The following is a 288358-nucleotide window of genomic DNA, read 5'->3' on the forward strand; positions in this document are numbered from 1 at the left end:
ACCACACCCTCTACAGCGAGCTACGTGCAAACCCGGAGAAATTTACTGATTATATCCGGATGTCCCACGAAAGTTTCATGGATTTGCTTGCTCGTGTCCAACAATCCATCCGGAGACAGGACACACAGCTCCGTCGTGCGATTCCTCCTGAGGAACGGCTACTGGTGACATTACGGTATGTTTTAAAAACAAAGGGGTGTGGTCTGATGTTTTTTTTTGTAAATTTAGTATTCAAAACCTTGGGTAATTAGTTTTCGTGAATGTACTAATATTTTTTTTATAGTTTTTAAAAATAATATACATAAATATTAATTTTACTTCTTTGTCTGTTCACAGATTCCTGGCGACTGGAGAAACCCTATCCTCACTACACTTCCAGTACCGTATTGGAATCTCTACCTTGTCTGGAATTGTTGCTGACACCTGCCGGGCTCTCTGGAATGTTCTTTGCCCAGAATTTATGCCCCTGCCCACCGCTGAAAAGTGGATGGAAATTGCTGACAAATTCTGGACAGTATGCAATTTTCCCAACTGTTTGGGAGCTGTTGATGGGAAACACATACGGATCATCAAACCCCAAAGAACGGGATCTGAGTACTATAATTACAAAAAGTACTTTTCAATAGTACTCATTGCAATTGCGGATGCCGGATGTATGTTTGTAGCAGTGGACATTGGAGCATTTGGCCGTGGTAATGACTCGCAGGCTTTTAAAAACTCAGACATGGGCCGGAGGTTGTATGGCAACCAATTTAATTTCCCTATGCCACGGCCTCTTCCTCACACCGAAGCTCCGCCACTGCCCTTTGTAATGGTTGGCGATGAGGCTTTTCAAATGTGCGGAAACTTACTGAAACCCTACTCCAGCCGGGACTTGGACCACACCAAAAAAATTTTTAATTACAGGCTGACCAGGGCCAGAAGAACTGTCGAGTGTGCTTTTGGGATTCTTGTTTCCAGATGGCGAATTCTGGGCACGGCCATTAATCTTAAACTTGAAACAGTCGATGAGGTGGTGAAGGCCTGTGTGGTTCTACATAACTTTGTGATGGCTAAAGAGCACCCGACCTTTGAACTGGACGATGATGCTCCTAACCCATTGCCTGAATTCACTCAGCACACTCTCAGGTCATCCGTTGAAGTTGGCCAAATGAGGGACAAATTTGCGGCCTACTTTATTTCTGATGTAGGACGGGTGCACTGGCAAGATGAAATGGTGTAATGTTGTTGTTTATGGTAATAAAAATCCTTATTTGATACCATTACTGAGTGCACTATATTTTTTAAACTCCGATTAATTAAAAAACTTCCCATGTATAACTGAATTTTGTTATGTTCACACACCTGGGCAGGTAAATACACATACGAGTTAAAATGCAGCATTGCTAGTCTGCGTGAAATATATTGGAATGAGCAAAGCTGCAGGCCATGAATCAGGAAACCATTTTTTTTCAAGATAAAATTGTGCAAATAGTTTAAAACAAAGTATGTGATTTTCTCAAAACACAACACTCAAAACCCAACCCCAATGAAAGTCCATGGGGAATACAAGTCAGCATTGAGTGGATGAATGTAATCTGCTCCATTAAAAGTTATTACACTAGGCCTTTGAATGACTATACTAGGCCGTGGTATTTCAAATATGAGTATACTAGGCCTTGGGGCTAGTAGTATATGTGAAATACCACGGCCTAGTATAGTCATACCAAGGCCTACTGTAATAACTCGATTTTTAACAACTAGCATCTTGTTTCACCAAAAACAAACTGGTGAAACTAGAAAGAAACTTATTTTTTAGACAAGTTTCAACAGTTTGTTTTTCATGAAACCAGATTCTATTTGGTAAAACTAGAGTTATTACACTAGGCCTTGGAATGACTATACTAGGCCGTGGTATTTCAAATATGAGTATACTAGGCCTTGGGGCTAGTAGTATATGTGAAATACCACGGCCTAGTATAGTCATACCAAGGCCTACTGTAATAACTCGATTTTTAACAACTAGCATTTTAAACAACTAGCATCTTGTTTCACCAAAAACAAAGTGGTGAAACTAGAAAGAAACTTTATTTTTTAGACAAGTTTCAACAATTTGTTTTTCATGAAACCAGATTCTATTTGGTAAAACTAGAGTTATTACACTAGGCCTTGGAATGACTATACTAGTCCATGTTATTTCACATATGACTATACTAGCCCTTGGGTTGGTTTTTAACATGTATTTACCCATCAGTGTGTGTGAGTGGCGCAAACAACATTAATGAAACTTATTAATGGTGAACCACAAATGTAAATTTATTTTTTATCACAAAAAAAAAAATTAAAAATTATTTTTTACGGCGTTTGGGGGCAGATGGTTTCAATTTGGGGGTGTGCAGGGAATATGCAACACTTGCAGTTGAAGACGGTGTTTGAGGGGAAGGGGCAACAAAACTTGTGGGGGAAGGTAGTCCAGTTAAGGGAATTAAACTTGGAACACTTGTAGGAGAGGAAATCTGTTCAGTTACATTAGTTGTAATGGCATGTCGCCGTAGGCTTGTGTGCCTGGACCGACTTTGGCCCAATGCCCGCCTTGATTGATTTCGCCTTGAAGTAGGGGCAAATATGGAATGTAGGTCCCCCGTCTGCTGGTATGGCTGCTGCTGCTGAGGTGGCGGCTGCTGCTGCAGAGGTTGCGGCTGCTGCTGAGGTGGCGGCTGCTGCTGAGGTGGCAGCTGCTGCTGAGGTGGTTGCTGCTGCTGAGGTGGTTGCTGCTGCTGCTGAGGTGGCGGCTGCTGCTGAGGTGGTTGCTGCTGCTGCTGAGGTGGCGGCTGCTGCTGAGGTGGCTGCTGCTGCTGAGGTGGCGGCTGCTGAGTTGGCTGCTGCTGCTGAGGTGGCTGATGCTGCTCTTCTTGGTCAGTGCTCGTCCTTGCAGGAGGACTGGTGGCGGCAGTGATGGCCCAGGTTTGCAGAGTGGTGGTGGCAGGGCTACTACATGTTGTTGTAGCGGCAGGGCTGTTCCATGTTTGCCTAGTGGTGGCTGAGCTCCACGCATGCATGGGATTGGCGGTGGTGCTCCAGACAGGAGCAGCGCTTGCCATGGTGGTGTCGGTGAAGTGACCAGCTGCACTCAGACTTGTGGTGGTGTAACGGTGGGTGTCCAGCCTTTGAAGAGAGGTGTCCGTGCAGTGGTATGCAGCACAAGTCGGTAGTGAGGTGAAGCGAGTCAATGGTGGCACAGGTGGAAAGGACACCACTGACTGCTGACCGTACCGATTATGCTGCATAGCCTGCAAGAAAGCATTGTTGCAGGCCTGCAGCACATTCAGCTGTTGATCAGGACTAAGGTGTTCCGCCATGCCCTTTTCAATCTTACTAAAAAAATGGTGTGCTGGTCTGTTGAGGTCGGCCTCCAGACGGTCAAGGCGCTGTTCTACAGAATTGAAGCGGTGTTCAAAGTGGTTAAAACCACGTTCCATCAGTGCAAAACCGCTTTCAACTCTGTCGGACAGTGACTTGAGGCTGGAATTAAATGTCTCGCTCAAATGCATAAACTCGGGCAAGACATTCCTGTCCAAGGCCCTCTGCCGCTGGCGGGTAGTGCCCGCATAACCAGTGGCAGAGACCTGGGACAGGGGAACACCTGATGGCCCAGCTTCCTGGTCACCAGCTGTGTGTGTGTGGGACCTGCAAGGTGCTTCCTGGCTGTCGGATGGCTGGGACGGGTCAGAGGACGTCCGAGGAAGGACCGCTCCAGGGCCAGGTTGCAGGGTGCTGCTCCAGGTGCTGTGGAAGAAAGGAAAATCATTACTACCATGCCTTTACAAGAAGCATCAGCTGTGGATTAGAAAAACACAGATTAATAAAAATAAAAACCCAAAATGTATAATACTTACGATCTTGTGGCAAGGACCGGTCTTAGGAACTGCAACGCGTGATAGTGACGGTATCTAGTTCTGGTCCTTGACGCAGATCCACTGCGAACCTGGCCCTCAGCACGAACATCACTGTTGAAGCGGTCCTTGATCGAACGCCAACGTGTTCGGACTTTGTCCACTGTTGATAAAAAAAAACAGTGCCGTCAAGGACAACAGTCACTGCTTCACAATTTAGCAATACAATACTCAAAGCAGTCACTGTACACCCCGATGACACTGTTGGGTTTCCTGCTAGAATACACCTAGCACGAAACCCAACAGTGCCGTCAAGGACAACAGTCAATGCGGCACAATGTAGCAATACAATACTCAAAGCAGTCACTGTAGACACCGATGACACTGTTGGGTTTCCTGCTAGAATACGCCTAGCACGAAACCCAACAGTGCCGTCAAGGACAACAGTCACTGCGGCACAATGTAGCAATACAATACTCAAAGCAGTCACTGTAGACACCGATGACACTGTTGGGTTTCCTGCTAAAATACGCCTAGCACGAAACCCAACAGTGCCGTCAAGGACAACAGTCACTGCGGCACAATGTAGCAATACAATACTCAAAGCAGTCACTGTAGACCACGATGACACTGTTGGGTTTCCTGCTAGAATACGCCTAGCACGAAACCCAACAGTGCCGTCAAGGACAACAGTCACTGCGGCACAATGTAGCAATACAATACTCAAAGCAGTCACTGTAGACCACGATGACACTGTTGGGTTTCCTGCTAGAATACGCCTAGCACGAAACCCAACAGTGCCGTCAAGGACAACAGTCACTGCGGCACAATGTAGCAATACAATACTCAAAGCAGTCACTGTAGACCACGATGACACTGTTGGGTTTCCTGCTAGAATACGCCTAGCACGAAACCCAACAGTGCCGTCAAGGACAACAGTCACTGCGGCACAATGTAGCAATACAATACTCAAAGCAGTCACTGTAGACCACGATGACACTGTTGGGTTTCCTGCTAGAATACGCCTAGCACGAAACCCAACAGTGCCGTCAAGGACAACAGTCACTGCGGCACAATGTAGCAATACAATACTCAAAGCAGTCACTGTAGACCACGATGACACTGTTGGGTTTCCTGCTAGAATACGCCTAGCACGAAACCCAACAGTGCCGTCAAGGACAACAGTCACTGCGGCACAATGTAGCAATACAATACTCAAAGCAGTCACTGTAGACCACGATGACACTGTTGGGTTTCCTGCTAGAATACGCCTAGCACGAAACCCAACAGTGCCGTCAAGGACAACAGTCACTGCGGCACAATACAGAGCAGGGAAATACTCACTAAACGCCTTTTTGGCGGATGCTGTGGCGCTGTCCCAGCCATCCATCAACGCTGCGGCCACCTCATTCCATAGCCGCCGTGTCACCACATTGTCCTTGTACAGCCGGTCACGGCTGTCCCACAACGGCGAACGCTCCTGGACCAGGCTGATGAGCTGCTCATTATCCAGGTAGACGTCTTCATCCCGTTGTGGAACCTAGACAAAACACATTCATTAGAATAATCAAATTTAAATTGACTAAAAAGTTACAAAAAAAGAAACAAAAAAAAGAGTAAAAATAGAAGATAAAAAAAAAAAAAAAAACATTACAAATCATTTGATACTTACATTACGTATAACCACCGGGAATTGGCTTCGCTGCTCCTGCTGTTCGCCCTCACTATTCCCGTCCGCAGATGATGATGACGATGTCTGAAAGTTGAAAAAAACGTAAGAGATTTGGAGAAGCAGCAGATATACTTACCAGATGCACGAAAATAATCACCTCACGGTCTGCTTGCGCCAATTCCTGCCGCGATGGGGAATACTCCGATTCTGAAGACATACTGCATGTAAAAATAATAAAAATCATTAGTACATACATAATTTAAAAGGACAGGCATATAATGTAATATACTCACATTCTTCGCTGATATAATGGGTTCTTGGTTGAATGTCTGCTCTTCAATCTGTCTAGTGTAGTAGTGGCAGAGTTTTGGCAGGCACCTCCTTTATATAGCCTTTTTTTTTTGGACTTTAGAAGATTCTAACTAGGATAAAAAGTGGACACCACCCAAAAAACGCTGCGCTAAAAAAGCGCATACCTGCGCATGCCAGTGCGCACGTATGCGCATCCATAGGCTATAATGGCCATTTTTAGCGCAAAACGTGCGCATACGTGCGCATGCGATTTTTTCAAGGGCCAAAAAATGCAACATGCAGCGTCTGGAAAATACCAACGCACACCCCAAAAAAACGCAGCGCATGAAAATCGCATACATGCGCTTACAAGTGCGCAGGTATGCGCACCCATGTTAAATATAGGGGAAAAAATCGCATGCGCACGTATGCGTTTTTTTCCAGCGCTAAAAAACGCAAATGTGAAACCAGCCTTATTGCGGATTTTGTGCGGATTTGGCCTGCATTTTTACACCTGCGTTTTCCTATAATGGGATGGGTGTAAAAATGCTGCAGAATCCGCACAGAGAATTGACATGCTGCGGAAAAAAAATGCTGTGTTTCGGCACGGATTTTTCCGCAGCATGTGCACAGCAATTTTTTTTCCCCATTGAATAACATTGTACTGTAAATCACTTGCGGATCTGCAGTGGATCCGCAGGGGAAAATCCTCTGTGTGTGCACATACCCTAACAGCAGTGACCAAAGTGCTTTACTCTGACAAGCAGAGATCTAAGAACCACCCAAATACTGGGATCCGGTCTGGAGTCCAAGCTGCAACCTTCATTTTTGGGTTATTGTTTGGTGTAATGTCATTTTTTTTGGGCACTTCTTTTTCCATAATGCTTAACATAATATTTTATGTAACATTATTTGCTGTAATGTATTTTTCTTAAATCCTGATCACTATGATAGGGAGGCTGCACAACATACTCTGACTACACAACATCCTCTGTAGTGTCTGCCCTCCTCCAGTGCCACCCAGCCCCGCTTCCTTATGCAATGGTTTGCAGTAACATATACAGATATACCAACAGTGCAGGAATAACATACTAATTTATAAAGCATTTTAGAATTGTGCACACGTGGCAGATTTGCTAGCAAAACCTGAAATAATCCTGATGCCAACAAAGTGAATGAGAAACCTGAATTGCAGCATCTCAATTCTCTGTGCGTTTTGACCTCTCTCAAATCAGTCAAAAAACGCAGCTGTAAAAGTGCATCAAAATGCACGTTTTTGCAGATGCATTTTTCCTGCCAGGAGATGCAGAAAAGGTGCAGAAATTTCTGCTTCCATTTACTCAACGTATGCAGATAACCTTAAAGGGAACCTGTCACTAGGTTTTTGCTACCCCATCTGAGAGCAGCATGATGTAGGGATAGAGAGCCTGATTCCAGTGATGTGTCACTTACTAGGCTGCTTTTTTAAAATCCCTTTAGTCTCTGCTGCAGATCTTCCAGTTTCCTGAATGCTGAGCTCTGTATAACCCTGCCCACACCACTGATTCACTGTGCAGAGGTAGAAAGCAGGTTTACTAGTTGTTTAGTGATAATCTCCTGATTATAAAACTTTTATCAAAACAGCAGTAAGCAGCCTAGTAAGTGACACATTGCTGGAATCAGAGTTTCTCTCTCTACATTATGCTGCTCTCAGGTTAGTTGGCAAAAAATCTGGTGACAGATTCCTTTTAAAGGTAACCTGTCACCTTCAGAAATGCTCTTTACCTGCAGATGTAGGGTTAATCCACATATAAAGTCATGCATGGCTGACTTACTGGAGAAGAGGCTGCAAAGAGAAAATGATGTTACCTTCTTCTTGCAGCCGCTTGCTTCCAGTCATAGGGGACGGTTAGTCTATGTTCCCACGGTGATGCAGATTTCTTGCACCATTTCCACATGTATGAAGTAACTTGGGTTACTTGTATTTTTTGTATTGTGTTTTGAGTCTTTTTTTTACACGTTATGGCATTTTTTGACGCTACAGTTTTTGTCTGTTTTTGCTGTGGAACTAACCAAATATCAAAAAACAAGACAGACTCCAAAGTGATAAAAATACGTCAGTCACATACTGTAGATCGGGGTCCCCAACCTGAAGCTCGAGTGCCACATGTGGCTCGCGGCTCTCTGCCAGCTTGGTGCATTAGCACCAGGTGTAGCAAACAGCTATTAAGAGTAGATCTCTAGATGGTGACTTTAGTGTAGTGATGGGCAAACCCTAATAGTAAAGTTCGGGGTCCGTACCGAACACCTAGTGTTCGTGCCTGGACCCTGAACACAGACTTCTCTAGGAACTCCGTCTTATTGCTCGGGTTTGGCACCCTGAACATCGGCTGTTTCTCACACTGTGATCTGTGTGACAGTGTCAGAAACACCGGTGGCTTTGTTCAGCTGTAAGTTAGTTACCGGCGGTCAGAGCTGCGGTTCCCACGCTGCCAGATGACAGCATGTGATCCAGTAGCTGTGACCGGCGGTAAAAATGTTTCAGTACTACTCTCATCAGCAAACGCCTGCTCTCACTTTTAGCAGCGAGAGCAGGCGAGGCTGATGAGAATAAATAAAAAATGTTGTAGTACTATCATCAGCAGACGCTTGTCATCGGCAGTAACCTTTTTACTACGGACACACATGCTGTCATCTGACAGCGTAGGAACGACAGCTCTCTGATTGGCGGTAATGATGTTACCGCCGATCAGAGCCCATGTTTGCCACACTGTCACACAGATGTTTGGGCCCCCTATTCATTTGAATGGGGTCAGGGTTTATATTCAAGTTATTATTATGGTATCTTTCGTTACCCCTGTTCATGCTAACTTGTTAGTTTGGTTGGTGTTTTGCGGCACACTACTACTCCCCTCTTCCCTGGGTGCAGGAAGGGTACAGAATGAGGGCGGATTCAGGCGCTAAGGAAGGTACGTACATGGCCCCGAAGTCTTCACCATCAGAAGTAATCCGGGCAAAGGGCGAGCTAGTGTGCCCCTAGTGTTAGGGACAGGGAAGGAGCCCCTGGTCCCGGGACACCTGACAACAGAGTCGTGACACAAACTTTTTTAAAATGATCACCCGACCCCACTGGACCTGAACATCCACGGGTTCGCCCATCACTATTTTTGTGTAGTCATGCACATAAGAGCAGATCTGAAACAGGGTAAGATAGGAAACCCTGGAGCTCGGCATACTGCCTTGGTGAGATTTTAGTGGGAGAAACCTTTGGCGGTCATTATACTGGTAATAGGGGGTCTGTGTTGTGAGTTCATTTTCCCCTTCACCATTGAGGTCTGATGAACTCCCTCTTCTGGTGAAGGAAGGTAGTGAGGCTGATTACCAAGCACCTGGGTATGATGATGATGACTGGGTGACGGGAATTGCTGACTGGATATAAGGCAGCCGACGCCCTTCTGCCTTGCTGGTGATCTCTCTGAGGGATTCTAGGAGACCAGTCTGATTCCTGCTCCTCAAAAGCTAAGTTTTCTGCACTGCTTTTTGCATTTGTGTTTTGTTTTGTTTTGCCTTGTTTTTTTAAATTTCTGCTATTCCCTGCTGGGGTGAGTTGAATTCCTTTTTGCTCTGTCTTCAGAAAATACCTGAATGCTGATATAGTCTTTTTGAAGCCTAGCGTCTTCAGGGCCTTTTTCCCTATCAGCCTGTTGGCCCTTGTTTTGATAGGGTTTTTGGCGGATTGCAGACAGCAGCTTTCCTATCCTGTCCTATTTAGTTAGCTTGGGCCCCATCATTTGCTCAGCCTATCTTTCTATCTGTGTGAGTGTTTTTTCATCTTGCTTCACCGTCATTATATGTTGAGGGCTGCCTATTGCTTTGGGGTCTGCTCTGGGGCAGTTTAGATTTCCCTTTCTGTCTTTAGGCTATGTAGTTCTCCGGCTGTGATCGAGGGGTCTAGGGCACCGTAGGAACCCCCCACGGCTACTGCTAGTTGTTGTTGATAGGTTCAGGGGTCTGCAATCCGATAGCTGCCAACTTCTCTGGTTTTCTGGACTTAGCTAGTATTTCTGTTTTTGCCTCCCACGGTGACTCTTTCATAACAGAATAGGGTCAGAGCAGAGCCCTTCCTCAAGTTTTAAGCTCATGGCCGGAGTCCGGCCTCCGAGGTTGTATGGAAACTGATGTTCCTGCAGCAGAAACCGGAGGAATAGAAGCTGTCACCACTTTATTCCCATTTAACATTCGGGGCACAATAGCAATGTGTGTGAGCCGGTACCTGAGAGTAGGAAGTGTTATTCGTCGGGTTCCTGTCGCTGCACAGTGGGAATCCCGTGCATTGCTTCCGGCGGTCTCCTAGAATCCCTGAGAGATCACCAGCAAGGCAGAAGGGCATCGGCTGCCTTATATCCAGTCAGCAATTCCCGTCACCCAGTCATCATCATCATACCCAGGTGCTTGGTAATCAGCCTCACTACCTTCCTTCACCAGAAGAGGGAATTCATCAGACCTCAATGGTGAAGGGGAAAATGAACTCACAACAGGTCTGGGTGTCTCTACTGTGAGTGGGGCAGGAGCTGGATGTGGCTTGCAACCATCTCTCACAGCTGAATGTGGCTCCCAAGGTCAGACTGGTTGGGGACCACTGCTGTAGACACTGTGAGCTGAGAAAGGCTAAGTTCCAATGACGCATATTTGGTGAGATTGTGATGTTGCAGATTTTCTGTAGCATTTTTGCTTCTATAAGTTAAATTAGCTTACTACTTTTTTTTTACATTGTGTTTTTAGCAAGTTTTCAATTATACGGTTTAAATTTCTTTTGGGCATGTCATGTTTTAAATAAATAGGATTTGATTTTGACACTTTATAGTATTTAGCTTGGACAAAACTTTATTGATATAGTCATGTATGGATTACTTGTGTTTTTTTTTTTTCTGCTGATTTCCCATAATCCGATTCTATGGAAAAAATCTGCACATAAAACTCAGCTTACGCACAATTGAAATGTTGAGAATTTTAAACTTAAACACGTACCGCAGGACAGTTTATGCTGTGTAAAACAAAAAAAAAGATAACCTACAGAATTTTGCCAAAGCTACTGAGCCACGGGTAAATCAAGTATATTGGTTGTAGTGCAGGTCCAAGGGCTACCATTAGGCTGCAGGACCAATGGCTAACATTAGGCTGCAGGACCAACGGCTACCACTAGGCTGCAGGACCAACGGCTACCACTAGGCTGCAGGACCAACGGCTACCACTAGGCTGCAGGACCAACGGCTACCACTAGGTTGCAGGACCAATGGCTAACACTAGGCTGTAGACGAGGCAACTAACACTAGTCTGTATGTCGGGCAGCTATCACTAGGCTTCAGGCAAGGTAGCTAACAGAAGGCCGTTGGCCAGGTACCGGACACAGTGCCGCAGCCCAACATCATCCATGAAACTGTAGACCAAACATGGAGGAGCAGGTACTGAAGGCATAAAATCTAGTTTTCCCCCAATTCCACTGCCCAACTGGGCCAATGTACTCACTGGGATTCTTACTTATGTATGAACAGCATTAGTAGCAGAATATCTATTGTACATTAGATTGTCAGCTCCGAGGAGCAGGGTATTTGTCTTTGCTGTATATCTGTATGTAATTATAATATCAGGGTCAGCTCTGCTGAGCTTACAACCACATATAGATATACAATATGCAGCAGGACACACGTGATTCAGAATGATATACAATCAATTTAACTGGGGTCAGGATGGAATCCCCCTCCATCCCCCTGACGCAGAACTCTCGGAGGGAATTTCTTCCATTGCCTCTGAGTCCAGTGGCCTTCGGCTTGTTGCCAGTGACCGCATTTAGTTCTGTGGTCTCCACCGGCTGGACTTGAGAGTCATTGCGATTATTATTAAACTTTGTAAAGGGCCGGTAATATTTTCATTACAATGTTGCTTATTGCTATTCTAATTTAAAAAATACATTAACATACTGTGATGTGCAATTGGTTTCTGAATTTCTCCTTAGACTAGGACATTGATGGGAGAGATCAGTAATGCCCTCAATATTCCAAAACTAGAACCAGGAATTATAGATGTGTCCATACACAGAGAGGAGATCACATGTAATATCGTTCTATTGACTGATGTCGTAAAGTCCGATCCCGTCCCATGTTACATTCCAAGTGTTCTGGGGTTCAGGCTCTGTGATGGGGACATTTACATTGCATTTGCCCTACACATATACTACCTGAAAGAAGACTGATCACTTGGCCACTACCGTAATTCTTTCCTTGTCCTGACTGCAAACAGCTACATACATACATCATGTACGCAACAGACACCCTGCATCATGGAGTACTGCTCCAGACCACCAGGTGGCACACACAATTATAATTCCAAGTGGATTTAGACAAGGGTACCGTCTTTTTTAAGAGAACAATAAACTTGCAATGTACAGCAGCAGCAATGCAGTAACACCACATTCATATTTTCTGGAACCAGGGCTTTGCAAACTTTTTCTTCTGGCTTTCCATCAAACAAATCAAGAAAATGATCAGGTCTTACCAGACCGAAAAATATGATGTCTAGATGTCATTATCTATGGTGATTGTCTAAAATAAAATGAAAAATATCTTAACATTTTTCTTTTTATAAACTTTGAACCCAGTGTAATAATAAAATCTACATAGACGGCCATCTTGCCAATGTCAGCAGAACTTGTCAACATCGTCCAACAGTTTAATGTGTATGGGAGCCCCCGACTCTCCCCTGACAGTTGATGTCGGGTAGAATAGGTTCCAGCATGTTAGATTTTGGACTGCCAACTAGTGATGAGCGAACGTGTTCGGATAAGGTGTTATCTGAGCATGCTCATGCGCCAATGAGTGTCTATGGCGTGCTCGAAAAATATGTTTGAGTCCCCGCGGCTGCATGTCTCGTGGCTGATGGACAGACACAACACATGCTGGGGTATCCTAACAAACAGGCAATCCCTGCATGTGTTGTGACTGTTGAACATCCGCAAGACATGCAGCCGCAGGGACTCAAACATATTTTTCGAGCACCCCAGAAGGCACTCAGCCCCAAGAGCATGCTCAGATAACACCTTATCCAAGCACGTTGCCCATCACTACTTCCAACCCTTTTGTTCTTGGTGAGATTAGCCGTTGCTAGAGGAGCCTGGCTGTGGCTCGCTCACAGGAGCGCGTATCCTGGGTCCTCTAAGTATGGAGGAGTTAGGAGGGATAGCTGCCAATAGAACGATTGGCCGGACCATCATTCCAGCTTCTGCTATCTGTTGTGTTTTGGGTGTGTGGCTTCAGGGCCAGGTGCCACCGCACTCACTAAATTTTTTCTCCTGGTTGTGCGGCTTTTGGGAAGTGGTTAAATTACATGAAAATAAATTTAAAAAAACAAACAAAAAACAGGAAGCTGCATACCTCCTGTAAGCAAGTGCACAACTACATGGAAAAGGTCATGCAAAGTTATGAAGAATATAAATAATGATGATAAAAGGGAAGCAAGTGTTGTGAAGTCCCCATATAACATCTACAAAGTGCGTAAAAGACGATTTTACCATCAAAACAAACCACTATGCATTATGATATCCTCATAAACAATGACTGCGCAATATATAACAGCTGTGTGACCAGATGGACTGTAGGGAAGAAAGAGTGCCGAGTGATGGACAGAAGTCACACGACAGCCAATAGAACCTCACAGCTAATTATTAACTCTGCTACCTCAACTACCAATATACAGTACGCACAAACCTACAAGTGTATGGAAATTGTAGACCACCAAGCATAAAAACTTTATATTTATTAAATATTTCAAATACATAAAGAAAAATTACTAGAAACAAAGTAATGCAAAGAAAGAGGGCTAGAAAAGGACAAACCTGCCTTTACACATTAGAAAAATACCCCACATATGAGAATAAATCATTGTTAAGGATATAAATACACAATGGTATGAATTTCCATAAAGATCCACATATATGTTCTCAGGATACTGCAACCTCTAACATTAACATACTGTATAAAATAGGAAATAAAAAAGAATGTGCATGTATAATGCTAGATGTTATGGAATATCATATACAGGTGCCTCTCACAAAATTAGAATATCATCAAAAAGTTAATTTCAGTTCTTCAATACATAAAGTGAAAATCACATATTAGATAGAGCAGGGGTGGGCAATTAATTTTCCCGAGGGGCCACATGCGAGACCGTGACTGTTGTGGAGGGCAGAACCAATAGGCCAAAATTAATTCTACTCAATATTAATTTATTAATATTAATTGTATTACTTAATATTGAGCAGAATTAAGTATGCTGAAACCCCCTATATATCTTTGCACCCATGTACAGCCCCTTCTGTATATCGTATGAACCCCCCACAGCCCCTTATATACAGCATGATTCATACAGCCTCCCCATATACAGCATGAGCCTCGCACAGCCTCTCCATATACAGCATGAGGCCCACATAGCCTCCCCATATATTGCATGATCCCCACACAGCCTCCCCCTATATTACATGAGCTCCACACAGCCTCCCTATATATACTGCATGAGCCCCACACAGCCTTCCCATATACTGCATGAGCCCCACACAGCCTTCCCATATACTGCATGAGCCCCACACAGCCTCCCTATATATACTGCGTGAGCCCCACACAGCCTTCCCATATACTGCATGAGCCCCACACAGCCTTCCCATATACTGCATGAGCCCCACACATCCTCCCTATATATACTGCATGAGCCCCACACAGCCTTCCCATATACTGCATGAGCCCCACACAGCCTTCCCATATACTGCATGAGCCCCACACATCCTACCTATATATACTGCATGGGCCCCACACAGCCTCCCTATATATTGCATGAGCACCCCACAGCCTTCTCATATACTGCATGAGGCCCCATAGCCTCACTATGTGGAGCATGTCACCCCCATAGCCTCCCCATGTGCAACATGTCACCCCAATAGCATCCCCATGTGCAACATGTTACCCTCATAGCATCCCCATGTTCTGCACAATAGCCCCATAGCCTCCCCATCAGCAGCACATCACCCCCATAGCATCCCCATGTTCTGCATGACAGCCCCATAGCCTCCCCATGCACAGCATGTTACCCCCATAGAATCCCAATGTGCTGCATGTCACCCCCATAGCCTCCCCATGTCACATCCACAACCTGAGTCCTCCATACATCCGTGACCTTGTCTCCCAGTACTTACCTGCACGCAACCTCCGATCCTCACAAAATCTCCTTTTCTACTCCCCTCTTATTTCCTCTTTCCACAATCGCATATAAGATTTCTTCTGCGCATCCCCCCTACCAAACCGCTGCACGACCAGCTCTACCCTCGCCTACTGTATCCTCACCCATCCCTTGTAGATTGTGAGCCCTAGTGGGCAGGGTCCTCGCTCCTCCTGGGCCAGTCATGACTTGTATCGTTTAAGATTACCGTACTTGTATTTATTATGTATACCCCTCCTCACATGTAAAGCGCCATGGAATAAATGGCGCTATAATAATAAGTAATAATAATAATGTCACCCCCATAGAATCCCCATGTACTGCATGTCACCCCCATAGAATCCCCATGTACTGTCTGTCACCTCCATAGAATTCCCATGTGCTGTCTGTCACCCCCATATTATCCCCATGTGCTGTCACCCCCCATAGAATCCCCATCATGTGCTGCATGTCACCCCCATAGAATCCCCATGTACTATCTGTCACCCCCATAGAATCCCCTTGTGCTGCATGTCACCCCCATAGAATCTCCATGTGCTGTATGTCACCCCCATAGAATCCCCATGTAACGTCTGTGACCTCCATAGAATCCCCATGTGCTGTCACCCCCATGTGCCGCATGTCACCCCCATAGAATCCCCATGTTCATACACATGAAAAAAAAGAACACCACATACTCACCTCAGTCCCGTTCCCTGGCGCTCTTCTCCCTGCCTCCAGATGAATAACAAATAGTAACTTAGCACTCAACTTGAATGATCCTTTTTGAAAGAAAATTTTATTTTGTGCAGTCTCAGAAACGTTTCGTCCCACAACAGGCCTTCATCGGTCTGCCGACTGATGTCACAGTGTGGTGACTAAATGCAAGTCCAAAATTTTGTATATATTGATTCCTGCTATCAAGGTTGGTGCAGGTGTGCACTGTGCACTCACTTGATACTGTTTGCGTATGGGCTGGTAAACTAGCCAGACTCAATATATATTGATTTTGGTGCGGTATCTAACTCCTTGGATTCAAATTAGGATGATGCACATTGTGAGATGCTTGGCCATGGAAGACAGGCGTTTGATATGAAAAACTAAGTGCTCTTGAACCATAGGTCCATCCAGGACTGTAGCTGAGAGGGAGCACAAGATAAGTGGTGTAATCAATGTAGTGGTATCCCCTAAAGCTTGTGGATACCGCGTTTTGATCTACATACCCCAACCGACCTCCACAAGCTTTAGGGGATACCACTACATTGATTACACCGCTTATCTTGTGCTCCCTCTCAGCTACAGTCCTGGATGGACCTATGGTTCAAGAGCACTTAGTTTTTCATATCAAACGCCTGTCTTCCATGGCCAAGCATCTCATAATGTGCATCACCCTAATTTGAATCCAAGGAGTTAGATACCGCACCAAAATCAATATATATTGAGTCTGGCTAGTTTACCAGCCCATACGCAAACAGTATCAAGTGAGTGCACAGTGCACACCTGCACCAACCTTGATAGCAGGAATCAATATATACAAAATTTTGGACTTGCATTTAGTCACCACACTGTGACATCAGTCGGCAGACCGATGAAGGCCTGTTGTGGGCCAAAACGTTTCTGAGACTGCACAAAATAAAATATTCTTTCAAAAAGGATCATTCAAGTTGAGTGCCAAGTTACTATTTGTTATTTATTTGGGTCTGGGTAACCTACTTGTGCACCCTGCGGTAGTGCCACGCTATACATATCACAGCTTCTCCCTGCCTCCGGCGCGCTGACTCTCCGGCGGTACACAGCTGACGCGATGAGATGACGTCATTGCGTCAGCTGTTTCACAGGCTAATTGATGGAGGAAGTGGCCGGAGGCCCATCCTCCACCAATGCTGACTGCGCCTAGGGAGAAAATGGAGAGAGCCAGCTGCAGGCACGGTGCGGTCCGCGGACCTCTGTTTTCCAGCCCCACAGCTGTCTCGGTCCGCGGACCGGACTGAGACAGCCAGAGGGCTGGATTTGGGCCGCACATTGTCCAGGTCTGAGATAGAGTCATTACAGAGTGATCTATTTCATGTGTTTATTTCTGTTAATGTTGATTATTATGGCTTACAGCCAATGAAAACCCAAATTATCTCAGTAAATTACAGTACTTTATAACACCAGCTTTTAAAAATTATTCTAAAATTCGAAATGTTGGCCTACTGAAATGTATGTTCAGTAAATGCACTCAATACTTGGTCGGGACTCCTTTGGCATCAATTATTGCATCAATGCTACTTGGCATGGAGGCGATCAGCCTGTGTCACTGCTGAGGTGTTATGGAAGCCCAGGTTGCTTTGATAGCAGCCTTCAGCTCGTCTGCATTGTTGGGTCTGGTGTCTCTCATACTCCACTTGACACTACCCCGTAGATTCTCTATGAGGTTAAGGTCAGGTGAATTTGCAGGCCAATCAAGCACAGTCATACTTGTCCTGCCCATTCTGTGCAGCAAGATATTTTAAGTGCTGTTCCAGCTATCGCCAGTAGGTGTCATAGTTTCCCTTCTCTTTCTTATTCATATGTTTGGAATCTTCTGTTTTCCTAAATGGTTAACTGTTCAGAACCGCCCTTCTTCCTTCCCTGGTCAACAACATGTAACCATTTTCAGCCAGTCTTCTGAGTAGCTCACATGAGCTCAGCTCCCTGCAAAACTACTGCTTATAACAAGTGGATTCTGGTACGGTTAATGCAATTATGTGTTATGCATCTGTGTTAGCAGCCATAATGCAGCCCCTCATGATGTTTGCAATGCATGTTCAGCTTCTGTAATGCTATTTCACTGCATGTTAGGTATATATGCATCCTCTGCATATGCATCCTCTTGTCACTGAGTGCAAAGCTGGCAGCCATTAGTTATTTTAGTTATCTTTCTCTTTTACTGTTGTGTATGTTATATTGCTCAGCTTTGATATAATGCATGATAACAGCATCCCGTATCATTGCTACTGTTGTGATAGTACTTTGTTTTGCTGTGATTACCTGCCAGTATTTGTGTATTGTATATCATCTACCCGTACTGACATGCTGCATTATGTTTCTTATAGTTTTTACCTGAATCATCCATAACTGTGTTCAACAATCTCTGATATAATCTACAACTTTGTACAACAACTAGTGTTGAGCATTCCGATACCGCAAGTATCGGGTATCGGCCGATACTTGCTGTATCGGAATTCCGATACCGACTTCCGATATTTTTTCAATATCGGAAGTCGGCATCGGAATCGGAAGTTCAAAGTTGATTGACAGCCGAAATGACGTCATCATGATGCGCGGTGTGTGCGCATCATGATGCGCCGTCATTTCGGGCCTTCCGGGGGTCTCTGCCGGCCTGCCGGGGGGCTGTGTGGACTGCCCGGGGTCTGTACCGGCCTGCCGGGGGGCTGTGCCGGCCTGCCGGTGGTCTGTGCACCCTGTGGGGGTCTGTACCGGCCTGCCGGGGGGCTGTGCTGGCCTGCCGGGGGGCTGTGCCGGCCTGCCGGGGGGCTGTGCTGATGTCCGGGGGTCTGTGCAAGCATCGTCCGATGGGACTACAAGTCCCATCTGGCGATGCCTGCTACCATGACAGTGATTGACACATTAGCCAATGATGGGACAGTAGTAGTCCCATCATCCGGCTAATGTGTTAAATGTTAAAAAAAAAAAAAAAAAAATACTACATACATACTACATACATACTACATGCATGCTACATACATACTACATGCTACATACATACCACATATATACTACATGCATGCTACATACATACTACATGCTACATACATACTACATATATACTACATGCATGCTACATACATACTACATGCTACATACATACTACATATATACTACATGCATGCTACATACATACTGCATGCTACATACATACTACATACATACTACATACATACTACATGCATGCTACATGCTACATACATAACACATATATACTACATGCATGCTACATACATACTACATGCTACATACATACCCCATACATACTACATACATACTACATACTACATGCATGCTACATACATACTACACGCTACATACATACTACATATATACTACATGCATGCTACATACATACTACATGCTACATACATACCACATACATACTACATACATACTACATGCATGCTACATACATACTACATGCTACATACATACTACATATATACTACATGCATGCTACATACATACTACATGCTACATACATACTACATGCATGCTACATACATACTGCATGCTACATACATACCACATACATACTACATACATACTACATACATACTACATGCATGCTACATGCTACATACATAACACATATATACTACATGCATGCTACATACATACTACATGCTACATACATACCACATACATACTACATACATACTACATACATACTACATCCATGCTACATACATACTACATGCTACATACATACTACATATATACTACATGCATGCTACATACATACTACATGCTACATACATACCACATACATACTACATACATACTACATGCATGCTACATACATACTACATACATACTACATGCTACATACATACCACATATATACTACATACATACTACATGCATGCTACATACATACTGCATGCTACATACATACTACATGCTACATACATACCACATATATACTACATACATACTACATTCATGCTACATACATACTACATGCTACATACATACCACATACATACTACATACATACTACATGCATGCTACATACATACTACATGCTACATACATACTACATATATACTACATGCATGCTATATACATACTGCATGCTACATACATACTACATACATACTACATACATACTACATGCATGCTACATACATACTGCATGCTACATACATACTACATATATACTACATGCATGCTACATACATACTGCATGCTACATACATACTACATGCATGCTACATACATACTACATACATACTACATGCTACATACATACCACATATATACTACATACATACTACATGCATGCTACATACATACTACATGCTACATACATACTACATATATACTACATGCATGCTACATACATACTACATGCTACATACATACCACATACATACTACATACATACTACATGCATGCTACATACATACTACATGCTACATACATACTACATATATACTACATGCATGCTACATACATACTGCATGCTACATACATACTACATACATACTACATACATAATACATGCTACATACATACCACATATATACTACATACATACTACATGCATGCTACATACATACTACATTCTACATACATACCACATATATACTACATACATACTACATGCATGCTACATACAATACATACATAGACATACAGTACATATAACATAGAGTAACATACTTACCAATACTTGTCACATTGTTCCCCGAAGCCATTGTCTTTTACGGAATAAATATTAACATAACAAACCACAAAAATACTCACCCACGATCCGAAGCAGTCCACGAGTGTGTCCCACGACGATCTTGGGTAGAGAACTGCAGCATCAGCTGATGCTGCCGTTCTCTACGGGCTGCAGGAATCCAATGACGGAAGGTAGGTATCCTTCCGCACTGTATTCCTCCTCCACTTAAAAAAAAAAAGTCCCTAGTCTCACTTTATGCCATTGCTGCGTGGGAAATTCCCACACAGCAATGGCATAAAGTGAGACTAGGGACTTTTTTTTTTTAAGTGGCGGAGGAATACAGTGCGGAAGGATACCTACCTTCCGTCATTGGATTCCTGCAGCCCGTAGAGAACGGCAGCATCAGCTGATGCTGCAGTTCTCTACCCAAGATCGTCGTGGGACACACTCGTGGACTGCTTCGGATCGTGGGTGAGTATTTTTGTGGTTTGTTATGTTAATATTTATTCTGTAAAAGACAATGGCTTCGGGGAACAATGTGACAAGTATTGGTAAGTATGTTACTCTATGTTATATGTATTGTATGTCTATGAATGTATTGTATGAATGTATTGTATGTAGCATGTATGTAGTATGTATGTAGTATATATGTGGTATGTATGTAGCATGTAGTATGTATGTAGTATGTATGTAGCATGCATGTAGCATGCAGTATGTATGTAGCATGCATGTAGTATATATGTATGTAGCATGTAGTATGTATGTAGCATGCATGTAGTATGTATGTAGTATGTATGTAGTATGTATGTGGTATGTATGTAGCATGCAGTATGTATGTAGCATGCATGTAGTATATATGTAGTATGTATGTAGCATGTAGTATGTATGTAGCATGCATGTAGTATGTATGTAGTATGTATGTGGTATGTATGTAGCATGCAGTATGTATGTAGCATGCATGTAGTATATATGTAGTATGTATGTAGCATGTAGCATGCATGTAGCATGCATGTAGTATGTATGTAGTATGTATGTGGTATGTATGTAGCATGCATGTAGTATGTATGTAGTATATATGTGGTATGTATGTAGCATGTAGTATGTATGTAGTATGCAGTATGTATGTAGCATGCATGTAGTATATATGTAGTATGTATGTAGCATGCATGTAGTATATATGTAGTATGTATGTAGCATGTAGTATATATGTAGTATGCATGTAGTATATATGTAGTATGTATGTTGCATGTAGTATATATGTAGTATGAATGTAGCATGTATGTAGTATGAATGTAGTATGTATGTAGTATGCATGTTGCATGTAGTATATATGTAGTATGAATGTAGCATGTATGTAGTATGTATGTAGCATGCATGTAGTATATATGTAGTATGTATGTAGCATATATGTAGTATGTATGTAGCATGTAGAATATATGTAGTATGCATGTTGCATGCATGTAGTATATATGTAGTATGCATGTTGCATGCATGTAGTATATATGTAGTATGTATGTTGCATGTAGTATATATGTAGTATGAATGTAGCATGTATGTAGTGTGTAGTATGAATGTAGCATGTATGTAGTATGCATGTTGTATGTATGTAGCATGTAATTTTTTTTTTTTTTGTACATTCAACACATTAGCCGGATGATGGGACTACTACTGTCCCATCATTGGCTAATGTGTCAATCACTGTCATGGTAGCAGGCATCGCCCGATGGGACTTGTAGTCCCATCGGACGATGCCTGCACAGACCCCCGAAGCCTGCACAGACCACCGGCAGGCCGGCACAGCCCCCCGGAGCCTGCACAGACCACCGGCAGGCCTGCACAGCCCCCCGGAGCCTGCACAGCCCCCCGGCAGGCCGGCACAGCCCCCCGGCAGGCCGGCACAGCCCACCGGAGCCTGCACAGACCACCGGCAGGCCGGCACAGCCCCCCGGCAGGCCGGCACAGACCCCCTGGCAGGCCGGCACAGCCCCCCTGGCAGGCCGGCACAGCCCCCCGAAAGGCCGGCACAGCCCCCCGAAAGGCCCGTACAGACCCCAGAGAGGCTGTACAAGGCAAAAACAGGGTTTTTCTTATTCCGATACCGGAAGTCCCATAGACTTGAATGGGACTTCCGGTATCGGAATCGGCGATACCGATACTTTTTTTTAAGATCGGCCGATCCATTCCGATCCGATACTTTGAAGTATCGGACGGTATCGCTCAACTCTAACAACAACCCCTGATCTCATCCACTACTGTGTTCTACTATACCATCTGTTATCTCCCATTGTTGTCCATATCATCCCAATAAATATAGACTTAAGAACCCATACAGTCTTGTTTCTGGGAGTGGATGAAAGGTTAAGCCGTATGCTGGAATCCACGCAGCGTCATACGTGGAAGAAGGCAAAACAATACTGTTGCGTTTAACCCCTTCATGACCCAGCCTATTTTGACCTTAGGGGAAGGTGACATCCAAAAAAATTTTTTTCAGCATTTGAAAAAATGTAAAGAATTAATGTTTACATTTTCTTAAAAAATATTATCTTTTGTTTTTAATTTTGTAAAATAGGAAAAATAATTTTAAAAAGTTCGGCATTTCCACTTGTTAACACTAGGGGGAGCAGCTACTGAAGTTTGGCACAAAAACCTAGTGCAACTAGCTCACATTACTGCACTGGAGTAAATATGGGCAGAGTCTGCTGACATGGGTGTGGTGTCACTCCTCTCCTCCCCTTCTGGGTGTTTGCTAAGGGAAAAGAGAGGATGACATCTAGGAACACAGTGAGCAGCCATTTTGATGGGGCCTGCAAAGTTACTGACTGTCTTTTCATGTAAAGTCTGGATCAGAACAGGTCACCAACCAGCAGAAATGTTTCCTGGATTTCTGTCGAGCAGACAGACGGTCCATCCATGTGTATAAAACACAGCGCTCTATGTACATTCCCTGGCACCAATCAGGGTGTCCCCCATAGACCAGCACACTGCTCTCCTGAAATACTCTGTGCTGCTGTCGCCCTGCTCCTTCCTCCATACATCAGGCCCCTGTCGCCTCACTTTCACACATCGCCAGGACAGGATCTGAGGAGAGGAATGGGGTCTTCGGTCACTGAGGATGGCAGGCAGCAAGGATTCTGGGAGCAGGGAGACAGCAGCACAGAGTATTTCAGGAGAGCAGTATCACACGGGATAGGATTAAGGGCCTGTCACACTAAGAGATATCGCTATAACTTGTGACATTATAGCGATATTGCTAGCGATATCTCTGTGTCTGATACTTACCTCTGACCGGCTCCCCCGCTGATTATCGCTGATCACGCAAGAACGTTCAGGACTGCTTCTCGTCGTCAGCTTCCTGCGGCGCTTCCTGCTGTAACGACAAGCGACGCGTGGAGCCGGGCGGGAGGACGCAGGATCGCCTCGTCTGACAGGTAAGTAGCGACCCCCCGTCCCCTGCGATGTCGCTGGTGAGATCTGCCTGTGTGGCAGCTCACTAGCGACCACTTAGCGATGTACCAGCGATCCTGACCGCGTCATATCGCTGGTCGGGATCGCTGGTACATCGCTAAGGCTAGTTTCACACTAGTGCTTTTGAGCGCAGCGACGGCCTGCGCACGGCCGCCGCTAAGCCACGCCCCCGTCACACCTCCGCCGGTAGCTCCGCCTACCGGCGCATGACGCTGCATGCGTCCTGCGTCCCCTATCTTTATCACTGGGGGCGCAGGCCGTGCGCAGTATGTGTTTGGCGGCGCATGCGTCCTTTTGACGGTGCGCTGACCTGCGCCAAACGCAACCTGCTGCAGTTTGGTTGCGCCGGCGCACCGTCAAAAAGGCGCATGCGCCGCCAAACGCATACTGCGCACGGCCTGCGCCCCCAGTGATAAAGATAGGGGACGCAGGACGCATGCAGCGTCATGCGCCGGTAGGCGGAGCTACTGGAGGAGGCGTGACAGGGGGCAGGGCTTAGCGGCGGCCGTGCTCAGGCCGTCGCTGCGCTCAAAAGCGCTAGTGTGAAACTAGCCTAAGTGTGACAGTACCTTCAGATACACAGCTCAGCAGTCAGTATCACACAGGAGGATTAGATACACAGCTCAGCAGACAGTATCACACAGGAGAGGATTAGATACACGGCTCAGCAGACAGTATCACACAGGAGAGGATTAGATACACGGCTCAGCACACAGTACCACACAGGAGAGGATTAGATACACGGCTCAGCACACAGTATCACACAGGATAGGATTAGATACACGGCTCAGCAGACAGTATCACACAGGATAGGATTAGATACACGGCTCAGCAGACAGTATCACACAGGAGAGGATTAGATACACAGCTCAGCACACAGTACCACACAGGAGAGGATTAGATACACGGCTCAGCAGACAGTATCACACAGGATAGGATTAGATACACGGCTCAGCAGACAGTATCACACAGGAGAGGATTAGATACACGGCTCAGCAGTCAGTATCACACAGGAGAGGATTAGATACACGGCTCAGCAGACAGTATCACACAGGAGAGGATTAGATACACGGCTCAGCAGACAGTATCACACAGGAGAGGATTAGATACACGGCTCAGCAGACAGTATCACACAGGAGAGAATTAGATACACGGCTCAGCAGACAGTATCACACAGGAGAGGATTAGATACACAGCTCAGCAGACAGTATCACACAGGAGAGGATTAGATACACAGCTCAGCAGACAGTATCACACAGGAGAGGATTAGATACACGGCTCAGCAGACAGTATCACACAGGATAGGATTAGATACACGGCTCAGCAGTCAGTATCACACAGGATAGGATTAGATACACAGCTCAGCAGACAGTATCACAGGAGAGGATTAGATACATAGCTCAGCAGTCAGTATCACACAGGAGAGGATTAGATACATGACTCAGCAGACAGTATCACACAGGATAGAATTAGATACATGGCTCAGCAGACAGTATCACACAGGATAGGATTAGATACACGGCTCAGCAGTCAGTATCACACAGGATAGGATTAGATACACAGCTCAGCAGACAGTATCACAGGAGAGGATTAGATACATAGCTCAGCAGTCAGTATCACACAGGAGAGGATTAGATACACGGCTCAGCAGTCAGCATCACAGGAGAGGATTAGATACACAGCTCACCAGACAGTATCACACAGGAGAGGATTAGATACAAAGCTCAGCAGTCAGTATCACAGGGAGAGGATTAGATGTCCAGCAGATTGCCAAGTGTTTTGAAACAGCAGGGAGCAGCTCCTTCTATGTTTTGCAGGGGCAGCAGCTGGTCGGGTGATTTGGAAAGAGCAGCTTGGTCTCCAGCAGCTCCTCCTGGTTCCTCTCTTACAGATGGTATGTGCAGAGTGAACATCCAAGCCGTTATGCTGGAACAGTACAGCATCCAGGGCTTGCAATAGAGTTTAACTGGAGCTAACAGGAAAGCACTGGGCTCTAATAAGATGGCGCCTGGCCACACCTACAGCTGTGAATTGAGCTGCTCACAGAGGCGTGCCCAGTTCCCTCCTGATGCAGCTGCAATGATAGAGATAGGGGTCGGGAGCTGACCGTTATGTCTTATGTCCAGGGACTGCCGTAAATGAGCATGGAAAGTGTCGTTCAGCAGCCAGAGAGGTAAGATGGCAGCCCCCAGTGGCTGCATTACTACAGAAAAAAAAAAAAAATCCATACACACCACTGAGTCAAGCTTAGGGGACAATATCTTTTTAAACTATTATCTTTTTTACATTCAATTATGAAAAAACACGGCACCTTCCCTTTAAGGACCTGGCCATTTTTTGCAATTCTGACCAATGTCCCTTTATGAGGTAATAACTCAGGAACGCTTCAACGCATCCTAGCCATTCAGAGTTTGTTTTTTCGTGACATATTGGGCTTCATGTTAGTGGTAAATTTAGGTCGTTCATTTTTGCGTTTATTTGTGAAAAAAATTGAAATTTGGTGAAAATTTTGCAATTTTAAAATTTTGAATTTTTATTCTGTTAAACCAGAGAGATATGTGACACAAAATAGTTAATAAATAACATTTCCCACATGTCTACTTTACATCAGCACAATTTTGGAAACATTTTTTTTCGTTAGGAAGTTATAAGGGTTAAAAGTTGACCAGCAATCTCTCATTTTTACAACAAAATTTACAAAACCATTTTTTTTTAGGGACCACCTCACATTTGAAGTCACTTTGAGGGGTCTATATGGCAGAAAATACCCAAAAGTGACACCATTCTAAAAACTGCACCCCTCAAGCTACTCAAAACTACATTCAAGAAGATTATTAACCCTTCAGGTGCTTCACAGGAACTAAAGCAACATGGAATGAAAAAATGGACATTTTAATTTTTCCAACCAAAATTTTCTTTTAGCATCAGTTTTTTCATTTTCACATGGGTAACAGGATAAAATGTATCCTAAAATTTGTTGGGCAATTTCTCCTGAGTACACCGATACCTCATATGTGGTCATAAACCACTGTTTGGGTGCACGGCAGGGCTCAGAAGGCAAGGAGCGCCATTTTACTTTTTGAATGGAAAATATGCTTGAATATTTAGCGGTTGCCATGTCGCGTTTGGAGAGCACCTGTGTGCCTAAACATTGGAGCTCCCCCACAAGTGACTCCATTTTGGAAACTAGACCCTCCAAGGAACTTATCTAGATGCATAGTGAGCACTTTGAACCCCCAGGTGCTTCACAAATTGATCCGTAAACAAAAATTTTATTTAGCCTCAGTTTTTTCATTTTCACATGGGCAACAGGATAAAATGGATCCTAAAATTTGTTGGGCAATTTCTCCTGAGTACATCGATACCTCATATGTGGTCATAAACCACTGTTTGGGCGCACGGCAGGGCCCGGAAGGGAAGGAGCGCCATGTGACTTTTAGATTGGAAAATTAGCTCCAATCGTTAGCGGACACCATGTCGCATTTGGAGAGCCCCTGTGTGCCATTGGAGCTCCCCCAAAAGTGACCCCATTTTGGAAACTAGACCCCCGAAGGAACTTATCTAGATGTGTGGTGAGCACTTTGAACCCCCAAGTGCTTCACAGAAGTATATAACGCATAGCAGTGAAAATAAAAATCATTTTTTTTTTGCTCAAAAATGATTTTTTAGCCCGCTATTTTTTTATCTTCACAAGGCTAAGGCTGGTTTCACATTAGCGCTTTTTAAGCGCACGCACGGCCGGGGTAGCTCCGCCCCTGAGCCGGCACTCTGCCCGGCGTGCCCGCCCCTTGCTTGTAGCGCCGCCTCCTAGCGCACAGCGGCGCCTGCGATCGGCGCACCCTATCTTTAGCATAGGGTGCGCAGATCGTGCGCAGGCCGTGCGCTAGTTGCGCTTTGACCTGCGCTGCGCACTTTTGACGGTGCGCCGTGCGCGCCAAAATCAAACTTTTCGGATTTTGGCGCGCACGGCGCACCGTCAAAAGTGCGCAGCGCAGGTCAAAGCACAACTAGCGCACGGCCTGCGCACGATCTGCGCACCCTATGCTAAAGATAGGGTGCGCCGATCGCAGGCGCCGCTGTGCGCTAGGAGGCAGCGCTACAAGCAAGGGGCGGGCACGCCGGGCAGAGAGCCGGCTCGGGGGCGGAGCTACCCCCGGCCGTGCGTGCGCTTAAAAAGCGCTAATGTGAAACCAGCCTAACAGGAGAAATTGAACCACAAAAGTTGTTGTGCAATTTGTCCTGAGTACACCGATACCCCATATGTGGGGGGGAACCACTGTTTTGGAGCACGGGAGAGCTCAGAAGGGAAGGAGCGCCATTTTGGAATGCAGACTTTGATGGAATGTTCTGCGGGCGTCATGTTGCGTTTGCAGAGCCCCTGTGTGCCTAAACAGTAGAAACCCCCACAAATGACCCCATTTTGGAAACAAGTACCCCCAAGAAGCTTATCTAGATGTGTAGTGAGCACTCTGAATCCACAAGTGCTTCACAGAAGTTTATAAATGCAGAGCCATGAAAATAAAAAAATATTTTTTTTTCCTCAAAAATGATTTTTTAGCCCGCTATTTTTTATTTTCCCAAGGGTAACAGGTTAAATTGGACCCCAAAAGTTGTTGTCCAGTTTGTCCTGAGTACACTGGTACCCCATATGTGGGGGGAAACCACTGTTTGAGCGCACGGCATGGCTCAGAACGGAAGGAGCGTCATTTGACTTTTTGAATGGAAAATTAGCTCCAATCGTTAGCGGACACCATGTCGTGTTTGCAGAGCCCCTGTGTGCGTAAACTTTGGAGCTCCCCCACAAGTGACCCCATTTTGGAAACTAGACCCCCTAAGGAACTTATCTAGATGCATAGTGAGCACTTTGAACCCCCAGGTGCTACACAGAAGTTTATAACGCAGAGCCGTTAAAATAAAAATATTTTTTTTTCCTCAAAAAATAAATTTTTAGCCTATTTTTTATTTTCACAAGGGTAAAAGGATAAATTGGACCCCAAAAGTTGTTGTCCGGCTTGTCCTGAGTACGCTGGTACCCCATATGTGGGGGGACCACTGTTTGGGCACACGTTGGGGCTCGGAAGGGAAGTAGTGACGTTTTCAAATGCCGACTTGATGGAATGGTCTGTGGGCGTCATGTCACGTTTGGAGAGCCCCTGATGTACCTAAACAGTGCAAACCCCCCACAAATGACCCCATTTTGGAAACTAGATCACCCAAGGAACTAATATAGATGTGTGGTGAGCACTTTGAACCCCCAAGTGCTTCACAGAAGTTTATAACGCAGAGCCGTGAAAATAAAAAAATATTATTTTTTCCTCAAAAAATTATTTTTAGCCCACTATTTTTTATTTTCACAAGGGTAACAGGATAAATTGGACCCCAAAAGTTGTTGTCCAGTTTGTCCTGAGTACGCTGGTACCCCATATGTGGGGGGGGGGGCACTGTTCAGGGACACGTTGGGGCTCGGAATGGAAGTAGTGACGTTTTGAAATGCCGACTTGATGGAATGGTCTGTGGGCGTCATGTTACATTTGCAGAGCCCCTGATGTACCTAAACAGTGGAAACCCCCCACAAGTGACCCCATTTTGGAAACTAGACCCCCCAAGGAACTTATCTAGATGTGTGGTGAGCACGTTGAACCCCCAAATGCTTCACAGAAGTTTATAACGCAGAACCGTGAAAATAAAAAATCATTTTTTTTCCACAAAAATAATTATTTTAGCCCCCATGTTTTTATTTTCCCAAGGGTAACAGGAGAAATTAGACCCCCAAAGTTGTTGAGCAATTTTTCCTGAGTGCCCTGATACCCCATAAGTGGGGGTACACCACTGTTTGGGCACATGTCGGGGCTCGAAATGGAGGGAGCACCGTTTGACTTTTTGAACGCAAAATTGGCTGGAATAAATGGTGGCTCCATGTCGCGTTTGGAGACCCCGTGATGTGCCTAAACAGTGGAAACCCCTCAATTCTATCTCCAGCCCTAACCCCAACACACCCCTAACGAAATCCCAACTCTAACCCTAACCACAAGCCTAACCGTAATCCCAACCCAACCCTAACCCTAATCCCAATTACAACCCTATCCCTAATTCCAACCCTTAGTCCAACCCTAACCCTATTTCTAACCCTAATTCCAACCCTAGCCCTAACCCTAGCCCTAACCCTAATGGAAAAAAAAAAAAAAAAAAATTTGTTTTTTTTATTATTTGTCCCTACCTACTTTTTTTTTATTTTGATCACTATAAAAGTTTATTATAGTGATCAAAATAAATGAATGAATCTGCAGCGTTGCAGATTCGATTCGGCGCACTGCGCATGCACCCGCCATCTTCCAAGATGGCGGCGCCCATGACGCTGGACGGCGTGATACCGGGACGGATAGCGGGAGATCGGAGGCACAAAGGAGGGTGAGAGGGGGTGATCGGAGGGCTGGGGGGGGGGGCGGAGGGAAGGCGGGGGGCAGATTATGACGGCGGCTGCCGATCGGTGCCGTCAGACGGTGGCGGCAGCCGATCGGTGCCGTCAGTCGGTGTAGGGGGGGGTCGGGTCTCGGTGTCCAGCCATGTCCGATGATATTTCAGCATCGGCCATGGCTGGATTGTAATATTTCACCAATTTTCATTGGTGAAATATTACAATCGCTCTGATTGGCAGTTTCACTTTTAACAGCCAATCAGAGCGATCGTAGGCACGTGGGGGCTAAGCCACACCCCCAGGTGTTAACTCTGAAGGGTCCTTTGTGTGCGGGTCGGGTGACCTTTCAGTGACCCAGGTCACCCGACCTGCATGGGGGTAATCAATTCATGACGCCACATAGACGTCATGGGTCGTATTGTCACGACTTTTAATGACGCCTACGTGGCGTCAAAGGTCGTGAAGGGGTTAAACCAGGTGCCAAGTTCTGCTGAAGAATGAAATTTCCATCTCCAAAAAGCTTGTCGGCAGAGGGAAGAATGAAGTGCTCTAAAATTTCCTGGTAGATGGCTGAGCTGACTTTGGTCTTGATAAAACACAGTGGACCTACACCAGCAGATGACATGGCTCCCCAAACCATCACGGATTGCGGAAACTTCAAACTGGGAGGAAACCAGAGGACCCACAGAAACACATGGAATACATACTGTATATTTCAGTGGCAAAAGTATTGGGATCCACATCGTAGTCACTGAACTTAGGTTTTTCATTGAGTCTCATCGCCCTCGATTTATAAAATCCCAGCTCTTCGGCATACTGTCTGCCTTTACTAACATTTGTGAAAGAATATAGCCACCGGTGTAACAAGTCAGTACATTAAATTTCTTCCTTCCTAAATGTTTTAATAAGTTAGTGGTATTATGAAGAAGTGGAAGGAATATCAGCAACTCAGCCACAACATGAGAACAAGTAAAGTTACAGATCAGGGTCAGTGAGGGTATAAAAGTCACCAACGCTCTGCTGATTCCATAACTGGAGAGTCCAGAACTTCCTTGGCATTAACATCAAGACAAAGTGTGCAGAAGATGCTTCCATGGCAGAGCAGCGGCATAAAGCCTTACACCACCAAGCACAATGCCATGCATCAGATGAAGCGGTGTAAAGCTGTCACCTCTGGAGCAGTGGAAACATGTTCTGCGGAGTGACAGATCACACTTCTGACAGATGGTGGCTTTGTGTACTGCAGAACCTTACCTACCTGACTGCAATGTCCCAGCTGAAAGATTTGATGGAGGAGGGATATTATGAGGTTAGCAGGGGTTGTCCTAATCTCATTATTTGCAGTGAAGAGAAATCTTAATTCTTCAGCATACAATGCATTTTAGAGAGAGAGATAGAAGCCGCCTTTATTACACTACTCTCCTTCATGGCCTGGCAGTCTTTATGTGAAGCTGTACAATATCTATATGCTCTGACATAGGAAAATATTTCCCTCTGTCCCTGTGTCCGTAAGTGATTAGTGATGTGATGAAGGCGGTTGTCTGTCTGGCTCTTAGTACAATGTGGAAGCAGACTTTCTCCTTTTTAATCAGATATGTAAAAATGATCAGGTCACCTCCACTTAGCATTACTGAACCCTCCCCGGTAACATAGCGACTCATGAAGGAGCTCGGACGTTACTCCTCTACTTCTCTTCAGTTTGGTTTATCCCAAACTGGCACCAATCAGGACACAGCACTTCCTCCAGGAGCCATAGTTGGACCTTTCCAGCACCTGCTTGTTCAATAATGTCCCCAAAAATTATGTTTTACACAAGTAAGAAACACATGTAAACATTTAATGATGGCTGTCACTCCAGCTCTTTCCCTCTTTTGAACCTCACCCGTCAGGTATATCCAGTCAGGTATATCCAGAGAGAACACTACTCTGGGATCTTTTCCTGAGGTTTTTTTTTGTAGCCTTTTCATTGGACGGTGTCTACTGTAGTTTGGAACATTTTTTTTTAAATCAGGAGGCGCTTCATATAAGAGACATGCACCTTCTATTCTCCCACCAGATGTGTGACAGTAGCCACGCAGTTATCATCAGTAACTGCAATAGGAGTTTCTATCGCCCTCTATGTGATGATCGCACAGCTACACTCTCCCATACTGCAATGACGGCAGCCTAACCACTGCAATATTGCTGGACCGCAGTGGCACTAGTTATCTGGCCAGCGTCAGAGCTGCGCGTGCAAATTGTACAGCAGCCTTCAAAAGTGTGTTCCTTGTCTCAGATCCCTCACCTGTCAGCATTGGCCGCTGCTTTACAATCCTGTGTGCAGTAAGAGACCACTACAGACTGGACAAGGGAAACGGAGGGAACCCGCAAGCACGGAGATGGTGTAAGTTTTCAGCTCCTGCAGTAATCGGTGTGTGCAGGGCTGAGGATTCAATATAGGCAGTGCTCCCTGTAGCGCTGTCAATCACCATATGGGGAGGAGCAGAGGATGATAATTAAGGAGAGTGTAACAATGATGTTTTTCTACAAAAATATAATCTGTAGCTCAGGTATAATTTTTTTTTTTTTTGATAGGGTCCAAAGTTCCCTACACGAATGCATAAATGGTTTAAATTTGAGTATTGTGGATGCCAGATTGTCACGCACAGTGTAGGAAGACTAAGTGTAACATGAGGGGAAGAGGGAGGGGGAAGCACAACACTAGGGAAGTGGAGACCCCTAGGCAGATTTAAAAATCACCCTGTCTGCCCTAAACATCCCTATATAGGTTCTGCACCTATCCCTGCCTGACCCTAGTGATAAGCACTAGTCCATCCCCACTACAACAAAGACAGATAGGGTAGGCAAAAAAGAGGGGAACACTTATCTTGAGCACACTCAGAGAGAACGCCAAACATCCTCCATAAACACCAGAGAGGAAGTTAACCGACTGCTATAGGTCCAAGCCTTCACGCGGGAGAAATGCGAATATCACCGGCGATTCCCAGAAGCAGACTGGGAGCATATAAACACCCAAGTCCACGTGTGTCAATTAGAGCCGGAGGAAGGTTTCCACTGGGTCCAAAAGTGAGAAGGACTAAGGAGGCATCTGCAAAGCCAAACACAGACCTCCTGCAGCATCTTACACACCCGTGAGATAGACTCCCTTTACAAAATGGAGCTCACCCCATTAACTGGTTGTGGGGAAAAAAGAAAAAAAACAAAAAACCCGAAAAGGTGTGAATTAACCTCACAGGTATATTACAAAAAGGAGATAACACCAATGAAAATTCTTTGAAAATGTGATCAGTTTATTTTTAAGCATAAGAACACGTTTTCCTGGAAAATCCCTGTGTTTCCAAATAAATACCAGTAGCTCAGTGAAGGATGGACATGGTGGAACAGGTTTCTATTAAAGTGCTTGAGCATATATTATGGATGCACCAACATTCTGTAGTCTGATAAAGTCTGCATCTTGGAGGGTTTGGTCCATATCCAGAGTAAAAAAAAACATGGAGTTGGTGCATCCCTAGTATACTGCTATATCACTAGTGAGTGGCACAGTAACACAATGGGACACACACAAAGCACCGTGTGCTGCCCCCTACACAGGGGTGCTGCTCAGCAGTGAGGGGTGCGGATTCGGCACAGATTGTCTATGATGACTGATATGTTGAGCTGTCCTCCACATTTATCTGATCGAAACTAGAGGGCTCCACAGCAAACAGTCTTAGCATATCCAGTTCTAGGGGATGCATGCAGCCGCTTATCACCAGGGAATGAAGAGGACCTCCGAAGTTAACAGTGCTGAGCTGCTGCAGAGTGCCGGCCGCTATATGTTGGTCAGATGCCCCCACTCGGGCCAGTCCCACGCAGATTGTGTTCTCAGTTAGAGCTGGGGGGCAGAACAGAAACATTTATTTGTATCACAATAATGTCTTCTATTTAGCTCAGTTCCCACATGTCAATGAATAAAATATCTCAATACTTGTTTTCACTTCCCCTAACATCTAAAATCACGGGTACACATGCAAATCATTGGTATTTTAGGTAGCAGCACAATAAAATCCTTGATTCTGGGCAGTCGTGTGATCGATACAATTGTAAAGAAGGTGCTTGACATGGTTCACACAACATCGAAGGACATTCTTCCAAGAGTAGGAGATGAGGGCAGACATGTCAGTTCCTTTGGGAGATAAGGAGGTGTTTATAAATGGCAATTTCTGCCGTTTCGGCTAAGGATGGAGGAAGCCCATCCTGTGCTGTCAGTCTCTAGGGCCTGGGTGTGTCGCTGACCTCATGCAGGATGTGGCATCTGCACGCCAAAAGGATACGAATGTAACATTAAATAACGTCGCTAAGATGGGGTCATTTATCCAACGTCTTCTAAGAAAAAAAAAAAAAAAAAAAGTCAAAAAAAATCCTTGAAATCTTGCACCAGATCCTGTTTGGCCAGTGCATATTCCCATGTAGATCAGTGAGCCATTTGTCTTTTTTTCTAGCTTTTATTCCCATTTCGCAAACCAATATCTTAACTGAAGTTCTAACTTTACCAATCTACCACGACAGGGTTGGAAAGTCGCTTCGATTTCCATTTGGAAAGTTTTCAGTATGCGTCAATGGGATTTTGTACTGTATATTGTTCCTATTCATGGTGCAGAATCAACAACACAAATCAGCAATGTTTGGACTAAGGATTAGTGATGAGCGAACGATTGGATAAGTTGTTATCCGCCATGCTCACGTGCTAACAGAGTGTCTTCGGTATGCTCGAATAATCTGTTCAAGTGTCACGGTTCTTTGACAGGAGACACCATATGCAGAAATAATCTAAAAACTGGCAATTCCTGCATGCGTTGCGGCTGTCGAACATCCGCGAGACATGCAGCCGCAGGACTTAAGGGCCGCTCACTGAGCACCCGAGCATGCACGGATAACACCTTATCTCAGCATGTTTGCTCTTCACTACAGAGGATACGCTTGTGCTAAAAATATGCAAATCATTCAATGTAAATTTGCATCAAATGTTTAGGTGTTTGCTCAACCTGGTAAATTTGAGCGATCTACGACTGAACCTGTCAGTTGATATTTTACATAATTGTCTGCAGTATGTTAGCTTCCACGAGCAGAAGAGCGGCTGGGTGGGCTTCACTACATTGCCTTGCAGCTATCACATCACATGGTATAGCACAGTCAGTCAATCAGAACGGACTACTGTAGCCTGTATAAAAGCTTAGAAAGGCAATGCAGGTATTTCAAGTTAATTAGTTAATTGGAATAGTGAAAGGATGTCACAGATGAGCCATAAAACAAATAAGGCAGCACTCTGTAAGGCTATAACATGCAAAGATGAAATATGAAAACTGAATTGCATTACTGCACTAGAAATATAAAAAATTGAGAATGCTCAGGGCATAAATTGGCCAATTCATGTGTACCTGGCAGCCACGTTAAGGCGATTCTCGTTTGCCAGGACCTAATGCCAATCCTCTCATTGACAGACTACATTTCTTCTGAGAACTTAACGTGAACCCTCTCTTGGACTGAAGTCTATATCTCTGTGGAAGGGTAGGATCCTGTTACAATTAAAAACATCTGAGGCTAAGGGGAGGGGTACTCATTCAGAAGGCTAATACAAATGTCAAAAAAACTGACCGCCACAGCCAAATATAAATCAGGTCTGAACAGGTGCTTACACATAGAGTCGCCAACTCATATACAGTCAAACAAATAAGACATCACTCTGTAGCGTTATAGGATTGGCATAGGTCCTGGCAAACGAGAGTCGCCTTATCGTGGCTGCCAGGTACACATGAATTGGCCAATTTGTGCACTAAGCACTCTCAATTTTTCATATTTCTAGTGCAGTAATGCAATTCAATTTTCATATTTGCATGTTATGGCGGTACAGAGTGCTGCCTTATTTGTTTGATTGTATTCGAGTTGGTGACTCTAGGTAAGAACCTGTTCAGACCCGATTTATGCTTGGACGTGACGGTCAGTTTTTTTGTTAGAGATTAGCCATAGACATGGGGAAAGAAAGCCAGGAATCACTGAAGAAGCTGTAAAAATACTGTGCGACAGCAGAGCAGTGAAGAACGACTTCCATCTAGTTATTTATAACCAGATATGTTGAGACAATGACATTAATAAGGCTGTGTTTGCATTAAAGATGTTGACAGGGGTTAGTTACAGTCCTAGGAGCCCTCAGAGTGTTACATGTCTTTTCAGGACATTTGCAGACTTTACAGTACTTAGATGTGCAGCAAAACGATTTACTGTCTGCAAATGAAAATGTCCACCTACTCTACCTGAGTGAACATACCCAGGGCCCATGAGCAGGCGGGGGGGGGGTCCACTCACCGTTGGTGACACTGGTACGGTAAGGGGGTCCAGTGCCTGTGACAATGCCTGCAAGTGGGCCCTCCCACTTGATCAGGGCCCCAGCACTTGCGTCACTTACCTCTCCCCGCTGCGTCTTTGACTGACGTTCAGATCAGAGGGGAGTCATGACGTCACGTCTGTGTGCCCTCTGCCTGAACAGTCCCCTTGCAGAGCTGGAAGATGCCGACAAGTTTGGAGCAGAGTAGCAGCCAGTGAGGAGAGCATTTCATATAAATTTGGAGCGTCATATATGGGGCTCATGATATATACCACTGTGTAGTGCCCATAATACTGTATGGAGCAATATATGGGGCTCATTCTGCATATACAGTAGCAGTATGTGGTGCCCATAATACTGTATGTAGGACTATACTCTCCGGTTTCTGACCTATAGTAGAATTTTAAAATGGATATCACTCATGTAATCTGTGGCATTGTACTATATCTATATTTCTCTGTCGTATCTGTGCATCATGAATCGTGGTCTGTGTTAAAGGGACCCACTGAGACTCTTTCGCCCGGAGCCGGACAAAAACATATCCATGGAGTAGGTCTAGAAGCCGCAGATCTGATGCAGAAAATCAGCATGTTTACATAGGAACTTTGTGAATGAGATTTTCGAAACTTTTACATTCAAAAGAAGTGAAATTTTTCACTGCCGACTTCAACTTTGGCGATGCAAAAGGTGAAATCAGTGTTACATCCACATGACTTTCACGTCAAAATCTGCACAATTTGATGTGGATTTTGATGTTGTAGAGTCTTTGTGGAAAATTCCCAGTGGATATGTCCTTTGTAGTGAAAGACTATCCTTAACACGACCCGCAAAAGCAAGCAAAAATCTTGGCGAGTTGTGCACAGTTTACACTGGTATCAGGACTTCTGTAATCATAGGAATAAATATAAAGAACCCAAAGTGGAGTGGCAGGTTCTTTATATTCACTGCACTGGGTGGAATCCCACCTGAGCACCCACTCTACAGAGGGCCATGCATCCCTTTTATTTACATAGGATCCGTGACAGATTTGTGGTCGTCTGTTAGATGAAGCCATTTTTTTTTTTTTTTACATATCCACTATTCACATTCTCAAAGACAATGGAAAACTGATGGAAAAATTGAATGGAATAGCAGACTGATCACTAAAGATCCATCATAAATCCTGTACAACCGGAGCCTCTAGCGTGAACAAGGCTCTTACAATGTTAAGGGGCATCAGCTCTCCGCAGATCTTCCCTGCACACTGCGCGGACCATACGGGCCCAGCGCCCACGGGAGCGTGTTATACTCACCCAGCTCCTCTCCCAGTTCTCTCCTGTTCTGCACAATCTGCAGAAGTTGCTCCGCTGCTTGATTTATGCTCATGTAACGTGGAGGCTCGAAAACCTTTTTTCCTCTGTAATAGAAGAACAACAAATAATCCCTAATCTCTTTCTGTATAGACACACACTGTCCCTCTATGTAAGAGGACTGTACAGTACATAGCATAATTAATGGCAACTGATGACAGAGAGTTTCCATTCATCAGAGTCAGACACAAATCGCCTTCCAGGAACCGATCAGGAGACAATCCACAATCTAGGCGACAACACCCAACATTCAATCACCGAGATGTAGGTGTGCCACCAGAGGACGGGTCATCTCAAGGGGGTTTTCCACCATTTGCTAAGTATGGTGCCTGAAAGCTGCGGAGCTCCAGTATAAAGATATTTCCACACGGGATTAAAATATTGGGGATCTTCAGGCCAGAAAATCACAGGAGCATGGGGTGGATGAGGTCTGCAGAATTTGCCTGCACAGACATTGACCTGCAGCATAGTCATTACTGTGGAAAAGGAGCATGAAATGGTTGTGGATTTGTCCCATCAACGCTGAATGGGAACTGGAAATCTGCAATCAAACCTTTGTACTGTGGAGCCCTGGGTGGAGAAAAGTGGCCAAAACAAACAGTAAAGAAACCCCCTCAAATGCCGAGTCTTCTGCAGCCCCAATCTGAGGCCTCTCTACTGAAATCTGTGCACTGGCCCCTTCCCAGGCTTCAGAGATCATGTGTCGACACTTCATGGCTGGAGCCGGAAACTCAAGGACCAGCGGGGGGCCAGAGAAACCTCATCATGGGAATGGCTGATGGTGGGAATACTGGCTTTGTTTTTTTCTCCAGTTCATCGGTTTTAATTTGTAGAAGAAAATCTGCCCCCAAATCAGCAAGAAATGATGAGGACTCTGGGTCAAATTCAACGCAGAATGATCCAGAGCCAATCTGACTGATGTGGGCTTATAACCCAACTAACCAGATGTTAAATGGTTTCCGTATTGTTTTAATAAACTTTGTATTGTTCCTAAATGCTGCGAGAATACACCATGCAGTATAATCAATACCATGAATACAAAATGGCTTTGTCTAGATCAGTGATCCCCAACTCCAGTCCCCAAGAGCCCCCAACAGATCATGTTTTTAGGATTTCCATAGTACTGCCCAGATGATATGGAATTATACTGAGGAAATCCTGATCTGTTGGGGACTGGAGTTGGAAACACTGATGTACATACACCTGTACATCTCCAAATCATGGCAGCGACTGTACATCACAGAGCACGTCTGGTGCTACTGACCAACCGACTAACGAGGACGAGTTACATTTTGCTGTTCTTCGATTGTCCAGCAGAGGTCAGTATAGGCATATATGGGATTTAAAGGGCCGGCGCGGCTTTGGTGGGCTGCCGTCAGTATAGGAATAGTTACTGCATGATAAACACTCACTTCATAAGGTTCTCTATGGATTGCTCCTTCACCTTGATATCTGTCGTAAAAACAAAATAGAAAAGCGTTACCAAACTCGAAGGGCACATACTGCGATGAAAGTACGTCTGCTTTAGTTTAACAAAAATATATAGAAAATTGGCACAACAAACTTTACACTTCCGCAACCACATTGTAGAAGCAGTTAATGGGGTGAAAAAAAGGCCAGATTTGCCATGTGAATTAGTGAGAATTTAAGAATTGGTTTTACTGCACAGGAGTGTGGCCACTGGTACATAGTGACCCAAGTGGCGTGGGCACATAGTGACCCACATAGTGACCCAAGCGGCCTGGGTACAGTGACCCACATAGTGACCCAAGCGGCGGGGTACATACTGACCCAAATGGTTTGGGTCACTATGTGGTTGTGAGTAACAGTGTCCCTTTTACAGCAGCATGCTCTACACCGGGCACTTTTGTCAATTGTCCCCAATAGTGAAAAGAAACAAACATCAAAATGGTGTCTGTTTTTTTAGGGTGAAGAATGAGAGGTGTAGACTTGTTAGGTTTTTATTGTGATACTTATGGTTAAAGTGTCAATAATAGGAACACCAAAGACTAAACTCTTTTTACGTTCCCTTACTTGCATGCTGTGCCATTCTTCTATTATTCCTCCAGGAGATGTGTAATAAATATAGACAACTGGGTGTTGACCTTTCTCCTTAATGCCTTAGAGGTGGGGTTTGCACATTAGTCAGGGGTGGGTCCCCAGACAGTGATGGGGTCCAATCAGTGCTGTTGTAGGGACACACCCCTCTCACAAGGACAATGGTGATGCTCAGATTTGTTAAAAATATTCTGGAGCAACAAAAGAGGAACGCCCCAAACTGTAACAGAATGTCATCTCATGGCGACTGCAAGGATTTGATTATAGGGTTGGAGCAATCTTATTTCCAGGAGGGTGCGGTTACCCAGGCTCCATGGAGGCACTGCACATGTGGCCACCACAGCCTGACTGCAGCAGTCAACGATCACCTTGGCCAACAGCTGTAAACAAATTACAGAAAACACAGAATCCTTAAAATGAAAGGGAAAGATCAAGGAGGATGTGCTAGATCTGTGTTACCTAGTAGGCAGAGCGTGTGCAAGCCACTCAGTCGGTTCCTCCTGATTTTGTCGTAAAAGCTCTCAGGTTTCCACGTGTCAGTCCAGAAAACAATGGAGGCCGTCTCCCCAAAATTGTAAAGCTGCAATACAGAATATATCAGAGATTTATGGATCCTGCTTACTCTTGGCCTCCTAAAGGGAACTGGTCACCTCCAGAAATGCTGCAATGGTAATCTGTAGGTAAACAAATTAAATCATATCTGGCTGTCTAAGTGGACCAGCGGGTACAGGGGAAAAGTGAAGTTATAATTTCCCTGCAGCCACTCGCTTCCAATCATCGGGGTGGTGCAGGGGCTGTTACAGTTACCGTTACAGTGACAGCGCTGTAATCACTCCCCGCCACTGTGATTGACAGTCTACTCCACCTCATACGTGCAGCGGATACGTTCCGAGGAGTGATAACTGCAGTCACTGTGACTGTTCCCGGCACCGCCCCAATGATGGGAAGCGAGCGACTGCAGGGAGGATGGAACTTCAGGCACCAGAAGTAAATTTCATTTTTAGGGTCATGCTGCAACTAAATGTTACACACGGGTAAGTTTAGGCAGACTTCCAGGTCTCCTACCCTGGCCTGCCGTTTTACAGATACAAAAAGTGTCCCTTTAAAAGGTTCACATAGATGTAACTGGATCCGGATAACAGATGGAGGTCTGATCGATCACTAATTCACTGTAGTTTTGGATGACGCCACTACAAATATACATGCTCCTTTCTTCACACCATTTTAGGGTTGGGGGTAGATGTTCTTTTGGATGCCACCTGCTTCAACTCTTTAAGGGCTCAGAAGTCCATTTTGGAAAATTCATCTGTCCTGTGGCAGATGCACATTAATGTCCTTCTGAAACTCGTGCTATCATTTGGAGATTTGTAGCCCGAGACGCTACACTTTCTTCGGACAAGATGTCTTGTAAATGTAAAGACGTCGGCTCATTTATGTGCCGTCAATATACCGAAGCTCAGGAACAGAGGAGTCTTTGACTTGCCACCATCCTGTAGAGCCATCAGAAGCCCCAGGCGTTCCCGTGCTGACCTCTGCGCGGACATATGCTCATCATAACCTTCGCAGAACTGAAGAAGGACGTCCTTCAATACAAAGAGGATTTAACATATTGTAAAGATTGTGACGGATAAGAATAAACTATCGGAGAGAGCGCTGCCACAATCACAGCGCAGGGCCCGCCGCCGGCTACATCTACAACAGCTGCTTCCTGCCCACGGCACAAAGGGGAACATGTCAGCAGGCGACAAGGTAGAGAGAAACCACAACGCAGAAGTTACAGAAAACATGGAGGAACGCGAAGAGGCAGCGGGCAGGGGTGTGCGGCAGGGTCAGAGGGTTAAACCCTACAGCACGTATAGAGTAAATACAGGGGCAACCATTGGCCCGTCTGCTTCATGTATGTAGTGATTCCGTATAGTCAGACATTCACTAAAAGGAATTTATCAGAAAAAGGTGTATTGTTTCAAATCAGGCTTTGGTTTTAAAGGGAATCTGTCACCAGTTTTGTAATCTGAAATGTAATAGCAGCATAATTTAGGAGCAGAGACCCTGATTCCAGTGATGTATCACTTGTAAGTCTACATGCTGTCTTTTTGACATAATCACAGTTTTATCTGATGCAAATCTAGCAGTTCTCTGAATGCTGAGCTGTGTATAACCCCGCCCACATCACTGATTGGCTGCTTTCTGTGTACCCTGTGCATAAACAGAAAGCTGCCAATCAGTGATATGAGGGGTTACACAGAGCAGTTGACACCTAGTCCTGATGTGATGATCTCCTGCTGATAAAGCACTGAAGTTTTTCACCAGCCCAGTAAGTGACACATCACTGGAATCAGGGTCTCTGCCTCTACATCATGCTGCTTTCAGATTATATAGTAAAAAAACCTGACAATCCTTTTAAAATGATTTTTTTTTTTTCTTTACAGACTTTTTAGCAATCACATTATCACTGCAGGCAGGAATACAATGACAGGTATCCCCCTCTATACTCAGCTGGTAACACAGGATCCACCAATCACATTAGGCGGTCACTTCTGCTTCCACCTACCTTCAAAATATCCTTTGCACACACGAAGGAGATGCTTCAACACAAGATATGGTCAGAGTCCATTCATTGCTGCTAATGCGCATGTAGACTTAATGAACGAACAGGAAGTTGAAATCTAGAAAAGTCCTAGTGGCCAGTGTGAAAAGTGCAAGATTTCTACATAATTTGTTTGAATTACAGTTTGTGATCAGAGAAAAATAAAAAGAAATCATCAATTTTTAAAGAATTATGGTAGTAATTTTATGATGACACTTTCACTCAAAAAAGCAAATAGCTTGAATTTGGTGATATGTGCAACATACCCATCCTACCAGAGGTCCCCCGGGATCACACTGCACTTTATAGTAGCTCGCTGTTACTGCTCGCCTCATATGTACGTGTGTTGCACTTTTCTCATTAATTACTATTTGACGTCACTTTAGGGCTAGTGCCCGTTTACACCTCTGTCAGACATTCATAATATCTGCACGGCTTGCTTGTTATCACGCCGGTCATATGGATTGTATCCTGGCATCAAATATTGGTCTCATGAACAGGTTCCGGCACCATGTGCACTTTTTAAATAGTTTTTATTTGGTTTCTCGAGTCCTTTGTGATCACTATATAGTAAGGATTCGTATTCTTAAAATCTAAGATCTTTTTTATGGGTCTTGCCTCATTTTTGGATTCCAGATGTTTTACATGCATCTTGGTTAGCACTCCTGTTTTTGCTTTTTCCGTGCTTCAGAGACAAAGCTGCCTGATCTAGGAGACATAATGGCGCGGATCAGTTGGTGCGGCCATGCTGCTGGTCCGCACTGTCATCTTCAGGAGCACACCGCCCCCTGTCAAGGCAGGAAGCGGGGAGGCAGAGGAGCGCCGCGCTCCTGATTATACAACCTGAGAACCCCTGTAACTGTCCTCTTTTAGAGCTACACTTCCAAAAGCGAATGTCACCGGCATTCATACATGGTGCCGAAAACCTGACCTGGAACTGACTGATATATTAAAAGACCTTTCTGATCTATTTCACTCATGGTTTATGTCTGTCCTGACCAGCGCCTGGAAGTATCTATACTGTCGTTCTATCAACAGGAAACACATTGCTTTCCAGGGAGCCCGTGCGTGCAGGCGAATAGCATGCAGCCTGCGGCGCTCTCCGAGCAGTGACCTGCTGCTCTGCAGATGCTCATCGCCATCCCGCTGCTCTTTTCTTAGTCCCGGGCTGCGGGCTGAGCACAGCTTCTTCCCATCACTGCTTACATGCAAAGCCTAATTTATGGCTACTTGTTCGGCGCTTCCTTTTGTCTTCCACTCCAATAATAACTACAGAAAATCTGGGTAACCTTACTGTGCCTATAAATTACAATTATGGTTTTTTATCATCTCCACTAAGTTTTTCACTTTTACTGGACACCAATCAGCCATTTCTTTTCCCAAGCAACTCATTAATCTCATTTCTATTCACCCGAGAAAGCAAGCGCCAAGAGGATCAGCCAAGAGGCTATGTAGCCAAAAACACTAAAAGATACAAGTACCAACAAATGGCTCGTAATGATATAGAACTGTTTCCAAATCGGAAAATGTGTTCTATTAACTGCCATTAAACAAGCAGTCTCATGAAACTTTACATTGCCTAAATCTATATGTAGTGTAAGTGTAGTAGTACACTTCCTAATCGCCGTCCTGCCCAGATTCCAGCTCCGCTCCAGTCCTCTTCTGGGTCACGTGACCTCTATTCTGACTCTCCAAATCACACTGGGGTTTATGCATGACCCGAAAGTCTCTTACAATGTAAGTCTATGGAGCCTTGCTCTCAAGTGCCGTAGCCTTATATCATTAAAGCCATTTTAGGCGCTCACACTTTGAGCCGGCAAGTCAGAATATAAGTCACGTGACCCAGAAGTGGAATGGAGCGGTGCTGGAAACTGGGGAAGACAGCGATCGTTGACTGTATTACTGATCTTACACTACCTAGACAACCAGAGGAGCATTGCGGCTTTACGTCTCCTCATCTCGGCATGCTTAGCATGGCATTCTCCGAAAGGATACTTCTTGACTACCTAGACAGAAATTTACGTAAAAATGTTTCATGGGAGCTCTTCTTCAATGTAAAAACCATGTTCCTCCTTTTGCATTATTATTTGGTTCTTCACTCGCTATTGCTGAAGTTAGGAAGGAATAGGATTCCATTGCTGGAAACTTCTTCCTTCTGCTCAACCAGCCCAACAAACTGCAGATGGATTTTCTTATCAGAGCTTCTTCTCCAGGGTTCTAAATGATGACAGATCTCAATTTTGTTGCTTAAGATAAAATTAATATAAGTATCAGAAAGTCAGAAATAATAAAAAAAAATATATAATATATATATATCTCTATCTAGCTATCTATCTCGCAGACTTTTAGGACAAAACTCGACATATCCCACCTGGTTGTCTACCACACTTTTTGTTTTCTGCATACATCATCCCTCCCTGCAGTTCAGCCCCCAGTAGTCCTCAGACATCATACTGAATGGTAGATTTCGCCCTGCTTGCTCTCTAAGCCACACGATCTATCCTTAGATTCCTAAGCCCAGCATCTCACGGGCGACCAGAGCCACATTGAGGCCACAGACACCTTTGACAGCTGCTCATCTTCCCGGAAAACAAAAAAGATCAACCCCATAAAAAGAAATCTGCCACTAGGAGAGAGTTGAGGGGTTCCCAAACACACCAGAAGGTGGTCCAGTACCGCAATAAAAACAAAAAACAGCTGACGGTAATTAAAGGGGAATGGCTTGCTTAAAGGGGTTGCTCTGCATCACCCTGGTACTTCCACCGATTTAGGTATGGACGTGTGCGCAATCAGCAGATATCAAGGCTGGATTGACACAAAGTGGGGCGCTGGGCAAAAATGAAAAGTGGGGACCCCAAATACTAACATATGGCACCATCACACGCAATGCCTAACAGATGATTCTGTCCCCATACAGGTCATCCTCTTTACACCGAGCAATGAACATATGAACAGTTTGGAAGTCTTGCTCACAGATTACCTTGAAATTCTCAACTTTACCTAAAGACTGGTACATGAAACATCAATCTTAAATTCCTCCCCAAAAGAAAGTTGCCAAAACATTTCTCATCAATTAGGCTCTACATACAAAAATGGGAAAAATCTTACAACACTGATGCTTAACTTATAAGACTGAAAACTCTCACGCAGACCAAAGCCTGCCATATTGTGACTCCACTCCGTGTCACTTTAGGCTGAAATCTACTCCCAAGATAAAATTGCGCTCTCACCTGCAGGCCGCAGCAGCCGATGGCGCTCAGTATAGACGCATTGTGTACGACCCGGTGCTGAATTCCCGCCTTAGCAGCTCGCAGGACTAGATCGCTGTGTGTTGTTGCCCTGGAAAGAAATACATGATAAAAATACAGGTAGACCACAGGTTAAAAAAAAAAAGTTAGAAAGAACAACAGATATATAGCTAATATGCTGTAATGTATAGAGGGATTTTAATGTTACATCTTAAAAGGTTGTTTTCAAAAGATGAATCAGTGTCCAAATGCCGGGCATCAGAGACGGAAGCTAATCTAGGAGATATAACCAACCTTTACACTGATGCCTCTCCCTTGTGCCAGTCATTGCACTGGTTACCCATCCACTCCAGAGTTCAATACAAACCTATCACTCTCACCCACAGAGCACACGCTTTATGCATTTAATAGCCCTCTGTTTCTGTACTGTTACATATTCAGACTGATAACCGGATCAAGCAGCAACAGGAACACCCCATTCTTACATTATGGTTGGTCCGAACAACGAATGCAATTGTTACCATCCACCTTTCATGTCTCTCCTATCTATGAGGAATCATAGATTGTAAGCTTACGAGAAGGGTCCTCACTCCTCTTGGTATCTGTTTTGATCTAGGTGTTTATTGTTATGCTGTAGCCAGAAATAGGCCCGATGCTATTGCATCGGGAGTGCGGTGAAATGAACATTAATCCTGCGCGGCACCGCCAATTGGCTCAGCCGGCGGGGGATTTGAATCCCGTACTGCTCATTGGCTCAGCCGGCGGGCAGCTCAGCCAATGAGCGGTGCCGCTTGGCTTTGGCAGGGAATTTGAATCTCACGCCGCTCATTGGCTGAGGCCCGGGGTGCTCAGCCAATGAGCGGTGCCACGTGGCTTGGCGGGGATTCATATCCCGCGTGGCAACGCTCATTGGCTCAGCCGGCGGTGCGGGGGATTTGAATGCTGCGCCGCTCATTGGCTGAGCACCAGGGGAGCGGCTTGGCGGGGGATATGAATCTCGGCCGCCATATCGGAACACCCATAACATGGGTGTTCCAATATTGCAGTCGGCATAGTTCTGATGCGAGCAGCTGAGAGATGAGCGGCTACCGTCGGTAGATCAGCGGCTAGCGAAGCTGATCTACCGACGGAATAGCGGTGTCGTTTATGTCACTTGTGGAGGCGCAGTTCGTGGCCTTTCAGCCGCGGTGGATTGTGGGATAGCGACACAATCGCCGGAAGCTGTGACAGAGCCGATTGGCAATTATTTATTAGATGTCTATTGTCTGTACAAGTCCCCTCTAAAATGTAAAGTGCTGCGGAATATGTTGGTGCTATATAAATAAATTATATTATTATTATGACGACCCACAGAGAGGACAACTGCTAAGAAAGAGGGGCTTCACCTGGACCGGGGTCGCACAAAGCAATCCGCTCATATCCAGCGTTGTCCAGTAAGTTCAGCCTGATTCCTTACTTTTTTTTTTTTTTTTTACTACCCTCAACCGTTTTATGGACCAGACTCGGCCATATAACGGTATGGCTTTTTTAGTACAATGGATGAAACAAGACAGGCATATCTATACTTATACATCAGATCCATGTTTCACTGATCCATTACTAAGAGACAATATAAAAAAAAAAAATCTAATGAAGGCAACACAGAATTTTCGTGCATGTGATATACGGTGCAGACCAATCAAGATTTCCCATTATCCTGATCTGCACTTGATCGTTTTGATGTGGAATCACTTTTTCCCAAATGAAGTGCCCTTTGACCTCCAGATACCCCGAGAGGTCGGGTAGCCACCTGTTCTCTGATCACACACAAATCCCTCATTAAAAATAAAAATTATTTATTGCATATTAAGTTATTTCATAATATACAAAAAAAAAAATAAAAATTAAATAAAAACTATAATAGAATCTAAAATTCAAAAGAATAAAAAAATGAGAAGTGTATAACTAGAAACGGACACTGCCGAGACGACACAAGGCTTCCTAATAAGATAGATGATTATTACTGCTAATCACAAGAAATCTGGGGATGGCGGAGAGGAGACCATGTGCGGACTACAAAGTGACCGCTCCGTGCATCATTACCCAGTGTGCGCACACAGCTGGGACCGGCACAAATGGCCATTTCATCTACAGAAGCCAGGGTCTCATTCTGGAAGGGTCAGGGGTCTGCACATGCTGTAAGGTGGGATACTCATCATTCAGATCATGGTCGCCCATTGGGGGATTTGATGTCTCCAAGTACAATTCAGTGTGTGACGATCAATCAACGTGCAAACAGAAATATCTGAGAGCAGATAACGATCACTGGGGTCACACCGGTGCATCTGGAATATTTGGACTGGTCAATATCGACCTACGACCAGTGCAACGCTGGGCAAACTATCACCAATCCTGACAAGTTTAGATTTTTTTTCTGTACATGCAAATTTTCTCTTTCAGATAGTCACGTTTTTGCGTGCTACACAGGGCTTTATTTTCAGGTCTCTTTTTTTGGTGGGAAAATGAGAAATACCGTATTTTTTGGACTGTAGGACGCACTTTTCCCCATAAAATTTTTGGGGAAAACGGGGGTGCATCTCATAGTCGGAATGTACTTACAGTTAGCGTGGTGGCAGCAGGAATCGGGCGATTTTTCCGGTGGCCCGATGCTGCAGGTGTGATGATCACGCTCCTATCCCAGACTGGTGCGGCAGTTTCGGCGGTGCTCGGTGCTGCGGGGGCCTCTGGCCACATTATGTGAAAGCCCAAAGCCCCCACAGTTTTATTTCCTCGATGCTGTGGCCTCCAGAAAATGGCCACCGGAGGCAGCGCATGTGCAGATTGAGATCTCGGCAATGTGATCTCATCCCGAGATCTCAATCTGCGCATGCGCCGCCTCCGGTGGCCATTTTCCAGAGGCCACAGCATCGAGGAAATAAAACTGTGGGGGATTCGGGCTTTCACATAATGTGGCCGGAGCCCCGCACCACTGAACCTGCCGCACCAAGCTGGGATGGGAGCGAGATCATCGCCCTGCAGCGTTGAACCACGGGAAGAATCGCCCGACAAGAACAAGGGGGCATTCTCTTCGTTTGGAGGATAGAATTTCTGCACCAGCATAGAAGAGGGTTCTTCACGGTAAGAGCAGTGAGGCTCTGGAATTCTCTTCCTGAGGAAGTGGTGATGGCCAACTCACTGAATGAATTTAAGAAAGGAATGCATGCTTTTCTTGTGAGTAACAGTATAGAAGGTTACGAATAACAGAATATTACAGGTAGATGGTTGACCCAGCTTAGGGGGAAGGAATTTTTTTCCCTATGGAGAAAATTGGCTTCTACTCTGTGGGTTTTTTGCCTTCCCCAGGATCAACAATGCAGAACAGCTGCACTAAAAATAGGCTGAACTAGATGGATATAAGGTCTTCCTTCAGCCTTCAAAACTATGTTACTATGATGATCGGTCGGTCACCAAACAACTGTACAAACAAGGGGACACCAGGGACACAATTACAACGGTGGGCCCTGCTATAGGGAACGGGGAAAGGGACACCTCCTGCACACTGCTGCGGCTGAGTCCTGGACTAAACTGACGTCCCTATACAGGTTCTTTCAACCTGTCGCCGAGAAGGATACCTCGTCCCTCACTTACCCTGCACCTATCCCTCACTAGGGAATTGGTAAGTGTGGACACTGGTCCCACCACTGCACTAATAAAACACAAAGGCTGAACTAGATGGACATAAGGTCTTCCTTCAGCCTTAAAAATTGTTACTATGACTCCTGCTGCCACCAGCGTTGCCGATCCTCCATGAGTAAGATGAAGGCCCAGTGCGTCATAGTTCGAAAAATACGGTAAGTGTTTGTTTTTACGTTTTTTTTTTTATGACCACTAAAATACTGAAAGCAGAACACATTCGTTATGTAATAATTATTTTCCTATATTGGTCACATTTTCTTCTTTATGGCAGCGGGTTATTTACATCAATTGGATTGACAGTGGAATTTTTTTTTTTTCTTGTACCTGCTATTAATTTATTTTACAATGCAAAAGACACAGAGTAATCACACAAAGAATTCCCTGCGCAATATGAGTATCGCTCCAACGCAGAGAGAAAATCCCTCCACTATAGCAGGAATTCCCCCAGAGACCGGAGAAGACAAAGCTGCGGCTAATGAGGTGTTAACATTCCCCCAATGCATCTCAAGAGAGCAAATTAATAGAAACCCCCCGACCCCCCGCTGCTGCCTGGGATGAGGTTGCATAACAGGACGCACCGTCTGGCTGTACAGAATAAGATGTGAGGGGCTGCAGACGGGAGCGCCGTTACTACACAGCATCCACCGCTTATAATGGGGGTCAGCGACATCTGCAGACCTGATGATAAACGTCCATTATCTGGTTTTAAAGGACAACTACAACAAAATAGGAACATTGCCCGACTCCCTCCAACAAGGAGGCCGAGGACCCCAAAATGCCAAGAATCTACAGGCCGCAGATTTACTATCCCCCAGTGAAAATGCATGCACACTCCACTAAGAAATCATACATGTCTATAGGAGAGGCACCCATGACATCTGCTCAAGGTATATAGGACCCTTAAAGGGGTGGTTCCAGTTTCAGGAAATTATGTCCCCAGGTGCAGGTTATTATATAAAAATGAAAAAAAAAAAAAAAAAAAAAAAATCAATACTCACCTTCCCCAGGTCCACCAGCGAACCTTCACCGCTGCTCCCAGTGTTTGGCATCGACATCACGTCAACAAGGCAGCCCTGGATTTTGGCCAACCGCTTTTTTGTTTCTCGCCCCCATTTTCAGTTTTGAAAGAAATATTCCCAATAAATAGGTTTAGCAGGAACGATGAGCAGATATTACATGACAAGGTATCATTAGGAAGGGCTTGTAGTCTTACCCAAATGGATCCCCAACCACCAAAAAGGCGACGTCACTGACAGCAGCGTCCCGGAGGATGTCATCAGCTTCTTGCTCCACGGTCTCCCGGTCAGCAAGGATCAGCTCCCGGCCATAGAAATCCTCCTGCGGAAGTAGAGGGGACACACACCGGTACTGTCACTACTGTGCGCTCATTGTACTCTAATACTTCTTAGAATCCCTCCCTTTGGAAAAAAAACCCAACAACCTGGAGCCGGATTCATTATTGCATTGGTGCCTGGTTTTTTGTCTCGTTTTTAGTGTTTTGCTGATTCTTTTCTGCCTGCACCATGTTCATTGTTCCTTTTTTGGTCTTCGGCAGTCACTGTGGGTGGAATTTAAGGTTTCCAGATTCATCTTCCAGAATTTTGGAAAAGTAGCAAAAATTGGTGTAAATGTTCTTCACTCCCTCCCCTGTGTACGCCTGAAATTTTGGCATAATATTTGCAACATATTAGTGGAACTGTTTTTTTTTTTTAAAGTTAAAAAGTGGTAAACCAGGTTAAAGACAGAAATAAAACACTTTAGAAAACCCAGAGATTATGAATTTGCCAATTAATCACAGCTTTTATACCAGAAACGTGGCACAAAAGGTCACAAAATTTAGGTGCAACTCAGAGTTCCACCAAAATTTAATGACTTTCGGTGTTTTCACGAGTTTTTATCAGCTCTGCCAAAATGGGCGAAGAAGGAGCATGGCGAGGTGCAACGCCACAGCTCATCTAATTCATGGGGACGATGTCGTTCTGTACACTGGTTCCTGACTGGAGTAAGATTTCCGCCTCTGGATAAGAACATAAACGGGCCTGATACATAAGGACTGGCATTGTTCACACCGGTCTCAATGAGTAGAAGTGCTGGAATCAGACAGTCCTGATTCATGAAGAGGAATATGGATTTTTTTTTTTTTAACTAAAAACTACTTTTGTCTTTTTTCATTTTAGAGGAATATGCAGCTTTTTGGGCAAATTTCATCAGCCATGCGCCGTACTTTGATGACATTACTGATGGTCTTCTGCCAAATAACACAAGACAAAAAATGAAAAATAACCCCCCACCCCCGCAAATAATGAATCCGGTCCACAGAGAAGGAGGAAGCTGAAGAACAACAGTGAGGGGTTCTAGGTGAAAAATCCCAAGTGGATCTGTAGCATAGATCAGAAGCGGACCCTCGAGACTTTGCTGCAGACTTTTAGGTTGGTTCACACGGGGGCGTACTTCATGGCCATGTACACAGAACACATTGCTTGGACTGACCGCGGATCTCAGTTTTCAGCCTCCCAGGTGTGTACAGGAGGCTGTGGGTTTGGATTGCACAGTCTGCTGTCCCTCCAGGCGAGGCGATCTGTACACAGAGCGTGAAATACATCCCCGTCTGAACACAGCTCAATGACGCAGTCAGGCGGACTTACCACTCACGTGAGCATGGCATCGCAATCCTCGGACCGACCGGAAGCTCTCCTGACCTGAGCGTGACAGCTGCATAGACATACGTCACACTGTCAGGCTCTGGTACGAGGGTGGCGTGAGTAGTACGTCCAACTGACTGCACCTTATTGACATGCTGCAAATACGGACGGAAATGTACTGATCATGTGCACAACACTTCATGATTGTCCCTGGATTCCCTTGCTTTAGTATTCCATTGTGTTTTTGGACCATTTCCGTGCGTTAAAAAAACGCATCGTGAGCACATAGCCTCAGGATGTGTCTTCTCAGGGGAATATCAACGCAGAATGGTTGCACCAAGAAGTTTCAAACACGTGTATAAGCAGAAAAAAAGCAGCGTGATTATACCCGAAATATTAGAAACTGGAGCAAACCTTGCACTGAGTAAAGTAATAAGTGGTGCGGCACACCTCAGACCAGCGGCCGTCCACACCGTGCCAATCACATGCCTCACAACTTACACATGTGGCAGAAGCACGATGGTCAGTACTGCGGCACCCACACTGTCCACACACGGAGGGCAGCGGTCGGCGCCCACACACACACGGAGGGCAGCGGTCGGCGCCCACACACACACGGAGGGCAGCGGTCGGCGCCCACACACACACGGAGGGCAGCGGTCGGCGCCCACACACACACGGAGGGCAGCGGTCGGCGCCCACACACACACGGAGGGCAGCGGTCGGCGCCCACACACACACGGAGGGCAGCGGTCGGCGCCCACACACACACGGAGGGCAGCGGTCGGCGCCCACACACACGGAGGGCAGCGGTCGGCGCCCACACACACGGAGGGCAGCGGTCGGCGCCCACACACACGGAGGGCAGCGGTCGGCACCCACACACCCGGAGGGCAGCGGTCGGCACCCACACTGTCCACACCCGGAGGGCAGCGGTCGGCACCCACACTGTCCACACCCGGAGGGCAGCGGTCGGCACCCACACTGTCCACACCCGGAGGGCAGCGGTCGGCACCCACACTGTCCACACCCGGAGGGCAGCGGTCGGCACCCACACTGTCCACACCCGGAGGGCAGCGGTCGGCACCCACACTGTCCACACCCGGAGGGCAGCGGTCGGCACCCACACTGTCCACACCCGGAGGGCAGCGGTCGGCGCCCACACTGTCCACACCCGGAGGGCAGCGGTCGGCGCCCACACTGTCCACACACGGAGGGCAGCGGTCGGCAACCACACACACACGGAGGGCAGCGGTCGGCGCCCACACACACACGGAGGGCAGCGGTCGGCGCCCACACACACACGGAGGGCAGCGGTCGGCGCCCACACACACACGGAGGGCAGCGGTCGGCGCCCACACACACACGGAGGGCAGCGGTCGGCGCCCACACACACACGGAGGGCAGCGGTCGGCGCCCACACACACGGAGGGCAGCGGTCGGCGCCCACACACACGGAGGGCAGCGGTCGGCGCCCACACACACGGAGGGCAGCGGTCGGCGCCCACACACACGGAGGGCAGCGGTCGGCGCCCACACACACGGAGGGCAGCGGTCGGCGCCCACACACACACGGAGGGCAGCGGTCGGCGCCCACACACACACGGAGGGCAGCGGTCGGCACCCACACACACAAGGAGGGCAGCGGTCGGCGCCCACACACACGGAGGGCAGCGGTCGGCACCCACACTGTCCACACACGGAGGGCAGCGGTCGGCACCCACACTGTCCACACACGGAGGGCAGCGGTCGGCACCCACACTGTCCACACACGGAGGGCAGCGGTCGGCACCCACACTGTCCACACACGGAGGGCAGCGGTCGGCACCCACACTGTCCACACACGGAGGGCAGCGGTCGGCACCCACACTGTCCACACACGGAGGGCAGCGGTCGGCACCCACACTGTCCACACACGGAGGGCAGCGGTCGGCACCCACACTGTCCACACACGGAGGGCAGCGGTCGGCACCCACACTGTCCACACACGGAGGGCAGCGGTCGGCACCCACACTGTCCACACACGGAGGGCAGCGGTCGGCACCCACACTGTCCACACACGGAGGGCAGCGGTCGGCACCCACACTGTCCACACACGGAGGGCAGCGGTCGGCACCCACACTGTCCACACACGGAGGGCAGCGGTCGGCACCCACACTGTCCACACACGGAGGGCAGCGGTCGGCACCCACACTGTCCACACACGGAGGGCAGCGGTCGGCACCCACACTGTCCACACACGGAGGGCAGCGGTCGGCACCCACACTGTCCACACACGGAGGGCAGCGGTCGGCACCCACACTGTCCACACACGGAGGGCAGCGGTCGGCACCCACACTGTCCACACACGGAGGGCAGCGGTCGGCACCCACACTGTCCACACACGGAGGGCAGCGGTCGGCACCCACACTGTCCACACACGGAGGGCAGCGGTCGGCACCCACACTGTCCACACACGGAGGGCAGTGTCCACACACGGAGCGTAGCGGTCGGCACCCACACTGTCCACACACGGAGGGCAGCGGTCGGCACCCACACTGTCCACACACGGAGGGCAGCGGTCGGCACCCACACTGTCCACACACGGAGGGCAGCGGTCGGCACCCACACTGTCCACACACGGAGGGCAGCGGTCGGCACCCACACTGTCCACACCCGGAGGGCAGCGGTCGGCACCCACACTGTACACATGCATGGCAGCAGATCGCCCTCGCAGTACAACCTGCCCACACGTACAGTGATGGCCGCATGCAATGCTCTGCTGCACGGGGTGGCCGCACCATGCAGTCACACGCCGGTGCCCAGACCGTACCAGAGCCTCTTTGCCCACGGTCAGTATAGAGGTGTATGCTTCCAGATAGACCCGGGAGCAGCTCCTGATCACTTCCAGGCCCCTCACGGTCACGTCCTTCGCATCCCCCAGCCCCAGTCCGATCAGGTACAGCATGGTCCGCAGTGTCCTGGACAGAACTCGGATCTGAGGTATCCACCAATGTGTTAGACGTCAGTCTCCATGCAAACACGCTGACAGCTGCAGCGCCGCCGCGGAATACGGCTGTCGTAAGCAGCATCCTTTAACCTGGGGTGAGGTCTAGCCGTCCATAATAACTACTGGCATAGCATCCTAACTGCAGCGTTCGCCGCCATCTTTAGTGTGGTAAGGTCACTGCGTGGGAGAGCGCGGCGGCCATGTTTAGTGAGGGCAGAGGTTTACACTTCGCTTCTGTTACCGAGGGACGAGTGAGGAGAAGGATAATGTCTTTTTAGGTAAAATACTTTCCAATATACTTTTATTTTCAGTGAATTACAATAAAGCTTTTAAGAAAACAAAAAAAAAGCACTCTTAGTCTTAACACACGATGTTTGTATTGTACAGTTATCTGGAGGGAAGGACATGGCTATTCCCCTTCATATCCCCACAGCTCCTCTTTCCAGCGGACACAACATCCCTATTCTCGGTCTGGGTGAGTCATGTTCTGCTCCATGAAGACCTGTGCTTGTGCTCTGCCAGTTTTGGGGGTACCACAGCTCCCATCATGTCCTATTAGAGTATATAAAGGGTGTACTAATAGGTGACTATGTGATTGCAGACTTCCAAGTTGTGATAGCGCATGATGTGCACACTGTCAGGACAGGATTCGTGTGAGCAGACATATGCGATGTGTACACCTGTACGCAGAAAAAGCATGAAAATCTACACTCCCTGACAGAAGTTGTGTCGCTTATCCATGTTATGTAAATAGAAGCTTATAACCTGACGTTATATTCATCCATTGGTTGTATAAATTATTCTTTTGAAAGCTGAAACCCTCCGAAATGTGGTTTAGGTTAAGAAAATAAATTGGCATCAATACAGAAATATTGATCATTTAATGGATATAGAATGGTCGGATTTTGTCAAGACAAAAGTTTTGTTGCCTGGTCATATAATGCACCCAATCCTAGTTTACATCCTCACCTGTGCTCAATAAATGATTGGTTAATTAGTGGGTGTGTATAAAAAGAAACCCAGCACCCCAGACCTTCACTTGAGCTGCAACTTGACCTCAGACAACATGCCAAAAATCCACCCTGCGACCAAAGCCTGGATTATCAAGAGGCTGAAGACCAGATCCACTGCAGAGGTGGCTGGCACCTTTATTGTGTCGCAGCGTCCAGTACAAACAATTAAAAAAAGATTCGAAGAGACTGGAGATGTGTCTGACAAGCCCAGGTCCGGCAAACCCCGCAAGACAACTGCTCAGGAGGAATGTTTGTTGGTTAGAAAATCCAAAGCAAGCCCCTCTTCCACTGCAGCAGAGCTCCAATAGGCCTGGTCACCTCAAGTCCCTGTGTCAACTAGAACAGTTTGTAGGATTCTGTCTCAAAATGGCCTCCATGGTCGAATCAGTGCCCAGAAGCCAGCACTAAACAAAAGGCAAATAAAAAACCGTGTGGCATTTGCAAAGTCCCACAGCCTGCTAAACAGATGGATGCTGGAAAAGTGGCAGAAGGTGGATTTCTCTGATGAATCTTCAGTAGAATTTCACCACAGCCTCCCCAAATACTTCAGGAGACCTACTGAAGCCCGTATGGATCCAAAATACACTGAGAAAGCAGTTAAATTTGGTGGTGGAAAGATCATGGTCTGGGGTTACATTCAGTATGGGGGTGTGTGAAACATTTGCAAGGTGGAAGGCAATATCAATAGCCTAAAATATCAAGAAGTATTAGCAACATCTTATATTCCAAATCATAAAAGGGGTCAAATTCTGCAGCAGGATGGTGCTCCATCTCATACATCCATCTCTACAACAAAGTTCCTCCAGGCGAAAAAGATCAAGGTGCTCAAGGACTGGCCAGCCCAATCACCAGACATGAACATCATTGAGCATGTTTGGGGTGGGATGAAAGAGGAAGCTTGGAAGACAAAACCAAAGAATCTAGATGAACTCTGGGACGCATAAGACTGCATTCTTTGCTATTCCTGATGACTTCATTAATAAATTGTATGAATCATTGTTGAACCGCATGGATGCAGTCCTTCAATCTCATGCAAGTCACACAAAATATTAAATATGACTCTAATAGCATCACAACTTCATTCACCAATGTTATGCAACATATATCTGTATTTTAAGTTAATTATTTGTTTGAATATCACATTACTTTCTGTTGCCGACAAAACTTTTGTCTTGCCAAAATCTGACCATTCTGTGTTCATTAAATGATCAATATTTCTGCATTGACGCCAATTTATTTTCTTACCCTAAACCACATTTCGGAGGGTTTCAGCTTTCAAAAGAACAATTTATACAACCAATGGATGAATTTAACGTTAGGTTATAAGCTTTTATTTACATAACATAGATAAGCGACACAACTTCTGTCAGGGAGTGTAATATACATGTGACCATGAGTATACAGATCGCATCTAGTCACCTGAGCGCCCCCTCGCAGCACCAGGAGAGTGTGTGCATTGCTCACTGTCAGGATTGGGCACTCTATAATCAGTCAACTGAAGTGACAGCAGATTCCCTTCTCAACTCAATCGCTTTATCTTTCCCAGGACAATGGAACAGGACGACATTTATTTCTTTACAGATGCAGAAATTCTAAGTGGATATTATACACTATTACTAAGGGACGTTCTTTTCACGATAATCATGCGATTAAACAGGCTGCCGATCACCTAACAAATGAGCAAAACAATTGCTGAAATTATCTTTTTGGCTTAGTTAACTCCTTAACCCCCAAGGGTGGTTTACATGTTCATGACCGAGCCAATTTTTACAATTCTGACCACTGTGCCTTTATGAGGTAATAAAACTCTGAAACGCTTCCATCAAAATGCACGTTTTTGCAGATGCATTTTTCCTGCCAAGAGATGCAGAAAAGGTGCAGAAATTTCTGCTTCCATTTACTCAACATATGCAGATAACCTTAAAGGGAACCTGTCACTAGGTTTTTGCTACCCCATCTGAGAGCAGCATGATGTAGGGATAGAGATCCTGATTCCAGTAATGTGTCACTTACTAGTCTGCTTTTTTAACCCCTTCACCCCCAATGGTGGTTTGCATGTTCATGACCGGGCCAATTTTTACAATTCTGACCACTGTCCCTTTATGAGGTCATAACTCTGGAACGCTTCCATGGATCCCGGTGATTCTGACATTGTTTTCTCGTGACATATTGTACTTCATGACAGTGGTAAAATTTCATTCAAATAACTTGCGTTTATTTGTGAAAAAAACGGAAATTTGGCGAAAATGTTAAAAATTTCGCAATTTTCCAACTTTGAATTTTTATGCCCTTAAATCACAGAGATACGGCACACAAAAAACTTGATAAGTAACATTTCCCACATGTTTACTTTACATCAGCACAATTTTGGAACCAAAATATTTTTTTGTTAGGAAGTTATAAGGGTTAAAAATTGACCAGCGATTTCTCATTTTTGCAGCTCCATTTTATTTTTACGGACCACATCACATTTGAAGCCACTTTGAGGGGTCTATATGATAGAAAATACCCAAAAGTGACACCATTCTAAAAACTGCACCCCTTAAGGTGCTCAAAACCACATTCAAGAAGTTTACTAACCCTCAGGTGCGTCACAGGAATTTTTTGAATATTTAAAAAAAAATTAACATTTAACTTTTTTTCACAAAAGAAATACTTCAGGTTCAATTTTTTTATTTTACCAAGGGTAACAGGAGAAATTGGACTGCAATAGTTATTGTGCAGTTTGTCCTGAGTACGCTGATACCTGATATGGGGGGGGGAACCACTGTTTCGGCGCATGGCAGAGCTCAAAAGGGAAGGAGCACCGTTTGACTTTTTCAATGCAAAATTGGCTGGAATTCAGATCGGACGCCATGTCACGTTCGGAGAGTCCCTGATGGACCTAAACAGTGGAAACCCCCCACAAGTGACCCCATTTTGGAAACTAGACCCCCCAAAGAACTTATCTAGATATGTGGTGAGAACTTTGAACCCACAAAGGCTTCACAGAAGTTTATAAAGTACAGCCGTACAATTAGAAAATCATATTATTTCCACAAAAATGATCTTTTCACCCCCAATTTTTATTTTTCCAAGGGTAACAGGACCCTAAAAGTTATTGTGCAATTTGTCCTGAGTACGCTGATACCCCATATGTTGGTGTAAACAACTATTTGGGCGCATGGCAGAGCTCATAAGGGAGGCAGCGTCAATTTGACTTTTTTGGCTGGAATTGCGATCGTACACCATGTTGCGATTGGAAAATCCCTGATGTACCAAAACAGTGGAAACCCCCCACAAATGACACCATTTTGGAAACTAGACCCCCCAAGGAACTTATCTAGATGTGTGGTGAGAACTTTGAACCCCCAAGGGCTTCACAGAAGTTTATAACGTACAGCCGTACAATTAAAAATCATATTTTTTCCACAAAAATGATCTTTTCACCCTCAATTCTTATTTTTCCAAGTGTAACAGGACCCTAAAAGTTATTGTGCAATTTGTCCTGAGTACGCTGATACCCCACATGTGGGGGTAAACCACTATTTGGGCGCATGGCAGAGCTCGGAAGGGAAGCAGCGCCATTTGACGTTTTTGGCTGGAATTGAGATCGGACACCATGTCGCGTTTGGAAAGCCCCTGATGTACCAAAACAGTGAAAACTCCCAAGAAATGACACCATTTTGGAAACTAGACCCCCCAAGGAACTTATCTAGATGTGTGGTAAGCACTTTGAACCCCCCCCCGTGCTTCACAGAAGTTTATAACGCCCGGGCGTGAAAATAAAAAAATCGTATTTTTTCCACAAAAATGATCATTTAGTCCCCAATTTTTTTATTTTCCCAAGGGTACCAGGAGAAATTGGACCCCAAAGGTTGTTGTCCAATTTGTCCTGAGTAGGCTGATACCCCATATGTGGGAGAAAACTACTGTATGGGCACACATCGGGGCTCGAAAGGGAAGTAGTGACGTTTTGGAATGCAGACTTTGATGGATGCTCTGCGGGTGTCATTTTGCATTTGGAGAGCCCCTAATGTACCTAAACAGTGGAAATCCCCCACAAATGGCACCTTTTTTTAAACTAGACCCCCTAAGGAACTTATCTAGATGTGTGGTGAGCACTTTGAACACCCAAGGGCTTCACAGAAGTTTATAACGCCTAGGCGTGAAAATAAAAAAATCATATTTTTTCCACAAACATGATCATTTAGTCCCCAATTTTTTTATTTTCCAAAGGGTAACAGGAGAAATTGGACCCCAAAAGTTGTTTTGCAATTTGTCCTGAGTAGGCTGATACCCTTTATGTGGGGGGGTAAAACACTGTTTGGACGCATGGCAGAGCTTGGAAGGGAAGGAGCACCATTTGACTTTTTCAACGCAGAATTGGCTGGAATTGAGATCAGACGCCATGTTGCATTAGGAGAGCACCTGATGAGCCCAAACAGTGGAAACCCCCAATTATAACTCCAACCCTAACCCCAACACACCCCTAACCCTAATCTCAGCCCTAACCCTAGCCCTAACCCTAGTCCTAACCCTAGCCCTAACCCTAATGGGAAAATGGAAATAAATACATTTTCTTTTAATTTTATTATTTTTCCCTAACTAAGGGGGTGATAACGGGGGGTTTGATTTACTATTTATGGCGGTTTTTATGTTTGACAGCTCTCACACGCTAAAAGATGCTTTTTATTGTAAAAATAGTTTTTGCATCACCACATATTGAGAGCTATAATTTTTCCATATTTTGACCCACTGAGTCATGTGAGGTCTTTTTTTTTGTGGGACGAGTTGACCTTTTTATTGGTACCATTTTCGGGCATGTGACATCTTTTGATCGCTTTTTATTCCGATTTTTGGGACGCAGAATGAACAAAAACCAGCGTTTCATGAATTTCTTTTAGGGGAGTGCGTTTACACCGTTCTGCCTGCGGTAAAATTGATAAAGCGGTTTTATTCTTCGGGTCAGTACAGTTATAGCGATACCTCATTTAGGTCGTTTTTTTATGTTTTGGCGCTTTTATGCAATGAAAACAATTTTATATAAAAAATAATTATTTTTGCATCGCTTTATTCTGCGAGCTATAACTTTTTTATTTTTTTGCTGATGATGCTGTATGGCAGCTCGTTTTTTGCGGGACAAGATGACGTTTTCAGCGGTACCATGGATACATTTATATGCGCGTTATTGCACTTTTTGTTCGGCTGTATGATAATAAATCATTATTTTTTGCTTAGTTTTTTATTTTCGCTAAAGGGGTTAACTAGTGGGACAGTTTTATAGGGCGGGTCGTTACAGACGCGGCGATACCAAATATGTGTACTTTTATTGTTTGTTTTTTTTTATTTCCAAAAAATGAATTTATTAGGGAATATTTTTTTTTTTTAAATTTATTTAGCGATTTTTTTACAATTATTTTTACACTTTTTTTAACTTTATTACATTGTCCCAGGGGGGGAAATACCTTTCATGTGACAGATTGCTGATCTGTCACATCACAGATCACTGTGACAGATCAGGGATCTGTCACAGGCACTGCACAGGCTTTCCTCATGCCTGCACTTTACAGGCATGAGGAAGCCAGCTCCCTGCAGGCCCCCGAAGGTCCCCGTCGCCATCTTGCACTTTTTGTTCGGCTGTATGATAATAAATCATTATTTTTTGCTTAGTTTTTTATTTTCGCTAAAGGGGTTAACTAGTGGGACAGTTTTATAGGGCGGGTCGTTACGGACGCGGCGATACCTAATATGTGTACTTTTATTGTTTGGTTTTTTTTATTTCCAAAAAATGAATTTATTAGGGAATATTTTTTTTTTTTTTAAATTTATTTAGCGATTTTTTTACAATTATTTTTACACTTTTTTTTTTTTTTAACTTTATTACATTGTCCCAGGGGGGGAAATACCTGTCATGTGACAGATTGCTGATCTGTCACATCACAGATCACTGTGACAGATCAGCGATCTGTCACAGGCACTGCACAGGCTTTCCTCATGCCTGCACTTTACAGGCATGAGGAAGCCAGCTCCCTGCAGGCCCCCGAAGGTCCCCGTCGCCATCTTGGATTCGGGGACCTGCAGGGATGGAGCCCGCACAGCAGCGCTGCACATTGCGCTGCCGTGGGGGGCTCAGGGAAGCACAGAGGGAGCCCCCTCTCTGCTGATGCTTCCCTTTAAACCCCGGTACACCGCGATCGTGTTTGATCGCGGTGTGCAAGGGGTTAACGTGTCGGGGGCGGTCCGTGACCGCCCCTGACACATTGTGCCGGGTGTCAGCTGTGATAATCAGCTGACACCCGGCCGCGATCAGCGGCGCTCACCACGTGGGCGCCGCTGATCGCTGTCACGTACTATCCCGTCCCTGGGAATTAAGTCCCAGGGCACATGGACGGGATAGTACGTCACATGACAGAAAGGGGTTAAATGGAATCTGTCACCCCGGGACGTATATGACCTACCGTAATTTGTGTTGCAAATCTGTCGTGTTGAGTATATGATGTGCAATATAATCATTATAATTTGTTATACCTAACCACAATTAGTTACTATGCCCGGGAAACTCCGGGCTCTTCAGCTAGAACAGTATAAAATGAATTCATCCGATCGGTAAACGGCGTAACGACAAAAATGAACAAAACACCAAAATTACATTTATTTGGCTGCACAATAAAATGCAATGCGAGAGGCGACTAAAACATCATATCTACTTCCAAATGGTATCAGTGAACATGTCAACTCGGTGCAAAAAATAACCCTTAGAACAGCGCCAAAAAATAAAAAAGTTACAGGTCTATAGAAAATGGCGACAAAAGCAAAATTTTCTTTCTTACATATTTCTAAATATTTTTTCACCACTTAAGCAGAAAAAAATCTATCCATGGTTGGAATCTGTGTACTTGTACTGACCTGGAGAATCATATTGCCAGATCAGTTTTACCATATCATGAACATGGTAGATAAAAAACCCCAAAAAACAATTGTAAAATTGCACTTTTTTTTTTTTTTTCTGCAATTTCAACAAACTGGGATTTTTTTTCCAGTGCACTATGTGGTAGAAGGAATGGTGTCATTCAAAAGTATAACTTGTCCTGTAAAAACAAGCCATCATACATATGGCTGTATTGACTGAAAATTAAGAAGTGGAGGAAAAGAATGGGAAATGTCCATGGCGTAAAGGGATTAAATAGATAAAACTGAAAAGTCTTTAAATTACTAAGTTGCTTGATTGTTTTCATCTTATTAAACATTCTTATCATTCTCCGGACTAGAGGCATTATTACTCCCATACTGTACTTCTCGTTGTCTCTTTGCAGTCTTTCAGAGGTGGCTGGCTTTCTAGACAAGTTGCGTGCGCTAATTAGCTGTTTACTAGCGATCCAGCCAGGGTCAGTTGCCCCTGTGCTCTTATGCTTCAGAGGCAAAGCTGCCCCTGCTTGCACCATGGGAAAACGCACAATTCAGACCAGCGGAGTGTGAACGTCCGAGCTATACATTCTTTAACCCCTTCACAACCTTGGCCGTATAGGTACATCCAAGGTCATGTCCCTGCTTTTGCCACGGGCTCTGGCGCTGAGCCCGTGTTTTTCCCGGCACGTGACAGCTGATCTGATCAGTTGTCATGTGCCTCTAACAGGCGTGGGTGGATCCGAGATTCACCCGCAGCTATTAATCAGTTAAATGCTGTATAGTGCGCAATATGGTAAAATCAATGGTGTCATGCAAAAGTACAAATCATCCCGCAAAAAAACAAGCCCTCATATGGCCAGATTGATGGAAAATGAAAAGTTATGGCTCTGGGAAGCAGGAGAGCAAAAAAAAAAGAAAGCACAAAAAATGGAAAATCGCAATGTGGTGAAGGGGTTACGGACAAATAAACAATTGTCATATGGGCTGCTGATAATGGCGGCGGGACAGTGGTCCTTGACCACACTTATATTATGGAGGCAGTTTTGAAGATTGCATGATATAAAGAAAAACTGTCTTGCAGTCCTTATTTTTAGGAATTGAATACTCCTTATTTCACAGACAATTAATCAGGACATATAGAACTAGAAGGAAAAGGATTTTTGAGTATTAGAAGGTATCAATTAAGAATAATTGGGGTCTCTGTTTCACATTGAGCTGTTTTGGATCTGTGATTGAGTTTTGGGATTTGTTAATTATTCAGAACAAGGACTATAAAATCACCATGGACACATACTGTAAGAATGTTGACATCAATAGTTCGTTTTAGATTTTTGTAGGAGTTATTTTGTTTGCTACGTGGCTGCGGAATGTCTCCTGTGGCCAATAGTGTCATGCTCATAAACACTGGACACAAGATGCTTCCTTAGCCAAGTGGCTCTTTTACAGGCATGGTTCCTTGAGAAAGTATATCCAAAGCATCTATTATGTGATCCTTTTAATATACACATATAGCAGAGGACGAAACAAAAGAGAAACTAAGGGTGAGTGCAAACAGTGCAGATTATTTTTTATTATTATTATTATTATTATTTATATAGCGCCATTAATTCCATGGTGCTGTACATGAAAAGGGGGTTACATACAAAGTTATAGATATCGTTAACAGTAAATAAATTTACAATGACGGAATGGTACAGAGGGGAGAGGACCCTGTCCTTGCGGACTTACATTCTACGGGATAGTGGGGAAGAGACAGCAGGTCGGGGGTGCAGCAGCTGTGGTGGTGATGAGGCGGCAGCTCAGGCGGTGGTGAGGCAGCAGAATGGTCGTTGCAGGCTGTAAGCTTTCCTGAAAAGATGGGTTTTCAGGTTCCGTTTGAAGGATCCGACGGTGGTGGATAATCGAACGTGTTGAGGCATGGCATTCCAGAAGATAGGGGATATTCAGGAGAAATCTTGGAGGCAGTTGTGTGATGAACGAATAAGTGTGGAGGAGAGTAGGAGGTCTTGGGAGGATCGAAGATTACGTGAGGGAAGATATTGGGAGATTAGTTCAGAGATATAGGGAGGGGAAAGGTTGTGGATGGCTTTGTAGGTCAGTGTTAGTAGTTTGAACTGGATTCGTTGGGGAATTGGGAGCCAATGGGGAGATTTGCAGAGGGGGGAGACAGGGGAGTAGCGAGGAGAGAGGTGGATTAGTCGGGCAGCAGAATTGAGGACAGACTGGAGTGGTGCAAGAGAGTTAGCAGGGAGGCCACAGAGGAGGGTGTTGCAGTAGTCAAGGCGGGAGATGATGAGGGCATGTACAAGAGTTTTAGTAGATTGAGGACTGAGGAAGGGATTGAGCTGCAGATTTTTCCGTGCGGATTTGCAGGTAAAACCGCAGGTAAAGTGACCTGCGGTTTTCCTGCGGATATGCCAACGGTTTTCCCCTGCGGTTTGACACCTGGACAATGGAACAGGCGTCAAACCGCTGCGGAATCCGCAGAAAGAATTGACATACTGCAGATTTAAAACCGCAGCAAATCCGCGCGGAAAAATCTGCAGCATGTGCACTGCAGTTTTGAAATCCTATTGATTTTCATTGTACTGTACAATGCCTGTGGATCTGCAGCGGATCTGTAGAGGCAAATCCGCTGCGAATCCGCAGCAAAATCCACACCGTGTGCACATACCCTTAAGGGCCAGGGGCCCTGATCTGAATTCCCAAAACTCACATGTTCAAGAATATAGTTCAAGAATATAGTAGCAAGGTGAGAATAGTAAAACTTTTCTTGTAATCTAAAAGGATAAAATCATGTAGCGGGTAGTATAAAAGGAAATCACCTTCGTTACACATAGGTAATATAAATGAATAGACAGCCACAGTGGTGGACAAGTTATCAATAGAGAAGATAGAACTGTGGATTGAAAGTCCTTTACTTGTTTCCATATGCTAAATGCTCTGTTTGGGAATACAGTCATTTTGAGGTAGAGAAGCGGAGTTTCAACCCTCAGGTCTATCTTCTCTATTGATGACCTGTCCACCACTGTAGCTGTCTATACATTTATATTACCTGTGTAGCGAAGTTGTTTTCCTTTTATACTACACTGTACGTTACGTGTTACTGATATACAAAGGGTGACAAAAATGGAAACAAAACTTTCAGAACATCTTGATTTAATTAGTATAGAGTATGTATGCACTTACACGTCTTGTCATGCCATCAATAATCATATTATTGTTTGTCTGAAGAATGAGTGTTCTGCATGGAAAATGCACTTGCTGGCAGCTCCTTTTGCAATTCTTGACCAAGTATGTATCTGATGTGCTCAATAGGAGACACGTTCGAAGACACTGCTGGCCATGTTAACATGTTTAGACCCTGCAGGCTGCTCACAGTAGCAAGAGCAACATATCTCCTGGCATCCTCATTTTGGAAATGGCTCCTGGGACACTTTGCAGAAATGGCTATGCTACTGGTTCAAATCAATGTAATGCCAAACTGTTAGTGTACCTGGAATGAAGAGTAGATTTGTCCATCTACCCTATATTACCTTTCCTTGTGATCCTCCTTGAGATGGTTCTACTCCTTCATTGGAGTCCAGCTGTATTTAATTAAACTGATAGGATTTGATTTGTAAAGGCACACACCTGTCTATATAAGACCTCACAGCTCACAGTGCATGTCAGACCAAATGAGAATCATGAGGTCAAAGGAACTGGCCAAGGAGCTCAGAGACAGAATTGTGGCAAGGCACAGATCTGGCCATGGTTACAAAAGAAATTCTGCAGTACTTAAGTGCACAGTGGCCTCCATAATCCTTAAATGGTAGAAATTTGGGACCACTAGAAGTTTTCCTAGACCTGGCTGTCCAGCCAAGCTGAGCAATCGTGGGAGAAGAGCCTTGGTGAGAGAGGTAAAGAAAAACCCTGAGATCACTGTGGCTGAGCTCCACAGATGCAGTAGGGAGATGCACTCATATTTAAGTCACATGCTGTCCATTTCCTTGTGATCCTCCACTAGAAGTCTTCCTAGACCTGGCTGTCCAGCCAAGCTGAGCAATCGTGGGAGAAGAGCCTTGGTGAGAGAGGTAAAGAAGAAGCTCAAGATCACTGTGGCTGAGCTCCACAGATGCAGTAGGTGATCCCAAGAGGGAAAAAAAACACCAGATTCACGCGCTGCTATATTTCAACCATCAAATATTTGATGGTTGAAATATAGCAGCGCGGGAATCTGGTGTTTTTTTTCCCTCTTGGGATCTCCTCTTTGAGTAATGGAAGCAGATGCTGTCTGTCTACACCATCCTGCTGCAGCTTCATTGCATGTGACTAAGCGCATACAGTAATTGTGGCTTTACACAACTATTGAGGGTGAGTACCCTGCACTATTTAATTTATATTCATTATATCTGCACTGGTAAGGCCCTATGGGCGCGCTTTTGTGGTTTCTTTTATCTTTACAGATGCAGTAGGGAGATGGGAGAAAGTTTCACAAAGTCAACTATCACTGCAGTCCTCCATTAGTCTGGCCTTTGTGGCAGAGTGGCCCGACGGAAGCCTCTCCTCAGTGCAAGACATATCAAAGCCCACATAGAGTTTGCTAAACAGCACATGAAAGACTTCCAGACTATGAGAAATAAGATTCTCTGGTCTGATGAGACGAAGATAGAACTTTTTGGTGATAATTTTAAGCGGTATGTGTGGAGAAAACCAGGCGCTGTTCATCAGCTGCCCAATACAATCCCAACAGTGAAACATGGTGGTGGCAGCATCATGCTATGGGGGTGTTTTTCAGCTGCAGGGACAGGACGACTGGTTGCAATTGAATTTACCAAATGCCTGCAATGAAACAATGAGTGAACAATTTAAAGGGGTCTGAATACTTTCCATACCCACTGTATGACTTTGTTCTCAGACCACTGTGGCTCATTTAGATATGGTAAGAATAAATTATTTTGTTGCCAAATGGCAATGCTTAGATGTAAAACATTTCACTCTGCAATTACTGGTGAGGTATTTTCTTTTAAGCATTTTTTACTAGTTCTGAGCCGCCCATAGACTTTATACATCCGGGAGGTCTGCAATTTACTTTGCAATGACATTCTAAAACATTAGTGCAGAATAAGGTACTTGCAAGAAATTATGCAGCCCTGATACTGATTAAAATAATACCTGGTGATGAAATCAGTCTTGTGGTTGTTGCTTAATCTTTATTTTCAGTTTTGAGTTAATGATATGCTCGTGCTCCGGGGTGGCCTGTGGGGCTCTTCATGTGGTGCTCTGCTTACATATTCATCTGTATGTCTTCTGACAGGTCACTGAGCCCTCACTGACCTGCCCCTCAGTTTACATACTGAATATATTATATTTATCTTGGGGAAAAAAATCCTTAGGCAGGCAGGCACAGGCGGTGGCACCTGCGCTGCAGCCTGATCACATATTAATTTGTTTGCCGTTTTCCTTATAGTCATAAAAAAGAACAATCCATTTGAGTATGGCATCGGCGCAATAGCAGCTAATAGCATTTGATCCGCCAGCGGCGCCATCTTGGAGGAGGAAATTTTTCAAATGCCATTTTCAGTTGGATTTTTTTATGATTATAAGGAGAACAGGAGAAAGTGCTAATACTTACCTGCTATTATGATTCTCCAGGTCATTACGAGTTTGTAGATACCAAACATGTTTAGGTTGATTTTTATTTAAGTGGTGAGAAAAAAATCCAAAGTTTGTGAAAAAAAAAAAGTTGTCATTTTCCAAGACCCGTAGCGTCTCCTTTTTTGTGATCTGGGGCTGGGTGAGCGTCTCCTTTTTTTGTGATCTGGGGCTGGGTGAGTGCTTATTTTTTGTTCTCCGAGCTGACGTTTTTATTGATACCATTTTGGTGTACATACAATATTTTAATCACTCATTATTGTATTTTAATGCAATGTTGCGGCAATCAAAATAAACGTAATTCTGACGTTTTGATTTTTTTTGCGTTACGAACTTACGACGTTTATCGATCGGATTTATTCTTTTTGTATATTGGTAGATTGGGCGGTTCTGAATGCGGCGATACCAAATGTGTGTATTTTTTATTTTTAATTTATTGTTTTATTTTGAATGGGGCAAAAGGGGGGTGATTTGAACTTTTAGATTTTATTTTTTTAAATATTTTTATAAACTTTTTTTCACTTTACACTAGCTTTAATAGTCTCTATGGGAGTCTAGAAGCTGCAATCATCTGATTGCTTTTGCTAAAAGAGCAGGGCTTCAGCTCTGCTCTGTGTAGCAGAAATGCTCACTTGCTATGAGTGTCAACCAATGGGTGGCGCTCATAGCAATCCAACTATGACAACCACAAGGGTCTGCGGCCAACTCATCGGCGACCCGCGGCTATGTGACACAGGCGCCAATGGGCGTGGTTTGCAAACCTCTTCCGATGCGGTACATATTTAAATGCTGCTGTCAGAGATTGACAGCAACATTTAACATGTTAACAGCCACGGGTGGATCGCGATTCCACCCGCGGCTGTTAGGGGTACATGACGTCTGATCAGATCAGGACGGTTCAAGATGAACATATTCAATCAACCAATCAATCAAATTTATTATCGCCAAGGACATATTGCATATATACAAGGAATTCTTTGTGGCAAAGAGGCAACATAATATATAACAACAGATACAACAAGTAACATCTAACAAGACAGATACAGTATATAATCTACACATGAAGATTTTTGTTGAACAGAGAGTGGATAGAAGCTGTTCAAATGGCGGTTGGTGCTGCATTTGGGGACTCTGAAGCGACGTCCTGAAGGGAGTAGTTGGAATGAGGAGTGTCCCGGGTGAGAGGGATCGGATGAAATTTTCAATGCGTGGAATCGAATACTCTTATCATAAAGATCCTGGATTTTAGGCAGGGGGGAACCTATAATTCTCTCTGCTGTTCGGAAAGTCCTTTGTAAGCGGAGTTTGTCATGCGCAGTGGCTCCCCCATACCAGACTATCAGAGAGGAACAAATCACAGATCTGATGACAGCATTAAAGAATAAGATCAGCAGATTCTTAGATAAACCATATCTTTTCAGCTGATGCAGGAAGAATATCCTCTGTTGTGCTTTTCTTATAACAGCATCCACGTTTTCCCCCCATTTAAGATCATGAGAGATGATAACACCAAGGAATTTGGTCTCTGTGACCCCAAGAACCACTTTGTCATGGATGTAGAGTGGAAGTATCTCATGTTGATCTTCCCTAAAATCCACAACCATCTCAGCAGAACATATTGTTCCATTAGTATTGTGGCATAGGAGAGATGATATAGGGCTTTAGTCAGGCTAGTGTGCAAGGGTTGCTTGTTGATTCTGCATGCTTTGGTATGTGTGAGCTGTTGCTGTGTTATATACATGTGGTCAAAATTGTTGTTACCCCTCGTTTAATGACAGAAAAACCTACAATGGTGACAGAAATAACTTGAATCTGACAAAAGTAATAATAAATCAAAAATCTATGAAAATGAACAAATGAAAGTCAGACATTGCTTTTCAACCATGCTTTTACAGAATTAAAAAAAAATAAAACTCATGAAATAGGCCTGGACAGAAATGATGGTACCCTTAGCTTAATATTTTGTTGCACAACCTTTTGAGGCAATCACTGTAATCAAACGATTGCTGTAACTGTCATTGAGACTTCTGCACCTCTCGACAGGTATTTTGGCCCACTCCTCAAGAGGAAACTGCTCCAGTTGTTTCGTGTTTGAAGGTTGCCTTTTCCAGACGGCACGTTTCAGCTCTTTCCAAAGATGCTCAATAGGATTTAAGTCAGGGCTCATAGAAGGCCACTTAAGAATAGTCCAGTGTTTTTTACTCTTAGCCATGCTTAGGTGTTTTTAGCTGTGTGTTTGGGGTCAATATCCTGTTGCAAGACCCATGACCTGCGACTGAGACCAAGCTTTCTGACACTGGGCAGCATATTTCTCTCTAGAATACCTTGATAGTCTTGAGATTTCATTGTACCCTGCACAGATTCTAGACACCCTGTGTCAGATGCAGCAAAGCAGCCCCCAGAACATAACAGAGCCTCCTCCATTTTTCACAGTAGGGACTGTGTTCTTTTCTTTATATATTCATTTTTCCGTCTGTGAACATAGAGCTGATGTGCCTTGCTAAGAAGTTCCATTTTTGTCTCATCTGTCCATAGGATATTCTCTCAGAAGCTTTGTGGCTTGTCAACCTGTAGTTTGGTAAATTCCAGTCTGACTTTTTAATGATTTTTTTTCAACAATGGTGTCCTCCTCGGTCATCTCCTATGAAGTCCCCTTTGACTCATACAATGACAGATGGTGCGATCTGACAGTGATGTTCCTTGAGCTTGTAGTTCATGTTTAATCTGTTTAGAAGTTTTTCTGGGCTCTTTTGTTACCATTCGTATTATCCGTCTCTTTGATTTGTCATCAATTTTATTCCTGTGGCCTCGTCCAGGGAGGTTGGCTACAGTCCCATGGAGCTTAAATTTCTGAATAATATGTGTGACTGTAGTCACAGGAACATCAAGCTGCTTGGAGATGGTATTAGAACTTTTACCTTTAATATGTTTGTCTATAATTTTCTTTCTAATCTCCTGAGACAACTCTTTCCTTCGCTTCCTCTGGTCCATGTTGAGTGTGATACACACCATGTGACCAAACAGCACAGTGAATATCTGTAGACCTCTATACAGACTCACTCACTGATTTCAAGATTGTAGACACCTGTGATGCTAATTAGTGGACACACCTTGGTTTAACATGTCCCTTTTGTCACATTATTTTCAGGGGTACCATCATTTCTGTCCAGGCCTATTTCATGAGTTTTATTTTTTTTTTAAATTCTGTGGAAGCATGTTTGAAAAGCAACGTCTGACTATCATTTGTTCATTTTCATAGATTTTTGATTTATTATTACTTTAGTCAGATTCAAGTTATTTCTGTGATCATTGTGGGTTTTTCTGTCATTAATTAAATGAGGGGTACCATCAATTTTGACGATGTGTGTATAAAGCGGCAGCAACATCTGCATTGTTTAAGAAACTTATGTCTCCAAGAGGAAGAAGGGATTCAGAGAGCGAGTGTAAATCAAGGTGTTTGAGATTTCTGCGAAGTTGTGCAAGTTTGTGGCTTGGGGATTGTGCACCTGGAGAAGAGAATAAAGAGAATGTAAGTAGGCTGTGGTCAGAAAATGGGAGAGATGAGTTAGAGAGGTTAGATAGGGAACAGAGGTGGGTGAAGATGAGGTCCAGTGTGTGGCCCTCTTTGTGAATGATTGCAGAAGACCATTGAGTGAGGCCGAAGGAGGAAGTAAGAGATAGAAGCTTAGAGACAACTGAGTGGGAAGTGTCCATGGGAATGTTGAAGGTTTCCTCCTCGGTCAGTGACGGATGGTGCAATCTGACACTGATGCACCTTGACTTTGGAGTTCACCTCTAATCTCTTTTGAAATTGTTCTTGGCTCCTTGGTTACCATTCATACTTTTCGCCTCTTCAATTTGTTATCATTTTTCCACTTGCAACCATGTCCAGGGAGGTTGGCTACAGTCCCGTAGACCTTAAACTTCTGAATAATTTGTGCAACTGTAACAGGAACACCAAGGTGTTTGGAGATCGTCTTATAACTTTTACCTTTAACATGTTTGTCTGTAATTTTATTTCCAATCGCCTGAGACAACTCTCACCTTAGCTTTCTTTCGTACATGTTCACTGTGATGCACAGCATGATACCAAACAACACAGTGACTACTTTTCACCCTCTAAATAGGCAGACTGACTGATGACAAGTTTGTAGACATCTATGATGCTAATTACAGTACACACTTTAGTTTCACATGTCCCTATGGTTAAATTATTTTTAATCTTTACTAGGGGTACCACCATTTTTATTTAGGCCATTTTCATTAGTTTGGGAGTTTTTTTACATTTTTTTCTGTTCCTCCACAATTCAGAAACAATGTCTGATTCTCATTAGTTGATATTCCATAAATTAAAATTAAAATTACTTTTGTCAGTTTCAAGTTATTTCAGTGATCATTGTGTATTTTTTTTTTTTTTACTTTACCAGAAGGGTACCAACAGTTTTTTCCGTGTGTATATGTTTAATAATTTTTCAAAATATTTTTCGATACATGCTTTTAATAATTTATTTAATTTATATTATTATCTTTTTACTTTTTATACATTTATTGCTATTGTGATTTTTTAAAGTTTCTGAGCAAGTAATTGAGTCAATTGACATCACTGACTCTTCCTTTGTATATGGCTTGTTTGTTAGTTTTTATGTACTTGATGAAGTAATCGGCACAATTTTAAAATGCATAGCACCTTAACAAATTTGATCCTAGTTTTTAACTTCATGATTTCAAATTATTTCGTAGTATGATGGATGCATCCTGATTAGAGTCTGCTTTTTGCCAAATGTTTGGCTGGATGTTCTAAAGAGAAGTACCGTTACACTTAGCGATGCACCAGTGATCCCGACAACGATATGGATCGCTGGTGCATCGCTAAGTGGTCGCTAGTGAGCTGCCACACAGGTAGATCTCACCAGCGACATAGCAGCGGTCGGGGGTCGCTACTTACCTGTCAGACGCGGCGATCCTGACGTCCTCCCGCCCGCGTCCACGCGTCGCTCGTAGACGCCACAGGAAGCCCAGCAGGAAGCGCCCGACGAGAAATGGTCCAGGACGTTCTCGCGTGACCAGCGATGAGCAGCGGGGGAGCCGGTCGCAGGTAAGTATCAGACATAGCGATATTGCTAGCAATATCGCTGGTACGTCACAAAATCGGTGACGTTACAGCGATATTGCTAGCGATATCGCTATGTGTAACGGGGGCTTAAGTGTCAGGACACAGAGTCTGAGCGGCTTCAGTACTGCCCTCTTAACTCCTGAAAGCTTTTTACACAGTGTTGAGATAAAACTTCTTAAGCTAAAACTCTGTTAGATGCCAGAAGGAGAAAATGGTCATTTTTAAAGAAGAGAATTTGTGAAATGCAGTTTACAAGGATCATGTCGTCATGTTTAGTGACTAGAAATCTGGGAAAAGTTTCCCTTTAAAAAGCTATACACAATTTCACACAGAATTTTTATTTTAATATTTACCTTACTTTCTTCCCAGATGCAAAGTTAAGCCATTTTACAAATAGACTTCATTAAAAATGTTCAACCATTTTGCAGCTGCAGAGTGCTGGCTAATCGCAGCGCTGGAGTCCTGGGTCCAAATCCCACCAAGGACAACATCTGCAAGGAGTTTATATGTTCTCCCCATGTTTGTGTAAGTTTCCTCCTGGTTCTCCGGTTTCCTCCCACATTCCAAAGACATACTGATAGGGAATTTAGATTGTGAGCACCATTGGGGACAGTGATGATAATGTATGTAAAGCGCTGCGGAATAGGATAGCGCTATATAAGCAAAGCATAATAAATAGTCATTTTTCCAGCTGCCTCTTTGCAAAACTGCTATAAGTCCGTCAGAGTTCCTTTTCCTGGTACTGACTGCCCGCCCTGCTCTCCCCACTCTTCCCCCAGTGTTAGGTCAGGTTTAGATGGCCAGTCTAGGCCAGCGACTTATGCAAATTGAAGACTTGGCGGTGTTAATGCTCACCTGGTGAGGTGGATTCATGAAGTCGCAGGTCAGAGTGAACACAAGGACCCTGAGCTTTGACTCCACAGGCTGGAAGGCTTGTGGAACAGAAAGGACCCAGATAATAAACTATGCTGCATGGCAGACAAACAAGCGAAGCAGGACACACCAGAAGCCACATCACCAGGAGGGAAGATGAAGAGGAAAATTACAAATGTGAAACAGCTGAGATGTAGGCTGTAGTGATGAGTGAGCGTGCTCATCACTGCTCGTTGCTTGATCGAGCATTAGGGTGCTCAGGTACACTCGTTACTCGGCCAACTATCGAGGGTGCTTGGGAACAATGCTCGAGTCCCTGTCCCACATGTTTCACGGCTGTTAGACAGCTAATCAACATGCGCGAATTGCGTTCCAAAAACATTTGGCTACTGGCATTAATGTGATTGGCCGGCCGCAACATTTGCTACTTCCACCTCCCATTTCTCAGCGCCAGACGATGGGCAGGGGAAGCAGCGAATATTCATTAAGCATTTACATCTGCTTAACTGACAGATACAGTAAGTTATTTAAAAACAAATAAACACACACAAAGTCCTTTATTTAAAAAACACTCTCCAACAATTCCCCGCATTTACCCACTTATTAGAAAGCAAAGTTCCAATTCAGGTCTGACGTAGTCCACGGCGCCACGATCACCGTTCCGACATCCGCAGCATATGAAGCCTCATTCACAGAGCAAAGCTTGAGATGCCGTAGCTGCCATTGAGGGTAGCACAAGAGTTGGCAACTGTAATGAGCTGTGATGTCAGGAAGGTTACTGCCGATCACAGACGCTGTGTGACAGCGTGGGAAATAACATCTGTGACCGACGGTTACCTTACTGACATCACTGTCAATCACAGACACTGCCGGCTATCGGGGAGCGCTGCCAGATTCAGCATTGTGTGCTGATGTGGCAGCTTATGAACGGGCCCCATATGCAGGACTTTTTGAATGGGGCTCATTGTGGGACATGTGGAATACGGTCGATTCACTGGACAGTGACGGACCGTCGTGAGATTTTTTGGGGGAAATAAATTGGTGAAAGAGGGTGTCAGAGTTTTTTTTTCTTTTTTAAATAAAGGACCTTTCTTTGTGTGTTGTGAAGATACCAGATTATATCTTAACTTCCCAGATGGCTATTTTTAGCAAACCATGAAGAATATGTTGTTATATATACTTTTGCTTGTGTAAGCCTGTAATAGTGACTTGTAAGCTGATATTTCAGATAACATACTGTGCACTTATCTTTGACTAGTGATGTTTGCTGGTATGCTAATTATGAATTGTATTATGGAGCCCATTTGTTGACTTCGAAAGCAGAGGGGAAAAACTATGCAAATAGATTAAATAATCAAGTAATGCTGTTTGATCTCATCACCATTGTTTCCCTTATCTGTGAGGCTGGACTGAAGGACACTGGGTAAATCTAAAAATGGGTTACATGCCTCTGTATAAAGAGACTGAGATGGACAGATTGAGACAGCCAGATATTCAGCCAAACCTAATGGACCAGAGACAGCACTGCAGGCAATTCATCATGGCACCATCACGAGGGACCCGGATCTGTCATTCTACCGGAAACAATCTAGGGGTTTTCTGCTCCGGTTGGAAGAATGCAGATCTGCTCCATTGACCATCGCTGGACAATGGATACGTTTGGAGAAAGCCAGGATTGAGACCCGCTGGTTGCCTGGCTCTATGGAGATGTTCGGATAAGCCAGGTTGCTACTCTCATGTCAATTGGTCTTGTACATTATAAGAACTCCATGGGTTGTCATCTTCCTACGCTTGTCGTTACCTCCTCTGTGTGTGTACCACAGGTAGGGTAGCTGACCCTGGGAGCTCTGATGTAACATCTGCCATTATCCCGGTGGGTCAGCGGAAGGGTGAGACTCTGTAATGTGCACCATCTGTGGTATATGCTGGAACTGTTCTGTATGCTATTGTGTGTTGGCGGTTCAATAAATTATTGCCACAGTGTTACCCTCACCCTGTGTTGTCTGAATAGTGTTCTGCCCACATTAAAAGGAGAGTGGGCGTTTGTCTGGACGATGCCTGGTCCATGCGGTTCCGGCTAGCAGACCTAGGCGCCCACCATTCCCCCTTGTCTCCACAAGTGTGTTTATTGATTTTTACTTACATTGTTAGTAATGGAGATGTCAGACTGAGACCTCTCAATGCTTAATGGCAGCTGTGATTTTTGACAAATCACAGCTGTCATCTACCTTAAAAATCCCATTGCCCCAATTGCCAACGCACCAGGGCAATCCTTAAGAGCTGAGACAGGGCACCAGAATTGACACAACTAATGTGATGTTCCGTTTCTGGGTAAGCAGGGGTCTTGTATTTTTAGGATGGAAAAGGAACAATAACCATGGCTTTTTGTAGCCTGATAATATGAGCCCTCAGCTGTTTGCTTTTCTTTAGCTGGTTATTAAAATAGGGGGACCCCAAGTCATTTTTTAAAATTATTTGTTTATTTATTGCTAAAATCGACAGGGAAATATGGTGTGAAATGGCATTGCTTTTTCTTGTCTTTTTTATTTTGCGTTACATACAAGTCATTATGCAGGAAATAATGTTTCCTAACATTTTTTCCTGTAAAATCCATTTAATCTTTGGTTTTCGATGTTTTATTGTCAGTCCATAAAAGTGGCTTAATACTCTGACAACATTGTTCCCTGCAGCAACCTGGAAATCAGAGATGCGTCCAGGGGTCTTCCCCATGCTGTTCACATTCCACTTCAGTAGTGTTTGCATCCATTTTAGCGATATTCTGGATCACACCAGACATTCTGGGTGTCACATCGCTGTTGGAATCAGGGGCTGGTGTTCCAGCCTCGACCACTGGGAAGCGCCGGACTGTCACGTCACCGTCAGACTCGGGGGCTGCTGTTCCTGCCTCGGCCACTGGGCGGCGTCGGACTGTCACGTCGCCGTCGGACTCGGGGGCTGCTGTTCCTGCCTCGGCCACTGGGAGGCGCCGGACTCCTACTGGTGGTGCCGGCAATAGGAGGGCTATGTCCTCATGTGGGTCCGCTCCTTTGACACATGTCTCTGTCGTTGGGCATCGCCGTGGTTCTCTCGTGGGTGATGGTGGTGGCGGAGAAGGGGCTCCTGCGCAGGCATCTGGTGGGCGCAGGCTCCACTCCTCTGTCAGAGGTGAAGGGGTTGGTGCATTGCCATCTGGCCTGGTTCTGGGGGCGGTCCAGATGAGGTCATCAGACTGTGAGCCTGTGAGGGATAGCCTTATCCTTCAAATACTTTGGGGCCTCTCCTGCAGGCCGCCAGATATAGTCTTGGTTTCCCCAGTGTGCTAGTGTTGTATTTGCTATTTTTGACTCTGACCTTAAGCCTGGATTTCTGACCCTTCTACAGCCTGCCGATTTTGTACTTCTGCTATTCTCCCATTTTTTTTTCTTTTACGCTGACCCTAAGCCTGGACCTTTGACCCTTCTTCAGCCTGCCGATTTTGTACCCCTGCTGCCCCCCTGGTTTAGACTTGGACTCCTGACTACGCTTTCGGTCCCGTTTATTAATCCCTTTCTGGCGACTGTCCTGCTCTGGTCTGCTGCTCTTATACAGACAGCTACCTCCTGGGCTCTGCTGTAATTCCAGATCCCTGTATAGGGGTAAGGGGTCTTGGGGTTGCTCGGGGTACTGTCTTACTTGCAGCCCAGACTCGCACCAGACAGACGTCACACTGGGAGACCCTTTCAAAAAAGTGCTTGAGTTTCCCATTTACTTCCATTATGCTTGTTACTTGAAACAAGCACTCAAGCATTACGATTTGATCTATACCAGTAATGAGCACCCGAGCATTTTAGTGCTCTCCCATCACTAGTAGGTTGTAGCAACCACAGCAGATTGTAGTGTCATGTGAATAGACAGTACTACCAGTTGTAATTCTTACAGCAAATGATGGGTTAATTAGGAGGACACAGAAACAAGTTGAAGAACAGCAGATTGCAACCTAATGTGAATATATACTAATAGCAGTTCACAATACTTATGGCAAGCAATAGGTTTGCCAGTATGTCTTGTAGACCACTTGATGCAAATTGTAGACGTTAGTTACAAGAGTCTGAAGAGATGATGGTAACAAAAGAAACTAGATAGTAGCAAACTCCAAATAAACGGCAATTGAACACCTTACTGTCTCTATAATCAGACACGGCGGTGCCTTTATGGCTGATCCATTGACAATTCTTTTGCTTTCCCCATGACTCACAATCCAGAAACGTTAGTGGCTGGATGAAAGATACAAGAGTCTGTCTGGATCCCAGAATCTCACTCAGCTTTTATGCACACACACTGATTACAAGCAAACAGTCACAGGTGAGGATGTTACCTTTAGTGGCCAGTCAAACCCATTTGTGTCAACTTCTGTGCATGTTATCAGGACAAAATCACCAGGGTATGTGAACTATTGATCAGGGTCATTTGGATGTTTTGGGTTGTCATTATGATTTAAAAAGAGAAAACACAGTAGTTTGACAATAAATGGGTTCACCCAACCACCAACCATGAGTGGAGAAAAAGTTTTGGTGTTATCATTCATATTCTCTGAAAAAAGGCCAAGAAAGCAAAGTTTCTGCCGGGGTATGTAAACTTTTGAGCCCAACTGTATATGTAGATATACACACATCACTATAGACTCTTTACATTGCTTGTATGTCAGGGTTGATGGGACATGTGACGCTCTGTCACCACTGTGGATGTGATGTGGGGGACATGTGACGCTCTGTCACCACTGTGGATGTGATGTGGGGACATGTGAAGCTCTATCACCACTGTGGATGTGATGTGGGGACATGTGATGCTCTATCTTCGTTGTGGATGTGATGTGGAGGCATGTAAATCTCTATTATCACTGGATGTGTGTGATGTGGGGGCATGTGAAGCTCTATCACCACTGTAGATGTGATGTGTCGTGTCAGGCTCTATTCCCATTGTGGATGTAGTGTGGAGACATGTGAGGCTCTATCACCACTGTGCCACGGGGCGGGCTTACCTAGGAGGGATGTAGCTAAGCGGCTACCTGATTTCCACTAGAGCTCCCGACGGTGGAGACAGGCCTGAGCTGCAGGTAGCCATCAAGTACCACTCCTAGGCAGTCCCTGGTACTGCCCAGGGGTCAGGATCGCAGACATGGGCTGGGCTTAGAGTAACTGGTGTGGCGCCCCAGGGGTATGGCCGCCACAGTGACTTTGCCTTCCTCCAGGGAGGGTGATGTCATGCTTGGAAGCAGTGAAGGGTCTCTATCGCAGTTAACCTATACATGCAACACAGTTCCACTCCAAGCCAGCAGGGGGGACTCTGAACCGGGATTAAGGGGATGAGTGCTCTCTGAGGGCCAAGAGGAAGGAGTAGTCAGTTAGTGTGAGGAGGTCCACATGTGCAGACGTGTGGAGAGAAGCTGGAGGTTGAGCTGAGGAAGGAGAGCCCCCTCACAGTGAGAGCGCATGAACTGGAGCCTGGTCTCCACGGTTGTACGGATACTAACGGTCCTGCAACAGAAACCAGAGGAGTAGGAGGCTGTAAATGCCCTACTCTCATCTAAGACTCGGAGACACAACAGCACGGAGTGAGCCAAGAGAGGAATAGCGGCTACAGCTGTCTGCCATACGAGGAGTGCTAGTAGAAGAGAATTAGGAGGAACTTCAGTGTAACTCAGTACTAGGAGTACTTCATTCAAATAAGCGCTAGGAAGGAGACTGCACAGCCCATTTGCTGAGAGAGAATCCTGAGCTGCTTCCAGGCTAGCCTGCTCCAGTACCATCTGTAATCAGGACCCTGGACTGCATTTATCAAGTAAAGGCCCCTTTACATTTAGTGATGCACCAGCGATCCGACCCGGTCAGGATCGCTGGTGCATCGCTAAATGATCGCTAGTGAGCTGTCACACAGGCAGACCTCACAGCGATGCAGCAGCGACGCAGCGCACGATACTCACCTTTCACACACAGCGATCCTGATGTCCTCCCACCCGCCTCCACGCGTCGCTTGTCATCACAGCAGGAAGCCCAGCAGGAAGCTGACGACGAGAAATGGAGCCGGACATTCTCGCGCGATCAGCGATGGACAGCGGGGGAGCCGGTCGGAGGTAAGTATCACACATAGCGATATCGCTATAACGTCACAAAATCGATGATGTTATAGCGATATCGCTAGCGATATTGCTATGTGTAAAACCCCCTTAAAGGTACAGAAACTGCACCCTGCTGTGTCTTTGTCTGCTTCCTACCCTTCTGGCACTGCTACATCCCTGTGCCAACCACATCTACACTGCCCAGGGACTACAGCTTCACCTGTGGGGAGCTTTTACACCTTTGCTGCACCCTACCATCAGTCCCAGTGGATCTGCAGGCAGCGTCACCTTAACATCTCACTTGCCGATCACCACAGGTGGCGTCACGAACTATTCCATTAACTACATTCTACCATTCAATTTCCCCCATTACTTGGGCGCCCAGGGCCAAGGACCGGGTCACCGCTGCTGTAACACATCCCGCTGACACCGGCCCGGTACCGAGTACCCCACAGCCCTGGGAGGGCGACCCACTGGCTGGACAGTATTTGGACTCTGTTCAAACAGATACTGACTCAGTCACAGACAGGGCTGGATTCCGATACTGGAACAGGCTTCGACATTACGGGCCCAGGAATGCTAACCAAGACAGACACTGGTGCTGGTTCAAGTATCGTCGGATTGTTTTCAGGTTCAGGTACCTCCGGTACTGCTTCATGGTTCGGATACTGCCAATGCGACATCAGGGTTCAGCTGGGTGCGGCTTTATGCATCGGGACTGCCAGGGATGGTTTCAGTTTCACGCCCTGATCACACACGGACCAGTGGTTTCAGGTTCAGTGCCTGGCCACATAAAGACCAGGGGTCCAGGCTCACACCACATAAGGACCATACAGTTGCACACCCTCACAGTAGGGAACTACAGCAGTTGCCTTTTATACAAGATGCCTCCCAGTTATTGGCTGGGGGCATTTTCAAAGTAACATAGCAAGGCCGAAAAAAAGACATTTGTCCATCCAGTTAAACCTTTATTAAGTCAGAATAAATCCCCAGATCTACGTCCTTCTAAGGAACCTAATAACTGTAAGATACAATATTGTTACGCTCCATAGTAGCAAAAAATTGTAGCACTGAACATTGAACCCATGCCTCCAAAGAGACTGGAGCCTTAATCCAGCGCCTAAGACTGCTCGGCCATGCTACCTTTATTTGAGTATGTGTATTGCCCCTTTAAGAACAGGGGAGAGCACAGCCGGAAAGCCTGTGTGGGGTGCACAGTAGCTGGACACAGGGAGTTCACTGGGGCAATGGGTTTATCGGCGTTCCTGCATTGGGGGAGGGAGGGGGATCATGAAGGGGCATCAGCATTAGTGTTACAGTGACACCGTGTGCAGTCCATTTAGAAAATGGAAAGGACACAAACGTGTACAAACAGATGTGTAAATGCATAGCAGAGGGGAGTGCCAGGAGATTATACAGAGATCTACAGTGGAGAGGAGAGAAAGTATCTAACGTCTTATAGAGAGCTGAGAAAGTAGGAAAGGACATGGAGAGGAAACAAGTACAGTATTTTAGCGCTGCTCATGCATCTCATTTGCTTATGGGAAAGATCATAGGCTATAAAGTAAAAGGAAGGCCTTACCTATGTCCCCATGTCCTTTCCTGAAAACCCATCTTTTCAGGAAAGCTTACAGCCTGCAATGACCATTCTGCCGCCTCACCACCGCCCGAGCTGCCTCCTCTTCACCACCAGAGCTGCTGCACCCCCGACCTTCTGTCTCTTCCCCACTATCCCGTAGAATGTAAGTCTGCAAGGACAGGGTCCTCTCCCCTCTGCACCAGTCCGTCATTGTAAATTTGTTTACTGTTAATGATATCTATAACTTTGTATGTAACCCCCTTCTCATGTACAGCACCATGGAATTAATGGTGCTATAGAAATAAATAGTAATAATGTAGTTTGAATTAATGACACCAGTGAGGATGGATAGATTGACTGATTCAGGCTTAGCATGAATGATAAGATTTTGGGTGGAGTGCCTCTATAACGAATAGTATCATTATGATTTTATGCCTACTGTTAGCATTCAGTCAGTCTGCAATGTTTTGTAGAAGCGGGGCATTGTAGAATTCTTATGGGAGAGGTTTATTCAATCACTAAAAAGGAAGCGCTTTATCTGTATGGGTGTGGGGGGAGAATCCGTTCTTCCTGAAACTTGTCACATCAAACAATGTTTAGAAGGAAACATTAGTGATGGCGAGCTCCCAGCCCTTCCCTTGCATGCTGCCGCTGACACAATTATCTGCAGATGATATACTACATTATTACAGCAAGGGTTAGACCTAGGGGGCAATAACTTGTTTATTGTGATTTAAGTAGTTTTTCCTCCAAAGTTAAACAGTTTACTGATTACGGATTCATCAGGGCAAACCATGTTCAGAAGATGATCACACTTATCCTACACTCCTAGCAGTGCAAACAGCGCCTCCGACTGCCCGCAGCGTTCCTTCCGTCTCCTGGTGACTCCCATTGTAAAACGTATTCTGTATTTTTATTCTATATATCTGGTATTGAAAGCATAGTGAATTACACTTTACAAAACCTATGAAGGACTATTTCTGAACATATATTTTGACCATAAAGCCGTCATTGGGTAAACTTGGATACCACCATACGAGCCTTATTTTCATAGGGATATTACTTTGGTATTTCTCATATTTTTCCAAAATATTCATGTATTGAAAAGGACAGCTAACTGCTGTTTTTAATAGTTGAATACATGCGTTTTATTGAAAGATAATCGTGTTTTTATTAATGCTCACGCACAATTATCTTTCAGTGTTACGTTACGTTCCCACAATGAGATTTTGGTGAGGTTTTGATGGTCCAGATTTTCTGCCCCATTTCTGCATCCATTAAGTAAAATAGATAGCCAGGGTGGAAAATGGCATAATAAAAAATTGATCGTCCCAGCGACATATGTAAAGATATACCTGAACCAGGAGAGAATAAGGTTCCAGATCCAAAAAATCTGAAAATCACAATTAAGAATACATTTCCTTGCACAAGAAATACTAAATAATAGAACTTTGCTTATTAGGTGTCTAAACGTATAACCTGAAGAATTAATTCAATGGTTATTTAATGTGAAATGTGATCAGTATAGAACATTTTCCATCTAGTTATCGATTTATTTATATGCCACAAGTCCAATGGGAGAAACAAGATATTCCGTCCCCTGACTGCTGGTACTTGTGGTGTTTTGTGTGTACTCTCAGTGTTTGCACTGATGGATGTCTTGAAAGGAAGGCTCCCCTCCAGGGTATCAATAGCTATAGTGCAGATAGGATATAAGAACAAGGGGGCCGGGTAGAAAGGAAGGGGCCTTTGAAGTCGGTTTGAAGGGACCCTCTTTGTGAGTACATATAACCCTTTCACACTCAGCCTGGCATATTATACTCACTAAAATGAGTTCAGCGACCCTAGAAATCGCAATTGATTTGTGTCAGGAGCCCCCCCAGCCCCTTGGTTGCCCTGGATTTCAATGGAAGAAAGCGGTCTCTTTTCACCCGTCTCCAAGGAGACCTCTGGGAGCCGCGCATCTGAGAACAATTTGGCCAGGGTGAAGGCTAGTCTGAGAATTGGTGGGAATGGAAGGAAGAAAGGCAACCTCTCACATTGCCTCTGGAAAGCATTACAGGTTTATGGCTTGATGTTTGGAGACCGGAATGCTGTGAAATATCCAAATTCTTTACACTTCATTTTCTGCTTTCATCAAGGTGAAGTACGTTTTAGTAATCACTTTATCCCCGTAGCAGTAAAATTGATAATATACCTGTGAAAAGTATAAATATGTAGATACAAAATAATAATTATGCAGATCAAACAAGATGGACGTCTGCCGTACACGTAAGGACCTGGATAAAGGGAACACTTGGACGCACTGGAATGATATTGTGCAGCGATTACCTTATTAGCCCTTATGGGTCTTCTTTAAAGGGAACCTGTCACTAAGGGTGGAGTCAGGGGGCCTGCTGATTTATGGGGTCCACAGACACCACCCCCGTTTTCAGCTGAGTGTGTGTTATTGGATGCCCAGTCATCTGAAATGTATTGCGGCTCACGGAGGATGAGGGCGCTGCTCTCCGCAGGAGCGCTGACAGGTGAGAAAAATGATTTATTTTTTGTGTTTGAAGAGAGCGCCAGGTGGGGGCACATTATTACTGGAAGGAGCCTAGGACAGGAGATATCATTAAATAAAGGGGCTGTGATGGGGGACATGATTACAGGATGGGGGACATTACTACAGGATAGATGCCAGGACGGGGACATTACTACAGGATAGATGCCAGGATGGGGACATTACTACAGGATAGATGCCAGGATGGGGGACATTACTACAGGATAGATGCCAGGACGGGGACATTACTACAGGATAGATGCCAGGATGGGGACATTACTACAAGATAGATGCCAGAATGGGGGACATTACTACAGGATAGATGCCAGGATGGGGGGCATTACTACAGGATAGATGCCAGGATGGGGACATTACTACAGGATAGATGCCAGGATGGGGGACATTACTACAGGATAGATGCCAGGATGGGGGGCATTACTGCAGGATAGATGCCAGGATGGGGACATTACTACAGGATAGATGCGAGGATGGGGACATTACTACAGGATAGATGCCAGGATGGGGGACATTACTACAGGATAGATGCCAGGATGGGGACATTACTACAGGATAGATGCCAGGATGGGGACATTACTACAGGATAGATGCCAGGATGGGGGACATTACTACAGGGTAGATGCCAGGATGGGGGACATTACTACAGGATAGATGCCAGGATGGGGACATTACTACAGGATAGATGCCAGGATGGGGACATTACTACAGGATAGATGCCAGGATGGGAGACATTACTACAGGATAGATGCCAGGATGGGGGACATTACTACAGGATAGATGCCAGGATGGGGACATTACTACAGGATAGATGCCAGGATGGGGGACATTACTACAGGATAGGTGCCAGGATGGGGGGAATTACTACAGAATGGGGGACATTACTACAGGATAGATGCCAGGATAGGGGACATTACTACAGGATAGATGCCAGGATGGGGGGCATTATTACAGGATAGATGCCAGTATGTGGGACATTACTACAGGATAGGTGCCAGGATGGGGGGAATTACTACAGGATGGGGGACATTACTACAGGATAGATGCCAGGATGGGGGACATTACTACAGGATAAGTGCCAGGATGGGGGGAATTACTACAGGATGGGGGACATTACTACAGGATAGATGCCAGGATGGGGGGCATTATTACAGGATAGATGCCAGTATGTGGGACATTATTACAGTATGGGGGACATTACTACAGGATAGGTGATAGGTGCCAGGATGGGGGATATTACTACAGGATGGGGGACATTACTACAGGATAGATGCAAGGATTGGGGACATTATTACAGGATGGGGGACATTATTATTGGATAGGTGCCAGTATGGGGGACATTATTACAGGATTGGGGACATTACTACAGGATAGATGCCAGGATGGGGACATGATTACAGGATGGGGTACATTACTTCTGGATAGGTGCCATTATTACACGAAGAAGCCTAACATGGCAGATATTATTAAATAAATGGACCATGATGGGAGCCAGGATGGGGGACATTATTACAAGACTGGGACTATTACTACAGGATAGATGCCAGGATGGGGGACAGTATTACAGCATGGGAGACATTACTACAGAATGGGGGACTTTATTACAGGGTGGGGGACATTATTGCAGGTGCCTATACATCTGATCAACATGCTGGTGGGAACCCGGTTCACATTTTGCACCGGGGCCCATAGGACTCACGGTATGTGGTATAGAGAAAAAACTCAGCAGAGTGATATAGGTAGGTTTCTTGGGTTGGAACAGATGTAGTATAATTTGTACTTTGTTCATTGAAATCCCTAGTGTCTGTATACATAAAAGTCCAGTGGGCGGTCCTATCAGTGAAGACTGTCAAGCACTAAATAGCCCTGCCCACTGCACTCATCCATACAAACACCAGGGATTTCAATGAATAAAATACAAATTTTACTGAAATTTTTCACTCACAAATATACTGTATCTCCATCTGATCAGCTCCTCCGTCTCTGTAACATCCTGCCTGTAGATCAGATATCATCTTCAGCATGATGGGTTTCCTTTAAATAATGTTTCATGAGTTACATTATGCGATCCCTTGGTTGTGGCACTTTTTCTTGTATGTCCAGATAAATATAAAGCCAGCGGATTATCTGTGGGGTACAAAAACCATCTATTGTTAATGTCAAGGCAGAGAAAAATGCAGCACTCACCCGTTGAAGCTGTAGTCCATTTCTCTCCCCGCATGCCTCCTTGAAACCTACACGTCAACTTTTCATGTAAAAGCCACACACGGTGTAATAAAAGACGGAATATCTAAATCAGCGTGGCGAGTGCCGCATTTTTTCTGCTTTGACGTTAAATTTATATGTGATATTTAAAGCCGAGCACCTCAAACCAGTTGATAAAAGCTGTTATACTTCAGATAATTCTCTTACCCATTAAACAGTAAAATATGGGCAGCAAATTGATTCCATCTGTGTGCTATCCTCCTTTTTTTTTTACCAGATCAAAGTGGAACATGTCTCCCTTTTTTTGTTTTTTTTGTCTGCAAAAAATGACATATGTAAAGGCACATTGATTGTAATGCATCTGTGAATAATAATGGATCGCACACGTCCCAAGAAAACTGATGTGTGAAAAAGCCCGTAGTGTGAAAGCCACTACGACCTTCATGACAGAGCGGCGTGTGGCCATGACTTTGTAGTGTGGATATCTCTAGCGGGGAAGCCCCCAGTGCATTTTTCTTTCATGTGTTGTTGCGCCCTTCATGACTATTTTGTCTTTTCTTTTGTATCACTTTAAACCATTAGAAAGATGGAAACAGTGAAAAAAATAAGTTGTGATAAAAGAGTTCGTTGATTATTTGGCATCTAAGATGCTAAGACATATATAGAAAATTCAAGCAGATACTGTATGTCGAGCCGTCGCCTGTCGCTGCCGACCAGATATCTTCTTTGATTTTCTAACCCATAGTGCTAAATTAAAATCTGGATTGTGATTTGCTGCCTTAGGCCGGCTTCACATTTGCGCATGGCTGAACTGCGGAGGGCTGCGGACTTCCTCCGTGAAGCTGCGCCCACTGCCACACCTCCTCCAGTCAGCTCCACCTACGTCTGCATGCGGCCTGCGTACCTATCTTTAACATTGTGATAAAGGAATGAAAAAGCTGGTTTTTCATTCCTTCATCACAATGTTAAAGATAGGTACGCAGGCCGCATGCAGACATAGGTGGAGCTGACTGGAGGAGGTGTGGCAGTGGGAGGAGTTTCACGGAGGAAGTCCGCAGCCCTCCGCAGTTCGGCCATCCGCAAATATGAACCTAGCCTTAGGCAAGTCCAATAATTTCTATCTGCACTACTTTTTGTATGAGAATGTCATCCAGGACTTTGTTTCACATATTTAATTTATGTATAAGATTTCTATACTGTACTTAGCCTTTATTTTCATTTTTGCCATATGGTGTAGTATACAGTTGGGTCAGGGTGGCTATCTATCACGGCACCGTTGCTTGACAAGTTGACCTTGAATTTGAGGTTTTCTTGTCCTGAGTGTTCTGCCAGAATCATTAGTGAACAAGAAGGGTTTGAGCCTATTGGCAGAGTCTCTGAATGCTTTTCATTCATCCGTCTCTGGGTATTATTCCACCAGTCCCTGAGAAGCCGCAGCTCTTGTATCCTACCAAGCTGAGCCCGACTCTCGCTGCTGAGATCCTGCCTCCAAGAATGGAAGTGGTACAATTACATAATTCCCTTTTGTACTGTCCAGCCTCTTACTGGCAGGGGAAAAGCCACACTCACACTTCACCCATATGTTCACAATTCCATTGATCCAAGTGTATGTTTTACATTCACAGGGCTAAATTGTGCATATACATAAAGCATCCAGGTTTTAAAGTCGTTTTAGGGGCTTTCCAGGGAAAGAAGAATGTAGATAAATCCGCCTTCAGTGGTAATTATATTGCGTACTGATATAGTCAATGTAGATAAATCTGCTTTCAGTAGTAATTATATAATTACTGATAAAGTCATATTAGGCCCGGTACCCCTATCCTCCTGCACCGCTCCATGTTACTCATGGCTGACTCTTTTCCGATACTGTGCACGAGGCAGTCCAGTGTTTCTTTTGTCAGTAGGGCAGTATGGTAAGGTTCAGTTGAATGTGTTTTTTTCAGTAGCTAACCCAGCCCCCTTCTATGTCTACACATTGCCTGTGACAAAGAAGGAGTCTGATGTAGCTACTGAAGTAAGCAGGCGGGCGACAATCTTCCCACGCAGAGCTGGTTACATGCCGTTACAGGAAGTGCAGCCCCATGTCGAGTCCAAGAGGGGAAGTGAAGCATTTGGGGGACGGGGAGGCTACGGCATGAAGAAGGCATGTAACCAGACTGATATAAAAATATTTTTTTATTTAAAACCTTGTCAACTTTAGCATCTCACAACAAGGATCCGGGAAGCTGGGATGTGAGCGGTGGCTGTGTAGGTTCCTCAGAATAGAGAGAAGATTTTCTTTTAAGAGAAGACAAAAAAATGCTTACTCTATAGAGCGACTGTTTTGTTAAAGTTTAGCTCAGGGTCAATTTTCCTAAAAAGGGAACCTATCACCAGGTTTTTCGCATATAACCTACGGCCACCACCTTTCAGCCCCATGTGACCGCATTCTAAAATTATGTATACATGACTTCAACTTGACCTTTAAGGCAAAATCTCCACCATTTTATTATATTACATCGTCTGGTCCGATGGGCGTCGCTGGTCTTCATCCAGCACCTCCTCAGTTCTTGCAATGCCATCCTCCTTCTCTGCTTTGTGTGTATGACAAGTTCTTCATTATTTACACACTGTTCCCCACAGTGCTCAGTGTGCAGCCATACTTTTCTCTGCCCTGCCGAGGGCAGAGTAATGTACTGCTCTGTGCATGCACGGGGGAATGCCATAGAGCGCCGACCCATGCGCGTTAGAGTACTTTGCTCTGCCCTCGGCAGGGCAGAGAGAAGTGCGCCTGGGCAGGAGCGCAAATGGGAACACTGTGTGCATGATGTAGGACGCTTTATTCAAATGAAGTAGAGAAGGAGGACACCGTCACAAGAGAGGAGGCACAAGATGAAGACCAGCGACACTCATCGGATCGGACCGCCTCATGGGGCAGTATAATAAAGGTGTTATTTTTGCCTTTCCAGGGCGAATTCGAGACATATATACAACATTTTAGAATGCTGTCACATGGGGCTGAAAGGTAGTGGCCATAAATCATATTGGAAAAAACAGGTGGCAGGTTCCCTTTAATAAAATGCACTTTTTAGGGTTGTGTATTATACAAGGACAGTTATTTTCTCACTATAGTCTCTCATATGGGACATAACAAAATGGCTGAATTTTACTGTGTTGTACCAGTGCAGTTGCCGCTTTGTCTGACATCACTTCCTGCTCTTCTGCTGTTGGCTGAAGCAGCACCTCACAGACTTCCTGTTCTGCTGCCATTGGCTGAAGCAGCACCACAGGCTACCTGCTTTGCAGCTATTGGCTAAAGTGGCACCTCACAGACATCCTGCTCTGCCTGCATGCTCTCTGCACATACCACTGGTAATACTAAGCTCTCTGCTCCATTTTACTCGCTTCCTCAATTTGAACCAGAGCATAAGTAGATATACTGGAAGGGGTGAAGAGAGCTTTGAATATTAAAGGGGCTTCCCAATGTTGCACTTTTTTGCTTTTACAGGTTCTTTTGCTCTCCTCCACACTTAACTTTGATGTGGTCTGTTAGTTTAAATCAGCTGAGAGGAGCTCAGAAAAAGACATAAAAAAGTTAAAAACTCCCCATCATTCAATCTGAATGAGCTCATTTACCGTTTCTCAGTTAGCTCATTCTGCATCCAGTGATAGGCAGTTCAATACAGAGGCTATAGAAAATACATGGTACAAAATGTTTAAAGGAAACCAATTACAAACATGAGTTATCTCAAAGTTACTGTTTGTGCATAGAAAAAATGTTTCCAAAGCTGGACAAACCCCTTTAACCGTACTGTGTGCAGAGCCGGAAGATGTAGCAAGTGTTTGAGATGCAGTTTCAGCCAATATTTGCAGAAATCTTACTAAATAATTGTGAAATAATGAAGTCCTCTTATATGGTAAATGACCTTGATATGTCCATTTTATGTATCATGAAAATGTGCTTAGGGTTTCACTTTAAGAAAAAAGTAAAGTAGCCAACAGAAGCGTAACTATAGTGGGTGCAAGGGGTTGGTACTAAAAGCCTTGAGGACCCAAAGGTGCCATTTGAGAAGTCTAGTATTATTAAAGACCTGTGATAGTTGTGGCCCTTGACTTTCAAGTTACGCCACTGCCTACAAACAGTGCCAGTCTTTCAGACTCCTGTGACTGTGACCTGGGAGGTGAATCTGGAATACAAAAGATCATTAGAATTCACTTAAAGTGAATGCAGGATTCATTTTTTTTTTTTTTACTTTAGACCTAAAAACTAACAGGCAGCTGGTTGCTACCCACCCGCCTTTTGTTCCCTGCTACCCACCCTCTCCTGTCATAGAGCAGTTGTAGACCACCCCTGCCAGCGATTCTGCAGCTTCCGCTGACATTGCGTCGACAGAGCAGCAGCTTCTGCCATTTCTGTTCTGTTGACAGAGCATGACTGCTGCCTAACTGCGGGAGGCCGGCCGTCTATTAGCATACAGTCATCAGCAACACCCCGTCAACAGAGAAGCCCAGAAGAGGAAGAGCTGCGCTGTTGAGGTGGAGCAGCTGAATCGCCGGCAGGAGCAGTCAGTGACCACCTTGTGCTGGTGCCAGGTAAAACAGGCAGATAGTATCTACCTGCCTGTTAGTTTTTAGGCCCATAGAAAAAAAAATAGTCCAGAAAAATATCTTTTATAACAAAAATATATGTCCTGTTCTAATTGTGCATCTAACTCCTAGGGATGTCTCATCATGGAGGATATTCCCACAGTGCGCTGCTTTATGCTCTGAGATCCTGTGGTATTCGGCACATCGATACAGCTAAGCGATATGGCAATGAAGAATTGGTTGGGAAAGCTATATCTGAAAGCGGAGTGAAGCGAGAAGACCTGTGGATCACCACTAAGCTGTGGCCTGGGGACTACGGATACAAAGAAGCCACACAGGCATGTCTAGATTCCTGCAGAAGACTTGGAGTAGAATATCTGGGTATGAATGATGGATTGTATTCTTATAGATTCCATATAGTAAATCGGACATACAGCATATGTAACATTAGCCTTTAAAGGGTTTTACAATAATGTTAGCAAAAAATTGTAATAAAATAATACAAGAACCTGCACTTGCTTAAAATATGCCACCCACCGTCTATGTAATGCCTCTCTAGGGCTTCTTGCTGGTCTTTGTTTACTTGGTAGTGATTAGATTCCATTGACATATGTGACTACTGCTGTCAATCACTTAGCTGTGTCGTTACTTGTGGAAATGCAAAGGTACTTTTATTATTTTATCAGCCACCCCCATTCATCTGTGTCAATCTTGGAATATCCGTTTAGGGTCTGTAGCAATGGAGCATTATAGGGGCTTTCCACTACTATTTGATCACCTTTCATATGGCCAGGGAGGCCATGACGCCCTACCGTAGGGTCTTTATTGGCATGTTCTGCCCCCAGTAGCTATGTTACTGGTAACTCCCTAGTTTGAAGTCACTGACACTTTTTCACCTACAAAATGGCATATAAGAATATTAAACATCACTAGGGTTCTATAATGAGTAAGGCTGGTTTCACATTAGCGTTTTTTTGCGCTGCGCATCGTGCGCGTCCATGCGCAATCGTCATGTGCACCTATGTTTAACATGCCGTGCGCATGGTCTTGTGTTTGCACGCGTTCGTATGCGTTTTTGTGCGCATGCGTTTTTTTTAGGTGTGCGCCTAGGCACGCCAGACGCAACCTGTTGCATTTTTGGGTCCGTCCAACGGCGTAAAAAAACCGCATGCGCACACTTGTGCATGCAATGCAACAAAATAACGCATTACAGTCTATGGGAAAAACATGCGTTTTAAGAGTTAACATGGCTAGAAACTGGTTAAAACGCACGAAGCGCTGCGCTAAAAAACGCTAATGTGAAAGTAGCCTAAGGTTCAGTAAAACTATGGTAAGTTCCTGTATTGCTTCCATTTTATGACTGCCTGAAAATTAGCAAAGTTGCTAAAAGTAATGCAATGTATGACTAAAAGCTCATTTACACGGAGCGATAATCGGCTCACAAGCAAAACTTTTGTAGGTGTTTACATCATATCCTTTGCACCTGGGATCCTTAGCTGTTTTAGGATTATCTAGAGAAAAGGCCTATAACTCCACTTCCAAACAGGAATCGTACCAAAAAAGACCAAATAATTGCAGAGTATGACCTGCAAATCCTGAAATAGCCAGGACGTTATGTAATTATGTGTGGATCTTTCATCTCACTCTCGAGGGAGGAAGTTAGTGTATTCTTCCAGCTTATATTCTTATGTCTAAAGGAGTTAAATCTGCTGCAAACTTCTTTTTAAATGAAAATAGATGTTCTGCAGGTCTGTTAACAATTTATTTTGCTCGAAAAGTCAGAATTTGCGGCATACACTAAAGCAGTAGGTATTCAGTTCTGCAAAAAATGTATATGAATGCTTTAAAGCAGGGATGTCAATCTAAAATACACAGAGGGCCAAAAAAACCTTGGACAAAGTCGCAGGCCGACCTTAATATTTATTTTAAAAAATGTCTATAATTGAGGACGTTTTTCCTTATCATCAAATATAACGATTAACTTTTTCATATGGAAACAAACTTAAAAGGGTCATCCCACGAACAAAATACATTTTAATTAATAGTCGTTAGCATAAAATATTGGAATAATATAACATGTTACGTAAGCGCAGTAAAAAGCATATGGCCCAATGGCCTAATTTAAATAGGTAATAACAAAGGATAAAAAACTTTTAATACAGACAATAAAGTATGATGCCAGCAAAAGTGCCCACAAACACAGTATGATACCCACCACAGTGAATTCCTCCACAGTACCCTTCACACACATATCATGATGACCCTGTTTTATCCCCTCCCAACAAAGAATGGTTACCTCATCACGGTATAACCCTCCAACTGTAATCCCCACATAGCCCTCCATACAGTATAAAGGCCACAAAAATCGCTCCATATAGTATAATAGGCCCCACATAGTCCTTCATACAGTATACTGGGGCCCTGCATTGCATTCCATAATTGCTTTCCAGTGTAATGGCCCCACATGGTACTCAAAACAGTATAATGGCCACAAAAAGTGCTTCATACAGTATAATGGCCCCACAGAGTGTTCCATACAGTATAATGGCCTCACATAGTGCTCTGTTGTGAGTTCATTTTCCCCTTCACCATTGAGGTCTGATGAACTCCCTCTTCTGGTGAAGGAAGGTAGTGAGGCTGATTACCAAGCACCTGAGCAGGATGATGATGACTGGGTGACTGGAATTGCTGACTGGATATAAGGCAGCCGACGCCCTTCTGCCTTGCTGGTGATTTCTCTGAGGGATTCTAGGAGACCAGTCTGATTCCTGCTCCTCAAAAGCTAAGTTTTCTGCTCTGCTTTTTGCATTTGTGTTTTGGTTTTGTTTTGCCTTGTCTTTCTGGATTTTTGCCATTCCCTGCTGGGGTGAGCTGTATTCCTTTTTGCTCTGTCTTCAGAAAATACCTAAGTACTGATATAGTATTTTTGAAGCCTAGCATCTTCAGGGCTTTTTTCCCTATCAGTCTGTTGGCTCTTGTTTTGATAGGGTTTTGGCGGATTGGAGACAGCAGCTTTTCTATCCTGTCCTATTTAGTTAGCTTGGGCCCCATCATTTGCTCAGCTTATCTTTCTATCTGTGTGAGTGTTTTTTCATCTTGCTTCACCGTCATTATATGTTGGCGGCTGCCTATTGCTTTGGGGTCTGCTCTGGGGCAGTTTAGATTTCCCTTTCTGTCTTTAGGCCATTTAGTTCTCCGGCTGTGATCGAGGGGTCTAGGGCACTGTAGGAACCCCCCACGGCTACTGCTAGTTGTTGATAGGTTCAGGGGTCTGCAATCCGATAGCTGCCAACTTCTCTGGTTTTCTGGACTTAGCTAGTATTTCTGTTTTTGCCTCCTACGGTGACTCCTTCATAACAGAATCACCAGCCATACCGCAGATCCTAGTGTACTCAATAGCATGAAAGAATTGTAAAAAAAAAAAAAAAAAATATGGTGTGTATATTTTTTCCTCTATATCTCTGAGGCCGTAGGGGGAATTTTTTTTATCTCAATGGAGATAAAGCAATTGTCTGATCGTGTGGAGCAGCTCGCTGCGGAAGTGCGGGGAATTTCCGCCTACCTTGCTCATTCACATGCTGCTGAACCAAAGAGCCCTACTCCTGATGTGTTTTTTGGGGATCGGTCTAAATTTTTGAATTTCAAGAATAATTGTAAATTATTTTTTGCCTTGAAGCCTAACTCGTCAGGGAGCTCCGCGCAGCAGGTTAAAATTGTCATCTCTTTGCTGCGTGGTGATCCCCAGGATTGGGCGTTTTCTTTGAAACCAGATGATCCTATTCTGACTAATGTGAACGCATTTTTTCAAGCCTTGGGGTTGTTGTATGATGAACCTAATGCTATTGATCAGGCTGAAAAGACCCTGTTGGCATTGAGCCAGGGTCGAGATTCTGCAGAATTGTACTGTCAAAAATTCCGAAAGTGGGCGGTCCTTACTACCTGGAATGATAATGCCTTGGCAGCTCTCTTTCGGAAGGGTTTGTCAGAAGCCGTAAAAGATACTATGGTGGGATTTCCTGTTCCCTCTGGTCTTGACGATTCTATGTCATTAGCCATTCAGGTTGATCGGCGTTTACGTGAACGCAGGACTGCACGATAGGTGTTGCCACCTGTTGAACAAGTGTCTGAACCTATGCAATGTGATAGAGTTTTGTCCAGGGAGCAACGTCAGGAGTTCAGACGGCGTAATAAGCTGTGTTTTTTTTGTGGAGATGCCTCGCATATTATTTCTGTCCTAAACGAGAGAAACGTTTTGCACACACGTTTTCTGTGGGTGGTGTTCAACCTAAGTTTCTTCTGGCAATTACTCTGATCTGCTCCCTGTCCACATTTTCCGCCAAGGCTTTTGTGGATTCGGGAGCAGCCCTGAACCTAATGGACTTGGATTTTGCTAAACGTTATGGATTTCCGATGACACCTCTGCGGACGCCTATCCCTTTGAGGGGGATTGATGCTACTCCTTTGGTGAAAAATAAACCTCAGTTTTGGACCCAGGTGGTAATGCGGGTCGCCCCAGACCATCAAGAAAATTGCAGATTTTTGATGTTGCATAATTTGCATGATACCATTGTTCTGGGGTTTCCCTGGTTGCAAATTCATAATCCAGTTTTGGATTGGAAATCTGTGTCTGTGGTGAGTTGGGGTTGTCGGTGTGCCCTTAGTGAGGCTCCGGTTTTTTCCACCTCTCCTCAGTCGCATGATGTTCCTGACTATTTGGCGGACTTTTATGATGTATTTAGTGAGAATGAGTCTGCGTCTCTGCCTCCTCATAGGAGTTATGACTGTGCAATTGAACTGAGCCCGGGGTGTAAATTTCCCAAGGGTCGGCTCTTCAATTTATCTGTACCCGAGCACGAGGCTATGCGATCCTATATTAAGGAGGCGTTGGAGAAGGGTCATATTAGACCATCCTCTTCACCCTTAGGTGCCGGTTTTTTTTTCGTGGCCAAAAAGGATGGTTCATTAAGGCCTTGTATTGATTATCGTGCCCTCAACAAAATTACTATTAAATATCAGTATCCGTTACCCCTGATTTCGGATCTATTCTCCAGAGTTAAAGGTGCTTGCTGGTTTACCAAGCTTGACCTCAGGGGGGTGTATAATCTTATCCACATTAAGCATGGGGATGAATGGAAGACGGCGTTTAATACTCCGGAGGGACATTTTGAGTACCTGGTGATGCCTTTTGGGCTCACTAATGCCCCTTCTGTCTTCCAGTGCTTCATGAACGACATTTTCCGAGACTTTGTGGATACATTTTTGATTATCTATCTGGATGATATTTTGATCTTCTCCAAGGATTGGGATTCTCATGTGGAACATGTTCGGACTGTGTTCTGGATCTTGAGGGAGAATTCCCTGTATGTCAAAGGATCGAAATGCCTTTTTGGGGTACAGAGGATTTCATTTTTGGGATTTATTTTGTCTCCGTCAACTATTGAAATGGACCCGGCCAAGGTACAGGCCATTTATGATTGGGTTCAGCCCACTTCTTTGAAGGCCCTCCAGAAGTTTTTGGGTTTTGCTAATTTTTATCGGAAATTTATAGCAAAATTTTCTAGTATTGCCAAGCCATTGAATGATCTGACTAAGAAGGGTGCTGATGTGTTGAATTGGTCTCCGGAGGCTGTTTCTTCCTTTCAGGAGCTGAAGCGAAGATTCACTTCTGCCCCGGTTTTGCGGCAACCTGATGTCTCACTCCCATTCCAGGTAGAGGTGGACGCTTCTGAGATTGCTGCAGGAGCTGTTTTGTCCCAAAAGGATCCTGTAACATCTAAAATGAATCCCTGTGCTTTCTTTTCCCGAAAGTTCTCTCCATCTGAACGTATCTATGATGTGGGGAATCGGGAACTGTTAGCCATGAAATGGGCATTTGAGGAGCGGAGACATTGGTTGGAGGGAGCTAAACATCAAGTCGTGGTCTTCACTGACCACAAGAATTTGATTTACTTGGAGTCGGCCAAACGCTTGAACCCTAGACAGGCTAGGTGGGCCTTGCTTTTTACACGTTTTGATTTTGTGGTCTCTTTTCTTCCAGGCACTAAGAATGTCAAGGCTGACGCTCTCTCTAGGAGCTTCTTTGCTGATTCTCCTGTGGTCACCAAGCCTGCTACCATCTTAGGCAAAGGGGTAGTTCTTTCTGCATCTCGTCCGATTTGAGACGTGCTCTGGAAGAGTTCCAGGAGGACAAACCTGAGCATTGTCCCAGTGGAAAGTTGTATGTTCCTGACCAGTGGAAGAAGAGAGTGATGTCTGAAGTTCATTGCTCTGCATTGGCTGGTCATCCAGGTATTTTTGGTACTAGAGATCTGGTGAGTCGGTCTTTTTGGTGGCCCGCCTTGTCTCGTGATGTCAGGAATTTTGTGCAGTCCTGTGGGACTTGATCCCGGTCTAAACCTTGTTCTCGCTCTAGTGGGTTGTTGATGCCTTTGCCGGTCCCCAGGAGCCATGGACCCATATTTCAATGGATTTCATCTCTGATATGCCTGTCTCTCAGAGAACGACTGTTATTTGGGTGATTTGTGATAGGTTCTCTAAGATGGTTCATCTTGTACCACTCCCTAAGTTGCCATCTTCCTCTGAGTTGGAGCCCCTGTTTTTGCAACAGGAGGTTCGCTTGCACGGGATTCCTGAGAACATTGTATCTGACAGAGGAGTTCAGATTGTGTCTAGATTTTGGAGGACTTTCTGTTCCAAGCTGGGAATTCAGTTGTCCTTCTCCTCTGCTTTTCACCCTCAGACCAATGGGCAGAGGGAGAGAACAAACCAGACCTTGGAGTCGTATTTGAGATGTTTTATTTCCGCTGATCAGGATGATTGGGTTTCATTTTTGCCCTTGGCCGAATTTGCTTTAAATAATAGAGCTAGTTCTGCCACTTTGATGTCACCTTTTTTTTGTAACTTTGGGTTTCATCCTCGATTTTCTTCAGGGCAGGTGGAGCCTTCTGCCTGCCCAGGTGTTGACACTGTGGTGGAGAGAATGCACCAGATCTGGGACCAAGTGGTGGATAAGTTATCTCTCTCCCAGGAAAAGGCCCAGCGGTTTTCCAACCGATATAGGACCATTGGTCCCCAGTTTAAGGTTGGTGATATGGTTTGGTCATCATCAAAAAATATCGCTATGAAGGTGGCTTCTCCTAAGTTTAAGCCTAGATTTATTGGACCTTACAAGATTTTGGAGATTATTAATCCGGTCTCTTTTCGTTTGGCTCTTCCTGTCACATTTAAAATCCATAATGTGTTTCATAAGTCCTTGTTGAAGAGGTTTGTTGAACCAGTTGTTCCTGGGGTGGCACCTCCGGACCCTGTATTGGTTGAAGGTAACATGGAATATGAGGTAGAGAAGATACTGGATTCCCGTCTGGCTAGACGGAGACTCCAGTATTTGGTTAAGTGGAAGGGTTATGGTCAGGAGGATAATTCCTGGGTCTCTGCCTCTGATATTCATGCCAAAAGATTGGTGCGTGCCTTTCATCGGGCTCACCCTGATCGCCCTGGTGGCGTGGATGAGGGTTCAGTGACTCATCCTCAAGGGGGAGGTACTGTTGTGAGTTAATTTTCCCCTTCACCATTGAGGTCTGATGAACTCCCTCTTCTGGTGAAGGAAGGTAGTGAGGCTGATTACCAATCACCTGAGCAGGATGATGATGACTGGGTGACTGGAATTGCTGACTGGATATAAGGCAGCCGACGCCCTTCTGCCTTGCTGGTGATTTCTCTGAGGGATTCTAGGAGACCAGTCTGATTCCTGCTCCTCAAAAGCTAAGTTTTCTGCTCTGCTTTTTGCATTTGTGTTTTGGTTTTGTTTTGCCTTGTCTTTCTGGATTTTTGCCATTCACTGCTGGGGTGAGCTGTATTCCTTTTTGCTCTGTCTTCAGAAAATACCTGAGTACAGATATAGTCTTTTTGAAGCCTAGCATCTTCAGGGCTTTTTTTCCCTATCAGTCTGTTGGCTCTTGTTTTGATAGGGTTTTGGCGGATTGGAGACAGCAGCTTTTCTATCCTGTCCTATTTAGTTAGCTTGGGCCCCATCATTTGCTCAGCCTATCTTTCTATCTGTGTGAGTGTTTTTTCATCTTGCTTCACCGTCATTATATGTTGGCGGCTGCCTATTGCTTTGGGGTCTGCTCTGGGGCAGTTTAGATTTCCCTTTCTGTCTTTAGGCTATTTAGTTCTCCGGCTGTGATCGAGGGGTCTAGGGCACCGTAGGAACCCCCCACGGCTACTGCTAGTTGTTGTTGATAGGTTCAGGGGTCTGCAATCCGATAGCTGCCAACTTCTCTGGTTTTCTGGACTTAGCTAGTATTTCTGTTTTTGCCTCCTACGGTGACTCATTCATAACAGTGCTCTATACTTTATAATGTCCACACATAGTGTTACATAGAGTATCATGGACCGATATAGTGCTCCATACAGTATAATGACCCAACATAGTGCTCTATACAGTATTAATGGGCCCCTCATAATGTTCTTACAGTAACATGGAACAGTGGCCATGGAACAAGGAGGTGGACTAAGATTCTGCAGGTGAACAACTGGCTACGTCGATGGTGCCGTCGGCAACGATTTGGATTTATGGATCACGGAGTGAATTACCTTTACGATGGACTACTTGCTAGAGATGGGGTGCACCTTACGAAGACTGGAAAACATGTATTTGGAAGTCGCTTTGCTACACTTGTAAGGAGAGCTTTAAACTAGAACAACGTGGGAAGGGAAGCAAAACACCAGAAAAAGCCATACACCTGACAAATGCTATTGAGAACTCTGCTATTAGAAGTGGAAAGGAAGAACAAAGACAAAAGAATCTAATTAATAAAAATATTGGAGAAAGAGAAACCAATCACAAACTAAAATGTTTCTATACTAATGCACAAAGCATGAGCAACAAACAAGGAGAATTGGAACTACTAACACAGGAAAAGAAATATGATGTCATTGGAATCACTGAAACTTGGTGGAACGATACACATGATTGGAATACAAGGCTAGAAGGATACAACTTATTTGCAAGAAACAGACTTGATAAACGAGGAGGAGGTGTCGCATTGTATGTTAGAAACGCGTATATCTGCACAGAGATTGAAGCTTCAGAGACCGGGATTTCTGTGGAAACTGTTTGGGTAAGAATACAAGGACAGAACAATGGAAAGGACACCATTGTAGGCATTTACTACAGGCCGCCTGTGCAAGCTGAAGATATGGATGAACTCTTTATGCATCAAATGGCCAAGTTCTCCAAAAAATATGACATAGTTGTCATGGGAGATTTCAACTATCCAGACATTTGTTGGGAATCTCTCTCAGGCAAAACTAACAGGTCAAGGAAATTCTTATCCTCTCTTGCTGACAACTTTATCTTTCAAAAGGTAGAGGAGAAAACAAGGGGAACTGCTACCTTGGATCTAATCCTTATAAACAGGGAGGAAATGGTTGAGGAGGTAAAAGTGGCTGGGACCCTAGGAGGTAGCGACCATGCTATTTTAGAATTTTGGATAACTAGAGGAGGAAGACCTGTGAAGACTCAGACGTCAAGGTTAGATTTCAGAAAGGCAGATTTTAAGGGATTCAGAAAGAGAATTGGAGGGATCCAATGGCTGGATATCCTTAAAGACAAAAATGTCCAGGAAGGATGGGAAATCTTGAAAAATGAAATTCTCAAAGCACAAATGTTAACAATTCCGAAAAGAGGGAAGAATAGGAAGCATTTAAGGAAACCTGGATGGATGAACACAGAACTTAAGCACATGCTAAAAAGGAAGAAAAAAATGTTTATAAAATGGAAAGAGGGAGGCATATCTAAAGAAGAATATAATTCTGTCTGCAGAACCTGCAGGGCACAAATCAGATTATCTAAAGCTGACAATGAATTGAGGCTTGCAAGAGATGTCAAAAGCAATAATAAAGGATTTTGGGGACATGTCAAAAGTAAAAGAAAAGTCAAAGATGCTATAGGATTTTTACAGGATGAAAATGATGAAATGGTAAGTCAGGATGTTGAGAAGGCCGAACTTTTAAATTCCTATTTTGCATCTGTTTTCTCTCAGAAAGGAAATGTAACATCAACTGTTCTTCACTGTCCTATTAAGGAAATAGAAGAATCCAGGATATCTATAAACAGAAAGATAGTGAGGAAACACTTAGCTAACCTAAATGAATTCAAGTCTCCAGGTCCAGATGAATTACACCCCAGAGTACTGAAGGAGATAGCAGAAGAAATTTTTGAACCCCTCTCCATAATCTTTGAAAATTCTTGGAGAACAGGAGAAGTCCCAGAAGACTGGAGAAGAGCAAATGTTGTTCCTATCTTCAAAAAGGGGAAGAAGGTGGACCCAGGCAACTATAGGACAGTGAGTCTGACTTCTATACCAGGAAAGATCTTTGAACAAATTATTAAACAACATGTATGTCAGTACCTGGATAAGAATGAAGTGATTAAACAGAGTCAGCATGGGTTTGTAACTAATAAGTCATGTCAGACTAACTTAATTTCCTTTTATGATGGAATCACTGATTGGGTGGATCAAGGAAATGCTGTAGATATAGTATATCTTGACTTCAGCAAAGCATTTGACAAAGTATCTCATACAATCCTTATTGAAAAAATGACTAAGTATGGAATGGACAAGGTAACAGTTAGGTGGATTCATAACTGGCTTAGTGATCGGACCCAAAGAGTGGTCGTAAATGGCTGCACATCCAGTTAGAAGAATGTCTCAAGTGGGGTACCACAGGGCTCTGTCCTGGGCCCTGTATTGTTCAACATCTTTATCAACGATTTAGATGAAGGAATTGAGGGTAAACTGACTAAATTTGCTGATGACACAAAGCTAGGAGGGATAGCTAATACTAGAGAAGAGAGAGAAAGGATTCAAAAAGATATAAATAAACTGGAGAAGTGGGTAGCAACTAACAGAATGGTTTTTAACAGGGAAAAATGCAAAGTACTACATCTGGGCAATAAAAATGAAAAAAGCATATACAGAATGGGAGGAATAGGGCTAAGCAACAGCACATGTGAAAAAGACTTGGGTATACTAATAGATCACAGACTGAATATGAGTCAACAGTGTGATGCAGCAGCAAAAAAGGCAAATGCAATTCTAGGATGTATTAACAGAAGCATACAGTCTAGATCACGTGAAGTCATTATTTCCCTCTACTCCTCTTTGGTCAGACCTCATCTGGAATATTGTGTCCAGTTTTGGGCGCCAAATTTAAAAAAAGACATCAACAAACTGGAGCAAGTTCAGAAAAGAGCGACCAGAATTGTGACCGCTGCAAACCCTGTCTTATGAGGAAAGGTTGCAGGATTTGGGAATGTTTAGTTTCAAAAGAGAAGACTGAGAGGAGACTTAATAGCTGTCTACAAATATCTCAAGGGCTGTCACATTGTAGAAGGATCAACTTTATTCTCATTTGTACAATGAAAGACTAAAAGCAATGGGATGAAACTGAATGGGAGGAGACACAAATTAGATATTAGAAAAAACTTTTTGACAGTTAGAGTGATCAATGAGTGGAACAGGCTGCCACGAGAAGTGGTGAGTTCTCCTTCAATGGAAGTCTTCAAACAGAGGCTGGACAGGCATCTGACTGGGATGATTTAGCGAATCCTGCTTTGAGCAGGGGGTTGGATCAGATGGCCCAGGAGGTCCCTTCCAACTCTACAATTCTATGATTCTATGATTCTATATTGACCTGACATAGACCTCCATATAGTATAATGGGCCCCATATAGTGCTTCATACAGTATAACGGCCTCACATAGTGCTCCATACAGTTTAATTGCCCTACATAGTGGTCCATACATTATAATGGGCTCCATATAGTGCTCCCTACAGTATAATGGTCCCTCATAGTGCTCCATAAAGTATAATGCATCCTACATGGTGCTCCATACAGTATAATGGACCATGGATGAAAAAACACAAAACTCACCTCTGCCCATTCCCCCTCTGCTCCAGTCTCTTCATGGTGTCTTCAGATCCTCTGCACTTTTCAATACAGAGGGTGCTTCGAAATGACATCATCATGTCCACTGCACTGAGATACCAGACTCGAAGGGGGGAATGATGAGAGAGGGAGCATCAGCGGACGCTCTTTCCTCCATCATTGCTTTCAACTGTATCGGCATATAGGATGCTGATATAGTTGAAAGTGTGATATTGGGTGAAAGTGTGACGTCAGGATGGGGACTCGTCCGGCATTGCGGACCAAATATACTCGAGGACGCGCCTGGCATCATGGGCCAATATACTCACCCTGCTGGCCACAGTTTGACATAGGTGCTTTAAAGGCTACAATCTCCTAACATAATAAGAATATGCTATTCAATGAAAATCATATACTTCAGCGTTTTGTAAAATTATCTTTGTTGGGCAAGCTAAGTGGCAACCAATACGACCTTTACTGAGGTCTCTCAAGTGTTATCAAGAAACATTTAAAACATCTGAATAGTAAACATTTGTAATTATTTTGTGATAATTCCCTGCTCCATCATTTACAATGATCCTGATTAATAACATTACATAAAGTTTAGCTGTTCTAGTACAATTTTTCTGACATTTTTTAGCTGCATTTTACAACAAAAGTCATGATCTGTAAACAGCTTACAAAACAGCAAATGGATCTCATTCTTGCAAGTTATTACAGTAGTCAGGAGTTTTACCAAAACCTACATAAAGTTATCGAAAAGCACGAGGGAAAATGTATCATGGTCTGATGAGACCAAGGTTCAATTTTTAACTATAATTCCAAAAGGTATGTTTGGTGCAAAACCAACACTGCATATCTCCAAAAGAACATGACACCCACAGCGAAGCATGGTGGAGGCAGCATTATGCTTTGGAACTTTTTTTTGCAGCTGGAATTTGGACTGTAGTCAAGGGAGGGGGAATTACTGTATGAACAGTTAATATCAGTCAATTTTGCAACAATCCTTCAGGCCTCTACTAAAAAGCTGAAGATGAATAGGAGATCAAAGTTTTGAAGTCGCACACCCAGAGCCTAGACCTGAATCCAATTGAAAATCTGTGGGTGACCAGAAGAGGGCGCTGTACACAGTAGATTCCCTGCAATCTGACAGATTTGGAGCACTATTGCAGGGAAGTGTCAGCAAAGATTTCCAAATCTAGATGTGCCATGCTGACTCCTACCCAGAAAAACTGAATGTTGTCATACATTAAAAGGGTACTTCAACAGAATATTAGTTTTAGGCTGTGTGCCCACGATGCGTTTTGTTAAGCGTTTCCGCAGCGTTTGAGCCGGATCAGACGCTGCAGAAACGCTTAAAAGATGCATCAAATTAATTAGCATGCGTTTTTGGCTTTTTGTGCCAATGCATGCGTTTTTAACCGCTCAGGAATCGCTTAGCGGCTTAAAACGCAGCATGCTCATTAATTCCCGCATTGCTCAGCGTTTTTAGCCATCCCCAATGATCCCAGAAATCGCGTGTCAAAAAACGCGTCAAAATCGCGTAAAAAATCGCGCAAAAAGCGCGCGGAAAAAGACGCGCGATTTCTGGGAAGGGGATCCTTTTCCTGAGCGTTTAAAAACGCTAGCGTGGGCACATAGCCTAAAAGTGTGCATGTTCATGTAAACATGTTATTTTAATTCTTTATTCTTCTAAAATATTTTCGTGTGGAAATAGTTTATTTTTCCACACAAACACTTTTCAAATCCTGAAGGTCCCGTGGGTTCCTTCTATGAATGCAGTGCTTTAGTTTCTGTCATAAATTGTTTATTGGATCAAGTGATTGGCTGGACCATTCTAGCAACTTTATTTTGTTTCTCTGAAACCAATTTAGAGTTTCTTTGACTGTGTGATGGGATCATTGTCTTGTTGAAATGTCCACCTTTGTTTTATCTTCATCATTCTGGTAGATGGCAGCAGATTTTTGTCAAGAATGTATCAGTACATTTGTCCATTAACCCCTTAACGACCTCGATACACCTTTTGATGGCGGCAGTTAAGGGTACTTATGCCTCAGTGCTACTTTTTAACGGCGCTGAGAAATAAGGGTATAGCGCCCCCCAGAGTTGGAATTTCTCCGTGATCTTGGCTACCGGGGTAGCTGAGACCCCTGAGAACATGATTCAGGTCGATTTTTACCTACCCAAGTGTTGCGATCGCCGTTATTAACGTTATAAAGGCGACCGTAAAGGAAAAAAAAGTCTGATTTTTCATTTAATTTTTCTCTTCTCTGATGTGATCGCACATCAGAGGAGAGAGAAATAAGGTCCCTCGATCACTCCCCGGTACCTCTGATGTCCCTGCAACTCCCTGTAAAGTCCCCCGGGCAGTATTCTTCTGGGAGAAATGGCGGGGGCATTCACAGTGTGCCCGCCGAGATCTGCTGGCACCCGACAACAATTACCTATTGGTTCATTTTTATCACTGTGATAGACCCTTTCACAGTGATCAAAATAAAAAAAATAGTAAATCAAACCCCCCTTTATCACACTCTTATTTAGGTTAAAGTAATAAAATAAAAAAAGTATTTATTTCCATTTTTCCATTAGGGTTAGAGTTGAGCTAAAGTGAGTTGGGCTAAAGTGAGGGTTAGGGCTAAAGTTAGGGTTGGAGTTAAAGTTAGGGTGGAGCTAAAATTAGGGTTGGGCTAAAGTTAGGGATGGGCTAGGGTTAGGGTTGTAGTTATGGTTGGGATTACGGTTAGGGTTGGGATTAGGGTTAGGGGTGTGTTAGGGTTATGGTTAGGGTTCAGATTAGGGTTAGGGGTGTGTTGAGGTTAAGGTTGGAGTTAGAATTGGGGGTTCCACTGTTTAGGTACATCAGGGGCTTAAATCATATATATCCCTACAAATTATCTTTATTGATTAAAAAACCATATGCAATGGTTCACACAAAAAAAAAGTGCACAAACAAAAACAAATCGTGTTCCAAAATTACCAATTAAAAATGGGTAAGCTAGAAGTCCCTCTTACGTCATCTAGGCTGTCGCCTTCCTGGCTGCGGAGGTTGGCACCCTAGGGGGTAACGTTGTGGCGCCCCCACTCCACGATGACTGACCCTGGGAGCCCTATATTCCCTGCAACCACTAGGGGAACCCTCCTACCTGATGTCCTAAAGGAACCCCTATCAATAGACATAGACGATCCTATATCTAAGAGGACCCTAGACCCCAATTAAAAACAAAAATGAACACAATAGGCAATTGGTGACGATTGAAATAATTTCACAATGTGGTCAAAGGATAACAATACTCCAGGGGTTTGGGCCCTTGGTTTGCAAAAATAGACTGTAGTCTCTTGGCATACAGACTAAATTTCAAAAGTTGCTACAGAAATTAGATACTGCTTACACTGCCAACTAATGGTTGGTATAGATGAAAAAATGGTGCTCAGAAAACTATTAGAGCCTATTAGACAACTCAGGTCTCTACAGTAGGCTAGCCTGATCTGTGACATGAAACTCTCTTCCACAACCTCACCTTTGTAGCAGAGTTTCACTGTTTCTCACCTCTGAGACGCTTGTTTCTGTGTCAGTTAATGACTGTGTTTCAACCTAAATATGAAAATGATGATCGTTATCACCTATAGTATAATTGGTTACTTTTACACTTGACCATTATCCTACAAAATCCCTGACTTTGTGCAAGGGAACATAGAAGAATTGATGATGTTTTGACTCAAAGGTTGGTCCGAATATTAGTTTGATTTAGATTTCTCTTTCGTTCATTCACTTTGCATTTTGGTAGTTGATGAAAACAAACTATTCACATTTCTATTTTCGAAAGCATTCTTACTTTTTACATTGTTGCAAACAATGGTTTTCCTGTGTGATTTTTGCAACTATCTCACTGCGGTTGGTACAACTTCTGGGTGCTCCAACAAGGCAGTAAGTAAATTAAAATCCCCAACATGGTCGGTGGCATGTTTACGTTTAGTAGCATGCAATTCTGATATATTTACGTCAGATTTCAGCGTAATTGAATGCAAAGACAAAGAGCGGAAATGGTAATAGTTGTAAATAGATCTTATTGAACTCTCCATTGTTTGCTGGAGCTTGTCAGCTTCTCGAGTACTGGACGGGTTACAGTTGTGCTTTATTTTCCGTTAACATGAGATTGTTTTCACTTGAACTTCATTAAACTAGCCACAAAATAGGAAAGCTATTACCAAATACTGAGCTTTGTTGTAGGAGATAGAATTTCAGATGAATAAAGTTTTCGAGAGCACTACCCATGGAAATGCGCAAGAGTAAAGATTCTGATGCCCTAAGAAGTGTCATAGACCTATGATTAAGGAGAAATAGAGTGCACCATTTCATTGATTAAAGCAGTTGTCCTTGCTCATGACTGTTAGAGGTGGGTAGTGGAGGGTTCCCGCTAAATAGAGAAGACGGGGAGGCACAAAAAGAGATGCATCTAGGACCACTTATCCTATATGGCATGGCATGGTGCTCACTGAAATCAATTGATGCAGAAAATGCCTGTTTATTTGGTTGACATGTGAAAGAAATAGCTAACATAGGGCAAAAGATCACAGAAAAAGATATGCAATAAAGAGGTGAAAATTAGTGTATGAATTAAATACATGACATGAGGTATTGGTCGATATTTTGGCCAAAATACGTAAGTTCACAACCCTCATCAAGGTTCCTCACACTTGTGAGTCCTAACACTAAAATTAAAAATGGCTAGCATAGGACAAAATTTCCAAAAAACATCACAGAAAAAGATACAGCCTTATCAACACCAGGTCAGATTACCAGGGCGGCATGGTGGCTCAGTGGTTAGCGCTGCAGCCTTGCAGTGCTGGGGTCCTGGGTTCGAATCCAACATCTGTATGTTCTCCCCGTATTTGCGTGGGTTTCCTCCAGGCACTCCGGTTTCCTCCCACATTCTAAAGGCATACTAATAGGGAATTTAGATTGTGAGCCCCATCGGGGACAGTGATGATAATTCGTGCAAACTGTAAAGCGCTGCGGAATATGTTAGCGCTATATAAAAATATAGATTTTTACCAGTGTACATGGTAATAATGTAGGTTTAATACTACACAGCCCCCTCCAAGTTTTGGTATGTTATGAGTGACTGTTCTCATCGGTATTTTGCACCTGTTCTGCCCCCGTTTTTATCAATGGGGTTTGCTGCATCCTGCTGGTGCATTGGTGATCTGATCTGGTGTTGATAAGACTGTATCCTTTTCTGTGATTTTTTTGACACGTCTTAGAACATGCTCAAATATCAAATTAGGAATTTAATATATAAGGAATTACTAAAGAAAAGACACAATGTGTGTGAGAGCAGACATACGTTAAATGAATGTTGTCATGGACCACAGAAGTTGGTTTGGCCGTGTGCACTAACCACACTGTCTGGTATCACCCTACTAGTTCATTGACTTTTTCATTCAAATATTGGTTCTCTTGACCACCCTAGGCTATGCATACATGGTGTTTTTGCCACACAATAGTTGGGTCTTGGGTTTGAAGCCTGAAAAATGGGATTCTTGTGGTTACCCTAGCCAGGGCCATTGATTTTAGCTTGGTCTAGCCTTAGGTTCGTCAGTGTCTGCTTTTCTGAGGCGGTCAGAATAGACAGTCGACCACACTTTTGTTCTCGCCTCGGAAAGGTGGACGCAGCAGAAAGTGAGGCCAGTCCGAGCACACAGTGACTCCATCTGCCTTATTAAACTCAGTGTTCCTAAAAGCTGTTTTTAGGGGCTTCAGGTGGAAGCTCCAACAGAGCCACTGACTTGTGGAAAAAAGCACAACTTGAACCTAGCCTTAGACTCCATCCTTAGAAACGTCTGGATCTTGGAGGCACGAGAGAATGATCCGATGGAGAGTACTATATTGATCAGACAGCAGTATGACGTGCACTCAGAGTTATTGTGACTTCGACCTGCAAGTAGCGTGAGCGATAAAGATGGAGCATTTTGTGCCAAGAATCCATTGTCTTCATTTGTTGTGGTTGTAGTGCTAGGCCCATGTCTGTGTCTTATTCTGCAGTTCTGTAATGGAACAATCTCTTCTAAATTTAGAGGCGGGATGCTACAGTTACAGGGATTCTAAGCCATAATTTCAATGTTATGATCATGAAAAGATTGTGTGTAGAAAGAAAACTCCACAATTCACATACCGGTAAATCTTGTCTGTACAGAACAGAACCAAAAATCTAGTAGACAAACTGCAGCAATGTTTCTTATGTCTGTAAGAGCCTGATTTATCAAAGTGTAAAATCATTCCATACCCTAAATAGTATGAATGAAGAAAAAAATGAAACACTAGGATTGCCATTTCCAACTGACTGTAACTCCCCCTCCAAAAAAAAAAAAATACAAGAAAATGCAATTACGGTAAAATGTTGTATTTACCTAAAAAGTGTACAAATAAAATCTAAATTCCGTCATGCCAAAAATAGCCTTTATACAGCTTGAAATATGAGAAAATGGTCTGAGAAAAATAACACAAACCAACTCTAAAAAAAACTATGTAAGTTTAATGCCATAATCGTACTGATCCGAATAATTACAGTGGGGAAAAAAAGTATTTAGTCAGTCAGCAATAGTGCAAGTTCCACCACTTAAAAAGATGAGAGGCGTCTGTAATTTACATCATAGGTAAACCTCAACTATGGGAGACAAACTGAGAAAAAAAAATCCAGAAAATCACATTGTGTGTTTTTTTTTCATTTTATTTGCATATTATGGTGGAAAATAAGTATTTGGTCAGAAACAAGCAATCAAGATTTCTGGCTCTCACAGACCTGTAACTTCTTCTTTAAGAGTCTCCTCTTTCCTCCCCTCATTACCTGTAGTAATGGCACCTGTTTAAACTTGTTATCAGTATAAGAAGACACCTGTGCACACCCTCAAACAGTCTGACTCCAAACTCCACTATGGTGAAGACCAAAGAGCTGTCAAAGGACACCAGAAACAAAATTGTAGCCCTGCACCAGGCTGGGAAGACTGAATTTGCAATAGCCAACCAGCTTGGAGTGAAGAAATCAACTGTGGGAGCAATAATTAGAAAATGGAAGACATACAAGACCACTGATAATCTCCCTCGATCTGGTGCTCCACGCAAAATCCCACCCCGTGGGGTCAGAATGATCACAAGAACGGTGAGCAAAAATCCCAGAACCACGCGGGGGGACCTAGTGAATGAACTGCAGAGAGCTGGGACCAATGTAACAAGGCCTACCATAAGTAACACACTAGGCCACCATGGACTCAGATCCTGCAGTGCCAGACGTGTCCCACTGCTTAAGCCTGTACATGTCCGGGCCCGTCTGAAGTTTTCTAGAGAGCATTTGGATGATCCAGAGGAGTTTTGGGAGAATGTCCTATGGTCTGATGAAACCAAACTGGAACTGTTTGGTAGAAACACAACTTGTCGTGTTTGGAGGAAAAAGAATACTGAGTTGCATCCATCAAACACCATACCTACTGTAAAGCATGGTGGTGGAAACATCATGCTTTGGGGCTGTTTCTCTGCAAAGGGGCCAGGACGACTGATCTGGGTACATGAAAGAATGAATGGGGCCATGTATCGTGAGATTTTGAGTGCAAACCTCCTTCCATCAGCAAGGGCATTGAAGATGAAACGTGGCTGGGTCTTTCAACATGACAATGATGCAAAGCACACCGCCAGGGCAACGAAGGAGTGGCTTCGTAAGAAGCATTTCAAGGTCCTGGAGTGGCCTAGCCAGTCTCCAGATCTCAACCCTATAGAACACCTTTGGAGGGAGTTGAAAGTCCGTGTTGCCAAGCGAAAAACCAAAAACATCACTGCTCTAGAGTAGATCTGCATGGAGGAATGGGCCAACATACCAACAACAGTGTGTGGCAACCTTGTGAAGACTTACAGAAAACGTTTGACCTCTGTCATTGCCAACAAAGGATATATCACAAAGTATTGAGATGAAATTTTGTTTCTGACCAAATACTTATTTTCCACCATAATATGCAAATAAAATGAAAAAAAAACAGACAATGTGATTTTCTGGATTTTTTTTTCTCAGTTTGTCTCCCATAGTTGAGGTCTACCTATGATGTAAATTACAGACGCCTCTCATCTTTTTAAGTGGTGGAACTTGCACTATTGCTGACTGACTAAATACTTTTTTTCCCCACTGTATATTGTCAGGTCCTTCTTACTGTACAATGAAAGCTGTAAACACAACACAAAAAAACAATGTCAGACATTTTTTTTCTCTTCGTTTTTGTTTTACGTATATTATGTGAATGTTGTCATTTACATCTATAGCTTTTCCGTCAAAAATCTCTCTCCATCTATGTAAATAGAGGAATAGAAAGTGTAGGCCTCTTATAGGAAGGGGGGACTGAAAAGTGTAAATCCAAAAAATTGGCTCCAATGGGACAGAGTTCTGGCACAGTATGATTAGTGAATCTGCCTCAATATCTCTGTCTAAATAAGGTCCTTTTGCCTGGAGCATTAGTAGAAATTCCCATGATGAAAAAGATATATTCGTGTCTTTTTGATAAGTTACTTCCAGCCCCGCTTACAGTCACAGCAGTGTAGAGGTTAGAGGTTATTTGCTCGTCATCGGACATTCTTGAATCAATCTACCCACAAATAGAAGGTTGTTCTTAGTAAACTTCAACCCTCTCGGAATTTAACTTCCACTGACGAACACATTCATTAAAGAATCACCCAATATTCCTTAAATGGCCAGAAATGCATCAGACGTATCAAAAATTTAAATTGGTAGATTTAGAAGCGTGTCCCTTGCCTCGCCAAACCCGACATAGCTGAAATTCTATACACGGTATTAGGAAAACAGTCTGACTTCCTGCACTAATTGGTGGCTAGATTGTTATCTATGCAACATTAGATGTTTTTGTTAAGATATATATACATCGGAGTACATAAAACTTAAGCCCCCATCACACACAGCGATCTCGCTAGCGAGATCTCTGCTGAGTCACAAGTTTTGTGACGCAACAGCGAAGCGATCTCACCAGCGAGATCGCTGTGTGTGACACTTACCAGCGACCGGCCCCCCTGCCGGTTATCGCTGATCGTCCTGGAATGGCCAGGACATTTTTTTGATCGCTGGTCTCCTGCTGGCCAGCACGCATCGCTGTGTGTGGCAGGCGGGAGACCAACGATCAGCCAGCTGGCGCTGGTAACTAAGGTACACATCGGGTTTCTAAGTGGCGCGGCGCTTAGAAACCCGATGTGTACCTTAGTTACCAGCGCGCTGGTGCAGGGAGCTGGTAGCCAAGGTACACATCGGGTTTCTAAGTGCCGCGCGCCGCTTAGAAACCCGATGTGTACCTTGGTTACCAGCTCCCTGCACCAGCGCGCTGGAACTAAGGTACACTGCGGGTAACTAAGCAACATTCGTCGCTTGTTACTCACGTGTCGCTGGTGCTGATCGGTGGTGAAGCTGCCTGTTTGGCAGCTCACCAGCGATCATGTAGCGACACACCAGCCATCCTGACAAGGTCATATCGTTGTCGGGATCGCTGGTGCGTCGCTATTTGTGACGGGAACCTTAGTCCTAAAATGTTATTTTTGAAAATTTTTCAACATGTTTTATAAAGTATTAGTATCATCCATAAGGGCACACATGCTGACCACCAGCATTTGTCTGCGCTCCCCAGTAATAACAAACTATAACAATTGCTCAAAAGTGTTGTCCCACAAAGGAAAAAAAAAACATTTATTACGTATACTCAGGATACGGTATGACGTTTGGGAACAGTGGAAAATTAATGGAGTGATAGTACATATGTGTAACCACTGCTCCATTCCACTCGGATCACCATGCTCTGGTGATCAGTGGGGACCCGACACTCATACACTTATCAGGTTGATTAATATTTTTCACAGGTTAACTTCTTTAAATGGAACCTGTCATCAGAATCATGCTGACCGAAGTACTGACAGCATGAATCAGACACTAGATACCCGATTGCAGGCAGGTGAACGTAGAAACATATTTAGAAAAGTCGTTTGGAGACTGTGCCTCAAGCAGGTCCTCAATGGCTTCTCTGCCCCCTCCAGTTGCATGACAGGTCTTTCCCGTGTGTGTACATAGGGAGAGACCTGTCAGTAAAACGGATCAGAGCAGTGAGAAGCCGGCTGAGTACTCTCCTCGGACTGGTCCTCTGAGACTCATAGAGGTTTGGGTTCTGAATCTAATGAAAGATTCCCTTATAATAGGAGACTGACCACATGTATCCTTCGTCACATCACTGCCAATTGTGTCAAAAATGTTATCAGTGCCGTAACTGATGAGTAACTTACCACATTTTTCCAGGTCAATTGTAATCCGTAGACAATCTGTTTTTTTTTTTTTTATGACAGCAGCTAATAATCATTTACAGAAGTGTTCCCCAACTCCAGTCCTCAAGAGCCACCAACAGGTCATGTTTTCAGGATTTCATTAGTATTGCCCAGGTGATGGAATTATTGCTTGTGCAGGTACTGCTATTATCACCTGTGCCATACTAAGGAAATCCTGAAGACATGAACCGTTGGTGGCTCTTGAGGACCGGAGTTGGGGAATGATTTACAGGATCATTTACAGCTTCCTATGTTACAGAATTGCAATGTAGCCATATAAATCGGATGCTATACTGTGGCTCCGTATGCCGTCCGATTTTTGTCCCATACCAATGGACTTGAATGGGAGAGTCTCATCTGATTTGCAGAAGAAACTAGTGCAGGCTGCAATTGTTTTCAAAGTCAAAAAGTGAAAAAATTGTTAATCTGCACCTATCCATTGATTTAACATTAGTCTGATTTTTCCATGGAGAGCACTGAGACTGAAAATACAGATGAAAATGAATGAGCTCTTTATGTGTTTTCCTTTGTTTAGTAGTAATTCCTGAATTTGTCGACAAACAGGGACATCAAAGCTTAATAAAATGAAAGGGTTATTCCAATTTCTGCCTTTGATGACTGAGCGTCTAGGTCCTGGCCATCAGATGCAGGGCTACGAAAACAGCCAAGTGCTAATTTAGCCTTTACTGCGTGAGTAACTCCCATAGAAACTAATGGGATTTACAGAGACAGTGCAGCAATGTGAGCCGTGCTGTTGGGGAAACTCCTAAGTTGCAGAAATAGCGTAGTTTGCTGCGTTACACTGATTTCGTATCTCCCATTAATGTCTATAGGTGTCTCACAAACAGCTTAGTGCTGCTTTCCTACCTACGACCCACCAAGGGCATGAAAAGACAGAGTTGGGAATAACCCTCTGGAACTACTAAATCTCACCCTATCACATGGGAGTGATGGGTTAATAGGTAAGGTCTGGTACTGCCAATGAACAATACAACCTAATGAATATGTGCCACGTGAATGTGACATGGTAGCGTTTTCTCATGATGACTATCCCATTCATCAGGAATATTAAAGTCAATAATATGACCGCAATCCGAAGAGTCTGAACCCTTGCAAACATTTTATGATTTTTTGGAGCTTAGGCTTGTGTCATTTCAAAAGAAAACCAGGATTTAAGGACTTAACAATGTCAAGCTCCATCTACAAAGTGCCGTCTAGTTATCCTGCACAGCCCAGAATGGTCCGTGACCGCACAACGTGTAATTAACATTTGGTTGCAGATTATTATCCTATGTGCACAGGTCACACAGATCCCTGCCAGGAAGAACTTGACACTTTGAAGTGGCATGGTAATAGTAAGATTAGAGAAGACAGGAGGGTGTGAGTTTATGAGTCAGTCACACCTAAAACTTCTTTCTCCTTATCTCCTGTAAGGAATTGTACAAAGGGCTTCAGGTATGGATTGTGTTTATACAGTGATTTAATGGGTACCCTATAGACTATGCCATCCTGAAAGAGCAGTCAAGAATGCAAAACGGAAAATGTCTACTGCAGCTTAGGACCTTGACAAACAAACCTTTTGCTGCAAATTGCTCTGTTTTGCAATGTGATTTTTGGCTGCAAGCCCTGGACAGGTGAAGCCCTAAGTTAAAATATGTGATCCTTGTTCAAGACATTAAGGAAAAAGCTGCATTGTAAAACCAACTGTTCTGCTTGGTGCATGCTACGTCTAACTTTGCCCCTAAAATACCAGGAAGATGCCACAAATAAAAGTGCTTTTTAGCTGGACTATTCAGTGACTGTAAGGTAACTTTTTAGCTTTTTAACCTACAAAAAATGTGAAAAATCTAAAATGATGCTAAAAGCTCAGCAAAACGCTCTGTATGAATCCTGCCTTGAAGCATTAAAGGGAATCTGTCACCTCATTTTCGGCTTAAGAGATGCGGCCACCGCCATCAGGGGCTTATCTACAGCATTCTGTAATGCTGTAGAATTGCCCCTGATGTAACCTGAAAGATAAGAAAAACAAGTTAGATTATACTCTCCGGGGAATGGGGGCGGGTGCGGTGGGTGTCGCGGTCGGCTCCGGCGCCTCCCATCTTCATACGAAGATGACCTCCTTCTTACTTCTGCTGCGGCTCCTGCGCAGGTGTACTTTCTCTGCCCTGTTGAGGGCAGAGTAAAGTACTGGAGTGTGCAGGCGCTGGGAAAGGTCAGAGCGGTCCGGCACCTGCGCACTGCAGTACTTAACTCTGCCATCAACAGGGCAGATAAAGTACGCCTGCGCAGGAGCCGCAGCAGAAGTAAGAAGTAGGACGTCATCTCTAGAAGATGGGAGGCACCGGACCGCGACACCCATTGGACCGGACCGGATCCCCGGGTGAGTATAATCAAACTCGTTTTTCTTATCTTTCAGGTAACATCGGGGGCTTATCTACAGCATTACAGAATGCTGTAGATAAGCCCCTGATGGCTGTGGCTGCATCTTATAGACCAAAAATTGGGTGACAGATTCCCTTTAAAGGAGCTTTTCAGGGACTGTTCTTCAGCCTACTGGTCAGGATTAGTTAAAAATATTAACAGGATATGTGATTCATTATCTCCATGTCCAACGCTCCTCTCCGCAGCCACTCCAGTCTTTGTTTACAAGTAGAGATGGGCAAACCCGAACAGTAAAGTTTAGGGTCCGTACTTAACATCTGTTGTTCGAGCACAGACTTCTCCAGGAAGTCTGTGTTACTGTTTGGGTACGGCAGCCCAAACATCGGGTATTTCTCACACTGTCATCTGCATGACAGTGGGAGAAACACCAGCGGCTCTGATTCGCAGTAAGATTATTACCAGTGGTCAGAGCGCTGCGGTTCCCACGCTGTCAGATGACAGAGTGTGCCAGCAGCTGTGACCGGCAGTAAAAAATTTACCTCCGGTCACAGGCATCGGCTGATGGGAGTATATAATAAATTCACCTTTTCTGGGGCGGCTGCAGGTTGCTATTTTTAGAAAGGCCCCGAACAGCCATCTGAATGGGGTCCGGATTCGGCAACTGTTCTGGTACCCGAACCAAACTTTTTTGTAACTGTTCAGCCGAACCGGCTGGACCCGAACATCCAAGCGTTCGTCCATCACTATTTACAAGCCGTAGTCATGACTTCACCACTGTAAAGCCTGAAAAGAAAGACGGGATCAGCGGCAGAATGGCAGCACAGGAGAATGAGTAAAAATACTTTTAATTTTTTAACCTTGCTTTGGGTGATAGAATTAAGATCCAGCTTCCTGAAAAAACTCTTTAAACCTAATGAGCCTACTAAAATTCTTTCCATATCTCACCTTAGTCACGGAAGCTTTTCATAAATTCAGCACTTTTGGTACTCAAAATACTTTGGACTCTTTTGACTTGCGGAAATAAAACCTAGATACTTGTCAAAATTCCAATAGCCACAATCAAGACAGGCAATGCCCCACATATATAATGCCCCTGTGAAGGAACACTTTTTGCAGTTTTCATAAAAAAGTAGAGAGACCAAAAATCTGTTTTAAACTTCAATTTTGAAATTAAAATGTACACTTAAGCAGACCTGTTATGCTATCAATGAATGACCAGTGGGTAAAAACAGATGGTGCGGACAGAGCTGTTTGTTTCTTGTGCAATTAATTGAAAGATTGTTTATGGTGACAGTAATTTTAGAAAATGCCTTTTGTGTCAGAAAACCTTTCTAGTTTTTAGAAATACAGTGTGTACAGAAAGTATTCAGACCCCTTTAAATTTGTCTCTGTTTGTTTCATTGCAGCCATTTGGTAAATTCAAAAAAGTTCATTTTTTTCTCATTAATGTACACTCTGCTCCCCATGTTGACTGAAAAAAACAGAGTTGTAGAAATTATTGCAAATTTATTAAAAAATAAAAATTGAAATATCACACGGTCATAAGTATTCAGACCCTTTGCTCAGTATTGAGTAGAAGCACCCTTTTGAGCTAGTACAGCCATGAGTCTTCTTGGGAATGATGCAACAAGTTTTTCACACCTGGATTTGGGGATCCTCTTTCATTCTTTCTTGCAGATCCTCTCCAGTTCCATCAGACTGGGTGGTGAACGTTGATGTACAGCCATTTTTAGGTCTCTGCAGAGATGCTCAATTGGGTCTAGGTCAGGGTCTGGCTGGGCCGGTGAAGAATGGTCACAGAGTTGTTATGAAGCCACTTCTTTGTTATTTTAGCTGTGTGCTTAGGGTCATTGTCTTGTTGGAAGGTGAACCTTCGACCAAGTCTGAGGTCCAGAGCACTCTGGAAGGGGTTTTAGAATCATAGAATCGTAGAGTTGGAAGGGACCTCCGGGGCCATCTGGTCCAACCCCCTGCTCAAAGCAGGATTCGCTAAATCATCCCAGACAGATGTCTGTCCAGCCTCTGTTTGATGACTTCTATTGAAGGAGAACTCACCACCTCCCGTGGCAGCCTGTTCCACTCATTGATCACTCTGTCAAAAAGTTTTTTATAATGTCTAATCTGTGTCTCCTCCCATTCAGTTTCATCCCATTGCTTCTAGTCTTTCATTGTGCAAATGAGAATAAAGATGATCCTTCTACAGTGTGACAGCCCTTCAGATATTTGTAGACAGCTATTAAGTCTCCTCTCAGTCTTCTCTTCTGCAAGCTAAACATTCCAAAATCCTGCAACCTTTCCTCATAAGACATGGTTTGCAGACTGGTCACCATTCTGGTCGCTCTTTTCTGAACTTGCTCCAGTTTGTTGATGTCTTTTTTAAAATGTGGTGCCCAAAACTGGACACAATATTCCAGATGAGGTCTGACCAAAGAGGAGTAGAGGGCAATAATGACTTCACGTGATCTAGACTGTATGCTTCTGTTAATACACCCTAGAATTGCATTTGCCCTTTTTGCTGCTGCATCACACTGTTGACTCATATTCAGTCTGTGATCTATTAGTATATCCAAGTCTTTTTCACATGTGCTGTTGCTTAGCCCTATTCCTCCCATTCTGTATATGCTTTTTTCATTTTTATTGCCCAGATGTAGTACTTTGCATTTTTCCCTCTTAAAAACCATTCTGTTAGTTGCTGCCCACTTCTCCAGTTTATTTATATCTTTTTGAATCCTCTCTCTCTCTTCTCTAGTATTAGCAATCCCTCCTAGCTTTGTGTCATCAGCAAATTTAATCAGTTTACCCTCAATTCCTTCATCTAAATTGTTCATAAATATGTTGAACAATACAGGGCCCAGGACAGAGCCCTGTGGTACCCCACTTGAGACATTCTTCTAACTGGATGTGCAGCCATTTACGACCACTCTTTGGGTTCGATCACTAAGCCAATTATGAATCCACCTAACAGTTGCCTTGTCCATTCCATACTTAGCCATTTTTTCATTAAGGATTGTGTGAGATACTTTGTCAAATGCTTTGCTGAAGTCAAGATATACTATATCTGCAGCATTTCCCTGATCCACCCAATCAGTGATTCTGTCATAGAAGGAAATTAAGTTAGTCTGACATGACTTATTAGTTACAAACCCATGCTGACTCTGTTTAACCACTTCATTCTTCTCCAGGTACTTACATACATGTTGTTTAATAATTTGTTCAAAGATCTTTCCTGGTATAGAAGTCAGACTCACCGGCTTATAGTTGCCTGGGTTTTCATCCAGCATATCTCTGTACTTGGCAGCATTCATGTTTCCTTCAATTGCGACCAGTTGACCTGTCCTTGCAGCTGAAAAACACCCCCATAGTATGATGCTGCCTCTACCATGTTTCACTGTTGGGATTGTATTAGGCAGGTGATGAGCAGTGCCTGGTTTTCTCCACACATACCGCTTAGAATCATTACCAAAAAGTTCTATCTTTGTCTCATCAGACCAGATAATCTTTTTTCTCATAGTCTCGGAGTCCTTAATGTGTTTTTTTTAACAAACTCTATGCAGGCTTTCATATGTCTGGCACTGAGGAGAGGCTTCTGTCGGGCCACTCTGCCACATTTGACTAAACAAAAAATATTTTTCTAGTAAAAGTATGAAGGTTGTTTTTTTTTCCTCACCAAATGGATCCAGTCATATATTTAGCAAAAAGATGCCTATGTAGTGGAAAAAGCTTTAAAACTACCATGACTATATGAAGTTTACTACTTATTCCATTGCCACTAGTTTGCAAAATCAGCTAATTCACTGTGTTTTATCACACCTGTAAATGGCATTGCTCGGAAGTATAGATTATTTCACCTGCTTAGTGATATGTGGCCTTCTGAGAATTTATAAATGCCGGATTTTTCTTGAAGATCTATATTCTTCTTGAAATGGAGGTGAAATCCTTTTGACTGTAGAGTGCTGTGACTGTAACTAGAAGAAGTCAGCAGACACAATGAACCCTCTGCGAGATGACCCCTCCAGTTGTTCACGCACTTCCCAAGCTTCTCTCTCGGAGAGCCTGCCAGGAATTTAGACTTTGTGGAATTTAAATGACCTTCATGAAAGAGGCTAAAGGGTGAGAGATTTTGTTTCAACCCTACTTATTACATACCATATGTGCTTTTAAGATAAAAGTATGCTAATTATTTGTACAAATTAAACTCTATATCGATCTATGAGACCCTGGATGGTTTACACATTTTGTTGCAGTATGTTGATAGTACACATATTTGGTCTCATCAGTCTACACAAAATGTCCCATAGCCAAAGAGGCAAACCGAAATCAGTTTTGTAGAAATTTCTTCAGGTTTATTAAAAATGATAGACTGAACCAGAATATTTACATAAGCATTAAGATGGCCAAACTTGACACCCAAACCTAAGCTTAGGTACAGTCAGTTTCCATATACCTTGAAATGTTTCTAAATCTTGGCGTCCACCTATGGTAAATTCACATGATAGGATATGCATCGGAAAGGTACAAACCTGTGAAAAATAGCCATGGAGGCAAAAGTAACTATATGTGGACCTAAGGAAGGGAAAAATCGCTGAGAAAAAGGATGTGATTATCATTCTGGCAAAACACCAGATGTCTTCTGAGATGGAAGAATCTTCCTAATAGAGAACATGGTAGTTTGGCCATAAACAGTGTGCTGATATTGTTGTGTCATGGCAATCTCCGAGTCTTCCAAGTACAGTGGCCTGTTAGGGCCTACCATAATCTGGATCTATCAAGCCTCCTGTCAGTGTTATACTGCCAAGTTTAATACCCTGCATTAAATAAGCATTGAAGGGTACTAGATCAGCAATCAGAAAATTAAATGTTCCTGTCCCATAAAGAGACTAAGTAAAAAAAAAGCACTTTGAAAAAGTAAATAAAAGCAAAACAAAATAAAGAAGGTAAAACAAAATAAAGAAGGTAAAATCACAAAAAAGTAATGGCCGAAAGTGTTGGCACATTTAAAATTGTTGCAGAAATTGCAGTATTTCTCCAAGAAAATTATTACAATTACACGTTTTGTTATACACATGTTTATTTCATTTGCGTGTATTGGAACAACACAAAAAAAGGAAAAATGGACACAATTTAACACAAAACTCCAAAAATGGGCCGGACAAAATTGTTGGCACCCTCAACTTAATATTTGGCTTTTCAACATATGGAATACTTGGATCCCTTTTATGTTGAGACTAGGAGGGCAGATTCCTCGTCCAGATAGACCTGTTTGCCTTTACACTGTTGCTGGAATTTCTAGAAGACATTTTCTGAATGACCTGTCCTGCACTTCTTGATCGTAAAACTTGAAGCTTTGCACTGAAAATCAAAAGAAAATACTAAATTACAAAATATTTTAAAATATTCCAGAATGTTCTAGATGTGAATAAAATACCACTTTTTGTTACAACTTAGAAAGATATTTTCTTCATAGAATAAAATTAAAACACGAAAAATCTTTTTTTTTTTAATTTTGAAATAAAAAAGAGGGGGAACTTTTTTGAATATTTTACAAATTTGATGATACTAATGTCATTTGAATGCAATTGTTCCTCCAATGTAAGGGGTTTCATTTTCGTTTTGCAAAATTTTTAAAATAGTCATCACCCTACTGCACACCCTTTGGAATAAATAACTAGAATCAACCGATTCCAATAACCATCCGCAAGCTTCTTACACCACTCAACTGGAATTTTAAACACTCTACTTTTGCAAACTGCTCGAGAGCTCTCATATTTGAAGATTGCCTTCTTCCAACAGCAATTTTAAGATCTCTCTAGTGGTGTTCAATTTGATTTAGATCTGGACTCATTGCTGGCCATTTCAGAACTCTCCAGTTCCTTGTTTCCAGCCATTTGTGGGAGCTTCTTGAAGCATGTTTGGAGTCATTAAGCTGCTGGAAGACCCATGACCTAGGATGCAAACCCAACTTTCTGACACTGGGCACTACATTGCAACCCAAAATCCTTTGGTAATCTTCAGATTTCATGATGTCTTGCACACAGTCAAGGCACCCAGTGCCAGATGCACCAAAGCAACCCCCAAACATCTTTGAACCTCTACCACATTTGACTGTAGGTACTGTGTTATTTTCTTTGTAGGCCTCTTTCCATTTTCACTAAAGAGTAGAATGATATACTTTACCAAAAAGATCAATCTTGGTCTCATCTGTCCGCAAGACGCTTTCCCAGAAGGATTTTGGCTTACTTACATTTTGGCCAACTGCAGTCTAGCTTTTTTATGTCTCTATGTCAGCATTGGGGTCCTTCTGGGTCTCCTGCCATAGCGTTTCATTCACATTTCAACAGATAGTTTGCACTGACAATAATGCACCCTGAGCCTGCATTATAGCTTGAATTTCTTTAGAACTTGATTGGGGCTGCTTATCCACCATCCAGATCATTCTGTGTTGCAAGTTTTCATCAATTTTTTCTGCTGCTTTTATCTACAGTGCCATGGTTTATAAACCTCTTGATTATATTGGGCACCATGGACAAAGGAACATCAAGATCTTTGGAGATGGACTTGTAGCCTTGAGATTGTTGATATTTTTCAATAAACTTGGTTCTGTGACTTTCGCAGGTGCCGCATGTGGTTTATGGACTCACTGTGCCACTGGGTCGGGCTTACCTAGAAGGTCAAAGCTAAGTGGATACCTGTGTCACTGGAGCTCCTGATGGTGGAGTCAGGCTTGAGCTGCAGGTAGCCGCCAGGTATCATTCCTTGGCAGTCCCTGATACCACAGCTGCCAATCCCAGGGGTCAGTTATGCTGGACAGTCCCGATAAGGGACAGTCCAGATAACATGGATCTCGGAGATAGGTTAATGTACAGACACACAGTTTGTCGGGAAATGGTCAGGTACTGCCGACAACCTTCTTCTTGTTCAAGATGCTTCTCGCCGACTGTACATTGTTGGGGCAGAACAGAGTGCGTTTTGAAACATGTGTCTTAAATTATTGAGTCTTTCATAGCCTGGCAAGACTAGCTATCCCCTTAGAAGAAACAAAGATCAACTGGGATTCTTCCTCCTGGTCGGTAGATAGTAGAGACTCGGAAAATGCTGCGTCAATCTTCAACTTGGTCTCACTGAGGATACGTACTTGAGGATGGAGATTTTCAGGGAACAGGTTATTTTAGATTGTTAGCCCCCAAGGACAGGGTTCTCTGTCCTCCTTTCCCATTCAGTAACTCGTTTTCTTCAAGATTATTGTACTTGTTTTTTGTTATGTATACCCCATTTCACATGTAAAGCACCATGGAATAAATAATAATTGAAACAATCACCTGACGGAGAGGATAGCCACACTGACGGCTGAGCTGGAAGTATAGGGACCTGACACCTCTCACGACATGACTGTCCCCAGTGAAGCACTTCACCAGACATCAGTCTAGCACAGGCTCAGAAATTTTCTCTGAATGCAGTGCTCCTAACTGGAGTTGTACAGGTTCCGTGACCACCTGAACGACTTTGGATAGGTCCTTTCCTTCAACAGATGATAGTCTCAGTGGGTTCTGGAGGTGTTAGAAAGGAATCTGATACCGAACCAAAACGGCCTGCTGTAAGAAATTTCCCGCGGAACTAGCGTCAAGATAGGCTGTTTAGTTGAACCAGCTATTTCCACAAGACACATTGAAAGTCAGTGGTGAAGATTCTCCTCTGTTGCCTAGGGAAGCTTTACCTACAGGCCCTAGGTTTAGGAGGTTTTTGACCTTTCATGACAGCCACGAATAATGTGCTCCTCGCTACCGCAGATGAAGCAAACTTGACATGACCACATTCCAGTTGCTGCTCTGCCAACCTAACATGATTGACCTGCATGGGTTCCATGAGGTCGGCTGTTTCTGCAAAATGAGGAACAAGCATTCTCTTCAAGGACAAAGCTAAATGTGACAGTCTCCTTTCACGCATTACCTCTTTGGTCCTCGCTTGAAACCTGAGGTCGATTTGCAAAGCCAGCTATTGGCTGGGGGCATCGTTGCATGTGCGCACGCTGATCCTCAAAAGCAGGGAGCATAAGTTACATATTCTCAAGTTCTCAGACAGTTCTCTTTTCCTCTTTCTGTTCTCCATGATTAGTGTGACACAGACACACAATGTAAAGGTTGAGTCAACTTCTCCCCTTTTTTCTGGTTTCAGGTGCCATTTTCATATTGCTCACACCTGTTACTTGCTGCAAGTGAGTTTCAGTGAGCATCATATGTTTGAAACAAAGTTTTTTACCCAAAATGTTGGAAAAGTGACAACAATTTTGTCCTTCCCATTTTTGGAGTTTTATGTGAAGTTATGTCCAATTTGCCTTTTTTTTCTCTGTTTTTGTGTTGTTCCAATACACACAAAGGAAATAATAATGTGTATACCAAAACACGTATAATTGCAATAATTTTATGGCAGAAATATTTCATTTTCTGGAACATTTTCAAGGGTACCAACACTTTCGGCCGTGATTGTATGGCATTGCTGTGTCCATGGCAGCAATATCTGTAAAGCTGTCACATTATTTAAAACTCTACAGTGAACACCATAAAGAAAATAAAAATTCCAAAAACACAGTTTTTTAATAGTTCCGTAATAAGGTGCAATCATAAAGTCATGTGTATCACTAAAAACTCCGTTGACAGAAAAATATAAAAGTTATAACTCTCAGAATATTCCTAAATAATTTTGTTTATTTTGTTTGCCTTAATTTTTACAATAGCTTTTAGAAGCAGCAGGCTTTTGTATAATTGCTGTAGGGCATTTGTCTGATATTTTAAAGTTTGGCGTTTCATTTCTAAATTAAGCATAAAGAAAAATGGCTCAAAGTAATACAATTCTGAAAAACACCTGTGGGTTCTGGTTGCTCAATACACCCCTAAAAATGTGCTCAAACAGTAGTTCTGGCCACATAGAGGGTATTGCTGTACTCAGGAGAAATTGTGCAAGAAATTGTGGGGTCCGTTTTCTGCTGTTACCCCCTGTGAAAAGGAAAATTTGGGGCAATACTTTAGTAAAAAAAAATAATTTTTCAATTTTTCCTTTAATTTTGTGTTAACTGCTGTGAAGCACTTGAAAAGTTAACGAATAGTGATTAGCAAACATGCTCGGAAAAGGTGTTACCCGAGCATGCTCGGGTGCTAACAGTGACTTTGGCGGTCCTCGAAAAATACATTCAAGTCCGGGTGGCAGCATGTCTCACAGCTGTTCGACAGCCGCAACACTTGCAGGGATTGCCTAACAAACAGGACATGCAGGTGCGGGGACTTGAACGTATTCTTTGAGCACGCTGAGGACGCTCTGTTAGCACTTATCCGAGTACGTTCACTCATCACTATTAACCAACCTTCTGAATGTGGATTTCAGGTCCTGGAGGGGGATGTTTTTAAAGTGTGGTCTTGATTGGGATTTCTTTTTTTATATATAGGCCCCTCAAAAGTGAACTGGTCCCTAAAAAAAACAGGTTATGTAAAATTAATTGAAAAACTGCATTCCATTTATGAACCTAGTGATGTCAGGCTTACTTATCAAAAAGTGTCACTTGATGGGATGCTCTCCCATCTTCTCTGCAACCAACTACTCAGTCCAACGGCATAAATCCACTATATGGATGGGTAAGGAAAAGTCGCAAACTCTACATACTTTAGTGACAAGATTGTGTCTTCCTTTTTAGATCTCTACTTGATGCATTGGCCAGATGCTCACATTCCTGGTAAGAGTTCCCGGGAGGCGAGAGCAGAGACATGGAAGGCTCTTGAGGATTTGTATTACAGAGGTAACTTTTCATATTTTGCCACCTCAGGTGGTTTGCAAAAAACATTGCATCTCTTAATACAGTGCTATTGACTTGAGCAATGCTTCCACTAAGATGTTGACCTAGTAATCTGGACCTTTAAGCTTGAGTTCCACAATAATTTTTGGGTGATTTTTTTTTACATTAGATGCAGAATATTTTCAGGTAAAAGAAAAACGCATCTGTGTTTTTAGTTAATTTTCAGTGCGAAAAATCAACAAAAACATTTCAATAACCCCTTTTTTCCCCCATTATAAATCAAGAAACTATCATTATGTCTGTAAAAAGTCTGGTGTATGAAATTATAAAATTACTTATTTCATACAGTAAAAGCCATGATGATAGAAAAAAAATCAAAACAACAGAATTACTTTTTTTGGTTATCACTCCTACCCTAAAAAAATGCAATAAAAAGTGATTAAAATGTTAAATGTACCACAAATTGGTATTAATAAAGCAATAAGCTTCTTATGCAAAAAAGAAGTCCTCACACAGGTGAGTAGATAGAAAAATAAATGTTACGGGTCTTGGGATGATGCAATACAAACCCCAAATATTGTTTTAACAACTTTATAATTAACAAAAACCGTCTATTGAAGCTTGTCATCACTGTAATTGTACTGACCTGGGGAATTATGTTTTAGAATCATTTTTACCATACAATAAACGCCGTAAAAACGAACCCCCTCCCAAAAAACTATGGTGTAATTGCATTTTTTCCACAATTTCCACACTTGAAATGTATTTTCCTATTTTACATTACATTAAATGTTAAAATGAATGGTGTCATCGAAAAAGATCGCTCCGCAAAAAAATAAAAAGCCCTCGTATGGCTTTGTCGATGGAAAAGTAAAAAGGTTGTGGCTTTTGGAAGAAGGGAAGAGGAAATAAAAAGCGAAAAACAAAAAAATCCTCGTCCTTACCCCCTTCACAACATATGACATACATTTATGTTGGGGTTACAGAACAGGGGAAGGACTTGGGTATTCTGGTTGCAAGTAAACTAACCAACGATACTCAATGTCAGGCAGCAGCTGCAAACGCAAACAAGATCTTTGGGATTGTAGAAAGACAGGTACCTATGCAGATAGCTTCTTCAGAAAGGAAAAGGACTTGAACTCAAGTGCTGTCTTTTGGATGTAGCAATCAAAACCTTGAGGGAAAAATGAACAAATACCCAGCAGTAAGTAAATAAAAAGTAGAACATGTAAGTAACATAGGGTACGTGATCAACCAAGCGAAAAAGCCATCCCACCCCAACAAGGTGTACTCAGTTCTGAAAGTCAGTATCGAACCTTTAAAGATCCTTGCCACATGACTCCATTTAGAAAACAGCAAAAGAGCAACAAGGTTTACCCGTCCAGGCCTCCAGACAAATGCACTATCAGGATGCAGTGGACCCATATAATTAAGATGGCAACACAGGTGCAAGAATACCAATGAAACAACCGCTCACAGCCTACCAATACATGGAGGGGGCGGTTGCCTGGTATGTTAATGCACAATAAAAAGCTTGTATGCGGCGCTGTTCACACTATGGCCATGCACTGCATCCAGGCCAGCCTAGTAGTGACACCCTTCTATTAGCTGAGGCGGGCTGGCCCAGCGCTATCAAAATGCATGCCATGTGAACAGACACCGCAGTTTACAAGACCAAATGGGCCCAACTGCACCCTGAATAAAAAGTGCAAAAAAACACATTAAAAATGACTCCATTCGCAACAAGCCAAACTATAAACTCCATTTGAGAGACGTGTTTCTGGAAGATTGCCCCTCATCAGTGCAAAAAGTAGTTGTTTGGATGGGTGAGAGGCCACTGACAGGGGGTTTAACCCCTTCCTGACCTTTGACACCACGTAGGCGTCATGAAAAGTCGTGCCAATCCGACCCTTGATGCCTATGTGGCGTCATGAATTCATAGCCCCCCTGCGGGTCGGGTGACCGGTGTCACTGAAAGGTCACCCGACCCGCACACATAGGACCCTTTCTACTTCACCCCGGGGGGGTGACTTAGCCCCCCGTGGCTACGATCGCTCTGATTGGCTGTTAAAAGTGAAACAGCCAATCAGAGCGATTGTAATATTTCACCAATGAAATTTGGTGAAATATTACAAACCAGCCATGGCCGATGCTGCAATAGCATGTACCTTGGCTGGAGACACCGATCAGAACCCCCACCGACTGACTGCGCCGATCGGCCGCCACCGTCATCATCTGCACCCCCTCCCCTTCCATCCGCTCCCCCCCTACCTCTTGAAGCTCATCAAGAGAATGCCAAGAGTGTGTAAAGCAGTAATCAAAGCAAAAGGTGGCTACGTTGAAGAACCTAGAATATAAGACATATTTTCAGTTGTTTCACACTTTTTTGTTAATTATATAATTCCACATGTGTTAATTCATAGTTTTGATGCCTTCAGGGTGAATCTACAATTTTCATAGTCATGAAAATAAAGAAAACTCTTTGAATGAGAAGGTGTGTCCAAACTTTTGGTCTGTACTGTAAATAAAAGTGATGTTTTAGGTTATCTCTACCCTCATTATATAAGAAAATGAAGCATTAAAGACATTTGTAAGGGGGCTAAACTAATCCTAGTGTAGAAAGGGTACACAGGCTGGACGCTAGTTGTTCATTTCTGTAACAAGTAGTAATAATTTGTTATCTCAACAATATGACAAGTTAATATAAAATAATTCAGATGTAACCAACAAAAAGCTGTTCTGTACAGATAAGAAGTCTTATACAGAATATACCGTTTGACCAAAGCAACCTCCTGCAATTGTGGTCAATTTATCGCTAACTTCATGGACGCTGAATAATGTAGGCGATAGACATCCTTCACATCTGGACATGCAGAAAAGATTCTATGCCAGTTTCAATGTTTGCTGTGTCATACTGATAGTGTGTCAAAGCAAGAAATGTAAAGCCTAAAGTGTTTTTGACGTTGTCTAATTTCTACATAGATCTTTGCTTCCAAAGTTGTGGAATAAGTTATTATTTTGTTGTGAAAATAAAATGAGTAAAACAGTGCAAAACGTCTAAAAGAATGAATGCAAATCTGGTCGTGGACTTAATGCATCTAGAACCTGATGAAGACGCTAGCCCGGGATCGAAAACACGTCTGTTCTTGTAGACCACTGTTTCCCAAATTCCCGTCCTCACAGCCCCCAACAGATCATTTTTTCAGGATTCCTTAGTATTACATAGAAGCTGTGACAATTTCTGCTGCCTTGATAATAATTCCATCACCTGTGCATTACTAGAGAAATGGTGAAAACATGACGTGTTGGGGACCGTGAAGCGTTTGGGAGAACTGTTGTAGACCTTTTGTACTGTGTTACTTATTTTATTTTCCCAATAAATTAATAAGTTATTCCCCAACCTTTGAATATCAGGATGTGGATAATTTGTGAATACCTCCCGCTCTGCCAATTATTGAAGTTGTCAATTCACAGAAAATTATTAACTCAGGGGTTTTTTTTCAACGTGTTTCAAAATGAAAGGCACTTCTTCTTCAGGAAACAACCACATACAAGCATTAGCGAAGAGGATGGTATGTATATTTGTATGTGGTTGAAAATGTTAGGCGTCGGGTTCCGGGCACTGCACAGCGGGAATCACGAGCCTTGCCGTCGATGGTCTCCCATTCTTCTCTGGCCGCAGTGGAGCCTGCTCAGCAGACTTCTCGATCCCGGCGTTCTGCTCACACCAGCATTGTGGGCTCGGTTGCTGCTGCCACCTCTGGTCCAGTTATGGCAATGCAGTCTGGCCAGCAGTAAAAGACTCCAGAGTCTAAGTCCTTCCTTCGGTCCACTGAGCATGCTCGTGGGACGATCTCCCGTTGAGGATCGGGAGTCACATGTTCAGGTCCTTCTCCAGTTTGGATTGGACCATCAGGAGGGTCAGGAAGGTCCCGGAAGGACACGGCTATAAAAGGGTCGCATGGCCGTCCCGCCATGCGCTATGATAGATCCTGAGGCTATAGTGTTTAGTGTATGTGTGATGACGGATGTATGAGACTTGTGACTGACTCATTAAGATTCTCCCTCCTTGGATATTATGCATGAGTTAGGGTTAGGAATCAGAGTCAGCACCGTTGCTCTGTCACTGCTTAGCGCCGCAGTGTAATTATTCATCACACTCTAGCGCCCTGGGTCGTCGGCCAGTACAGGCCTCCTGGACCACTGCTACCGCAGCGTCCGCCACAGTAGCGCCGTGCGCTGTATGTGCGCTTTCCAGCTCAGTTGTTAGGCTGGTTAGTGGCGTCCGTCAGGGCGGACATTGCACCCGCTCCAAGCGGTGGTTGACATTGCTGTGACCTGTGAGCTTAACAGGTCTCATTTGTTCACCAGCTGGTACGAACTATGTGAGGTAACGGAGTTCGTTCCGGTAAGCACCGGCGCAGTGGTTACCCACCGGTGCCCGGCTTCCCCCTACTTGCCTCTCTCCTCATTGCTTAGCTGCAGTTTGTCACCTCTGCACGGTGGGCCCCGGGCTGCGAACGCACCTCATATATTATTCCATCTTATTATTTGGTGCGTTGCGCCAGCCCGTAACAGAAGAAGATGAAGATGATCCAGAAAGAAGAGGCTTCCACAGCCATATCTCACAAGGTGAGCATATTAAGCTCCCCGTAGGGCCCAATTCATCAAGCCTATCATTGTTCATGCCGGTCTTGATGAGAGGGTGGGCTGGAGTCAGATGCTTCTGATTCATGAAGAGGCTCATCAGATAAACGGCGTACCCCCTCAGTGTGCATCTCACCACAAATCCTACTCCAGCCCCTGCTGTAGAAACATTTGTGGTGTAGCGATGGCCACCGCTTGTCATAAATTCAGCATGCCCCCGTCCCGCCTTAGCCCTGCCCAGTTCTGCAGAGTTGGGAGAAATTGGCATGAAGTTGCAAAATTTAGGCACAGCTCTGAATTGCACCGAAATGTTTTGACTTTTCAAAGCTCTTACCCCAGAATTCTGGTGTGGAAGCTCTGATGCATCAGAGGCATAATATTGCACTTTATGCATATACATTACTACCTAAAGGAAGGCCCTTGTTCCTCTATTTTTTTTTCTAGATTTTCTACATAGTAATAGCATTCTTCTGCCGTGAGGATGTCAAAGAAGGAAATCTTGACACTTGTTTAAATTGAGGAACTGAGGATCAAGAAGTGAGAAACCAACATATGTAAAGTGACTGTAGATTATATAGAAATACCATGTTTATTGGCAATATAAGGTATATGGTAGTATGTTCTTACAGTGGGTTTGTAGCCAGACTTCACAATACAAACTGCATTCATTATTAAATCAACCTCTTTAACGTGATAGCAGGCGGAATAACATCCACACAGTTTCATATAGGGTGAGACCGCCATTGGGATATACTACTACCTGCCTGCTCTGTGTCATTAAAGGGACTGGTGACTTTATCTTTATTATAAAAGATGTGTTGGAGACATGATATTGGGGTAGTGACTAATATGTAAGTTTTACAAGTTCTTGTCCTGCACTTGCTAGAGCTCTGTTATCACACAGCTCTCCTGTCTCTCCACAATATGGTTACTGGTGGAGGAACATGTCACCAGACATGTCCATCATCAGTCTCCACCATATGAAAAACATTGCCCATGAGAAAGCTGTCCTTTCATTGGACAGGAGTGATCACATGCTCCTCCACCAGTGGCCATATTGTGGAAAGTTAGGAAAGCTGTGCAACCTGTGAGGAAGGTGAAGGGGAAGAATCTGTATTACTTACATATTGGTGACTGTTACAAAATCATGTACTCGAAGTAGAGAGCTGGAATAACAATAAGCTCAATAAGGTCTCCTTCAAGTAAAAATAAGGGAGACTGAATGCGATGGTGCTCACCTGGTGTGGTTGTATGACCACAACCACTATAAAGGCTCAAGGCTGCTGCAAACCCATGGCTAAGATAACATCAGAAATGGAATAAAAGGGTTAATTCTGCCCTGTTGATATTAATGATGGAAAAAAGTGGACGGTATCCAGGAATGCGGTTTATTAGCCAACACATTTCAAACGCTGTGGTTTTATCCTGATGAAGAAGTTAGGAACCATTGTAGGCTGAAATGCAGCAACTGTACCACCACCTTGTTTTGTGATTTATTTTTTTTTTATACATGAAGACCTAATAGACCTAATAAAGTAAATTTTTCATTTATCTATTTTTTCAGACACTTTTATCTTTTTCTTTTCAATTTTTTTTTCTAGCTAGCCTAGCGATCAGACTGTGGCTGCTTCAATATACGACATAATGGCTTTATATTCCATCAAGATCCCTGTGCTACTTTTACTTTATAGTGTACCTACCACCAGTCTGTGGCTGCACTTTATATTTAAGAAAACAGTTGGCAGCACAGCTGCAGACCGGTGATTTTTCTAAGTAGCACTAATTAGAAAAATTAATGCTAAGTGTCTCTGATGCCCTCTGACAGGACCAGACTTTCTATCAAAATTCAGGCCTGAACATCAGTATTGTAGGGTCCCTGCATATGGAGTGGGATCTAACTAACACCCAAAACCACTTTCACTGTGAGGATGGATTCAGGCGGCCATATAAATTGGACCGAGATCGGACCGCTGTGCACAGACCGGCGGGCTGGTCTCCCAACCCGAGCGTGACAACTTCATGTATTTTTATAAAGCTGTCACGCTCAGTTTGGGAGACCCACTCGCCAGTCGGTCTGTGCATTGCAGTCTAATCTTGGTCAGATTTTTATGGTCCTCTGACTGTTCCCTGAAAGTGATTTGAACTAAATCCTCGCTTCTGTATCCTTTACTAATGGCACTATACTAATTAACTTACAATTATAAAATACTTAAGAATAAACCACTCAGACACATTGACTTAACCCACAACTTGCTGTCCATTCAGATCCCTGAATGACTAACCCCAACCAGCCATCTTTCCTACCCAGGCAAGCATGGCCGTACCCCACCAAAGACTAATTCCACCATCGCCTGCAGACTCAGATTGAAAATACCCTTACCAATCTCTGATGGGCGTACCAAATCTTTTCTAAAAATTCCGGCAACGCCACCTTCTAAGTCAATGTGTCTAAACGAAAAAGCGCCAGTTGATGGTAAAAACTTACAAAGCGATCTGTTCAAACACTTATTTTTTCTCAGAACTGTAGCCCTTCTGACTAAACCCATAAGATTCTCCGTATAATTGTTGAAAAAATTATTTTAACACCTGTGAACAGTCCATTAATCTTCTGCAGATTCCTCTTCATAATATAAAGGGGATCGATTGTCTCCATCTTCCCGATGTCATTGCCTCCTAGATGTATTATAAGGATGTCAGGCGAAGGAAAATTGTCACTCATCATTAGCACTTGAACAATGAAACCATCCCATTTCTGCCCTCTGATTCCCATCCGGCAAACTCTTACTGGATCAGGTGGTAATGAGAGATTTGGTCCGTGGCACCTTTCCTGTGCTCTGTGCTCCACCAGTGGATGAAGGAATGACCGAGAATCTAGAACGTAAAACCTGTAAAAACTGTATAATAATGGCACTGGGGACAATGACTTTGTAATATACAGCTGATAGCAGTTTGACCTTCCCAGCTTCTTTATAATTGACTCATTTTATCCTAATCTTGCAGCCTCTGTCGTATCTCCAATACGAAAAGAATGAGTAGAAAAATATCTATCCCCTAGGCCCAAATTGAACAGACATTTCCTTAGAATGCTTCTAAATTGAAACTGTGACAGCAGCACACCGGAGTGGTGTACCAGCAGATGCTCACCCCCAACGGGGCGCACGTTCAAATAAACTTTAATTACACAAACAGGACAAATATGAGCATCCGGGAAACACATTAATTTGAAGCTGACACCTTTTTCGGCTTGATCTGTTTTGGCCTTTACCATGTGTACTACCATATGATTGGCTCTCACCAACCTCAAACCTTCTGACCCTAGCTTACCTATCGGGAGCAATTCCCCAATCCTCAATGCACTGAAAAAGAGTAAGAAGCAGCTGCTGAGAAAAGCACAGACTCAACTTCATTAAAATAACAAGACATTGACACCGCACAAACATCCCTCAGAATGGCTGGGGTAATGGGACACATGCCATCCTGATCACAGTGATGCTTCTTATAACCCTTCAACACTCGCTTCACTATAAAACAACTATTTCAAGGCCGTGCAACAACATTTTTTAGGAAAAACGATATTCCTGCCAAGTGCTTTACCACTGTGGAGTATGCGAAACCTTTTTCACACCTGCAGAACGCCAAAGCCAACTGCCCTGAACCCATAAACATTTCACAACTACTATTCATGCAAAAGGATGTCCATTGCTCCCACGCCGCTAAATTGTGTAACTTGACTCTGGTGTGTCAACCAAATATTGGATTGTGCCCTGGTGCTGTGATTTCTTCATCTTTCTATGAGACAGAAGCGCATGTAGGTCAGTAGACTGGACATAGATTTAGGCCGTGAAATCTAGTAAAGAATGCACTTCTATATTGGCGAGTGAATGAATATACTTTCTCTGCTGTTTACAATAAGAAGAACCTGTATGAGGATTGTATGCAGAATGCAGCCATCATTGCAACATAAAGAGTGACGTAATAGACAAAATACAAAAATCTGTTGTCCATGAGGTGATAGAAAACTGGACAATTGTGCCAAGGGCGATGGAAGTATTAAGATAATATGCAACTGACAAAAAAGAAATAAAAAGTCAGAGTAACCCAAAGGAGGGCCACACAAATTAATCCAGGCAACTTGCTGTCTCTATGAAGTGGGTTAGTGACGGTAGGAGCATGCAACATTAAACAGAAAAATCCTTAAAAAAATAGTATTGAAAGACCGATGCACACATAATTGCCATCCTAGGACAGTGAAGTATATTAGTGTCTATAGTAAAAGCCCCTGTATAAAGTATTCCTTCATATGAGACCTCTGTAGCATCTTTTGGTTTGTTTGACTGTCATTTAGTCCATATTCAAGAGCTCTGTATAAACCCGCCCCCACAACTGATTGTCAGCTTTCTGCCTATGCACAGCATGTACAAAAGCTGTCAATCAGTGGTGTGAGCGGGGTTAAACAGTGCTCAGCATTCAGAGAACTGCTAGATCTGCAGCAGATAAAACAGACAAAACTACAGCAAGCAGCTGAGTAAGTGACACATCACTGGAACCAGGGTCTCTGCCTCTATATTATACTTCTCTCAGATTAGGTTAAAAAAACTAATGACGGATTCCCTTTAAAAATAGCTCTAAACCTCACCAATTTTAGGCAGGTTTGGTGATCAATTTTATGTGTATGAGTTTCCTTTACTATTAATGCGTCCTATTTTTACTGCTGAGGGTTACTGTCTCATGTTGCCATTCTTGCCTATCAGAATAATTTTAGTATATGTACAGGTGCTTCTCACAAAATTAGAATATCATCAAAAAGTTACTGTAATTGATTTCAGTTCTTCAATACAAAAGTGAAACTCATATAGAGTCATTACAGACAGAGTGATCTGTTTCAAGTGTTTATTTCTGTTAATGTTGATGATTATGGCTTACAGTCAATGAACACCCAAAAGTCATTATCTCAGCGAATTGCTTTTGATTCTATTAGTAAAGAAGTCTTTTTTTCCTGAAACACTCCTAATTATTTATATAATGGTGTGTAAGTTATTAAAATATAAACCAGTCGCCATCATTGCCAGTTTCCGGCGTCGCTCCAGTTTTCTTCTGGCCCTCTTGATCTGAAAAGAGACTAGACGGCTCACACTGGGGTTTATATCTGGATCGGAAGTTGCTTTCTTAATCTACATGAGTTTGTAAACCTCAGTTTGGGTGCCATATACTTACATTGGAATAGAAGCAGCGCTCCGCACAGGGTGAGCCGGCAAAGCTGAAGACCTGTCACATGGGCCAGAAGAGGACTGGAGCTGCACTGGAGACGGCGGAAGATGGTGATCGGTAAGTATTGTAATTTACTTACACTACATCCCATACATAATTAGGGGGCAATAGGGAAGCATTTTTGACCGAGACTGCTCCTTTATGGTCAATCACATAGTGGATTATCATCTTTCATTAACTGTAAACTTACACAGGACACCTACAAACCTTTACAATGGATGGTCTCTAATGCTACTGGTCTATAATACAATCTGACATCAATGCCCCGTTTCATTGCCAGGCGTCTGTCGATCGATTGGAGTTAGCAACTTTCTGATTCATCATTTGGAGCAGCTGAAGGAAGACTGTGATGTGGTTCCTCACCTCAACCAGGTAAAGAAACTAATAATTATCAGTATTATTATACCGTATATATTCTACAGCAATTTCCTTTTTTTCTAATATTTTTTTCCAGTTACATTATCTACCGGTAGTTCTTTTTTTTTAATTTCTGCACCTTCATTCACTGCATTCAAATTTACTAAACTAAAAGGTATTTTTTCAGCACTTTTTTTGTTAATTAGTCCCTCAAAATATGTAAAGGTACAATTTTTTTTTTTGCAATAAATAATGAAGTGACCACATGACAAGATGTGTAAATCAGAAAGCCTACACCTATAGAATGTTTTAATAGAATTTTTGTATACCTTTAGAATAAAGCTATCTGACAATGATTTAGTTGCTGATCATCTCATTTGTACTTCATTATAATAAGAACCTGTCAGCACAATTTTGAAATGTAAAGTAAAGCCATGGCTATGATGGTGCAGTAACACTGTTTAAAATTGATATCTTTGGTAAAGAAAATTGCTTTGTTGTTCTTCTTTATTCACCATTTGTAGTTTTCTGCTATTTAGATTTGGGTGCACAGGGGCCGGACTGTGTACCGGGTCTTCTCCTCCGTGTCTGTGATTCCCCGGCCCCTCCTCCTGCCTCCGGATTTTGAATGACATATCACTGCTGAGATTTCAAATGGCAGTCCGGCGGCAGGCTCAGGGGAATCACAGACAAGTAAGAGAAGACCCAGTGTACAATCCAGCCCCTGTGCACCCAAATCTAAGCAGAAAACTTCAAAAGGTGATTAAAGAGGAACCACAGAGCAGATTTTTCCACCAAAGGTATCAATCTGATCAGTATTATCACATCATTACAGACACTTTTTTGCTTTACATTACAAAATCAGGGTTTTTTAATGTATATACAGAAGAGATGTCACTGGTTTACCGTGACAGAGAGGAGCCAGAAGACCACAGCATCTGATTTTTCCTACACCTGCACTGTTTAGAAGCACTTCACCTTCATGTTAAACAGTGCAGGTTTCTTTTAGTAGTGCAGGGTTTAATCTGCTCAATTGAAAGCTCATGGAAGCTTTTCTGCTCTCAGCTGTTCACTGTTGGCCACTCCCCTCTCTTACGTATATATTCTGGGTCCTGGCAAGCACTCATTGCCAGAGCTAGCTTCATGCTGCATGATTGGAGATGGTGGTCGATAGTTGTTGTTTGAGAAGGCATATGGTGGATTTATCTGAGACTGCTGCTAGGTTTTGGGTGTGTGCTCTTTCTCCTACTTTGGTTTTATCCGATCCTCCACTCCCTGATGTTTACCTCTGTTGTTTATGTAAGTATATTTGTATGATTGGTATTTTTCATTATCCATGTTCGTATTACCTTGTTAGTCTGGTTGGTGTATTATGGTACACTACTACTCCCCTCTTCCCTGGGTGGTGGAAGGGTATAGACTGATGGCGGATTCAAGAGCTAGGGTAAGGTACGTGACCCCAGCGTCTTCACCATCAGAAGTAATCCGGGGAAAAAGGCGAGTTAGGGCGTTCCTAGCGTTAGGGACAGGGAAGGAGCCCATGATCCTGGGACTCCCAACAACAGAGTCGTGACAGAAGATGAGCATCTACCCAAGAATATTGGCACTGCTTAGCTCTTGTCAAACAATAGTGTTGGCCAACGGGAACCTAAGACCCATCATATTCATTAGATAGCTGTAAGCCACAAGAATGTTTTGACGACGGCTACATCTTCTAGGTTCTCCCTATGTATGAGTCCTCTTATCAACCAGAGAACAAAAGGATCAGCTACTGAAAATCACACATTCCAGATGCTTCTCTCCCTAAAGATCATATGGGGCATTGGTCAGCACGGTGGCTCAGTGGTTAGTACTGTAGCTGTGCAGCACTGGGATCCTGAGTTCAAATCCCACCAAGGACAACGTCTGCAAGAAGTTTGTATGTTCTCCCAGTGTGTTGGTTTCCTTCCACAATCCAAATAGGGAACTGTCCGAATGAGGACAATGAAGATGATGTCTGTTAAGTGCTGTGGAGTACTGTATGATGGTGCTATATAAGGAAGCATTTTAATAAATAACATTAGACTGTTGGCTGATTCCGAAAATATTTTCAAGTGTGGATGACTTTAGCCATGTGTATGGCCTGTACTTAAGTCATCAATGCCGGCGGCAAACGGCTCAGTTGTGGAGCTGCACAACACAGGTCGTAGCTGGGTGTGGCATATAAATGCCCTATTCAAATCAATAGATGGTGGATATGTAGTGCCCGGCTGCTGCCATAATTCTATTGACGTTGACTGAGCAGTTCTGTCCACCACTGGTATTGGGAATGAAAAGAAGTGTTAAAGTCTCGGACTGTTACCTTTTAGCTTGATTATCAGAGCCTGGCAGACCTCAAGTCTGTGCTGGTTTTGAAAGCTATAGAAGAGCCTTTTCCTGTGAATTTCTGTCATTTTTATTGCATCTTTTTTCTCAAAAGCTCTCCTTTTTTATATATATAAATTGAATTGTTTTGGATGTTAAAGGTAAAAAGGTTTATTTTTTTAGTTAACCAAAAGGTTTCAAAATGATGAGAAATGAATTAAAAAAAAAGTTCAAGTTCATGGTAAGGAGGCCAAATTTTTCATTGGGAGTTATTGCAAAGATGATGGTGACATTCTCTTCAGTGGATATACTTCAGGGATATCTTTATGAAATGTTTTAGGACTTTATGTGGCTCAATGTCCTGGACTATGATGGCTTTCCTGTTTTGTAATTATACTGGAGTTTTGGTGTTTTCTACAGAACTAGGTTTCCCTTTCAGGTCCTCCAGTTTTTCCTGGCCTCTCCTGATGACGGCAATCTTCCTCTAACTCCTCTTGGTGTAGGAGAGTCCCCATTTTCCTTGAGCTCCTGCCAACTCATTGTTTTCACACCATTGTCGTTAGTTGAGACAACTTGTTCTAAAGATACGAAGCAGGAAATGACCAGCTTTCCGTATTACTGGGAAAGAAATGTTTAATGTTGGCTGCTCCTGACTGTTTTCCGCATGTTATTATTTCTGTAAATTCCTTTCTAATTACTCAACAGTGAGATCATTGGACAACAACTGTAAAGTTCAACTGCGCGCCCCTACACCCCGTAATCATATATCCTCTCAAGATAGACGATATTGGTAGATCGCATATGCCAGAACAATATCAGTGTTGACTGTTGTCTGATCTGTCCTTTACATGCAGATGATGTGTAGGGATTGGTACAAACCAGTTCAGCACATAAGTGATAAAGGGGTTATCCAGGACTGTTTTCTTTTATCCCTACGGAGCAAAGCACTTATCTGTAAATAGTTGATAACTACCTGTCTGTTCTGCCCTGCTCCACTGACCGCTCCTGCCGATGGGAGAGATTCTCCTACGTCCTATCATGTCACAGGGTATCACTGCCGTGAAACAAGTGGAAGGGGCAGAGGTTATCTAATATTCTCCGAGAATCCCTTTAGAATGTAATCTCTGCCTATCCGCTGGGACTGGCACCCTGAATGTAGTCGTATGTGACACTCCAAACATACGTCTACTGTCCGTAAGGAGGCCCTGCGCTTGGGTCCTGGGTTCAAATCCAACCAAGGACAACATCTGCAGTGAGTTTGTATATTCTCCCCGTGTTTGCGTGGGTTCCCTCGGGGTTCTCCGGTTTCCTCCCACATTCCAAGGACATACTGATAGGGAATTTAGATTGTGAGACCCAGTGGGGACAGTGCCAATAATGTCTGTAAAGCGCTGTTGAATTAATGGCGCTATATAATTGAGTATAATAAATAAATAAATAAATAACACCCACCTGGACTTTGATTGTTAACCCCTTCATGACCCAGCCTATTTTGACCTTAATGACCTGGCCATTTTTTGCAATTCTGACCAGTGTCCCTTTATGAGGTAATAACTCATGAACGCCTCATCCTAGTGATTCTGAGTTTGTTTTTTCGTGACATATTGGGCTTTATGTTAGTGGTAAATTTAGGTCAATAATTATTTCCGTTTATTTGTGAAAAAAATGGAAATTTTGCGAAAATTTTAAAAATTTCGCAATTTTCAAATTTTGAATTTTTATTCTGTTAACCAAGAGAGTTATGTGGCAAAAATAGTTAATAAATAACATTTCCCACATGTCTACTTTACATCAGCACAATTTTGGAAACATTTTTGTTTGTTAGGAAGTTATAAGGGTTAAAATTTGACCAGCGATCTCATTTTTACAACAAAATTTACAAAACCATTTTTTTTAGGGACCACCTCACATTTGAAGTCACTTTGAGGGGTCTATATAGCAGAAAATACCCAAAAGTGACACCATTCTAAAAACTGCACCCCTCAAGCTACTCAAAACTACATTCAAGAAGATTATTAACCCTTCAGGTGCTTCACATGAACTAAAGCAACGTGGACGGAAAAAATGGACATTTTAATTTTTCCAACAAAAATTTTTTTTAGCATCAACTTTTTCATTTTCACATGGGTAACAGGATAAAATGGATCCTAACATTTGTTGGGCAATTTCTCCTGAGTACACCGATACCTCATATGTGGTCATAAACCACTGTTTGGGCGCACAGCTCAGAAGGAGCGCCATTTGACTTTTTGAATGGAAAATTAGCTCCAATCGTTAGCGGACACCATGTCGCGTTTGGAGAGCCCTTGTGTGCCTAAACATTGGAGCTCCCCCCACAAGTGACCCAATTTTGGAATCTAGACCACCAAAGGAACTTATCTAGATGTGTGGTGAGCACTTTGAACTCCCAAGTGCTTCACAGAAGTTTATAACGCAGAGCAGTGAAAATAAAAAATCATTTTTTTTTCCTCAAAAATGATTTTTTAGCCCGCTATTTTTTATTTTCACAAGGCTAACAGGAGAAATTGGACCACAAAAGTTGTTGTGCAATTTGTCCTGAGTACACCAATACCCGATATGTGGTGGTGAACCACTGTTTGTGCGCATGGGAGAAATCAGAAGGGAAGGAGCGCCATTTTGGAATGCAGACTTTGATGAAATGTTCTGCGGGCGTCATGTTGCGTTTGCAGAGCCCCTGATGTGCCTAAACAGTAGAAACCCCCCACAAGTGACCCCATTTATTTTGGAAACTAGAACCCCCAAGGAGCTTATCTAGATGTGTAGTGAGCACTTTGAACCCCCAAGTGCTTCACAGAAATTTATAAACGCAGAGCCATGAAAATAAAAAAATCATTTTTTTCCTCAAAAATGATTTTTTAGCCCACTATTTTTTATTTTCCCAAGGGTAACAGGATAAATTGGAACCCAAAAGTTGTTGACCAGTTTGTTCTGAGTACGCTGGTACCTCATATGTTGGGGGGAACCACTGTTTGGGCGCACGGCAGGGCTCAGAAGGGAAGGAGCGTCATTTGACTTTTTGAATGGAAAATTAGCTCCAATCGTTAGCGGACACCATGTTGTGTTTGGAGAGCCCCTGTGTACGTAAACTTTGGAGCTCCCCCACAAATGACCCCATTTTGGAAACTAGCCCAGCTAAGGAACTTATCTAGATGCATAGTGAGCACTTTGAACCCCCAGGTGCTTCACAGAAGTTTATAACGCAGAGCCGTGAAAATAAAAAAAAAATTTTCCTCAAAAAATGTTTTTTTAGCCCGCTATTTTTTATTTTCACAATGGTAACAGGAGAAATTGGACCCCTAAAGTTGTTGTCCAGTTTGTCCTGAGTACGCTGGTACCCCATATGTGGGGGGAAGCCACTGTTTAGGCACACGTCGGGGCTCGGAAGGGAAGTAGTGACATTTTGAAATGCCGACTTTGATGGAATGGTCTGCGGGCGTCATGTACGTTTGCAGAGCCCCTGATGTGCCTAAACAGTAGAAACTCCCCACAAGTTACCCCATTTTGGAAACTAGACCCCCCCAAGAAACTTATCTAGATGTGTGGTGAGCACTTTGAACCCCCTAGTGCTTCACAAAACTTTATAACGCAGAGCTGTGAAAATAAAAGATCTTTTTTTTTCCAGAAAAATAATTTTTTTATCCCCCAATTTTTTATTTTCCCAAGGGTAACAGGAGAAATTAGACCCCCAAAGTTGTTGTGCAATTTTTCCTGAGTGCACTGATACCCCATATGTGGGGGTAAACCACTGTTTGGGCACACGTCGGGGCTCGGAATGGAGAGAGCACTGTTTGACTTTTTGAACGCAAAATTGGCTGGAATAAATGGTGGCGCCATGTCGTGTTTAGAGACCCCCGTGATGTGCCTAAACAGTGGAAACCCCTCAAATCTAACTCCAACCCTAACCCCAGCACACCCCTAACCCTAATCCCAACCCTAATCATAACCCTAGCCACAACCCTAACCCCAACACACCCCTAATCCCAACTCTAACCCTAACCACAAGCCTAACCCTAATTCCAACTCTAACCCTAATTCCAACCCTATCCCTAATTCCAACCCTAGTTCTAACCCTAACCCTAATTCCAACCCTAACTCTAATTCCAACCCTAACCCTATTTCTAACCCTAACCCTATTTCTAACCCTAATTCCAACCCTAACCCTAATTCTAACCCTAATGGAAAAATAAAAATATTTTCTTTATTTTATTATTTGTCCCTACCTATGGGGGTGATAAAAGGGAGGTTTATTTACTTTTTTTTTATTTTGATCACTGTGGGAGTTTAAAACAGTGATCAAAATAAATGAATGAATCTGCAGCATTGCAGATTCCGGCGGGTGCACTGCGCATACGCCCGCCATTTTCCAAGATTGCGGCGCCCATGATCCGGGACAGTGGGACACCGGGAGCCAGAGCGAGACTCGGAGGGTACCGGGGGGGAGTGGAGGTGATCGGACTGCGGGGGGGGGAGCAAAGGGAAAGGGAGGGGGAGCAGATCGTGACGGCGACGGCCGATCACTGCCGTCAGTCCGTGGCGGGGGCCGCTCGCCCCCGCCAGATGGTGTGGGGGGGTCAGATTAGTGTCTCCAGCCATGTCCGATGCTACTGCAGCATTGGTCATGGCTGGATTGTAATATTTCATCAAATTTCATTGATGAAATATTACTGTCGCTCTGATTGGCTGTTTCACTTTTAACAGCCAATCAGAACGATCGTAGCCACGTGGGGGCTAAGCCACCCCCCGTGGTGAAGCACAAAGCCTCCTGTGTATGCGCAAGTCGGGTGACCTTTCAGTGACCCCGGTCACCCGACCCGCAGGAGGGTGATTTATACCATGACGCCTACGTAGGCGTCATGGGTCGTATTGGCACAGCTTTTCATGACGCCTACGTAAGCGTCATGGTCGGGAAGGAGTTAATATCTCTTCAATGAAGAAGCAAAATTTCAAATAATAAAGCTGTATTCCTCTGCAGTCACTATTACATTGCGTGTCCAGCACAAATTGAAACATTTTTTGAAAGATCCTCAAGCAAGTCTGATGATCCAACAAAAACATTATAGAGCATACAGTGGGGGAAATAAGTATTTGATCCCTTTCTAATTTTGTAAGTTTGCCCTCTGACAAATACATGAACAGTCAATAATTTTAAGGGTAGGCTAATTTTAACATTGAGAGATAGAATATCAAAAATAAAATCCATAAAATAACCTTGTATAAATTCTATAAATGTATTTGTATTTTGCAGTGAGAAATAAGTATTTGATCCCTCTGGCAAACAAGAGTTAATACTTGGTGGCAAAACCCTTGTTGGTTGCACAGCAGTCTGACTTTTTTGTAGTTGATGATGAGTTTTACGCACATGTCAGGTGGAATTTTAGTCCACTCCTCTTTGCAAATCATCTCTAAATCATTAAGATTTTGAGGCTGTCGCTTGGCAACTCGGCGCTTCTACTCCCTCCATAAATTTTCTATGGGATTAAGGTTTGGAGACTGGCTAGGCCACTCCATGACCTTAATGTGGAAGGAGGTTGTCACTCAGAATTTTACAGTACATGGCTCCATCCATTCTCCAATTGATGCAGTGAAGTAGTCCTGTGCCCTTAGCAGAAAAACACCCCTAAAAGATAGTGTTTCCTCCTCCATGCTTGACAGTGGGGATGGTGTTCTTTGGGTCATAGGCAGCATTTCTCTTCCTCCAAACACGGCCTGTTGAGTTAATGCCAAAGAGATCAAATTTTGTCTCATCTGACCACAGCACCTTCTCCCAATCACTCACAGACTCATCCAGATGTTCTTTGGCAAACTTCAGATAGGCCTGCACATGTGCGTTCTTGAGCAGGGGGACCTTGCGGGCACTGCAGGATTTTAAACCTTTACGGCATAATGTGTTACCAATGGTTTTCTTGTGACTGTGGTCCCAGCTGCCTTGAGATCATTTTACAAGTTCCCCCTGTGTAATTTTAGGCTGATCTCTCACCTTCTTCATGATTAAGGATACTCCACGAGGTGAGATTTTGCATGGTGCCCCAGATCAATGTAGATTGACAGTCATTTTGTATTTTTTCCATTTTCCTTACTATTGCATCAACCGTTCTCTTCTTGTCACCCAGCATCTTATGGTTTTGTAGCCGATTCCAGCTTTGTGCAGGTCTATGAACTTGTCTCTGACATCCTTATAAAGCTCTTTGGTCTTCCCATATTGTAGGGGATAGAGTCTGACTGGTTAATTGGGTCTGTGGATAGGAGTCTTTTATAAAGGTGACTATTTAAGACGGCTGTCTTTAAAGCAGGTAACGAGTTGATTAGGAGCGTCTAACTGGTCTATAGGAGCCAGAACTCTTTATGGTTGGTAGGGGATCAAACACTTATTTCTCACTGCAAAATGCAAATAAATTTATACAATGTGATTTTCTGGATTTTATTTTTGATATTCTATCTCTCAATGTTAAAATTAACTTACCCTTAAAATTATAGACTGTTCATGTCTTTGTCAGTGGGCAAACTTACAAAATCAGCAAGGGATCAAACACTTATTTCCCCCACTGTAGATGCAGCATATGAGAAGTTTAGAAGTTGTAATAATTAAGGATTGCAGTCTTCCTTTTTGGTAGTAGGTAATGATGTGGTAAAAGATGTGAGAAGGGTCAACACTTTGCAGAGACATCTGTGGCATATAGAATATACAGGAGATACTTCAATGTCCTTCTTTCTCTCCAGAAGCTGTTTAACCTATTAGATACCTGAGTGAATCATAAACCAGCCAAATTAATTACTTGCCCTAATAATATTTACTTTATAAATTAACATTTGGGATAAAATAGGCCAGTTGGAAATGTATCTAATATGGGCGATTTTTTAAATCTATCTTGGGCATGGAGTAAGGTGACCATGTTTCAGACTTGATTCTATTAGAATTGTAAACTGAAAAAAAAGATTTATATCTTGTATAATTATACAATGTGCTTCACCAATCCAAGCTGTAATTTACTGGTCACTTCCAGAAACTAATCTTAATCTTAAATTGCTCTTTAGGATTCTCTTCTCTTTTGTCCAGACCAACTCGCGATATCTACAAACTTGGACTCTGACGTGATCTCCCCTCTAGTGGAATGACTGTGATAGCTAGGGTTAAGCATTGTGAAAGAGCTTGGTTTAAAAATAATAATCAGTTATAAGTATGGACCCACTTATGGTTAAAATTGATTGACAGGTTCTCTTTAATGGTCCTTTGTTATTGGTATTCTTTTTTTCATTCAACGTTTGAATTGATATGCAAGTGAGGCTGAAGAGTTAAGGCTCCGTCACACACAGCGATATCGCCAGCGAGATCGCTGATTTTGTGACGCCTCAGCGATCTCGCCAGCGAGATCGCTGTGTGTGACATGTATCAGCGACCGGCCCCCCCGCCGGGTATCGCTGATTGCGCTCGAACGTTCTGGGCCGTTTTTTGATCGTCGGTCTCCCGCTGGCCAGCGCGCATCACTGCGTGTGGCAGCGAGAGACCAGTGATCAGCAACGCTGGACGCTGGTTTCCAATGTAAACAGCGAGTATCTAAGAGCCGCACGTCTCTTGGTTACCCGCTGTTTACCTTGGAAACCAACTTGCTTGCTGGTCCTGATCGCTGGAGGGTCTGTCTATGTGACAGCTCACCAGTGATTAGCCTAACTATGCCCAGTGATCCCATCCATGTCGGATCGTTGGTGGGATCGCTGGGACATCGTTATGTGTAACGGGGCCTTTATAGTAGATTTGAAGCCTCTGTCACTCCAGCTCTACTCCTCTCCCAGCACTACCTCCTTCTGCTTCACTACCAGCCTCTATGCTTTGTGACGTCAGGAAAAGGAGCCATCAGTAATAGAGTGACAGGCTTTAGATCTATAGTAGATTTTCAACCTAATTTGCAAATCAATTCAAATGCTAATTTCTCAGAAACAGAGGAATGGACTGGCCATGTATAGGTATTCTGGACTTGACTTTGAAAGAGCTACATGTGTAAATAAATATATTGGTGGTGAAATCCTGCTGACAAATTCCCTATAAGGAAAGAAACATGCAAAAGAGTTGAAGGCACCACCAATAAGATGGATTACTGCCTTATTTTATCAGCTGACATGATCCACAGGAAAGCAGGAAATGTATTAAATGGAAAGTGTAGGGTTGTCCATTTTTCTAGCCGCAGCACTTAGGTGCCTTGATGTGCCTCTGACCTTCGTCATGCTGGATAATTTTTCTTACTTTGTTCATGACGGCAGGGGGAAAGTTATTGTTATGATTTGTGTTATGGAAGACTATGAGCTAAACCTGGTGAATAGTGTCATGAGATCATGTAAACACCAGCACAATGTATACTATATATGTAACCACAGTCATTCTTTTGTTGCCTTCACGGGGTGAAAGGATTGTACTGGAGTGAATGTATTTTTCCTACCCTGCATTGTGTGCTTCCTCTCTGTGGGAACACTGTCTCTTTTCCCACTCCTTTCTCCTTTCCCCCTCATTTCTGTTTTTCCTCCCCTAATCCGCTTGGCCTATCTTTCCAAGCTTGTCATCCAGTTGTCTCCATCTCAGCCTGTCCAAGCCTCGATTGTTATTGTGCTCTCTTTTTTTTGGGCTACTGATGGGGACAAACTGTTCTGGAGTTTTATTTTGTGGCTCCAGGGTGGATGGACGAGACTTTTCAATTTCAGAATGAAGTGGCTTCTACAAAGGACAAAGCATGTCAGGAGAGCCTGTGAATGGAGAGAGGAATGACCCAGTTGTCCCTTAGCCTCTTTTTTTTTCAAGCGTTGTGCTATGAATTGCTAATGTGGATGTGTGTGTTCTGTGAAGGCGGTAGGCTCCCAAGAACTCGGTTTTGATTCAATACATTATTATTTTCTATTGCTTTGAATGTGTTAATAATAAGCATGGAGAAGAGTGTAGGCATCACGATATACACTCATCAACAGTGAATTTGCAACACCAAGAAAGAGAATTTGTGGAATCATTAAAAAAAATTGGAAAAATGATTACACTTGTTAATGACATGAAGATGATGGAAAAATGGAAGCAAGTTTTTCAAAACATCTCAGTTTATTTAGTATCGAGTATGGGTGCCACTTGCAGTAATCCCCGCACTTACACAGCTTAGCAGTAAACAATGAGGTTACTAATGGTTGTCTGACAAATGTTCTGCCACGCTGAATACACTTGGGCTTGCAAATTATCAAGATCCGTTGCTGGCAGCTCCCTTTAGAATTGCTGACATCACATCACACATGTGCTCCATAGGAGAGAAGTCTGGCGACGCTGCAGTCCATTTTATAACGTTTAGGTCAGGCAGCCTGCTTATAGAACAGCAGCATGAGCAATATATAGCTTGGAATTATTGTGTTGAAAAACAACTCCTAGGACATTTTCACCTTCCTTCGTGAAGGTCTCTTTGTCGCTTTGTCCATGTAGCCTCCAGACCAATCTCCGGCTATCATTGCATCTAAAAAAGCAGGGTTCATCACTAAAGAGGATAGACCTCTAACCCAACCTCCATATCCATCTTGCAAAAAAATCCCTGTTTGGGCGAGAAGAACAGACAAATCGCGGCACCCTAAGTGTGTAAACACAACATTGTAGTCTTTAAAGGGTGCACAATTTTATGCACTCACCTGATAGAAGACTAATATGGCTTTAGATTGTGTATCCTCAAAAATCCTTCCCTCTGGGATACTTTTCAATAGACAGGGCTTGCAGCTTGCCTCGGGTGGATCCAAGTGAAAGTGCCAGATTCAGGCTCACACAGGATGAGTAAATCAAGAAAGGCACATCCAGTCCATGAATGGCAGCGCTTCCCAGGACTCACATCCAAAGATGATATTTCAGTTCTGAATTTTATACTATTAGGGTTTGTACTGTGTTTTTATGATACCTGATGAAGGATATACACTGTATCCGAAACGCGTTCTATCTCCTCTTTTTTAACCTATCAAATAAAATATGAAATATCATCTTTGGATGTGAGTCCTGGGAAGCGCTGCCATTCATGGGCTGGATGTGCCTTTCTTGATTTTTCCATTTCCATCTTGCGCTTCAAAAGTGATAGTCTTTGAGAACAGTGGTGTGAAGTCAATGGAGCACCTCTAGCTGGACATGTGGCTCAAAGACCAATTTGTGCAAACACCTTATGGTGATTTGCGTATATACATGAATACACAAGTTTTGCCTGTAGAAGGTGCAAGATCTGCTCCGAAACGCATAGCAAATAAACATTTATAAATCCTTCAGTGTTTCCTTTTTGACTGGATGACCCTGAGCAGTGCTAAGTAGATCACCTGAGAAACATTTCTTCCTTCATCCCATACCTGGGCTCACACTGGGATCCAGCCAGTGGAGCAGCAGCTAATAGGATCACACATCCAGCCCAAAGCAGTGTTGTGTCTGAGATGTACAACCACCACAGGTGAGGACCTGCACAATCTTGTAATATTACCTGCGCTTTCTTTTCTCCCTTTCAGTCTCCTAGGATGTAATTCATCTGGACCAAGGGATTTAAATTAATTTAAATTAGCTAAGTTTTCCCTCACCATCTTCTCTGTTTATGGATAGTGTGGATTCTTTTATTCCTTCGATAGCACCTTGAAGATCAGTTGATGTTACAATTGTTTTCATAGAGAATGCAGATGCAGAATTACAATTTAAAAGTTCGGCCTTCTCAACATAATTTTTGACCACTTCACCCTTTTCATCTTGTAAAAATCATATAGCATCTTTAACTTTTTTTTTGCATTTGACATACTCCCAAAATCTATTGTTACCGGCGTAGAAAATCACATCATCATCAGCCGCACATGGAGCCACACTGCCAGGTTACAAAACAGCACATCTCCAGGAACTTCCTGCTCAACGCCACCCGGCTTGGGACTATGGGATAGAGGATTTGTCATGGGTATATGGGCACAGGACTATGGGATAGAATGTGTGATGGTACATGGGCACTGGACTATGGGATGGAGGATGTGTGATGGGTACATGGGCACTGGACTATGGGATGGAGGATGTGTGATGGGTACATGGGCACTGGATTATGGGATGGAGGATGTGTGATGGGTACATGGGCACTGGACTATGGGATGGAGGATGTGTGATGGGTACATGGGCACTGGACTATGGGATGGAGGATGTGTGATGGGTATATGGGCACTGGACTTTGAGATGGAGGATGTGTGCTGGGTATATGGGCACGAAACTATGGAATGGAGGATATGTATGATGGGTATATGGGTACATGACTATGGGATACAGGATGTGTGATGGGTATATGGGCATTAGACTATGGGATGGATGATGTGTGATGAGTATATGGGTACTGGACTATGGGATAGAAAATGTGTGATGGGTATATTTTTGGCACAAGACTATGGGATAGAGGATGTGTGATGTATATGGGCACGGGACCATGAGATAGAGGATGTGTGTTGGGTATATGGGAACTGCCCTTATGGGATGGAGGATGTGTGATGGGTATATGGACACGGGACTATGGGATGGAGGATATGTATGATGGTTATATGGGCACGGGACTATGGGTTAGAGGATGAGTGATGGGTAAATGGGCACTGGATTATGGGATAGAGGATGTGTGATGGTTATATGGGCACGGGACTATGGGATGGAGGATATGTATGACGGGTATATGGGCACGGGACTATGAGATGAAGGATGTGTGATGGGTATATGGGCACTCGACCATGGGATGGCGAATATGTATGATGCGTATATGGGCACTGGACTATGGGATGGAGGATATGTATGATGGGTATATGAGCACTGGACTATGGGATGGAGGATGTGTGATGGGTATATGGGCACTGGACTATGGGATGGAGGGTATGTATGATGGGTATATGGGCACGGGACTATGGGATGAGGATATGTATGACGGGTATATGGGCACGGGACTATGGGATGGAGGATGTGTGATGGGTATATGGGCACTCGACTATGGGATGGTCGAATATGTATGATGCGTATATGGGCACTGGACTATGGGATGGAGGATATGTATGATGGGTATATGAGCACTGCACTATGGTATGGAGGATATGTATGATGGGTATATGAGCACTGGACTATGGGATGGAGGATGTGTGATGGGTATATGGGCATGGGACTATGGGATGGAGGATAATCATTATAATTTGTTATAACTAACCACAGTTAGTTACTATGCCCGGGCAATGCCAGGCTCTTCAGCTTGTTCTTTATAAATATATAGTACCTTTATAAATAAATATATATATACTGTTTGTATATACAGTATATATATATATATATATATATATATATATATATATATCTCCAATATAAATGTAAATTGGAAGGCTGTTTGGCTATGGAAAATATTACAAATGATGTGAGCATTCTCTGTAGAATGCTCTTGTCAGGTGATTGTTGTTTTAATAAAGTTTTTGAAAATAATAAACAATTAGAGCACACAGAGAGAAGCGTTCATGGTCACCATTTAATATTATGCTAGTTTGATCACTAGCTATAAAAATGTGATTCTTCGTTGCGTTTCTTTCTATAGGTTGAATATCACCCTTTTCAGAGGCCACAGGAGCTGGTGGAATATTGTAAGAAAAATCATATTGTATTTGGAGGATACTGTCCTCTGGCAAAGGGCCAAGCACTGACACATCCAGTTATTCTGAGGCTCGCAAAACAGTATGGGAAGACACCAGCTCAAATTTGTATACGTTGGAGCATCCAGGTAACGTCATTTGTCTCATTTTATAAGTGACGTTTTATCAGCGATTAGTAATAAAGATGTCAGCTACAGATTTGCAGCTCCTGATTTATAACTTCACAGTTGTTAAAAGTGAGGGAAAATTTGTAAAACAGAGGCAAGGAAAAAGTTGAAGAATTTGCCTCAACAGCCAATCAGATCAAAAGAGACTCAAAAGTAAAATCTGGTTGCTGTGGGCAAGTGTTTCACTTAAATGTTTTACCAGTTTTAATACATTTTCCCTATGAACTCTTATTTCATATGTGAATGCCGAAATATCTAGGAGGATATTTATTAACAAGCTTCACAGCAAAAATTACCCCTAAAAATGATTTATGAAATATGCCTTAAAAATGATAACTGTAATTAAAGAAGATATAACCAAATACTTCGAAATTAATACCACAAAAGAATCCTCTCCGGGGATAATCTGGCTAGCGCATAAAAAGTACATTACTGGCTCCTTAATTAAATTAGCAGCCACCAGAAAAAAGGCCAGAACTGATCTGCAAACCAGATTAGAAAACAAACTTGCAAAACTAGAGTTAAGGCCCCATCACACACAGCGAGATCTCTAGCGAGATCGCTGATTTTGTGACCCAACAGCGATCTCGCCAGCGATATCCCTGGGTGTGACACGCATCAGCAACCGGCTTCCCTGCCGGGTATCGCTGATCATGCAGGAGTGTCCTGGGCCATTTTTTGATCGTTGGTCTCCCGCTGGCCAGCACGCATCGCTGCGTGTGGCAGCGGGAGACCAACGATCAACGAGCTCCCAGCGCTGTAAGCAGTGAGTGTCTGTTTTACAGCTCTCCAGCGATCATGTAGCGAGGCACCAGCGATCCTGACAAGGTTGCATCGTTGTCGGAATCGCTGGTGCATCGTTTAGTGTGACAGCACCCTTAGCTAATTAATATCCACCTCTCTTTATCTCTCTACACAAATCCAGGACACAAAGCTCCAGCTGGATGCTATACTTACCACTAGGACAGAAAGAGCTTTGACTTGGACCAAAGTCACTTTTTATAAATATGCCAACAAACCCAGTAGAATGCTAGCATGCAAATTATATGCGAGAGAATCATTTAACACCATTTCCTCCATAAAATACTCTACTGGTAAGGTGTTGGCTCGGCACATCCAGACACCATCTATAAAATATTTCAGAACTACTATCAGAACCTATACTCCACACCGCAACCACCTCCACCTCAACTTCTGCAAAATTTCTTACATGATCTTCGACTTCCCAAAGTTTCAGAACCAATGGCCCAGCAACTTAACTCAGATATCACTGTAGAGGAAATAACTTTAGCTATGAAAAATTTAAAAAAAGGAAAAGCCCCTGGACCTGACGGGCTTACGGCTGCATATTATACAAAATTTAATGAAATCCTAACACCTCATATTAAGCTTTTGTGATGCTTTTCTACATGGTTCACAAATGCCCCCTGAATTTTTTGTCGCCCACGTTACAAAAATACCCAAACCCAAAAGAGACCATCTCCTCACTAAGAATTATAGGCCCATCTCTCTCTTACATATAGATTTAAAAATTTTCACAGCAATTATCATCAGCAGATTAAATGAGTCACTGCCTGCCCTCATCCATCGAGACCAGGTGGGATTTATACCCCGGATAACATCCGACGTAACCGCAATGTCATTCACATTGCAAACTAACGCAAAGAACAGCTACTACTCCTTGCCTTAGACATTGAAAAGGCCTTTGACTCGTTGTCATGGACTTATCTGTTTACAGTCCTCTCTAAATTTGGCTTTACCCCTGAACTAATTTCGTGCCTTAAACTATTATATGACCATCCCACAGCATATCTAAAACTCCCTACAACATGCTCTACACCTATAATTATTCAACGTGGCACTAGGCAGGGCTGTCCGCTTTCCCCAGCTCTTTTTGCACTAGCTATGGAGCCCCTGGCCGATGCCATTAGGACGAACACGAACATAACAAGATTGACAAATCTGGGCGATCAATACAAAGTTAGTCTCTTTACGGACGATCTCCTTTTGACAATTACTAACCCCTATACTACTCTCCCTAATTTATTCTCGTTACTCCATGAATTTGAAGATATCTCGGGACTCAAAATTAATATTGAAAAATCTGATGCTCTTTTTATAAACACCCCAAAAGACATACAAGACAATATCACCTCTCATTTCAAATGTGCAAGAAAAGAATATTACCTAACATATTTAGGAGTTAATTTAACGGCAAATAGATCAACACTACTTAAGTGGAATTATGCACCACTTATTCAGAGCTTCCAAAAGGATTTGACGGGGTGGTCCTTGTTGAATCTATCTTGGCTGGGTAGACTACATACACTAAAAATGGTATCTCTACCTTGATTCTTATACCTTTTTCGATCCCTACCAATAGCAATCCCGACCAGGACATTTTCCAACTTACATTCCACTTTTACTAGATTCATGTGGCAAGGAAAGAAAGCTAGGATTTCACAAAAAGTAATGTTCTTTCATAGAAGACTAGGAGGTGTATCACTTCCAAATTTTGCCCTTTATTTTAAATCCGCTCAAATAGCACAACTGACAAATATCTGTTCCCAAAACAATAAACCGAGATGGGTCCACTTGGAGTCACATCTTGTCAAACCATTTTCACTACCAGGTCTGATGTGGTCCACGGAGAAAATTCGAAAAGGTATCATTTTAAAGGCTCCCTTTAGAGCACACTCCCTTATCCTTTGGAGGAAAGCTAGATTCAAATATAAGCTATAGTCTGAACCATCCCCTTTGACCTCCATCGTATGCAGCCCGATGTTTCTACCGAGCCTCAATACAAAAATGTTTGCATGGTGGGTCTTGAGAGGGATCACTACATTAAAGCATTTGTGCTCTCCATTTAATATTATGCTGGAAAGACCGGAATTTATTTGAAAATGCGAACCACCAATTGGAGAGACCATGCGTATAAATCAGGTCCTCCTCTTTGCAAATAGTCTTCTCCCAAACAAAAACCCTCTACGTGTGTCTAGTTTTGAGCAAAAGTGCATTAATGACCAAATGGGAAAAGGAACCATATCCTCAATATACTCAATTCTTAACCCACCCCCACCCCATGATGATAAAAAAATGAAATTTATGCTACAATGGGAAGAGGAAATGGGATTTGATTTGCCACTAAAGAACTGGAGATCCTGTTGTGATACGTTGTCCAAGGGAAACCACCAATGATCCCTTGTGGAGACCTCATTGAAGGTTCTCCACAGGACATATCTTGTTCCAGCCAAACTTCACAGTATATACCCAAATGTATCAGTGCTATGTTATCGGGGCTGTGACCTTTCGGGAGATATGAAACATATCTAGTGGACTTGCCCAGTGGTCTCAGATCTCTGGCATGGAGTGAGACGTATTGTGAATCAATTGACAGGCAGGAAAATTCCTTTAGAACCTTTGATTTTTCTTCTGGGGCGAAGCACCCGTCTCTTCCTAGAAGTCTCCATAAATTGGTAAACTTCCTTTTCATGGCCACCAAAATTCATATAGCGGCAAAATGGAAATACCCAACACTGTCATTACTACTTGTTAAAGAAAAAATGAATAATATTATGCTCTATGAACACATTGAAACCACTAGAAACGATATGTGGGATCAGTTCTTTAAGATTTGGGGACCATGGATGAACTTAGACCCAAACACGCAAATGGACCAAATCTTGCGCATATCACCGTAATATACCCAGACAGTGGAGGTGGGGAATTGAATCTAGACTGAAAACCAAGGTATATAATCATTATATTTTTGTCCTGGACTCGTGGTACAGATGAGGATGGAATGAAACACCCTTTACAAATAGGCTATTGAAAAAGTACTAAAGTTTCTTTAATGTACACTGTGTATTTAACGTTCCCCTTTCCTACTGTTTTACCCTCTTGTTGTAGTTGTCTTGTCTTTAACCCTATAAGTTATATGTAAGTCATGATAAGCTAAAAATTCCCCTGCAAGGGAATATGTTTCTAAGCATTTTGCTCTTTAACATAAATTTCAGTAAAACCTTTTTGAAACTAAAAATGATAAATGTAATAAACACACCAAGAATAATTAAAACCTAATATAACTAATGTGCACAAGTAAACTCCGGGTAAAACAAAAAGCAAAACAAGAACCTGACGCTACAAAGCCCTAACAACAATGCCTATCTGTGGAGGTTTGTTCCCTAAATAGTGTAAATGGTGCCCCAGCATTGACTGTCCCTATTGGAACCTGCCATTCCTAAAACTAGGAAAAGCATACCATGCTGATCAGGAATATCAGATTGGATACAGGTCCAAATTCAGATCATGCAAGTTACAATACAATATAATTAATGTCATAGTCCTTATATCCCATATAATAACTTCCCTAGACAGTAATTGGGGTATAAGAAAGAAAATATTAGATATCCTGGTCAGTGTTACTTAATATCCCCAATGTCGTTTATTAATATCCTGTACATAAGGTATCTCCATCAATGTTTCCTTAATCAGATATGTAATCAGTAGCAGAGCAGTGCAAACCAAAACGATGTTGCTAAAGAAGCACTCCTATCAAAGCGCTATCCTTTTAATTAGAGTTGAGCGACTTTTGGTTTTTTAGGGTCGCGTTTCGTTTCGTGAAACCCGACTTTTCCAAAAGTCGGGTCGAGCAAGATCGTCCGATTATAGGGAAAAGTCGGGGTCGTCCCGAAACACGAAACCCAATGTAAGTCAATGGGGAATAAAAGTCGGCAGTGAGAGGAGGACAGGAAACACACCTACAGTGCCCATTTGAATGCCAAAAGCATCAATTCTTCTTACTTAAGCTTGTCAACCTTAATTAACTTCATAATACAAGTTACGCACTGAAAAATGGGGGTTATTTGGCTAAAGTTGTGGGGGGGGAGGGCTGGCTGCAGGTTTTTATGTGCCCTGGGCGAAAGAGCGCCCCTTTAACACATACCACAACTCATCATGCTCCGATACGGCAGAGAAATAGCGGTATAGTACAATGAAAAATACCTCACTTTTTACATCTCATGACGAGGCCCATCTATTTCTCCATACAGAATCATTGGTCCCATATAATGTTTGAAACAGTATATGATGAGCTCCACATAATGCTACAGTATATGTTGGTCCCCATGGATGAAGCTCCACTGTCTTATGGGCCCAAATAATGCTCCAAACATAATGGGCCCCATTTCTAATGCTCTAGTGTATAATGGGCCCTGTAAATGCTGCTCCAGTGTCTGATGTCCACCTTTGGAATGTTCCAGTGTATGGTGGGCCCCATCTATCATTCTCCAGAGTATAGTGCTCCCCAAAAATTGCTGTCCCAACATTGAAAACAATCAAATAAGTCTCCTCGCTAGGGAATCCCTGGACTAGTCTGGACTCCTCGTCGTCCCCATCTTCCATCTCACTGCACAGTATTTCAACCTTGCAAGTGCTGTGATCCTGAGCAAGCAGGGGGGGCCCACTCGTTGGCGACGGCCCTGGCACAGGGCCCCTGATAGTACGGTGGTGTGTCTGATGGCGGGTGGGCCGAACCTGCACTTTCATCTGCAGCTTCCTCTTTGTCACCGTGTAAGATGGAACTGTATATGGGAAGGGTAACCTGAGTTTCATCAGGGTCAGATTCAGGCCGTGTAGCGTGAGAGGGGAATGTAGTGGTCTGGGTCAATGTACCAGCAGATTCATCGAGCAGTCGCTGGGCATCAGTGCACTTGTGTCGCCCCCAGGAGTACGGTCGCCACAGTGGCATTACCTTCCTCCTAGGGAGTGTGATGTCATGCTTGGGAGCAACGAAGGATCTCTCTAGCAGGTTAACTGATTGGGCGGCGTTATTCCCACGAGTCATGACCCTCCAAACAGCGTTCATGAAGGCAAAGTGTTTGTTTTACGTGGGCAGTATGGTTGCAAAGCTGAACCTTAAAGGAATGTCCAGAAGGGCACCACCAGGAGTGGAGCCTACGGTTAAATTCGACTCCACCTGGGAAACCTCAACCATGCCAGCTACAGAACAGATGCACACATTGCAAGCTTAATTCCGTTAACGAACGAGACTCCGTCATGCCCCGCGGTCCGAGTCCGGCTTACTAGAGGGAGACGTGAGGCTCTGGAACATGAGATTGGCCAATAACTGGTGTGTCATGCCCTTACATGTCCGTGGCTGCATGTGCGCTACACTGAAAAGGCCAGCGTTTGTCGCTTACAGGTGCAGATAACCCGCTGAACAACGTTAGTGATGGGGATCACTGAGTGATTACAATTATTACCCGCGAACAATGATTTCCCAGTAAGTGCAGGTCAACTGCAGTTCCGGAATTAGGCCTAACCGTCATTCCTGAAAAAATGAAAAACTTACGTGTGCAAACCACAGGTGCTGTAGCTTGCCAGCCGTTCTCACGCCCAGTATGGATTACACGTGATTGCACAAAGGTTAGAAAGGGTACCGTATCCCCAGATAACATGTATGGATAGCGTACACATTCAAAATATATGTCTCAGGAGGCAGGCTCAGACGGTGTTAGGCCCAGTATGGATTGCACGTGATTGCACAAAGGGTACCGTATCCCCGGATAACATGTATGGATAGCGTACACATTCAAAATATATGTCTCAGGAGGCAGGCTCAGACGGTGTCAGGCCCAGTATGGATTGCACGTGATTGCACAAAGGTTAGAAAGGGTACCGTATCCCCGGATAACATGTATGGATAGCGTACACATTCAAAATATATGTCTCAGGAGGCAGGCTCAGACGGTGTCAGGCCCAGTATGGATTGCACGTGATTGCACAAAGGTTAGAAAGGGTACCGTATCCCCGGATAACATGTATGGATAGCGTACACATTCAAAATATATGTCTCAGGAGGCAGGCTCAGACGGTGTCAGGCCCAGTATGGATTGCACGTGATTGCACAAAGGTTAGAAATGGTACCGTATCCCCGGATAACATGTATGGATAGCGTACACATTCAAAATATATGTCTCAGGAGGCAGGCTCAGACGGTGTCAGGCCCAGTATGGATTGCACGTGATTGCACAAAGGTTAGAAAGGGTACCGTATCCCCGGATAACATGTATGGATAGCGTACACATTCAAAATATATGTCTCAGGAGGCAGGCTCAGACGGTGTCAGGCCCAGTATGGATTGCACGTGATTGCACAAAGGTTAGAAAGGGTACCGTATCCCCGGATAACATGTATGGATAGCATACACATTCAAAATATATGTCTCAGGAGGCAGGCTCAGACGGTGTCAGGCCCAGTATGGATTGCACGTGATTGCACAAAGGTTAGAAAGGGTACCGTATCCCCGGATAACATGTATGGATAGCGTACACATTCAAAATATATGTCTCAGGAGGCAGGCTCAGACGGTGTCAGGCCCAGTATGGATTGCACGTGATTGCACAAAGGTTAGAAAGGGTACCATATCCCCGGATAACATGTATGGATAGCGTACACATTCAAAATATATGTCTCAGGAGGCAGGCTCAGACGGTGTCAGGCCCAGTATGGATTGCACGTGATTGCACAAAGGTTAGAAAGGGTACCGTATCCCCGGATAACATGTATGGATAGCGTACACATTCAAAATATATGTCTCAGGAGGCAGGCTCAGACGGTGTCAGGCACAGTATGGATTTGACGGCCCAGATTACACAGCGGAGGAGCAGGGAGAAGTAAAGGTTGCAAATGCTGGGGCCCTGCCCAAGCAAGGGGGGCCCTCTCGTGGGCGTCGGTACTGGCACTGGGCCCCTCATAGTACAGCGGTGTGTCTGACGGCGGGTGTGCACCACCACCGTCAGAGACACTTGATTGCACTATGAGGGACCCTGTGCCAGTGCCCGCGCCCAAGAGTCGGCCTACCCACCTGTCCAGGGCAACGGCACTCGCACGGTGTCATGCGCTAGGTGGTGACCCCGGCCATGGGGGGGGGAGGCAGCACAGTTAGGGAGTTTTAGAAAGTGGCATATGTTGATGTTGGACATTCAGCTGATGCAAAAGGCGAAATAGGTGAAGTCCCAGGAAGAGGTGGACCAAAGCAAGCCATATTTCTGTCACCCTATGTGTCATCAGGGGAAGGTGGGACAAAATCCTTGGAAACCCATGCATGGTTCATTTTAATGAAGGTTAGATCATCCACATTTTGGGTTGACAGACGGGTCCTTTTTTCTGTCAGGATTGATCCAGCTGCACTGAAGACTCTTTCCGATAGCACACTTGCAGCTGGGCAAGCGAGCTCCTGTAAGGCATATTGTGCCAATTCAGGCCAGGTGTCCAGTTTAGCGGCCCAATAGTCAAAGGGGAATGACCTGTGTGGGAGAACATCGATATGGGAGGAAAAGTAGTTTGTAACCATGGTTGACAACTGCTGTCTCCTGTCACTTTCCATCGATGCACTATTACCAGTTGTGTGAGCGGTATTTGAAAAATCAGTCCACAACATTGTCATGAAACCCCTGTCTCCAACGCCACTTCTGCTGTGTGCACCACGAACACCTCTGCCAAGCTGCCCCCGGCCCGTACGGCTCGTGTGAGAACCATCACCGCTGCTGTGTGCTGGGAATGCCTCAAGCAACCGATTTACCAGAGTTGCTTGTTTATTAGCCAATATTAGGTCAAGGTTCTCCTGTGGCATGATGTTTTGTAATTTGCCTTTATAGCGTGGATCCAGGATGCTGGCCAACCAGTAGTCGTCATCATTCATCATTTTGGCAATGCGGGGGTCCCTTTTTAGGATCCGCAAGGCATAATCTGACATGTGGGCCAATGTTCCCGGTGTCAATGATGCACTGCAAGTGCTGGTTGGAGGAGCACTTTCTGGCAAATCCACATCCCTCCAGTCACGCACAAACCCTGTACCAGACCTTGCCACGCCAACATTTTCACTTGCCCCACGAGATGCATCCTCCTCCCCTAAGTAACCATCCCCATCATCATCCTCCTCCTCCTCTTCTTCCTCCACCTCGTCCAGGAGAGGTCCCTGAGCAGACAATGGCTGAATGTCATCAAGGATTCCCTCCTCCTCTTCCTCCTCATCAACATTGGCTGCAGACGCCTGCTCCTTAAGGTGCGTCAAAGTTTGCATGAGCAGACGCATAAGTGGGATGCTCATGCTTAGGATGGCGTCGTCTGCGCTTACCAGCCGTGTGCATTCCTCAAAACACTGAAGGACTTTACAGAGGTCTTTCAGCTTCGACCACTGCACACCTGTCAACTCCATGTCTGCTCTCAAAGTGCCTGGCCGTGTATCCTCCCACAAATGCATTATGGCCTGCCTCTGCTCGCACAGCCGCTCCACCATGTGCAGGGTGGAGTTCCACCTTGTTGCAATGTCGATAATGAGGCGGTGGTTGGGAAGGTGGAGCAATCGCTGCAGCTTCTGCATACGAACGGAGTGTACAGGCGACCGGCGGATGTGCGCGCACAGTCTTCGTACCTTCTGGAGCAGGGCTGTTAACTCCGGATAATTTTTGAGGAAGCACTGCACCACCAGTTTCAAGGTGTGAGCCAAGCAAGGTATGTGGCTGAGTTTTGAAAGGGCTATGGCTGCCACAAAATTACGGCCGTTATCACTAACTACCTTGCCTGCCTCAAGATGTACACTGCCCAGCCATGACTCAGTTTGTCGCTTCAAGTACTCGGCCAGCACCTCGGCGGTATGTCTGTCGCCCAAACACATCATCTGCAACACAGCCTGCTGATGCTTTCCACTAGCTGCTCGATAGGGGGACACATCGTGTGCAACAGTGGCAGCTGCAGATGGAGTGCTCGTAAGACTGCGCTCTGTGGACGAGCTTTCGCTTCTGGAGGAGGAGGAGGAGGAGGAGGGTGGAACGCCTACAGCCAACTGTTTCCTATACCGTGGGCTAGGCAGCACTGTCCCACCACCGCTGTCCCCTGTGGACCCTGCATCCACCACATTAACCCAGTGCGCAGTGATGGACACGTAACGGCCCTGGCCATGCCGACTGGACCATGCATCAGTTGTGAGGTGCACCTTTCCGCTCACTGACTGCTTGAGTGCATGGACAATGCGGTCTTTCACATGATGGTGGAGGGCTGGGATGGCTTTGCGAGAGAAGAAGTGGCGACTGGGTAGGTCATAGCGTGGTACTGCATAGGCCATGAGTTCGCGGAAAGCTGTGCTTTCCACCTACCGAAAGGGCATCATCTCAAACGAGATTAGTTTGGCAATGTGGGCGTTCAAACCCAGTGTATGCGGATGAGAGACTGAGTACTTTCTTGACCTACTCATAGTGTCTGGGAGGGTGAGCTGGACTTGAGAGCTGCATATGGTGGAAGTAGCGGTGGACAGGGCGGACTGAGAGAGGGTTGATGATGGTGATGGAGTTGGTGTTCTTTCTGATGGCCTAGAATCAGTCTTTCGTTGATATAACAGTGGGATTCCCTGACTGCTGTGGCCTTGCAACGACACCTCAACATTTGCTGCTGTGCTAACCGGTGGGCTTACAGTGGGGGAAACAATGTAGCGTTGCTGACTACCTTCGTTGTGATCAGTTGCACATGTGGCACTTGAGGTTTGGTGTTGTGTCCACGCTTGCAAGTGCATGCTGGTTAAATGTCTAAGCATGCAACTGGTATTCAAATTTTTCAGATTTTTCCCTCGGCTAAAGGTCTTTGCGCACTTCTTACAGATAACCTTGGCCTGATCATGAGGATTTTGTTCAAAAAAGTGCCACACTGCACTCTTCCTACTTTGGCAGACATTTTGCGGCCTAGCACGCTGTGATCTTTTGACCCTCTGGACAAGCTGTCCAGCAACTCTTTTGATGTTTGGAACCTGTCTTTGGAGTGCTCCGGGCCTGCCAGATAACAGCTGTTGCGATGTCGATGTCTGCTGTGGATGCTCCTCATCTGAGCTATTGGAAGCAGCACCCTCTTCCCCCAATGGATGCCAATCTGGGTCAACAACTGGGTCATCCATCACCTCCTCTTCTATGTCATGTGCACCTTCCTCTGTGTCACCGTGTATGGTGGTATAGTGTGCGAGAAGGGGCACCTGAGTCGCATCAGGGTCAGAATCTGGCTCTGTACACTGCGAGGACAATGTAGTGCTCTGAGTGAATGTACCAGCAGAATCATCCATCAGCGGCTGTGCATCAGTGCACTCCATGTCAGATTCATCTTGGCCTGGATAATTCACCATTTCACTTGATAATCCAGGCATGGTATGTGAAAACAGCTCCATGGAGTAATCAGTAGTATGGCCTGCGTCATCCTTCAATCTTGGTTGGGGTGAAGGACACAAGGAAAGGTGTGGTTCATGAACATGAGCCTCCAATGACGACTCAGTGCTTTTACTTTTTACAACTGAAGAAGAGGAGGCGATAGAGCTGGAGGCTGAGTCAGCAATGTAAGACAAAACTTTTTCCTGATGCTCTGGCTTTAAAAGCGGTTTGCCAACTCCTAGAAAACTAAGCGTTCGAGGCCTTATGTAGCCAGACGATGACGCAGGCTCAACACCTCCTGCATTCGGTCCTATTTTGCTCTTGCCACTACCATCAGATCCACCACCAACACCATCATTACCAGCTGCCAACCCCTGCCCAATTCCACGGCCTCTTCCACCAGCCTTCCTCATTTTTGGTAGAAATGTAGACAAAATCCAACAAACTATTTAGTATGTAAAACAAGGTGTCTATAGGACAGGGGAGATTTTGAATTTCTGCACACACTTTTGGACACTGGACACTTTTGGATTGTGTGAGGCCCACTGATATCTGAGCGCTATGTGACAGGCTCGATGGCACAGCTGTGACCTAAGTGACTAGAGAATAAGAGATTTTGAATCTCTGCACACACTTTTCGACACTGGACACTTTTGGATTGTGTGAGGCCCACTGATATCTGAGCGCTATGTGACAGGCTCGATGGCACAGCTGTGACCTAAGTGACTAGAGAATAAGTGAGATTTTGAATCTCTGCACACACTTTTGGACACTGGACACTTTTGGATTGTGTGAGGCCCAATGAATATCTGAGCGCTATGTGACAAGCTCGATGGCACAGCTGTGACCTAAGTGACTAGAGGATAAGTGAGAGTTTGAATCTCTGCACACACTTTTGGACACTGGACACTTTTGGATTGTGTGAGGCCCAATGAATATCTGAGCGCTATGTGACAAGCTCGATGGCACAGCTGTGACCTAAGTGACTAGAGGATAAGTGAGAGTTTGAATCTCTGCACACACTTTTGGACACTGGACACTTTTGGATTGTGTGAGGCCCAATGAATATCTGAGCGCTATGTGACAAGCTCGATGGCACAGCTGTGACCTAAGTGACTAGAGGATAAGTGAGAGTTTGAATCTCTGCACACACTTTTGGACACTGGACACTTTTGGATTGTGTGAGGCCCAATGAATATCTGAGCGCTATGTGACAAGCTCGATGGCACAGCTGTGACCTAAGTGACTAGAGGATAAGTGAGAGTTTGAATCTCTGCACACACTTTTGGACACTGGACACTTTTGGATTGTGTGAGGCCCAATGAATATCTGAGCGCTATGTGACAAGCTCGATGGCACAGCTGTGACCTAAGTGACTAGAGAATAAGTGAGATTTTGAATCTCTGCACACACTTTTGGACACTGGACACTTTTGGATTGTGTGAGGCCCACTGATATCTGAGCGCTATGTGACAGGCTCGATGGCACAGCTGTGACCTAAGTGACTAGAGAATAAGTGAGATTTTGAATCTCTGCACACACTTTTGGACACTGGACACTTTTGGATTGTGTGAGGCCCAATGAATATCTGAGCGCTATGTGACAAGCTCGATGGCACAGCTGTGACCTAAGTGACTAGAGAATAAGTGAGATTTTGAATCTCTGCACACACTTTTGGACACTGGACACTTTTGGATTGTGTGAGGCCCACTGATATCTGAGCGCTATGTGACAGGCTCGATGGCACAGCTGTGACCTAAGTGACTAGAGAATAAGTGAGATTTTGAATCTCTGCACACACTTTTGGACACTGGACACTTTTGGATTGTGTGAGGCCCAATGAATATCTGAGCGCTATGTGACAAGCTCGATGGCACAGCTGTGACCTAAGTGACTAGAGGATAAGTGAGAGTTTGAATCTCTGCACACACTTTTGGACACTGGACACTTTTGGATTGTGTGAGGCCCAATGAAAATCTGAGCGCTATGTGACAAGCTCGATGGCACAGCTGTGACCTAAGTGACTAGAGGATAAGTGAGAGTTTGAATCTCTGCACACACTTTTGGACACTGGACACTTTTGGATTGTGTGAGGCCCAATGAATATCTGAGCGCTATGTGACAGGCTCGATGGCACAGCTGTGACCTAAGTGACTAGAGGATAAGTGAGAGTTTGAATCTCTGCACGCACTTTTGGACACTGGACACTTTTGGATTGTGTGAGGCCCAATGAATATCTGAGCGCTATGTGACAGGCTCGATGGCACAGCTGTGACCTAAGTGACTAGAGGATAAGTGAGAGTTTGAATCTCTGCACACACTTTTGGACACTGGACACTTTTGGATTGTGTGAGGCCCAATGAATATCTGAGCGCTATGTGACAGGCTCGATGGCACAGCTGTGACCTAAGTGACTAGAGGATAAGTGAGAGTTTGAATCTCTGCACACACTTTTGGACACTGGACACTTTTGGATTGTGTGAGGCCCAATGAATATCTGAGCGCTATATGACAAGCTCGATGGCACAGCTGTGACCTAAGTGACTAGAGGATAAGTGAGAGTTTGAATCTCTGCACACACTTTTGGACACTGGACACTTTTGGATTGTGTGAGGCCCAATGAATATCTGAGCGCTATGTGACAAGCTCGATGGCACAGCTGTGACCTAAGTGACTAGAGGATAAGTGAGAGTTTGAATCTCTGCACACACTTTTGGACACTGGACACTTTTGGATTGTGTGAGGCCCAATGAATATCTGAGCGCTATGTGACAAGCTCGATGGCACAGCTGTGACCTAAGTGACTAGAGGATAAGTGAGAGTTTGAATCTCTGCACACACTTTTGGACACTGGACACTTTTGGATTGTGTGAGGCCCAATGAATATCTGAGCGCTATGTGACAAGCTCGATGGCACAGCTGTGACCTAAGTGACTAGAGGATAAGTGAGATTGGATTGCTTTTAAAAAAGCAGTTTGCGGAGCAGTGGGTAAACAGCAATGCCAGCCTGTCAGGAAGCCTTAGAAGGCAGCACAACAACCAACACCACTGATACACCACTATATAGCCTCCCCTTGCACTGCACACACAGTGACTGGTGTGTTGTGCAGGCCAAATCGCTAGCAGCAGAAGCAGTTTTTTGGTCTTCTTCCCTGCCTAACGCTCTCCCTACAGAATCAGCAGCAACCTCTCCCTATGCTAAGATCGGCAGAAGTAAGATGGCGGTCGGCGTGCACGCCCTTTTATACCCCCTGTGACGCCCACCAAAGCAAGCCAATCACTTGCATGCCCTTCTGAAAGATGGTGGTGACCCGTGCCTATGTCATCACGTTGCCCACAGTGTCCGTGGATCCTGATTGGCTGAAAAAGAGCGCAAAACAAACTTTTGAAACGCGACTTTGGCGCGTAAGTCGCCGACCTCGTGGCCGACCTCATCCTAGGGTCGGGTTTCGTTTCATGAAACCCGACTTTGCCAAAAGTCGGCGACTTTTGAATTTTTTCGACCCGTTTCGCTCAACTCTACTTTTAATGTATTACAGTCATCATATTCTACTCAGTAAATGCTTCTCTTTTCTCTGTTCTATGTTGAAATAGGCAGTCTCTTTTTCCTGCAAAAATCATTCCCCTCTTCAAGTCCTGACACAGTTGCACCCTCCTTCCCCTGCCAGGGACTTTTGCAGTGACTCATGACTTGTGCAGAGAAAATTGATCTCCTGTTTCTACGTAGAGGTTAGAAGGAATCAGCTCGTCAGTTCTTAATCACGTGATGTCGGAGACCTGATGGAAAACAGAAGAATTATCTGAGTAGAAAAGCAAAATGAGCAAATGTAAGTACAAAGTACCATATAATATGATGACTGCAATATATTATGAGGATAACAATTTTGGTGGGAGCAGGAGGAGGGCTTCTTTATGTAGTACAGATATCCCAATTAATAACTCCCCATATGCTCAATACGGTTCCTCAGGGGCAGAAAACAGAAAAACAGTGGTATATATAACCTATAGATAGCATGAGGCATACAGTACAAAGTCGAAACTTAGCTTGACTTCAATAAGTCAGTGATGGCATGCTATTGAGTTATACTTTGTTGGAATACCTATACAACTTAATAAACAACATTTGTGATATTAATTGACATTGACCAGGATGTCTGTTACTTTCCTACTTACTCCCCAATTACTGTCTTGGGAAGTTATTTTATGGGATATCAGAACTATGACATTAATTATCTTATATTGTAAGTTGCATGATCTGCATTTGGACCTGTATCCAATCTGTTATTCCTGATCAGCACCGACTTCCTTTCCTAGCTTTAGGAATGGCAGGTTCCGATAGGGACAGGTGACACTGAGTGGGGGCGCCATTTGCGTTATTAAAGGTGCCAACCTCTGCCGATAGGTAGGCATTGTTCTTAGGGCCTGGTTAGGGCATTTTCACGTCAGGTCCTTGTTTAACTACTTTTTGCTTTACCCAGAGTTTACTTGTGCATTTGGCTTTACTTGTTCTTGGTGTTTATTGTTTTTACAATTTTTAAAGCATATCTACTAAATATTTTTATGGGTAATTTTTGCTTTGAACCTTGACCTAACTAGTTTACCCTGTACTGAATTAATATTTATTATTATAACTGTACTAATGGTGAACCATATTGCACAATTGGAAAGGTTTTGGAAAACTTTGAATCGCCTCCAACTTTTCCATACACATTATTCATATGTGTCGTAAGATGTATTTTCCGCTTTATGATAAGTAATACTTGGTCTAAACACATTGGTGAAATAGCTACATAATGTGTCATAGATCCTTGGATGATTTCAGTTTGTTAAAGGAAACTATCAGAAAATGGCCTACAGTATAGTTTAAAGGGAACCTGTCAGGTCTGATAATACTATTGTCCAGCAGACCTAGGGTTAATTAGCAGGTTAATAGCAATTAGAAAGATCCCCAGTCACTGTACTGAAAGAGCGGCAGCTACCTGGAGAAAGTCAATTTTATTCCTCCTGGGAGCCTCCGACTTTCAGTCATGTAGGTGTCTGTCTCTTGATTCATTCTATCCAAACAGTGTTGGTCAGAGTCTGGCTGCATGATTGCTGGGGCGTTCAGAGAAATTATAGTTTAAAGATCTGGCCAAAAAGGATTTCCAGTTTGTCAAGGAGCGCTTCCGGCTGATTCATTAATTACTCCGAATATTTAAAGGAATATCCAGTTTATTATTAGACATAAAAACACAACGCGTTTCGGCTATACATAAAATTAGCATTCATCAGGTAAAATCATATATATCTTTAAAAGACACATTTATATAGGGAAAAAAAAAGGGTTCAACCCTTCAATCAATTATCATCGATTAAAAACACATGCACACCTCTCCAAATTGTTGGGAGGCTAGTTGTAGGTGGAATCTACAGTATATTGCTTGGAATCTAATAAAAAAAAAAAACATTTTCTATGTGGTTTTTTCTTCTTTTTTTTCCCTTTTTTCCCTTTTCCTCCCTCTTCCTTCCCTTTCCTTCTCCTTTTTCCTTTCTTTTCTCCCTTCTCTTCTCATTATACATATACTTCTTCTACTATCTTTATCGCACTTACATAGTTACTCTACAGAGCCACCCACATGTATGGTCTCTGGGTGCTTAGTTTCTTTCAATGGGGTTTTTAGCCATTGATTTCTAGCCGGGGATATTTGTGTTCCACACAAATCACTATTATATACTAGAGGAAACATCTCATCAGAAATGGCATATGATCACATTCTTAACCCCTTAACGACCAAGCCATTTTGTAGGTTAAAGACCAGGCCTTAATTTTGAAATCGCACCACTGTCACTTTATATGGTTATAACTCTGGAACGCTTCAACGTATCCTGCTGATTTTGAGATTGTTTTTTTCGTGATATATTGTACTTCATGTTAGTGGTAAAATTTCTTCGATATGACTTGTGTTTATTTATGAAAAAATGGAAATATGGCAAAAAATTTTAAAATTTTGCAATTTTCAAACTTTTAATTTTTATGCCCTTAAATCAGAGAGATATGACACAAAAAATAGTTAATAAATAACATTTCCCACATGTCTACTTTACATCAGCACAATTTTGGAACCAAAATTTTTTTTTCTTAGGAAGGTATAAGGGTTAGAAGTTGACCAGCGATTTCTCATTTTTCCAACAAAATTTACAAAGCCATTTTTTTTAGGGACCACCTCACATTTAAAGTGAGCTTGGGTGGTCAATATAACAGAAAATACCCAAAAGTGACACCATTCTAAAAACTGCACCCCTCAAGGTGTTCAAAACCACATTCAAGAAGTTTATTAACCGTTTAGGTACTTCAAAAGAATTGAAGCAATGTGGAAGGAAAAAATGAACATTTAACTTTTTTTCCCAAAAATTTTTATTTGGACACAATTTTTTTTATTTTGTCAAGGGTATCAGGAGAAAATGAACCACAATATTTGTTGTGCAATTTCTCCTGAGTACACCGATACCCCATGTGTGGAGGAAGACCAATCTTTAGGCGCACGGCAGTGCTCAGAAAGGAAGGAGCATCATTTGAGATTTTGAGTGTCAAATTGGCTGGAATCGAGAGCGGACGCGATGTCGCGTTTGGAGAGCCCCTGATGTATCTAAACAGTGGAAACCCCCCATAAGTGACCCCATTTTGGAAACTAGACCCCCCAAGGAACTTATCTAAATGTGTGTTGAGCACTTTGAACCCCCAAGGGCTTCACAGAAGGTTATAACAGAGCCGTAAAATTAAAAAATCATATTTTTTCTACAAAAATGATCTTCAATGAGCTATAATTTTTCCATATTTCGGCCGACAGTCATGTGCGGGCTTGATTTTTGCGGGAAGAGCTGATGTTTTTATTGGTACCATTTTCAGGCACATAACGTTTTTTGATCACTTTCTATTCTGATTTTTCTGTTCATTTTTTGAATGAACAAAACCCAGCAATTTAGGAATGCTTTTTTTTTTTCCCCCTCTGTTCCGCATGTGGTAAAATTAGTATGGCAGCTTTATTCTTCGGGTCACTTCGATCACAGAGATACCTCATTTATATCTTTATTTATGTTTTGGTGTTTTTTACACAATAAAAACTTTTATAGAAAAAATATTTTTGCACCACTTTATTCTGCGAGCTATAACTTTTTTATTTTTTGCTGATGATGCTGTATGGCGTCTCGTTTTTTGCGGGACAAGATGACGTTTTCAGCGGTACCATGTTTATTTATATTCGTCTTTTTGATCGCGTGTTATTATGATGATACTGCTTGGAAAAAGTATAATTTGCTACTTTTTTGTGTTTTTTTTTACGGCATTCACTGAACGGGTTAACTAGGGTGACACTTTTATGGATGGGATTTTTACGAACGTGGCGATACCAAACATGTGTATTTTTTTGTTTATTTTATTTTTTTACATAAAAATGTGTAATTTTTAGGGGATTTTTTAGGGAATTTTTATATTATTTTTAATAATTTTTTTTTTACATTTTTTTTGAAAAATGTTTTTTTTTTTACCTTGTCCCTTTATGGGACTTTCACTTTCGCTTTCACTTTAGGTATAATACATTACAATGCTCCAGCATTGTAATGCATTATACCAATGCTGAGAGCTGCTGACACCATGCTGTGAGCATGATCTCACCAGTTCTCCGTAGGTAAATGACCCGGAGGTTGTCATGACACCTCTGGGTCATCATGGCACACGTCGGGCCCCGCAATTACATCGCAGGGACGCCGACCTGAGGCAAAGGGAGCCCCCTACCCTCTGCCTCCCCCTCTGAACGCTGCGATCACGCTCGATCACAGCAGTGAGGGGGTTAACAGCCAGGGGCGGTGGGGGCTCCGCTCCTAGCTGTCAGTGCAGGACGCTCAGCCACTGCAGCGCTGGGCTCCTTCACTGATCAGGCAAGGAGAAGCTCAAATTTCAGCTTCTCCTGCTGATCAATGCTGTGTTTGGTCTGTCAGATTATGAAAAAATGAGGATGATTGACCTCATGGATATCAACATCCGACACTGCGGAGACACCATCACGTGTTTCTCAACGCAGTGATTCTAGAGCACTGCCCCCATCCCTTATGGGAAATATGTAAAACTTGCAAAAACAGAAGCCGCGGAGACACCATCACATGTTTCTCAACGCAAGCAATGATCTCCATGAGGTCAATCATCCTCGTTTTTTCATAGTCTTTTACTAGGCATTGCTCCTACTAGCCAGTTTCCTACTCCACACTGATGAGGGGCAATACCCCGAAACAGCTGTCTGTGGATGGATACCATGTTTTGGCATAGGTGGTTTCCTTCATTGGAGACTGCCCTTCCCGTGGTTGTTCCTTCCCGGGGAAAGACCTGGCTAGTCATTGCTTGCGTTGAGAAACATGTGATGGTGTCTCCGCGGCTTCTGTTTTTGCATGTTTTACATATTTCCCATAAGGGATGGGGGCAGTGCTCTAGAATCACTGCGTTGAGAAACACGTGATGGTGTCTCCGCAGTGTCGGATGTTGATCTCCATGAGGTCAATCATCCTCGTTTTTTCATAGTCTTTTACTAGGCATTGCTCCTACTAGCCAGTTTCCTACTCCACACTGATGAGGGGCAATACCCCGAAACAGCTGTCTGTGGATGGATACCATGTTTTGGCATAGGTGGTTTCCTTCATTGGAGACTGCCCTTCCCGTGGTTGTTCCTTCCCGGTGAAAGACCTGGCTAGTCATTGCTTGCGTTGAGAAACATGTGATGGTGTCTCCGCGGCTTCTGTTTTTGCATGGTCTGTCAGATTGACCGACCAATCACATCGCTGTGGGTGCAGGGGCCAAGTGCAAGGGTCCTGCCCCCCTTGCTGTGCCTCCCAGCTGTCATAGACAGCTGTCGGCACTGAACTGAAACTGCGTGTTTACACGCAGTGACAGTTCAAAGGCAGGACGTGCAGAGTCCGTCATGGTACGGGAAGTTACCTCCTGCCATGACGGACTGTGCACGTCCATAGACATTAAGGTGTTAAGGGGGATTCAAAGTGAACCAACAAGAAACCAGTAGTGAATTTATCAAAGAATCTTTTTAGACTTAAGACAACAGTACTTTATATTTTCTAGCTTATCATTGAGGCCATCTGGATACAGAGTCCTCAATCTGTATATCCAGAAGGCCTCTTTCTTATTTAACTGTTGTATCCTGTTCGAAACATCTCCAGGAATCTGTTCAACCTGTGTCAGGGTCACATTGAATTCTTTTTTATGTGTTAGCAGGAGGTGTCTTGATAGACTGTGAGTAAGGAGACCGATGAAACTAATAAAATGAAATTATCTATGGGTTGGAAAAATAGTTTTAACTCATCATAGATATATACAAATTCTTTAATATGGATGCTAAACGATAAATAACCTTATTAATTTTAAACATGGAAGAAGTATATGTATAATGAGAAGAGAAGGGAGAAAAGAAAGGAAAAAGGAGAAGGAAAGGGAAGGAAGAGGGAGGAAAAGGGAAAAAAAAAAATGAAAAAACCACATAGAAAATGTTTGTTTTTTTTATTAGATTCCAAGCAATATAGATTCCACCTACAACTAGCCTCCTAACAGTTTGGAGAGGTGTGCATGTGTTTTTAATCAATGATAATTGATTGAAGGGTGGAACCTTTTTTTTTTTTTCCCTATATAAATGTGTCTTTTAAAGATATATATGATTTTACCTGATGAAGGCTAATTTTATGTATAGCCGAAACGCGTTGTGTTTTTATGTCTAATAATAAACTGGATATTCCTTTAAATATTCGGAGTAATTAATGAATCAGCCGGAAGCGCTCCTTGACAAACTGGAAATCCTTTTCTGCATTCTCTGACGAATCTCCTACAAGGTAGTTCGTTCCACCTGTTTTGAGCTGCAGGCCAGCAGATCCAGACGATTACTCCAGTACCCAAACACAGGGTTATACGCTGAGCAACAAGACACCAAAAAGGTGAGAAGAATTTTTTATTTCTATCTGACATAATTAAAACTCTGCACTTAGATCTGCACCCCCCTTCTTTTTCTGGATATTCCTTGAAATACTCGGAGTAATTAATGAATCAGACGGAAGCGCTCCTCTCCTTGACAAACTGGAAATCTTTCTCTGCAAAGATCTGGCCAAGAGAGAAGATGAGCCCCTCACTGGCTTACCCCTGCCTTGCTCCTGGTGATTGACAAGTGTCTACTTATGGATGCACGGGAAAGAATTGTGAGTCACCTGCATCAAGATGGGTAAAAGCAGCAGCAGGATGGACAGTAGCGGCAGCAGGATGAGCCGAAGTCACAGCAAAATAGACAGAATCCGCAAAAGGATGGGCAAAAGTCAAAGCAGGATGGTCTAAAGCGGCAGCAGGATGGATAAAAGCGGCAGCAGAATGGACAAAAGTGGCATCAGGATGGACAGAAGGGGCATCAGGATGGAGAGAAGCGGCAGGAGGATGGCCAGAAGTCGCAGCAGGATGGGCAGAAGCAGCAGCAGGATGGGCAGAAGTCACAGCAGGATGGGCAGAAGCGGCAGGAGGATGGGCAGAAGTCGTAGCAGGATAGGCAGAAGCAGAAGCAGGATGAGCAGAAGTCGCAGCAGGATAGGCAGAAGCAGAAGCAGGATGAGCAGAAGTCACAGTAGGATGAGCGAAAGTCACAGCAGAATGGGCAGAAGGCGCTTCATGCTCATCTTGTCTCTTGTGGCTGGATCTTTAAAGTGTGATTTAAGAAAACAAAAACTGGAGCTCTTCAGAGGAAAACATAGTCGCGCTGCCTGGCCTTGAATCATGCTGTCTGCGGTTTGCACAGCATGAATCAAGTGATAAGTTCCCTTTAAGATCTGCCATAAAGAAATATCTGTCCACAAAAGCCATTCTTTTGGCAGTACTTTGCAGCAGTAATGATTAACCATAATTATCACCACAGTAATAATAATTAGGAAGTATAAACAAGAAAAAACTATAATGAGATGCACCTCTGTCGTGTTGTGGACCCATATTGTATTTGGCTTACAAATTCTAACCCAAAATGTCCTAAATAAAAAGTTAATATTAGTCAATGGGTCAAACAAGTGAATAAAATATGGTCATACAGTGCCTTGAGAAAGTATTCAACCCCCTGGAACTTTTCAACTTTTTCCCACATATCATGCTTCAAACATAAAGATACCAAATGTAAATTTTTGGTGAAGAATCAACAACAGGTGGGACACAATTGTGAAGTTGAACGAAATGTATTGGTTATTTTAAATTTTGGTGGAAATACAAAAACTGAAAAGTGGGGCGTGCAATATTATTCGGCCCCTTTATCTTAATACTTTGTTGCGTCACCTTTTGGTGCGATTACAGCTGCAAATCCCTTGGGGTATGTCGCTATCAGTTTTGTACATCGAGAGACTGAAACTCTCGCCCATTCTTCCTTGGCAAACAGCTAGAGCTCAGTGAGGTTTGATGGAGATCGTTTGTGAACAGCAGTTTTCAGCTCTTTCCACAGATTCTCGCTTGGATTCAGGTCTGGACTTTGACTTGGCCATTCTAACACCTGGATACATTTATTTGTGAACCATTCCATTGTAGATTTTGCTTTATGTTTGGGATCATTGTCTTGTTGGAAGACAAATCTCTGTCCCAGTCTCAGGTCTTTTGTAGACTCCAACAGGTTTTCTTCAAGAATGGTCCTGTATTTGGCTCCATCCATCTTCCTATCAATTTTAACCATCTTCCCTGTCGATGCTGAAGAAAAGCCGGCCGAAACCATGATGCTGCCACCACCATGTTTGACAGTGGGGATGGTGTGTTCAGGGTGGTGAGCTGTGTTGCCTTTACGCCAAACATATAGTTTGGCATTGTTGCCAAAAAGTTTGATTTTGATTTCATCTGACCAGAGCACCTTCTTCCACATGTTTGGTGTATCTCCCAGGTGGCTTGTTGCAAACTTTTTATGGATATCTTTGAGAAATGGCTTCCTTTTTGCCACTCTTCCATAAAGGCCAGATTTGTGCAGGGTACGATTGATTGTTTTTCTTTGGACAGACTGTCCCACCTCAGCTGTAGATCTCTGCAGTTCATCCAGAGTGATCATGGGCCTCTTGGCTGCATCTCTGATCAGTCCTCCTTGTTTGAGATGAAAGTTTAGAGGGACGGCCGGGTCTTGGTAGATCTGAAGTGGCATGATACTCCTTCCATTTCAATATGATCGCTTGCACAGTGCTTCTTTAGTTGTTTAAAGTTTTGGAAATCATTTTGTATCCAAATGCGGCTTTAAACTTCTACACAACAGTATCTCGGACCTGTCTGTTGTGTTCCTTGGTCTTCATGATGCTCTCTGTGCATCAAACAGAACCCTGAAACTATCACAGAGCAGGTGCATTTACACAGAGACTTGATTACACACAGGTGGATTATATTTATCATCATTAGTCATTTATAACAGCATTGGATCATTCAGAGATCCACAATGAACTTCTGGAGTGAGTTTGCGGCACTGAAAGTAAAGGGGCCGAATAATATTGTACGCCCCACTTTTCAGTTTTTGTGTTTCCACAAAAATGTAAAATAACCAATAAATTTCGTTCAACTTCACAATTGTGTCCCACTTGTTGTTGGTTCTTCACCAAAAATTTACATTTGGTATCTTTATGTTTGAAGCATGATATGTGGGAAAAGGTTGAAAAGTTCCAGGGGGCCGAATACTTTTGCAAGGCACTGTATATAAATTTTATCTGTAGTACCAGGAGAACTTGCAGCAGAATGTCTGTGTCTGCCTGAAACGCCTCCCCTCTCCATAGAACATTATGAACACTAGCTGCCATCTCCTATAGTTGTAATATAGAACTCTGTATTTATGGAAGTCATATTTTGATTGTAAATTGAGAATATTGAGAATGAAAGATCAGTCCAGGAAGAGAAAGAAGCTAATTTCAATGATAAGAAATATTACGAAGTTGCTTACTTTCACATTGTTCTATGAAAAAAAAATGTTACGGATGAAAGAAAAACATTAAGATCTATAGAGAAATGCATCTGTGTGAAATCAGGAAACCATTAATAATGCATCTGATATTAAAGCGTTTTTAAAAAGGCATTCTTATGTAATTTATGATCTTCCCATAAGCCAGTCCATCTATATAACAGATCTCTAAGGCCGGGGTCACACTTGTGAGTGCAATGCGAGAAACTCGCGCATGTCTCTCGCATCATTATTTGGCACTGTCGCCGGCGGTTCGGACCGGAGCGCTCAGCTGCATAGAAAGACATGCAGCCGCACACTCCGGTCCCGAGTGCCGGTGGCAGTACCGGGTATTGATGTGAGACTCACGCGAGTTTCTCACATTGCACTCACAAGTGTGACCCCGGCCTAACAATGAGCATGCACTCATCCACTATGTCTTAGCTAGAGTTGGTGCAAATTGATTGGCAGGACCCAGTCCAGCCGCCAGCTCAGTGATCTTTTGTCACCGGATGGGAGCCCTGAGGATTGGCTTCCACTTCCCGCAGCTTTTCGTTTGCTGGCCTGGGTCGTGTGATGTACATTCAATGCCATGTTATGCCAGGCCAGCTAATTAATAGAGCTGTGGATGCCGGGTCATAGGAAGCAGTTCTCCGTCTGATGGACACAGAGTAATTACCTGGACCGGGCAATACCAATCTATTCCCACCACCTCTAGTCCTCCAGCATTTGTATTGTGTCATAGTACACCTGTGTTGTGCATTTGTGTGATCCTATATAAATACACTCAGATATGATGATGACATTCCACACTTGGTATTAATAGGGAAGTGCACAGATACACGTTTATTGTAAAATTCTTTATACTTCTTAGAATGGTGTCGTCACCATCCCAAAGTCAACGAAAGAGAGCAGAATCCAGGAGAATTGCCAGGTAAGGCTGCGAGCTGCTGACCACTGACATGATTGTACAAGATGTGACTTTCTAAAAATTTTGGTGCTAAAAAAAAAACATTCTTTGCAGTGTTAGGCTTTTGCATACAGCAACTCCTCTATTAGGCCTCGTATTTAATCCGCTTGTAATTGTGAGCCGCGAAATTCATAAGAATCATTATATCAGCTCACTACATGTAATGTTAGACACTCGAAAGTTACCGTACCTTAAGGGGTCGCTCACACTGGCGAGTAGCCAGTGTATCACTCAGATGTGTGCTGCCTGATGTGTCATCAGATGGCTCCCGCACCAATGCTGTCATGGAGCATTGCACACGAGCATTTTTTTCTTATGCCGAGTCGACACTAGAAACTAATCGCTGCGAGCTGCAATGAGCGGCGTGTATCAGTCGGGGCACACCGACACACAGGTCTATGGGTGCGTGCAAAACATATAATCCGAGTGTAGTCCGATATACTCCGACTCACAGAATGGAGGAGATGAAGAAATTAAGTTCTCCATCTTCTCCGAACCTGTGATCCGATTTTCGCATGCAAGAGGACCGGATCACAATAAGATGACACTCGGCTCCCGCTCGCAGCAGAGTTTGAGCCGAGGATCATTTGCTTATAGCATCCGATTCTCTCGCATGGAGAATCATTGCATGCTGTACGCCAGTAGGTTTTCCGGCTCAAGAGAAATCTCTACAGTCGCTCTCTCTGACTGTAACTTGCCAAATCATTAGAGTGCGCACTGTACACACTGTCAGGATTCCCATTGACTTCTAGAGCAAGTGTGCAGGCACATGATTGCAAGATTGAAAATTGCATACTTGTGGTCAAATGCCGACTAGATTCGATTCGCTTTTTTTCTATATCACTATTTAAAGACATAGATGAGACTCTAATCAGCTTATGATGGCATGAAAGCATGCTTGCCTTGATGTGACCGCCCACGTTGCCAAATGTTACACATTTGTATACTGTGATAAAGTACATATGTCCCACCATGAAATGTATACATTATAAATTTGAGTATCGATCTACAAAATACATTTATGAATCAGATTTCAGTAATTCAAACTTATCTTAACGTAAAATTACAAACCGACAATGACATTTCCACAGCTTAGGCCATTTACACTACATGCTTTCTTTAAAGGGAACCTGTCATCAGTTTTGTCACTTATAAACTATTCCCATCTCCTTTAAGATCATAAGAATGGGGTTCCTGCAGTCCATTTATATCCTCAGATGTGCCCCTGTATACCTCAGAAAAAGTGCTTTATATTTGTCCCGTGCTGCATGTTAATTTGCATGGTCTGGTCCGATGGGTGTTCCCAGATTGTGATGAGCGCAGCCTCGGTCCCTTCAAATGCCTCCCCAGTCCCTTGAGACACCGCCCCGGTCCTTTCAAATGCCACCTCAGTCCCTTCAGACACCTCCCCGGTCCCTTCAAATGCCTCCCCGGTTCCTTCAGTGGCCGCTCTGGTCCCTTCAAATTCTGCCCCGGTCCCTTCAGACGCCGCCCCTGTCCCTTCAAATGCCTCCCCGTCCCTTCAGATGCCACCCCAGTCCCTTCAAATGCCTCCCCAGTACCTTCAGATGCCGCTCCGGTCTCTTCAAATGCTCCCCCGGTCCCTTCAGACGCCTCCCAGGTCCCTTCAAATGCCTCCCCGGTACCTTCAGACACCACTCTGGTCCCTTCAAATGCTGCCCTGGTCCCTTCAGATGGCGCCCCGGTCCCTTCAAATGCCGCCCTGGTCCCTTCAGGCGCCACCCCGGTCCCTTCAAATACCTCCCCAGTCCCTTCAGATGCTGCCCTGGTCCCTTCAGATGCATCCCCGGCCCCTTCAGACGCTGCTCCGGTCCCTTCAAATTCCGGGGAGGCATTTGAAGGGACCGGGGCAATGCTGATTACAATCTGGAAACACCCATCAGACCAGGCCATGCAAATTAACATACAGCACCGGGACAAGTATAAAGCACTTTTTGTGATGTATGCAGGGGCACGTCTGAGGATGTAAATGTTTTACAGGAACTCCATTCTTATGATCTTAAAGGTGATGGGCATACTTTATAAACTCATGTACAATTGTGGCCAAAAGTATTGACACCCCTAAAATTCTGTCAGATAATACTCAGTTTCTTCCTGAAAATGATTGCAAACACAAATTCTTTGGTATTATTGTCTTCATTTAATTTGTCTTAAATAAAAAAACACAAAAGAGAATGAAGAAAAAAGCAAAACATTGATCATTTCACACAAAACTCTAAAAATGGGCCAGACAAAAGTATTGGCACCCTCAGCCTAATACTTGGTTGCACAACCTTTAGCCAAAATAACTGCGACCAACCGCTTCCGGTAACCATCAATGAGTTTCTTACAATGCTCTGCTGGAATTTTAGACCATTCTTCTTTGGCAAACTGCTCCAGGTCCCTGATATTTGAAGGGTGCCTTCTCCAAACTGCCATTTTTAGATCTCTCCACAGGTGTTCTATGGGATTCAGGTCTGGACTCGTTGCTGGCCACCTTAGAAGTCTCCAGTGCTTTCTCTCAAATCATTTTCTAGTGCTTTTTGAAGTGTGTTTTGGGTCATTGTCCTGCTGACCTCTGAGGGAGACCCAGCTTTCTCACACTGGGCCCTACATTATGCTGCAAGATTTGTTGGTAGTCTTCAGACTTCATAATGCCATGCACATGGTCAAGCAGTCCAGTGCCAGAGGCAGCAAAGCAACCCCAAATTATCAGGGAACCTCCGCCATGTTTGACTGTAGGGACGTGTTCTTTTCTTTGAATGCCTCTTTTTTTCTCCTGTAAACTCTATGTTGATGCCTTTGCCCAAAAAGCTCTACTTTTGTCTCATCTGACCAGAGAACATTCTTCCAAAACGTTTTAGGCTTTTTCAGGTAAGTTTTGGCAAACTCCAGCCTGGCTTTTTTATGTCTCAGGGTAAGAAGTGGGGTCTTCCTGGGTCTCCTACCATACAGTCCCTTTTCATTCAGATGCCGACGGATAGTACGGGTTGACACTGTTGTACCCTCGGACTGCAGGGCAGCTTGAACTTGTTTGGATGATAGTCGAGGTTCTTTATCCAGCATCCGCACAAACTTGCGTTGAAATCTCTTGTAAATTTTTCTTTTCCTTCCACATCTTGGGAGGTTAGCCACAGTGCCATGGGCTTTAAACTTCTTGAAGACACTGCGCACGGTAGACACAGGAACATTCAGGTCTTTGGAGATGGACTTGTAGCCTTGAGATTGCTCATGCTTCCTCACAATTTGGTTTCTCAAGTCCTCAGACAGTTCTTTGGTCTTCTTTCTTTTCTCCATGCTCAATGTGGTACACACAAGGACACAGGACAGAGGTTGAGTCAACTTTAATCCATGTCAACTGGCTGCAAGTGTGATTTAGTTATTGCCAACACCTGTTAGGTGCCGCAGGTAAGTTACAGGTGCTGTTAATTACACAAATTAGAGAAGCATCATATGATTTTTTTCGAACAGTGCCAATACTTTTGTCCACCCTCTTTTTTATGTTGGGTGTGGAATTATATCCAATTTGGCTTTAGGACAGTTATTTTTGTGTTTTTTCATTTAAGACAAATTAAATGAAGATAATAATACCAAAGAATTTGTGTTTGCAATAATTTTCAGGAAGAAACTGAGTATTATCTGACAGAATTGCAGGGGTGTCAATACTTTTGGCCACAACTGTATGCGGCCATTGTTGGCTGATAAGATAAGATATACAGTTCCGTTCACAATTCTCCCAAACACAACAGGAACATATACAGCTTCTGTAATTTCTTTTGGTTTTTCTGTCTTGCCCTTAAAACAACACTAAGGGAGAATTGCTTTATCGCAAAATGTCAGTTCCCATTGCCAGGCTGCTTACAATCACATAGCATTGCTTCAATTACTAATAGAGAAGTATTACAAGTTATCACATTACTGTAATGTCATTTATGACAACTACATTTGACATGACATAAGGGCTACACCGGTGGGTAGCGGGGTCTTCCACCAATGTCCAGAATATGTCCGAGCATAGGCCTACATGCAGAGCCGTCACATGCAGGTCCTGCACACGCAGGCGCCTGCAGACGCAGGATCGTCACATGCAGGGTTGTCACATTTGGGGTCGTCACATACGGGGCCATCACATACGGGACCTGCAGACGCAGGGCTGTCACATGCAGGGCCGTCACATGCAGGATCGTCACATGCAGGACACATGCAGGATCATCACATGCAGGGCCATCACATGCGGGGCCATCACATGCTGGGCATGCAGACGCAGGGCCTTCACATGCAGGGCTGTCACATGCAGGGTCATCACATGCATTGCTGTCACATGCAGGGCCTTCAAATGCAGGGCCGTCACATGCAGGGCCACCACATGCAGGATCGTCACATGTGGGGCCTTCACATGCAGGGCCTGCAGACGCAGAGCCTTCACATGCAGGGCTGTCACATGCAGGGTCATCACATGCAGGGCTGTCACATGCAGGGTCATCACATGCAGGGCTGTCACATGCAGGGTCATCACATGCAGGGCCGTCACATGCAGGGCCACCACATGCAGGATCGTCACATGTGGGGCCTTCACATGCAGGGCCTGCAGACGCAGAGCCTTCACATGCAGGGCTGTCACATGCAGGGTCTTCAAATGCAGGGCTGTCACATGCAGGGTCATCACATGCAGGGCTGTCACATGCAGGGTCATCACATGCAGGGCCGTCACATGCTGGGTCATCACATGCAGGGCCGACACTGTCTCTTCTCAATGCAATAGATTAGAACTCGGCAAGTGTTACTAATGTTCTGCTTCTATGTATTGTTTCTGTGAGCTGGATGTGTATGTCTACATTACATCAAGTCCACATTTAGCCTTATTTTCTCTGCACTGTAGCAGAAGGGTTAAGCTCCGGGACGGCATCCTTGTGATCTCTTTGCCATATTTGACACTTGCTTACATTCTTGGTATTCACATACATATGGTTCACACTTCTATTAAACCGTTTGTCAGTATCAGCAGTAACTCGCGGACTCTTGTACACCTCGCATTGTTACTGGTGGTTTACTCACTAAACTAATATTTCATTCATTCCTAAAATGATTGTGTTGTGTGTCCAGAATCCATTGTGTCATAGGATATGTAATCCTTCAAAACGTATGTTCACACATTGTATTTTTGCTGTATTTTTAAAATGATTTTTCCTCAGCAAAGCGAATGAGATTTCTGAAATCTTATGCACACTCTGCTCATTTTTTTCTCGCAGATTTGAAGCAGTTTTATATTTTCAACTTGTCAATTCTTTTTTACATATTTCATCCATTCTAATGCATGGGAGAAAAATGCATAACAAAAACACGTAAAAAGCGCCTCAAAAATAATTGTATCTTAAGAAAGGTTTTTCTAGATGATAAAAAAAAACCTTTTTGGTGTCTGCAGCCAATACTTAATGTGTGCACATACCCAGACAGTGTACAATAACCCATGTGTGCGTTCTCCCTACACACTAACCTACCTGCATCTCCTCAGGTGTTGGGTTTCAGACTAGCGGATGAGGACATTCTCACCTTAGATTCCTTGCATGATGGGCGGCACGTGTCCTGGGATCCCACCAATGTGCTGTAGCTGGCAAAGGTTTGAGCATCCGTTAGCGCTTCTTCTTCTTTGACTCTCTCAGTACAGCAATATAGTACAGCATACCATATATCATGCATCAAAGCAGATATGAATACTTGAACTCTTCTTCCTATCACTTCTTACATTGTTCATAAAGTGTATTTCATCTATTCAAAATTTGTTCTGTCTTTTTTTTATTAAACTCTCAACCTAATTCATCAAAGAGTTTACACTAATATTGTGGAGTAAAACACTTTGAAAAGTCTCAAAATTTTAGGTCAACGCAAAGTTGATCAAAAAGTGCAATTTTTGACATGTTCATTCCACTTTTGACCAGGTCTGTCAAAGAGGGCAGAGCCAGGATGGGACAGGGTGTGACAATACCTGCCTGAGACCTATGGCATGATGCAAAAATGGCCAGCACTCCTATAATATTGAATTAAATGGAGTTATCCGGCCTTAGGCAACAAGTCTGGAGTCACTCTATGTGACTCCAGACATGTGAATCCTCACATCGCACACATTGTCAGAATTCCCCAGCCCTGGGAGTGGCGGCCGCTTGACTGTAAGTATGAGATTTGCATACATGTGGTCATGAGCTGACTAGATGGGCGCGGGCTCATGCAAATCAACTGTTTTGAGCGAGGTTGGAAAAGTCTAGTCGGAGTGTGGCCGGAAGAATGCAAATCTCAAATTTACGGTCACGTGACCACCCGCTCTCGGCATTTGAGAATCCTCACAGTGTGAAGTGCACTCGCACAATGTGAGGATCCACAAGTCTGCAGTCACATAGAGTGACTGCACTCTTATAACCTAAGACTGGACAACCCCTTTAATGCTCAGGTGCATGTGCGCCGTGGCCAATATTCCTGCACACACTGTACAAATACTGTGCAGCAGCAGTTAATGAAGACATGAATTCTACTATCATTATACACATAAAAAACGTTAGGTACTTAGTCAACACTTTTTTTTAATAAGAAAATGTATAAGTCACCAGGCAGGGATAAGGTGATCTCATTGGATGGACCCTAACTATAGAGACTTACATCTGCCTAACGAGACCTCTAATTAACGGGGTAAGAAATAGTATTAGGGTCCTTGTCGCTGGTGGATGACTTATAGATTTTCTGATAAATAATGTGGACTGAGAACCTTTTACATGTGCAGCAATAGTGGGATTCGTGTGTTCATTAATTGCTGGTGCTGTTGCATAGTGTTTGCTGTTAATATGTCATAAAAGTGCAACATGGGAATTAACCCTTAAATGGATTGCCTATGAGTAAAGGTATACAGATTCCAAGGGAAACTAAAGTCAGGGAGGTTTTACTCGCCTCTTCTTCCTCTGAACACTATGCAGCATGTCTGAGCTTCTCACATCTTCACCTGCTGATGGACTTCTCATACTTCGCTTGGATCAACATATATATTTTTGTATGCAAGCTTCACAAACTTTTTACAACATGTTATGTTTTGATGCAAACATTGTGTTAAGGCGTTCACATTGGGTGGCATTTTCACAATGTTGCATAGTTACATTAGTTAAGAACAGACTTAGGTATATAAAATTTAACCTTTCTCCACCAGTTACACGTTCTCTATCGCTAGATTATTTAATCATAGAATCATAGAGTTGGAAGGGACCTCCTGGGCCATCTGGTCCAACCCCCTGCTCAAAGCAGGATTCGCTAAATCATCCCAGTCAGATGTCTGTCCAGCCTCTGTTTGAAGACTTCCATTGAAGGAGAACTCACCACTTCTCGTGGCAGCCTGTTCCACTCATTGATCACTCTAACTGTCAAAAAGTTTTTTCTAATATCTAATCTGTGTCTCTTCCCATTCAGTTTCATCCCATTGCTTCTAGTCTTTCCTTGTGCAAATGAGAATAAAGTTGATCCTTCTACAATGTGACAGCCCATTAGATATTTGTAGACAGCTATTAAGTCTCCTCTCAGTCTTCTCTTTTGCAAACTAAACATTCCCATGTTTACAACCCACAATGTCATTTGTTGTGAGAAAAGTATCCAGCCAGTGGTGTAACGCCTGCTGTCGCCACTGCGACCAGGGCTGTCGCATGAGGGGACCTCCGACACCAGCAAATTTCAGCTGGATATGTGTCCTCAAACGCACATCCAGCTGAATTGTATTGAGGCGCACAGACCCATCGGGCCCATGCGCAGCAATACACGCTGCCAGCCAATCAGAGGCCAGCAGCTGACGTCGGCATGCACGTGAGTGCATTTAAATTATATCATACAGTATGTTTCTGTTGCCTGCGCGCTAAAGTCAGCTGCTGGCTTCAGGAGAGGACGCTGCACAGTGAGGGAGTTCGGGGAGGGTATTTTTTTTTTAATCAATGAGTTCATGGTGCCCATGGCATGTATGACTATAGGTTGTGCATTTTATTACATGTATGACTATGGGCTGTGCATTTTACTACATGTATGAGTATGGGCTGTGCATTATATTATGTGTGAATGTGCTGTGCATTATACTACATGTATGACTATGGGCTGTGCATTATACATTATACTACATATATGAGTATGGGTTGCACATTACACTACATGTATGACTATGTACTATTCATTATACTACATGGATGACTATGGGCTGTGCATTATATTACATGGATGACTATGGGCTGTGCATTATACTACATGGATGACTATGGGCTGTGCATTATACTACATGGATGACTGGGTTATGCATTATACTACATGGATGATTATGGGCTGTGCATTATACTACATGGATGACTATGGGCTGTGCATTATACTATATGGAGGACTATGAGGGCACATTATACTATATGGAGGACTATGGGCTGTGCATTATACTATATGAAGAACTATGGGGGGCTCTATACTATTTGAAGGACTATAACAGGCGCATTATACTATGTCGGGGTGCATTATACTGTATTGAGTACAATGAGGGGCGCATTATACACATGGATGAGTATCTGCTTTGCATTATACCACATGTATGACTATGGGCTCTGCATTGTACTAAATATGTGACTAAGGGCTGTGCATTATACTGTATGGAGGACTATGGGCTATGCATTATACTATATGGGGGAAAATGAGGGTAGATTATAATATATGAAGGACTATGTGGCATGAATTATACTATAGGAAAGACTATGGGCTGTGCATTATACTGTACACTCCCTGACAGAAGTTATGTCGCTTATTCATGTTATGTAAATAAAAGCTTATAACCTGACGTTAAATTCATCCATTGGTTGTACAAATTATTCTTTTGATAGCTGAAACCCTCCGAAATGTGGTTTAGGTTAAGAAAATAAATTGCCATCAATGCAGAAATATTGATCATTTAATGGACACAGAATGGTCAGATTTTGGCAAGACAAAAGTTTTGTCGGCCACAGAAAGTAATGTGATATTCAAACAAATAATTATCTTAAAATACAAATATATGTTGCATAACATTGGTGAATGAAGTTGTGATGCTATTACAGTCATATTTAATATTTTGTATGGTGACTTCCATGAGCTTGAAGGACTGCATCCATGCGGTTCAACAATGATTCGTACAATTTATTAATGAAGTCATCAGGAATAGCAAAGAATGCAGTCTTACATGCCTCCCAGAGTTCATCTAGATTCTTTGTCTTCCAAGCTTCCTCTTTCATCCTACCCCAAACATCCTCAATGATGTTCATGTCTGGTGATTGGGCTGGCCAGTCCTTGAGCACCTTGATCTTTTTTGCCTGGAGGAACTTTGTTGTAGAGATGGATGTATGAGATGGAGCACCATCCTGCTGCAGAATTTGACCCCTTTTATGATTTGGAATATAAGTAGCAGCTAATACGAGGGGCGCCTGAAAACTTCGAGGCCCACCCATGAAATCTTTTTGGCATGGTCTTGTTTTGCAATGCAATATGTTATTTAGTTAGTTGAATGGTCTCATGAGCAATCTGGATTTATTTTGATTTTTTTTGTTTCCGTTACAGCATTTTATTGTTGGGTTGCAAGGCTGAAATATGGAAATGGAGAAGTTGGCAAAGTTCACACATCGGCTGCTGCAATTCACTCCTGTGGTTTCCAACTGCTTCAGCACCCACCCTATTCCCCTGATTTGGCTCCCTCGGACTATCACCTATTCCCACAGATGAAAAAGCACCTTGGTGGAAGGTGGAATTGCAGCCATTGCAACAGCCGTTGTGTGAACTTTGCCAATTTCTCCATTTCCATATTTCAGCCTTGCGACCCAACTTTAAAATGCTATAACGGAACCAAAAAAAATAAAAATAAATCCAGATTGCTCATGAGACCATTCAACTAACTAAATAACATATTGCATTGCAAAACAAGACCATGCAAAAAAGATTTCATGGGTGGGCCTCAAAGTTTTCAGGCGCCCCTCGTAAATGCCAGGATGGAGGGCATATATACCAGGATGATGGACATACAGTGCCTTTCGAAAGTATTCAGCTCCCTGGAACTTTTCAACCTTTTCCCACATATCATGCTTCAAACATAAAGATAGCAAAAGTAAATTTTTGGTGAAGAATCAACAACAAGTGGAACACAATTGTGAAGTTGAATGAAATTTATTGGTTATTTTAAATTTTTGTAGAAATTCAAAAACTGAAAAGTGGGGCGTGCAATATTATTCAGCCCCTTTACTTTCAGTGCAGCAAACTCACTCCAGAAGTTCATTGTGGATCTCTGAATGATCCAATGTTGTCCTAAATGTCTAATGATGATAAATATAATCCACCTGTGTGTAATCTAGTCTCCGTATATATGCACCTGCTCTGTGATAGTCTCAGGGTTCTGTTTGAAGCACAGAGAGCATCATGAAGACCAAGGAACACAACAGGCAGGTTCGAGATACTGTTGTGGAGAAGTTTAAAGCCAGATTTGGATACAAAATGATTTCCAAAACTTTAAACATCCCAAGGAGCACTATGCAAGCGATCATATTGAAATGGAAGGAGTATGATACCACTGCAAATCTACCAAGACCCGGCCGTCCCTCTAAACTTTCATCTCAAACAAGGAGAAGACTGATCAGAGATGCAGCCAAGAGGCCCATGATCACTCTGGATGAACTGCAGAGATCCACAGCTGAGGTGGGACAGTCTGTCCATAGGACAACAATCAGTCGTACACTGCACAAATCTGGCCTTTATGGAAGAGTGGCAAGAAGAAAGCCATTTCTCAAAGATATCCATAAAAAGTGTCGTTTAAAGTTTGCAACAAGCCACCTGGGAGACACACCAAATATGTGGAAGAAGGTACTCTGGTCAGATGAAACCAAAATCAAACTTTTCGGCAACAATGACAAACTATATGTTTGGCATAAAGGCAACACAGCTCATCACCCTGAACACACAATCCCCACTGTCAAACATAGTGGTGGCAGCATCATAGTTTGGGCCTGATTTTCTTCAGCAGGGACAGGGAAGATGGTTAAAATTGATGGGAAGATGGATGGAGCCAAATACAGGACCATTCTTGAAGAAAACCTGTTGGAGTCTGCAAAAGACCTGAGACTGGAACAGAGATTTGTCTTCCAACAAGACAATGATCCCAAACATAAAGCAAAATCTACAATGGAATGGTTCACAAATAAACGTATCCAGGTGTTAGAATGGCCAAGTCAAAGTCCAGAACTGAATCCAATCAAGAATCTGTGGAAAGAGCTGAAAACTGCTGTTCACAAACGATCTCCATCAAACCTCACTGAGCTCGAGCTGTTTGCCAAGGAGAGAATGGGCAAGAATTTCAGTCTTTCGATGTACAAAACTGATAGAGACATACCCCAAGCGACTTGCAGCTGTAATCACAGCAAAAGGTGGCGCAACAAAGTATTAAGTTAAAGGGGCAGAATAATATTGCACACCCCACTTTTCAGTTTTTGAATTTCCACAAAAATTTAAAATAACCCAACAAATTTCGTTCAACTTCACAATTGTGTCCCACTTGTTGTTGATTCTTCACCAAAAAATTGATATTTGCTATCTTTATGTTTGAAGCATGATATGTGGGAAAAGGTTGAAAAGTTCCAAGGAGCCGAATATTTTCGAATGGCACTGTATATATAATCAGAATGGGGGGCCCGATCCATATCTTGCATCGGGGCCCATTACTCTAGTTACGCCACTGCATCCAGCCCTATTATTGAGTTGCTGATATAGTATCGGCTATTACTATCTCTTGTGGTCTGTATTTCACAGTCTGTGTACTCTAAAGGGCCCTATACACATAGCGATATCGCTAGCAATATCGCTAAAGCGTCACCGATTTTGTGACGCAGCAGCGATATCCCTAGCGGTATCGCTACATGTGATACTCACTTCCGACCGGCTCCCTCGTTGATCGAGCGAGATCGGCCTGGTCCATTTCTCATCGTCGGCTTCCTGCTGGCGCCGACGAGCGAGCCATGGATGCAGGCGGAAGAAGACATCATCGCTGCGTCTGACGGTAAGTATAGACCACCGACCACTGCTGCATCGCTAGTGAGATCTGCCTGTTTGGCAGCTCACTAGCGACCATTTAGCGATGCACCAGTGATCCTGACCGGGTCATATCGTGGTCGGGATCGCTGGTGCATCGCTAAATGTAATGAGGCCTTAACTGTAAAGAACCCTTTCCTAATTAGCTGCCAGAATCCCCTTTACTTCACAGGAATGAATGTGCTCTGTCATCTCTTTTTTTTAACACATGCTAATATCTTGTTTGCCTATGCAGCTTCTGCCTGACATTGAGTGCTGCTTAGCTTAATTGTAGCCAGATTACCCAGGTCCTGTTCTGCAATTCCTAATATATTTCCATGTAATGTATATGCAGTAATATGATTACTGCAGCCTGGGCGTATTATTTGTTTAAATTCAGAAAATATCTGAGCATTGAATTATAGCGTAATGTGTTTTTTATTTCTTTTTTTTTAGAATTGCTTTGTGTTTGCCAAATATGTTCAAAAAACATGTTCTTGCAGCCTAAGGCTGGCCAAACACATTAGATAGCTGTCTGCCGAACTGCTATTCAGCCTACAGCTATCTCTCCCAACTCCCCCAAACACAAGAACGCTCGTCTCGACAAAGCATTCCAGTGCTCTATATGAGAAAGCAACTGGCAGCGGATTATCTCCCCGCTGAGCGAAAGGATCGGACTGGCAAATTCCATCAGCACACATCTTATGTCTCCTTGCATAGTGTCACATTCAGGAGGCCTCCATACACATTAGTCAGTGCATGAAGTGTATGACTTTTATATTATGTGCCTTAAAAGTCCGAGATTTCATTGACGCTATCTCGGTGTTCTTTCCAAAAATATTTTGCCAGCAGTGGTTGTGAGGGGGGATTGGTGAGGACTCTCACATTGGTTAATGGATTTGCTCAGATAGAATTAGACTGATTCAGATGTAAGAAAACATTTTAAGACATTTTCTTGGCAGAATAGTTTGCCGTCACTCTATATGACTGCAGACTGCTGAATCGTGGAGGTGTGCAATGTGCGCACTGTCACGATTCTCCCACTCGCGCTGCTAATACAGTGAATCGTGACAGTGCGCACATTGCACACATTCACAATGCAGCTGTCTGCAGTTATATAGAGTGACAACAAACTTTTTTCACATCCCTGAAATCCCCTTTAATATTAAGACTACAATAAGCAAAATACCTGTTGGGCCGATTTGTTGTCAGCTCAGTTAGCACTTTTAGCCCCTTCTATTGGCATTTTCATACTTCTCATTATACATCATCCAAGAGTTGTGAATAGAATAACTCTATAATATTTTTTCCTCGGAAAGATTTAAACCTAGATTTTTCAAGTGTCAAGTCTAGTAATAGTTAAAGGGGCGGCATTTTTTCAGCATGATGTGCCACATTTTGTGTATGGGCCTTTTCTGATGTTGCAGCACTGAAATATGGACGGGCTATTATTTTTGACATGCAAATTATATAAAGAGAGAGTGTAATAACTACAGAGTAATGTTGTGGCTGGTGGGTATTTGTATAATTGATGTTATTCACATGATATGTTTCTGAAATTAAAAATTTAGAAAAATCAACGATCTGCGAGCGTTGTAGAGCAGGAGGAGTTGAGCTTGTGATATATAGTTTTTTGGGAAAGGTTCAGAGTAGCTTGCCTTTTATTCATTGTTCATTTCTCTTTCTGTGCTGTGGGGTCCAGTAGGCGGTCCTGTTAGTGGTTAGCATGCATACAAAGATAGCTGTCCATCACTAAGCTCCGCCCACTGGACCTTTCATCCCTTTACCAGTTTCACCTTTATTTTTAGCTTTGAAGGTATGTAGTTGTACTCTTACTAAAAATTCTGTTACTTAAACTGGAAATGATGACATTGTTTTACACGTGAAAGCACATTTTGTGCTGTCATTATCAGGAAACTGTAAATTATGTCATCATATAAATGTATTCTCGGATTATGTCATGACTTCCGCAGCCGGACACGCAGGGCAGTAATGTTCGGTGATAACCTAGAATGAGTCAGGGATGTTATTCTCCTGGTATATTGTCACTGGGCTGAAAAGCTGGATTCTCCTAGATCTCTAACAAAAAAATCCATTGTTTGCTTGTGAATAGAGAAAAGATTTACTGACCTAATCCCAGGAATATCAGCAGACGCAAACAGTGCAGAATGAGATCCCTGCAAATAGTGTCATGTGAATGGGATCTCTGGCTCCTCTGATAAGAATGTGCCAAGGTTACCTATAGAATATAGGTCACTGACCTAAGTTATATAGTGATTTACCTCTGACATTAAAAGTCTTAAAGGATAACTGTCTAGGCATTATGGCTGATGAGCAGGGCCCTATTAGTGACCCATATTATTGTACACACATATTCTAAATCTGTGATCCATACTGTCACGGATGTGTCAGAGGCTGCAGACCATTGCACTGCATCGATCTGCAGAAAGTTTCAGCAGTTTGCTTTGCAGACATCTGCCTGGCCCTTCTAACGCTAGGACCCAGTGGCGACCTCCTCCAGCTCTAATGGTCACACCTGGATCTGGGTGTTTATAACTCCCAACTTGCTGTTGGGAGTTGCGGGTAATATCTTCTGTTTACACTTCTCTGTTGAGGCTTAGAGCTGTAGCAGTCTGCTAGCGACCTCCCTGGAGTTTGTAGGGCGTCGGGGTTTCTCTGAGTCTACTCAAGCTAAGTGTCTCCCTTGTATCCTAGCTGTCTTTATGGTTAGTGGGGTTCGATCAGCATTCATCCCTTCCCTCTTTAAGCAGGGCATACCGCTACAGTCTGATAGAGACTAGGTATCCTGCTTTGCGATAGGTGCGGAACCTATTTAGGGTCTCTTAGGGCTGACAAGGTTTCGTTAGATCTTCCTAGGGGTCTCCACTCCCTGCTTCCCTAGTGTTAGGCCCCTCTTCCCCTTAAATCTCATGGACACGCTGTTTATTTTTCCCGACTAGATATTAACCATCAACAAAATATTTTTTTTTTCTTCAAATCTGCAGCAGGTCAATTCTTTCAGCATTTTTGCAATGTTTTCACCCTTTCAAATGAATAGGAAAAAAACACTTAAAAAATACACATATTTTCCACGGAGTTTTCCAACTAGCACTCTGGGTTTTGGTGCGGAAAAATCTGTTGCAAATACTCACCGTATGCACATAGTCTTAGGGGATTGGTACCGTATTTTTCGGACTATAAGACACATTTTCTTCCTCAAAAATTTTGGGTGAAAATGGGGGTGCGTCTTATAGTCCGGGTGTACTTACCAGGAGTGTGGCGGCAGCAAGAGTCGGGCGATTCTGCCAGCCCAGGGCTGGATGGGGGGGGGGTGTTCGGTGGTCCGACATCTGACTCCCATCCCAGGCTGGTAGGTTTGGCGGTTCACACAGGGTCCTGTAGGTTTGGATTTCTTTTTCCCTTAATAATAAAGCCCTTTATTTTAAAACAGCATTTTGTGTTTCCTTGTGTTATCTTTGCCTAATATTTAAATTTGTTTGGCGATCTGAAACATTTAAGTGTGACAAACGTGCAAAAGAATAGGAGATCAGGAAAGGACAGACACTTTTTCACACAACTGTATGCTACAGACAATTCAAGCGAGTACACAATGGAACAACTTATTTTGTATGCAAATGCTTGTGGGAAAAACTTTCTTTTACAGATGGTCTGAGAATCACAACTTCAGCTATGATTGCAGATTTATACTTTACTTATTATCTGGTTCTCACAATCTGTTCGATTTTTTTTTTTTTCCAAAATCATATTTATTAAAAAATTTTCATAGTTAAACAGGTAAACAAATCAATTCCGCAAACAGTGCAGAGTAGATTAATAGGGGGGGAGGAAAGGGAATGGCTACCATGCTCCTACATCAACAAGCGCACAATCTGTTTGTTGTTAGTCTTTGTGGTTCAAAACTTTATTTGCTGCTGATATGAAGCTGATATATCTGAGCTGTTATGCACAGAAAGTTTACATCTCTCTAGTTGTGTTCCGAAGAGATTTAAATTAAAGGGGTATTCCCACCTCCAAGATCCTATCCCTCTATGTAGTAGGTGTAATAATATTAGCAAATACCTCCAATTAGAAATGTAGTATAGTTCTTCTGATTTGCTATGTCTCTTTCCTCGTGTAAGTTTTGCAGGAGCTTAGATATATTAAACCCCTTTAATATTTGGTTCCACGTGAGAACTGTGGCTTGAAAAATAGCATTTTCTAGTTCTGGTAAAGAGGAGTTAATTAAATGCTTAATACATAGTTTGTAAAGGGGAGGATTAGTATTTATTGCCAATTTGAGATCAAACCAAGCATTAGGTGTATCACAAACATAAATTTGCTTTGCTTGATAGGATTAGAGTGAAAATAGAAAGAAAAATTAGGGAGACCCAGGCCACCCCTAGGCTTACTTTTCCATAAAATGCCTTTAGCAATTATTTCCCTTTTGTTTTTCCCTATCAAGTTGTTTAATAAAGCTTGGAGTTTCATTAAAAAGTTAGAAAAAGTTAGAAAATTTATGACGACCTTTGTCACTCTCAGTGCTGGAATGAATGTGTCGCATGGATTTATGTCTTTTTACATCAATTAAGGAATTTGCTTCTAAGACCTTGTGGGGGCATCACAACACATTAGGAGACCCCAATCAGAGGACAATAAAACATCCGGACTCCTTATCTATGAACTGGTCCAATGTTTATGTCTATCCCTCTCCCATAATGATAATTCTGCTTCACGTCACTTGTCTCATCTATTGCATTTTTTCTGTGTTGTATTGTGCATAAATATGTGACTCTTGATTTTGTATTAGTCTATGCCTGATGAAGAGACCTGAGTAGTCTCGAAAGCTTGCAATGTGTTACCATCTTTTCAGCTAGCCATTAAAAGGTATCAACCACTGAGGAATCTCAATTCTGAATATTTTTCTATCTACTATCTAACACGGTACAAAGATATACATCTTTCCTGTATTAAAAAGTTAGAAGGGATTTTGATGGGGAATGGCTCCGAAAAAATAATAAAGTTTTGGAAGAGTAAACATTTTAAATGCCATGATTCTTCCAAACCAAGTCAATTCAGATTTACCCAAGTTGTCAAAGTCTTTGATGGTAGATTATATGATCATATCCATATTTACATTAATAGTTGATTTATATTTTTTTAAGCAAAATCCCCATATATGAGATAGAATTCTTCACCCAGTTAAAAGAGGACTTTTTTATGTTGGTTTTTAATAAATTGTCAATATTAAAATATAAATTGTTAGATTTCTCACCGTTACTGTATTTTTTGGACTATAAGACGCAATTTTTTCCACAAAAGTTTTTGGGTGAAAATGGGGGTGCGTCCTATAGTCGGAATATATATACAAGTAGTGTGGTGGCAGAAGGAGTCGGGCAATTTTGCGGTGGTCCTGGTCCGACGCTGCAGGGCGATGATCACACTCCCTTCCCAGGCTGGTACGGCAGTGCTCTGTTGCTCTGGTGTGCGGGGGGGGGTCTGCTGGCATTTTGTGAAAGCCCAAAAGCCCCTGCACATCCATTGCTGTGATGCGGTTTCCTTCGGCAAAATGGCGGCCGGGGGCAGTGCATGCTCAGATTGAGATATCAGCAACGAGATCTCATCTCCTGATATCTCAGGACGAGATCTCGTTGCCGAGATCTCAATATGCTGTGATGTGGTGGCCTCTGGGAAAATGGCCGACGGGGGCGGTGCATGCTCAGATTGAAATCTCGGCAACGAGATCTCGTCTCCCGATATCTCAGGACAAGATCTTATTGCCGAGATTTCAGTCTGAGCATGCGCAGCCCCCAACAGCCATTTTACCGTAGGCCACCACTTTGCAGCAATGAATGTGCTGGGGCCTCCAGGCTTTCACAAAATGCCGGCGGAGCCCCCCCACACCACAGAACACCGCCGAATCAACCTGGGATGGGATTTCCTGGAGGCCACCGAATCACAGCAATGGATGTGCGGGGGCCTCTGGGCTTTCACAAAATGCAGGCGCAGTGGCTCCATCACTAAAGCGAATAAAATCGGAGAAAGAGGGTAACCTTGTCTAGTTCCATTAGATGTAGAAAAGGCCCAGACAAATGATTGTTGAAATAAATTCTAGCACTTGGTTCAGACTATAAAGCCATTATTCTAGAAAATGTTTGACAGTTGAGACCAAATTTGAGTAAAGTTGCTTTTAAGTACTCACAATTAATTCTGTCGAAGGCCTTCTCTGCATCAAGGGTAATGAGCAGAGAAGGTATCTTCAACGAATTCATGATCTTAATGATCTCATGATCTTAGTGACGTTCAATGCCCTTTCCGGTACCATCTGAAAATTGTTGATAATATATGCATTTGTGTTCCGCAAGGATGGTAGGTCCTACAGAGCTGAAACCTGGTCTAAAACCTTCAGGAGTACGTGAATTACTGAAATGCCAAATTTGATGCAGATTGCTCCAGTCATTTGGCCGTGCAAAAAGAGCAGAAAGTAATTTTTATATATAAAGATATAGCTTTGTAGCTAACATATATATTGTACATATAACATTTGCGGCTCTATTGCAAACACCCACTTTTCTTCATCCTCCACTGCTCTTCTGTCTCATGACTTTCCAGCTCATTCTATTATTGCTCTGTTACTTTTCTCTGCTTCTATCCTTTGTGACCTATGTGTTTCTTAGGCCGGGTTCACATTAGCGTTTGAGTCCGCAGCGTGGTGCTGCAGACTTCTTCCTGTAAGCTCCGCCTACTTCCGCATACGTCCTGCGTACCCATCTTTAATATTGTGTACGCAGGGCATGCGTTGTTTGCGGATGCGTCCGCGTGCATCGTTTTGAAGTGCCCTCCGAACGCAACATGTTGCATTTTCTTGGGTCCCTGTGTACACAATGTTAAAGATGGGTACGCAGGACGCACACAGAAGTAGGCGGAGCTTAAGGAAAGAAGTCCGCAACACCACACTGCGGACTCAAACGCTAATGTGAGCCTAACCTTAATCAGCACAAATGCAAATATCTGTGTTATTTTTATAAAGCCTACTAATAGTGTATTTATTGAGACCATAATCCCACTTAGCAGAAACACTTTTTTTTTCCCATTGTGTTTATTATTGTGCAGAATATCAGCTGCATCTTAAAGTTCAAGGACAGTAGATGTGATTTCATAAAAAAAATGCCAACTGTGCATTTAAATTGCCTGCTGAAATGTCCATTTTTGTGTTTTTTGCCTTTAATCCTCTATGAGAAGCCTGAAAAAAAGCATGTAAAAGTACTACAGCATTTTAAGTGCACAGTCCCAGCGTTTCTGCACTAAAAAATGCATAAAAAAAACTTTGTCAAATCTGGACCAAAAAAACGTTAAAAAAAAGTGAGGAACCACATAAAAAAACACAACAAAACAATAATAAAAGCAGACTACTGTTGCTTATTTTTTTGCAGAAAAAATACGGAGGATAAAAAGTTCCTTTTTTGCACATGGGAACATGGCCTGAAGACGTTAAGAAAGAGAATCAATGAAAGATACATTGTTCAATTCCTTTAATGGGGCATTAATGAAACTCACCAATCGTGCAATACACCGAGAAGTGCACAGCTTCTGTCTGAGCGGGCACACAAATCGGGCTACGGATAGGAATCATACGCATAAGTTGTTTAAAAAAGAAGTAGGATATTGATGTAAAACTTTTATTAACTTTCTACCCCAAAATATATACAGTACTTTCTAGTTAGTGATGAGCCCCTTCATTTTTAGGACAGTTGAGGATTAAGCGATGGCATGTCCTAGTTATATCCCATTGTGTAATGAGATGTTAATAACCCTTCTTCGCTTTAATACCTTTAAACTGGAATCCTTTTTGTCTGAACTCACACATGAAGTTTTTAGTAAAGTTTTGATTCACTTTTTTTTTGAGTCAAAGCCAGGAGTGGAGTCAAACAGAAAATGAATTATATAGGAAAAACTTTTACTTTTTCTTTCTACTGGATTCTTTTCTGGTTTTGGCTTAAAACTGTGCCTCAATCTGCATCAAAACTACATGTGCGTTTCCTGTGCCTCAGTGTAGTATTATTAGACATCGTGATCTGGTATGCTCAGCCACTGGGCCCTCACAATAAAAGACTTTTACCGCAGTGTGGATGTAAAAACACAAAAAAGCTTTAATTCCTTGAATGAAGGAGATGAAAAACCTATTTATCTTTGTGGTCCTGAAGTTCAAGAATAGTGTAGATTTATAAGGAATTTTCTTAGATTTTTAGTAGCAAAGCAGAATGTATATCTGCTTCTGCTTGTTTGTCTCCTGTTTTGGTGATGTGTGAGAGTGATCAGTTCGGTAACGCTCCTCTCTCCATTGTGCTCCAGAAGCCAAATCCTGGTTGTTTTCTGTCTCTGCATTCACTTAAGCAGTCCAGCAATTTTTCTTTACATCTCTGCAACCCCTCACCTAATAGTATATCACTATATGCACTTCTTTATACATAGTAAACTCACTTCCCTGTAGCTCAGCCTCATCTTTACTTCTCTTCAGCCTCCATCTTGATTGCCAAATTTCATCTTTTATTATATTTCTCTATACTCCACGAGATTATGAGACCCAACTGTGGAAGAAGGCATGAATACCGTACATTTTTAAGAAAGGAAAAACTAAAATAGGTAATACTAATGGAATCCTATTTATACAGAATTTAAAAATATACTATAAAGTTATGTAGAAGACAAACAGTCATGGCCGAAAGTGTTGGCACCCTTGAAATTGTTGCAGAAAATGATACATTTTTCCCAGAAAATTATTGTAATTACACGTTTTGTTATACATATGTTTATTTCCTTTGTGTGTATTGGAACAACACAAAATAAACTGAAAAAAAGATAAATTGGACATTGTTTCACACAAAACTCCAAAAGTTGTCCGGACAAAATTGTTGGCACCCTCAAATTAATATTTGGTTGCACACCCTTTGGAATAAATAACTGCAATTAATTGTTTCCTATAACCATCAACAAGTTTCTTACACTTCTCAACTGGAATTTTGGACAACTCTTGTTTTGCAAACTGTTCCAGGTTTCCTATATTTGAAGGTGCCTTCTTCCAACATTGATTGTAACATCTCTGCACAAGTGTTCAATGGGATGTACTGTAGATCCAGAGTCATTGCTGTCACTTCAGAACTCTCCAGCGCTTTGTTTCCATCCTTTTCTGGGTGCTTCTTGAATTATGTTTGGGGTCATTGTCCTGTTTGAGGACCCATGACCTAGGATGCAACACACTTTCCCCAGAAGAATTTTGACTTGCTAGCATACATTTTGGCAAACTGCAGTCTTGCTTTTTCTTTGTCTCTGTGTCAGCAGTGGGGTCATCCTTTGTCTCCTGACATAGAGTTTAATTTCATTCAAATGTTGACGGATAGTTTGCGCTGACACTGATGCACTCTGAACCTGCAGGAGAGCTTGAATTTATTTGGATTGGGCTGCTTATCCACTGTCCAAACTATCCTGTGTTTCAACATATCATCAATTTTTCTCTGCCATCCACGTCCAGAGAGATTACTGTGGCAACCAAAGAGTCCGGTTGCCACAGTGGCAATACCTCCCTCACAGGGAGTAATGTCATGCTTGGAAGCAAGGAGGGATCCCCTTACCAGGTGTCAGAGGGAAAAAGGTTGAGCAGAAACTGGGGAGTGGTGCTGTGATTAAACTCACCCCAGAGCTGAGCGCTAGGAACCGCATACCGGAGTCCGTAGTTGCATGGGTGCTGAAGTCCCGGCAGCTAAATCTGGAGGGCAGGGGACTGCAGGTCTCCTGGCCCGATCTATTACCCAGTGGCACAGCAGCATACCAGAGCCTGTAGCCGACACAAAGGAGCTGCACCTGTGATAGGCTTGAGCTGCCTGCCATGCGGGTAACAGTTTGTTTTCAAAACAGAGAGACAGCAGTAGGAGGGTGAGCTGTTAGGCAGCAAGGAAAAAGGGAGGACAGCACAGAAGCAAGGCCTCCGTACATACCTGGCCAGGTATATCCAAAATTGTTTCCAGGCTGCCCGGCTCTACAGTATGAACTGTTACCAGTGCCCCGGTCTGTACTAACAACCATCAAGTAAAGGAAAAGAAAACTACAGCCATTGTGTCGTCCAGTGATCTCTTGCGCCCTGAGTCCTGCACAACAAGGTTACACGAAGCCTGACATAAATGGAACAAATAGCCCTGGGGCCCAGCTCCACCTGTGGGGAGCAGAACCATCCCAGCTGCGTCACCATCAGCCCCAGCGGTCTCCTTTAGCAGCGTCAGCCATCCGTTGCCAAACACCACAAGTGGCGTCACGTTAAATGCCTTATACAGTACATATTCCCCATTTTACAGCACAGCCAGGGCCACGGAGTCGGGTCACGGCCCCTTGACTTCCCCAAAGAACTGTCCGACACGGTTCCGAGTACCCCATGGCCTTGGTGGGCGTGTCATTAGCTACATTGCCATCGGTTGTAAACTTCTTGATTATGTTGCACACTGTGGAAAAAGAAAACATCAAGATCTCCAAAGATGGACTTGTCACCTTGAGATTGTTGATATTTGTCAACAATTTTTGCTCTCAAGTTCTCAGACAGTTCTCTCTCTTCCTGCTCTCCATGCTCAGTGTGGCACACACAGACAAACAATGCAAAGATTGATTCAACTTCTCTTTATATCTGGTCTCTTGTGTGATTTTCATATTGCTCACACTTATTACTTGCCACTGGTGAGTTTGAATGAGCATCACATGCTTGAAACAAAGGTGTTTACCCACAATTTTGGAAAGGTGCCGTCAGTTTTGCCCTGCCCATTTATGGAGTTTTGTGTGAAATTATGTCCAATTTGACTTTTTTTCTGGTTTTTTTTGTGTTGTTCCAATACACACAAAGGAAGTGAGAATATGTATAACAAAACGTACAATTTCAATAATTTTCAGGGAGAAATACTTTATTTTCTGGAACAATTTCAAGGGTTCTAACACTTTCGGCCATGACTGTATGTGTGTGCAGAGGATGGACATTTCAGCAAGACAATGATCCCATACACACAGCCAAGGAAGCTCTCAATTGGATTCAGAGAAATAAGATAAAGCCGCTGGAATTTCTCAGCCAATCACCTGATCTGAATCCATTAAAAAAATTATGGCAGGTGCTAAAGCTCGGAGTTCATAGAAGGAGTCCACGGGACCTTCAGGATTTGGAGAGTGTTTGTGTGAAACAATGGTACAAAATCACACCTGAGCAATGCATGCAACTAACTTTCTAAGGCGTCTTGAAGCAGTCATCATTAACATAGGCTTTTTGTACATTTCAGTAAGTGTGTTCAGAACTTTTCCCCCGTGTAATTTCTCATTATTACACATAATTTATGGACATCTATGGATTGATTCCTTTGCCTGTGTGGATTGGATGGGTTGTTACCAACATCTGGTGAGAATTCCATGTCAACAGCACCTTTAGAAATATTGGTGACAAGTTCAATGCCTATTTCACCCACTGTATTATACTGTGTATAGGAATATGTATAGGAATATTTATACATGGGCAACAGTAAGTTGTATGACAGATGGTAGGAGGTGCTATGGTATTCCTGCTCATGAGCCAATACCAGACGGACTAAGACAGGCTGGAAACAATGTTGAATTCCTCAAAAAGGGGAGAACTTATGTGGGTAGGATCACAGCACAATAGAGCAGATAAAAATATTTTTTGGATTGTTTCTTTAGTATTTCTAATACTATATGTAAAATACTTAGGTGGAAACATTTCATTATAATTCTTAAAGGGAATCTGTCTCCCCATTTTTCGACTATGGGCTGCCTGCACCAACATCAGGGGCTTATCTACAGCATTCTGTAATGTGTCACGTTCCGGTCTGGCGCCTCCCATCTTCTAAAGGTGACGTCCTCTTCTTTGCTGCCTGTCGTGGCTCCGGCGCAGGCGCACTGCTCTGCCCTGTTGAGGGCAGAGCAGAGTCCTGCAGTGTGCGGGCGCCAGGAGAGGTCCGGCGCCTGCGCACTGCAGTATTCTGCTCTGCCCTCAACAGGACACAGCAGTGCGCCTGTGCCGGAGCCACGACAGCAGCAAAGAAGAGGATGTCACCATTAGAAGATGGGAGGCGCTGGACCGCAACACCCATCGGACCAAGACCGGACCGCCCCCCCGGTGAGTATAATATAACTCCTTTTTCTTCTCTTTCAGGTTACATCGGGGGCTTATCTACAGCATAACAGAATGCTGTAGATAAGCCCCTGATGTCGGTGCCGGCAGCTCATAGTCGAAAAATGGGGTGACAGATTCCCTTTAAATGTGTGAATTGTGTGTTTTGTTCACAATAATAAATCTATTATGCTCTAGCGGGGCTTGCCCTGTGGTTAATGTGATAGCGATAATCTAATGTTTTCCCGACATTATTTTGCTTCTAGTGAAATTCTCTGTGTTTGGGAATACCCTGGTATCCCTGCCAAACTACCTCTTCATGAGAACTGTTTTAATATTTGCTGAGAAAATGTAATAACTGACCAGGGCATAAAACTGAAAACATAATCCACTAATTTAGCCAATCTGAAAACCAGTGGTCACTGTCATTTCAGCAGACTTTGCATAAATCAATAGTACAAGCAATAGAAAAAACTTTGTTATATATTTTAGAAGAGAAATATGTTCATTTCTTTATTTATGAGCCACTTCTTTTCCCCCCTCTCCCTCCTGACCTCTCTATTCACTCAGATATACAGCTGAAATTCGTCTTCCGCCAAACAAGATGGATTGCCAGTTTACTGAGGGATCAGATTACAGTTGCTTATTGAAATCCATAGATAGGAGAGAGGGAGAAGGATTTCAGTATGAGAACGAGGCTGAGACACACTCTGACCCATGCTGCTGATTTCTCGTAAGAGTTTTATCTTACCCCAGTGCTAGGTTCACAGCTACACTGCTCACATCTGCTGAATAATGTTGCTCATGCTACTGCTGCTACTTCCGAACATGTGCTACCTTGAGATAGTAGAGCAGGATTCCCTCAAGTGTGTATGTGCGGTGCATGTGAGACATCATTGTAGTAGTCATTCTCAAACCACTTGCCCAGATATGGAGCCTGCATATGGGAAAACTGGATGCAAATGTATCTGGAGAGACATTTTCCCAACGTATCCCTTAAATCTAGTGCAGCTTGTATGGATGAGAGTGCAGAGTGCACAATGCAAGTCTCAGCCCTTATTTACTAAAGTAGATTATATCAAATTTTTGTTGGAAATTGTCTCAATAGTAGTTACAAAAGATGTCTTCTGACAAACATGCACCAAAAGTTGCAAATTTTGGTACAGATTTGTTGCTCTTAGAAGGCATAGATTTGATTTTCTGACTGTTACACAGTTCCATACAAACCAGATTTATTTGGAGGTGGGACCCTTTCAATAAATTTGGTCAAAATCACTCCATCTGTCTCCTTTGCTTAACGTAGCTTAAAAAATGCCAGACTGTTTACAGGCCGATTTTTATCCAAAATTGTAAGTCAGGGTATTAAATGTGACTTGTTTTGTATTCACTTTTATTTTCAAAACCTGACAAATCCCTTTACATTTAGACAGGCACTACAGTATGATGTAAAACTACTGAGAATTCCCCTAAATGTGAAGCCAGCTTAATCTGACCCAGTTTTTTTTTAATTATTCACACTCCAAATGCCATATGCCCACTCTGTTCAGTATACTGCAGCCCCTTAAACCTTTACTTCACTCAAGCAAACAAATCAGGTCATAGCAGTGATACAGTGACCTAGTATATAATAGCTCTAGAGACCCCAGGGTTAATATTCGGAGACAATGGCGGAGGCAGAATATTCACTCTATAAATCCCTATGTTAGAGCCAAATATACCGTAATTCGCATTCTGCTATACACTATACTTTTGTATTTGTCGGCCTCTGTCCTAGTCCACGGTAAGTTATCTTGTTTTTCATTTGTTCTCCCAGGAATGCTTACGCTACTTGCATATTCAATAATATATTCTCCAAATGTGACTGTAGTGTTGAAAATTCTTAGTTTTTCAATGGATTCAGAACAGAAAAACAGATGTTAAATGTGCCGGCGTCACGGGGCACAACACCACACGAGAGCCCAGGGGAGCTTGCTTGATTTCAGCGAGGTCCTGTAGTAGCAACAAGTCAGCTCATAGCGTACCTTCCCTCCTAAATATTTCACGATCAGCTGTGGGCAGTGGTATTATTAAAGACAGGAAGTGTTTAGAAAGCACAGCAGCTCGGCAACAAAGTGGCAGGCCACATAAAGTTACAGAGTGGGGTTATTGAGTGCAGGAGAGTTGCCAAGGCTCGGCCGACTCCATAACTGCAGAGCGCCAAACCTCCTGAGGCGTATACATCAGCATTGCGCTTTGTGGCATGAGTTTCCATGGCCGAACAGATGCATGAAAGCCTTATATCACTAAGCACAATGCCAAGCGTAAGACAACTTTCTGGTGATCTAGAATATGTTCGTGCCATTTAGTCGACAATATAGAAAGAAACATATTGAGCCGATTTATTATGACTGGCTTTTTGCGTGACAGTCTTAATGAACCAATAATGGTGAAAAAGATCCAGCTCCACAGTTCCCATAAAAATACAAACGTTTATTTGAAAGAAAATTAAAGAGAGTAGGATACAAGCATCATAGTAACAGCTCCTTGGGGCAGTAATAAGGGGCAGACGCATTTCAGACCCTGGGGTCCTTAGTCATTGCAATCTGAAGTCACCTGGAGAGCCGGTATTAAATACTGCTTCCTGTTAAAGCACCTGACATAGGGAAATCAATTATAACTAGTCTTAATATACGGGGCAGCTGGAGTAAGACGTGCCTGATTCATTAAAGGGAACCTGTCAGCAGGATTGTGCACAGTAACCTACAGACAGTGTCAGGTGGGCACCGTTATACTGATTACAATGATACATTGGTTGATGAAATCAGTTTTGTGGTTGTCGTTTAATCTTTATTTTCAGTTTTGAGTTAATAATATGCCCGTACCTCGGTCGCTGATAGTGATCTGTCATGAGCCATCAGTATGAATAACTAATCAGAGCACCACATGAAGACCCCCCCACAGGCTGCCCCGGGGCAGGAGCATATCATTAACTGAAAACTACAAATAAAGATTAAGCAACAACCACAAGACGGATATCATCAACCAAGGTATCATTGTAATCACTGTTTGTAGGTTACTCAGCACAATCCCGCTGACAGGTTCCCTTTAAGATGCACATGCCAACTAATGAATTAGGGGCATCTTATAACTGGTGTATGCCTCCGTCAGAAATGTACTTTGGCTTGGGACTGGAGTACATTTCTGGTGAAATTTTAAAGAGGCATAATTAGATGAGTTACGCCGACGGGCTTAGCAACGCTCTGCCCTTGCTCCACTTATTTTGGCAAAGCTGGTTGGGACTGGCATGAAAACGCCAAAAGTCACAATTCTTTTTTACACAACTGTTGCACAAAAATTGTATGATATTTGAGAGTGAAAGCTGACGAAAACATCTTCATGAATCGAGGCCATTACGTCAGCATTGCAAATAGCTCATCATAAGCTTTTAACTCTATGATGTCTGGTAATATAAGCTGATTTATGAAAGCTGAACTTTCATTTGCAAAATAAAGAGACTCCAGCTCCACAAACTGTGATTCTTTATTCACATAAGCAATTCAGAGGACATTCACAGTCAGCGACACAAATTCACATGACCCAAATCAACGCGTTTCAGGTGTCTGCGCACCCTTAATCATGATGCCTAGTCTTGGGAAGCGAACTATAATTTGGTCACATGCATGATTTTGTCCATATTTTTTAAATATGTAGCTCGGTACTGCAAAAGTGGGTGACAACCAATGACTATTCTGTAGCCTTTTCTGCTTGGCTCCAACAATTTTTGTTTGTAGGAAAAAAAAAAAGGTAAGCAGCTGAAAAAGCAAAAAAATGTTGCAAATTATGGCATTATGCAACATAATTAGTGACTTTTTTAGGCTACAAAACTGGCATGGGGGCAGTGATAAATGTTCCACACCCCATGAGGCCCCCCATGGCCCTCTCTTGTTTATTTCCTTTTTTTACATTCTTCTTTGGTTTCAGCACTGTGTCCAGTGGGACATCTCCTTATGTCATTCTATAACAATAACTGGTTTTAAGCATCTACTTCACTTACAAAGCCCCTTTTTTGTAATATAATAATATGAAAATAAAGGGGGTTTTACACATAGCGATATCGCTAACAATATTGCTAAAGCATCACCGATTTGGTGACGCAGCAGCGATATCGCTATATGTGATACTTACCTCCGACCGGCTCCCCCGCTGTCCATCGCTGATCGCGCAGCTCCATTTCTTGTCGGGTGCTTCCTACTGGGCTTCCTGCTGGCGCCGACGAGCGACGCGTGGACGCGGGAGGACGTCAGGATCGCCGCGTCTGAAAGGTAAGTTACGACCGCTGTGTCGCTGCTGCGTCGCTGGTGAGATCTGCCTGTGTGGCAGCTCACTAGCGACCATTTAGCGGTGCACCAGCGATCCTGACCGGGTCGTATCGTGGTCAGGATCCCTGGTGCATCGCTAAATGTAAAGGGGCCTTAACTTGCAACATGCTACAGAGTGTTTGACACTTAAGTCTCCCCTCTGCGTGATCTGATGCCAATAGCTTCCTGTATCACTTACTATATACAGTACTGGTTAAAAGTTTAGACACACCTGTTCATGTAATGGTTTTCCTTGTTCTAATTGGAATGTGGACATTCTAGATTCAGAGTGAGGGCAGCAAAACCACAAAGGAACATATGGAAACACAGAGTAAGAAGACACGTGCAAAACAAACCAGAATATGTGCTACACCTTGGGTTCCTCAATGCACCCTTCTTACTCTTATGACAATTTTACACATACTAAGCATTTCCTTCTTTCTGCTGTCCAACTGATCCCAAATCTTTTCTATTGGGTTCAGGTCAGATGAATGTGGGGACCATGTCATCTGACGCAGCACTCAATCCCTCTCCTTCTTGGTCACTTAGCCCTTACACAGCCTGGAGGTGTTTTGGGGTCATGTATTGTTGCAATATAAATGATGTCCCATTAAGTGAAAACCAGATCTGATGGTGGTCGTTGTAGAATGCTGTGGTAGCCGTACTGTATAATGTGCCTTGAATTTGGAATAAATCACCAACAGTGTTACCAGCAAAGCACCCTCAAACTAAGACATATCCTCCATGCTTCATGGTGGGGACAACATCTGTAGAAACCATTTTTTCTGTAGCTCAGAAAAACATGGCTGTTGGTACCAAAAACCTCAAATTTTGACTTAGTTCCTTTAGATGCATGGTGCCTACAGTAAAATATGGTGGTGGCAGTGTCCTTATGTGGGGCTGTATGAGTGTTTCTGATGTCAGGGAGCTACTTTTCATTGATGGTATCATCTATTGCATTTCTGAAGAACAGGGTGAAAGTGATTCAGTGGCCAAATATGTCTCTGAACCCAACCGATCTCTTATGGGGAATTCTGAAGAGACAAATTGAGCCTCACTCTCCATCCAGCATCCATGCATTAAAGGAGGTTGTTCTTCAAGAATGGAAAAAGATAGCTGTTGCAGTATGTTGCCAACTTACTTGTCCATTCCAAGAAAATCTAAAGCTTCACTCTGAATTGTTTAGAATGGTACATCTAGAAAATTGGAACTTCATTACTGCTCTAGAACATTGGTTAAGTGCTATATTACGTACAGGTGAAATTTTGAAAAATTGGAAATGCAAAATTTGCTATAGGAAAATTTTCAGTAAAACGAAGATACTTAGCACATAGATTGGCCAATGTACTGTATATGAGCCCAACTGCAACATCAATGCGTACCTTATAGTTGGGTCCCTTTCCTGATAAGACACCTCTCCTGGAGTAAAAAGCCTACAATATACAGTATGGGGTAGGAAGGAATCAGCTAGTTAAAACCACCTGAATCTGCTGGAATTGGTCGTGGGAGTGCACGTCATGAGTTTGCTACAAACAGAAAAAGACTGACCAACACATCCCTACTAGTGTGAATAGGTACCAGCTAACATCACAATTCTAAGAAAATATTAAGCTGCACTCTAAATTATTTAGAATGGTACATCTAGAAAATTGGAACTGCATTACTGCCATAGAACATTGGTTAAGTGCTGTATTACGTACATGTGGAATTTTGAAAAATTGGAAATGCAAAATTTGCTACAGTAAAATTTACAGTAAAAAGAATGCACTTAGCACATAGATTGGCCAATGTATATGAGCCCAACTGCAACGTCAATGTGTCCCTGTCCTGTCACCTTGTTCATTCCATTCATAGAAGGCTTAATGCTGTCCTTAAAGATCATGGTCATACAAACTCCTAGATGTAGTAGTTTTTCATGTGGAGTGTATTCATTTCCGCATCAATTCATTTGAGTAAAACTGAAGATATTGTAACGAAAGTGATATTATTTACCTTACTTTCAAGTTATGGATTAAATAATGTCATATGAATCTCAGTCTTGACAACATTTCGGAAATTGCTCATGCATACAGTGAAATATTGATTTTCTACATTTTCAAAGGGGATGTGCTCATTTAAGCTGAGCACTGTATATATATAGTGGGGAAAATAAGTATTTGATACACTACCGATTTTGCAAGTTTTCCCACCTACAGAGAATGGAGAGGTCTAATTTTTATCGTAGGTACACTTCACCTGTGAGAGACAGAATCTAAAAATAAAAACATGAAAATCATATTGTATGATTTTTAAATAGTTAAATTGCATTTTGTTGTATGAAATAAGTATTTGATCACCTACCAACCAGCAAGAATTCTGGCTTTCACAGACCTGTTAGTTTTTCTTTAAGAAGCCCTCCTACTCTGCTCTCATTACCTGTATTAATTGTACCTATTTGAACTCGTTACCCATATAAAAGACACCTGTCCATACACTCAATCAATCCCACTCCAACCTCTCCACCATGGCCGAGACCAAAGAGCTAAGGATTCCATGGACAAAATTGTAGACCTGCCCAAGGCTGGGATAGGCTGCAGAATAATATGATAGCAGCTTGGTGAGAATGCAATAACTTGGCATAATTAGAAAATAGAAGAAACGCAAGATAACTGTCAATCTTCCTTGGTCTTGGGCTCCATGCAAGATCTCGCCTCATGGGGTAAGGATGATTCTGAGAAAGGTCAGGAATCAGCCGAAAACTGCACGGGAGGACCTTGTCCATCGCCTGAACATTACTGTTAGTAGCACACTATGCCGTCGTGGACTAAAATCCTGCAGGGCATGTAAGGTCCCCTTGCTCACACCAGCACATGTCCAGGCCCATTTGAAGTTAGCCAATGACAATCTGGATGATCCAGAGGAGACATGGGAGAAGATCATGTGGTCAGATGAGACCAAAATAGAACTTTTTGGTATCAAGTCCCCTCGCCGTGTTTGAAGTAAGAAAAAGGATCAGTACAACCCCAAGAAAACTGTCTCAACTGTGAAGGGGGGAAACATCATACTTTGGTTCTTTTCTTCGAAGAGGACAGGTTGACTGCACCATATTGAAGGGAGGATGGATAGAGTCATGTCTTGCTAGATTTTGGCCAACAACTTTATTCCCTTAGTAAGAGCATTGAAGATGAGTTGTGACTGGGTCTTCCTGCATGACAATGACCCGAAACACACAGCCAGGGCAACTAAGGAGTGGCTCCATAAGAAACATTTCAAGGTCTTGAAGTGCCCTGGCCAGTCTCCAGACCTGAACACAATAGAAAATCTTTGAAGGGAGCTGAAATTCAATGTTCTCCAGCGACAGTCCTGAAAACCTGAAAGATCTGGAGAAGCTCTGTATGGAGGAGTGGGCCAAAATCCCTGTTACAGTGTGTGTAAACTTGGTCAAGAACTACAAGAAACGTGATACCTCTGTAATTGCAAACAAAGGTTTCTGTACCAAATATTAAGTTCTGTTTTTCTACTGTATCAAATACTTATTTCATGTAATAAAATTAAATAAATTATGTAAAAGTCATACAATGTGATTTTCTGGATTTATTTTAAGATTCTGACTCTCACAGGTGAAGTGTACCTACGATAAAAATGACAGACTTCTCCATTCTTTGTAGGTGGGAAAACGTACAGTGTATCTTATACTTATTTTCTCCTTTGTAACTGTCCAAAGGAATGCACTGCGTAACTTATTAACCTCTTCATAATCGCTACAGTCAAATAAGTTTAATTAGATGTCACAGAGAAATACAAAAGTCTATTAAAAATATCTTTAACCCCTTTCTGACATCAGACGTACTATCCTGTCCATGGGACCCGGGCCCCTATGCCCATGGACGGGATAGTACGTCTAGTGCGATCAGCGGCGCCCACTTGGTGAGCGCCGCTGATCGCGGCCGGGTGTCAGCTGATTATCACAGCTGACACCCGGCACAATGTGTCAGGGGCAGTCACGGACCGCCCCCGACACGTTAACCCCTTGCACACCACGAGCAAACATGATCGCGGTGTACCGGGGGTTAAAGGGAAGCATCGGCAAGGAGGGGCTCCCTCCGTGCTTCCCTGAGCCCCCCACGGCAGCGCAATGTGCAGCGCTGCTGCGGGGGGCTCTTTCCCTGCAGGCCCCCGAATCCAAGATGGCGACGGGGGCCTGCAGGGAGCCGGCTTCCTCAGTGCCTGCAAAGCGCAGGCATGAGGAAGTCTGCAGCACTGCCTGTGACAGATTGCTGATCTGTCACAGTGATCTGTGATGTGACAGATCAGCGATCTACAGTGATGTCCCACCTGGGACTATGTAATAAAGTTAAAAAAAAAAAGTGTTAAAATAATTTAAAAAAAAAAAATCGCCAAATAAATTAGAAAAAAAAAAATATTCCCACAATAAATCCATTTTTTGTAAATAAAAAAAAGCAAAAAACAATAAAAGTACACATATTAGGTATCGCCGCGTCCTTAACGACCCGCCCTATAAAACTGTCCCATTAGTTAACCCCTTTAGCGAACCCCTTAAAAAATAAAAATAAAAAACGAAGCAAAAAATAATGATTTATTATCATACCGCCAAACAAAAAGTGCAATAACGCGCGATCAAAAAGACGGATATAAATAACCATGGTACCGCTGAAAACGTCATCTTGTCCCGCAAAAAAGCGAGCTGCCATACAGCATCATCAGCGAAAAAATAAAAAAGTTATAGCTCGCAGAATAGAGCGATGCAAAAATAATTATTTTTTATATAAAATAGTTTTCATTGCATAAAAGCACCAAAACATAAAAGACCTAAATGAGGTATCGCTGTAACCGTACTGACCTGAAGAATAAAACCGCTTTATCAATTTTACCGCATGCGGAACGGTGTAAATGCACCCCCCAAAAGAAATTCATGAAACGCTGGTTTTTGTTCATTCTGTGTCCCAAAAATCGGAATAAAAAGCGATCAAAAAATGTCACGTGCCCGAAAATGGTACCAATAAAAACGTCAACTCGTCCCGCAAAAAATAAGACCTGACATGACTTGGTGGGTCAAAATATGGAAAAATTATAGCTCTCAATATGTGGTGATGCAAAAACTATTTTTACAATAAAAAGCGTCTTTAGCGTATGACAGCTGCCAAAAATAAAAACCGCCATAAATAGTAAATCAAACCCCCTGTTATCACCCCCTTAGTTAGGGAAAAATAATAAAATTGAAAGAAAATGTATTTATTTCCATCTTCCCATTAGGGTTAGGGCTAGGGTTAGGGCTGAGATTAGGGTTAGGGGTGTGTTGGGGTTCGGGTTGGAGTTAGAATTGGGAGTTTCCACTGTTTGGGCACATCAGGTGCTCTCCAAATGCAACATGGCGTCTGATCTCAATTCCAGCCAATTCTGAGTTGAAAAAGTCAAATGGTGCTCCTTCCCTTCGAAGCTCTGCCATGCGCCCAAACAGTGTTTTACCTCCACATATAGGGTATCAGCATACTCAGGACAAATTGCAAAACAACTTTTGGGGTCCAATTTCTCCTGTTACCCTTAGGAAAATAAAAAATTGGGAGCAAAAATATTATTTTTGTGGAAAAAAATGATTTTTTTATTTTCACGCCCGAGCGTTATAAACTTCTGTGAAGCCCTTGGGGGTTCAAAGTGCTCACCACACATCTAGATAAGTTCCGTGGGGGAGTCTAGTGTCCAAAATTGGGTCACTTGTGGGGAGTTTCAATAGTTTAGGTACATCAGCGTCTCTCCAAACGCACATGACACCCGCAGACCATTCCATCAAAGTCTGCATTCCAAAACGTCACTACTTCCCTTCCGAGCCCCGACGTGTGTCCATACAGTAGTTTTCTCCCACATATGGGGTGTCAGCGTACTCAGGACAAATTGGACAACAACTTTTGGGGTTCAATTTCTCCTGTTACCCTTGGGAAAATAAAAAAAAGGGGACTAATTGATCATGTGTGTGGAAAAAATACAAATGTTTTATTTTCACGCCCGGGCATTATAAACTTCTGTGAAGCACTGGGGGGTTCAAAGTGCTCACCACACACCTAGATAAGTTCCTTGGGGGGGGTCTAGTTTCCAAAATGGTGTCATTTGTGGGGGGTTTCCACTGTTTTGGTACATCAGGGGTTTTCCAATCGCGACATGGTGTCCGATCTCAATTCCAGCCAAAAACGTCAAATGGCGCTGCTTCCCTTCCGAGCTCTGCCATGCGCCCAAATAGTGGTTTACCCCCACATGTGGGGTACCAGCGTACTCAGGACAAATTGCACAATAAGTTTTAGGGTCCTGTTACCCTTGGGAAAATAAAAATTGGGGGTGAAAAGATCATTTTTGTGGAAAAAATATGATTTTTTAATTGTACCGCAGTACATTATAAACTTCTGTGAAGCCCTTGTGGGTTCAAAGTTCTCACCACATCTCTAGATAAGTTCCTTGGGGGGTCTAGTTTCCAAAATGGGGTCACTTGTGGGGTGGAGGTTTCCACTGTTTAGGTACATCAGGGGCTCTCCAAACGTGACATGGCGTCCGATCTGAATTCCAGCCAATTTTGCATTGAAAAAGTCAAACGGCGCTCCTTCCCTTCTGAGCTCTGTCATGCGCCGAAACAGTCGTTCCCCCCCACATATCAGGTATCAGCGTACTCAGAACAAATTGCACAATAACTTTTGCAGTCCATTTTCTCCTGTTACCCTTGGTAAAATAAAAAAAAAATTGAACCTGAAGTATTTTTTTTGTGAAAAAAAGTTAGATGTTCATTTTTTTTAAATATTCAAAAAAAATCCTGTGACGCACCTAAAGGGTTAATAAACTTCTTGAATGTGGTTTTGAGCACCTTAAGGGGTGCAGTTTTTAGAATGGTGTCACTTTTGGGTATTTTCTATCATATAGACCCCTCAAAGTGGCTTTAAATGTGATGTGGTGCGTAAAAATAAAATGGTGTTGCAAAAATGAGAAATCGCTGGTCAATTTTTAACCCTTATAACTTCCTAACAAAAAAAAATTTTGGTTCCAAAATTGTGCTGATGTAAAGTAAACATGTGGGAAATGTTACTTATCAAGTTTGTTGTGTGCTGTATCTCTGTGATTTAAGGGCATAAAAATTCAAAGTTGGAAAACTGCGAAATTTTCGCCAAATTTCTGTTTTTTTTTCACAAATAAACGCAAGTTATTTGAATGAAATTTTATCACTATCATGAAGTACAATATGTCACGAGAAAACAATGTCAGAATCACCGGGATCCATGGAAGCGTTCCAGAGTTATGACCTCATAAAGGGACAGTGATCAGAATTGTAAAAATTGGCCCGGTCATGAACGTGCAAACCACCCTTGGGGGTGAAGGGGTTAAAAAATATTCTATGAGAATTTGAATCCATGTTGCCCTGTAACATTGTGTCATCAGAAATGTCTCCAAAACATGTTTCAAGCACAGTTGCTGATACAAATGTACTGTATTTTGTAGATGGCCAATATAACAGTGTCAGAAGCCTTCAAAACAGCTAGCCAGCCACAGATGCCTCAAAATATTGTGAGAGATTAAATCAAACTGTACAAATAGGTCAGAGACAGCTGCTTCATGGAGATTATTATACAGTTCGACCTTCGGTGTCAGAATGTCCACCGTGGCCACGTATACTATGTTCTAATGGATATAACGAGTATCAGAAAAAAATAATATATAGATGTATAGTGGCATGTAAAAGTTTGGGCACCCCTGATCAAAATGAATGTTATTGTGAACAGTTAAGCAAGTTGAATGATAAATCATCTCTAAAAGTTTGGGCACAATTGGAGATTTGTGTTCTCAGTTAACTTTGACCAAGGTTTCAGACTGTCGTTAGGAAAGGCCAGGTGATGCAAATTTCCCAGCTTTATAAAAACCCAGTGTCTTCTAACCTTGCAGCCATGGGTGTTTCTAAGCTGCTGTCTAGCACTCTGAAAATGAAAATGATGGAAGCCCACAAAGCAGGAGAAGGCTATAAGAAGATAGCAAAGTGTTTTCAAGTTGCCCTTTCCTCAGTTAGAAATGTAATTAAAAAATGGCCGTTATCAGGAACAGTGGAGGTCAAGATAAGGTCTGGAAGACCAAGCAAAATTTCAATGAGAGCTGCTCGTAGGATTGTTAGAGAGTCAAATTAGAACCTCTGCTTGACTGCAAAAGACCTTCCGAAACATTAGCAGACTCTGGAGTTGTGCTACAATCTTCTACTGTTCAAAAACACATGCACAAACATGGCCTTCGTGAAAGTGTCATCAGAAAAATCCTCTCCTGCGTCCTGACTATAAAATTCAGCGTCAGGAGTATGCAAAAGAACATCTAAACAAGCCTGATGCATTTTGGAAACAAGTCCTGTGGACCGATGAGGTTAAACTAGAACTCTTTGGCTACCATGATCAAAGGTATGTGTGGAGAAAAAAGGGCACAGAATTTCAAGAAAACAACATGTCGCTCGCCAACCATTATACATCTGAGTTGATGAATCATGCTTTGGGGTTGTGTTGCAGCCAGTGGCACCAGGAGCATTTCACAGGTAGAGGGATATATGGATTCAATGAAATTTCAACATTCTTGATGCAAACATAACACCATCTGTAAAAAAGCTGAAGTTGAAAAGAGCATGGCTTCTACAAATGGATAATGATCTTAAACACACGTCAAAATTCACAATAGACTACTTCTCACCAAGCTGCTTGCCTATTGTCCTGTAGCCCATCCCAGCCTTATTCAGGTCTACAATTTTGTCCCTGGTGTTCTTAGACAGCTCTTTGATATTGGCCATGGTGGAGAGGTTGACGTGTGATTGATTGTGTGGACAGGTGTCTTTTATACAGGTAACAAGTTCAAACAGGTGCAATTAATACAGGCAAAGAGTGCAGAGTAGGAGGGCTTCTTAAAGAAAAGCTAACAGGTCTGTGAGAGCCAGAATTCTTGCTGGTTGGTAGGTGATCAAATACTTATTTCATGCAATAAATAGACAATTTATTAATTTAAATATCATATAATGTGATTTTCTGTTTTTTTATTTTTAGATTCTGTCTTTTGGGCTAAGTGCCCATGTTGCAGAAATGCTGCAGAAATGTCCGCAGCATCTCCGCAACTCCCAGCCGCGAGTAAAATGCATGCAGAATTCGCATGCGTTTTCCCGCAAAACACAAGCGCTTTGCAAGCGTTTTTAGCTTGCAGAATGCTTGCGCTTTCCAAGCAATTTGAAGCATCACTTGGAAAGTGATTGACAGGTTGGTCACACTTGTCAACCATAGTGCTTGACAAGTGTGACCAACTTTTTACTATTGATGCTGCCTATGCATCATCAGTAGTAAAAGATATTATTTTTAACATCCTATAAAAAATAGGGATATACTCACCTTCTGTGGGCCCCCGGAGTCCTCCCGCCCCTCAGCGATGCTGCCGGCAACTTCCGTTCCCAGGGATGCCTTGCGACAATGACTTCTGATGACGTAGCATCAAGCGAGACCACAACGTCATCAGAGGTCATTCGCGCAAGGCATCCCTGGGAACGGAAGATGCTGGCAGCATGGCTGAGAGGCGGAAAGGACTCCGGGGGCCGACAGAGGGTGAGTATATCCCTATTTTTTATTTTAATTCTATTTTTTACAGGGATATGATACCCAGGGCATGGGGGAGAGTCTCCTGTCCTCCAGACCCTGGGTACCATCCGCACATGAAGTGCCCACTTCACGCATGGTGGGCATAGCCACATGCGTAAAGTGAGCGTTTCAATGCAATCCTATGGCAGCGGAATTGCCTCGATTCCGCAGAAATAACATGCTGCGGATTTTACTGCTATGCGATTCTGCAGCGGGAAAATCCGCAGCATGGGCACAGCAACTACGGAATCCCATAGGATTGCATGGGGATACATTTTATTAGCATTTTTTAAGCGTTTCCGATGCGGCAAAAACGCGGCGGAAACACAAAAAACGCAACGTGGGCACATAGCCTTACAGTTGGTGTACTTAATAAAAGTTACAGATTTCTCCATTCTTTGTAGGTGGGAAAACGTGCAAAATCATCAGTGTATCCAATACTTATTTTCCCCACTGTATTCCTAGAAGGTGTAGCCCCACTCTTAAGACTAAAACCCAGAATTTCTATTTTCAGCTCTTCAAGCTTTTTTTTTGCTGCATAAGAAGTGACATTTCCTTTGCTTTATTCAAGCAAGAAATCATATTCTAAAGCTAGGTTTACATTGTTAATCATCTGCTATTGCAAGTTCAGAAACGAGTGCATTAGTTTAAAAACTATTTGTATTTCTTTCTGAAACATGGCCACTCCTGTCCATAGGTTACTTCTGGTATTGCCACTCAGATCCATTCACTTAAATCTTCAACACTTACGCTGGTTTCACATTAGCGTTTTTTAGCGCTATGCTTCGTGCGCGTCCATGCGCATGCGTCCTGCGCCCCTATCTTTAACATGGGGGCGCATGGGCTAGCGTATGCACGCGTTCGTATGCATTTTCGTGCGCATGCGTTTTTGTGCGCCTAGGCGCGCCAGACAAAACCTGTTGCATTTTTGGTCTGTCCGGTCTGTCTCAAAAAAACGCTTGCGCACAGAATGCGCAAAAAATCACATTACAGTCTATGGGAACAAAGGCGTGCGCATGCGTTTTAAGAGTTAACATGGCTAGAAACTGGTTAAAATGCATGTGCCTAAAAAAGCAAATGCATACAAAACGCATGATGCGTTTTTTGCATGCGATTCTATTGCGCCCGAAGCGCAGCGCTAAAAAACGCTAGCTAGCCTTAGACACCTACTTTAGCTTTGTAGATATCATCAGGGTGTCGGTTCAGATGTCGTGTGGTTTATGGTATTTGACTCTAACATCTCATAAAAAGGCAAAAGCTTCCTGCGCATGTGCTCCACAGGATAATAATATAGGAACATGTCCTCAGAGACCAATACAAGAGCATATATTGTTGATTTTCACATTCTTGTCCATAGCTGTGGGATATGTGAATAGGATCTGCTTGTATACATCCTGTTCACATGGATGAGGCATATGTAGTGGAGCAATACCGATCTCTGCAAACAATGTCCCTGAGATCAGTATGTTAAGGCTCAATTTTATTACATTATTAGCACTCCATTTATATAAAATCAAAATACCCCATTTTATTAGGTCCTCATCAGCTCCTCTGAGTGTCCCCTCAGTCTCAGCCAGTGTCCGCAGTTTCTCTACATCACATCCAGGATGCCTTCTGGTGGGGCAGGGGAAGGAGCGGGGATCAATCATATGTGATTGCTGCGCTTGTGCTGGTCATGGAGCCACAGAAATCCTGTGTTGGAGCAGGAGAGAGCATGTAGACCACGCTCATCACTTCTTCATCCATGATCCTTGATTCAATTCAGGACATGGGGATCACACATGGGCATCCAACTTCTGTACATAAATCAGCTCTGGCATTGTACATGCACAATTCTAGAATTTGACGTCAGTCCTTACAATAACATCAACAGTGAGGTTACATATACTGGTCTATGCAGTTTTAGACTGGAAATCCCATAGGTGCTATACACACTGAAAATAAGGTAGGCAGGATTTTTTCTGTAAGTACATTACATGTCTGTTTACTATTCTGAGGGAAAGTTTGGACAATACTTTTAACTCCACATTTAAAATGATCTAATTTTTTTGTATGATGTTTCGTTTAACTATAATGGGGTTTACATTTGTAATACAATGCTTTATATACCATGAACTCCCCTAAAATGAAAATGGGAGGTACAGAAAACATCACATTGAACTCTGACCAATATTCTTTAAATGAGTCAGTGTCCATCTGCAATTTTTTTTCTCAGCTCAGATCGGACTGAGAAAAAATTGATTGCATTTACCATTGCAAGCCAATGGGTGAGAAAAAAAAAAGTGCACTGCTCTTGGAGCATGCTGTCCGATTTTTACGCAAACTCAAAAGAAACCTAACATTTCATCAGCCAAGTACAGTAAATTCACAGCCAGAGCCCTGAGAAAAGAATAGATAGATTGACAGAATAGATAATGTCATGTAAAAATTTTATATCATAAGCCCCCTTCATACAATAAACTAACACCTTTTAGTGCTGTCACGGGACAGTTGGGGAAAACAGGTGACGTGGAACCAGGGCCTCTGAACTGCTAAGGCTAAGGGGGTCCTGACTTTCCTTAACTTGGGGTACACTTAATGGTAGTGAGGCCCAAGTCCCTGACCTGTCCCTATGTCCTGTTTAGCCCTGAGCTAAATCCCCAACCCCCTCCCCAGGAGGTGAGACAGGGAATAAGTGAGCTACACAAAAAGCAAAGGAAAGATCCAACAGACAGGGTAAAACAAAGCCACACTTAGGCCGGTTTCACATTTGCTCTTTATAGTGCTGCGACGGCCTGCGCACGGCTGCCGCTAAGCCCCGCCCCATCCGGTCATCGCCGCCTACTAGCGCACATGGGCGCTTGCGATCTGCGCACGGCGCACCTTCAAAAGTGCGCATCGCACGGCAAAATCCTGCTAGCGCACTTCCAGCGCACGACCTGCGCACCCTATGCTAAAGATAGGGTGCGCAGATCGCAAGCGCCCATGTGCGCTAGTAGGCGGCGATGACCGGATGGGGCGGGCAGGGAGCCGGCAGGGGGTGGGGCTTAGCGGCGGCCGTGCGCAGGCCGTCGCAGCGCTATAAAGCGCAAATGTGAAACCGGCCTTAGCTTGCTCCGCTGCAATGCTCCAGGACAGCAGAGTTAGCCACTTGAAAACAGCATACAACTGAAGCACCACAGAACTCTGCCAGCTCCTGCACTCCAGCTAGGCTGGTCTCCAAAGAGATTTTAATATGCCTTAATAAAATAATTTTAATAAATGCTGTGTCTATGCCTCTATATCCCTGTTTATGTGTGGGGATGTTGTTTAAATTAACCCCCGATGGCCTGAAAGGAAAAAGGGTTGTGTTGTGAGTTCATTTTCCCCTTCACTACTGAGGCCCAAGGAACTCCCTCTTCTGGTAGAGAAAGGTAGTGAGCCTGATTATCAAACACCTGAGTTTGATGATGATGACTGGCTGAGTGGAGTTACTGACTGGATATAAGGCTGCCGACGCCCTTCTGCCCTGCGGGTGATTTCTCTGTGCGATCCTTGGAGACCAGTCTGAATTCCTGCTCTTCTAAAGCTAAGTTTTCTGCTCGGCTTTTTGCATTGATGCTTTGACTTTGTTTTGCTTTGTTTTTCTGGATTTCTGCCATTCCCTGCTGGGGTGAGCTGAATTCCTTTAGCTCTGTCTTCTGAAAATACCTGAGTGCTGATTTAGTTTTTGAAGCCTAGCTGCTTCAGGGTCTTTTTCCATATCAGCTGTTGGCTTATGTCTTTGATAGGGTTTTGGCAGATTGCAGACAGCAACCTTCCTTTCCTTTTCTGTTTAGTTAGCTTGGGCCCCATCGTTTGCTCAGCCTATCTTTCTATCTGTGTGAGTGTTTTTTCATCTTGCTTCACCGTCATTATATGTTGGGGGCTGCCTTTTACTTTGGGGTCTGCTCTGGGGCAGTTTAGATTTCCTTTTCTGTCTTTAGGCTATTTAGCGCTCCGGCTGTGATCGAGGGGTCTATGGCATCGTAGGAACCCCCCACGGCTACTGCTAGTTGTGTTGATAGGTTCAGGGGTCTGCAATCTGATAGTTGCCAACTTCTCTGGTTTTCTGGACGTAGCTTCTATTTTTGTGTCTGCCTCCTATGGTGACTCAATCATAACAGAATCACCCGCCATACCGCAGATCCTAGGGTACTCAATAGCAGGAAAGAATTGTATAAAAAAAAAAGTGTGTATATTTTTTCCTCTATATCTCTGAGGCCGTAGGGGGAATTTTTTTTTCTCTCAATGGAGATAAAGCAATTGTCTGATCGTGTGGAGCAGCTCGCTGCAGAAGTGCGGGGAATTTCCGCCTACCTTGCTCATTCACATGCTGCTGAACCAAAGATTCCTACACCTGATGTATTTTTTGGGGATCGGTCTAAATTTTTGAATTTCAAAAATAATTGTAAATTATTTTTTGCCTTGAAGCCTAACTCGTCAGGGAGCTCCGCGCAGCAGGTTAAAATTGTCATCTCTTTGCTGCATGGCGATCCCCAGGATTGGGAGTTTTCTTTGAAACCAGATGATCCTATTCTGACTAATGTGAACGCATTTTTTCAGGCCTTGGGGTTGTTGTATGATGAACCTAATGCCATTGATCAGGCTAAAAAGACCCTGCTGGCATTGAACCAGGGTCGTGATTCTGCAGAATTGTACTGTCAAAAATTCCGAAAGTGGGCAGTACTTACTACCTGGAACGATAATGCCTTGGCTGCTCTCTTTCGGAAGGGGTTGTCAGAAGCCGTAAAAGATACTATGGTGGGATTTCCTGTTCCCTCTGGTCTTGACGATTCTATGTCATTAGCCATTCAGGTTGATCGGCGTTTGCGCGACCGCAAAGCTGCACGAGAGGTGTTGCCACCTGTTGAACAAATGTCTGAGCCTATGCAATTTGATAGAGTTTTTTCCAGAGAGCAGCGTCAGGAGTTCAAAAGGTGTAATAAGTTGTGTTTTTTCTGTGGAGATGCCTCGCATATTATTTCTGTCTGTCCTAAACGAGAGAAACGCTTTGCACACACGTTTTCTGTTGGTGGTGTTCAACCTAAGTTTCTTCTGGCTATTACGCTGATCTGCTCCCTGTCCACATTTTCCGCCAAGGCTTTTGTGGATTCGGGAGCAGCCCTAAACCTAATGGACTTGGATTTTGCTAAACGTTGTGGATTTCCTATCACACCTCTGCAGACGCCTATCCCTTTGAGGGGGATTGATGCTACTCCTTTGGCTAAAAATAAACCTCAGTTTTGGACCCAGGTGGTAATGCGGGTCGCCCCAGACCATCAAGAAAATTGCAGATTTTTGGTGTTGCATAATCTGCATGATACTATTGTTCTGGGGTTTCCCTGGTTACAAATTCATAATCCAGTTTTGGATTGGAAATCTGTGTCTGTGGTGAGTTGGGGTTGTCGGTGTGCCTTTAGTGAGGCTCCGGTGTTTTCCACCTCTCCTCAGTCGCATGATGTTCCTGATTATTTGGCGGACTTTTATGATGTATTTAGTGAGAATGAGTCTGCGTCTCTGCCTCCTCATAGGAGTTATGACTGTGCAATTGAACTGAGCCCGGGGTGTAAATTTCCCAAGGGTCGGCTCTTCAATTTATCTGTACCCGAGCACGAGGCTATGCGATCCTATATTAAGGAGGCGTTGGAGAAGGGTCATATTAGACCATCCTCGTCACCCTTAGGTGCCGGTTTTTTTTTGTAGCCAAAAAGGATGGATCATTAAGACCTTGTATTGATTATCGTGCCCTCAACAAAATTACTGTTAAATATCAGTATCCGTTACCCCTGATTTCTGATCTATTCTCCAGAGTTAAAGGTGCTTGCTGGTTTACCAAGCTTGACCTCAGGGGGGCGTATAATCTTATTCGCATTAAGCATGGGGATGAATGGAAGACGGCGTTTAATACTCCGGAGGGACATTTTGAGTACCTGGTGATGCCTTTTGGGCTCACTAATGCCCCTTCTGTCTTCCAGTGCTTCATGAACGATATTTTCCGAGATTTTGTCGATAAATTTTTGATTATCTATCTGGATTATATTTTGATCTTCTCCAAGGATTGGGATTCTCATGTGGAACATATTCGGACTGTGTTCCGGATCTTGAGGGAGAATTCCCTGTATGTCAAAGGATCTAAATGCCTTTTTGGAGTACAGAGGATTTCTTTTTTGGGATTTATTTTGTCCCTGTCTACTATTGAAATGGACCCGGCCAATGTACAGGCCATTTACGATTGGGGTCAGCCCACTTCTTTGAAGGCCCTCCAGAAGTTTTTGGGTTTTGCTAATTTTTATCGGAAATTTATAGCAAAATTTTCTAGTATTGCCAAGCCATTGACTGATTTGACTAAGAAGGGTGCTGATGTGTTAAATTGGTCTCCGGAGGCTGTTTCTTCCTTTCAGGAGCTGAAGCGAAGATTCACCTCGGCCCCGGTTTTGCGGCAACCTGATGTCTCACTTCCGTTCCAGGTAGAGGTGGATGCTTCTGAGATTGGGGCAGGAGCTGTTTTGTCCCAAAAGGATCCTGTAACATCTAAAATGAATCCCTGTGCTTTCTTTTCCCGAAAGTTCTCTCCATCTGAACGTAACTATGATGTGGGGAATCGGGAACTGTTGGCCATGAAATGGGCATTTGAGGAGTGGAGACATTGTTTGGAGGGAGCTAAGCATCAAGTCGTGGTCCTCACTGACCACAAGAATTTGATTTACCTAGAGTCGGCTAAGCGCTTGAACCCTAGACAGGCTAGGTGGGCCTTGTTTTTTACACGTTTTGATTTTGTGGTTTCTTTTCTTCCTGGAACTAAGAATGTCAAGGCAGACGCCCTCTCTAGGAGCTTCTTTGCTGATTCTCCTGTGGTGACCAAGCCTGCTACCATCTTAGGCGAAGGGGTGGTTCTTTCTGCCATCTCGCCCGATTTGAGGCGTGCTCTGGAAGAGTTCCAGGAGGACAAACCTGAGCATTGTCCCAGTGGAAAGTTGTATGTTCCTGACCAGTGGAAGAAGAGAGTGATGTCTGAAGTTCTTTGCTCTGCTTTGGCTGGTCATCCAGGTATTTTTGGTACTAGAGATCTGGTGAGTCGGTCTTTTTGGTGGCCCTCCTTGTCTCGTGATGTCAGGAATTTTGTGCAGTCCTGTGGGACGTGCTCCCGGTCTAAATCGTGTTCTTGCTCTAGTGGGTTGTTGATGCCTTTGCCTGTCCCCAAGAGGCCATGGACCCATATTTCAATGGATTTCATCTCTGATATGCCTGTCTCTCAAAGGATGACTGTTATTTGGGTGATTTGTGATAGGTTCTCTAAGATGGTTCATCTTGTACCAGTCCCTAAGTTGCCGTCTTCCTCTGAGTTGGTGCCCCTGTTTTTACAACAGGTGGTTCGCTTGCACGGGATTCCTGAGAACATTGTATCTGACAGAGGAGTCCACTTTGTGTCTAGATTTTGGAGAACTTTCTGTTCCAAGCTGGGAATTCAGTTGTCCTTCTCCTCTGCTTTTCACCCTCAGACCAATGGGCAGACAGAGAGAACAAACCAGACCTTGGAGTCATATTTGAGATGTTTTATGTCTGCTGATCAGGATGATTGGGTTTCATTTTTGCCCTTGGCCGAATTTGCTTTAAATAATAGAGCTAGTTCTGCCACCTTGATGTCACCTTTTTTTTGTAACTTTGGGTTTCATCCTCGATTTTCTTCAGGGCAGGTGGAGCCCTCTGCCTGCCCAGGTGTTGACACTGTGGTGGAGAGAATGCACCAGATCTGGGACCAAGTGGTGGATAAGTTATCTCTCTCCCAGGAAAAGGCCCAGCGGTTTTCCAACCGACATAGGACCATTGGTCCCCAGTTTAAGGTTGGTGATATGGTGTGGTTATCATCAAAAAATATTGCTATGAAGGTGGCTTCTCCTAAGTTTAAGCCTAGATTCATTGGACCTTACACGATTTTGGAGATTATTAATCCGGTCTCTTTTCGTTTGGCTCTTCCTGTCACATTTAAAATCCATAATGTGTTCCATAAATCTTTGTTGAAGAGGTTTGTTGAACATGTTGTTCCGGGGGTGGCACCTCCAGACCCCGTATTGGTTGAAGGTAACATGGAATATGAGGTAGAGAAAGTACTGGATTCCCGTTTGGCTAGACGGAGACTCCAGTATTTGGTTAAGTGGAAGGGTTATGGTCAGGAGGATAATTCCTGGGTCTCTGCCTCTGATATTCATGCCAAAAGATTGGTGCGTGCCTTTCATCGGGCTCACCCTGATCGCCCTGGTGGCGTGGTTGAGGGTTCGGTGACCCCTCCTCAAGGGGGAGGTACTGTTGTGAGTTCATTTTCCCCTTCACTACTGAGGCCCGAGGAACTCCCTTTTCTGGTAGAGAAAGGTAGTGAGCCTGATTATCAAACACCTGAGTTTGATGATGATGACTGGCTGAGTGGAGTTACTGACTGGATATAAGACTGCCGACGCCCTTCTGCCCTGCGGGTGATTTCTCTGTGCGATCCTTGGAGACCAGTCTGAATTCCTGCTCTTCTAAAGCTAAGTTTTCTGCTAGGCTTTTTTCATTGATGCTTTGACTTTGTTTTGCTTTGTTTTTCTGGATTTCTGCCATTCCCTGCTGGGGTGAGCTGAATTCCTTTAGCTCTGTCTTCTGAAAATACCTGAGTGCTGATTTAGTTTTTGAAGCCTAGCTGCTTCAGGGTCTTTTTCCATATCAGCTGTTGGCTTATGTCTTTGATAGGGTTTTGGCAGATTGCAGACAGCAACCTTCCTTTCCTTTTCTGTTTAGTTAGCTTGGGCCCCATCGTTTGCTCAGCCTATCTTTCTATCTGTGTGAGTGTTTTTTCATCTTGCTTCACCGTCATTATATGTTGGGGGCTGCCTTTTACTTTGGGGTCTGCTCTGGGGCAGTTTAGATTTCCTTTTCTGTCTTTAGGCTATTTAGCGCTCCGGCTGTGATCGAGGGGTCTATGGCATCGTAGGAACCCCCCACGGCTACTGCTAGTTGTGTTGATAGGTTCAGGGGTCTGCAATCTGATAGTTGCCAACTTCTCTGGTTTTCTGGACGTAGCTTCTATTTTTGTGTCTGCCTCCTACGGTGACTCAATCATAACAGGGTTCTATATGAGGATCCGGATCTGACATCGATCCAAAAATGGATCGTGACAAGTGCCTATCAAGTAAGAGTCAGTGATAAGTGGTCACAAAGGAGCGCTTAGGAAGCAACCCAGGGGCAGACAAGGATGTCAGTTCTCCACCGCAGCTCCAGCCGAAAACCTCCAATGCAGGATAGTAGCAATGAGAAAATGGAAAACGGTCTTAGGAGCGCAGGAAAGTGGAATCCACCTGATGAAGACGGATCCTCTGTCGAAACGCGTTGTGGTTTAAACCCATCTCTTGTCTGAGTCTCTTTCCTGCGCTCCTAAGACCGTTTTCCATTTTCTCAAGTGCCTATCAAGTGGCATTAAAGTGTTTAACCTTATTAAACCTATTAAATTATTAGATAATTTTCAAAAAATGAAGTGGGGTTCCTTATCTACTATATAATCGTCTAATTCTGTCTGTCTGGAACAGAAATCTCGCGTCGCTGATTGGTCACTCCCAGCCGGCCGCGACCAATCAGCGACAGGCGCAGTCTGGCCGCGAATTGGCGCGGCATTCGAACAACACGCCACCGCTACTGTCGGGAGATCTGCAGTGATAGCCACTGATCTCCCGACGGTTGCTGCGGGTCATCTCCTGCCGCACGGAGGGCAGCGGCGACGCAGCCGGGAGATGACCGGCGCAGCGCTCAATGTGCGGATGGTACGCAGGGTCCAGAGGAGAGGAGACTCTCCTTCAGGCCCTGGGTACCATAAACCTGTAAAAAATAGAATTAAAATAAAAAATAGTGATATACTTCCGACGGCCCCCGGACTCTTTCCCTCCTCTCACCATGCGCCTGGCATCTTCCGGTCCCAGTAATGCTTTGCGCGAAAGACCGCTGATGAAGTCGCACTCTCGTGAGAGTGACGTCATCTCCAATCCTTTGCGCTAAGCATTACTGGGACCGGAAGATGTCGGGAGCGTGGAGAGGAGATTGGGGGCTGTCAGAAGGTGAGTATATCTCTCTGTTTGTAACAGAAATCCCGCATGCATCGGGCTTCCATCTAGTATTTTTAATAACCAGCTATGGGAAATCAGATAGCTTTGGGCTTATATTATCAAGTTGGGAAGGGGCCAATAACCATGGACCTTCCCAGCCTATTAATTTCACATAACGGCTGTCTGCTTGGCCTTTGCTGGTTATAAAAAATGAGGGAGGGGGCCCTTTAAAATGATATGAGTTCCCCCTTATTTTTGATAACTAGGAAAGACAAAGCAGATGGCTGTGAGCTGATATCAGGCTAGGAAGATCCATGGTTATTTCACCTTTCCCAGCCTAAAAATACCAGCCCGCAGCCGCTGCAAAATTGATGCATCCGTTAGATGCTTCAATTCTGGTGCTTTGCCTTGGCTCTTTCCAATTGTCCAATTGCCCTGGTGCGGTGGCAATCGGGGTAATTGTTTATGGGGTTGATGTCAGCTTTGTAATGTCCGCTGGCATCAAGCCCAGGGGTAATGGAGAGGCTTCTATCAGACACGCCCATTACTAACCCAGTAATCACAAATAAACACACAGAAAAAATAGTTTATTTTTAACCCCTTAATGGCCAGAGGTATTTTTGTTTTTGCATTTTCATTTTTTGCTCCCTTCCCAGAGCCATAACTTTTTTATTTTTTGGTTAAAATGGCCATGTGAGGGCTTGTTTTTGGCGGAACGAGTTGTACTTTTGAACAACACCATTATCTTATACTCGAAAACGGGAAAAATAATTCCAAGTGCAGTGAAATTGCAAAAAAAGTGCAATCCCACACATGTTTTTTGTTTTGCTTTTTTACTAGGTTCACTAAATGCTGAAACGGACCTGCCATTCTGATTCTGCAGGATGTTACAAGTTCATAGACACCACACATGTCTAGGTTCTTTTTTATCTAAGTGGTGAAAAAAAATTCCAAACTTTGTTAAAAAAAAAATTGCACCATTTTCTGATACCCATAGCGTCTCCATTTTTCGTGATCTGCATTTTAGTGCAGATACGAATTTTTGATCACCCGTTATTGCATTTTAATGCAATGTGGCGGCAACCAAAAAAATGTAATTGTGGCTTTTTGATTTTTTTTTCTTGTTACGCTGTTTAGCGATAAGGTTAATCCTTTTTTATTGCTAGATTCTGAACAAGACGATACCAAATATGTCTATGTTTGATTTTTTTATTGTCTTATTTTGACTGGGGCGTAAGGGGGGTGATTTGAACTTTTATATTTTTTAGTGTTTTTATATTTTTAAACTTTTGGCACGCTTCAATAGTCTCCTTGGGAGACTAGAAGCTGCACTTGTCCGATCGTCTCTGCTGCATACAGGCAATGATCAGATCGCCTGTATGTAGCAGAATACTTCACTTGTTCTGAGCGACGACTACCGGGCGGTACTCATAGCAATCCGGCAGTGACAACCATAGAGGTCTCCAGGAGACCTCTGCTTGTCATGACAACCCATCGGTGACCAAAACAGCTGACATGTGCCGGGAAAGATGGCTCACCTCCGGAGCCCACATCAAAGGGAGGGAGTCCGACATCAGCGTAAATTTACTCCCGATGTCAGAAAGGGGTTAAAAACATTTTTTAAAATATGAAAATCTGACGTAATCCAGCGAATCTGAAGTAGTCCAAAAATGAGAACCTGAAAGCTATAAAAAAAAAACAGTTAATGAAATAAAAACAAGAAACATTCCCTTTTTCAACAATTTATTATGAAAAAAAAATCTCCGCAGCTCCGACGAAATCCATTGGGGTTCCCAAGACGTCTAGCGATTCTGTAAAGCAACTTATGGAGCGTTACTCTGAGAATGAAGTTTCATAGGTCACTCCCACTCATTTCTCACGCTCTATGATATCAGTAACTCAGTAGCGTCATCGTGCGTGAGAAATAACCGGGAGTGACCTATGGTTGCAGTACTGAATCAGGGCTGCCAACTTCCGCGAGACCCAGTGGCTTTGAACTGCGGTGACAGTAACTAGACCATTCATCATAATCGCCAAGAATCATTTTAAGATTTTGGTGTGTGGGGTATCTGCTCTATGCTGTTTGTACAAATAATTATTTTTGGAGGCAGTTATTGTGGTTTACGGCTCCATGACTTGATATGTATGGGCAATAGCAAAACTCAATGGACATGCAAAGTGGGTTGGCTATAGTGAATTTATCAGACTTTTTTTTAACCTGGGATAACTGGCGGTGGTGGTGTCCATCGAGAGCGGACTGATGACATGATGAATGATGCCACCTTATAAACCAGCAGTCTGCATTACTGTGACGTCTATGACCATTGTATGCCTTTAAGGGTGGTGGCCCCCTCTTCCAATCCTGTATTTCCTATTTATGACTGTGTGCTCTTTAATAATGTTCTGTAATGTAATCTGTATCATAGGTCTACTGCATGTTACCCTGGAATATAGTTGGAAAAAAAGTCCATATAAGTGGAACATTATCTTCAACAAACTCATCACTAGAAACAATGTTTCAGGAAAGCTCAGGACATAAACAAAGAGTGGAAGGGAGGTGACATGGAGAGTGACGAGAGTACGGCTTCCTGTCTGCTAGCCATACAATGCTCTGAATAATCTGTATGCCACTGGAAAGTGGCCAGCTGGAGAAAACACTCTACAATCCGTGCTTCATTAGATGAAAGTCAGCAAAACTATAGATAGATAGATAGATAGATAGATAGGTAGCTAATATGTCACAGATTTTGCTGTAAATTTGCTGCAAATCTTTGGTACTGGTGTCACCGTTGGACATCTGATTTCAAAGAGAAGTAAGCATGTGTCTTTGATGTGCTGCACTAAGTTTCCTCGGAGGACAGTTGTGTCTACAGTTCAAAATTATGCCCTTTTCTTGGCGCTTCTTCACAAGCAATTAAAGGGAACCTGTCAGCAGGATTGTGCACAGTAACCTACAGACAGTGTCAGGTCGGTGCCATTATACTGATTAAAATGATACCTGGGTTGATGAAATCTGTCTTGTGGTTTAATCTTTATTTTCAGATTCTCATTCCGTGAGGCGGCCTGGGGGAGGGGGTCTGTATGTGGGCTGCAGCATGATCACATCTATAATATGCATTACATTATTTTATTTAGTGATAAACATTCTTAAAAAAGAAAAAAAAAAATTCTGGCTCAAAATGGCACTGGCCGCACCTGCCCAGTAGCATCTATCAGATCGCTACTGTGCAAGCGCAGCCAGTACCATTTTGAGACAGAAACTTTTTTTAGAATAAAAATAATATATTATTATTTAAGGCATATTATAGATGCGATCATGCTGCAGTGCAGGTGCCGCCGCCTGCCTGCTGAATGTGTTTTTTTTTCCAATATATATTATGGTCAGTATGTATAGAATCATAGAATCGTAGAGTTGGAAGGGACCTCCTGGGCCATCTGGTCCAACCCCCTGCTCAAAGCAGGATTCGCTAAATCATCCCAGTCAGATGTCTGTCCAGCCTCTGTTTGAAGACTTCCATTGAAGGAGAACTCACCACTTCTCGTGGCAGCCTGTTCCACTCATTGATCACTCTAACTGTCAAAAAGTTTTTTCTAATATCTAATCTGTGTCTCCTCCCATTCAGTTTCATCCCATTGCTTCTAGTCTTTCCTTGTGCAAATGAGAATAAAGTTGATCCTTCTACAATGTGACAGCCCTTTAGATATTTGTAGACAGCTATTAAGTCTCCTCTCAGTCTTCTCTTTTGCAAACTAAACATTCCCAAATCCTGCAACCTTTCCTCATAAGACAGGGTATGCAGACCGGTCACCATTCTGGTCGCTCTTTTCTGAACTTGCTCCAGTTTGTTGATGTCTTTTTTAAAATGTGGTGCCCAAAACTGGACACAATATTCCAGATGAGGTCTGACCAAAGAGGAGTAGCGGGAAATAATGACTTCACGAGATCTAGACTGTATGCTTCTGTTAATACATCCTAGAATTGCATTTGCCTTTTTTGCTGCTGCATCACACTGTTGACTCATAATCAGTCTGTGATCTATTAGTATACCCAAGTCTTTTTCACATGTGCTGTCACTTAGCCCTATTCCTCCCATTCTATATATGCTTTTTTCTTTTTTATTGCCCAGATGTAGTACTTTGTATAATAGGGGGCAGATCAGTGAGGAATCCGTGACCTGTCATAAGCCATCAGTATGAATAGCTAACCAAAGCACCATAAAAAGGCCCCCCCACAGCCCTGCCCGAAGCACGAGAATCTCATTAACCAAAAACTGAAAATAAAGATTAAACAATAACCACAAGACAGATTTCATCACCAGGTATTATTTTAATCAGTATAACGGCGCCAACCTGACACTGTCTGTAGGTTACTGTGCACAATCCTGCTGACAGGTTCCCTTTAATCCCTTTCTGACATGGTCTGTAATAATACATCCCTGCTCCCTGGTACTTATGGACACGGGATGGATTATTCAGTCCACACAATTGTGCATGCACACAGGCTTTGCACGCGCGATTGCGACCTGGTGTCAGCTGATTCTGACAGCTAACACCCAGCACTAAGTGCTAGGAGTGGTCTCGCACAACTCCTGACACTTTAACCCCCTAAATGCTGTGATCAAACTTGATTGCAGCTTTTCCTGAGCCAGCAGAGGGATGACAGCCTCTCTGCCCTTGTATCGGAGACCCCGCAGCTTCATCGAGGGGTCCCGATCGTTGCCATGGTGACCCGATGTTGTCATGACAACATCCGGGTCACCAGAGCTAGTAAAGTTGCTACATCATGCTCAGCAAATTTATCTGTCAGTGCAGAGCTGAGAGTTTGTACAGCACAGGGAGGCTGCTGCATCCCCATGCTATGTAAGCGATCAGCCTGCAAAAAATGAAAGCTCCATAGTGGGACAAAGTAAAAAAAGTTTAAAAAAATGTTTTAACTAATTGTAAAAATATTTAAAAAAAAGTAAAAATAAAAAAATCGCCGTGTCCGGAACGACCTGACCTATAAAACTGTACAACTAGTTAACCCCTTTAGTGAACACCATAAAAAAACAAGGCAAAAAATAATGCTTTATCAACATACCGCTGAACAAAAAGAGGAATAAAACGCAATAAAAAAAGGTGGATATAAATAAACATGGTTTCTCTGAAAACGCCATCTTGTCTTGCAAAAAACAAGCTGCCATAGAACTCCATCACCAGAAAAATAAAAAAGTTATAGCTCTCAGAATAAAGCAATGCAAAAATAATTATTTTTTCTATAAGATAGTTTTTTGTTAGGGACGGCGGAACGCACTAAATATTAGTAGAAAGTGCGTTCGCCGCCCGGGGTCCACCATGCAGTAGGTGTGAAAACCGCTGCTAGACAATGGCAGACGCGCTATATGGCGGTAAAACGCGCACGGGTTAATTGCCACCCAATGTGCGCTGAGCGGACTCTGTTAACACACAGAGGCGCTGTAGGGAAAATGAAACAAACGCCGAGCCTGTTAGCTTCACAGGTCTCAGCTGGATTGCACGCACGGTATACGGTCACAGGACACGGCCCAAGACTGAGGTCGGTGTCCGTCTAGACCTACCGTGCGTGTGGCGTCGCTACCACGGACGCCGGTAAGTGCTGGTAACTGCAGCGCGGCGGTAACTACTGCCGCTATACGATAGTGCCGTGAGGTGTGACACCATCGGACGCTAGTGTAGTGGTGCGGTATGCACTGTGGCCTGTAGCTTGCCACTGACTGGCGCTGACTATCTCTCTAGTTCCCTATCCACATATGTAATATCAGAGGGAGGGGAATCTTAATGAGTCAGTCACCAGAATCATACATCCATCACCATTCACACATAGCAAGTATAGTCTATACTAGCACATGGCTGAGCGTCCATGCGGGCCTTTTATAGCCATGCGCTTCCGGGACCTTCCAGACCTCTGAGATGGGCCAATCAGATCAGGAGAAGGACCTGAGCACATGTCTCCCGATCTCCACTGGGAGATCGTCTAGTGGGCATGCCCAGTAGCGCGGCAAGAGGACTTAGCCTCTGGAGTGGTTTCCTGCAAAGCAGGTTGCGCTACCATTGCTGGTCCAGAGGTGGCAGCAACATCCAGACCCAGAGAGCTGATCTGAGCAGGGCACCTGGATCACCGAGATTGCTGTGCAGGTCCCTGAATGGTTGGAAAGGAATGGGAGACCACTGGATGTATGACTCTGGATTCCTGCTGTGCAGCTGCAGGAACCTAATGCCTAACATTACACCACCCCCATCCAAGCCTCGCTATGCTCAAAGGCTGCGATCAGGAGCGGAGCGTGGATGTCATGCACAATCCTGCGTCCCACAATGGCGTTAACCTCAAACTCATCCGAAGACAAGTCTGATGACCCGGCAGACGACTCAGAGAACCGGGCCATGTGAACAGGTTTGAGAAGGGACACATGGAAAACGTCAGAAATGGCTAAATGTGGAGGAAGAGCCAGGCGGTAGACCACCGAGCTGATTCGCTCGAGAACCTTAAAAGGTCCAATGTATCGCGGCGCAAACTTGGTGGACTCGGCCTGCAGCTTGATGTTTCGAGCAGAGAGCCACACCAAGTTGCCGGGGGAAAAGGTTGGAGCGTGTCGGCGGATGCCCTCATTCTTTCTTTAGAGGCTCGAATAGCATCCTGAGTGCGATCCCAAATGTCGTGAGCCTCCACTGCCCAGTCTGCTACCCTGGAGTCAGCGGAGGACACTGGCATCGGGACAGGGACGCGCGGATGCTGGCCGTAATTTAGAAGGAACGGCGTCTGACCAGTGGAATCAGCCACTGCATTATTCAGGGCAAATTCAGCCCATGGTAGCAAGGATGCCCAGTCATCCTGCCTGGCAGAGACGAAAAGGCCGCAGGTACGTGACCAAGGTTTGGTTGGCTCTCTCAACCAAGCCGTTCGTCTCGGGATGGTAAGCGGAGGACAGGTTTAGCTCAATGCTGAGTAGGCTGCAGAGCTCCCTCCAAAACCGGGACGCGAACTGGGGTCCTCGGGCACTAATAATTTTGTCCGGCATGCCATGCAGACGGAATACATGTTTTATGAACAGTGTGGCAAGCCCGCGAGAGTAAGGCAACCACGCGAGTGGCACCAGATGCACCATTTTAGAAAAATGGTCGGTGACCACCCAGATGACCGTACTGCCACCAGACTTGGGCAGGCCAACCACAAAATCCATGCCAACCATCTCCCAAGGTCTATCCGCCACCGGCAGAGGATACAATAACCCAGCCGGCATCTGTCTAGAGGACCTGTTCCGCGCACACGAGACGCATGCTTGTATGTATTCCTGGATTGCCGAGATTGCTGTGCAGGTCCCTGAGTGGTCGGAAAGGAATGGGAGACTGCTGGATGTATGGCTCTGGATTCCTGCTGTGCAGCTGCAGGAACCCGATGCCTAACAGTTTTTATTGTGTAAAAGCACCAAAACATAAAATAAACTATATAATTGGGGTATCGCTGTAATCGTACTGACCCATAGAATAAAGCTGCCTTACCAATTTTACCATACACAGAATGACATAAAACTCTCCCCCCAATAATTCCTGAATTGTTGATTTTTGTTCACTCTGCCTCCCAAAAATCAGAATAGAAAGCGATCAAAAAATGTCATGTGTCTGAAAATGGTACCAATAAAAACGTCATCTTGTTCCTCAAAAAACAAGACCTCACATGACAGTGAGGGCCAAAATATGGAAAAATTATAGCTCTCAAAATATGGTGATGCAAAAAACTAGTTTTTGCAATAAAAAGCATCTTTTAGTGTGTGACAGCTGCCAAACATAAAAACCGGATATAAATCTGTACTCGCTGTAATCGTACCGACCCAAAGAATAAAGTCGCCTAATCATTTATCCCGCATGGGGAACGGAGTAAAAAATAAATAAAACCAATCATTCACCTTCTGTTTATTTTTTCATTCTGACTCCCAAAGATCGCAGTAAGGCTGGTTTCACACTTGCATTTTTTTGCGCTACGTTTTTGCGCATGCGTTTTTCCTATACTAAACATGGGTGCGCATTTTACGCGTTTGTATGCGCATGCGTTTTCTTGTAGTGTGCGCCCGGGCGCATAAAATGCATCCTGTTGCATTTTTTGTGCATCTGACCTGTCTCAAAAAAATGCATGCGCACGCAATGCACACAAAATTCACCCAAAAACACATTAAAATCTATGGGAGCGCTGACGTGCGCATGACTATGCGCACGTCAGCACAAAAAAACGCATGCAGTTTTTCGCAAAAAAACAAGAAAACGCATAAAAACCACATGATGCATTTTTTATGCGCGTTTGCACTGTGCACACAGCGCAGTGCAAAAAAACGCAAGTGTGAAAGTAGCCTAAGGCATTTATCCTGCACTCTGCACTGAGTGCTTACAGCAGGGTTTCTGTGTAAATCTCTGAAATATGTGATTCAGACGGAATGCTCGATGGAAGATTCCCTATAATGATCTGTGATCCGGTGGTGTCCGTCTTTTTAAGATTGCGTAAAAGTACCGTCAGCCACAGTTTTGTGCACTTATGTAAAGAAGGAGACTGCTGAACAAAGGCCAGACGGAGTTCAGAGTAACTCTTCTGCCTCATTATAGTGAATGGATCCCTCAAGGGTTTCATCTGAATCACGTCACTCAGAGATTTAGATGGAAACCGCAAAGTAAATGCTCAGCGTAGAGTAAATGTGATCCCAAACGTTATGTAAAATGTTACCAATAAAAGCTTCAACTCAATCCACAAAAAAGGCAAGCCCTCACTCAGGTCTGTCATCTGTTAACGGAAATATAGGGGGCTTCCATGTTACTGGTAGCACAAAGGCTCTGGAAAAGCTAAATGGCTCCTCACCCACCAAATAAAATTCAGCAAATTCTGCGCTCTCAAATCCAAATGACCCCCCCTCTTCTGAGCCCCACAGTGTATCTAAACCATGTATTGCGTCCACATGTTTGGCATTTCTGAAGCGATGAGAGTCCGCCTAACTTACGGGTGCATATTTCCAGAAGCACGGGCAGGCCATAACGTACTGGTGACTGCAACGTACTGGTCACTACAATGGCAATTTTCACTCAGCAACATTCATTGCTGCTTGTTTCTGGAAAATACCCATAGAGTCAAAATCGGGACTTCAACTGTAGATAAATTCCCAAAGAGGTATAATTTCCAAAATGAGGTCACTTGAGGGGAGATTCTGCTCTTCTAGCAATTAGGGGCTCAGTATATGGAGTCTGCAAACTGTTCTAGGAAAATCTGCGCTCTAGGAGGCAAATAGCGCCTCATGGGCTCTCCCAGTGGGTCATGGCACCTGCAAGCCATAGCAGTAAAATCTGGCGCTTCTGCCTTCTGAGCTTTGCACTGTGCCTGAAAAATATTTCCCGATTACATGTAGAGTATTGGTACACTCAGGAAAAAATGGGCCGCAGCTTGTTGTAAAAAAGAATTAATTTTAGCCCTTAGAAAAATTAAAAACTTAGGGCTAAAACAACATTTTAGTGGTAAAAATGTAATTTATTCTTTCTTCACCGATCAATGGTATAAAATTCTGAGAGGCACATGTGGTATCAATATGATCACTGCAAATTAGATGAATTTATTTGGGAGTGTAGTTTGTAAAATGAGTTTACATATAGGGGTTTCTGATGTTCTGGCACCTCAGGGGCTCTGCCAATGTGACATGGCACCCTCAAACCAGTCCAGCAAAATCTGAACTTTAATATGGCACCTCTTCCCATCTGAGCTTTGCATTGTGCCTCAAAGTAGTATTCCCCTGCATATAGGGTATCGGTGTACTCAGGAGAAATTGCACAACAAATTGTATGGTACAGTTTCTCCTGTTACCTTATGAAAATGCAAAATTTGGGGCTAAAATAGCATTTTTGTGAGGAAAATGTGATTTTATTTTTTTCAATGCTCAACATTACAAATTTCTGTGAAGTACCTGGGGGTTCAAGGTGCTCCCCACACATCTAAATACATTCCTTGAGTGGTTTAGTTTCCAAAATGGGGTCATTTGTTGGGGTTTTACACTGTTTAGGCACATCAGGGGCTCTCCAAACGGGACATGAAGTCCGCTAATGATTCCAGGAAATTTTACATTCAAAAAGTAAAATGACGCTCCTACCCTTCCGAGCCCTAACACGCACCCAAACAGTAGTTTTCTCCCTCATATTGGGTATCAGCGTACTCAGGAGAAATTGCACAAGAAATTTTATGGTGAACTTTCTCCTATTACCCTTATGAAAATGCAAAATTTGATTCTAAAATAACATTTTTGTGCTGAAATGTGATTTTATTATTTTCATGGCTCAACGTTGTAAACTTCTGTGAAGCACCTGGGGGTTCAAGGTGCTCACCACACATATAAATACATTCCTTGAGGGATCTAGTTTCCAAAATGGGATCACTTGTAGGGGGTTTCCACTGTTTAGGCACATCAGGGGCTCTCCAAACGGGACGTGAAATTTTACATTCAAAAAGTCAAATGACGCTCCTTTGCTTTCGAGCCCTGATGCGCGCCCAAACATTAGTTTTCTCCCTCATATTGGGTATCAGCGTACTCAGGAGAAATTACACAACAGATTTTGGGGTCGATTTTTTTCCTGTTACCCTTGTCAAAATAAAAAAAATTGGATCTGAAGCAAATTTTTTGTGAAGCACCCGAAGGGTTAATAAACTTTTTGAATGTGGTTTTGAGCACCTTGAAGGGTGCAGTTTTTAGAATGTTGTCACTTTTGGGTATTTTGTATCATATAGACCCCTCAAAGTGACTTCAAATGTGAGGTGGTCTCTAAAGAAGATGGTTTCGTAAATTTTGTTGGAAAAATGAGAAATCGCTGGTCAATTTGTAACCCTTATAACATCCTAACAAAAAAAAATTTTCGTTCCAAAATTGTGCTGATGTAAAGTAGACTTGTGGGAAATAACTATTTTGTGTGACATATCTCTGTGATTTAAGGGCATGAAAATTCAAAGTTTGGAAATTGCAAAATTTTCACAAAATTTCCATTTTTTCACAAATAAGCGTATTTTTCGCTTTATAAGACGCACCCCCAAATTTGGTGACGAAAAAGAGAAAAAATGTTTTTTATGTTAAATGGAGGTGTGTCTTATAATGCCAGTGTCCGTCTTTCAAATCATATACCGTATATTTCCCTCATCCTGGTATCTATATAACCCCCATCCTGGCACATTGCCCCTTTGTGCTGGCACATAACCCCCCTTCCCATCCTGGATATGGCCCCCCCGGTCACTATATGCCCCCCTGCTTGCACTCACATGGCCCCCCTCTCTCTATATGCCCCCCTGCTGGCATGCACATGGCCCCCCTCTCTCTATATGCCTCCCTGCTGGTACACACACGGCCCTCGCATCCCTATATTCCCTCCTGCTGGCATTCACACGGCCCCCCCAACCCTATATTCCCCCCTGCTGGCACACATTGTCCCCCCCGTCCCTATACCCCCTGCTGGCACACATTGTCCCCCGTCCATATATTCCCCCCTACTGGCACACATTGTCCCCCCCATCCCTATATTCCCTCCTGCTGGCAATCATGGCCCCTCATTCATATATTCCCCCCTGCTGGCACACATTGTCCCCCCGTCCCTATATTCCCCCCTGCTGTCACACATGGCCCCCGTCCCTATATTTCCTCCCTGCACATGATAAAATAATAAACAGTTAACTCACCTTCTGATGATGGCTCCTGCTCCCAGCTTCCCCCGTGGCTTTCCTGTGTCTGCTGACATCCTCCTGCGAGGACGCGTGCAGCTGCTGCTCATTCAGGCAGCTCATTGTAGCTGCAGGACCTTCCATGATGTGACCAATAGGACCTGCGGTCACGTGACTTGTAGTGCACACTGGGAGTCATGTGACCGCAGGTCCTATTGGTCACATCATGGAAGGTCCTGAAGCGATGAACTGCCTGAATGAACTGCTGCTGCGGCGCGGGGCCTGCAGGTGGAGGATGTCAGCAGACACAGGAAAGCCACGGGGGGAGCTGAGAGCAGGAGCCATCATCGGAAAGGTGACTATAGTGACGGGGGGAGAGTGCAGGCACATGTAATATGCACCGCTCCCCTGTCTACCAACTCGGCGCTGCTTCAGCACCGAGGTGATGGACAGAGGGTGCAGTGAATATTACATGAGCCTAATCAGCAGGAGCACAGGACCTCCCGCTATCTCTGCAGCCCGCAGCCAGCCCACCCCAGCCCCCTGACGCCACACCAGAGCCGCCCCCCCCACTCTATAGCACAGCAGCACACAGATTCACATTATAAGACACACCCCCACTTTCCCCCAAAATTTGGGGGAACAAAAGTGCGTCTTATAATCCAAAAAATACGGTAAGTCATATCAAATACATTTTACCACTATCAATAATTACAATATGTCATGAAAAAACAGTCTCAGAATCACTAATCATCCATTGAAGCATTCCAGAGTTATTACCTCATAAAGTGACAGTGGTCAGAATTGTAAAAATTGGCCTGGTCATTAATGTGCAAACCACCTTAGGGGGTAAAGGGGTTAAACAGCACATAATGAAACCCCAGTATGCTTAAATTTGTTTCCTAGGAGAGACCTTGCTGATGCAGTGTGACTACCTTGTGACTTGTTGCTGTGCTTAGTATGATCTGTGACATGAAACTGTCTTATACACACATTTTGGTAGCAGTGTTTAGGTGGTCTTCATGCAGTTTCAGACTCCCGGCGCAGATGTTTCTATTGATAATTGATTAATGATCATTGTCACCTGTTTGTTATAAATGGCTTATCGTACACTTAACTATAATCCTACAAAATCCATGACTGATGCTGTTTTGAAGGCAAATATTGATTTGACTTAGATTTCTCTTTTCTTCATTCACATAACATTTTGTTAATTCATAAAAATAAACAGTTAACACTTCTGTTTTTTAAAACATTTTTATTTTGTATCATTACTCCCACACTTGCCTAAAACTTTTGCAAAATGCTATACATGTCTAAGAAATGACAGAATAGGATTTTAGATGGCAGCCTGCTTATTGCTTCCCCACCACAGTAGAAGACGGTGTGTATGTAACCTTGTAGAACGTCACATTTCTGTAAGACCTTGTTCTCGCGGCCTTTATGTAATTTCTTTGTGGCTGTACTGAAAATAATGCAATGTATCTGATGCAATGATGGCGAACAGAACATGGTCGTCAGTGGGAGGGGAAATCACAGCACTGAACAGAACATTCCTGAAATATCTTATAGTACAAGAGTATATCACATAATGTCCAGTCCCAGCTAAAAACTGCTTGGATTAGAAATGCTCTGGATTCATGACGCACTTGTTCCCATTAAGATAAAATGCACAAATACGCCACTAAGTTATAAGTATTTATAGAGTACATATCACCAGGGCTGCATCTGCCAAGAGCCAAGGTGAGCATCTCATCTCAGGCATGGTGGGTGGTCTGTAGTGTCTGTAAGTGACCGTCAAAATTCTGCTGCTCCTCACTCTGACCTTAGACGTTGTGCAGGCAGGCAGCCGCAGTGTGTTCTGTGAGCAGGGGTGGACTGGGACAAGGGGCAGAGGGGCTTGTGCCCCCATGGCTGGTCCCCTAATTGTCGTTTAGGGCCATAATTGTAGCTGGCCCTGGTACATGGTGGACACACTTTACCACTCACGATCTTACTAACTGGAATACCGTAACTCTCTATGAGAGGGATGGGTTGTCTTTACTGTTGCTGAGATATGGGAGATATGTTTCAGGAATTAGCCTGTGAGTGCAGAGCTTCCTTTCTGTACAGTGCATGCAGTAAGCTCAGTACTGATAGGCTGACCGTATGTCTGACAGGTCTGCAGGGGGCCCGTGCGGAACCAGGGTTTAGACCATGAGGAAGATACAGAGAAGAGGGTCAGATCATGTTCCGGGGATCGACTGGTGGGGATCACAGGGCAGAGCAGGGTTAAGAAAACTGCAAGAGAGGAGTGCACATGAATTGTGAGGGGGTTGTGCTGAAGAAAGAGGAAGAATTCTGGGACTACTGGCAATGTGAAGCTATTCGCGCCGTGGCGCAACTTCCGAGTCAGAGAGTGGCACTTTATATGGAATCTTGGCGGGGCATGGCGTGCGTCAGTTGTATGTGCAGTTGTATAATTGTATGTATATATGTTATCATGTAAATATTTTATTTGATATTGTACATAGACACCATTTTATTTTCATATCTGTATTTAGGTAACTTTGAGAAAGACCACTGATGGTCGAAATGTTGTACCTTGTATTTGTATTCACTTGTCGGATTTCATAAAGCATCACTTACTTCAACATATCTCATTTGATACCATTTGTGTGCTGAATAGTGATGAGCGAGTATACTCGTTGCTCGGGTTTTCCCGAGCATGCTCGGTTGACCTCCGAGTATTTTGGCGTGCTCGGAGATTTACTTTGTGTCTGCATGATTTGCAGCTGCTGGACAACCTGAGTAAATGTGGGGGTTGCCTGTTTGTTTGGGAATTCCCACATGTATTCAGGTTGTCCAGCAGTCGTAAATCATGCAGATGCGTCGACAAAAACTAAATATCTGAGCACGCCAAAATACTCAGAGGACACCCGAGCATGCTCAGAAAAACCCGAGCAACGAGTATACTCGCTCATCACTAGTGCCGAAATAACTCCTGACTACTCAGCGACTCAGGTCATGCTTCTGAGCACAAACCTACCTTTTGGCAGTAGAGCAAAGTTACCCATTAATCTAGATTGTGAGATCTCGCAGGTTATCTCGATATCTCACTGTTCTGACAACAACAAGCGCTGCTGGTGCTTTAAAACAACAGATTCTGATCCATCCACAAGCTGCAGGTCTGAATACAGAGTAAAAACAGGGTATTGGGCTTCTGCACCAGACACCACAACATCTAATAGTAATACCAGGGATTGAATATCATCAAAACTGTAATTTATGGATTTTCCAGATTACCATGTACCCCATGCTAGTAGCATTGTGAGTTAGTGTTCAAGTGTGGGACATTGCTAATCTCTGCTACTTTGTGTCCGCAGGTGTTTGACTTCCATTTGCACCAGGCTGACATGACACAGATCTCTTCATTACATAATAACAAGAAGCTGATCCATCTGACATACCCGCTGTGGAAAGGGTAGATCAAGCATTCACACCAAACATCCAAGACGAGGGCGATTTACAATAAACACAGTTATATAGGCAGATTCCCGACAATGTTAATCTTTATTATCCTGATGTTGTAAAAATATATTTCAAAACTTGTGTCTGTGCATTTAAATGGGGTTATTACTTCTATGAAATTGTATTTGTTATAGCGGTAAAGGTGTTAAAAGGGTTGTCTGGTTAAAATAAGTTATCACTAATCCGACCACCCGGGATCAGCACCAATCAGAAGAAATTACCAGTTAGGACGATAACGCGATATCAGGCTGCACTGCTGTAATAAAGAAACCATGGGACTAAGGGAAAAAAAAAGTTGAAAAAGACGCTAGCCCAGTGTTGAAACGCGTTGTGGAAATAAATATAAACCCTTCAACTCATCTTGGTCCCAAGGATTCTTTATTACAGCAGCGCAGCCTGATATCGCGTTATCATCCAAACTGGTCAACTATCTTGGAGGAGATCATCCCCCAGCCACAAGGCAGCAGCAGCTGATATCTTCAGGTGTTCATAGGAGTTGTGCCTGCACACAATCAACTCAGGTGAGCAACCCTCATTTTACTTTACTTTGTAGCTAAAAGAGTAGCACCCGATGGCTTTGTGTGCTTTTTGTTCCCCCAAGAGCATTTATACAATCAGAAGAAATGTCCATTTTCTTTCCTGAAGGGCACTCCTATCCCCATTAGAATGGAGCGTCAATGTGCATGCCCAACAGCCACTTTATTAATGATGTGGCCATCGGACATTCTGGAAAAAGTGGCCATCAGGTGCAGGAAAAGTGTAGTACTCGGCAACCCCATAAGGAATGAATGGTGCAGCATTCGAGCTTGACACAGCACTGCATCTCCATTTTAACGGGGATAAAAGTGACCCATTCTCAGGATTCTGTGCAGATTCCAGTGCTCAAATCTCCACTTATCAGTTGCTTTTCACCTATTTTATATATAGGTGCTAACTTGTGTTCACTGCACTGGACAACCCCTATACGTTTGTCTTGATTACTAATTATTGACAGTTAAAGGCGTTCTTCAAGAATGCAATATAAGAGCCCCATTGAGCAATTAAAATACAAACCATTTCAGTCTAATGTCAGGGTGGCTGCAGTCTGAATAAACACAGCTCACGTGATCCATGTCTCAACTGACAAAGGCGCAGTATTGTAAGCACACATATCTCCATAAGCTGAGGAGAAGGGCTGTGATATCAGGAGAAATAAAGCTTTTCCTCGGCTGACTTAGCATAGAGTATTTTTTCCCCAGTCTTAAGGTACTGTCACACTAAGCGATATCTCTAGCAATATCGCTATAACTTGTGACATTATAGCAATATTGCTAGCGATATCGCTGTGTGTGATACTTACCTACAACCTGCTCCCCCGCTGGTTATCGCTGATCGCGCGAGAACGTCCAGGACTGTTTCTCGTCGTCAGCTTCCTGCGGCGCTTCCTGCTGTGACGACGAGCGACGCGCGGAGCCGGGCGGGAGGACTCAGGATCGCCTGGTGTGACAGGTAAGTAGCGACTCCCGTCCCCAGCGATGTCGCTGGTGAGATCTGCCTGTGTGGCAGCTCACTAGCGACCACTTAGCGATGCACCAGCGATCCTGACCGCGTCATATCGCTGGTCGGGATTGCTGGTACATCGCTAAGTGTGTCAGTACCTTTAGTCTTATGTGTCAGTTAGCTGAAAAGATTAATTTCTTCTGTTATCATAGCCTTTCTCTGGCATCTTATCAGCTCCTCTGACAGTTGAGACACAGGTCTCAGGAGCTTTGTTTCTTCAGACTCCAGCCCATCCTGAAACATGATTTGTCCTTGTAACCATTTGAATTACATGAGTCTTAGCAAGTGGCCATAATAATCAAGTCCTATTTTATTTAAAGTATTATTCCTATCCAATACAGAGCTAATTAAGATGTAGCAAACAATTGGTGTGAGAAAAACGTGTGCGGGGATATGAGCATTAAGCTACTGCATTGTAGAAACCATATTGTGACAATGGAACAGCACAAGCTTTTACAAGGTATAGTTAAAAAGGACCTGTCACCAGATCAAAGTGGCCAGTTTTTGCAAATTTTTATACCTGCTGCTTTTGCTTTCTTTCTATTAAATGTGGTTCCAAAAAAAGGAATACTTGGGACAATTGGAAATAAAGGAAGGGTAAAAACTGGTTACTTTTGATCTTGTGACAGGTCCTCTTTAAGGGTCACATTTGCACATGTAAGAGACAATAGACAATTTTAATAATCTTCTGTAAAAATAATAATCTTCTGTACAAAACAACTGACTACAAGTTATCTTCTGCTAGTTCCTATTTTAAGACTGGAGTTAAATGGCCTAATGTGCTAGGTGTAGAGTGTCTGAACTAGTAATTGTACCATATTGAGAATAGATTGCAAAATCATCTCGTGTTTGATGTGGTTAAAGTGTGTGTCCAAGTTAAAGAAACCTCAAGCTGAATTTTTAAAAAACTGTTTGTTCAATTTCCTAATATGTTGTCATTAGCAAAATCACTTCTGCTTAGCCAGGAGCGTTCAGAGCAGCGAGCATGGCAGCCACAAGGAAATCAGATATTAGTAATTCCCACGGACCATCATCAAACATAATTACAGTGGGGAAAAAAAGTATTTAGTCAGTCAGCAATAGTGCAAGTTCCACCACTTAAAAAGATGAGAGGCGTCTGTAATTTACATCATAGGTAGACCTCAACTATGGGAGACAAACTGAGAAAAAAAAATCCAGAAAATCACATTGTCTGTTTTTTTTTTCATTTTATTTGCATATTATGGTGGAAAATAAGTATTTGGTCAGAAACAAAATTTCATCTCAATACTTTGTGATATATCCTTTGTTGGCAATGACAGAGGTCAAACGTTTTCTGTAAGTCTTCACAAGGTTGCCACACACTGTTGTTGGTATGTTGGCCCATTCCTCCATGCAGATCTCCTCTAGAGCAGTGATGTTTTTGGCTTTTCGCTTGGCAACACGGACTTTCAACTCCCTCCAAAGGTTTTCTATAGGGCTGAGATCTGGAGACTGGCTAGGCCACTCCAGGACCTTGAAATGCTTCTTACGAAGCCACTCTTTCGTTGCCCTGGCGGTGTGCTTTGGATCATTGTCATGTTGAAAGACCCAGCCACGTTTCATCTTCAATGCCCTTGCTGATGGAAGGAGGTTTGCACTCAAAATCTCACGATACATGGCCCCATTCATTCTTTCATGTACCCGGATCAGTCATCCTGGCCCCTTTGCAGAGAAACAGCCCCAAAGCATGATGTTTCCACCAGCATGCTTTACAGTAGGTATGGTGTTTGATGGATGCAACTCAGTATTCTTTTTCCTCCAAACACGACAAGTTGTGTTTCTACCAAACAGTTCCAGTTTGGTTTCATCAGACCATAGGACATTCTCCCAAAACTCCTCTGGATCATCCAAATGCTCTCTAGCAAACTTCAGACGGGCCCGGACATGTACAGGCTTAAGCAGTGGGAAACGTCTGGCACTGCAGGATCTGAGTCCATGGTGGCGTAGTGTGTTACTTATGGTAGGCCTTGTTACATTGGTCCCAGCTCTCTGCAGTTCATTCACTAGGTCCCCCCGCGTGGTTCTGGGATTTTTGCTCACCGTTCTTGTGATCATTCTGACCCCACGGGGTGGGATTTTGCGTGGAGCACCAGATCGAGGGAGATTATCAGTGGTCTTGTATGTCTTCCATTTTCTAATTATTGCTCCCACAGTTGATTTATTCACTCCAAGCTGGTTGGCTATTGCAGATTCAGTCTTCCCAGCCTGGTGCAGGGCTACAATTTTGTTTCTGGTGTCCTTTGACAGCTCTTTGGTCTTCACCATAGTGGAGTTTGGAGTCAGACTGTTTGAGGGTGTGCACAGGTGTCTTTTTATACTGATAACAAGTTTAAACAGGTGCCATTACTACAGGTAATGAGTGGAGGAAAGAGGAGACTCTTAAAGAAGAAGTTACAGGTCTGTGAGAGCCAGAAATCTTGATTGCTTGTTTCTGACCAAATACTTATTTTCCACCATAATATGCAAATAAAATGAAAAAAAAACAGACAATGTGATTTTCTGGATTTTTTTTTCTCAGTTTGTCTCCCATAGTTGAGGTCTACTTATGATGTAAATTACAGACGCCTCTCATCTTTTTAAGTGGTGGAACTTGCACTATTGCTGACTGACTAAATACTTTTTTTCCCCACTGTATTTTTGTGGTGAAGGACTTTATTTCTGTTCTCAGCCCTATAACTTGAATAGTGACAAGATGCAATACCAGAAACAAATGAGGGAGAAGAGTGGCGCAGTTTTAGGGGGAATTCATGGCTTTACTGCTTTCAGTTCAGATTACTACTAAGGGTAAATTAGCACTGAGAAACAAGCATTTTTGGTGTAAACAGGCTACCAGTCATCCGATAAACCAACAAAATGCACGTTTTCTAGGGTGGAAATATTTTTAAACTTGCTTAAAAGTCATCATTCTTGGAAGCAGAGGCGATTACACAACCACTGATTGGCTTCATGTCGCCGATCGGTGGTTATTTAAAGGTCAGACGTCAAACAGTGTAAATGCACGCTAATAATATTAAAGGGTTTTTCCCTCTGGAAAATGTATGCCATAGCCACAGGATATAACATTGAATGATACTTTTGGATACTGACTGGAGAACAATGGTTCGGTGACCACTATTCACTGATTAATGAACACAGTAGTCTCTATACCATCCAATAGAGAAGTGGCCATGACTTTTCTCATATGGAAGCAGCACAGCCACCCTGATATTGAACCCTACAACGAGTGCGACAGCTATGGAAAATCATGGGACCTTTGTTCTGATTAGTGTGAGCCCCATCAGGCATCTATGACCAATCCTGTGAACAATCCCTAAATAAGATATGAATACCCCCTTTATTGAACTTCAAAAAATATTTTGCTATTATTTTGGCTCATTTAGAGATACACTGCCAGGTACATTAAAAAATGTGTTGTTTGTTTTCTGTGACTGTATCCGGTGTTTGCGGCTAAATCTCAGGTGGCCATATTTACAGACTATTTTACTTTTACCAAATTGAAAATTATTTTTACAAATATTGATTATTTATAGAAAAAAAAATAATTACACTGTGAAATGAGAAGTACAAGTTCAAGATGCCATTTAGCACCAGCCAGCTTTTGTGAATGTCAACTTTCCTTTTGGTCAGTTTCCTCAGCAGCAGATGACCAAATGGTGTCTTACGAGTATGTAACTATTTGGGGTGCAAGGGTTGCAGTCGCACCCAGGCCCAGTAGCCTAAGGGTGCTCAAAAAGGCCTTAAGGGCCCATGTGAGAAGACCATTTACTGTTAAAGATCCAGCATAGTTGGGGCCCTGTTGGGGAGCCTTGTGTTACGTCACTAATAGGTACATAGTGTTAGTAACCTAATGGCATTGCAGAATTTTACTTGTCAGTATGTCAGTAAAAAGAAATAAAAAGAGAGATGCTTTATATTCAACAAAAAAAATCTATAAGGAACTCTTTAAAAATGAGAAAAATTGGTGCTATACCATCTGTCCGCATTTTTTTGTAAAGATGAGCGGATCTCTTTATGCAACCCTGGTCCTCTGTCCAGCCCAGGTCAGAGCTGCGTGAATTTCATTACCCTTCAGGATCACAGGCTTGACTTATTATTAGTTGGTCTGGTGAAACGTCGCCTGTGTTCCACAAGGCCAGTTCCACACTTTTGTGAAAACTTGGTTTGTGTTTGGATCGAAATATCCGACCCGACCTCCAGGTCTTCTGATCGGAGCTACTGCTTACGTATTTGTAAGTCTGGCGACTCAGTTCTGGAAACCCAACAGTCAGGTCGAATAATGCAGTGTAAGAATGGTCCATGTTTAACGAATGTATGAAACTGGCCTTAGAGAGAGAATTTGTTAGATGTTGCTTCTATGTTTTATCAGTGCTTTATTGGCATGTGCATGGCAGCTAGCTCAGGCAGGAGAGCCCGCGGTCACGCTGTGTATTGGGACCGTGCACCGTCCAGGTTTCACTTTTTAACTGTAATTGATTCTCTTTAAACTTTAATCAAAATATACATTACTTTAATGCTCTGTATTATTGTTTTCCAGACAGAACTGTTGACAAATTTATTAACATTTTGGAGCCTTCTCTAATTTTATAAAACAATGTGAAAGTATATTTTATGTCAACACTGCTGACTAAAAGCTTTCTCAAAAAAATGTTTCCACTTGCTCATCTGTTGTTGTGTACAGTGATTCATTGTTCACATGTGTTTGTAGCCACTGGTGTAGGCTTTGTCACATCTGCAGAAAAAAAGCTCCCCTATATTGTGGTGTTCGTTATAAGCACCTTTAAAGGGGTTGTTCCAAGAACAAAGTCAGTTTTAAACAATAGATCTTATCAATGTGTCCCTGCTCTCTACTGTGTAATGGCTGTGTCTGACCATACAGGAACATGGTCTGATCATACCACATCTCCTGGGCAGGGGAGGAAGTAAAAAAGTATATAGACAGGACAGCATGGGATTGCAGATGCTGCTTTCTGTGAGGTAAAACATTTCCCTGCCTGTTTAAAAACATTGTTTTACTTTACAAAAAGAATCACTTGTGACCCCGTGCTATCCTGTCTGTATATTCCCTTTTGCTTCCTCCCCTGCCCAGGAGCTGTGGTATGATCAGACCATGTTCCTGTACAGTCAGGCACAGCCATTACATCGTACACAGCAGGGGCACATTCATAAGATTATCTCAGAAGAGGAACATTTTTTTAACATATTAAAAATATATATTCTGAAAGCCGTATTCAACAGTCCCACAGATGTACAGGCTCAGCTGTTTACAAAGGTCTCCACACAAGTATTGCACAGGGTCACAGGTCTTTCCTCTTTCACTTACAGGCATAGCCTCAAGCAGAGCAGACCAGTATACCAGAGGTGTTTCCACCTCTACTCTTAAGGCCCCGTCTCACATAACGAGATCGTTAGCAAGATTGCTGAAACGTCACAGGTTTTGTGACGCAACAGCGACCTTGCCAGCGATCTCGCTACATGTGACACAGCGGCAACCGCCCCCCACCGCTGGATATCGCTGATCGTGCTCGAATGTCCTAGGCCATTTTTTGATCGTTGGCATCCCGCTGGCCAGCATGCATCCCTGTGCTTGACGCCGCCGAGTGACCTCGTTAGCGACGCAGAACTAGGGACGCAGGCGTGAGTCGTCTGAATAGCTGCTGTGTGACAAGGTCCCAACGACCACCAAGGTCGTTATACAGATCGCCGTATCGTTGCTGCATCATTGAATAGATCTGCATGTTTGACAGCTTACTAGCGATCATGTAGCGTCGTACCAGCGATCCTTACAAGGTTGTATCGTTGTCGGGATCGCTGGTGCGTCGCTATGTGTATGCGGGACCCCTAGACTCAGATACTGATTGAGGCACTTGAACTGCCTTAAATAGGCCCTTTCAAAGTCTGAAAATGGAGGTATGGGAACAGCCAGTCCTGTTATGAATGAGTCACCGTAGGAGGCAAAAACAGAAATACTAGCTAAGTCCAGAAAACTAGAGAAGTTGGCAGCTATCGGATTGCAGACACCTGAACCTATCAACAACAACTAGCAGTAGCCGTGGGGGGTTCCTACGGTGCCCTAGACCCCTCGATCACAGCCGGAGAACTACATAGCCTAAAGACAGAAAGGGAAATCTAAACTGCCCCAGAGCAGACCCCAAAGCAATAGGCAGCCCCCAACATATAATGACGGTGAAGCAAGATGAAAAAACATATCAGAGGCAGAGACCCAGGAATTATCCTCCTGACCATAACCCTTCCACTTAACCAAATACTGGAGTCTCCGTCTAGCCAGACGGGAATCCAGTACTTTCTCTACCTCATATTCCATGTTACCTTCAACCAATACAGGGTCTGGAGGTGCAACCCCCGGAACAACAGGTTCAACAAACCTCTTCAACAAAGATTTATGGAACACATTATGGATTTTAAATGTGACAGGAAGAGCCAAACGAAAAGAGACCGGATTAATAATCTCCAAAATCTTGTAAGGTCCAATAAATCTAGGCTTAAACTTAGGAGAAGCCACCTTCATAGCAATATTTTTTGAAGATAACCACACCATATCACCAACCTTAAACTGGGGACCAATGGTCCTATGTCGGTTGGAAAACCGCTGGGCCTTTTCCTGGGAGAGAGATAACTTATCCACCACTTGGTCCCAGATCTGGTGCATTCTCTCCACCACAGTGTCAACACCTGGGCAGGCAGAGGGCTCCACCTGCCCTGAAGAAAATCGAGGATGAAACCCAAAGTTACAAAAAAAAGGTGACATCAAAGTGGCAGAACTAGCTCTATTATTTAAAGTAAATTCGGCCAAGGGCAAAAATGAAACCCAATCATCCTGATCAGCAGAAATAAAACATCTCAAATATGACTCCAAGGTCTGGTTTGATCTCTCTGTCTGCCCATTGGTCTGAGGGTGAAAAGCAGAGGAGAAGGACAACTGAATTCCCAGCTTGGAACAGAAAGTTCTCCAAAATCTAGACACAAACTGGACTCCTCTGTCAGATACAATGTTCTCAGGAATCCCGTGCAAGCGAACCACCTGTTGTAAAAACAGGGGCACCAATTCAGAGGAAGATGGCAACTTAGGGAGTGGTACAAGATGAACCATCTTAGAGAACCTATCACAAATCACCCAAATAACAGTCATCCTTTGAGAGACCGGCATATCAGAGATGAAATCCATTGAAATATGGGTCCATGGCCTCTTGGGGACAGGCAAAGGCATCAACAACCCACTAGAGCGAGAACACGATTTAGACCGGGAGCACGTCCCACAGGACTGCACAAAATTCCTGACATCACGAGACAAGGAGGGCCACCAAAAAGACCGACTCACCAGATCTCTAGTACCAAAAATACCTGGATGACCAGCCAAAGCAGAGCAATGAACTTCAGACATCACTCTCTTCTTCCACTGGTCAGGAACATACAACTTTCCACTGGGACAACGCTCAGGTTTGTCCTCCTGGAACTCTTCCAGAGCACGTCTCAAATCGGGCGAGATGGCAGAAAGAACTACCCCTTCGCCTAAGATGGTAGCAGGCTTGGTCACCACAGGAGAATCAGCAAAGAAGCTCCTAGAGAGGGCGTCAGCCTTGACATTCTTAGTTCCAGGAAGAAAAGAAACCACAAAATCAAAACGTGTAAAAAACAAGGCCCACCTAGCCTGTCTAGGGTTCAAGCGCTTAGCCGACTCTAGGTAAATCAAATTCTTGTGGTCAGTGAGGACCACGACTCGATGCTTAGCTCCCTCCAACCAATGTCTCCACTCCTCAAATGCCCATTTCATGGCTAACAGTTCCCGATTCCCCACATCATAGTTACGTTCAGATGGAGAGAACTTTCGGGAAAAGAAAGCACAGGGATTCATTTTAGATGTTACAGGATCCTTTTGAGACAAAACAGCTCCTGCACCAATCTCAGAAGCATCCACCTCTACCTGGAACGGAAGTGAGACATCAGGTTGCCGCAAAACCGGGGCGGAGGTGAATCTTCGCTTCAGCTCCTGAAAGGAAGAAACAGCCTCCGGAGACCAATTTAACACATCAGCACCCTTCTTAGTCAAATCAGCCAATGGCTTGGCAATACTAGAAAATTTTGCTATAAATTTCCGATAAAAATTAGCAAAACCCAAAACTTCTGGAGGGCCTTCAAAGAAGTGGGCTGAACCCAATCGTAAATGGCCTGTACCTTGGCCGGGTCCATTTCAATAGTTGACGGGGACAAAATAAATCCCAAAAAAGAAATCCTCTGTACTCCAAAAAGGCATTTAGATCCTTTGACATACAGTGAATTCTCCCTCAAGATCCGGAACACAGTCCGAATATGTTCCACATGAGAATCCCAATCCTTGGAGAAGATCAAAATATCATCCAGATAGATAATCAAAAATTTATCGACAAAATCTCAGAAAATATCGTTCATGAAGCACTGAAAGACAGAAGGGGCATTAGTGAGCCCAAAAGGCATCACCAGGTACTCAAAATGTCCCTCCGGAGTATTAAACGCCGTCTTCCATTCATCCCCATGATTAATGCGAATAAGATTATACGCCCCCCTGAGGTCAAGCTTGGTAAACCAGCAAGCACCTTTAACTCTGGAGAATAGATCAGAAATCAGGGGTAACGGATACTGATATTTAACAGTAATTTTGTTGAGAGCACAATAATCAATACAAGGTCTTAATGATCCATCCTTTTTGGCTACAAAAAAAAAACCCGGCACCTAAGGGTGACGAGGATGGTCTAATATGACCCTTCTCCAACGCCTCCTTAATATAGGATCGCATAGCCTCGTGCTCGGGTACAGATAAATTGAAGAGCCGACCCTTGGGAAATTTTCACCCCGGGCTCAGTTCAATTGCACAGTCATAACTCCTATGAGGAGGCAGAGAAGCAGACTCATTCTCACTAAATACATCATAAAAGTCCGCCAAATAATCAGGAACATCATGTGACTGAGGAGAGGTGGAAAACACCGGAGCCTCACTAAAGGCACACTGACAACCCCAACTCACCACAGACACAGATTTCCAATCCAAAACTGGATTATGAATTTGTAACCAGGGAAACCCCAGAACAATAGTATCATGCAGATTATGTAACACCAAAAACCTGCAATTTTCTTGATGGTCTGGGGCGACCCGCATTACCACCTGGGTCCAAAACTGAGGTTTATTTTTAGCCAAAGGAGTAGTATCAATCCCCCTCAAAGGGATAGGCGTCTGCAGAGGTGTCATTGGAAATCCACAACGTTTAGCAATATCCAAGTCCATTAGGTTTAGAGCTGCTCCCGAATCCACAAAAGCCTTGGCGGAAAATGTGGACAGGGAGCAGATCAGAGTAATAGCCAGAAGAAACTTAGGTTGAACACCACCAACAGAAAATGTGTGTGCAAGGCGTTTCTCGCGTTTAGGACAGACAGAAATAATATGCGAGGCATCTCCACAGAAAAAACACAACTTATTACGCCTTCTGAACTCCTGACGCTGCTCTCTGGAAAAAACTCTATCACATTGCATAGGTTCAGACATCTGATCAACAGGTGGCAACACCTCTCGTGCAGCTCTGCGTTCGCGCAAACGCTGATCAACCTGAATGGCTAAAGACATAGAATCGTCAAGACCAGAGGGAACAGGAAATCCCACCATAGAATCTTTTACGGCTTCTGACAACCCCTTCCGAAAGAGAGCAGCCAAGGCATTATCATTCCAGGTAGTAAGTACTGCCCACTTTTGGAATTTTTGACAGTACAATTCTGCAGAATCACGACCCTGGTTCAATGCCAGCAGGGTCTTTTCAGCCTGATCAATGGCATTAGGTTCGTCATACAACAACCCCAAGGCCTGAAAAAATGCGTTCACATTAGTCAGAATAGGATCATCTGGTTTCAAAGAAAACGCCCGATCCTGGGGATCGCCACGCAGCAAAGAGATGACAATTTTAACCTGCTGCGCGGCGCTCCCTGACGAGTTAGGCTTCAAGGCAAAAAATAATTTACAATTATTTTTTAAATTCAAAAATTTAGACCGATCCCCAAAAAATACATCAGGTGTAGGAATCTTTGGTTCAGCAGCATGTGAATGAGCAAGGTAGGCGGAAATTCCCTGCACTTCCGCAGCGAGCTGCTCCTCACGATCAGACAATTGCTTTATCTCCATTGAGAGAAAAAAAAAATTTCCCCTACGGCCTCAGAGATATAGAGGAAAAAATATACACACCTTTTTTTTTTTTTTTTATACAATTCTTTCCTGCAATTGAGTACTCTAGGATCTGCGGTATGGCGGGTGATTCTGTTATGATTGAGTCACCGTAGGAGGCAAAAATAGAAATGCTAGCTAAGTCCAGAAAACCAGAGAAGTTGGCAGCTATCGGATTGCAGACCCCTGAACCTATCAACACAACTAGCAGTAGCCGTGGGGGGCTCCTACAATGCCCTAGGCCCCTCGATCACAGCCGGAGGACTACATAGCCTAAAGACAGAGAGGGAAATCTAAACTGCCCCAGAGCAGACCCCAAAGCAAAAGGCAGCCCCCCACATATAATGACGGTGAAGCAAGAAGAAAGAACAAAACACAGACAGAAAGATAGACTGAGCAAAGATGGGGCCCAAGCTTGCTTAGATAGGAAAGGACAGGAAGGCTGCTGTCTGCAATCCATGAAAAACCCTATGAAAATAAGAGCCAACAAGCTGACAGTAAAAAAGGCCCTGAAGACGCTAGGCTTCAAAAAAGGCTATGTCAATACTCAGGAATATTCTGAAGACAGAGCAACAGGCAAAAGGAGATTCAGCTCACCCCAGCAGGGAATGGCAGAATCCAGAAAAGCAAGGAAAACAAAACACTAATGCAAAAAGGCAAAGCAGAAATCTTAGCTTTAGATGAGCAGGAATCAGACTGGTTTCCTAGAAGTCCTCAGAGAAATCACCCGCAGGCCAGAAGGGCGTCGGCAACCTTATATCCAGTCATTAACTCCACTCAGCCAGTCATCATCATCAGCCCCAGGTGTTTGACAATCAGGCTCACTACCTTTCTTCACCAGAAGAGGGAGTTCCTCGGGCCTCAGTAGTGAAGGGGAAAATGAACTCACAACAGTACCTCCCCCTTGAGGAGGGGTCACCGAACCCTCAACCACGCCACCAGGGCGATCAGGGTGAGCCCGATGAAAGGCACGCACCAATCTTTTGGCATGAATATCAGAGGCAGAGACCCAGGAATTATCCTCCTGACCATAACCCTTCCACTTAACCAAATACTGGAGTCTCCGTCTAGCCAGACGGGAATCCAGTACTTTCTCTACCTCATATTCCATGTTACCTTCAACCAATACAGGGTCTGGAGGTGCAACCCCCGGAACAACAGGTTCAACAAACCTCTTCAACAAAGATTTATGGAACACATTATGGATTTTAAATGTGACAGGAAGAGCCAAACGAAAAGAGACCGGATTAATAATCTCCAAAATCTTGTAAGGTCCAATAAATCTAGGCTTAAACTTAGGAGAAGCCACCTTCATAGCAATATTTTTTGAAGATAACCACACCATATCACCAACCTTAAACTGGGGACCAATGGTCCTATGTCGGTTGGAAAACCGCTGGGCCTTTTCCTGGGAGAGAGATAACTTATCCACCACTTGGTCCCAGATCTGGTGCATTCTCTCCACCACAGTGTCAACACCTGGGCAGGCAGAGGGCTCCACCTGCCCTGAAGAAAATCGAGGATGAAACCCAAAGTTACAAAAAAAGGTGACATCAAAGTGGCAGAACTAGCTCTATTATTTAAAGCAAATTCGGCCAAGGGCAAAAATGAAACCCAATCATCCTGATCAGCAGAAATAAAACATCTCAAATATGACTCCAAGGTCTGGTTTGATCTCTCTGTCTGCCCATTGGTCTGAGGGTGAAAAGCAGAGGAGAAGGACAACTGAATTCCCAGCTTGGAACAGAAAGTTCTCCAAAATCTAGACACAAACTGGACTCCTCTGTCAGATACAATGTTCTCAGGAATCCCGTGCAAGCGAACCACCTGTTGTAAAAACAGGGGCACCAATTCAGAGGAAGACGGCAACTTAGGGAGTGGTACAAGATGAACCATCTTAGAGAACCTATCACAAATCACCCAAATAACAGTCATCCTTTGAGAGACCGGCATATCAGAGATGAAATCCATTGAAATATGGGTCCATGGCCTCTTGGGGACAGGCAAAGGCATCAACAACCCACTAGAGCGAGAACACGATTTAGACCGGGAGCACGTCCCACAGGACTGCACAAAATTCCTGACATCACGAGACAAGGAGGGCCACCAAAAAGACCGACTCACCAGATCTCTAGTACCAAAAATACCTGGATGACCAGCCAAAGCAGAGCAATGAACTTCAGACATCACTCTCTTCTTCCACTGGTCAGGAACATACAACTTTCCACTGGGACAACGCTCAGGTTTGTCCTCCTGGAACTCTTCCAGAGCACGTCTCAAATCGGGCGAGATGGCAGAAAGAACTACCCCTTCGCCTAAGATGGTAGCAGGCTTGGTCACCACAGGAGAATCAGCAAAGAAGCTCCTAGAGAGGGCGTCAGCCTTGACATTCTTAGTTCCAGGAAGAAAAGAAACCACAAAATCAAAACGTGTAAAAAACAAGGCCCACCTAGCCTGTCTAGGGTTCAAGCGCTTAGCCGACTCTAGGTAAATCAAATTCTTGTGGTCAGTGAGAACCACGACTCGATGCTTAGCTCCCTCCAACCAATGTCTCCACTCCTCAAATGCCCATTTCATGGCTAACAGTTCCCGATTCCCCACATCATAGTTACGTTCAGATGGAGAGAACTTTCGGGAAAAGAAAGCACAGGGATTCATTTTAGATGTTACAGGATCCTTTTGAGACAAAACAGCTCCTGCACCAATCTCAGAAGCATCCACCTCTACCTGGAACGGAAGTGAGACATCAGGTTGCCGCAAAACCAGGGCGGAGGTGAATCTTCGCTTCAGCTCCTGAAAGGAAGAAACAGCCTCCGGAGACCAATTTAACACATCAGCACCCTTCTTAGTCAAATCAGTCAATGGCTTGGCAATACTAGAAAATTTTGCTATAAATTTCTGATAAAAATTAGCAAAACCCAAAAACTTCTGGAGGGCCTTCAAAGAAGTGGGCTGAACCCAATCGTAAATGGCCTGTACCTTGGCCGGGTCCATTTCAATAGTTGACGGGGACAAAATAAATTCCAAAAAAGAAATCCTCTGTACTCCAAAAAGGCATTTAGATCCTTTGACATACAGTGAATTCTCCCTCAAGATCCGGAACACAGTCCGAATATGTTCCACATGAGAATCCCAATCCTTGGAGAAGATCAAAATATCATCCAGATAGATAATCAAAAATTTATCGACAAAATCTCAGAAAATATCATTCATGAAGCACTGAAAGACAGAAGGGGCATTAGTGAGCCCAAAAGGCATCACCAGGTACTCAAAATGTCCCTCCGGAGTATTAAACGCCGTCTTCCATTCATCCCCATGATTAATGCGAATAAGATTATACGCCCCCTGAGGTCAAACTTGGTAAACCAGCAAGCACCTTTAACTCTGGAGAATAGATCAGAAATCAGGGGTAACAGATACTGATATTTAACAGTAATTTTGTTGAGAGCACAATAATCAATACAAGGTCTTAATGATCCATCCTTTTTGGCTACAAAAAAAAAACCCGGCACCTAAGGGTGACGAGGATGGTCTAATATGACCCTTCTCCAACGCCTCCTTAATATAGGATCGCATAGCCTCGTGCTCGGGTACATATAAATTGAAGAGCCGACCCTTGGGAAATTTTCACCCCGGGCTCAGTTCAATTGCACAGTCATAACTCCTATGAGGAGGCAGAGAAGCAGACTCATTCTCACTAAATACATCATAAAAGTCCGCCAAATAATCAGGAACATCATGTGACTGAGGAGAGGTGGAAAACACCGGAGCCTCACTAAAGGCACACTGACAACCCCAACTCACCACAGACACAGATTTCCAATCCAAAACTGGATTATGAATTTGTAACCAGGGAAACCCCAGAACAATAGTATCATGCAGATAATGTAACACCAAAAACCTGCAATTTTCTTGATGGTCTGGGCCGACCCGCATTACCACCTGGGTCCAAAACTGAGGTTTATTTTTAGCCAAAGGAGTAGTATCAATCCCCCTCAAAGGGATAGGCGTCTGCAGAGGTGTCATTGGGAATCCACAACGTTTAGCAAAATCCAAGTCCATTAGGTTTAGAGCTGCTCCCGAATCCACAAAAGCCTTGGCGGAAAATGTGGACAGGGAGCAGATCAGAGTAATAGCCAGAAGAAACTTAGGTTGAACACCACCAACAGAAAATGTGTGTGCAAGGCGTTTCTCGCGTTTAGGACAGACAGAAATAATATGCGAGGCATCTCCACAGAAAAAACACAACTTATTACGCCTTCTGAACTCCTGACGCTGCTCTCTGGAAAAAACTCTATCACATTGCATAGGTTCAGACATCTGATCAACAGGTGGCAACACCTCTCGTGCAGCTCTGCGTTCGCGCAAACGCCGATCAACCTGAATGGCTAAAGACATAGAATCGTCAAGACCAGAGGGAACAGGAAATCCCACCATAGAATCTTTTACGGCTTCTGACAACCCCTTCCGAAAGAGAGCAGCCAAGGCATTATCATTCCAGGTAGTAAGTACTGCCCACTTTTGGAATTTTTGACAGTACAATTCTGCAGAATCACGACCCTGGTTCAATGCCAGCAGGGTCTTTTCAGCCTGATCAATGGCATTAGGTTCGTCATACAACAACCCCAAGGCCTGAAAAAATGCGTTCACATTAGTCAGAATAGGATCATCTGGTTTCAAAGAAAACGCCCGATCCTGGGGATCGCCACGCAGCAAAGAGATGACAATTTTAACCTGCTGCGCGGAGCTCCCTGACGAGTTAGGCTTAAAGGCAAAAAATAATTTACAATTATTTTTTAAATTCAAAAATTTAGACCGATCCCCAAAAAATACATCAGGTGTAGGAATCTTTGGTTCAGCAGCATGTGAATGAGCAAGGTAGGCGGAAATTCCCTGCACTTCCGCAGTGAGCTGCTCCTCACGATCAGACAATTGCTTTATCTCCATTGAGAGAAAAAAAAAAATTCCCCTACGGCCTCAGAGATATAGAGGAAAAAATATACACACCTTTTTTTTTTTTTTTTTTTTTTATACAATTCTTTCCTGCAATTGAGTACTCTAGGATCTGCGGTATGGCGGGTGATTCTGTTATGATTGAGTCACCGTAGGAGGCAAAAATAGAAATGCTAGCTAAGTCCAGAAAACCAGAGAAGTTGGCAGCTATCGGATTGCAGACCCCTGAACCTAACAACACAACTAGCAGTAGCCGTGGGGGGCTCCTACAATGCCCTAGGCCCCTCGATCACAGCCGGAGGACTACATAGCCTAAAGACAGAAAGGGAAATCTAAACTGCCCCAGAGCAGACCCCAAAGCAAAAGGCAGCCCCCCACATATAATGACGGTGAAGCAAGAAGAAAGAACAAAACACAGACAGAAAGATAGACTGAGCAAAGATGGGGCCCAAGCTTGCTTAGATAGGAAAGGACAGGAAGGCTGCTGTCTGCAATCCGTGAAAAACCCTATGAAAATAAGAGCCAACAAGCTGACAGTAAAAAGGCCCTGAAGACGCTAGGATTCAAAAATGGCTATGTCAGTACTCAGGAATATTCTGAAGACAGAGCAACAGGCAAAAGGAGATTCAGCTCACTCCAGCAGGGAATGGCAGAATCCAGAAAAGCAAGGAAAACAAAACACTAATGCAAAAAGGCAAAGCAGAAATCTTAGCTTTAGATGAGCAGGAATCAGACTGGTTTCCTAGAAGTCCACAGAGAAATCACCCGCAGGCCAGAAGGGCGTCGGCAGCCTTATATCCAGTCATTAACTCCACTCAGCCAGTCATCATGATCAGCCCCAGGTGTTTGACAATCAGGCTCACTACCTTTCTTCACCTGAAGAGGGAGTTCCTCGGGCCTCAGTAGTGAAGGGGAAAATGAACTCACAACAGTTACGTTCAGATGGAGAGAACTTTCGGGAAAAGAAAGCACAGGGATTCATTTTAGATGTTACAGGATCCTTTTGGGACAAAACAGCTCCTGCACCAATCTCAGAAGCGTCCACCTCTACCTGGAACGGGAGTGAGACATCAGGTTGCCGCAAAACTGGGGCAGAAGTGAATCTTCGCTTCAGCTCCTGAAAGGAAGAAACAGCCTCTGGAGACCAATTCAACACATCAGCACCCTTCTTAGTCAGATCAGTCAATGGCTTGGCAATACTAGAAAATTTTGCTATAAATTTCCGATAAAAATTAGCAAAACCCAAAAACTTCTTGAGGGCCTTCAAAGAAGTGGGCTGAACCCAATCATAAATGGCCTGTACCTTGGCCGGGTCCATTTCAATAGTTGACGGAGACAAAATAAATCCCAAAAAAGAAATCCTCTGTACCCAAAAAGGCATTTCGATCCTTTGACATACAGGGAATTCTCCCTCAAGATCCGGAACACAGTCCGAACATGTTCCACATGAGAATCCCAATCCTTGGAGAAGATCAAAATATCATCCAGATAGATAATCAAAAATTTATCCACAAAGTCTTGGAAAATGTCATTCATGAAGCACTGGAAGACAGAAGGGGCATTAGTGAGCCCAAAAGACATCACCAGGTACTCAAAATGTCCCTCCTGAGTATTAAACGCCGTCTTCCATTCATCCCCATGCTTAATGCGGATAAGATTATACGCCCCCTGAGGTCAAGCTTGGTAAACCAGCAAGCACCTTTAACTCTGGAGAATAGATCCGAAATCAGGGGTAACGGATACTGATATTTAATAGTAATTTTGTTGAGGGCACGATAACCAATACAAGGCCTTAATGAACCATCCTTTTTGGCCACGAAAAAAACCCAGCACCTAAGGGTGAAGAGGATGGTCTAATATGACCCTTCTCCAACGCCTCCTTAATATAGGATCGCATAGCCTCGTGCTCGGGTACAGATAAATTGAAGAGCCGACCCTTGGGAAATTTACACCCCGGGCTCAGTTCAATTGCACAGTCATAACTCCTATGAGGAGGCAAAGACGCAGACTCATTCTCACTAAATACATCATAAAAGTCCGCCAAATAGTCAGGAACATCATGCGACTGAGGAGAGGTGGAAAAAACCGGAGCCTCACTAAGGGCACACCGACAACCCCAACTCACCACAGACACAGATTTCCAATCCAAAACTGGATTATGAATTTGCAACCAGGGAAACCCCAGAACAATGGTATCATGCAAATTATGCAACACCAAAAATCTGCAATTTTCTAGATGGTCTGGGGCGACCCGCATTACCACCTGGGTCCAAAACTGAGGTTTATTTTTCGCCAAAGGAGTGGCATCAATCCCTCTCAAAGGGATAGGCGTCCGCAGAGGTGTCATCGTAAATCCACAACGTTTAGCAAAATCCAAGTCCATTAGGTTCAGGGCTGCTCCCGAATCCCCAAAAGCCTTGGCGGAAAATGTGGACAGGGAGCAGATCAGAGTAATTGCCAGAAGAAACTTAGGTTGAACACCACCCACAGAAAACGTGTGTGCAAAACGTTTCTCTCGTTTAGGACAGACAGAAATAATATGCGAGGCATCTCCACAGAAAAAACACAGCTTATTACGCCTTCTGAACTCCTGACGTTGCTACCTGGACAAAACTCTATCACATTGCATAGGTTCAGACACTTGTTCAACAGGTGGCAACACCTCTCGTGCAGTCCTGCGTTCATGTAAACGCCGATCAACCTGAATGGCTAATGACATAGAATCGTCAAGACCAGAGGGAACAGGAAATCCCACCATAGTATCTTTTACGGCTTCTGACAAACCCTTCCGAAAGAGAGCTGCCAAGGCATTATCATTCCAGGTAGTAAGGACCGCCCACTTTTGGAATTTTTGACAGTACAATTCTGCAGAATCTCGACCCTAGCTCAATGCCAACAGGGTCTTTTCAGCCTGATCAATAGCATTAGGTTCGTCATACAACAACCCCAAGGCCTGAAAAAATGCGTTCACATTAGTCAGAATAGGATCATCTGGTTTCAAAGAAAACGCCCAATCCTGGGGATCGCCACGCAGCAAAGAGATGACAATTTTAACCTGCTGCGCGGGGCTCCCTGACGAGTTAGGCTTCAAGGCAAAAAATAATTTACAATTATTTTTTAAATTCAAAAATTTAGACCGATCCCCAAAAAACACATCAGGCGTAGGGATCTTTGGTTCAGCAGCATGTGAATGAGCAAGGTAGGCTGAAATTCCCCACACTTCCGCAGCGAGCTGCTCCACACGATCAGACAATTGCTTCATCTCCATTGAGAGAAAAAAAAATTTCCCCTACGGCCTCAGAGATATAGAGGAAAGAATATACACACATTTTTTTTTTTTTTTTACAATTCTTTCCTGCTATTGAGAACCCTAAGATCTGCGGTATGGCTGGTGATTCTGTTATGAATGAGTCACCGTAGGAGGCAAAAACAGAAATACTAGCTAAGTCCAGAAAACCAGAGAAGTTGGCAGCTATCGGATTGCAGACCCCTGAACCTATCAACAACAACTAGCAGTAGCCGTGGGGGGTTCCTACGGTGCCCTAGACCCCTTGATCACAGCCAGAGAACTACATAGCCTAAAGACAGAAAGGGAAGTCTAAACTGCCCCAGAGCAGACCCCAAAGCAATAGGCAGCCCCCAACATATAATGACGGTGAAGCAAGATGAAAAAACACTCACACAGATAGAAAGATAGGCTGAGCAAATGATGGGGCCCAAGCTAACTAAATAGGACAGGATAGGAAAGCTGCTGTCTGCAATCCGCCAAAAACCCTATCAAAACAAGGGCCAACAGGCTGATAGGGAAAAAGGCCCTGAAGACGCTAGGCTTCAAAAAGACTATATCAGCACGCAGGTGTTTTCTGAAGACAGAGCAAAAAGGAATTCAACTCACCCCAGCAGGGAATGGCAGAAAAACTAGGCAAAACAAAACACAAATGCAAAAAGCAGTGCAGAAAACTTAACTTTTGAGGAGCAGGAATCAGACTGGTCTCCTAGAATCCCTCAGAGAGATCACCAGCAAGGCAGAAGGGCGTCGGCTGCCTTATATCCAGTCAGCAATTCCTGTCACCCAGTCATCATCATCATATCCAGGTGCTTGGTAATCAGCCTCACTAACTTCCTTCACCAGAAGAGGGAGTTCATCAGACCTCAATGGTGAAGGGGAAAATGAACTCACAACACAGTCCCTCCCAGCTCTGTGGCTGTTCCTAAAACCTGGACCCAAAATGAAACCGTTATATGTCGATCCTTTTATTTAAAAAAATACAAAGTTAAAAAGTTCACTGTGTGAGGTTTATCATGAGCAGAATTTTTAAGTCAGTTTTGCTGGAGGTTGCATTGCTATTATGTGCTCCAATTTATCTAAGCATTGCACAATCTTTGATAAACACACAGCACATTTTTCAACATAACAATTCTGTCTCGAGATGTTGTTACAATTTTTGTATCTCACCCTTACAGTAGGGAGAATTTGCAACTTTTTATCAGGTTGAATTTCAACAATCTGGCTTAGATCTATTTGCCTAGTTAACCACTCCACTTTCATACCAACATGTTGTGATTAAGTAGGCCAAAATCGCAAGAGTCATGCTTCAAAATTTGATACATTTTTGTGCCATAAAACTGGTATACCTGCATTTTTCAATTTGTTGATTTAAAGGGACTGTCAGCACAGAATGACTCTTCAAACCAAGTGCTTGGTGCTTCGTGGCGTGGCCAATCATTTATACACCTTCCCGCCTGCTTGGTTTCCGTCTATCTCCACCCTTCTCTGGTACTATGAAGCTAGAGCTCACAATCAAAGAAGAATTGGTGAAGACAGAGAGATAACAAGCAGTAGGAAAGGCCACCCTTTTTCTCATTTTCACATGGAAGCACGAGAAGCAATGGAATGAAACTGAAAGGGAGGAGACGCAGATTAGATATTAGAAAAAACTTTTTGACAGTGAGTGTGATCAATGAGTGGAACAGGCTGCCACGAGAGGTGGTGAGTTCTCCTTCAATGGAAGTCTTCAAACAAAGGCTGAACAGACATCTGTCTGAGATGGTTTAGTGAATCCTGCATTGAGCAGGGGGTTGGACCAGATGGCCCAGGAGGTCCCTTCCAACTCTAACAATCTATGTTTCTTAAGGTGTACTTAAATGATTGCCCCCCGTTGTGAACCACCGAGCGACGCGACTTAGTACAGTCATTCTGTGCTGACAGAGTCTCTTTAATATTTGTCATATTCTATTTTATATTTGTTTCCCTTTCTCTTTCATTCCTTTTGAGAAGCCATATTACCATCTTCTGTTACGGTAGTCAATGAACTTGGCTTTCCTGAGAATGAATGGAAGCTATAATCGGGATTACATGAGTAGGACTGGACCAGTTTCAGGCCTCATATAGTAAGGGGCAAAATGTACATTTCCACTGGAGGTAAAATACCGTACTGTAGTCTGGGTGGTTGTGGTGGAAGTTCTCATTCCGGTGTTTATATATCCTGGTTTCCAGTAACTTTCCTTGGTGAAGCAGATCACTTGTGTGGAGGGTGAGGAAGGAATCCAGCGAGTCTTATTGTCTTCCATATGGCAGACAGATGTGATTACATATCATGAAGTCTGTTTCCATGAGTGTGCCAAGCACATATCTGATAGAAATAATTTTATGTTTCCTATTCCCACAGGACTGAACTGTGGAGTGAAAGTTAGGATACACTGAAATTATAGCAAAATGTTTTTGGTTGTGCTGGTTTCACATTCTGTGCCATATACATTGCTAAATATAAACTATTGCGCACTTGTAATTTCTACATACAGACTCAATTATGACCCATTTCCTATAATGTTGAGGAAAAAAATTGTTGATTTCTTTTAATAGTTAACTGCAATGATGAATTGTATAATGTGTAAAGATTCCTACAAATGATATCTATGTGTAGTTTATTTCTCATTATTCTCTACTTTCCTATAAAGGAGATTGTCAGCAAAAGAACATATTTGCCCAATTTTTTCAATTCTGGTCCAGAGAACTAAACGTCTAGAGGCTTTCACAACCACCATACTTTACATCTAGGGTCACACCACCGTATAGTTTCTCATCCACAAGAATCAGGCCCATTATGCTAGTCACACTCATCACTGTGTGCTCTCATTCTCTCTGATGAGAAAATGGAGAAAAAAAGCGTCTCCACCTCCTCCATTTTTCCAGTCTGTGAAAATTGGACTGCATTCAGATGTCATCTGAGTTCAGTTTGATGTTTTCCACAAGTTCTTTGATTTGCATGGCCAAGTGGGATTTGAAGCGGTGATTTTTTTTCCCTCGATCCAGAGGAAAAAAATCGGACATGTGCATAACCCCATAGCATAAGATTAGTCCGAGTGTAATCCAATGTTTTGTCGAATCGCACTTGGACCAAAAATACGAGCTCTATGAATGATTGATGTGCACAACATTGTCAGCTGTAGATGATCTGCAATAGGCTATGTACACAAGAGGATGGTATACAGCCCGTGAATGAGCTGGATTCCTGGAGAGGCCATGGGTCACATGTTGCAAACTAAACAGCCTCATATATGCTAAAAACCTTGGTAAATATGTTATAAAAAGCTCATATCTATAACTTACTAATATAATTCCAGCTTCTTATGTTGGCACATGACCAGTGCTGTGTGTGAAAACGGATGGCTGAGTGGCTCATTTCAATAGCTTAGACAGCCTCCTTCCTAATGATGGCCGATATAGAGAGAGATCACAGATCTCTTGAAATTGTGGTCCTTTCTTAACCCAACTATTTTAGTAAGTTGTATATATTTTTATTTTAGACACATAGAAAGATATTGTTCCAGTTGGACAAACCCCTTTAAGTTGGTCAGAAACATATATTTTGGATAGCAATTTTGGCCTTCAGTCTTATCATCAATGATCATGAACTTCTGCCTGTGAGTTTCCAACGGTCGAATGATGATTGTGGAGCCTACTGAGACAGACTAAGGGACCTTTCTAAATGCTTAGGAAACCTTTGCAGGTGTTTTTTGTTAATTATTCTAATTTACTGAGATAATGACTTTTGGGTTTTCATTGGCTGTAAGCCATAATCATCAACATTAACAGAAATAAACAATTAAAATAGATAAATGTTTGTAATGACTCTATATAATAGATGAGTTTCGCTTTTTGTATTGAAGAACTGAAATAAATTCACTTTTTGATGATATTCTAATTTTGTGAGAAGCACCTGTATTACACATAAGGGGCTAAGCCCTCACCTTTCAGGGCAAATGCCAGCTGATCTATGCAGCTGACATGTGCCCGCAACTCAATCTCTGACAGCAGCATTTAACTCACGGTTACTGGAGGCGCGTCCTTTATCCCACCCATCGGTGACCCCGTCAAATGATCGCGGGTCACTGATGGGTTGGCATGACAACCAGAGGTCTGAAGCAGACCTCTATGGTTGTCATAACCAGATTGCCATGAGCGCCGCCCGGTGGCCAGCGCTTATAGCAAGTGAGCATTTCTGCCTACCTGTGTGTAGCAGAGGCGATCGAATTACTGCAGCTTCTAGTATCCTATGGAGACTATTGAAGCATGCAAAAAGTAAAAAAAAAGTTTTAAAAAAATATATAAAAGTTCAAATCACCCCCCTTTCGTCCCATTCAAAATAAAACGAAGAAAAAAAAAATCCAATATACACGTATTTGGTATCTCCGTGTTCAAGATCGTCCCATCTATCAATATAAAAAAAGAATTAACCTGATTGCTAAACGGCGTAACGAGAAAAAGAGTCAAAACGACAGAATTACTTTTGTTGGGCACTGCAACTTTGCATTAAAATGCAATAACGGGCTATCAAAAGATCATATCTACACCAAAATGGTATTATTAAAAAAGTCAGCTCGGCACACAAAAAATAAGCCCTCACCCAGCCCCAGATCATGAAAAATGTAGACCCTAGGAATATTGGAAAATGGCGCAATTTTTTTTTAAACAAATTTTGGAATTTTTTTTACCACTTAAATAAAAAAGAACCTATACGTGTTTATTGTCTGTGAACTTGTAATGACCTGGAGAATCATAATGGCAGGTCAGTTTTAGTATTTAGTGAACATGGTAAAAAACAAAAAAGAATCTGTGGAATTGCATTTGTTTTTTTTTACAATTTCACCACACTTGGATTTTTTCCCGTTTTGTAGTACATGATATGTTAAAACCAATGATGTCATTCAAAAGTACAACTTGTCCTGCAAAAAACAACACTTACATGGCCAGACTGATGGAAAAATAAAAAAGTTATGGCTCTGGGAATAAGGGGAGCGAAAAACGAAAACTCAAAAACTGAAATACACCTGCTCCTTAAGGGGTTAAACTTGATAATATTGGTGAATAGGGGTCCCAAAAGTCCTCCAAAGTATACTACGTATATATTAATGTTAGATTATGTGGCGTTCTCATGTGGTGTATGGATGAGGGTTGTACTCCTGACAGGGTATGATGTATGTTACGGTGGCCAAGCTTTCTGTCAGGAGTAGAGTCTTTCCTTCTCAAATCACACACACACAGGAAACTCCACAATACAATGTTTGCACAGTATCTGCCTCTAGGCAGAAGATGATGATGGTGGTAGTAGTTGGTGCATTTGAGCCCCAGACATGAAGCATCCGTAAGAATTTGAAACAGAAGTCTTTTTATTGAAGGTAATGGGGCAAATTATTATTTACAAACAGCAGTAAACTGAGGTACACTCATGGTTGACGATTGCTATGTACCTGCAGAAAGGCAGATCTTAGTAACCTCTGGTTTTAAGTCTGAATATTTCTTCTTCAGCACTGTGCTCTGTTTCTGCCCTGATGTAATTCTTTCTCCTAGTGTTTCACTGGTAGTCTTCCTCATATGAAGACTATTATCTCCCCTTATTGTGCTAGTCCCCTTTTTAAGCAAAGCCGCCAGGGAGAAAGTAGGTAATTCCTTCACCTACAAAATGGCTTCCTCTTCTCATGATGTCCGACCACCAACTGCCACTTCAAATTTAAAACTCTCCCCCAGGACTTGGCTCCACCCCCTTCTATGTGACTGTAGGGCTGCCGACATTGGCTGACTGACCTGAGGCATTTTTCCAGAACCTTCTCCATATTAAAATAGAGCTGGGTCACCTGTTCAAGCCTGGGAGGAGAAGATTAACCCTTTTTATGCTGCCGGTCAGCAGGTCTCACAATGTATTTAAAATGCCCAGCCACATAAAAATTCACAGCATTTATATGTAAGCACACTATATATCCAGTATCCCATAGAAATGGCCACTTTGTGGGGTACCACAATTATAACATGCCTGATCCTTTTTTTCTGCCAGAGATAATCTGCTACAATATGTCCGATTTTAGCGTAATCCCCACTTGCCATTGAAGTAAGCATGCATGCTTCGCCTTGCCAAACATGCATGTTCATGATGGAGTCAGTTTTGATCTTTCTATACCGACACAGTGGGGGTGGACCTGATAAAATTTCCTGTGTAAAACTACTTTTTACTTTGCTACACATGAATGCACTTGCACCTTATACTTTAAATAAACGTGTTTGGATGGAAAAATAAAACCCTTTTCCTTAATAATAACAAGCCTGGCTGAAAAAGTAGACATAATAACTGCTGAAGCCACATGTGAGAACCTCATGAGCCCTTAACCCTTTATTTTAGTTATGTTATACTGACATTTGGACCGTACGTTTTGATTTGTCCTCATGTGTAAACCTTGTTAGAGGCCTCATCGCACACACTTAGGGCTGTCATTGCTGTAGGGTGCTTGTGTTACTGTCAGTCAATGATTAGTTATTCCACATCATGTTTAATAATTGTAATGAAAGGAAATCAGTTTTTTAGACTTTTGGACAAATACTTATTTATATTCGCTTTTCTGCTTTCACAGGATAAAATGTAACAACTGTTCAATGGGTCAAATATAAGAAAAATATATCTTTGTCCTGTGTTAGCCAGTAGATAGAAAAATAGTAAAAATTGAGAGTCCTCATTGGTTGATACCCTTCAAATGTTGTGTTAAACTATGCCTGATGAAGAGACTTGAGTAGTCTCAAAAGCTTTTTATTTGATACCATATTTTCATTTAGCCATTAAAAAGCATCATCCATTGAGGACTCTCAAATTTTTAATATTTTTCATGGGGTCAATACTTTTTTTCTGTTAATATGTGTCTGCTGTGCTGGGTGTCACATTCATCCACACTTGCAGCATATGAATTCGCTTAGATGATGGTTTCACATCGTTTTTTGCACTGATTTTCCTGCAAAACACTCTGCACCCTGATGTTAGTGTTAGGCGGGAGTCACACTTAACATATAAAAAATCGATCCGATCTTGACGGTCGAGAATCGCACCAATGTTCTCTGTACAGTCAGCTGTGTGTAATCCGTTTGCCATGCGAGGATGCGATTTCCTCGCACTTAAGTGTCCGTGTGACATCCGTATGCCGTTATTTTCTCACACACTTGCAAAATGGACGTTTAACAGATGGCCTGAAATTAATTAAAATCCTAATCATCAACCCTATTTATTGCCTCAACAACAGGTGGCATCCTCCAATCTTTGCATTAGAGTCCAGGCTTACTTTCAACACTACTGAGCGGGTGCTTTTCCACTGGGTTTTGTCTTGATGTTTTGAGAAAATATTGTCGGATAAGCATGCCCACATTTGACATTCGACATTCTGATGGAGATTGTGCGCCCTGGGATCACCTTCAAGAACACCAAGATGCGCAAGTGTATTTCCGCAGAGGAGCGCCTTTTACTTACATTACGGTATGTATTCATCCTCTATGTTGATGATGTATTTTACTTGTGCTTTAGTGAAATACACTCATCCATTCCTTTTGTTGTAGTGTTTTCTTTTCTTTTGTATTTCCTTATTTTTAGTCTCACATTTTGCCTTTGCGTTAATATGCTGCTTTAAATAGGAGCAAAGGCATTGAATTGTTTTATTTTATTAAGGAAGGGGCTTATTTTCTACTGCCCATAACTTTTAGGAAGGCCTAAACTGTTTTTTGAAGCATGGATATGTAATTTTTTTATATATATATATATATATATATATATATATATATATATATATATATATATATATTCCGCTATAGATTACTTTCCACTGGGCTCTCCTATGCGGCTCTTCATCTTGAATTTTTAATTGAGAAATCCACCACCTCAGTCATTGTCCGTTCTACATGCTCTAAAATATGGTCCCGACTGCATCAATAGGTCATGCCTGACTGGCTGCGGATAGCCCGTGGGCTTGAGGAGACGTGCCAGTTTCCAAAATGTATTGGAGCCATGGATGGGAAGCACATCCGTGTGCGTAAGCCACCAAATTCAGGCTCCCAATATTATAATTATAAACAGTATTTTTCTGTAGTGTTGTTGGCCCTGGTCAACAGTGGCTACAGCTTTATAATTATTGATATAGGGACCTATGGAAGAACTGGAGACTCCAGAGTCTTCAATTCTTCCATTATGGGTCAGCAGCTGCGCAATAATGAGTTGGACATCCCACCCCCACGTCAGCTACCAGGGTCTACAATGGACCTTATGGCCTTATGTGATGGTTGCTTAAGAGGCCTTTCAATTAACCCGCAACGTCATGAGGCCCTATAAAAGAAAACAACAGAAAATAAAGTAAATTGGACATAATTTCACACAAAATCCCAAAAATGGACTGGACAAAATTGCCCACACTTTGAATAAATAATTGCAATCATTTGCATCCTATAACCATCAACAAGCTTCTTACACCTCTCAACTGGAATTTTGGACCACTCTTCTTTTGCAAACTGCTCCGGGTCTCTCATGTTTGAAGGCGCCTTCTCACAACAGCAATTTTAAGATCGCTACATAGGTGTTTATTGGAATTTCGATCCAGACACATTGCTGGCCACTTAAGAACTCTCCAGTGCTTTGTTTCCATCCATTTCTGGGTGCTTCTTGAAGTATGTTTGGAGTCATTGTCCTGCTGGAATACCCATGACATAGCACGAAAGCTCAGCTTCCAGACACTGGGCAATTGTGGTCAAAAGTTTACATACCCAGGCAGAATTTTTGCCTTCTTGGCCTTTTTTTCAGAGAATATGAATAATAACACCAAAACGTTTTCTCCACTCATGGTTAGTGCATAGGGGAAGCCATTTATTGTCAAACTACTGTGTTTTCTCTTTTGAAATCATAATGACAACCCAAAACATCCAAATGACCATGATCAAAAGTTTACATATCCCAATTCTTATTATCGTGTATTGCCCCCTCTAACATCAATGACAGCTTGGAGTCTTTTGTGGTAGTTGTGAATGAGGTTCTTTATTCTCTCAGATGGTAAAGCTGCCCACTCTTCTTGGCAAAAAGCCTCCATTTCCTGTAAATTCCTGCATTATCTTGCATGAACTGTGCGCTTGAAATCTCCCCAGAGTGGCTCAATGATATTGAGGTCAGGAGACTGAGATAGTCACTCCAGAACCTTCACTTTGTTCTGCTGTAGCCAATGACATGTTGACTTGGCCTTGTGTTTTATTGGAACGCCCAAGTATGTCCCATGCACAGCTTCCGGGCTGATGATGGCCAACTTGCCTCCAATATATGCTGATAATGTGCTTTATTCATCTTTCCATCAACTTTGACCAAGTTTCCTGTGCTGTGTAGCTCACACATCACGAAAACATCAGTGATTCACCTCCATGCTTTACAGTAGGAATGGTGTTCCTTTCATCATAGGCCTTGTTGAACTCTCTCCAAATGTAATGTTTATGGTTATGGACAAAAAGTTCAATTTTGGTCTCATCACTCCAAATTACCTTGTTCCAGAAGTTTTGAGGCTTGTCTCTGTGCTGTTTTGCGTATTGTAGGCGAGATACTTTGTGGCATTTGCGCAGTAATGGCTTTCTTCTGGCGACTCGACCATGCAGCCCATTTTTCTTCAAGTGCCTCCTTATTGTGCATCTTAAAACAGACACATCGCTAGTTTTCAGAGATTCCAGTATTTCAGCTGATGTTATTTGTGGGTTTTTCTTAGCATCCCGAACAATTTTCCTGGCAGTTGTGGACAAAATATTTGTTGGTCTATGTGACTGTGGTTTCGTTTTTACAGAGTCACTGATTTTCCATTTGTTAAACACAGTTTGAACGCTGCTGACTGGCATTATCAATTCCTTGGCTATCTTTTTGTATCCCTTTCCCATTTCATACAGTTCAACTACCTTTTTCCGTAAATCTGTTGACAATTCTTTCCCCATGACTCACAATCCAGAAACGTCAGAGGCTGAATGAAAGATGCAAGAGTCTGTCTGGATCCCAGAAACTCACTCAGCTTTAATGCAAACACACTGATTTCAAGCAAACAGGTCACAGGTGAGGATGTTACCTTTAGTAGCCAGTCAAACCCATTTGTGTCAACTTCTGTGCTTGTTATCAGGCCAAAATCACCAGGGTATAAACTTTTGATCAGCGTCATTTGGATGTTTTGTGTTGTCATAATGATTTAAAAAGAGAAAACAGTAGTTTGACAATAAATGGCTTCATCTAACCACTAATCATGAGTGGAGAAAAAGTTTTGGTGCTATCATTCACGTTCTCTGAAAAAAGGCCAAGAAAGCAAAAATTCTGCCGGGGTAGTAAACTTTTGAGTACAACTGTTAATAAACATATGTGTGTATATATATATATATATATATATATATATATATATATATATATATACAGGTTTATTTCACTTCTTCAATACAAAAAATGAATCTCATGTATTATATAGAGTCATTATAGACAGAGAGACAGAGTGATTTATTTCAAGTGTTTATTTCTGTTTATGTTGATGATTATGTCTGACCCCCAATGAAAACCCAAAGGTCTTTATCTCAGTAAATTAGAATAAATAACAAAAAACACCTGCAAAGGCTTAGTCTCAGTAAATTAGAATAAATAACAAAAAACACCTGCAAAGGCTTCCTAATCGTTTAAAAAGTCTCTTTCAGTAGGCTCCACAATCATGGGGAAGACTGCTGACTTGACAGATGTCCAGAAGGCAGTCATTGACACACTCCACAAGGAGGGTAAGTCACAATAGGTCATTGCTAATGAAGCTGGCTGTTCACAGAGTGCTGTATCCACATATATTTATGGAAAGTTGAGGGGAAGGAAAAAGTGTGATAGAAAAAGGTGCACAAGCAAGCGGGATAACCGCAGCCTTGAAAGGATTGCTAAGAAAAGGCCATTCAAAAATATGAGGGTGATTTACAAGCAGTGGACTGCTGCTGGAGTCATTTCTTCAAAAGCCACCACACACAAACGTATCCAGGACATAGGTTGCAAGTGTCACTTTGCTTGTGTCAAGCCACTCATGACCAATAGACAATGCCAGAAGTGTCTTACCTGGGCCAAGGAGAAAAAGAACTGGACTGTTGCTCAGTGGTCCAAGGTGGTGTTTTCAGATGAAAGTAAATTTTGCATTTCATTTGAAAATCATGGTCCCAGAGTCTGGAGGAAGAGTGGATAGTAGAGTTGAGCGAAATGGGTCGAAAAGTTTCAAAAGTCGCCGACTTTTGGCAAAGTCGGGTTTCATGAAACGAAACCCGACCCTAGTACGAGGTCAGCCACGAGGTCGGCGACTTACGTGCCAAAGTCGCGTTTCAAAAGTTTGTTTTGCGCTCTTTTTCAGCCAATCAGGATCCACGGACACTGTGGGCAACGTGATGACATAGGCAGGGGTCACCACCATCTTTCAGAAGGGCATGCAAGTGATTGGCTTGCTTTGGTGGGCGTCACAGGGGGTATAAAAGGGCGTGCACGCCGACCGCCATCTTACTTCTGCCGATCTTAGCATAGGGAGAGGTTGCTGCTGCTGATCTGTAGGGAGAGCGTTAGGCAGGGAAGAAGAAAAAAAAATTGCTTCTGCTGCTAGCGATTTTGCCTGTACAACACACCAGTCACTGTGTGTGCAGTGCAAGGGGAGGCTACATTGTGGTGGATCAGCGGTGTTGGTTGTTAGGCTGCCTTCTAAGGCCTCCTGACAGCTGCATTGCTGTTTACCCACTGCTCTGCAAACTGCTTTTTTAAAAGCAATCCCAATTTTTTTTTTGTCCTGCTGAAGTACTGAGCGTGCATTTTTTCACACCATACAGCGGTGTATGCTCCTCACACAGTACCGTGTAACGGCTGTTATCACAGCCACAGTGAAGCTATCTGTGTGTCACTCTGTGAGAATAAGTCGAGGACATGTTCCGTTCTTACAGACCTGCACCTTCTAGTTTTGTCTAGCTTTCAAACAGTTAAATATATTTGCTGTTTGATCACATTCAAAACTATAGAGAGACAGCGTGTGTCAGTCCGTATACTTAAAAAACACGGAGCTTGACAATTTTACGTACACCGGACAGCCGTGTACATGCACGCTCCTCTCAGTACCGTGTAACGGCTGTTATCACGGCCACAGTGAAGCTATCTGTGTGTCACTGTGGAAGGATAAGTGGAGGACTTGTTCCGTTCTTACAGACCTACACTCTAGGGAGATTCCTATTCTGCCCAATTCTACATACACCTTGTAGTTTGTGATACACTAGCCAATTTCTGCCTGTGACATAGCGCTCTGATATTCAGTGGGCCTCACACAATCCAAAAGTGTCCAGTGTCCACTAGTGTGTGCAGAAATTCAAAATCTCCGTGATCCTGTAGTCACTTTTTCACACCTGTGCCATCGAGCCTGTGACATAGCGCTCTGATATTCAGTGGGCCTCACACAATCCATAAGTGTCCAGTGTCCACAAGTGTGTGCAGAAATTCAAAATCTCCCCTGTCCTATAGACACCTTGTACCTTGTTTTACATTACTATATAGTTTGTTGGATTTTGTCTACATTTCTACAAAAAATGAGGAAGGCTGGTGGAAGAGGCTGTGGAATTGGGCGGGGGTTGGCAGCTGGTAATGATGGTGTTGGTGGTAGATCTGATGGTAGTGGCAAGAGCAAAATAGGACCGAATGCAGGAGGTGTTGAGCCTGCGTCATCGTCTGGCTCCATAAGGCCTCGAAGGCTTCGTTTTCTAGGAGTTGGCACACCGCTTTTAAAGCCAGAGCATCAGGAAAAAGTTTTGTCTTACATTGCTGACTCAGCCTCCAGCTCTATCGCCTCCTCTTCTGAAGTTGTAAAAAGTAAAAGCACTGAGTCGTCATTGGAGACTCATGTTCATGAACCACACCTTTCCTTGTGTCCTTCACCCCAACCAAGATTGAAGGATTACGCAGGCCATACTACTGATTACTCCATGGAGCTGTTTTCACATACCATGCCTGGATTATCAAGTGAAATGGTGAATTACCCAGGCCAAGATGAATCTGACATGGAGTGCACTGATGCACAGCCGCTGATAGATGATTCTGCTGGTACATTCACTCAGAGCACTACATTGTCCTCGCAGTGTACAGAGCCAGATTCTGACCCTGATGAGACTCAGGTGCCCCTTCCCGCACACTATACCACCATACACAGTGACACAGAGGAAGGTGCACATGACATTGAAGAGGAGGTGATGGATGACCCAGTTGTTGACCCAGATTGGCATCCATTGGGGGAAGAGGGTGCTGCTTCCAATAGCTCAGATGAGGAGCATCCACAGCAGACATCGACATCGCAACAGCTGTTATCTGGCATGCCCGGAGCACTCCAAAGACAAGTTCCAAAAATCAAAAGAGTTGCTGGACAGCTTGTCCAGAGGGTCAAAAGATCACAGCGTGTTAGGCCGCAAAATGTCTGCCAAAGTAGGAAGAGTGCAGTGTGGCACTTTTTTGAACAAAATCCTCATGATCAGGCCAAGGTTATCTGTAAGAAGTGCGCAAAGACCTTTAGCCGAGGGAAAAATCTGAAAAATTTGAATACCAGTTGCATGCTTAGACATTTAACCACCATGCACTTGCAAGCGTGGACACAACACCAAACCTCAAGTGCCACATGTGCAACTGATCACAAAGAAAGTAGTCAGCAACGCTACATTGTTTCCCCCACTGTAAGCCCACCGGTTAGCACAGCAGCAAATGTTGAGGTGTCGTTGCAAGGCCACAGCAGTCAGGGAATCCCACTGTTATATCAACGAAAGACTGATTCTAGGCCATCAGAAACAACACCAACTCCATCACCATCATCAACCCTCTCTCAGTCCGCCCTGTCCACCGCTACTTCCACCATATGCAGCTCTCAAGTCCAGCTCACCCTCCCAGAGGCTATGAGTAGGTCAAGCAAGTACTCAGTCTCTCATCCGCGTACACTGGGTTTGAGCGCCCACATTGCCAAACTAATCTCGTTTGAGATGATGCCCTATCGGTTGGTGGAAAGCGCAGCTTTCCGCGAACTCATGGCCTATGCAGTACCACGCTATGACCTTCCCAGTCGCCACTTCTTCTCTCGCAAAGCCATCCCAGCCCTCCACCATCATGTGAAAGTCCGCATTGTCCATGCACTCAAGCAGTCAGTGAGTGGAAAGGTGCACCTCACAACTGATGCATGGTCCAGTCGGCATGGCCAGGGCCATTACGTGTCCATCACTGCGCACTGGGTTAATGTGGTGGATGCAGGGTCCACAGGGGACAGCGGTGGTGGGACAGTGCTGCCTAGCCCATGGTATAGGAAACAGTTGGCTGTAGGCGTTCGACCCTCCTCCTCCTCCTCCAGAAGCGAAAGCTCGTCCACAGAGCGCAGTCGTACGAGCACTCCATCTGCAGCTGCCACTGTTGCACACGAGGTGTCCCCCTATCGAGCAGCTAGTGGAAAGCGTCAGCAGGCTGTGTTGCAGATGATGTGTTTGGGCGACAGACACACCGCCGATGTGCTGGCCGAGTACTTTCAGCGACAAACTGAGTCATGGCTGGGCAGTGTACATCTTGAGGCAGGCAAGGTAGTTAGTGATAACGGCCGTAATTTTGTGGCAGCCATAGCCCTTTCAAAACTCAGCCACATACCTTGCTTGGCTCACACCTTGAACCTGGTGGTGCAGTGCTTCCTCAAAAATTATCCGGAGTTAACAGCCCTGCTCCAGAAGGTGCGAAGACTGTGCGCACACATCCGCCGGTCGCCTGTACACTCCATTCGTATGCAGAAGCTGCAGCGATTGCTCCACCTTCCCAACCACCGCCTCATTATCGACATTGCAACAAGGTGGAACTCCACCCTGCACATGGTTGAGCGGCTGTGCGAGCAGAGGCAGGCCATAATGCATTTGTGGGAGGATACACGGCCAGGCACTTTGAGAGCAGACATGGAGTTGACAGGTGTGCAGTGGTCAAAGCTGAAAGACCTCTGTAAAGTCCTTCAGTGTTTTGAGGAATGCACACGGCTGGTAAGCGCAGACGACGCCATCCTAAGCATGAGCATCCCACTTATGCGTCTGCTCATGCAAACTTTGACGCACCTTAAGGAGCAGGCGTCTGCAGCCAATGTTGACGAGGAGGAAGAGGTGGAGGGAATCCTTGATGACATTCAGCCATTGTCTGCTCAGGGACCTCTCCTGGACGAGGCGGAGGAAGAAGAGGAGGAGGAGGATGATGATGGGGATGATTACTTAGGGGAGGAGGATGCATCTCGTGGGGCAAGTGAAAATGTTGGCGTGGCAAGGTCTGGTACAGGGTTTGTGCGTGACTGAAGGGATGTGGATTTGCCAGAAAGTGCTCCTCCAACCAGCACTCGTAGTGCATCATTGACACCGGGAACATTGGCCCACATGTCAGATTATGCCTTGCAGATCCTAAAAAGGGACCCAAAATGATGAACGATGACGACTACTGGTTGGCCAGCATCCTGGATCCACGCTATAAAGGCAAATTACAAAACATCATGCCACAGGAGAACCTTGACCTAATATTGGCTAATAAACAAGCAACTCTGGTAAATCGGTTGCTTGAGGCATTCCTCATTGTGGACTGATTTTTCAAGTACCGCTCACACAACTGGTAATACTGCATCGATGGAAAGTGACAGGAGACAGCAGTTGTCAACTATGGTTACAAACTACTTTTCCTCCCATATCGATGTTCTCCCACACAGGTCATTCCCCTTTGACTATTGGGCCGCTAAACTGGACACCTGGCCTGAATTGGCACAATATGCCTTACAGGAGCTCGCTTGCCCAGCTGCAAGTGTGCTATCGGAAAGAGTCTTCAGTGCAGCTGGATCAATCCTGACAGAAAAAAGGACCCGTCTGTCGACCCAAAATGTGGATGATCTAACCTTCATTAAAATGAACCATGCATGGGTTTCCAAGGATTTTGTCCCACCTTCCCCTGATGACACATAGGGTGACAGAAAAATGGCTTGCTTTGGTCCACCTCTTCCTGGGACTTGACCTATTTCGCCTTTTGCATCAGCTGAATGTCCAACATCAACATATGCCACTTTCAAAAACTCCCTAACTGTGCTGCCTCCCCCCCCCATGGCCGTGGTCACCACCTAGCGCACGACACCATGCGAGTGCCGTTGCCCTGGACAGGTGGGTAGGCCGACTCTTGGGCGCGGGCACTGGCACAGGGTCCCTCATAGTGCAATCAAGTGTCTCTGACGGTGGTGGTGCACACCTGCCGTCAGACACACCGCCGTACTATGAGGGGCCCAGTGCCAGTACCGACGCCCACGAGTGGGCCCCCTTGCTTGGGCAGGGCCCCAGCATTTGCAATCTTTACCTCTCCCTGCTCCTCCGCTGTGTAGTCTGGGCCGTCAAATCCATACTGTGCCTGACACCGTCTGAGCCTGCCTCCTGATGTATAGACATATATTTTGAATGTGTACGCTATCCATACATGTTATCCGGGGATACGGTACCCTTTCTCACCTTTGTGCAATCACGTGCAAGCCATACTGGGCCTAACACCGTCTGAGCCTGCCTCCTGATGTATAGACATATATTTTGAATGTGTACGCTATCCATACATGTTATCCGGGGATACGGTACCCTTTCTCACCTTTGTGCAATCACGTGCAAGCCATACTGGGCCTAACACCGTCTGAGCCTGCCTCCTGATGTATAGACATATATTTTGAATGTGTACGCTATCCATACATGTTATCCGGGGATACGGTACCCTTTCTCACCTTTGTGCAATCACGTGCAAGCCATACTGGGCCTAACGCCGTCTGAGCCTGCCTCCTGATGTATAGACATATATTTTGAATGTGTACGCTATCCATACATGTTATCCGGGGATACGGTACCCTTTCTCACCTTTGTGCAATCACGTGTAATCCATACTGGGCGTGACAACGGCTGGCGAGCTGTTAAGCAAGCTACAGCACCTGTGGTTTGCACACGTAAGTTTTTCATTTTTTCAGGAATGACGGTTAGGCCTAATTCCGGAACTGCGGTTGACCTGCACTTACTGGGAAATCATCGTTCGCGGGTAATAATTGTAATCACAGATCCCCATCACTAACGTTGTTCAGCGGGTTATCTGCACCTGTAAGCGACAAACGCTGGCCTTTTCAGTGTAGCGCACATGCAGCCACGGACATGTAAGGGCATGACACACCAGTTATTGGCCAATCTCATGTGCCAGAGCCTTACATGTCCCTCTAGTAAGCCGGACTCGGACCGCGGGGCATGACGGAGTCTCGTTCGTTAACGGAATTAAGCTTGCAATGTGTGCATCTTTTCTGTAGCTGGCATGGTTGAGGTTTCCCAGGTGGAGTCGAATTAAACCGTAGGCTCCACTCCTGGTGGTGCCCTTCTGGACATTCCTTTAAGGTTCAGCTTTGCAACCATACTGCCCAGTGCCCACGTAAAACAAACACTTTGCCTTCATGAACGCTGTTTGGAGGGTCATGACTCGTGGGAATAACGCCGCCCAATCAGTTAACCTGCTAGAGAGATCCTTCGTTGCTCCCAAGCATGACATCACACTCCCTAGGAGGAAGGTAATGCCACTGTGGCGACCGTACTCCTGGGGGCGACACAAGTGCACTGATGCCCAGCCACTGCTCGATGAATCTGCTGGTACATTGACCCAGACCACTACATTCCCCTCGCACGCTACACGGCCTGAATCTGACCCTGATGAAACTCAGGTTACCCTTCCCATATACAGTTCCATCTTACACGGTGACAAAGAGGAAGCTGCAGATGAAAGTGCAGGTTAGGCCCACCCGCCATCAGACACACCACCGTACTATCAGGGGCCCTGTGCCAGGGCCGTCGCCAACGAGTGGGCCCCCCCTGCTTGCTCAGGATCACAGCACTTGCAAGGTTGAAATACTGTGCAGTGAGATGGAATATGGGGACGACGAGGAGTCCAGACTAGTACAGGGATTCCCTAGCGAGGAGACTTATTTCATTGTTTTCAATGTTGGGACAGCAATTTTGGGGGCGCACTATACTCTGGAGAATGATAGATGGGGCCCACCATACACTGGAACATTCCAAAGGTGGACATCAGACACTGGAGCAGCATTTACAGGGCCCATTATACACTAGAGCATTAGAAATGGGGCCCATTATGTTTGGAGTATTATTTGGGCCCATAAGACAGTGGAGCTTCATCCATGGGGACCAACATATACTGTAGCATTATGTGGTGCTCATCATATACTGTTTCAAACATTATATGGGACCAATGATTCTGTATGGAGAAATAGATGGGCCTCGTCATGAGATGTAAAAAGTGAGGTATTTTTCATTGTACTATACCGCTATTTCTCTGCCGTATCGGAGCATGATGAGTTGTGGTATGTGTTAAAGGGGCGCTCTTTCGCCCAGGGCACATGAAAACCTGGAACCAGCCCTACCCCCCCACAACTTTAGCCAAATAACCCCCATTTTTCAGTGCGTAACTTGTATTATGAAGTTAATTAAGGTTGACAAGCTTAAGTAAGAAGAATTGATGCTTTTGGCATTCAAATGGGCACTGTAGGTGTGTTTCCTGTCCTCCTCTCACTGCCGACTTTTATTCCCCATTGACTTACATTGGGTTTCGTGTTTCGGGACGACCCCGACTTTTCCCTATAATCGGCCGATCTTGCTCGACCCGACTTTTGGAAAAGTCGGGTTTCACGAAACGAAACTCGACCCTAAAAAACCAAAAGTCGCTCAACTCTAGTGGAGAGGCACACAATCCAAGCTACTTGAGTTCTAGTGTGAAGTTTCCACAATCAGTGATGGTTTGGGGAGCCATGTCATCTGCTGCTGTAGGTCCACTGTGTTTTATCAAGACCAAAGTCAGCGCAGCCGTCTATCAGGAAATTTTAGAGCACTTCATGCTTCATTCTGCTGTAAAGCTTTTTGGAGATGAAAATTTCATTTTCCAGCAGGACTTGGCACCTGTCCACACTGCCAAAAGTACCAATACCTGGTTTAAAAGCAACAGTATCACTGTGCTTGATTGGCCAGCAAACTCGCCTGACCTTAACCCCATGGAGAATCTATGGGGAATTGTCAAGAGGAAGATGAGAGACACCAGACCCAACAATGCAGATGAGCTGAAGGCTGCTATCAAAACAACCTGGGCTTCCATAACACCTCAGCAGTGCCACAGGCTGATCGCCTCCATGCCACGCCACATTGATGCAGTATTTGATGCAAAAGGAGCCCCAACCAAGTATTGAGTGCGTTTACTGAACATACAGTGCCTTGCAAAATTATTCGGCTCCCTGGAACTTTTCAACCTTTTCCCACGTATCATGCTTCAAACATAAAGATACCAAATGTAAATTTTTGGTGAAGAATCAACAACAAGTGGAACACAATTGTGAAGTTGAACGAAATTTATTGGTTATTTTAAATTTTTGTGGGAATTCTAAAACTGAAAAGTGGGGCATGCAATATTATTTGGCCACTTTAACTTAATACTTTGTTGCGCCACCTTTTGCTGCGATTACAGCTGCAAGTCGCTTGGGGTACGTCTCTATCAGTTTTGTACATCGAGAGACTGAAATTCTTGCCCATTCTTCCTTGGCAAGCAGCTCGAGCTCAGTGAGGTTTGATGGAGATCGTTTGTGAACAGCAGTTTTCAGCTCTTTCCACAGATTCTCGCTTGGATTCAGGTCTGGACTTTGACTTGGCCATTCTAACACCTGGATACATTTATTTGTGAACCATTCCATTGTAGATTTTGCTTTCTGTTTGGGATCATTGTCTTGTTGGAAGACAAATCTCTGTCCCAGTCTCATGTCTTTTGCAGACTCCAACAGGTTTTCTTCAAGAATGGTCCTGTATTTGGCTCCATCCATCTTCCCATCAATTTTAACCATCTTCCCTGTCCCTGCTGAAGAAAAGCAGGCCCAAACCATGATGCTGCCACCGCCATGTTTGACAGTGGGGATGGTGTGTTCAGGGTGATGAGCTGTATTGCCTTTACGCCAAACATATCGTTTGTCATTGTCGCCAAAAAGTTCGATTTTGGTTTCATCTGACCAGAGCACCTTCTTCCACATATTTGGTGTGTCTCCCAGGTGGCTTGTTGCAAACTTTAAACGACACTTTTTATGAATATCTTTGAGAAATGGCTTTCTTCTTGCCACTCTTCCATAAAGGCCTAATTTGTGCAGTGTACGACTGATTGTTGTCCTATGGACAGACTGTCCCACCTCAGCTGTGGATCTCTGCAGTTCATCTAGAGTGATCATGTGCCTCTTGGCTGCATCTCTGATCAGTCTTCTACTTGTTTGAGATAAAAGTTTAGAGGGACGGCCGGGTCTTGGTAGACTTGCAGTGGTATGATACTCCTCACATTTCAATATGATCACTTGCACAGTGCTCCTTGGGATGTTTAAAGTTTTAGAAATCATTTTGTATCCAAATACGTCTTTAAACTTCTCCACAACAGTATCACGGACCTGCCCGTTGTGTTCCTTGGTTTTCATGATGCTCTCTGTGCTTCAAACAGAACCCTCAGACTATCACAGAGCAGGTGCATTTACATGGAGACTTGATTACACACAGGTGGATTATATTTATTATCATTAGTCATTTAGCACAACGTTGGATCATTCAGAGATCCACAATGAACTTCTGGAGTGAGTTTGCTGCACTGAAAGTAAAAGAGCCGAACAATATTGCACGCCCCACTTTTCAGTTTTTTAATTCCCACAAAAATTTAAAATAGCCAATAAAGTTCGTTCAACTTTACCATTGTGTTCCACTTGTTGTTGATTCTTCACTAAAAATTTACTTTTGGTATCTTTATGTTTGAAGCATGATATGTGGGAAAAGGTTGAAAGGTTCCAGGGAGCCGAATACTTTCGCAACGCACTGTACATTTCAGTAGGCCAACATTCTGGATTTTAAAATCATTTTTCAAGCTGGTATTATAAATTATTGTAATTTACTGAGATAATGACGTTTGGGTTTTCATTGGCTGTAAGCCATAATCATCAACATTAACAGAAATAAACACTTGAAATAGATCACTCTGTAATGACTCTATATAATGAGTTTCACTTTTTGAATTGAAGACCTGAAATAATTGAACTTTTAGATAATATTCTAATTTTGCGAGAAGCACCTGTATATACATAGTAAATTATAGCAACAGCTTTCAGTAAGATTCTCACATAATGAGTGCTGGCTTTACATTTATTTTTTTCTTTTTGTGTGTTTATGAACAATTGTGGTTACATATGGAAGTGGTTTGGGCCCCACCTTTCAAAATGAATCTGCTGATGGCTAATCTGTTACCTGCTGTGTTGGATCTGCAAGTAATTTATAAGTAAAAAAAAAAAAAACAGACATGTAATAATACAAATGCTATCATCTATTCTGTTATTTCTAAACACTGTTTTTCGGTGATTCCTTTGTATCCCCGTTCATAATGCACCCACACACACAAATGATACACCATTTGAAAGGTAACCTTTCCCCCTTCAGCAACAAAATAGCCAAACAAACCACACATCCACGATTTGATCACAAAATACTTTAAACATTAATTTCATAAACCTGCAGTAAGGAAAAATGACTTGTAGGTGGCACCACAGTAGCCCAAAGCACACTACCAACACATTTGTAAACATGCACTGCTTTTTCGCCGATTACTTCACCCCACCACACACAAATATTACATCACTTGAAAGGTAAAACAGCCAAACAAACCACACATTCACAATTTTATCACTAAATACAGTTTAAACATTCATTTTCATAAACCTGCAGAAAGAAACAATGACCTGCAGGTGGCACCTCAACCAGAAAACATTTTTTGGCCTCTACTTATCAAACCAATTTATTGTATTACCAATCTACATATTTTAATACCTGTCTGTGTTCATCAGCTCATGAAATACATTTACATTTGACCAGCTTGCTTTTTCTGAAATTGCCTGCGCCCCCGACGACCAATGTGCGAAAATTTTGCACGGGCCAAGCTAGTAGTATTTTATATGTTTTTATGCTTTTACACTTTTCAAAGCATATGCAAAGGAGCATTTTACCAATTCACACCTAACCTCGTTACAAGATATGATAGTCTGTCAAATATTTAAATATTGCATTTCACGCTTTATTTTGCCTTATATTTAGTAAACGTGGTTGACAAACAAAATGTCTACTTCAGCATCGCAGACCCCTGATTGATAATATGTCTATAATATGTGTAGTCATAGAGTTATGCCAGGAAGTTTGGTAGATTTACCATCCAGGGGTTTTGATTTGTGACTAGGCTTTCCAAGAATGGTGCTATGCAGCAATACCGGATCATCTCTGAAGTGGTTCGGTTTTGGGAAAAGTCTAAATTAGATGAGGCTCATTTATTCAAGGTTTGTTGGGGTCACCAATGGTTACCCACAATCGGCTAATCAGCAGCACGGTGGCTCAGTCATTAGCACTGATTGTGTCTTTCCAGTGATAGAGCCCCCTTGTTCAAATCTGCAAAGGAGTTTGCAACATCTGCAAAGGAGTTTGTTTGTTCTACCTGTGTTTTGTGGGTTTCCCCCTACGCTCCAAAGACATACTGCCTAGGCAAATCTAAGTTTCTTAAACCCAGGGAAAAAAATTACAGCTTAAGTGATTTGAGTAGTCATCATGCAACCACTCATACGTGATTTACACATAGCTGCTCTTCCTAATTCTCTCAATGTTCAGGGCAAGACTACAGCCCTTCTTCATTGAGAAGGAAAAGAGATAGATGATAAAACTGACTCCTAGAATATATTAATGCCCTTTCCAAGTGACATAGAAAACAGTGCCCATATTTTGCCCCCTAGAATATAATAATGCCCCCTATATGCACCTTTGAAAGGCACAATACCCAGAGTGCCCCTATACCAATAAGTGCCCACTTAACATTTCATAATGTCCTCCGAATTCCCCCTTTACAGCTCCCCTATACACAGTATGATGGGTCCTCCACAGATCCCCTATATACAGTATGATGGGCCCACAACTCAGTTATACACAGTATGATGTCTTCACAGCTTCCCTACATACAGTATAATGTCCCCACCGCTTTCATATACACAGTGTAATGGGCCCACATCTATCCTCTATAGAGCATGATGTCCCCACAGCTCAACGATACACATTATGATGTCCCCACAGCTTCCCTCTACAAGGTATGATTCCCCCAACAGTATGTCCCACAGCTACCCCCTACACAGTATCTTGACCCAACTCCCCTATATACAGTTTATTACCCCAAACTGCATCATGCCTCCACAGTAGTCCCCACACCATATGATGGGCTCCACAATAGCTTACACACTGCAGAATTGCCTCACAGTAGCACCCACACTATAAATTGCCTCTTAGTATCCCCACTCTGTATAATGGCCCCTTATTAGCTCCACACTATGTAATGGCCTCTTAGAAGTTCCCACACTTTTTGAGGGCCCCCACATTGTATGACGGCCCTAAAGTAGCCTCCACACTGTATCATGGACCCCTCACTGTATCATGGACCCCTTCATGGCCCCTATGCTGTGTGTTGACCCTTTTAGTAGCCTCCACTATGTATGAGGGCCCCCTTAGTAGCACCTGTGAAGCACAACATTGGAGAGATAATGCAGAATCCCACTTCTGCCACCACTTGTGAAGGATGACACCAGAGAGATTATGAAGAATCCCACCACTGCCACCACTTGTGAAGGATGGTACCAGAGAGATAGCGCAGAATCCTACCACTACCTCCACATCTGATGAACTCGCACCTCACCACCCCGCCTGACGTCACTATCACATCAGACGGATCACGTAATGCAGTCTCCACACTTTCACCAACTTGACGTTCTGCAACCTCTGGAGACTTGTAAGGTAAGCTTGGTACAGTTTTACGCAGACGTCCCCTGTCCATACGAGGTGGCCCACCTAGTCACTGATGTTGCCATATACTCGCTCCCAACCCTGACAGGCTCATAGGCCCCTTTCACTAGCACCAGTGAAGCAGGGTCTGGTCAGCCCGGTAGGACAGCCACCAGTTCCCCATTAGATATAAACCTTGTCCATTATCAGAATTATATCAGGCCAGAAACCAGCCCTGTTAGTATGAAAAGTTAAACCAAGATACGATATGTAGATTCATGGATTGAGAGGAAAAAACAGCCCAAGGTTAAATTATATATTTGATCGCCTTAAGTGCACAGTAGATACTTTAACTATATAAACAATGACTATACATATATGGTATGTATATATTATACATATGGTCAGATATGCAAATACAATAGTGGTAGGACAAAAGATATAAGCAGATGGATCATGTCAATTACCAGATGATGTTTGATCATGTGTGCGCTAGGCCGCAGATGACAAGGGCTGCCTACTGTCTCCTAGGTCCTTCACAGCATGTTACTTGCGTGGCCCCCACTTTCGAAGTGGATTGCATGCATAACAGAGAGAGACTACATGGCCTTACATTAGCCATTATCCTCTTTGGGTCACTCCCCTTCTGCCCTCTGGGCTGAACCTAAATCCCCTCCCCTTACCTCTGCAGAAAAAAACTCCAAAACATAAGATGGGTCATAATCCCTTAATAGACGGTCCTAGGGAGGCGGCTTTGGTGCCATTGAATCTGGCCGGGCCCCTGCTATGCGTTAAGATGAAGCACAGCTTTGCTATCTGGTTTCTACTAGCTGTTCTATGTATCTCCAGACCCTTGGGTGCTAGAAAGGGTCGAGACTCAGGCCGGCGTTCGCCATATTCTGGGGATTTTGGAAATATACACAATGTACAGTTAGGATGTATACTATCTCCAAAACCACTTATGGAATTATGTTTCTGGAATGTTCCAGAAGGTGTCTCTAAGTTTTAGTAGGGATCTATATGGCAAGCAGGCATTTGTCCTGCACTGAGCTGGTCAAGATGTGAGATCTGTCACTCACAGCTTTTGAGGCTTAGCCCCCTGCTGAGCTAGTTGCACAGTGAAGGTGGGTCCTGTTACAGCTGCACACTGAAGGGGGGTTTATAATCCCATGCCACCAAGGATACAAATGATTGACATGAAATTATAGCTCCATATTCTTCACAGGCCTCATTATGTATGATGGTTTCTTAATAGCCCCCACTCTGCCAGAGGGCTTCCTCAGTAAACCCCACTCTGTATGAGGGTCCCTGTAGTACCACCCATGCTTTATGATGGACCCCTGAGTTGCCCCCACTATGTATAAAGGCCCTTTTTTTATTCCCATGGCCCCTACACTGCATGATGGCCCCACAATAGCCCTGTCAGGGTCCTGACAGCGCCGGCGTACAGCCTCCGCTAAGCAGGGACTCACCCGCACCGTAGGGACCCCTGGGGTCAAGAACAGCCGGAAAATAAAGATGCACAGGACCTCAATGTAGAAGTTTAGCAAGCCGGCACAGGACCTACGGTCATGTGAACGGTCATGTGACTGCAAGGGGGCGGGGCTTAGCGTCCTGCTTTCACAGAAGGTAGAAAACTCAGAGTCAGGCAAAGCAGAGGTCAAGCACAATACAGGCAAGCGAGGTACAGGAGGGATAAACAGACGGAAGGTCAGACAAAGCCAAAGGTCATACACAAGATATCAGTACAGTACCAGGGGTGCAACAGAACGGATAGTCAGGGCCAAGCAGAGATCAAAAACCAAACAGACGTAGAAGGTACCAGGCAGAATCCAAAGCAAAATCCAGAGAACAGACCGAGTCATACACAGAGAATCAAGCAACCAGAACACAGCACTAACACACTCAGGGGTCACCACACAATGCCAAGGGCGAAAGTATAACTGATGGGGGATGGGAGCTTCCTGAGGCTATAAGAAGCCTCCCCAGAACCAATGAGAGGCCACCATCATAGGTCCCAGGTGTGCAGGTGAGAGTCTGCACTGAGATCAGAACATTAACCCCAGAAGTACCGGTCACCCAGCACTAGTATCATGACAAGCCCTCATACTGTATGATGGTGCCAATAGTAGCCCCCATGCTGTATGATGGCCCTCTAAGATGTCTCCACTATGTATAAGGGCCCCCTTAGTACTCCCCACTATGTATGAGGACCCTCTTAATTGCCCCCACTCTGTATGATGACCACTTAGTAGCCCCCACTATGTATGAAGGCCCTTTAGTAGCCTCCACTATGTGTGAGGGCCCCCTTAATAGCCATGAGGGCCCCTGCTCAGTATAATGACCCTTACACAATATTAAAACACAAAACAAAAATATACTTACCTAACTCCGGCGAGTCCAGCAACAGACAGCGGGAAGTCCTGGGCTCACTGACGAAGTAACGCCATCATGCCGGGACAGGCACAAAACACCAGAGTCCTGCCGCGGTAATGTCATCACGTCTCTCTGCCCAGAGCCTGGTGTCTGCAGGCTGCAAGCCTAAAGTCACCTGCGGCCTACTGATCAGAAAGTGACACTGCAGGGAAACCATATCTTCCTGCTCTACTGCTTAGTCTGTATCGGCTTGTACAGCAGTTAAGGGTGGTGATCACTCCAGGTGGAACCCTCCAAGTCATGGGCCTGGAGTTACTGACATCCTCTGCCACCCCCAGTAACTATGCTGCTGATGTGCATAAATCACTTTTGAATGGTCATGTGATGACCGCTGGAACTAGCAAGTAGAACCGAATTCTGACTTGCGCATATTACACACTGTTAGGATCAGATATACTACAGTGCTTTATAATTAATATTCCTAACATAAATACAGATGTTGTGATGATATAATACTTTATTAACATAGGAATGAATCACCTTATCTCTCAAGATATGAATAGCCTTATGTGTAAAGGATACCAGTAACAGTACATAAGTACAGCACCAGAAACCCCATCACTGCAATAATACATCATCAGAACCATCATTTGTACAGGAATGCATCACCAAAATCAACATTAGTACATGAATACATCAACAAGTTTAGTACAACGATCAAATGCAGTGTCAAGTCACCCTCTTATACAATTATATTGCATGAACATACAACTCCCTGTATGTCCTTATTAATGGTACAGATATATTGGGAATTGTTGTTAACTGTCTTCATCAGACTGTGGACCATACAGGAACCACTGTACTGATGAGATGTAGTCAGTATCACAAATAACCAATTACATCTTGATACCTTATAGGTGACATCTTCTCTGATTGCTGTCATTCTCTTTTCTGTTCCACATTGTCCAGGTGCCATGATCACTTTTCACATCCATGGTTCATCCCTGCAGACTGCTCTCTTCTCCTGTCTTCTGCAGCACAATGTGACACATTGCCCTTAAAAATAACAGTGTCATTATAATGCTCCAAAATAAATATATATCTGCACTATTCTGAATTCCCTTGAATAAATAGTTGCCCATCTCTGTGCCCTCTGCCAAAGATATTACCCCCACACTGTCCCTCTAATTGTATATGGCCTCCACGCTATACTCTCCTAAAAAATATCTCCACACTGTCCGTTCTTATGAAATAAAGCTACCACTGTCCACCTTTATTACCTATGACTGCCAAATTGTCCTCCCTTATTAGCTATAACCGCACCACTTTCCACTCTGATTAGTGATAACTAGTAACCTGTCTATGTGAAGTGTCACCCACCATGTTGCCCACTTTCCATACTGGATCCCTTCACACTGTGTACCTCCTTATCCCCACTATTCATACTGTCCCCTCCTTGCTGTGTCCACTCACAATATCCCACCACTCTGTCCTCTCTCTATACTGCCCCTCAGTTTGCCCAGTCCCACACTTCCCCTTCTCACACTCCATCCCAAAGTTGTCCCTTCACACTTCCCCATCATATGGTCCCACTCATACTCACTCCATGCTGTCCCCTCACATTCCCCCATACTATCTCACACTATTCCCTCCCATACTGTTCCCCCATACCTCCCCCCTCACACTTTTCTCCTCTATACTATTCTCTCACTTTCCCCATACTGTCCCCTCACAGTTTTCTTTCCCCATATTGTCGCCTCACCCCCCCATATTCTTCCAATACCCCATAGCCATACATCTCTCACTTTTCTCCCCATCCTGTCCCCTCAGACTTTTATCTCCCCTTACTGTCACTTCACACATT

The 288358-nt window shown here is 43.6% G+C and overlaps 2 protein-coding genes across 4 annotated transcripts; one reads left to right on the forward strand and one right to left on the reverse strand.

Moving 5' to 3' along the window:
* Positions 1-33628: 33628 nt before the first annotated feature.
* Positions 33629-55372, reverse strand: DPH5 (diphthamide biosynthesis 5). The gene is made up of 7 exons (XM_073571664.1): positions 55092-55372; positions 50851-50975; positions 45945-46053; positions 40587-40707; positions 39482-39521; positions 38013-38116; positions 33629-34233 (listed from the first exon to the last, which is right to left on the reverse strand). Exons 1-7 carry the CDS (start codon positions 55224-55226, stop codon positions 33995-33997), a joined length of 873 nt encoding a protein of 290 aa, XP_073427765.1. The 5' UTR covers positions 55227-55372; the 3' UTR covers positions 33629-33994.
* A 77-nt stretch (positions 55373-55449) lies between these two features.
* On the forward strand, positions 55450-242777 carry LOC141085975 (uncharacterized oxidoreductase ZK1290.5-like). 3 transcript variants are annotated; one of them, XM_073571667.1, is made up of 9 exons: positions 55450-55546; positions 55656-55743; positions 91923-92171; positions 126137-126238; positions 136431-136522; positions 151432-151614; positions 176661-176720; positions 182269-182373; positions 240046-242777. In XM_073571667.1, exons 2-8 carry the CDS (start codon positions 55674-55676, stop codon positions 182362-182364), a joined length of 852 nt encoding a protein of 283 aa, XP_073427768.1. In that variant the 5' UTR covers positions 55450-55546; positions 55656-55673; the 3' UTR covers positions 182365-182373; positions 240046-242777. The 3 variants fall into 3 exon arrangements, with proteins under 3 accessions (XP_073427768.1, XP_073427766.1, XP_073427767.1); XM_073571665.1 differs by lacking the exon at positions 182269-182373; XM_073571666.1 differs by lacking the exon at positions 240046-242777 and having other exon boundaries at positions 182269-182532.
* Positions 242778-288358: the final 45581 nt, after the last annotated feature.

Source organism: Dendrobates tinctorius, unplaced genomic scaffold (genome assembly GCF_039654945.1).
Source record: "Dendrobates tinctorius isolate UK_male_01 unplaced genomic scaffold, ASM3965494v1 ptg000029l, whole genome shotgun sequence".
Taxonomy (NCBI): domain Eukaryota; kingdom Metazoa; phylum Chordata; class Amphibia; order Anura; family Dendrobatidae; genus Dendrobates; species Dendrobates tinctorius.

Excerpts from the sequence above, each read along its gene's own strand:
- LOC141085975 (XM_073571665.1), top strand. The coding sequence starts at position 55,674 with ATGGCTATTCCCCTTCATATCCCCACAGCTCCTCTTTCCAGCGGACAC. Across the intron at positions 55,744-91,922 it reads CATCCCTATTCTCGGTCTGG|GGATGTCTCATCATGGAGGA; the intron begins GTGAGTCATGTT and ends TCTAACTCCTAG. Across the intron at positions 136,523-151,431 it reads TGGTTCCTCACCTCAACCAG|GTTGAATATCACCCTTTTCA; the intron begins GTAAAGAAACTA and ends TTCTTTCTATAG.
- DPH5 (XM_073571664.1), bottom strand. The coding sequence starts at position 55,226 with ATGCTGTACCTGATCGGACTGGGGCTGGGGGATGCGAAGGACGTGACC. Across the intron at positions 50,976-55,091 it reads CCGTGGGCAAAGAGGCTCTG|GAGGATTTCTATGGCCGGGA; the intron begins GTACGGTCTGGG and ends CTACTTCCGCAG. Across the intron at positions 34,234-38,012 it reads AGAACTGGGAGAGGAGCTGG|CTCTAACTGAGAACACAATC; the intron begins GTGAGTATAACA and ends TCTGCCCCCCAG.